The sequence below is a fragment of the Battus philenor genome, unplaced genomic scaffold, assembly GCF_028537555.1.
Source record: "Battus philenor isolate CCGP_79_NKW_IND1 unplaced genomic scaffold, ilBatPhil1.0.hap1 SCAF_18, whole genome shotgun sequence".
Classification (NCBI taxonomy): Eukaryota; Metazoa; Arthropoda; class Insecta; order Lepidoptera; family Papilionidae; genus Battus; species Battus philenor.
Genome location: NW_027181680.1, coordinates 5,570,152 through 5,814,631, shown reverse-complemented (window position 1 = coordinate 5,814,631; position 244,480 = coordinate 5,570,152). Strand labels below are relative to the sequence as shown.

Below are 244,480 nucleotides of genomic sequence, written 5' to 3'. Positions count from 1 at the left end.
ATCCTGCTGCGAGGTCGTTTCTCTCGAACTTTTTCCAAGACAAGTGGCAAACAGTTGTTAGTGTACCACTCTGCATTAACCGTTTTCTGATCCTCTAAGACAACTATCGCGTAATGACCTGTCTTTCCGAAGAACGAGGCCACCATCTTTTTTCCAACACTTCGACCTCTCTTCACTTTAGTTGGCAACTCTTCGGAAGGAAACACCCACTGAGCAGACTGTCTTTTGGTTTCCGGATCATAACAGTAAATCCAGCTTTCGTCACCCGTTAGTATGTCGAACACAGCATTTGAGTCACCTCCGTTAAATTTTTGGATCATTTCTCGGCACCAATCAACACGGCGGAGTTTTTGAGCCTCGGTCAAATTATGCGGTATCCAGCGGGCACAAAGCTTCCTGACCGCTAAATGTTCATGGAGGATTTTGTGCACTTGACTCATACCTATGCCTAGACTTGTCCGAATCTGCTGATTGGTCACTCTTTTGTCAGTTTCTATCATACGCCGCACAACACTGATATTGTCTTCAGTCGTCGCTGTAGAAGGCCGTCCCTCACGCAAATCATCTTTGAGATTAGTTCGACCACGTTTGAATTCATTAAACCAGTTGTAAACTGTGGCACGAGATGGGGCTTCATCGTGAAAAGCCAATCGAAGTCTATCATAACTTTCTTGTTGACTTATATGACATCGAAAGTCATAAAAAATCATTGCACGAAAATTTTCTCGGCTTAAATTCATTCTGACGTGCACAGACAATTTTCAATTTGCCGCCAAATCGTAAAACAAATGACAAATGAATGAAATGTATACTCAATATTATTGGTAAAGAGTTCTATTTTCAAAATTTAAACTTATTTTTTTAATATAATGCTTTTAAGTTGCCAGTTCTAAAAACTTTCAGTTTGGCCCTCGTATACGATGATATAAATTTCCACATATCGTTATACTACCAAAGGTAAGTTGAAATAAGTTACCACATACTATTGTGTACCTTTTTATAAATTTATAAAATATCATCTGTACACCCAATCTCAAAAAGTTACAAGTCCATTTAACGTTGCTCGTAAGTGTCTTTAACAAGAGAAAAAATATTTTACTACTTATCTTATTTGAGCTGCCGAAATCCCTATACCGCAGAAAGGAGAGGACCGAGGATGAAAGAGTATCAGCTCGGCTGCCGTGAGCGTTGACGGCGAACGAAACAGAGTGGCCGATAGATGCTGCATCCCGTTTCGCAATACGTATACCTAAGTCGGGGATAGCGGTTTTGCTACCAACATAGTCGTAACTGCCTAATGATGCGTTTACATGCATCTGTTAATTGTACGGATGCGGTGCGTTCTCTTTCTCCTATTTTTATTATTCCTCTTACTCTACGACTAGTCGTGTTTACGGATTAAATTCTTTTTACTCAGTGATTTAATGTTATTGACTCTCTTTGCATTTCTAGTTAATAAGTGGTATAGTGACAACGATGGCAAATCCATCTATAGATCCAACAACAAACACGCAACCGCGACGGCGATAAAAATAAATACATACATTGCCAAGGATCTGTGATCTTTCTTCTTTCACCTGATTGCAAAAGTGCTATTATATTGTATTATATTATATTACATTATATTATATTATATTATATTATATTATATTATATTATATTATATTATATTATATTATATTATATTATATTATATTATATTATATTATATTATATTATATTATATTATATTATATTATATTATATTATATTATATTATATTATATTATATTATATTATATTATATTATATTATATTATATTATATTATATTATATTATATTATATTATATTATATTATATTATATTATATTATATTATATTATATTATATTATATTATATTATATTATATTATATACTAAAAATGCAAAATTTACTAGACGAATAAACTAATTGATATCTATACAAAACGGATATATTTTACTAACGTAAATAAAAAATGTAGATATATTCTTGCAACCAGGTGGTAAAATATTTTATACGGGCCATAATTATTATATAGGCATCCGTTACTTACGGATCCTACCGGAACAGAGCAGTTGCGTAAGGTGATCAAAAATATCTATTCGGATTTTCTTTCGCAATAAAATTTAAAACCTGGCAACGAAATATGAGTTTATGAATGCCATAAACATTTTGTAGCATTGTTAATCGTTTATGATGAAAAGCCGACCTAAAATTGACGATTGCTGTTTAAAATCGGGTGAAATATAATCGGGCCAGAACTCTGCCGATGAATATATTGAATTTTTTAAAAAATGTACATTCGTTAGTGGACCAAAATTTAAATTCATTTACGTGTTTTATACTAAAATTTTATTGTAATCGTTAATTATTTTTTTATACATAATGAGTTAAAACACTTATTAGCAACCTACATGGTAATTTATGAATATGCATAAGTCCCTCTTTACGAGGCCAGCAAATGTGTTAAATATGGTCATAAGCAATGTGCCTTTTTCCAGTTTATATCAGTGCCAGATTTTTTGTTTTTGGGCTTTTTAAATTAAACTGAGAACTGACTTAATTAAAATTCGTATGTAGACGCATTTTACTATCCTATCCTGCCATAATTTTAGCGGTTTAGTAATTTCTTACCGCTTAATAGTTTTAATGTTTTTTTTTTTGTGATTCAGAACAGTCTCGTGTTTTTAAAAGCTGAGTAATATTAAAATTAAAAAAAGAGATTATTATTAAATATTTTTATCTACGCTGTTCAATTTTAAGTGTGTTCTTTTAACAATATTATATGTATTTTTATTATTTTTTAACAATATAATCTGTGGATACCTTAATTGATAGTTTGGATTATGTTGTTACAGTTTTATCGTAACGCTTTCAATTATCGTTCCAAAAAAGGTAAAACGACTTGAAACAAAAAATTGCATGGGACAAATAAATGATAAATAACCTGAATGTCGCAATCTTTCACAATTAAGAAGTACAGTCAAAATGTTATAATTCGCAACTTTGTCTCTTAAAGATCCTTTTTATTTTTTTATTTGTAGCCTAGACGATGATGTAAAAGTTGTAGAGGGGTGTATAGCTCATTTGTTAACAGAAATCTATGAAGCTTTTACACCTATTTCCAAAAATCTGTATAAAGTATCTGATTATTTAAAAACGTTTGCATAGAACACTGTCACAAATCGTTGTGTGGCACCGTTCGGGACGTATAATCTCGCCATGCCTTTATAGTAGGGGAAAAAATCATTATCATCATTTTAGCCGCAGATCGTCTACAGTTGGACATTTTCCAGCCCAATAAATTTCCAATGGAACTAGTAGGAAAAAATATTACTTAAACTTATCTTCATAAAACTACTTATGTAACTGTGAAAAAACTTAAGCACATTTATCAATATAAAAAAGGATGTGAGTATTACGTAATACGAGGACGTGTAAACAATAAATTTATCAGTTAAACTTAAAAATAACTATGTATCTATTCGTAAGCGAATTAATATCGTATATATGTACATAATACTAAAAAAGAAAAGATGATTAAAACTTTGGTAAAACTGTGCTAATTTTCGACATATTAATTCCTAAAATAAACAAACAGGCGTTTTAAAAAATCCTTAAAAAAGCGTATTTAAACTTAACTCTCTTAATGCTTTACCGTTTTAAAATACCTGACCATATAAGAAAATGTCGATAATTATAAAAAACTTTTTAATGAATGTTATAAAAACCCACATATAAATCGAGTACTAAACCAAGAGAGCTTAAAGGCTGTTGGACTAAGCACAGCGGAGTTGTTCGCTACATATATATATGCGATTCGCTTTTCACTTCGCTATTTTAATGAGCATGTTGCTCGTTTGATACTTGTGACTACGGCCTAAGTGACGTGAAGTTGTTGACTAAAGCTGTACGTCTAATAGTAAATTAAAATTTTGTGGAAACATTTATTCTTATACAAGATTCTTTTTACATGGTACATCTCATTTTGCCTTAAGAGAATGTCTAATTAAATTCTCCAATGCACAATGTGTGTCAAGATTGTAAATATTTTTTTAATCTTTTATTTTAGGTTGTGTTTTATCTATATTTGGACATGCCAACCACATTTTGACGTTCGTAATTATTCGCCATTAGAAGATCCAAATGCCATTATGGAGGTAAGACGCCAATATTCAAAATTGTTTAGCCGCTTCTGACTTAGGTCCCGACAAAATAAACTAAGCGGTACCAACATCATATAGTCTAAATTTCATAGCTTCAACAGTATTTCTCTCTAGGATTCTTGGCACATACTGCTGCACATTTTCCTTTACGTCTAACACTATAATTAGAAGAGTCCAATTTTTGCATCAAATAAGACAATGTGTTTGATGGAATCTGCCCAGATCTCGGCTATAAAATAAGTTTTACTAAATGTCTATCGCGCTTAAAGTCGGTAAATGCCTCGTAAGCCGTGGTCTCCGGTTGTATATATCTTCTCTATCCAAATTCTCTTAACTTTTGAGATCTCATCAAAATATTCTTCCCATTATTGAAAGTTTAAAGATTTACATTTTTGCAAGACATATATTATACGTATATTCAAGTAACATGTTTAATTCAATCCCTTCTGTTCATCCTTTTCTGCTAATTTGTCTGCCTCTTCGTTACCTAATATACCGCTATAAGCAGAAACCCACGGCCCTTGCAGCTGTAATTTAGATTTATTAATTGCGACATTTTTTAGTACGGGTTATATTGCTTAAAAATATGTACTGCTAACAATTTTAACATTTTTAGTAGCTTTGTTTTCATAAAATAAAAGAAAAACACAAAAAAAAATAATTCCAATAGAAATTTAAGTACAAATTACGTCGCATTTTAAAAAAAAAAGACAAATCAGTAGGGGTTTCCGTTAAGTTATAAATTACAGATTTTTCGACACAATTTTATTGAACATAAGTAAAATATGAAACTAAATTATTTAAAATAAATTAATGAAGATGCAATTAAAATTTATTTAATTTACCCTGTAATTACAACAACCGTAGAATTGTTAAATTGGACATACACGTATAGATATCTGTAAAAATAAAACAAAAAGGAAACATTTTAATATAAGCGAAGAACAGGCGGCAGCTGCGGTCTTAAAATCCTGGTGTGGAGACCATGGACCGTAAAGCACAAGTTAGGGTATTTACACATAAGTTGGATAAACGACCTTATTAACGCCTTTCAACCGGTCCTCTTGGGAATATATGAGAAGGCCTATGTCCAACCGTGGACATCCTACGGTTGAAATGACGATAATGAACAAATTTCACAATCTTTCTATGTTCCCGGAAGCAACCTAATTAATGAATTAAATAAAATAATATAAAAAACTTATACAGTGCTTTCGCTGATTTATGCTTTAAAAAAGGAGTGAAAGGCTCGCCGTACCTAAAATACCTGGGCCGGTTTCAAGCCTCATTCCGGCCCTGACTGCTCGTGATATCAAACACAGTTAAACTCTGCTTTTGATGGCCCGTCACAACTTTCATTCGAACACTTAAGGAATTAGCTTAATTTATTCGACAAATAATTTATACTTCATTAAAATGTTCTTCGTATAATCATGTACAGGATGAGCAGTTATAAGTAAAAAACTTTAAACGGGCGAATTTGTGTATAGAAATTTTAAATTTTTGACATATATTTCCAATCATCCAATGTAAATTGATCAGTATGCAATGTTTCATCATTTATTTTTTATATTGGAATGTGAGAGACTATCAATTTATGATAGTGCAGTCTGCAGAGACAGTAAAAAATAATTAATTTTATGTAGTAATCGGAATTTTGAAAATTCCTTATCTAACTATATTATCAATTATTAATTGTTTCTCAAATATATTTTTTGAGCACGGTGTTCCATACATTTATCGACAGCAAATAAACTAAATAATACATTAATCCCTTTAAACCTTTTGCACCTATAACCGATCATCCTGTATATTTCCAAGCCGAGAGCTTCGTTTTGCAAAAATCTATGATTATTATAAGGATATAATTTTCACACGGGCAGTAGATAACTGACAATTTTCAGAACGACAACTCCATTAATGTCATATAAACGCCGTTATATAATTAGTCACTCAACTAATAGACGTCAATTTAAAGTGTATATGTGATCAGAGATATCCATTTATTTTTAATACTAGAAAGTGAAGTGACGAGGCTTTGACCTTTAGTAAATTATATATATAATCTGTACATAGGCATAGTTTATCATAAAAAATCCTGATTTTGATTGATTATGTAGACAACCATCTTATTTTTAATTGCGGGTTAAGTTAAAAGCTTCATTTTTTTATTTAATACCAATATAAAGCTATATATCATTGCAAAGCTAAATTTATTGACATAATGACATGTCTTTCTTGATGCATATATTTTTCTATTAATAAAATCTTAAACGCATACTGCCACCAAAAAAGCGACAATGTTTTTTATTAGAACAGAGACAATCGGTTCTTTAACTGATTTATTTACTGTAAATGTTTATTAACGCGTGTTTGAAACAAACACTCTTCTATTTAGTCTAGACCTTGACTATTGAAGATATTTAAGGATTAAAATGTTGTAATGTGTGTAATTACTTTTGATCTAGGATCACTAGCCTGTATCACAAAGATCATAATGTTAATTAAGAACCTTGTTATGTATAAATTTATCAATTCATATTACATAAACAAAAACCATACAACATTTGGCAAAGTGACAGCTAGTCCCTGGTGTGCAGAAAAGGTGTGAATATTTTTAGCGATTTTTACCGAGAAATTTTAAATAAAACGTAAGCAACCTTTTTATATTTATTCATACTAAGTAATACATGTATAAAATACACAAATATTTACAATTACATTCATATTATAGGCTAGATTACGAAAATACGAAATTGAAATGAAATTGATTAAATACAATAAAAAGTAAGCGGGCCGCAAAAAATTTTAAAGCGAGCAGCATGCGGTCGGATTGCACTACTCTGCACTAATGCATTTTTTTACTTCTACTTCTCTTCTTCTACTACTCGGGGGAGTCCATCGAATTTATTAGGTTAAGAGGCTACTAAGGTTAATAAAACATTAATTTTACTGACAATGTCTTAATTAAACAAGAGGCCGTACGTATAGATGCATTTGCGGTGTTTATTTCTGGTGCTGAACGGCAATATAAAAGGTCTACTATATTAGAGTTTTTAAAACGCTTTCTTTGATAGTAATAATATTTACCAACAGTGCGTTTCTTTTAAGAATGCAGTGTAACGTAATTGTCCTACGTTCCAGTCACGCCCTGTAACTGTATTCTTAAGTGGAACAGACTAAAGAGTCGAAGACAAAGGAGGAGTAGCTCAAAATTCCCAGCATGTGGTTACCACCACATCGTAACATTGCATGTGATGTAACGATGTTCAACGAATGTTCCGCGCTCGCGGACACGTTCGAGCCCGCGAAATACTATGTGTAAAGATCAATAAGACAACCGTGTAGATCCAGACCATGAACAATCAAGATTTTGTATTTCAAAATCCTAGAAAGCACTTCATATAACGGTCAAGGTAATCTTCGATAAAATATTTACGGTTTTAAAAACATGTAAAAGATGGACACGTGTTTGGAATTTTAATATAATTTTTTTAATGAAAGAATATACATTTTATTTACACACTGATTATTAGCGTGGAACGGACGCTGTTTGTGGGTTGTAAAAGTTGACCTAATTAATATTGACGTAGCTCATAACTTGCATGATCGATTTTTTAAAATTAATGCCGATATGCGAATATTAAACGAACTGTGATTTTAATTTGATTGTCATATTACAAGTGTTAACTGATATAACATTAAAAATATTTTGACGTGTTTTTAAAAAATACAACATTGAAATCTTATAACTGTGGACACCCAAGATTTAAAATTTTTTATACGTTCGATTTTGATTCAAAGTTGATAGTACTGCTGAAGATTTTGTTTACCGTAAAACTTATTATTATGTACTCATGTATAATATAAACGTATGTACGTACTTATTATAAATTCGTATAAAAACAGACGATACAATTTCCCATTCATAATCTTTTTACGATTACGTGGTTGTGTGTGAATACTAATTAAAGAAATTATTTGGTGAAAACTAACATATTTAATCTTTCGGAAATCTAAGAATTTAGATATGCAATGCGCGCAGCACATAGCGTAATTCTATGACAGAAAAGTGAAACAAACGAAAATTTTGATTTTTTTTAAAATGCTTCTTTTAACTATATCTGCAAATTTGTGTAAAATTATTTTAAATTTTGAGATCTAGAAAATCTGATACATTACGGTTTTTTGCAAAAGGTCAAGATATACCTGGTATAACACACATCTTCGTTATTCCAGAAAAGTAATTCAATTACGTTCAAACTCTTTACATAACAATTATAATAACTTCAATAAGGCATATACCCTACTACTGTTACATATTTTTGCAGTAATGGAAAATAAAACGTTACCCTATTTTTCTTAAGATGCTCTGTAATGGCTGCATCGACCAATATATTCCAGATTTCTGTATTGTGCAACTCATAAAAGTTATAAATTTAAACTGTGACGCTTGCTTATCATAAATTACACATCAGTTATATCAGCGTCGTGTGTGGAGCGCTCCAACATCACTAGATAAGATACGTAACGCGTGTCATCGAGGCAAAACACAAAACTAAAAGAAGTTGGTTGCTAATAAAATCACAGTCGACCTTCGCAGTGCAATCTCTATGACCTTGATAACGTAAGAATATATATACACTCATTGATAAGCGTTTCGCTTATTCTTCTTAATCTAATATTTGCAATGAAAAATTATATATTAATATATAATTATTTATAATTATATATTAATAAATGCAAAGACGTTTTATTCATCATGATGATTTCAATTCAACCGTAGGATGTCCATTACTGCACATAGCCCTCAGATATTCAATCTGACCGGCTCGAAGTGGCCTGCATCCAGCGTAATCCAACGACCTCAACTTCGTCTATACATCTGGTGGCTGGACGACTTACGCTTCGCCATTCCGAGGTTTTCACTTTAAAACCTTACGTCCTCTCTGTCAATCCTATATAGCCTATGGGCTATATAGTTATTTGCGTCTACAGATGTTTTCATTTCTGGTCGATCTCATATTTAGTTATAACTTATTATAACTAACGTTACATGAAATTACCAATAATATTTACAACTAATGTTAAGAAAACACTAGAAATTACTAATAATTAGCAGCCCGTTTATTTAATAACTAACCTATTTTTTAAATAAACGGACTGCAATATAATTCTTATTATTCTTTGGAGAACTATAGTCGATAAAATATTGTTGCATGAGATCAATAACTTTCGCACACAATTAGTTTTTAAAAATAAGAGGATGTAAAAAATATGAAATACAAACTGTGTTTAAAAGCATTTATTTTTCAATGTGTATACCTAAAAAGCCGTTAAAATGTCTTTTGGTTATTTCCTTTATAAAAGAGAGTAGCTGGATACAGCCCTTTTGTCCCAGGCAAACCAGTATTGATGACCGATGATTATTGCCCTTATACAATATTGTTAAAAAATGTGCGAAATAGGGAAATGTTTGTAAGTAGAACGTGTGAAAATCGAACGCCGCGTGTACTTGCAACAGAATTTTTATTTAAACTTATTGTATAATAAGAATTATTTAATACGTGAAAGGATACATAGTTTACCCAACAACGAGTTGTTTTGTACTTTCAAAAACAAAATCTTTGATTCACCTAGAAGGGGTGTAAAAGGTTATTTACGTTGAAATAGTGATGATTGCTTTCACGGGATCCTCATTATCATCAGCATCATTTCAGCTATAAAAATTCTATTGATATATAGACATAGGCCTCCACATAAATAACGTGGATTGTGCTTCTTGAAAATGAATTTAAAATTGTGTCTTCGCTGTAGCATCTTATCATAGACTCAGATAATCTTATACAGCCTTCTTTGTTTATAATAGCTAATAGAGAAGTAGCAGCAAAGTCGAATAATTTCGACATTACTTTAACTATAAATTATCTTAGTTAAATTTAATAAGCCTGAACGTATTATGATGCAATCCTCTGATGTCAGGAGCCGTGGTATATCACGATTGTAGATCGACCTTCGATGATATAAAGTCGTTATTTATACTATTCAAACAATTCAATTACAATACATAGTACAGATGTCTCTGTCGATTTATAAGTACTATGTACCTATAGTTCAAGCAATCATAACATAAAATCTTATTGTTCGAGCTTGTGATTAAAATATAACTATTGACAAATATTTTAACCTTCATCATCTAGGCTCTACAAAATTAGTAACAACGATTAGTAACAAAAAGGCAACTGTTTACTCTATTACATTTAAGGCCTAATACTGCCTAACAAGATAACAAATATTAAATAGATCGTCGAACAAAATTTGTAAGTAAGTGTTTTAAGCATATAAAACATCTTGCGACTAAAATACCATAACTAAGATATTAAGAACGATATTAAAACATCAAAATTAAATCACGATAGAGTTTATACGCTCTTCTCCGATCCATTTGGACCCTTTCTAGCTTTATTTAAAATTGGAATATGTGATTATTGGAGAATTAATTGATTAGTAGTATCTAAGATATTGCAATCTCTTAGCAATAATAATGATTTAAAGTGGAAAAAGATGTGAATTAATGATGAAAAAAATCTTGACTGTTTTTTTTAAATTATCTTTATCTACTCCGCCAGGCTTCTGCTAGCTCCACGGATGATATTCCGTAACGGAACACCGCATTAACGTGCCTCGCTTGCCAGTTATCGTGCTGATGACGTTAAGCTACAGATTAAACACAACTGGAAACGTCATTATGTAAATAAATCTCCTTGGTTCTTATATATAGTATATATAGATCTGTCTTGTATTCATGTATCTATTCGTATTCTTAAATACAGATCTTCAACTTTCTAATAATATTGATAATCGTTAGTTTGTCTACACCTTAAAAACGTCTAGTCGTTTAAAACTTAAGAAAGTATTTGAAGGGATCGTGATATCTGTGAAAAAAAATCCAAAATATTTGGTAGCCGCTGTTTCTACAGCTTTTGGTACGAATTATTAAACTGTATATACATATTAATATAAATATAAAATTGGTGAACCTCTAGCTCCTAGACTAGTGTTTACTGCAAGACTGAAGCAAACAATAAAATTATATAATATTCATACATCTTAAAAACTTTGCAGTAAAAAGTATAGATATAAGAAAAAAAATACTCTTGCTTTGGTGTATATGCATATTTATTCAGTTATATTTATGATTATCCAAATAAGATCATTAATAGTAATCAGTTTAATACTTCATGAGAACAATGCCAGAAGAATTTAATTCAAGTCAACAAAACGAATTGAAATTTGAACACCTGTTTGAATTACGAAAGCCACTAGTGGTATAGTTTCTACTACTGTATGTGTATATAGTTGTAAAAGCTGTAAATAATGAACAACTGTAAACAACCGGTGTATATGTAAAATTTTAATATATACAACATCGCTAACACCAGGTTTTTATTTTCCTCGCCATCAAGAACGAATAAATGGGCGGACGGTTACTCGCTGCCACCCGCGTCAGGCTTATACACTAAAGAACAAGGCGCGGAATAATTAGGCATATTAGAGAGGGTCTTTTTTCAAGAATCGGCAAAATAACTGAATAATTTGAAACAAAAACAAATTTTATTAACTTCGACATAAGTTTCGATATTTTAATAGATTTAAATTGCAATTTTTTTAATTCATCTCCTCCGTTTGTCACAAAACACAGTGCCAATGGGTGTAGAAGGGGTACAAAAATTATTTGATTTACTTTCAATAATTAACGTGCCCACAAAAAACATGACAAATGAAAAAAAAAATCTGATTATGATTTCTATAAGACTTATCCAGTCGGCCAAATTTAATACCCACCAGTCTACGTTCGCTTTCATCACAGCTGCGCCTACAGTGACTTTATCAGTGAGGATACTAGTGTGGTCTGACGTTAAAAAACTACCTATTTAACCTTTATTTACTTTCACCGTAAAATTACTTGTCTGTACTTGTTGTATTTTTTATTAACGAAATTTATTTAATTTTGTCGTGATATCTACGTGCCAATGAACTTCCTTAGGGGCCCTCATCTTAGATCCACTGGTCCATTACAAACAGTACATTGAGGAAATGCCTCATTACCAATTAGGGTCAATTCACATTCTTCATTCAATTGGTAAGGTACTAAAATACTTGTATTACATATATATAAAAACTATTTATACCCACTATAAAGTTGCTTTCCGTAGTTTCTTATTTAGTAACTAATTATAAGGTTTATTTATTCATATGTTTGATGAACAAACCAACAGTTAAACTTTCCAGAATTATGACATGTAAATATAAAATAATAAAAGGTATATAAATACGTGCCTCAAAACATTGTCCACAGATTACATATGTAAGTAACAGTCCACCGCCCGCCTTGCGAACTTAATGTATGCCAGCCCACCTTTTAGGGATAAATTTCGTAAAATCTGTTCTTCACTAATTCTTAACTTAGCGACAACAATATTCTTACCAAATTTCAAGTTTCCAAGGCCTGTAGTTCCATAAATATAATAAGTTAGTAATACCCAGGGGGAAGTGTCTTATGTATAGAGAAATCTAATAAAGGCGAATAAAAAGAGTGTGATAAGCAAAAAACCAAATTAGGAAAAAAGAAAACACAAAAATAAACTATACTATATATGTAGTCAAATGTTTATTGGTAAGACACTAGTACAAACATAATGACAAACATTGTTTATTTTATACATAAATAAATATGCATAATTAGGCACACATCATTGTGTGTGTATGAAATTGATTGAAAATTTAATACTTAATTACGGATTATTTTTTATAATAGAAATCAACAAAACTGTGTAAAACTTGTACAAATCATGAATGTATGTACTCTTGAGCCACAATAATTGTTATTGGATGTTATAATCATAAAACGTGTTGTAACCCAGGAAATAACATTTTCAAAGTTTATCAGTTGATTTTACACCGCATCGTATTATACATGCACGAGAAGTAATGTTAATTGCAGCTTTTTACGTTCACACCTTCAAGGTTATTAAATAGTGTAGCAGTTAAATGCATCCTATATATACTATCATTACACGAAACAAGATCTGATCGTGCGATTTCATTTACGAGGTTATCTGAAATTAATCCGTATTGTAAGTAGTTCTAGCTATAAAACTAGTTAGCTATCAATATACAGAGTGATTTATAAAGGCGAGCAAAAAGATTAAAAGCGTTTTTACCATTTCCAGTCAAATGTACCCTATACATAAAGACCCTATATGTATAGATAGGAGAAGTGTTCCAGTCGCAGACGAACAGCACGACAGATCAGACTTCACTGCACGCTTAAGAAAACAAATACAGCAGTTGCATCCCGTGCCGACATCGAGTCATTTTAAAAATAAATCTTCTTTTTTGAAGATCTTGCAAATACCAGTCATGTCAGCGTAAGAGACGACGGTACGAGGAACTCTTCGTCCAGCATACTCCGATCCACATCGTGATCGAGAGGACAGAGAAAATCTTGAAGATAATCATGAATGGAATGACCACCGCTTTATGGACAACAAGACAACAAGAAAGCAAAAATCCCACCCAGGAAGACGAAAGAGAAAATAAGGAACTCAGGCAGACCAGATCAAGACGCAAAGTAAATTTCACAAATTATTACCGCCCATAAAACGATCTTTGGTAGGTGTGATGTGGGCAACCCCACATAAATCAATTTATGAGTACTACGGATGATATAAAAACGTCAGTGCGACAACGACATAATTAGCATTGGTCGAGTTGAGTTCTGCTAATATTATTAATATTAATTGAGCAGTCCACAAAGTGATCACTCTGAAATAAGTTACATAAATTTAATTTTTCTATCGATTTTTTAATGCGTCGAAACAATAACTTTTGATAAAGTCTGCATGGACAGATAGTAGACAATAATTAATTTTAACATGTAGTATTCCGTATTTTCTGAACGCTATATTACCGTTACAGTGTCCGGCGATAAATATTACACATCATATATAAAAAACCTGTTCACATTAGGCTTACATGTTCAATTATTTAGGAAAATTACAACTATACACACTGAACACCATTTTACCAATTGTTAAAAGCATAGATAGTGAAATGGAAGTAACTGAGAATTAAATTTATTATTATATTTATTTTTAATACAATGTCCTATTTTAACAATTGGTTTTAACAGCTCCTAATAGATACCAGACTGTTTGTATTTCGTGAAACAGAGGTAACGGTTTACGAAGCCGAAATTAGCCGATTGTCGGTTTCCCAAGGTCGATGTGCAATATTTATCGCCGGGAACTGTATGTTATTTTTTATTTCTTCAACTTTTGATTTTTGGATAGGTTATACCATATATTAATTGGTAACAAATGAGCTATACCACTTTATAGCTTTTACACCTATAACCAATCATTTTGTATATAACGAACTGGTGATATCGCTAACATTCCTTTACAATGTGCGTAGAGCTTTATTCGTGTTTCAAAATACCATAATACAAGCATTAATTTAATTATCACTAAAACACGGATCAACAGAACGCTGACCCTGTACCAGAAAATGTTTCTAACGCAACATATAACTACAAAGTAAGCCGGGTAGCAATGAAAATGATATTACTTTGTTTTACTTTACCTAATATTTTTCTGTTATCTTCAAATATATTATCGTTACTGGAACAATTCAGTTCTTCTAATACACATTATATTTATATACACATATATATATATATATATATATATATATATATATATATATATATAAATGTGTGTGTGTATGTGTGTTGCTTGTATTTACAATTAAATCATTGAATGAATTGGTAATCAATTTAGGTTTGAACTGTAAAGTTTTAATGTGTGGCTATAATTAGGCAGTATATTACATTAATAAAGGGGAACGGAAAGTAATGTGGCTTTCTTGAGTTAAATTCACACGACTACATTTTTAACAAGTTTTTATTTCTAACTAACAATATATTCACCTTCGTTATCAACAACGCTTTGCCATCTAGTATACAAATTTTCAGTGCCCGAACGGTATAAATCAATCGGTTTTTTAGTAAAACATTTCGACGGAAGACATTACTTTCTGGTCCCCACTAATATTTAAAATGTTTAAAAAACTGAATTTTTTTTTTCGTAATGTTTATATCCTTTATTACATATGGAAAAACTAATTAGAATAGATGGTGAAATATTTTATTAATTATAGTTATTACAAACATGTCTAAAATGGCGGCTATTTACGGAGTTAGACTACTGAGTATCTCCATACTGCACGGCAATGATATCATCAAGTTGTTATCGCTTATCAAACACTGACGCAAACTGCACATCGCACTTTCGTTTCGACAACTTGTTTCGCCAAAATCAGGTGGCAAGTGGAACAGCGAAAGATATCTCTACCTCTTTGGTGTTGTTACGAAAGACGCCTGTTAATGGGTATCAGTAAGAAATCTTCAATTAACTTTTTACGTATGGAAATAATTTATTTGCATAAGATTCTTCTACTGTAGCCGGTCAATCAGTTCTTTTAATTTATTTTTTGGTAAAGAATCAGTTAAGTCATAAATTTGTAATTTTATTTGCATAATTTTTAATTTTTGTATCTTACATTTATATTTTCAAACATTGTATTATTATTATCAAGTATTTCATTTTGTAACAAAATAGTTGTATAGCTGTATCCACTCGCTCTCGTGGACCTCATGGTTCTTGGTTTTACATTTTAGTTTTTGTTTAATTATAAGATTTTTGTGACTGTCGCTGATGTATCTAAATATTTAAACGTATAAATGAATTACATCTTTATGTGATCAACACAATAATTGTGAGTCTTATAATAATGTAACAGGGTAATAAATTAAACTAGTAGATATTGGACTTTTACAATTAGTAACACTGTTTTGACCTAAAAGGCGTTGACTCAGCACACACGCACAACATGGGGACATCGCTAACCTTCCGTCAGGACCATTTTTATAAGCGGCTGCGGCCCCACATTAAGCAGTACATCCAATCTAAATATTAAGTTATTTTGTTCTTTTTGTTAAGTAATATACGTAATAAAAATTTATTGCTTGTGTATATTATATGTAGTGATCTGTGTACATACGAGTAAAAGTATGAAACTAAAATATTTGGTTATAAATTTAGTTATTTAAATAGGTAATCATATATTTGTTTTTTCAGTGCACAATCCTAAAAATTATGAAATATTCAGGCATAATTTTTTTAAAATAAGGAGGTTATTATGATGCAGGAGTAAATAGGAGCTGCTTCTGATATCTCTTTGTCAAATATGTACTTTTTATATGCATTTTTAAGACTAGTTTTACTCCTAAATTTATCACGTTTAATTATGACGAGTGTAGTCTTAAAAATATTATTTTCTTGTCTGGATATTAAAATTTCGCATAAAGACCAACGACTAGATATTTAAAACAAAAAAAACTCATACCTAATCTAACTATTTTAGTATCAATTAAACGTAATGCTTTATTAGTGAAAAACATTAAAAACTTAATCTATAAACACTTTAAAGCTTCTAAGACATTGGAATTCATAAAGAACTCAAAATAATTAAGATATACAAACAATATATAAGTAATGACGTAACAAAGCAAAGCTAACATCTAAGACAAACCGAACTAAAATGACCACCCCGGGCCGTTTGACTTTTGATAACCGATGACCACAGATAACAAAGACTGCATCACAATTAATTACTTAGTCCAATAATTTCGATCCTTATATGCACATTTAATTAGGTTTATGTCCATAATTAATATATTATTAAAGACCATCATATCTTTCCGAAGTACTACAAACTCTGTGGCGTGAGTGGAGTGAGGAGATCACTCACTCATCATAACACAACATAACGCATAACAAAATGTAAAAATGTTACGTCTTGTGTTCACTTTAACATTTTGATGTAATAAAATTATCAAAATTTAGATATTATGTATACATGGGCTTACCATAATTACGAAGAGCCAAACCGGGACGCAGAAGAGAAAGAGGCTCATTTTCATTTTGCTTTTCGCTTAATTTGTGTTTTTCATATTTGAAATGCAATCAAAATTATTATGAATTAACAAAAACAACACTAACAGTTTGCCCGGTTTTATTATTCACCCACGCTTGCTTTATTTTACACTAGAGTGCACTTTCTTCAGAATCGTTTTGTCGTGCTTAATTTTGTCATAAAATTCACTGCATGACATGTTCAAGTTGAGTTTGCACGTAAGCTAAGCTTCCACAACGCATTATTCCATCCTTCCCCGATCGTCAGACCACATTTTTACTATCTGTGAAAAAATTCTTTCCACTGGCGCTGAAGTACCGGGTAGACACATAGCAAACTTCACAATTTTTTTAAAATTTGGCACCTCAATATGCTGCTTGTGAAAATGGGTGAATAGCTGGACCCATTTCTCGGAGCAATTAGCACTATTCATTAGATTTTTGGCGCGGGTGGCACGGGGGAACGATTGGTTGGGGTGTCGGTGCTGTTCAAGTATGACCGGGACGCTAATGCAGACCGGCCGGGACGCTGGGACAGGGATCTCAAACCGGGACTATCCCGGTCAAACCGGGACGTATGGTAAGCCTATGTATACAGCGTTAAAAGCTATAGGTGTAAAAACTTTAAAGAGGTCAATGTGTAGGTCACTAGTCAGAAAAGACTTTAAAGCTTTTACACCTTCTGGCAGTACAAAGTTTGAATGGACACAATAAATAATAATTAATTTAGATCATGAAAACGATTTTCCTTAATTTGTAATCTTTTCGTTATTTATTGTTTCTGAAGCCGTTGATTTTGAATAGGATTATTAATTAACACCAAACATGCTTTACATTACCCATTTAAAACGTTCACACCTATAGAACGTTCACACCTAGAGGTTGTATAGGAAGGTAGTTGTAGTGTAGGCCTCGATAGTTATCGAACTTGTATAATATGTCATTTATTTTCAGCTAACATTTATTTTTTTGGCAAAACCAATTATTAAAGAAAATTAACTTCTTCGGTCTTATAATATAGCTATGTCTTTTAAGCGAGAGATAAAAAATTTACATAGAGTAACGCTAATATATTGTAAAGCAAACCACCGTTATATTTTACTTATTTAACTTATTTTAATTCAGTATGAAACATGTTTATTTTGTATAAAAGAATGTGTTGTTAAAGAAGACGAAATTATTAATTAACGAATTATTAAACCAGAGACAATGCTACAAACTTCGCGTCCGCCGTATCGGCCACATAATTGCTGTTAGAGATACACAGCAATTTGTGCCTGTACATAATCTGAGACGCACGTGAGATGCGGACGACGGAATGTTTCAATTACTCGGAAACGTTACATGAACTCGATTGCATACTCTGGCTAACATTTAAAATATTTCTTACTTTCCGGTCGATTCTTGTTGTGGATATAAATTTCTAACTCCGTATTGAAGTACTAATTGATCACAAGCTTTTAGCATCGTCCAAGTCTTCGGCGTCCGGCCTCACGGTCCTCCTCTTGGTCTATTGGTCCTCTTTTCCGGACACTATCCTTAAAATAAATAATAGTATTCATCATCATCATCATCATCAGTCATAGAACTTCAACTAATGAACATAAGTCTACTCCAAAGATTTCAAATAAGACCGGTTGAAAGCGGCCTACATGCAGTGTCTACCAAAACTGGCAAGCGCAGTCTTGTTAAGGTTGCTGCTCCGTGATCTCCATTCCAGAATCTTAAGACCCCAGCAGCCATCTGATCCACGTGTTAATTTATTAACGCAGATTAAAAACATTTCTTTTTTTAATTATTACATCGTAAATTGTAAAAGTTTATTTAAATGAAGCTCAAGTGCATAAGTAAACATTTATAATTATAAAATACTAATTATAATATATTACATATCACTGTATCGTGAAATGATACTTTCTTTAAAGGATTCGCTAATAAATGAAATTTCAACCTGTATAACAACAATTTATTTTAACGACCGGTTTTTACACTAATTAAAGAAGGCCGACCGCGCTCGCCGAATTTTAATGTTTTGTTTAATATATTGCCGGATTCGTTGAGTAAATTAAAAGTTGTACAAGCTTATTAACCCACATTATAGTATTGTTACATAGCAGCCCTTATCTTGAGCGAGAAACATTATTTCACCATTCATGATTGATAATTCTGGAAACAAAAAAAAATTCTAAATAGTTACTTATCTTCTAGAGGTCCTTATGTCTCTTGGTAAGTCAAGTCCGTCCAAGCTGATCTAAATTGGTCTTCACAAATAAAAACTTACAAGAGTAAAGTCTGCTTCTAGATTAACATTAACAAATAACAGAATAAGAAATAAATTAATCCTAAAAATAAAATAATTTAATTCATTATCATTGTTAACTAGAGTGAAAGAAAGCGAATATAAAACTGAATAGAACCAAATTTATGAACAAATTATATGTTCTCATCTTATTTAAAAATAATCGCTATTTCGAAATGTATCTCACGACTTGATAATTTAAACGCATTAATTGCCTAATGGTAATAAACTTTTTAATTACAAACATGCTAACCGCTAAATGTTACCCAGTTAATTATTTTAAGACTAGGTTGCGATTTTTAAATGAATTTATCTATTTAACGGCATTCATCAATTCATGTCAGCGATAGATGCCCACTGGCAGACATAGGCCTCGTGCAAAGATTATCACAATGACCGATCTTGAACTGCTCGCATCAGCTAGTTTCCGCGACCTTGGCCATGACGCCAGTCCACCTGGTGGTGACTTTCACTTCAGACAAGCAGTTCTTCCAATTACGACGGTTACCTTGGTTATTCTGCGGACCTCCTCATATATAAATTGATCTCGTAAAGAAGGTCTGAGCAGAGCCCTCTCCATTGCTCTCTGAGTGACCTAAAGCCTTCTTACACGCCCCATCGTAAAGTATCACAGATTCATAAGTCGTCACTAATAACACAAAATACCCGGCTAACTCAAAAATACCCGGCTTCAGATATTGCAGTATTTTAGACGATAAGATGTTTCGAAGCTTCCCGACAGTTGCTTACTGTAAGTTTTCTAGAAAAGCCTATTAAATGGTATGTATCTGTGGGAGTCATATATACACTGATGTGATGTCTGAATGAATAATAGGTGTAAGATTTTGTGGGCGAGCGTAGCCGACGGGCGAACTTAGTGTGCCGAATTAGTGCAGCGGGCACATGCACGCACCGGTGACGCGGGTGCAGACCTTTTGTTACTTTTGTTTCTTTTGTTTCTTTTATTTCTTTTGCGCCTTTGTTCTATTGCCCGCTTTCACTCGGTCGCAGAGCACATTGCGCCCCAGAGTCCTACGACGAATGCACGTCCTTTTTGCTCGCACTCAAGCGCTAATAAAAATTTGTTCGTGTGTTAAATAAATTGATAAAGTGTTACAAACGTCTTTTAATAAGATACTAACTCTTTATATCTTTACTTCGTGTATAATAAAATACTTGACAACTTTTACAAGTGAGCTTAAAGTAAGAAAATTCGCTAATAAAATGACGTTTATAGACCAGCCATTCGTTTAGGATAACAAGACTCCATAACGAGTGACAACATTATTTACACAGTTGTCCACAATGCAATATCGAGTTAAGCTTAGTCTATGTTACTCTCTACACGTGGGTAAGTCTGCCACTTTCTATGCGAATCACCAGTATAACATTAACCATGGTGGTTTCTGGTACTTCGCTAAGTTCTAAGAAAACATGTTTGTATCTTACTGTTGGCGCCGCATTGCAGGGTCAAGTTAAACTGGATGAACAGTTTCACTTCGCTTCCATTAGCCGCGAGCGCAGGTTTTATGGTTCGTGGGTGTAAAGTAGGCACCGCTCTGCGAGTATTGAGTTTAAGAAATTAAAATGTTTATTGACTTGTAAATTATATTTGTAATCAACGTTTGAAACTATGATTAAAAGAAACCGTAATCTTAATCTGTTACTATTTCGTCACTTCAATGTACTGGTACGAACGTAAAATGCGGTTTGTTTGAAATTGAATAACTACTAAATGTCTTATTGTGAGAAAATTCGGTTTTAAAATTAAAATATGACTTTAAGGGAATAAATTTCGAAACGTAATTGATATTCTTTTTTAGTATTAAAAAGCAATGTTTATTGTTACACATCCTACAACCCACGCTTCAGCCATAAATAAGTTTCTCTCGAATAAGGCAACTATACAGTGTACCGTATTAGTATATACTCACTAACAAAAGAAATTTATTACTTTATAAACCTTTTGATGTCATAATTTAACCATAGAAACCTTAGTTTAACTATTACAAAAACTCTTAATAGTATACTGTTTACGCAAACAGTTAAATTATACCAGCACACAGTTAAAGTATTCGTTATTCATAAAAATATGAACGTGTGCATAGAGGAATGAAAAAAATATATAATAAAACATATTTAAAAGTCTAGATGTAAAAATAAATACTTATTTCTTCCCTTGGTTACACCAACTGTATAAAAGTTGATTATGACTATGGAACGCTAAGAATTTCGCTTGGCAATTCGCTTTCGAGGTTAGAGTTTGTTATTCATAGCTAAGACAACCATGTCTGTCCTATCAGCAAGTCTCTTATTAATATGACAATATTATAAAATATTTATATATGATCAAAGAACAATTCTAGCACGCCTATTCCCAAATTATTTTAGGGGAGCGATCTCTTTCATAAAATAAACTGATATTACTGACGCTCTCACAGTTAAATTATTTCTTTATTTTTTTATTTACTTGAGACGTAGCTTGACCTTGTTTTCATGGCGAATAATAGAACCATTGCACAAGTGTATCCGTAGACGAGGAAACTACATTTTAAAGTATTAGTGGGCAAGCCACATAGCGCATAGAACTGATGACCGGTAGACTGTAATCTTATACGGTATACCTTAAAGGTAGACCGAGGACCTTGTAAAAGTAGTCGAAAGACGCTTGCAACCGTTCCTATTGAAAGTTTATGTAAGAAGCCTACTTTCAGTTGTAGACGTCCTACGGCTGAAATTACAATGAAATTTACGATTTTTTCATCATTTTTCTCTAACATCATAACAGTGAAGACAGTGAAATCATCATCATCATATCAGCTGTTAGACGCCTTCTGCAAGGCATAGACCTCCCTCCACGATCGCCACGGTAACTTTAGCACTGGCCGCATCTAGCGATAAAAAATTAATAGTAGAAAATGACCACAGCACGTCTCGGTGGAGCAATTTGTTTATATAACAAGCACGTCACAAGTTAATATTTTACGCTGATTTTACGCAATTATCGTAATAACGTTCGATGTGGTTAACCGCTTCTGATATCGCTCGCTGAAACGCGGAAGCTAGGTTATAACCGAGGAACCGGCGTAACTGGGGAATCGGGAAATAAAGATTTTTCTTTGCTTCTTCACGCATTGATGAATCCGTAATGCCCTGAAGGTCATACTGTTCATACTGTACATCTGGTGTTACGGATACGATGTTGTTACAACAAGTTGTTATTGTTTTTTGATCATAGTAATCTGCTATACTGCGCCTTAAAGATATATACATCGGCCGATTCGTTCTGTCAGTCTGCCGTCAATGCATGCTGTGGTAGCGCTCGTAGTCTTTTTTCCTCGACAGCCACCTCTATATTGGTTTTGGTAGCACTAAAGTGTAAATAATCTCACAGGTACATGCATCTTCTATAAAGGTTAATTCTCTACATAGGCTTGGTTCCTGTTGATGAATGTCGCATTTCTTACATATACGTGAACCTAGAATATACCGCTTTTCCTTGCTATGTTTTTCTTCACCGTATGCACACATTTTTACGTAAGAAACACAAAGTGGACGACTGCCGGGAATCGAAATCACGACGTAATCCTATCTGTGATCTTTAATCACAATTCATAACCATTTGACAAGCACTGCTTTATTTTTTATCCAAACTAGACCAGGATCGAATTAATTCATTATATTTTTTTCCTAAAAGCATTTGTTTAAAATTTTATTCTTTATTTATTGACCATATTAAAAAAGTTAAAATTAATGATTATAACAACAGTGAAATAAAGATTTATTCGTTAATTAATTATTAAAAATATAAATGCATCATAATTAGATGATATGTCTTATGCCTTGCAGAAGGCGTCTGGGGGTTGACATAACCATGCTGATGAATTATATAAGATCCTTGAAAGACTTTTTTTATTACTTGTGTTCACTTTATTAGAGGCAATAACGCCATTATACATCATCTGTTTTGATTAAAAAGCAATTAGTGCATGTTTATACTCTACCTTGTCAAATAATCCTTGGAGGTTTCTAATAACAATTCAACAATAGATATTTGACTCAGGTGAGAGAGTATCGTAATATGAATTATTTCACTATTTTTTAATCATAAATAGAACACGCGATATCTAGGAGTTTTTGTAACTCAAAAAGAAAATAAGAAGTACTGTTACATGACTTCTAATTTTATCAAGATTTGTTAATTGGCCATTCGCATTTATGTAGTATTCGTAAATAACGCGAAGATCAGGTGATTCCCGGGACCTTAAAGTCTTGCAGTGCAGACCACGGACCGGCGATGATCTTCCGAAGAGAAGACTCAGTAGTAGAAGGCAAAGTTAATGTCCAGCGGTACGCACCTTCCAGGTTAAATAATAACAAAGAATAAAGAAAAGAAATAACATCAACATGAAATAGTATTTTAAAAAATAAACTTCAAAGAAACCAAAAATAACAATTTCAGTTTCTTTAATTTCATCAATTTAATTATTTAAATAAAACGATATAAATTTTTTTTTATCTAGCAAGAAGTGAAATATTAAATTACAGGTCATATCGAGAAGCAGTGATGTAACAGCAATATAAATTAATTATGTTAATATTCGATGTTAGAGTCATTTGTAACTATTAAGGCAGCGGTGAATGTATCTTGAAACTATATCTAATCACTAATGAAAACATATGCCGATCACACAAGTTAACCAACACATAATCAATTTATGGATCATGTTGTTGTCTTTTCAATAACATACATAAAATAATAAATGTGTGTTTGATCTTGTGACAATTAGTATTATATTAATTATGTGCTATACATTTGAATGTATCATTTAATTAATTCGATATTCAACCGGACTCACCGCTGCCTAAATAGCATTTTCGAATCTCGTGAGTTTTTTATAGACTCGTTTTTGCGGCCTGTCTTATCGTGGGTAGATAGAGTTTTACTAAGTAATTTTTCACGTAATTTTTTTATTTCCATACTCATCTTTCACCCTCCTCAATGTCTTTCATTCTTATCTCTGATTTCCTTCACATTATCTCTTATTCCTTTCCATACTTTCGAGAGAATCTCTCTGTGTTTGAACCTATGCAGACACTGGGAGAATCCCCCGCACCCTCTAAACTTTTGGACACCGGAGCTTATTCCATTCGCAAAGCGTATAGAGCTGAAACAGTCGCTTAACCAATGAGATAGGGCTTCTCTCGTATTCCGGTCTCCTTTTGCTCTTTAAGGCTGCGTCCTTGGCCAACTGGTACGTCCCCTCGTTCCCCTCCGTCCCCGAGTGTGCTTTTACCTTTTTAAATAAAGCCTGACTGATTTTCTCGCGAGTTAGATATAGCAGTGCGCAAAGATCGCCTAATCTTAATTTCTTTTAAGGTAGCTAAGTTGGAGGGCTTTCGGGAAGTCTCGATTCGGGCCACTACGTCATACTATTTAGCCGAAATGGGATGCTGCCGAACTCTTAGATAGCCTAGGCGAACGCTCCGTGGCGGAACTATGCCCAAGGCACCTCAACTTAGGCTATAACTTGTTGATAATACCCGCTTAGCGTTCCGACACAAAGGTACCCTAGAGGGCCAAACCTCGACTTGTTCGGATGCTATTGCCTGGCTAACAACACTGCTACCACTTTGAAACACATTACAGCAGGGAGAAGCAGCGAAAACTCCAGTAACGTTTTTATCTAGTATGATGGAGGGCCGTAATGGAGTAATGCAGTTTATAACTAGTATAAGCAAGTGAAAAAATATAAGCGTTAACATCATACTAGAAATAGATGTATTGTAATCTTAGGCACATAAATAATAATTAAACATAAAAAATATTAACGGATTTTTTAGAAATAATACAAAAAAATTCGTTACAACAAATCGGTACATTAAAAAAATACATAAAGTTTAAAATCAATAATAGCGTGATCTTTTATTTCCATTAAGTTAACCAAGCACCTTTAATTTTTTTTAAAAAGTGGTGATGGAAAAATGAATGTCTATATTAAATAAGTATTTGCATAACGTCTTAAAATGGTGGGTTGAAATTTGGTTTTTACGTAAATACTCAAGAATGTTTGTATTGTTATATCAATTTAAACAACGTTCACGTTTTAAATATTTGATGAACCATGACTTCTACAAAAAATATGCAAATATATTTAGACCGTGAACTATTCAATGATTATTTATTGTCGTTCTTTTGACGTCTGTAAGAAAATTACGTGACTGGAGCCATATAATTTATTTAGTTATATCTGGATATTACATGATTTTGAGAATTGTGGATTGAAAAAATATGAGATTACAGTACTGCTATTTTATGGTTTTGTTTCGCAGAAGTACAAAAATGAAAACAAAAATTTTGCTAAAACTTGTTGGATTTAAAATTTATAAGCAATGATAAACATATACCAAAAAATCAATACCATTTCCAAGACGTATAAAATGTCAAACGCTAGACAGCCATAATGAATTCAACCAGATGGCGCATAAGACGCCTTTAGCCTTGGGTTCGTTTAAACTTATCTGATAAATGAGCCACACTACCAAATCTATATTAATAACATAGTAGCCGTTTTATATTTATTTTTAATGGATTTCAAACCATTTTGGATTTTATTTCTAACTTAGCATCGGTGTTTCTTGTGAATGGATTTGCGTTAATATAGGCTAATCATATTCATAATTTTCATGTTCATAGCTGGACATAAACCTCTTCCATAGATGTATAATAAGAACGATAGAATGCCGTCAGCAACAATTTCGTCAGTCAAATCCTACGTAGTTTGATAATATTTAACCACAACGATGTTTAATTATACCCAACCACATATAAAATACACACATTATAAAATACACAAATACATTAGATCGGTACAAGTAAAGTCACTGCTGATGTTTACTACTGGACATTGGCCTCCGCTGAGAATTCTAGAAAGATCGGTAGTGTCTTCGGACGAGCTTAAATTGGTCGCCTATTCACTTTGTGGGTGGACGTCTGATGCTGCGCTTGTCGGTCTGTGAACTCTTCTCCAGGACCTTCAGGCTCCCATTTGTTATGCGCGCTATGGGGCCTGTCTACTGACACCTCGACTTGCTAATCCGATGAGCTATATCAGTATTGATAAAATCAGAGTAAATTTTTTATATTAGACGTCTACATTCCAAGTTTTTAACTTATGTTAACATATGTTTATAAGTTTAAATACTTATATTTGTTTTAGTAGCGAGACAAATCTAGCGCACGAATGAAAATATACATACACTTCCTTAAATTTAAATATGACCATACTCATGTAATATATTTATTAGACGCAAGTGATTCAACTGTCTAAATATGTGAAACGAACTAGGCACGTGATACCAATCTGTGATTCTTTAATTAAGATGTCTTAGAGTTGGATACATTGGACTCATTACACTTTTGTCTTTTGTCACAACTGTTAAAACAATTATTAATTAGGTTAACATAAAAGAGGATATTAGAAAAAAATACAATGGACAATACTGTAATTAAGATTTGCGAAGTTAGAAAAAACCTTTAAGAATATTTTTACCGTAATATTTAATTAACTGTAAAAATTACAATGCCAATATAAACAAATCTCTTTTGAACTATTTCAAGTGTATATATATAAATATTTATATATATGTGTGTGTGTGTATGTGTGTGTGTGTATATATATATACACACGTGATATTGATATACTTAGTTATTCAAATATAACACACAGTACTCATATCGCAAAAATCACTTAACTGTATTAATAACAGTTCTTTTGTATTATTAACTTTTCTTTTATCTTTCATCATTATTATGATCATATCAAGCGATGGACGTTCATTGCAAGTCACAGGCTTCCTACGAAGTTCACCACGATCACCAGTGACTTCCCGCGACCTTGACTCGGCTCGTGGTCATTACTCGAAAACCTTTTTAGCCCCAACGGCCGTCGATTTCATGTACCTCATCCATTGCCGTTTCAAATGAGCAATCATTGTGTCATGGTAATCTCTTTAGTCCTCCGGCGGATCTCTTTATTTCTAAACAGAACTTTGCGAAGCTCCAAACAAAACCATTGCTCTCTGAGTGACCTTGAAATTTCTTATAAAGCCCATTCTACACCACCACGTCTCTGATCCACAAGTCATTACCGGCATCACACGCTGATCATACACCTTTGTCTTCAGACAATGCAGTATTTTGTTGTTAACTTTTGATAAATTGTTTTTTATAGAATTAAAATTCTAAAATTGTCGAGAAAATAAAATAATAACAAAAGAAACTTATTTATGAGACTTTTGACTACATGTTTTTTGTAATAGTCAATGAAGTGGGATATGTGGTTAGTCTATTCCGAACGAACGACAACGAGTCACATTTAGTCAGTAATTTAATACAGAAATGAGGTAGATATAAAATTTCTATTGATCTCAGTAAACCGCCCCGTCCACTTTACTTTAATTTTGTCGGTCATCAATAAAAAAAAAGTAGAGATCACTCGTTCGAACATAAATCTATGGATTAATGCGAAGGGCGCCTAAATCGGTCACGGTTATCTATAATTCGCTGATTGTAATTAATTTAATCTCCATATTTATTATCTGTAGACAATAAATTCGCCGTAGCGTAAGCTCACGAACTATAATAAATGACAACGCATATTTCATTTGTAGGAATAGATGTGGAATGCTTATTGCTATTCACTGACTTGCGTCCATGTTTAAACACATCGTTGTGTTTGGGTGTGAATCATGTAATAACATTGTTAATAATTCAATATTCTTCACATAGTTTAGTTCACTGTAAATGTAAACTATTTCTTTCCATTATAGCTGTTATTGCCTGATTCACACAGGTACTTGTGCTTAAACCTCTGCACCTTAATATTATCATTATCATCTTGTCAGTCGATAGATGCAGTGAAACAAGGCATAGGCTTCCCTCGAAGATCGCCATGATGACCGATATTGCGCTGTTCAAATCAAGCGCCCATGATCAGGTCGTTAATCCACCTAATGGGGGCATACCTACGCTGGATCTACCGTCTCATAGTCGCCACCAGAATACCTGTCGGCCTCCAAGTCCGTCGATTACACGAACGATGAAACGCCTTAATACACTGTTGAAAAAAAAAACTAAATCATCCATAACCATATCATCTATAATAGATAAAATGCTTAACATGGTTTAACAAAAATAACACGTAGTTCCAAAAAAAATCAAACTCATAATCACATCCAAAACAGAAATAACAATACAAGGTTTAAATTATTATTCTGCGATATCGTGAAACGAATATAAATTTATCGCGGAATAAAAACCTACATATAAAAACAACACTATTTATTCAGCTAACGTTACTTCTACCTATATTTTAGAATACACAACATGTTACGGCTCATTCATAAGTTTGTAGGCGTCGTCGCAAAATTAATTCGTATGCAGGATACGCGACGGAGGTGATAAATTTCCTTAATCAAAAATTATACTTTATTATTAGTTTGATCAGAGTTGTTATTAATTCACTAACTCTTCTTTTGATCGAAGTTTTATCGTCTTTTTTAAATTGTAACTTCAGCTTATAGACGATAATAATCATAAATCAATATATTTATATAAATACTAGCTGTCGTCGGCGGAATCGCATGGTTTGTACTGCCTTTTGTGAGCTTAGTTTCATAAAATCTATTTTTATCGTACCAAAAATATTCTGGGCAAGTTACCTGTAACAGGGTTTGAAAATACGCTATTTTTTAATGAAAACTCCCTCAACCGCAATTGTCAGTGGAATTTCAAAAATCCGCTGTTAGCTGACCTCTACGAGGCGGAAGAAATAATAATTTCAATTTCAAGTCTTATGGATTCAGAAACATCGTCATGTGGTTTATAAAAAATATGTTTTTAATTAATACTAACAGATTTGAATAGTCCACGAAGATTTAAAAAAGTTTGTGAAAAGATATAATAAGTAGTAAACTTTTTTTGTACACCTATATTAAAATCATTTATTTTTAATTTCTCTACATCAAACACAAATACTCGTACAAAGTCAGAACTCAAAAAAACTATTAATATAATTTGTCGTTTCGGACAATTTTACAATTACAACGTAAATACTTAACGGAATTTTCGATAAAAAGTCTTGAAGATATTCGAAGGAATCCTGGACCAACTTGAGCATCTCTTTTATGTTAATAATGTATGTTTATTTAATAAGGACATTATTACTTTAACGAGAAACAAAAACATGCTTCGAGTTGCAGCCGAAAAGGAAACAGGTTTTGCGCGTTTCGCATTAACGTTCCGAAATCTTCTGATGAGTGTGCGAATGATCAATTGCTCTTTGCTAACATTGAGGCGAATTGTTAATTTAAAAGTATGTATTATAAATGTTAACAATAAAGTTAAAGATTAATATACTCTACATTGAAAGTGACACCTTTTTTGCTTTAATCTGATTATACGTGAACATTAATTTCCATTAAACAAAAAAACAAGCTTTATAAGCAAGCTTGCAATCGCTCAAGGCTCGATGAAAGAGGTCTATGCTCGTGATTTCTGTATAAATAAGAACGTAGTACGTAGACGAAAGTGACCGACTGGTAAGTTGTAGTGGCAATTGGCAAGGTTATGGAATGGAAACCATGGATAGGCAAGAGCGTAAGACATCTCCCAATAACAAAGTCAGATAGCGCTACCTACAGGTTGCTACCTTTTGGTCTTTTTGGAAATCTATGAGCCTTTGTCACATTTTTTGCAGTAGATCTACGGGTGAAATGTTGATGATGATAAAAAAAGAGATAAAATATTTTTTTATTTCGCAGCAATTAAGATATTGTAAAATGTAATAAAAAATTAAATTATGTCTATTACAATAAATTTTATCACATAAAATCTATTTATTTTCTAACGTACATTTTTAATGTGGTAAGCCTAAAATTTTATTACGTATAATGTTGCATGAAATGACGGAAGTAGCAAATATAACAGGGCAGTCTAGAAATTCTTCGTTAACTTTTCTGCCCTTCAAACTGGAACTCCGTATTTTTTTAATTAGGCAAAAAACACGTTGCGAAGCCTCTCGTCGGGATAACTTCCTGCGAGCAAGACGGTTAATGGGGCTTCCTGATAAAAGTCTATTTATTTTAGTACCACCGACAATATGTCCTGATGAATTTTATTTTATTTATTTATCTTAAATTAATTATTCAATACGTAATTAGTAGTAGTAGTAGTAGTAGTAGTAGTATGTCATTGGCAACTGTACTAGTTATTAATTGTGTTACAACCGACAGTGTTCTTCTCTTTCAAAAGTAATATATAATTAAATGATACATTCAAATATAGTTCACAAATTCAAGTTAAAAATTGTATTACCACATACATAACTATATATTTATTTATTCGTTAATGTGTTTATGTATGACGCTTGTTTGTGTGTGTGTTTATAATTAGCTCAGTGTCGTCACAAGTTTTAATTACTATTTCGCGGAATTATTCTACTACCTGTATTTTTAAAGGTATTGTGAACTTCGTCGACAAACGCATGAACAGCGATGAGAAGGATTTCTCGATTCCATTTCTAATTAATGTATTTTCAAGTGAAATGTTTTGTTCGCAAGCGATAAAACGTAGGTTGTAACAACCTCGCTTTCCAATAACCTCGGAATATGTTAAGCCTACGCAATTTCTGTGTACTTTACAGGTATCCGCAAACACAATGGAAAGTTTGAATTATGATTCCTTCACACTGTACTTACAGAATTGCTACGCGAATAAAATTATCAAAGTTATTATTAATTCATCAAAATCATGAATCGATTTTAAAATATTTGCTGATATAACACAGGCCTCGTATGAAAATGTTTTTAATGGGAAAATAATTCTAAATAGAGACTGTCAAAATAATAGTAAATCCTTAGAAACTAATTATACGTTTGCAATATCCAGAGTAATTATAATAAGTAGGAATGTAACGAAAAGTTATTAGTATGTACCACATATTCCTCAATCTTGAATACGCACTATTAAAAACATAAATGTTTTTTGAATAACTGCCGTAGCCCAACGGCAGGTCACATAACACGCAGAACATAGCCACTGGGGCCATAAGGTTCCGGAGTAGGTGTCACGGACCGGCGGGCCCAACGTGAGACAAGGTAGACAGATCACTTTAATAAGATCGTCAGAGGCGCTAGGAGGTCGCCCAGTCTTAAAAGATAATGATGATGAACAACTCTTTCATGTAAAAGTCACTATAAATTTTCATTTCAGGTACCATAACAGTTTTGATTCCATTTGAAACTTTATCATTATCTAGTAGTCAATTGTATACTTTTTCACCTTAAGTATCTAGTTATTAACACGATGGTTTTTAATTCTAACGCTACCAAACAACATTGTCGACTTTTTAAAATTATACATCCAATAGATATTATTGCGCAATATACTGTACTAACGATAGACATTCCCTATTTATCACAGCATTGTAAAGAAGCTAATAAAAAATGCTATAAATTTAATACGAGAGTTGGGGCAATTTATTTTTATGGCAGCCGATTTAATAGAGGCGCTCCTTCAGCTATATAATCAAATACTCTCTATACCGCACTTTTACAAATTAAACTTCATCCGTTAGATGAACATCTGTTTCTTATAACAACTTTGGGCAATCTGTTTTAACAATCCAAATCACGAAACACAATTTTCTATGCAAATATATACCATGATTTTATAATAGTCATATCTAAAAGGATAATGTGAAAGTAACCACAAAAAAGAATCCGCCTGACTGTATTGAGGGTTCTTCACACATCAAGGCGCGTTTTAAATCGTAGCTTTATGAAGAAGGATGCCATTATACGCTCTTCTCTCTCGGGTTCTTCCAGGATTCTTCACATGACGTACACAAATGATCACTGGAAATGATTGAACAATACACTTGGGTGACTCTAGTGTACCCCTAATAAAATGAAAGCAACTTCATGCTGATTTTTATTTGTTAAACTTGACCACTGTGACCACTTTTTAAGAAAATACATATGACGTTAAAAGAAAAATTGTTTTACTAAAAATATAGCGTTGCATTGAAAGTGAAATATATTATTTAAGAGTGTACTAAAAACAGTAAAAGATTTTGTATTTTAAATTGGTATCGTGAGCTTCATTAATTTTAAATGGACAACATTTCGAATTTGGAACACTGAACAGGTGGTGTTAATGTATGTTGCAGGTTTGGTGGGGAGTTTATAGATAAAGACAATCGATCATTCTATATAAAAACATTTAAATTTGTTTCACCATTTCTACTCCCAGCACTAACGCTTTCCGAAGTTGTAAAGTGGTGGTGGTGTTATTTGCCATTCAATAGTAATCAGCAAAATCAAGCTTAGTCCTCTCGGGCGCCCCAAAGTCTGATTACTGAAAGAGTATTTAGGAATTGTCTAAACCAAGGTTCTATTTCGGGACCCCTTGCGCCAGGTTACTCCATAGGGCGCACGCCTAAGCGATTGAAGATCATGACGGCCTCCTAATGCAGTGATATCCGCAACACCCTGTGTTAAATTGTGTAAACCGCCTTCCACGCTCTACCTCGTAAAGCCCGCAAAATATGCAAATATCAACAGAGTAGAAACACCAAAAATATTGTCTATATTAATAGCTACAGGAGAAAGTGGTATTAAAATAAATCTAAACAATTATATTTCTCTGTCTTTTTGATTCAACTTTATGAATATTATCGCAACAATCTATTGTCTAAATACAGGAAACTGCAACACTATTTCAATATTATCTCACTTCGTAAAGCTTATATTTTAGTTATAATAAACAAATGCTCCCACAATTACAATCAGTTATTTTCTTAAGGAATTCAAACAAATGACTACAACTTGAGAATAAAACGCTATTTAAATACGACATAAGAATTTCGTTTTCCAAGATAAATAAATACTTTTTGACCTAGCTTACACCGTTACCAAGTGGTATTTTAAGATTCCCAGGTCGTATCACTAACCTTCGGTTTCAACACAACAGTGCCACATACAGCCGCCTAAACAATGAATGTATTGTAAATTTCCCGATCACATAAATTCAACTATATACACGGCTCCATATTGAGATTTAACACCACGTTATTTTCGTAGAGCCGGTCTTAATTCAAGTCAACCGGTCTTATTGGAATTTTTGAGGGTGGCCAATGTTCAACAGTGGATATTTTAAAGCTGAAATGGTGACGATGATCGTTAGGATAGAGTTTTTACAGAGCTAATCGAAGAGAACATCTTTCTAAACAGAATCTAAACAGAATTAATGACTTGATTAGTGAAGACCATTTTGGTATAATGTGATGTTTTTATAAAAAGACGTTTTTACGAAAAACATTTGTCAAATATCATTTTTTTTTTAATTTAAACAATTCTTGCATAATCGTGAACTTAAATCGTAATCGAACTTAATCGTGAAATTTTCTACCTGTTACCCCTTTGGCCGGTGCAGAGATAAATTAACAGTATATGAAATAAGTAAATATAATAAAAGCGAAACTATAAAACACGAAGAGAAAATATAAATTATAATAAAAAATCTACCATTCCTTTACTAACAACTACTACTAACTATAATAATATATAAATAATTGGCTAATTATAAAAAAAAATCCGTTTGTTGTAATGATGCGTCAGCAGAAATGAAAATGAAACATTGTGTTCATATAAAAAAAATTAAATCTTTTTAGTGTTATAAGCAAAATGTAAAATGTATCATTATAAAATGATGTTAATTATAAAAAAACATTAAATTTGTTTTTTATATGAACGCGATTAATTTTTATTTCAAAAAAGATTAATATTAAAAATTCTCTTCTTACAATTATTAACAAACATGAATAATATAAAGATCTCATATGGTTATCACTTTTGATGTCGGAACTTTCGTGATCATGTTTTGCTCACACATCACTCTCATTTCGCCTATCGGCCGCTTTCTAATTTCAAATTGGACGTGGGTACGTGTCTCTTGTAGCCAGCATAAGCAAAAACTCTTGTACGGTTCACAGAATAAAAATAACCAGTTGGGTAATGATTTCTAATCTTATTTAACGATGTTACTTTTGAAGCTTTTTGTTACAGCGAAATCTTTTTGGTGACTTGCGAAAAAAATCGCCTGAAGGGAACTTTCGATATTCTAAATGTCATTGTATTGTGTGAAAAGGATTACTTTTGTGATTACGGAATAACACGGCTTCTTTTAGTCTCCGAGACCGGAGTCACTACGATTTCTTGTAGTTAATGACGGACATTCGGGAAGGCTCGGCCGCCATCATTCATACGTGACCACGCTCTCAATGACTTGCGCTGCCCATCATTCTTGCTCTAAAGACGGACATGAATATAAAAAATACTCACAATTAATAACTAGCTTTTACTAGTGTAAAGGATACTGAATAAACCTTGTATTGGCTCGTAGAAAATACCTGTAACTCATTAAGTCCGCAATTACATAAGTTGTAAAAAATGGCCTCATAAATAAATATAACATTAAGAATTCAAATATAAATATATCCTATAATTAACTTGAAACAAATTCACATATCAAATATTTTAAACCTTACACACGTCAACTTCACAAAAAATGTTAAATTAGCAGTTAAGTTAAAGTTTTTTCATATTGTATACTAACTAAAGTTTTGTTGGTAAAAAAAAAAACGGAAATCTTTGCCTTGGTCAACAGAAACGCATACACAATTGTTATAAATTGAAAGTTACATGAATGTTATACGAATCATGCGAATAAATACATCGTTATTTAGCAAATATTCATAAGGCGCCTCGGGGTATGTGATTGCAGGATTTAGAAAGGCACAAACAGAACTTGTTCTTAATGACGCTTCATTGTTTAGATTATTATCGCAATTGAGGACAATAGAAATTCCTTTAAGTAACCTAGTGTCAATTTATTCTTTAATTATACGGAATTATTTTAGTACTAGCCAGGAAATTACGTCATACTATCCCGAGTAGTTTCCATAATTAAATGTGTAAATATCGTTTTGCACTTGCATAATTTTACAAAACAAAAATTAATTTAATTTTAGATTAAGGCATATATGTCAAAAACAAGTAGGGAGCTGTAAGGGGTACGGACCGGACAGTTCGCGCCTTAAAAGAGGTTAAAACTAAGCGCCCTCAACGCTCTGACGTGCTCGCAAATGCAAATGCAACTTGGGCAGCAGTGTAAGTCTAAGACAAAAAACGGGAATTCCCGAAAATGATCAAAAATTTTGTACAATAATAGTAAGCCTGCATTTTCTTAATTAGTTCGATTATCGAGAAACTAGAAAGCGACCATTGACCGGTAGGAGCAACGTACGGCACAATATTGACGCATTCCCAACGAGACATGTCTCCATGTATGGAAGACGCCCTGGACGCACTAACTGTAAACCAGCTCTGCAAAAAGACTCCTCTAATTGCGAACGAGGCTACGGTCAGCGCGGGCCTATTCTGGTTCACTGGACTTACGCGATATCACTTCAAAGAGAGCGAATTCGTAAAAATGATCTTATCTGTTCTTTATCCGATTTCTAACCGTGAAAGGAACCCGTTGTCGTGTTTTTTCTGCTTTGATGTATGTTTGATATAAATCGTTGTGACGGGTACCGCTTCAATTCCTTATGTGTGTCCCAGCGATCTCCAAGTTAAATATTTAAATTATACTTATTGCAACTTTTAAAAAAGGCACAAATCAATAATATAAATAGATCTATTTCTAAACATGACTGCTGCTTTAAATTCACGCATATGTTTACAGTGAGTAATAACTTAGAGTCAATAAATACAACAAGATTTAAAACTCGAACACGCCTTGTATGAGCACTAGTGTACAATTAAATCTAATTAGATACAAATAACACTATACATAATTATATCTATGGATACATTACGTACAGAAAAAACTAAAAGCACATATTAATGTATTGTCGTTGTTTATTATTTGTACGTATTTATCATTCTATTTCGTATTTATTATTCTATTCTTTATACTTATATTATGGGCTTATTACGTTATGACTATAACTAACTTCTTTTTAAAAGGGAAAAGGACAACTTCAAAATACTATAGTCTGACCAAAACTCTTGTACCGCGCCTTCTACATATTTGTTATGAAAATATAAAAATTACAGTAGTTGAAAAATTTATTATATTTATATATATATACATATGTATGCCTATGCTGACTGAGAGTAAATATAATCACAACGACGTATCTGGGTCAAAAGTAATATTTTAAATAGTGTTATTTTATATATTACAATAATAAGGATATGTCAATAGCAGAGATTCCGTTGAGGGCGCGGAACCGCCGCATGTGGTTATCCAACTGTTTTTCGATTGGAACGTGACGAGCAACATGATGCCGCATTAGAGCTTGACAATCGCAATCAATGAAACGGCGGCCATTTTGAAATTCGGGAATTTAAAATGGCTGCCAACAGGTCCTTTCTGCATTGAATGAAGTTTTTTTGCCGATATAATAACTACGTTGTTTTAATCGAGTAATAGTTTACAAGCTATATTGTGTTATGGTCTAATTGATAGGAAAAATATTCCTGGAATTATAATATAATAGAACTGTTTAGTCTCTCGGTTGAAATTATTAAATGAAACACCAGGACGACAATGTAAAACAAAATTGTATATTGACCCGAGCTTTAGAAGTAACACAAAGTATACTGTGATACGTCGCAGTCAAAATTAGGTAATATTCCGATACGCGTGACCGAGCCGCACTGGCAATCAAGTACAGTCAGGTACGGGGCAGCCTTTCTTAACGACCCTTAAGCACCCGACATCTTTTCTACAAACAATAACATTTCTATATTATTATGCATCTGGTAGCCTAAGCAACAGTATACTTACAATTACGATTTTAGATAATTATCAAAATATTATAAAAGCGCACTAAAAACACATTTGTCTATCATGTAATTGAATCCGCGAAAATTATAATTTAACAACATAACCTTAATATATCGATATGTTTGATATTAACATTGCGATTAGCTTTGAAGTGTACGATATAAATTCTTTTTGTATATTGTCAGAACACTTAAACATAAATTGCTTTTGTTCCATTTGTCTCTACAGTAACGGTAGCTTCTCGAGAGACGTAAATCAAAAGGTAAAAGCAACAAACACGTGTGAGTTGATGAGATATAATTGCAGCTCGCTAACGAGGCTAATTAAACGCAACGCGAGCGCGTGCACTGTTGCCATGTATCATTTGTTTACTTTGGTTAAAGAAACTACATAATGAAAGCGCATGAACCGTTAACAAAGTTATAAACACAAGTCAAAATAGCATTCTTTTAACGTTTTTCAAATCGAAATATGAAACTAATATTTATTCTTTCTAAACACTTTGCTAAACACATTCGTAAAGTCAAGACATTGATAAAAAGTACATTTAAATGTATAAATACCTAGACCACTGTTGATTATATCAAGAAGAATAAATATGACAATCCGAACTATTTGCATAAGAATATTAATACATTAAAAATATCGATGTACATAAGGCACTAGAAATAATAATACGCTGTACGATATTACTATACACTTCCATGTAAAGTTTTAATGTTATTATTATTTTGTATTTAATTTAAGAATATATTAAACAAAAAGTGAAAACAGACGTGGTCACTTATGACGGGCCTAAGAAGAAGGTTCAAGGTCAGTCAGAGAGTAATGGAGAGAGTTATTCTCTGAGTTTCGGTGCGAGATTGAATCAAAAATAAAGAGATCCGCAGAAGAACCGAGATCGCCGAGGTAGCTCGACATCGCTAGGACAACCATTTGTCGTAGGAGCCGAAAGATTTTCGAACGATGATCACGGGTCGGTATACGCGGCGGAGTTAGGCCCCCACTAGGTGGACCGACGACATAATTAAGGTCGCAGGAAGTCGCTAGATCTGCGCAGCGAGGGACCGGTCATCGCGGCGATCTTTGATACTTTCAAGCTGTATTATCACTTAAAAATCCTTCACACAATAATAAGATTTTTTTTACAAGCTTTTAATTATTCTTCTTCTATTCAGCTGACAGACACACCCTGCAAAGCACAGGCCTCCCCCAAAAATCGTTACCATTTCTTACTACATTTTCATTACATACTTTATTATTTCTAAAACAATTATTTTTGGACAAGATGTATGATACATTATTTGACAGCATATGAACTATACATACCCTTCGAAGCCTTTATACATTTAGCCAATCATCCTGTATATTATTGTAATGGTTATAGAATATTTTCAGTTTAATTAGTTGATGTGAATATAGTAGAATAAAACAAAACAAGTCAACCACCTGCAGCTAATAAATAGGTCGAGAAACAATTACCTTGACGTATGCATGTACGGTATAAAAAAGTTACTTAGACATGTGAACTATGTTATGGCAGATGTTTAGCTAATAAGGATGTAGCAAATGTTCGTCTCAAAGCAACACAATGGGCAAATATTTTCTTACGATTACGGTCTGTTTGCCCTAAAATGTACAATACAGCTGCCTTTAATGTTTGAACTATGACAATTTGAATATCATCTGGTCACGTTTTCTATAGCAACGTGTACAGATGTTTCTTTTCTTTAAAACACTAGCTGTGTTGCCACGTGTCTATATGGCAAAAAATAACATTGTTTCAATACGAAAACGTTTTTAAATATTTTTTAATTATAATAAGTTTATAGCGACATAGGTAAAGTTACTTATTGAATATTTTTCAAACTATCAAAACTTTGGTGTGGGAGGAATTTTTCTATTACTTATTTACTCTGTGCAAAGTACAAAAACTATTTATTGCCTTTATGATTAATGATATTGACGACTAACTATCTTTGCAGTATGGAATTAAATAGGCTTTTCTGGTTACTTACATTTGTTTCTGTCCTTACTTTAGTCTTACCAATTGTAGTCTATTAATTTTTTAATGTCATCGGCCAACATTTGTATTAGTCTTCCAACGTTTTTTTTATCCCTACTACTTATGTATTCCTTATCAATTAGTATAAATCTAAATGTTTACTCTAAGTTAGTATTTTTTAAAAGGGCTTACACTGCTGTCCAAGTAGCGATTGCAGGTTTGAGAGGGCAATGCTCAGAGGGCGTTTAGCTTATAAGAACTTTTAAGTTAACGAAGCTCGTGAGCTCCTATTGGAGCCGCCACTTACAATAGTTTGTTTATTATTTTACATATTTAGATATTGTTAATACAGGTTATCACTTATTATGAAAAATCTATTGTGATTTTAGCACACTTTTAAAAACTGATAAGCAATTTAAAACAAATGTATTATCTACTTTAATGTGTTTACTAGGTTCAGGAATGTAGTTCCATGACTTTACCAACGGCGGATTGGGCAAACGACATCTCACTCAAAGCCATAATAAGCCTATCAATAGATGTACAGACAAGCCGCACCGTAATAGGCGAGAGTATAATCATGGAATCAAGATGGCGGGAGATCGTGTGGAAAGGTCGCAAAGATTACGACTGCAGTTATGGCTGTTGTATCAACAAAACATCGACTTGTGTATCTATATAATACATATTTATTAAGAGTCCTACATTTGACTTAAGTATTTTAAACGTCGAATGAAATATTTCCGTTCGTGGAATTGGGTTAATATTTATTTTCTTTATTATCTTCATCATGTCTGCCAGTGAACGTCCGCTGCAAAGCACAGGGCACCCACAAATCTCGCCTCGATAACCGATTCCTATTTTTTTTTATTTACGTAAAACCATGGCTTTTTTAAATTAATTGACAAACTGCATATCACGAAAACTGTCATTCGGCAACATTAGGAAAAAAATAAACAATCTTAAAAACCAAAATAACCTATTTGTAATATGAAAGATCATTGAAGAATGTCATTTTATTATCATTTCATGTACCTTGAAGAAGATTGCGCGGCTGAGGAAACCTTTTCAAATTAAGAGCTCTTTTAGTGTCTAAAGTTGTAAGCCAGATCAGATTAGACCACATTGTAAATCTCCTCTTACAATGTGGTCTAATCTTTTTCTCTGCAATGTTGTATGTAGTAATTTTATAATATTCTATAAAAGAACACATAACAGAACCATTATTTATACTGTAACAATTAATCTGCTTTTAACTTATCTGTACTGCTGGTGTACCTAAATAAATAAATAAAAATTATTAAATCATTTCAGCCGTACGTTGCCCGCGGCTGGACGTAGACCTCCACCACAGATTTACATCAGGATCAACAAGAAGCGACTTGCATCCGACCTCTTCCGATGACTTTAACAAGGTCGTCTGACTGTCAGTACTACATTGAACTAATCGGTCTGTGGTCTCCTTTTCAAAAGCTTAAGAATTATCCATCTGTTCTGCGCATTATGTGTCTTGCCCATTGCCGCTTCAATTTGCAAATCCTCTGTGCTTTGACCGTAAAAGTACCGAACGAAAGATTCGTCTACAGATCTCCTCATCCCCGATTCGATCTCATAGAGAAATCCCGAGTATAGCCCTTGGTTCGTTGAGCGAATTTATTGTTAAACTTTATGAAAAGATGTGTTATTGTGAAGTTTCTTCTTGCTTCTTCTCCACAACAACTAAGTTGCGAAGCAGTGAAGAGTCTAAAATAAAATAGATTATAAAAACAAACAATAAGTTAATCAATTTTTAAAAGTTCCGATGTTGGAGAAATTATTTTTTTATGTTACATTGTCTTATAAGCTTCGTCATGTGTGATCGAAGAAAATTTGTAACACGACATTATAGTCTTTTGCACATAATTGTTGTTTATTATTATTTTTAAACATTTTATTAACTTATACTAATCCGATTCATTCTGTTGATGGATTGATTTTGAATACAATTTATCGCGTCGCATCTATGCGCTTGCTTCAATCCACGCTTAATGTAATCCAAGCCGCCGCCTACGTTTTCCCTTCACTAGTCGCAGCATATCAATGTTGTTTGAAAGTGTAGGTAACGCCGAATAAATACGCAATAATTTATCTTTTGTTTTTAATGTTTACAGCATTCTTTGACTGACTGCCTAACTTGCGGTTGATATCTGGTTTCAAAATAGTGTCCTTAGTATAACTTTTACTCTTATGCAGCACTGAAATTCGTGCTGATTGGGTTTAGGACATATTGTAATTTTTTCAAACAATTACTAATTCTAATACTGAAATACAGATTACGATGTACAGTAGATAGGTTGTAATAGTGACTCCACAAATAGCCATGTACATTGTATTTTCTCTGTAGAAGTAGTTGCTGTTAGCCCTCAGGCTTTTACAGCTTCATCTGAACTGAGTTCGCGGAGTGGAAGGGTCCGTGAACATCAATATTAGTTGTGTGTTTACCTTTAACTAAAAGTATGCTCGTATTGTGCATATACTTTATGTCTATTCGCTTTAAGAAAATAGTAACTCATTGTGTTCACCCAATTTTCAAAGGGAGGGCCTTTGATAAAATAAATTAGAAAGCTGTGTTCCCATCGACCAGTTGAAGAAAGGGAGAACGGGACTCTTGAACTGAAGTGAAGCTCAATACAATTACTCTGAATGGGCTTGAGCCCACTCCAAAGACGAGGAGGTTGCGTGGCTGCAAAACCTTCCTGGTGCACGCAAATGTGGATTCATCTGCCTGTTGTTTTATAGCGATGGCGGGAATCGCGGAGGGAGAGGAGTGTCGGTGTAATCATGCACGGCTGTGAGGGCATTTCTTCACAGCCACCGCAATAGCTGATATGTTAAGGCATTTCCCCCACCTAAAAACACTTTGTATGAAATATATATGGTGTAACCATTTTTTGATTTATGAGCATTGTGGAGACGTATAAAGTATAAACGATGTATACTCTTAGCAATAAATAAGACCAACAGCTCGTATAGTAACCTCTGCCGGATTAGGTTAATAATGCTATGCTATGCTAAACTTGATTGTAAAACCGCTAAACTGTTGGATCACATAGCTGAACACTTTATGGAGCTTTAGTACTGTAATGTTTCTTTTATAGAGACACAAGCCTCTTAGAGAAAAGGTACGAACTAAAACCAACTTAATGGGCCCTTTGCGAATTTATGGATGACACATAATTTTCCAAATTCCTAATTTTACAATATGCCAATTCTCTCATAGCATGTTACTTCACCTTAAGTGTGCAGACATGTTATGTAATTCACACAGTACCAATATAAGTCCTGACGAAGATCGCACCTACATCCTACAATCGTAAACCACTGCTTGTATAAAATAAAGCCAGTTAATAACTACTCACTGTTTGTGAAATGTAAATATACTTAAATATAATTTGTCATAGCATATACCTTTGTTTATCTATCCGCTTTTTGCCTAAAATGCTGTTCGTAGAACGCTCGCTTTATTTGAAGTTTTTTTATAGCAACTTCAATAAAATATTGGCTTATAGTTATTTAGACGACAGTTCTACCGTTAAATAGTTTTAATAAGGTCCCCGAGGTTAAAGATAATTAATTATTTGTAACATTTATCTCTGTCGTCGCTCATAGCCGCGACTCTTCCGTCATTAGAAAGAGTATCTCAAGTGAGAGGTTATAAAGCATTGGATTAATTTTTTTTTATACTTTGATCGTGTTTCTCGTTAATTCAGTAGGCGAAACGAGATATAAGCTTTCAAAAAGATTATATACAAATATAACTAGTTATTTTTTAATATATAACTGACTTAATTTTGAATAATCATCATCCTTACCGCCATAGCCAGCCATATGTCCAGTAGTATATCTTTAGAAAAACTACCTAGATTTCCTGTAGAAACGTCTTCTGTCGATCTTAACAAGATATTCAGTCTTCCGCACTATACGACCTGCCACTTCAATGCGCTTAGGTATATCGACTAATTATGAATTTGTAAGTCTTATTATACCTATCTACTCGTTCGATCTTTAAGGGAGGCCTATGCCTTGCACTTGCAGGAGGCTTCCATGGGCTGAAAATTAGAAGAAGCCTAATTGCGTCTAGTGTTATTTTATAATTAATTTGTGGATACAATATATATATTATAACATTTCCTTTATTATAAACTACAATCAATGAAAATTTACCAAAAATACTTAAAGAGGGTGATTGATTATATATGGAAAAGCTTTAAAAGTGCTCATTTACCTCTTTACCTTTAAAACTTTTACACCTTTTACCAATCACCTGTACAAAGTACCACTTTGAAATTCTTTCGGAAGCTCAATAACTTCTAGCAGTGCAAAGTCTGGGACAGATAGTAAACAAAAATTAACTTTAATATGTAGTAATCCGAATATCGAAAATATTTTATTTTACTAACATATCATTACGTATTTAATTATTTCTGAAATAATTTTCTATAGGAAGTACATTCAAATGACAGTAAATGAGCTATACATTCACACCTTTAAGACTTTTGAAAATCTGTATAATGCTTCAATTATAATACAAAATTTTTAATGCATTATTTTTGGTTGATTTAATTTTAACGATAAATATTTATTACCTTTTGAGAAATTCTGCAATGTAAATGCATAGAAGAAATATTTTACAAATAATAAAACGTGAGAAAGGAAAATCAGCTTTTTATATAACCGATTATACTTGACCTCTATGAGTCACAGGGCAATGTCAAAAACACGAAACGTTTAATCGAAGTGTCATGTTCACGGGTCTTCAGATGTTGGTCAGTGCTTATTCATCTTGCAATCAAAACCGTCTGTTGTCTTTGTTGAATGTTTATAAATCTGTTTGGGATTTTCTGTAATACACGAGTTATTGTATATGAACAACGAAACCTATCATATTGCAAAAAATATTACATTTAAAAACAACTTCACTTTACCACTTATGATACTTTTCCCTGTGAACGTAAATCTCATGACTCAAAACCGAAACTCGAAAAGATGAAATGTAAGAACTAGAATTTAATTATTACTTTATTAGACATCAATCTGATTGTGGGCTAAGTCAAAATTAAGTTTCTAGATTTATTTCCATTGTCATCGAGAACTAGACAGTATAAGAACAAAAGAGTTAATTCCCTTTGTATTTGTAAAAAAAAATTAACGTCTCTTACTCGTCATACGATGTAAGTAAAAACTAGATACATGAAAGCCAACACTAGATTTTATGAAAGGTATTACGAATTTGTAGGGCTCCAAAAACATCGATCAAGAATGTGTTGAAGCTTTCGTGATGTGGTGCTGCAGATTACAACAGCATTCCGCACCAACGAGTCCATTCAACATCTCAAAATCAAAATCAGGTTTTCAACCATGTGCTTGCGCTGAGAAGGGGAATTTTGGCCATAAACAAAGTCGGCCGGAACCTCCACCGACTGAAAGTGTCCGGTAGAGTCGTCAAACATACGAGTGATCGTAGTCCTATCAGTTGTTCAATTTAAATCCGTTCGTCTTTTGACACCGATACTTCATGCTGCGCTCTACTGTGTCAAAGATAGGTATTATTGTCGGAGCATAATAAATATGAAGATTACTCTGTGTCCTGAAGATCAAATCCGAAAGATGACCATACGAAAAGGACTATTGGAGAGCTCCCGTCCTGTCCAATTTACAACATACATTGATTCTTGTTAAAGCAAAATAAGTTAGACGAAACAAGGATATAGTGCAATGAATAGAAGTATAAATCTAAATGTATAGAGATTATAAGTAATGAGCCGATATGCATGTGCAACAAACGACAAATTAAATGCAAATTAGAACTTATGCAAATTGTGAAACCGAGCATAAGGTGCCTGAGCGAGACTTAATTGCATACGCGTATGTTCTACATACCGCTAATGCCGGTGCATGGCTCTCCAATTAAAATAGTACAGCACATTTTACGCTCGTAATTTTGTAATGCCATTGAATGGTTGTAGCTTTGTAAAGGGGTTGCTTTGGGTATTGAGTGCGAATTTATCTCTAAAATTTCGTTAATTGTGAGATTGATTCAAATCATTAGGTTTTTACTGGTCAATAATTCCGACTGTCAATGATGTGAGTGTAAAAAAATACTATCATCATTATTTCGACCATAGGACGAATATTCTAGGTTGTATGGTAAAAGTCTTTTAGGGTATTAAGTCCACCGATACACAAAGTGTTAATAAACAGTATTTCCATCGAGAAAAATTCAACGACAGTACCCAAATTCAAATAAAGTTAATCAACAGAAAATGATATTTAAATATTGTGACTTACAACTAAAATTCCGAGATTAAAGTGAAAGTAATATATGAAGCGTGTAATGGACCCTGCACTGAGAGTCATATATTTCATCATTTATTTTAAATCTGACATATTTGTGTCGGGCCATATAAAGCTAATATTTCAATGTATTAATGTTAAGTCGAGTTTGTGGTGGCAATTAACCACACTGTCAACATATACATCGCTCTTAAATTTACTTGGGGTTAGTAAGTTTAGGTATAAAGTGAGATAACAATGTTTTTACCGGTATCAGATCTCAATATAGAACACCGACAATAAATAAAAAAAACATCACAGACTTCAAAAGCAATACCGATTCGTTTTAAACGTACACAAATGTCTTTACATAAATTAAAGCAACGATCCAATACCTTGTGCAATATCTTGTCCAATCATTTTAATCACAATAAAGAAACATTTAATATTGCGCAGAACATACGGCCGCTGAATCCTTAAGGTTCTTGAAAGACCAATCGGCAAACACATCGTAAGAAGTCCACCAACATGATGGACAGACGACATTGATAAGGTTGTTGAAAGACTATATGCAGGCCGCCTTTGATCGGTGTTATTGGAAATCTTGGGGGGAAGCTTGAAATAAATATGAATAAATATGACCACAAAACCTCATTGATTTTATTGTCAGCTGTTCTCATATCAGGGCGCTATTAAAACCATCGCTTTATTTGAAAGTGAGGGGTGCCTTATAGAAAGTGCACTGATTATAATTTTTATCAAATAATGGAGGTAATGCCTGAATCAATTATATAATTTTTATCAACTTAGATTCTGGCACTCTTGTACGGATGATCACCACAATTGATTCAAGGTGAAAAATAAAGGAAATTAATCCGATATTTATAAGATTATTATTGTTAGTTTGCGATTTAAGAATTAAACGCATTTATAAAAGCATAGGGTAATTACTATTTCGATTTATTATGATCCGTTCCCAATAATATCTAATCATAAAGATATAGACAAAAATAAACAACTTAATAATCATTTTTAATAAGTTTCTCAATTGTCATTTAATTAATTTGTTATGTGGAATAGTACTTTTTATGAAATAATTCTAGCGAATATAAAATTTTACTTCATTCCACTTTAAACAAATTTGAAGGTTTACAATAACCCAGAAAGAATAAAGTTTCGATTTTTATTTAATTACACTAACCATTTTTGGAGTGAATGCAACAATTCTGAAAGTGACTGTTTAAGTATTTATAACTGATATAATGCCGGAAGTTTTTATTCTGTGTCTATTTTATAACATACGTAATATATAATACATTTGTTTTTGTCAAAAGGCTATTTTAATATACACACATAAATGTAATAATCAGATTGTGTATATAATATTAAACCTTTTTTAGAAAAACCAACAGATACGCAACCAATGTATTATATCTCCTTACATGCAAAAACCCCATGTTTTTTGCTACTCATTTGTCAGAAATATTAAGCCCTCACATTGTGCAACTTTTCCGCAATTGTTCAAGCATTTTACCCGCCTTAAGAACGTATATTTGTACGTACCCATTATAAATATTCTTATTCTTAAAACTATTAATAGAAAAGTATTATTCTATCTTAAATTAATAAATATTTACGAACTTACGATGATAACTTATACATTTAGAACACAAATAATCTAAATATCTGAATAAATCCAAATTATCGATACAGACACTCCAAGTAACCTAATACAAAATCTTCGTTATACAATAGATGGCATTATATGATTGAATTTATTAATGGTTGATAGATTTAAAAACTACTTCTTGACACGAACTGTGCAGTTACTATTCCATTTAATGAGATCTGTTGACAAGTAACATGATTGTATTAGTAAAATTAAAATAAAAAAAAGAAGGCAAAAAGCCAACATCACGCGGTGTTCCCAGGCGGTTACCCATCCAAGTACTGACCACGCCCAACGTTGCTCAACTTCTAGTATGGACGTTGGCGAATCTTCTTATAACGCGAACAACACTAACAGTATTTGGAAAAAAACAGTAATTTGAAAAGGATCAAGGATTTCTAAAAATTCGGTAAAAATTAATAAGTGACAAAATCATGACGCTACCACTGAAATATTGGGAAGAAGAAGGCAGAAAATCGACATTGGACATTAAGTCCCCGACGGTTTACATTCTGAGAGTTAAGATCAATATTGATAATTCTTCATAAATTATCTGAAGTATTTCATCAACCTGTCGACAAAATGGCGTACTCTATCTAATTGCAAATACCAAAAACAATTGAAAACTTACACAGAGTCAAGTAAGACTGGGTACCGGTCAATAATTAGGCAAGTCTATCTAGTCCGCCTGCGCTGGCGCCGTCTGTTGAGCGTTTTTAATTAAGAGCCCATTCCCACGTGCACTGCATTTTATTTATTTACAAAATCAAACTATTTGACTATACTTAAGTATTTAAAAAGAAATAGGTTGAAGAGTTACTATGATTCGACATCTTCTTTTTAAGCTCTGATTTTCTTTTTGGGGCGAATTTACTCTGTTTGCTAGTTAACATTTATAGCCTTACTAGATTGTAACACCAGAAATCTAAAGGCGCTTAACATAAAATGATATAGAAAAACATAGGATGGATCGCAAATGTTATTGAAGTTAAATTGACTTAATTCCTCTTCTGGTCTAAGAACAGGTGAAAGCGCGACCATATATAAGGCCATATATATAAAACAATGTTATATATAATGTCTAATAACCGTTAGAACGCATAAGTTCTTAGCTGATCTCTACTTTATATAAAATATTTTCACTAATTTTCAAATCTTCAAGTGGTTTTAGAGATATCGTGATGAGTTTATTCATAAGTGGATATCGTTTACATTTATATAGGTATATAATTTCATAGCATAGAATTTGTCATTATGCTACATATTCTTCACGATAAACCATCTGCTCTGTTACCGCTCCTTCACTTTTACTGGGTAGGGGACCATAGAGGTAGTGCAGGATACCAGTGGGACATTTTTGGAGCAATATTTTTTCAAAGAATCATTTTGGGTCGACGTGCTAGCTCTGTAAACAAAGGCAGCACCAATATTAGTGTGAGCAGGCCTATAGGTTACTAGTATTTTAATTGCGACCCAATATTGCGTCTGCCCGCAGTCCGTTCCTGCAATCTAAACCGAGCCTATATTTGCATAACGGCTATATTTGAACTACTTTTCTGTAATTTTCCGGCACCGATAAACGCTCCTTTCCATTGATTATTGCTGCGGACATATCTGTTTAAGAAATCGGCGAATATTTACATTCCTCCTTAATAACAGAGTTATTATAAAACACGGTTTATTAGTAATAATAAATTAATACATTTTTAAAACCTGTCCAACAAATACGAATCAGTAATAATTTAGTAATTATTTATTATTTTAACAGGATTATTTGGACATAAGCTTTTGTTGAACAGTATAAATTAACAACATTAACATTTGAATAAAATAAAGAGACGGATTAAGCTTAGTACCTACATTATAAGGAATTATTAAGTTATGGTTTATTTATTCTCCGTGTAGTATTCGAGTGGTTGAAGAACACCACTCTCTTTTTTCCTGTCAGCTGCCTACTACCGTAACAGCTTCATGCACGGATGTAAATAAATGAAGGACGGTTATAGATTAAAACAGCAGTAAAACAGTCAACGTTGATCATCGGGCGGCGGTGAAGTGACTCGACAACTTCGTCGCAATAAAAATTATAAAGGACGAAGCGGCTACAGGAGCCCAGAGAAGTTAGATTGCGCTGAAACCAGAGACGGGATGGTCAAGTGAATCCAGCACTTAACAATTTCCCAAGAAAATCTTCCCTAATCAGTATCCGTGGAACCCTCCACGACCATTAATAGTAAAGATTATGATGCGAGAAGTTAAATGGTGACACAATCAGTACAAATACTGATACTTAAAGATTGTAACAGGCTGCTTTAAAGCCTTTACACCTGTAGTCAATCATCTTCTTTTAGTGTTTTAGGTAATTTTCAATTATATATTCATTTATTGTAGTTATTTACACATTTTATATATATATATATATGTATGGATGTATATATATATATATATATATGAGTGTGTGTAATATATATGTACATTTATAATACATTAATTACATAGTTTAAATACAATATATGTCTTGTCAAAAGCATAATACATCTCTACTATGTAAGGCTAATAATAAAGCATTACTAGCTTTTTAACAACTGGCTGAGATTTAACCTTTCTTACTTGGCACAGGCAACTCCTTCCATAAGCGTACAACATGAAACTGAATGATTTGTCAAGGAACCTAGTTGGAATGTCTAATTTTAGATTCCCTAATTTTTCGCCTAAGTGAATGTACTTGTAGAGCAAATTATATAAGAATATGTTCTTATGTATTTACGTATATATAGAGAGAATTAGAATTTAAAACGACTGAACGCAGTGACATAATAAACAGGTGATTGCGTATAATTCCCATTGGCGCTAATAAATTTTACTTGAATACGATAAGGACAAATATTTATCACTGCACAGAAACTGGTCCGTCCTTCGCTAGCTAATCTGGCCGGGTATGTTCTTAATCCAGCATTCTATTATTAGGCGGGAATAATTTATGGACGTCGCATAATCGAGCATTAGCATAGACCCTGGTCCAAACAATTACTCCGTGGAATTTGCTACGACATTCAGTTTCGTCATACTACTGTCATTTTAAATAGATGCATACTTTAAGGTTATGCTTGTGGATTGTTTATCTAACGAATAGCACATAAGATACCATAGAGTAAGGTATTCGATATAAATAAATGCAAGATTTAACATAGCTTTTATAGACACAAACACAAATGCGAAAAAGAGTGCCTCGATACCTTGCAGGGTCCGGGCTAATCTCAATCGATTTATAAAGTATTTGGTAGCAGTTATGACTCTTCTCTTTTATACCATTGGAAGTACATGTCCACCGCAGAATTACTACTAAAGTAAATTAAAATATATATTATTTTTAAATAGTATAAAATTCTAAACTGTTACCGAAATAGCCTTGGAGTAGAAACTGTTACTAACTTAATAATATTCTTGGGACTCAGTGGTCTAAAATAAAATTTCTTATAATAATTATCATATTATTATTACATTTCTTTAATACTATTCATTTGGTATTGCCCCAATTACTATGATACAAGTTGAAATATAATACGATATCACAATGATAGTTTCAATAAAAAAATAGTGGCATTAAGCGGACATGTATTCTTACGATCATAGTTTATAGTGCGGGTTGATACAAAGTAATTGAAACAAAAATTTGTTCATCCGAACTCTTAATTTAAACGGATATCATCAGATGGATGATAATATCGGATACAAATTGAATAATGTATGCATCAATATATTAAGATAAGATAATGGCGCTACTGAAACTATCGGACGGAAATTAAAAGACTAATCATATTTAAATGGCTGAAATAAAGCGGGTCTAAACTTTACGTTACGTAATAGCGCGAAAACCAGTAGTTTTTGAGTGCGGTGCGCTAATTACTAGTAATGAAACACACATCATTGAAGACGAATGTTATAATAATTTTAAAAGTAATTTTTTTCATATAACAGAAAATATTATTTTAAATATCCCTGCCATAGAGAAACTGTAAGTTGTTAAACTATTACTACATTAATTATTTTTGTGTAGAAGTTTATTCCATTCCACATTCCATTTAAATGCACCATGCTTTAATTTTTACTTAAAATGACTATTATCATTCAGAAAACAATTTCAATAACTAATTTGAACGTTCTTCTAATGGATTTTCCGGTATTATAAAAATATATATTGTTCTTGTAGAAATGTCTCTTAAAATTTGGTTAGAAAGGGAGAGGAATTTTGTCGATAAAGATGAATGTCAATGCACTGCAACCCGAACACGCACGATGAATCTATGTAATGCTGAGAAATCTCTTTCGTTGAATAAACCGCTTTTTTAAATTCACCCACAGCACTATCTCGTCGCACTAGCTAACAAAAGCAACATCCCGAGGATTATTCAGTAGGTACATTTTTATCATAGTTTCCGCCGCAGTCTAAATGTCACAGAATGGACACAACGCTTTAGCAAACAGAGTGGCGTGCGTGTTACCATGTGGACTCTTCTTCTACTAGCTTTAGCTGCTATTGGTGCTGATGGAGCTGCATTGCAATGTAAGCATAATTATTATTCACCATTACGCCATGACCATACGTGCAAATAATTTCATTCTGTATAAATGTAACCAAACATGACTCTCTTATCTTTATTCTTAAACAAATTGTCAATTTTTTTGTCATTGACAAATGTCATTTGCCTGTAAGTTTTTTAACCTGTCAGTTTGAATGTATGTATGATTTGCAGACCACTGAAGTCCCTTAGGCTAGAATTCTGTGTAATAACTAAGCTCCAGGAGTTCCTTGAAAGCTTAGTGTGGCTGCACTAGATATTTCTCTGGATTGCAATTTTTTATTCGTAGGATGATTTGTAAACAAACGATAGTAACTAAAAAAACCCAGTGGATTGGATTGGATAGGACGTAACCTAAAAGGTGGACAGACATTCTCAATTAGATCTTCGGATAGATGCAGACCCTGCCGTTTTCAACCGGTTTTTTAAAAAAATCTATGAGACTGATGCCCTAGGGCTGAAATAATGATAAAGAAACTAAGGCCTTACCACGGTTTATCAATTATTAATATATATAATATACGTTAAAGACATCACATTTAAACTTCAAACTTATAAATTTAATTTCCGAAGTTTCATTATTATAAATTTTTGTGGTTTATACTTCTGTTATATAATTTTTAGGTTATCTATTTATATTTACAGCACATTTGCCTACTGTGTCGTGGGAAGACGTAATAGCGGTAGGCGGCTTGCACATCGGGCACGGTCGGGTGAAGCGCCTCGTCGAGCTCAACGATGCGCAGGTATGAATTGTCTCAATACACTGTCGGCCATTTAAACTAACAACGAAATAGTTGTGGTATTGAATAGGGTAAAAATCCTTATACTTCCATGATGTCACTGTTATGTAGGTATAAAATGCTCCATTACTTCATATTGTCTTATACAGATTATTGTAACTCAGCTTATAGGCATATATATGCAATCCGCTTCCAACTGGTAATGTTGTGAATTTATGGTGAAGCCTATGTCCAAAAATCAACGTCCTTCTTCTTAAATAATGACTACATATTTCAATATAGAAAACCTGCAATGAATTTAAAAATAGTCCAATTAACTGTTAAGAAGTAGAAAAAATCTTTGTTTTTATAGTCATAATTCATTGAATAACGTTGTTTGAGCTCGGGTAGTATTTTTACTACTTATCTCCACACTTATAGTACGCTGAAAAAAAAATCTCAAATATAAAATACGTACATATTTGGCGTTCTAAAGCATAAACTCGAACACAAGAATGCATAAGATTTTACTGTACATACATTCAAATAAGAGAGAGCTCAACTAAAACTATTTAATTGTTAACAGTGAAGTCGAATGGCGCCAAAACGACGACTAAGTGACGCCCACACACTCTTAATGCCTCGCGTTGCATTTTGATTGATCTCTTCACTCGCGAGCACTCGCAATATCTGTGAAAACGTACATCCACTAAAACCCTCCATTAAGGCAAATCTAAAATAATGATTGAAAATAATTTTTCATGCAGGCGTGCATACGATTATTTTCTGTCAACAAAATATTGATAGCAAAACCACTGACGTTCGTCATACAAACAAGATATGTTAAAATGTGTTTCCAAATATTCGTCGATTCGTAACACAAATAAATCTTACCACATTTGTTATATAATAATATTAAATGATGTTGCATTTAATAGGACAGATTATTTAATACGTAGTTGATTATTTGAAGTGCCACGGACCTAAAATATAAAATATGACGTACAAAAAATTACCTTATAAAATTTCTACTTTCTTTGTCTCGTGGGGAAATTCTACATGGGATTCCCCTATGTTGCAGAAGCATCGAAAGGGTTGTGTTAGTTTCCTACTAGCTAATACTCCATGGTTTTCTTTGTCGTCTTTTGTGACACTACGGAAATACTTTCGTATACTACCACCGTCTTTTCCACACCGTTGGCCTAGTGCCTCAATGTCTAAGCGTAGAGCTAAAGCTCCCCACCCATAAATAAACGAACAGAATTGGCTAGTGTTCAACTACTAAGCCAAGACATACGTGGGACAGAGTACTTCGAATTCGCTGCCGAGGTCTTATAAGGAGGTTTAAAGAGGCTAGTCCTCCGTATTGCTTTATCTGATATCCAAATCTCCGGCTACAAGTGAGAAGCTCTGACAAGTATCTCTCTCTCCGCAGCCGTCTTCTGCAATGTTAATACAAAATAACTACATAGCCCAATTGCCAAAGTCTTTTTTTTTAAAAGCTTTATCTTTTTCCAATTTACAAATGGTTTAGAATACTACTAGTGTCTACTGTGTCTACTGTCTGTAGTGGTAATACTGTATATTACCACTACAAAATGCTACATACAGAACTTGGGAAAATTTAAATCAGGAAAAATGATGTTCATCATACCCCGATTTAGCTTTTAGCTCTTTACGCAATTGAAGAATTTTCGCAAAATAATTGTAAATTATTTTTCTGAGTATACCTTTACGTAACACATATATATAAAGTAAATATTTATCTACCGATATATCTATCTATATATTAAACCAAACAATATCTGTATATTAAAACCTTAATTAATGTATTTAATAGAGATTTTATCGGTAGTGTTTTCACTATGCCATATAACATAGAACCTTTGTCGTATATTAAGTATAAATAAATATTTAAATATATTTCATTTCATTTGCAAAAGAACATTGTACGTTATTTTGGCTATTTTATATATATGTGCAATGTAATGAATAACATATGCTCCCATTCCAGCCCAACATTGCGCATCAGCAATGCTTCTTACCAAACGGGAAACAAGGACGATGTAGACATGTACAACATTGTGTCTTGAATGACTTTAAGAGCGACTTTATGAAATATATGGACTACCTGTGTATTATTAAAGGATCGTAAGTATTTGTCAGTTATGTCAGTTACTTCTGACAGCAATTTTTAAATCTTGAACGATCACGTTATACAATTTTTGTGTTTTTAAATTTGTCCAGAATATGATAATAAGTATTAAAATATGATATTAATCAATAAAAAATTTATCGTTAAAAGAACATTTGCCTAGCCGTGTAAAAAATAACATAAATAAACCTTATAATTTTGTGTAAATTCGAAAATCCAAAATCTATTCATTTTTATTATTGAACTTGACTGGACAAAGTTCATCCATTTAGTTAGTATAATATATATTAACAAATTTATTGAAAAAAAAAAATTAGTACTCACATATTCAATAATGTTTCGGCAATCAAGGGAAAATCCTTATGGTACTATAATTTTAAATTCATTATTATTCTAAGAACAAAACTAGCAAGACAACTTTATTAATGACAAAAAAAAATTGTTTTGTTCTCTAGATTCTTAGGAGCTTGTTGCCCAGAAGATTATGTCTCAGGTCCAGAATCATTGGCAGGAAACCCAACAGCCACAGCATTCAGATGATTCTAAAATGCCAATTCTGAAGGGGAAGGAATGTATATTAAAATTTCAATACAAATTTGGGTTTTATTTCGACCTTTCACTAATTTGGCACTATATTATTTTGCAAAATGTTTATTGCCATTAAAGCCTTTGTAGTGTAGATTCTCAAATAACGAATTCTGAGCTAAAGTTCTTGATAGTGATCTAGACAATATTTTCGATTTTTTTTTTTTTAATAAAACAAGTACTTTAAATGACGTAAATAATGGGACTATTAACAAGACGGTTAACAAAATCAGTCCCACTGATACCTTCGATCTTATATCATCTTAAACTACACAATGGATTGTAATTATTAGTTTGTATTAATACAAGATAATTAAAGCGTATTACTTTCACGTGTTTTCATTTTTTGCGAATAATAAAATAATATTTTTACAGAATTGAACTCTGGTAGATCCACCAATTTATTTTTGAAAATAATGCCATCTATTGTTATTAAAAAAAACTACTTAGTAATTGCTTCCCTTTTAAACATAGGCTAATTAAAAATAGACGTAAAAGCTTTAACTGAACTGAACTTACTTGCTGGTAATTAATATAAGGTACACCTTATCTAATAATCAACGGTTATAAAAATAATAAATAACGTACAATTTTGAAGCATGTTCAAAATTCTAATTACCACATATTACGATTAATTATTTTTTAATATTTTGTACAGAGTATGTACTGCCAGAATTATTGGCCTGCGGCATTCCAATAGGAAAAATCTATTATTTCCAATTTCTAAAAACATAGCTTTTTGCTGACTGACTGTTGTACATTCACCCCGTTAAGACTTTTATAAAGGATAAAGTACCTCATTAATATTATTTAATATTATAACATATTTAATAGTGTGAAAATATAATATCTTATGATTTTATGTTTTACGTTACTGGCCGTTAACGTCAATCCGTATAACAACAATATAATGAAGAAACAATGTGCACTGCTTCTGGAGTATTGTACATTATTTCAACGATTAAATTCCATAACATTTTATGACCCATTGTTCAAATCATACTCTCCTTTAGATATATAATATTTTTATAACAAGAGTCATTTCTCGAAAGATTGTGCAATTGTTGTCAATTGGTTTTCCTGTTTCGATTAATGACTATAAAAAATAAAGCAAATTTTCCAATTATTCATATAATAATTTTGAAATATAATATTAGAACTTAATTTTGTTTAAATTTACCGAAGGGAGAACTATATATTAAATGTTGGGTAACAGAGAGGGGAAAATAAAATTTATTAATTTTGTTTATTACGGGAAAACTAAAAATCGACATCTATCTTTTCGGCTAATAAATATCTAAATTAAAAACCTAATTATTGAAAATAGTAAATTATTAAATATATACAAACCCTATAATTTTGGTTGATGATTTTTAGAACAATGATGCTATGCTTATCCAGTTAAACTTTCTGAGGAGAAAACTATTAGTGTTGAGTGCTAGATGGCGCTATTTCATTCGATTTATTGGATAAACAGTTGACAAAATGTCATTACTACGGTCATTTAAAATTTATTAGAAACTAGGCTTAAAAGTAAATAACAAATATTAAATTAAAACTTTAAGAGATCTTTAGACAATTTGCTCTTTATTGTACATCAAAACCGGATATTTAAGAAATTAAGTGAAATAGACAAAAGTTAAAAAAAAAGGACAAAAGAAGATTTTTTCCACATAACCATTATACTATTGAAAATCTTTAACGCTCTTTTTTACTCATCAATGGTATTGAGTAAAAAGCTTTGTGTAATCCTGTATTATTTTAAAATATAAAATTATAAATATAGATATTAAGCATTTGTTAAACAAGCAATTGTAATTTTACGTTAAATTTACACACGACATTGAAAAAAGAATTTTTTTAATCAATTACGTCATGATAGATAATGTATGTTTTACTATCATTTATTTACCTAATTTATCAGAATTATCCACGTTACTACCACCTTTTTTAATGTAGTCCGGTATTAGTCAATTGAATAGGTGCGATCTTTCATCATGATATTGCTACAACCCAAATTTTTAGCCATTCAGCAAAAATTTGTATTTTTGTATATTATTAGGGCGTGGCTGAGAAGTGCCAATGCATTCATTATGTAGCTCTGACCTTGCGCCAAAATTTTTCGGTCTCTTCAGAATTATTTAGACAGTGTCAGGTTAACTTTCAGAGGGCTACTAAAACTTGTGCCGTATTCTTTTCTAAAACTTCTATTGCTAAGGCATCGTGTCGCAACAAACAAAATGACAAAAAGGCGTCTATCAAACTGGATATAACGTTATGTTATGTATATGTTAGTATTATGTTGTTTAAATGGATATAACTTTTGAAAAAAAATAAGTTCGAAAATTCGATAAATTCGAAGGGACTTTTTCCTAACCTATTAATAATCTTTGATTTAAGCTATTCTTTTCAGTTATAGGAAGAATGTGCGAGGACTGTTGATCAACAAATCTGATTTGCTCACTCACATTTTATTGGAATTTTATTGTTAAATAAACAAAGTTATCTGTGGAACTTAACGTAATAGAAAACTACTCCTAAGGAGTAAAGGTTTCCTATTCTTATAGATTTTAAAGACAATGTTGTGAGATATAAATCACGTGAATGTTCCAAATGTAACGCCATTAGCACTTCAGTTGTTGCTCGAAGTCCATTGTCTGTCGTCAAGAAGACGATTATTTTGACAACGATCGGGAATCGTGGGCTAGCAGTTATCAAATACGAAGGTTCAAGCGGCAGCTACTGATATACGAGAGGCCAAAAATTTTAAAAACGTCTTTTATTTACTAGCTTCACAATCTCGCAGCGGAGCTCGTGTCCCAAAAAATGGAAACTAGTCTGAACCAAAAATAGCTTTATCAAATTCGCACAGATTGGTCACGACGCACCGGGCGCTATCAAATGCGAAACATCCTGCGGATTATTCAGTAGGTACAGTTTTTATCGTTATGGCCATCCTGGTTCATGTTACAAAACGCTTTTGCAACAAGAGCTGTGTGCGTGTTACCATGTGGACACTTTTGCTACTGACTTTAACTTTCCTGGGTGCACATGGCACTGCATTGCAATGTAAGTATATTTTTAATCTATATTTACGTCACGAGTTTACGTACATGCATTTATTTATTTATACTTTTAACCATTTAAGCAGTGCACAGATAAATTAATGAAGTTAGTTGCAATAACTTATACAAAATAAAAGAGAAAAATAAAATAGGTGACTGGAAAAAAAACATGATATAAATGTATAAACGTAAGATAAAAATATATAACATAAAGAGTAATAACTATGCTTTACTTTAAATTGATATCATTTAAATGTAATGTGTATAAATATAAAAATAAACAAGTTCTTTTGTCACTTGAGTTTAACTTTAATTTCTTGTCCACTTTTCAAAAATCAAGCAAAGGAAAAAGGTAATAATTTACATAATTTTTGTAAAAAGGATAGATTTGACAATTTTTTTTAAATTGTCATATCGTGGTCTTAATTTCAATAAAGCAAATAAATTTGAAGTTGAAGTTAATTAATCTTTTTAACTTATGAGAACCTTCGTTGCGAGATCGAATCAGAAATAACGAGATCCGAAGAACTACAGACACAGCAAGAGGAACTACAGAACATTGACACAGATAAACTCAGAAGAGGTTGGTGGATGCTGAACAGCGCAAAACCGATTATCGTCGCAATCTTTGGAGGAGGTTTATGCCTTTCTGTTGGCGTCTATCATCAGTTGACATAATGGTGACGATGATGAAAACATATGTCATATTTAAACAGTTATCTCTTAATATTTATTAGAGATCATATGCATAGGCTTTACTAAATTAGCATATTTTGGCTTTCTGATGCTACAGGTCATGGGACTAAAATTCTTCCCAGTAAAGGTGTTGCCAGTTAAGATGATTGTATTAAAAATATACATTGATAATTGTCTTATGTCTTAGTGAACTATTAATTAGTTATTATTGTTTTACATTTATTTATTTATAGCGCAACTATCGAGTGAGTCGTGGGAAGACGTGATAGAGGCGGGCGGCCTGCACGTCGGGTACGGTCGGGCGAAGCGCTTCGTCGAGCTCAATACTACGCAGGTACAACTGCTGCACGCTTTTTTTTACATTTAATTTCATTAAAGTAATGTGGCGGAGATAGGCCCCTCACTGGACCAACCACATTGTTAAGGTCAAGGAAAATCGTTGAATACACGTCAGTGCAAAACCAGTCATCGGGGTGATTTTTGAGGGGAGGTTTATGCCTTGCAGTTATGATTAGGTCTACGATCAATGTGTGTTACCTGAGACGACATACAGCACAGAAACGTGGTCACTCACTTCGGGCCTCACAGTCGTTTAACTAACTATGAATATGGCTATGCTCAAGATATCTCTATGGCGTCGAATGAAGCGTAAGTGATTTAAACCAGCGAATTGCAGCTGGCCAGTTATCAGAACATATATCCGCTGCTATCCTAAGATTCTGGAATGCATACCACGTTGAAAATATTATAACAGAAAATGTTATTACTTAAGTTATATTTACCATAGGTATTTATGCTTTTGTTCTTGATATTTTAAAATAAAAATAATTTTACATGTATGGGGTTTCTACAACAACTTATAATTAATTTATATTTAAAAATAATAATAACGAAACTAGATAACATTTTAAAGGAACTTTAATATAGTTGGGATTGTTGCATATGAGTCTTGGTTTTATACCTGTAGGGATTGTATTGTAAGTGGCGGCACTTCTCATTATCACTAATTAATAATTACTATTACAGCCGAATGTTCCGCATCAGCCATGCTTTTTACCAAACGGGAAGAGAGGCCGCTGTAGACATGTGAAACATTGCATCTTGGATGATTTTAAAAGTAACTTCATAAAATACATGGACTACATGTGCATTATCAAACGAACGTAAGTAATATTTTATTTACACACACTTTAATTCGTTTTATTTACTATTTATTTATTTATTTACCCTCATTAAATTTAGTATAAAGAAAGGTTTAATGCCTTTAGACAATACCTACCAGCTAACCCAAAGTGGTGTAGATTAATATTAATATAATATGTAATTATATATTTAATTATAAATATAAGTAATTAATTAAATATTTGACGTTGCATTCCAACGAATACTATGAAAAGAATGTTTTAAATTTAAGATATTATGTTGTAGTAAATGTTTGAATCCATATCAATATGTGTTTAGAAACATATATAGCTATGCATCGAACGTAGTTGGTATAATTGCCCGTCTGAAGTGGCAATGGGTGGGGCATATCGCTCGTACAAGCTGCCAAATAAACCCACGATTTAGCTAAAGTCGCGTAAATTCGCTGGATTCGGCAGCGTGACTGGCGCATTTGTGGCGCATTGTCGCGATATTTAGAGGAAACCTATGCTTTCCAGTAGGCGTCTATCGGCTGTCGTAATGATGATGACGATAATTATGTATAGTCAGTTGTAAACGAATCTAATCGACGTCATATTTTATCCGACGAGTGAGTAAGACAACGTTTCTCGACTAGTAACCGTTAACAAGTACACTTTGTCTTTTTCAATTCGACGTTGTCAATATGTAATTAACAAAAATTTATTTCTTAGTTCTTTGGGCGCTTGTTGTCCAGAAGAATTTGAAGCTGGCCCAGAAGCTTTGGCAGGTGATCTGCCCGCCACAGCATCCATAGAAGAATCTCAAGCAGTCATCAGAATCGTGCGCTCCGAGAACCGAGGTAGTAAAAAATACGCGTTAAAACATTTTGGTAGTTATGTTATATTTACTATAATATTATTTCTTAAATAACGACACTTGCTCGCCGACATCATTACATGTTTGGTAATCTAATACACAATACTCGCATATTGAAAACAATACCAAAATTTTAAGCAGAGTTTAAGTAATAACTGTATGACACTAAGAAAATTCTGTACAATACTTAACGCACACAAATTTCACACATGCACAAATACACAGCCGCAAAACCACACTAACTTTAACGTATAATAAAATAATAGTTGTATTTTGGTAACGTAAATATTGTATTCATTTTATATTCTTTTTTCACGTACTCGTACACTACTTGTACAGCTGCATTTAAATGTATCATTTATATTTCGTTGCTTAAGGATGATGGCGACAGTAACACAGTTAACAATTATTAGAAACGTTCTAGAAATAAATAAATTAAATTATGTCAAATTTTAAATAAATAAATAAAAATATATTATTTTCCTATGTATAGTAGTTTTTTAATCTAAATGAATCTGAACATATCAACTAATGATTACATAAATTTAGGACGCTTATTTAAATAATTACGAAACCGCAATATATTTATTAATAAGTGAAATGAACCTTAAGTTTTTTCATAATGAAATGTCCCATTATTTATGTAATTTTTAAACCAATAACTGATTACGTTTGAACCGAAAATTTCGTTTTAACTTGTCGCACATATTACGTAATTAAGCTTTTTTTTATCCATTCAGGAACTATGACACTTTCTAAAAGAAATATAAAAAAACTATCACACTACTTTTAAAATCATTTATTTATAATAAAAAAATTATAACAAAACTAAAAATAACGTAAGCTGTCCATTTAAATAATTTATATTATAAGGAAAACTTGAGCATGTAATATTATTTCCAAGGATGCGGTCTTAGCACACGCTCGATGAGGAGTGTGATGAGCGGTCGTCCTGGGACCCTTCGAGACTGGCCCTGGATGGCTTCCATCACCCCAGAGGGATTCGTGCAGTACTGCGGCGGAGCCCTTATAACTGATCGTCATGTGCTCACTGCAGCGCATTGTACAAGAAGGTCGGTTGACCATAAACAGAAAATAACAAAATTCTTACCAAAATACTTTAATACTTAAAATTTAACGCCATCTATATAAATCAATGAATCGCCGTGTAGAACTAAGCACAAAACTCAGGCGACTCTTCCAATTCAACAATTTTTTAATTTATTGTCATTAGGGAACGAAGAAACTCCAAAGGAAGAAAATAGTATGAACAATTTTTTTGTCGCACAAAACACGAAGAAAATTGAAACTATAATAGTTATTGTAACTATTATACAATGTTATATGATAGTAATGAAACTCTATCTGAATGTTCACAAATATGTTTTCTAAATATTTTTCTTTAAGGTTAATATGAAATTATTACACCAATATATAGTTTTACATTAATAATAAACTAAGCGTTATACCAAAATCCCAGAATCTGACTCTTTTTCTATTGCCATTTCATAAAACTGATCAATCTCTATGTCTAGATGGAAAGCTAACGAATTGTTCGTGCGACTCGGCGAGTACGACCTCACACGGACAAACGACTCCAGGACGTATAACTTCCGTGTCGTGGAGATCAGACAGCACGTCGGCTTCGAATTGTCGAACTACCATCATGACATCGCTATACTGAAGCTCCACCGGCCAGCGGCGTTCAACACCTACGTGTGGCCTATTTGCTTACCACCGCCTGGACTCAACCTGGTCGACGAGATGGCTGTTGTTATTGGTACATTTCAGTTGCACCTTGTGCATAAATTATTACATACATAACCTTTGAGATTAGAACTCATTTGAAACACTTGGGGCAGAAATTTTATATAAGAAATAATCCGAATGAATAAAATTACTGTAACTACTTGCACTTGTGACAGTACTTTGTATTGGCAAAAGATATTTTACTATTTTTACTGTTTTGCTATATTTGTAAAGGAATGGACGACCCAATATGCCGCTTTATACTTCGTATGAGAAGCGAATGTTTTGTTATCTATTTACGTAATCCAATGATGTTTAGGTTGGGGCATGAAGTCCTTCGGTGGGCCACACAGTGATGTGCTGATGGAGGTATCTGTCCCCGTGTGGGAGCAGAAGAAATGCCAGGATTCCTTCGTCGCGACCGTCTTCGAAGAGAATATTTGCGCAGGCGCGCCAGAAGGAGGCAGGGACTCTTGTCAGGTAAGCAATTAAAAAGCAAAGTTATAACAATACATAGATAATGTATGAAAACCTTTTACATGTGTATTATAACAGTTATAAAGACTTGAAATAGTCGTGAGCACAAAATTAGTTGCAAATAGAATCCACCTCATTATTTTTATACCTTTATTTACATGCCGATTGTATATAATATGTAATATTTGGTTTAAAAGCTTGTGACACTTTATAGTAGATTCCTTAAATTTTTGTACTTTTGTATAGGCAACTCTATCCGCTTTTGCAATATACTTTCAAGTAATGCCTGAGAATAATAATAATTATTTGGAATCAATTTGATTAATTGGAAACACATGCTTGTTAAAATTTCTACTTCATTCATAGATTTTCGTAATATTTAATACTATTTATTGAACCCATAATATGCAAAATTCCATAATTCGGAAAAAAAGTATAATGAGCGGTCTCATCATTAGAGGCATTTACGAACAGACAACCATAGTATGGATACAAGAAGCAAAAGTAGCGGGTTCTCGATGTGTACAAAGTACGACACAGTTTAGAATATGATAAATATAATTACATACATTTAGCTAAATAACGCATATATACATATACTCCACATACAGATAGTGCTTGCGAATGATTTACTTTAACTACTGTGTTGACGTATGTGAATATACTATTATAATAATATACATACGAGATAAGTGGATGGAGGTGAGTTACCATTCGAGCACGTAAAGACGAGGACTTAAATGGAGGTGTTATCTAGGCGGTATATTCACATGTATTTACAAATACTATTTATAATTTATCCTTTCGAAATTAACACAATGGCAGCGGCTACATCATTGATGGCAAATCCGCGTTTGAATTTGTATTCGAACGAACACGAATAATTTAATTCTTAAATATGTCAATGTATGGCTATAGTGGCCAGCAAAAAGGAACGTTAACTCTCCACCTATAGTATTTGAGGAATTGTAAATTGATGACTATAAAGAGTTGTTATTATTGCAGGGGGATAGCGGCGGTCCCTTGATGTACCAGATGCCGAGCGGACGTTGGGCGATAGTAGGAGTGGTTTCGTGGGGCGTGCGATGTGGTGAGCCGGAGCATCCCGGACTCTACACACGAGTCGACAAGTACTTGTCCTGGATAGACGAGAACATTATATTCTGAACAAAAATCAATAAAACGAAATTTTATCATTAATTAATTAAAAAATTAATGTTTCCAGGTGAAAATAATGTAACTTACAAAGAATATATATTGATAGATTAAAAACTGTTTGCTTTCTAGTAAAAATATCGTAATGTCTGTTTTAACATACTAATCATTGTGTTTTTGTCTTGAGTATATTAAATGGCTCAGCGTCAACATCTTGACCATTTCCCCGCGTTTCTTAATAGCTTACAGCATATGCAACACTTGTACCTGATTCACTATGGGATAAAAGGAGAACACCACATGATGAAGATCAGAATCTCAATGATGTAATAAACAAATACAATTCGAAAGTTATTTAAAAAACAAATGGTAATTATCAAGGTGTGAACAATACAGATGCATCACATATCTTAGTGTCAAAGCCTTTCTTGGCCAGATTTAATATCGATATTCTTGATACAGAAAAATACCATTTTAAAGTATTGCGTCCAACGCGAAACTTCCTCCTTACGCATATTCTAGTGCATGATTCCGAAGATCCCTCTAATATGGCTTTGCAGTAGCTGACAATATGTTACCTAACAACGTATTAGAACCTACATTTTAATGCTTTAGTACCGCTGCGGTTCCTGAAAACGGTCTTTCAAAAAGACTTCAGTTGATGAAGAAATGTATCTAATAAGATCTAGAAGAAATGAAGAAATGTATCTACGTGCACTTTAAGTCCACTCTGGCAGCATAGTGTGGGTAACAATACTATCAGGTTGCATTTGCCGTCAATTCAAAGTTAAAAAAAGATAATGAATCAAAAATAAAATGTCTTCTCTTAATTAGGCTTATACTCTTTTTGAGTAAAATAAAACTTATTTTGGAAGGCTAAAGTGGCATTGAGCAGACCACGTAGCGCACAATGTTTTGGAGCGGAGACCGCAGACCGGCTAGCATAGCGCAGAACAGCCACCTACAAGGTTGCCAGACCTTATAAAGATTATCAGAAGACGCTGGACACAGGCCACTTCCAACCGTTTCTATTAAAAGTCTATGGGAGAGGTTATGTTCAACAGTGTCCTTCTAACCACGTCACCTGTTGTATTGAATCGTCAAGAATGCATATACGAAAAAAAAATTTATTCTGTATGCGATATATTTAGTTGCTTCATAGTCTTTGTTTCAGAGCAGGATTAAAACATAATAAGTTTAAAACGAAAACCGCTTTCTCAAATTCACAAATAGAGCGCTATCAAAAACGAAACTTCCTGCGGATTTTTCAGTAGGTACAGTTTTTATCGTTACGTCCGCTACGGTTCATTTTATAGAACGATATTTTTAACAAAAGCTTTGTGCGTGTTACCATGTGGATACTTCTGCTACTGGCTTTAGCTGCCCTGGGTGCAAATGGGACTACATTGCAATGTAAGCATATATCTTATCTATGTTTACATCACGAGCTTTCGAGAAAGTTATATATTTATATAAGCCTGTTATTTATATATTCTCTTCTTATACAAAATACTAGTCGTGTGAGCGGTAATTAAAAAAAATAAGTGTGATAAAAAACCTGACTTAAAAATACAAATTTAAGGCAATTTTCTATGCAACAAAAACGTTATTTCATTAGCAGAATAGGCTTGCTATTTTTTTTATTTAACATATGGTGGTTTGAGATTTTTTAAAACAAATATTTTAAAAGTTGATATCTCCTTTTCAAACTTACCTCACATTTGAAGAAATCAGTCTTAAATTATTCATTAAAATGGTCTTTATTAACCTAATAAAGGTGAAGAAGTCAAAAAGATTCTATACAAAAATATATACATTCAAAGTTATTCTAAAATTTCATTAAATGTACCCAAAAAGTAACTAATGTAATGGTAAACTTCATTATATTATGAACATTTATTTATTTTAAGCACAAAAATCGTGTGCGTCATGCGAAGTCTGGTATGATCGGGCGAAGCGCTTCGTCGAACTAAACACTACGCAGGTACGACTGCTCTCATCACAGTGTTGAACATTTAAACAGTTTCTTTAATTACATCGTGTTTTCAGAGACTACATTTTTGGGGTCAAAAAGTCACAATATTATCAATATTTATGTTTTCGCGAATGGAAGAGCGCTAAGTGCGGTAAATTTTATTTAGTAATTAAGCTCAGGGGATTATCTGGGAGCCACGGCTTGAGAAAACATTAGCGCAGAGAGAAGTGATCGAAGATACCCCAGAAACGCTTCACTTAATGATTAAAGAAAACTTGTTTGTTCATCATAATCATCATATTATCTGATAGACGTCCACTGCAAGGTAAAGGCCTTCCGCACGGATCGACAAGATGACCGGCCTTACGCTGCCTGCATCACTAGCACTAAAGACGAGCTACGTCGGTGACATCAGTTTCTCTGCAAATCTTCCCATTTCTGTGGGTGATCTAGCAGGGAAGCTCGGAATATAGCCTTCTCTCTCTCTATTTCTCTCTGGTTTGTTACATGGCGGAATCTCATGTATGTGGTACATACTTAAAGATAACATTTGCTTAGATAAAAGTGTCGAAAGAAGTCGAGTAGGTGTTTCTGTCTCATACTTGTAGGGATTGTTTTCTACGTGGCGGCAGTTGCTACTAACGTGTTTGGTATTCTTAAAAAAAAAACTGTATTAAGCCGAATGGTCCACAACCGACATGCTTTTTACCAAACGCGAAAAGAGGCTGCTGTAAACACGCGAAACGTTGCACCTTGGATGACTTTAATTCATCTTGCATTACCAAACGAAGGTAAGTAACGGTCACGCTGTTAAATTATTTACTATATTTGCGTTTAAATATTTTGATGACACAAGCAAAATATTTTGCATGATGCAACTATTAAATTAAAAGCCGTTTTATAAATTTAATATAACATTTTAGTAGACCTATAAATATCAATTTGTTTATGTAAATTTAAAACTATTATAATTGCATAGACAGTACCAAGAAAGAAATGTAATTGACATCACAGTCCATCCGGCGATACGGGAAAACAACTAAAAGTTTTCGTAACGGATATCTAGTACTCAATATTTATAGTTTAAAAGCAAGGAATCTGCACTGTTAATATGTTAAGGGCGTGAACGAAAGCCGATGCGAAATCTCATATATGATTTTGTAAAAGACGTTGCAAGGCGACACTGGGCATAGGTAGCTTGGTTCTCTGGAATTTAGGCGCCATGGAGCGTTTTTGCAGTGAACAGCGTGCATAATATATAAAGGCTTATAACAGAAATAGCGATTTGCGGACTATTAATCTTTTATTTACTTTACATGATTTAAATCAATGATTAAATAAATGATAGTGTAACCAGATCGGTCAAAAAGTTATGCTTTCTAAGTTTACGAGTTCGAAAGTGAATCAGAAACGTCTTGACCGGAACTATATAATAAAGTGCGGGCTGGAAGCGCCTTTAAACTTCACTTCCACAATTTGGAGGTAGTTCGAACTCAGGGAAGGAGGCTGGGAAAGTATAGCTGATGATGAATATTTGCTTATGAAACTAAAGAGCCGCAGCTTCACGTCCAAAGTTCCGTATGTGGCACGCGAGCCACGTGTCGCCGACCCCTAACCCAGAAGAGTTTGAATCCAGCCTGGAAGCTTTAGCTGGAGATCTGCCAGCCACAGCATCTAAAAATGAATCTGAAGCTGTCATCAGACTCATGCTCTTTATGAACCGAGGTAAGGAAAAGTAAGTGATTATATCTTTTGATATAAATTTATATTTCGTTTATTATAACAATATTTCTTAAAAGACAGCACTTGCCGCCGATAATATTACGTGTTTAGTAACCTATTAGATAACCCTACATATACAAAAATTCAGCACATCAACAATCATGAATAAAGTGTAAACAAAAAATCCGAAATTGGCTTCTAAAGAAAAATTATCTTGTCAGTAAGCAATTTCCGTACAATATTTTATTCACATAAACACACACTCATAAACACCTTAACGTGTAAATAAAAATTAAAAAATAGTTGTTGTATTGTGGCAACATGAACATAATTTTTATCATAAATTTAGATCCTTTGTTTACTATTTCTACTTCTGCATTTAAATGTATCATCTAATTATACTTCGATGTTTTGGGAAAGTGACACTGACGGCTGTAACACAGTGTATAACTAGTATAGCAGCCTACCACATCTTCTTTTCAGGTGATAGACGCCCACTGTAAGGTACAGGCTTCCCCCAAAGATCAGCACGATGACCTGTCCTGCGCTGCTCGCATCCGGGGACTTCCCATGATCTCAACTATGTCGTCAGGGTAGAGGCGGGAGAGGGTATACCCACGCCGCTTCTAACCAGCACGTGTTCGCCACTCATGACGGCCTTTTTTGAACCATTTACACTTTACCGTTTACACTTTATAATTTCAAGGCATTAGCGTTAGGTAGCTCGGTATGTTTATATAAATAATTACGATGCCGTATAATATAATATAATAATTAATTAGCAATATTAACCTTAAGTTCTTTCATAAGGAGATTTCGTCAAAAAAAATTACTCAAATTGTGTGGACCAATTTCGTTTTTACTTGCCGCTTCAATTGCTTAAATCTTAATCTAATCATATTATTTCAATAACGAAATTTGATTTTAATAGTAGTTATTTATACGTACAAACACCTATAATATTTTAAAAATTAACGAACACTTGAAAAATAATTTCTCCGATAAGAAAAAGTGAAGTGTTGTGTATAATGTTATTTCTAAGGATGCGGTATCAGCACACGCACAATAAAAAGTGTGATAAGCGGTCGTTCGGGGAGCGTTCGAGACTGGCCCTGGATGGCTTTCATCACCACCGAAACATTTGAGAGGCACTGCGGAGGAGCGCTTATAACCGATCGTCATGTGCTGACTGCAGCGCATTGCACAAGGAGGTAGGTTGTCAAAAAACTTTAAATAACCACTTTATTACATACACCACCTACATAAATGTAAATGAACCACCATGTGGAGCTTAGCACAACTCGAGTTTTGTTCACACACAGCTCCTCCGATTCGGCTTTTTTTATTTATTTTCTTTAAGTGACGAGAAAATTTCTTGTGTAAACCAAAATTAAAAAACTTTGTGTGAAATAGTATGAAGAAATTTTTTTTAAAACAAACACACACCGCTCAGTGCAGATCGCTTCCAACCGGTCTTTCCGGAAATCTATGGGAGAGGCCTATGTCAACATGCCAAAGTATTTATATGGCTGAAATGATGATGATAACACAACCTACAGAATAAGTTACAACACTTGTCTGACAGCTAGCCGCAAACATTTAACTTCTATCAAAATATTAAAAAACTACGTATGAGGATCTTAAGTACATCACATTGAAAAGTATAAAAAAATGCATTTTATTTAATATTGCACTGGCTCAATGCGGGCGGATAGCCGGTTTTGTTAAGGTTTGGCGTAAGACTCTGCTTGCAAACCGCATGCAACTGTTCCCATTGGACATATAGGGAAGCCTGTGTCCAGGATATCCTAAGGTTAAAATGATGATGAAGATTGTATTTTACAAAACCCATTAACTTTTGACTGTACAAAGTATATTACTGGCTGGAGAGATTTTATAGCCCTGTCGTAAGGCCACAAGTTCCCTTATCTTCTATTGAGATAGAGTTTACTAGCTGATGATCGCGCGCTTAAGAGCGACCTTTCGCATTAGCTTGATGGCTGGTAACCGGCAGGTTACCGCAGCTCTAATACTTGCCTGCTTAGCATGAGGCTTATGCCAGATAATACGCACCGCAGCTGGGTCTACGTCAGTTTAAATCTCGTGATGGGAATCAGGAAGTGAGTGTCCTCAGAAACTCCGTCTCTATATCTGGACAGTGTGAGAGCCAGCTTATCTGACGTTACGAACGAGAATTAATTCGTTAGTGTATTCTTAGTGAAGCTCGGGAAGTGAGTGAGACTAAAAACTCGATAACGTATGTCGAGGGTCAGGTAGTGCGAATGCGAAGTATGACAGCGAAGTATATAATGAAACTATATTTATCTGAAATTTCAGAAATATTTTTCTTAGGATTTATCATGAAATTATTACTCCAATATAATTCGCATTATTCAAAACAATGATTTTGTATTGATATTTACCAGTGGTTGAAGATTTTGTTAAGAGTACTTTACGAACCAAGTCAATCTCTATGTCCAGATGGATAGCGAACCAATTGTTCGTGCGACTCGGCGAGTACGACCTTACACGGACAAATGACTCCAGGACATATAATTTCCGTGTTGTGGAGATCAGACAGCTCGTTGGCTTCGAAATGTCTAATTACCATCATGACATCGCTATACTGAAGCTCCACCGGCCAGCAGCGTTCAACACCTACGTGTGGCCTATTTGCTTACCACCGCCTGGACTCAACCTGGTCGACGATATGACTGTTGTTATTGGTACATTCCAGTTTCTACTTGTTCATAAAATCTTATATAGCTAACGCATAGACAGGTGATTGTAGAAAGTCTTTCAGATTAGAACCCCGTAGCAGTATTGAAACACTGTTAAGACAGAAAAAATCCGGTGTGGATTTCACATGACTTAATTTTGCAGACACAGACTGTATATATCTATTCTGTATACAGTTAAACATCGACAGTAACATTTATTACATTACAGTGTGTTAATTTAATAACTTAAAAAAAAAACCATTAAAATATTTGATGCTTATTCGAAGTGGTTTCCATCGGCTATAATACAGTCTTTTAAATATTGAGGCCAGTTATCAATAGCAGCACGCACTCTTTCTATGAGAAAACTCTTCACTGCCAAATATATGGATTGTTTCAAAGACTCAAATTCATAAATTATCATAGCGTTTAGAGTAAGCCTAACTATTTAAAACTGACACAAAATCATAATCCAGTGGATAAAGATCAGGACTAGATGACGGTCAGTCTTCAGCTCCGATAGAGTCCAGATCGTTCCTTCATAACCAAGATTGAGTGGATCGGGCTTTATGGCCAGGCACCGAGACTTGCTGAAAACACCATTCATGGTTATCGGAAATGGTGTCATTAGGTGCTTAACTACTTTCTCAAAAATGGTATTTTGATACACATGTACCAATGTTTTGTTACCTTTTCACAAAAACATGTCTCAGCCGCACATAGCTCTTACCTAACACTCCACCAAACCATTAATAAAGCCGAATAATGTCCACGTTTTACTTTGTTGACTATTTGGAAAGCTTCTTTAGAGCTTTCAGCACATGAACGACAATTGTTTGTTAAAATATTGGTCAATTGTAAAAATATTTCCATCCGTAAACAAAATTTTTCAGTGACCTCCTTTGTGGACCGCTCAAGTAGTTCCTTTTATTTTATCACCCTATCCTATTTAAAATTATCAATAAAGAAATGACCGCACTGGCTCTTATAGGCTCGAAGTCGTTAAACATTTTTTTAAATATATTACTATTTTAGCTATCTTCATCTCCCGAGATAAAATCTTTTGCTTTCGGATAGAATTTTTACCCTTAGCGCTTTCATCGCCTTTTTCGTACGAACACTTAGTGGACAGCTAGATCTTTTTCTGTCACAAACAGAGGTTTCTTTATACCTATAATTGCCCGTTTTACAAACATTTGACTTGCGTATTTCAAAATTGTAATTAGCACCGTACCTACTTTATGTAATGCAGCATAAAGGTCATCTTTATTACCCATTCATTAATAAAATGTAATGCCATTTTAATTTCACAAAATATTCACGTTGGCGCGAAAATAAAAAAAAATACATTATAACAAAATGTCAGGTTCAAAATTATAAAGTAGTATTTTCTTTATTTTTAATTATAACAATATTTATGTGTAGGTTGGGGCAGGAAGTCCTACGGTGGGCCATATAGCGACTTGCTGATGGATGTGGCTGTTCCGGTGTGGGAGCAAAAGAAATGTCAGGATTCCTTAGTTGCATCTGTATTCGAGGAAAATATTTGCGCGGGCGGGCCCGAAAGAGACAAAGACTCTTGTCAGGTTAGCAATAGTAAAGAAAAAATGTCAAAGACCTCTGAATATGTAATGGGTTTGGGAAAAAACATATTCAAATTTTTATAGAAAATTTTATACTTAAATTCTAATGTTTAAACATTTAACTGTAGAATAATATTTTGTTCAATCTTTTTTTGCCATCTAGTAGTTAGTGATATGGTGCCGTTGCAGTAGAAAAATTTTAGGACGGCAAAAATCATCATCATCTCTGTTGCGAAACTAAGCGAGCATGATGATCCAATCCCATGCTCTTAGCCGCCTTAGGGAGCGCCGTGGCGCCCCCTGAGACGGCGGCACCCGTGTCCATTGCGCACCCTGCACAATAGGTTAAGCCGCCCATGAAGAGGTCTGTATGTAGCTGCTCGTATAGAGATTTCTGAGAGATTCCTTGAGCTTTACAACTAAAGATAAGTTTACGAAAAGCACCATCTGCATCAAACTCGCGGAATCTATAAATGCTAGTATAACAACAGTGACTAACCATCACAATTAAAAAAAATTACTGCAGTATTAAAGAAGTTTGTGAAAGTGTATATATAGTATACTAAAATGTTTATGAAACACAATTATAAAAAGTTCTTATAATTGCAGGGTGATAGCGGCGGTCCCCTGATGTACCAAATGCCGAGCGGACGTTGGGTCGTGGTAGGAGTAGTGTCGTGGGGAGTGAGATGTGGTGAGCCCGAGCATCCCGGAATCTACACAAGAATCGACCAGTACTTGTCCTGGATTGAGGAGAATACTATCTTCTGATCAAAAACCAATTAGACAAGATTTTATTACTAATGACATGACAATGACAATAAAGAATATACATTAATAGATTAATACATTATATTGATTTATATTTTTTATTGTATTTATATATTAATAGATTACAAAACTTGCTTTTTTAACTTGGCTTTAAAGTAAATATTATCGCAGTCCTTCTTAATATACTAATTATACTTTATTTCTTATTTTGAGTATATTTAAGGATCCAGCATAGACAGATTAACCATTTCCCCGCATTCCTCAATATGTTGTAGCATACGTAACACTTCCACCTCTTCCATTATGGGATGAAAAGAAAATGCCAAACGGAAGAAATTTTTATGGTGACGAAGCGGCATATATGCAATCATCAGACGAGAAGTTACAGTCAACAGTTCCTTGATTTTCTTGGTAACCTAAAATCATTTAATACACTTTAGTCAAACGAACACGGACCATATAAATCTACCTAAATTTAATTTTACATTTTCATTCTAAAGATCGAAATCTCGAATCGAAAATAAATATGAATTCGATAATATTGAGCCAATGAGGTGTGGACAGTATTTTGTACACTGCTGGGGGTCCACCTGGACCACTTTGGAAACTTTGGTTTAAAGTTAAAAAAATCATTGTAAATCATAATGACTAACCACCTATGAGGTTGACAGAGAATCTTGTTAATGTTTTGGAAGACACTGGATGGAGGCGGGTTCCAATAGATCCAAATGTAAATATAAAAGAAAGTCCTATGTCCAGTGAACATCTTACGCTAAAATGATGACGATTATTAATTTTTAGCGGATTATATTACGGTATATTCATTATAACGTTTCGAATGCTTCAGAGTAAAATACCGTCTGCAATCTGTGATTTGATAAATTACAAATCCTAGTGGAAGAACATTGATTACTATCAGGGATTGTTCTTTAGGCTTCTGAAATTGAAAATAACACCCAAATTTCTATATAGGTGCTTCTATAAGATTAATAACTAATATAATTAAACCAAACATAACACTGAAAGACCTAAGGATATCGTACGTTTACACTGCGTACCTCGGAATAACTATAATATATGATGTATGAGTATCATAGCCCAGCGGATTGGTACGTGGCAATGGGTAAGCCAAAAACCGCAGAGAATAAAAGGTCGCTGGGTTCTTAAGATGCTGAAGTCCATGGACCATGACAGACTGGACAGATGGCAATGTTAATGACTTCGGAAGACGCTGAGTGCAGGCCGCCTCCAACCGGTATTATTAGAAATCTATGGAGGTGTACTGTGTCCAGCAGTAAACGTCACAAAACCTCACTTGACGCAAAAGTAGTAACAAAATAGACCGTAACATAATGTGCTAAAAATTTGTGTTATTATATCACGGATCCATATTTACAAGAATAATTGGATCAACTCACTTTGTGCATTACATCCCACCATTCCTCACTCTCAGTTTTATCCCGCATGAACGTCGGGATGTACCAAAAGCACACGTTAGGGCACTGCAGAAGAGCAGAGACTAGTCTAAATCCTGGTCTTCCAGCAACAGTTTTCAAACCAAATTCTGCTAATTCCATCACACGGTCGGCAAGAACGTTCAAACCCTCGTCGCCGCGTGCCTTCCACATCATCCACAGTTTGAAGGCGTCAATCTGAAAAATTAACAAGACTCCATCGCTTAACTGGTTTTTTTTGCATCGGTTTATATTATTTGTTATTATATGTTACTGATATTTTAGTTAAATGTCGTAACCTCTGGTCAAGGACCATGTAATTTTACTTCATGACGTAAACTATTTACAGGTGATGAATATATATTTCTTTAATACAAATTGTTTGTTAAAAACCCATGTATGATAAATGTTTAAATTATTTTTATTTAAATAAATTCTAACATACACAAACGACGTTATGATATAGAGATTAATTGATATTTTAAAAAACTCTCAACCGTCGTCAATAAAAAAAACAAATGTTCTTTTTGTCAACGATAGATGGCGTTTGCTCGTTTTACAATGCCTCTATTCGAAAGTTGTCTGAAACTTTCCAGTGGATGAGACATAAATTCGTACAATAGTAATATTACGAGTACATAATATGTATATGACATCCTCTGCATTTTAAAAATTGCACATTTTTCGTAAATTATTACAATTCTGTTAAAATTGTTAACCATTGATTGTTGAAATAATTACTTCCCATTTGTCTTTCTCGTATCTAATCATATATCGATCTTAATTTAGTTGCCTTGTTTTGTTACTCGAAAGTAACAGAAGAAAAAACCCTATATCTAATTTTTGTTCTTTTGTGAAATCACAGATGAATTGTGTTAGCAACCATTAAAATAAAGTGCGAGTAATTTTTCAAATAATCATTAAATTAGGGTAATCTTGGAAAAGCAAGTGTTCCTCGCTCTTACTATCGCTTACAGAAGGCGGGCGTCAGTATCGCGGACAAAATTGACAAACAAAAATACAAAATTTGAACTAGGAGTGTAATATATGTATGTATATGTATATATATATATATATATATATATATAAATTATTCATTATTACGGGAGTATAAAGCTTTATTCAGGTAATCCCATAAATAATATGAAAATCACCGGAATTCAGAAACGAATTCTAAAATCATCCAAACCTATATTTTAGTTGTTAAGCGAAAATTTTAGGATTCTACATATTCAGTGATTATTCTTTTTTGTGTTTTCTTTGAGGCACAGCTAACCTACCCGTGAAATTTTAAGAGAAAAACGTTATTGGACAAAAACGGTAAAAACATCTTTTTTTTTACAACTCACAGCCAAGTCCATAGCTGTCAAACTATTGACGCCAATCAAATCCAAGAGACTTGTTACAATTTTTAACAAAATTACTAAAATCTTGCAGTGTACGAGATGGAAAACTTATTTATATAGATAATATTTTTTTATTTTTAAAATCATATAAAATGAGTTTTACTTTTATATCGTACTTATCGTACTGCTGCAAGCCTATAACTATTGACAGGTACAACCAGTATGTAATAAAATCGTTGAACTCCCTCGACAAAGCCCGTTCATTTTATACTTAAGTAGATTTCAAGGCTGCCTCTTTAATGGATTATTCTGGTATTTGTTATTAATAATGACATCAGCGGTGAATATCAGTGACCGACACGGAATGTACTGGATAAATTGAACAAATGTTTAAATTTACCTAGATATCTGCTTTTATTACGTTTCGGTATGTAACTTGTTATTATTTTATTATACCTTTATAAACATGACCATAGCTTATTGAACGAACATAGTAAATATAGCGGTTCTTCACAATTTTGTATACAATAAAAAGTTACACATGACTGTAAAGGACACCAGAAATTTTAAAAAAATTAAAGATGCGTTTACACAAGTGTGATTTTTTTGTATGTGGGATTTTTGTGTTAATTTAGTGTGGTTGACTGAAATTTTCATAGTGCTCCAAAAACTCGCCTAAATAAAAATCTAACAAAAAAAGTCTACACAAAAACTGCTTAAGTACTATTTTAAAAAAATCTACTTTCTTAAATAGTGTGTCTTACGCATTTTCTTTGCCTAGTTTCCACCCGCCATTGTTCTGGAAAGTACGGAAAATTCCAAAATTCGGACTATTGTCATAGTACATATTTAGAAAAAGTTTTACCTTTCGGCCACATTGGATACTCTTATCTCCCGTGTCGTAAGTAATGTCGTAGAATTTGTCTTGCTGGAAAAGGTACTGCGCAGAAGCGCAATTGGCTGCGTGCAGCAGGCCCTTCTCGCGGACAAGAAACACGGAACACTGAAGCGGAGCCCCCGCCATTTTGTGAGGATTCCACGATATCGAATTTGCCCTATAATTTTTATTTAATAAGTTTAATATTTGCGGGATTCTCTTATTATTTAAAATAAAATCATGATACAAAAATTAATTAACAATCAGAAAGATCATTATTAATAATATGTGTAATTAATATCAACATATTTTTTTTTATTTTGATTAGTGCGCCCACTACAAGGCATAGGCCTCCCCCCCGGATCACCTCGATAGCCGGTCTTACTCTGCCTTCATGCCTTGACCTTGACCTAACTATGTCATCGATTTACCTAACGAGGGGCTTACCCACGCCCCGTCCACCGGCTCGAACCTTTCAGCCCCTACCGCCATCACTTTAGACCAATAATTCTTCAAAGTACATCGGTCAACTTGGTTCTTATGCGGTTCTCTTAATTTCTAATTCAATCTCTCCATTGCTCTCTGGGTGATATTGTGCCTTCTAATAAGGCCCATCAATTTTAATAAGATGAATTATTATTATTGCAGTGATTTAGTATTTTCTACTATGAATTTCCTACCTTTATTTTTATCCTAAATTCCTACTTTTATTTTTATCCTAATTTTATCTTTTGTATATGTTGTATACAAAGATTCTATAATACCGATATAATATATAAAATTTTAGTCAGCATTACAGTATTGTAATAAGGATACAATAGCTTATTCGGAGAAAATGCGCAATTATCCTGCATGTATCTAAGATTGTTTCTAAAATACGTTACCTTTCAATTCCTTTTAATCTATGTTTGTATTTGCCAGAGAGTATCAGACTGCCGCCCCAACATGCCTGTAAAAAATATTTAATATCCACTTAAGATTACAGTTTATTATTGTTTGTAAAAGAAAATTTCGTACATCCATTTCATGCATAACTATTTATTTAACACTGTGACTGCTTATATATGACCGGCAACGGTTTGTCCCGTGACACCACGATGGTCATTGGTGACGGGTGTTTCAATTTTTTTACAATTGTAAGAAACTAAATAAAAATCGAATGTATTTGAATATGAACGATATATAGAAGATACTTCGAAATAAAAAGAGCCACATTGAACGATTAAAATGGTTTATTAAAATACCAATAAAAAAATGTTAGAGTAAATTTTGCATCTAGCGGTGCACTTTGTTGAAGCACTTTAAATATAAATGTGGTGCATCAATATAATCCGGACAATAAGTGGAAACCTTCTTTGTCTTAGTTTCAGTAATTTTTAGGTTCCAACTAAATGAGTATTGCAATCAATTAATTTTACGACCAAATTGATACTACTGTACCAGTTATCCGTGTAAAGCGTGTGGCCCCTATGTAAAATATTGTTGCATAAATTCACAACAACACTAGTGGGAGGCACGCTTGGTTCATTTAGGTGTTTTCTCCAAATATGTTTAAAATTCGTATGTATATACTTAGCCGTAACATATTTTGAAAACTTTAATGTCGTATTTAAGTAGTTTTTGTTTCATAAATTGCCTAAATTTTATAGATCATCGGTGACTACCGATAAAATAAACAACAAAAAAATTCCGTGGCGTCTTGGACAAAAGAGATGATTTCGGCGTGGCAGTCAAAATGTTAAACTACAGTTTTAGTAAAATCCGGTATTAAAGGTATATTATGTTTACTTAGTCTAGACGATTAAATAAAACGTAAACATACATCAACGTGCAACCAGACGCCATATTTCTCGCACACGTCGGCAATACCTTCAAGGTTATCGATAGCGCCTAGAACTGTCGTACCAGCAGTGGCGTTCACCATAACAGGATATCTGCCAAGACACCTTTCCCTTTGTATTGCTGCATCGAGCTGGTCTACCTGCATTTGGCCAACCTCATTAGTTTTTATTTGCTTTATACTCTCAGTGCCAAAGCCGAGCCAATGAGCGCCTTTCATAATCGAATAGTGACTCTGCAAAATCAATTTAAATATAATGATTATATGCCTTATAATAATTATAACTAACTAGGTAGACCGATGACAGTTAGCGTCGTGAGATATCGCTTGATGCGGGAAGCGCTGTACTAAACAATGAGGTAATCCTCATGGGAGACATGTGCGTTGTAGCTGACAAGATGATGATATTGATTGGCATTGAAACGTTGTCTCATACTTTAGCCATGCAAGAGCTACTTGGGATCTCTGTTAGAGATAGAATCAAGAGCGACAAAAACTGTAGACGAGCGAAAGCAACCGATATAGCCCAGAAGATTGGGCATTTAGAGCAGCAGTGGGCATGCCACATAGAGCGCAGAACATATGGCCGCTGGGCCTTTAAGGCCGTTAAGGACGTCTGAATACTCTGGATGCATGCCGCTTCCCACCTGTCCTATTGGAAACGTATGAGAGAGTCTTATGTCCCGCAGTGTACATTTTACGGCTGAAATGATGATGATAAAAGAGTATAACAGATATTAATCTTTTATAAAAATCATTATAGATCATATATAAAATTAATTCACCAATATACGTATAACGCTTGAAGGAACGTACTAACTGATACTTGATAACAAATCTATGTTAAATAGTAAATAATTACTTACATCTTCAGAAGTGAATACGACTAATTCTGGAAGATTTCTCACACCTTTACATTTGACATCAGGGAACGCTTTGTACCTTGCTGCTACGAGCGCGTACAACATAGAAATAGAGCCACCAGGGCTAAAAATACCATCACCGTCTGGAATCCCGAACAGCTGCAGAATGTGGCTCAGAATTTTCGCCTCGATAAGAGTAAATGCGGGGGCTACTTCAAACGTATATCTGGAAAATAAACGAAAAAATCAGCTGCCACATTGTCTACCTTTTAAAAAGAATTCAATCCTCGAATTCAACTAAAGAGCGTTTGGAAAAATCATTTCGTCTAATTTTTCGTCTTAGAGCTAAAGACAGAAGTCTACGAACAATGAGTGTTACCAGTAATTATTTTTGGCAGCAAAACATGGTCTCGCACTTCCGGCCTCGTTGGCAATTCGAAATCTCTAAATGAGCCGTGGAGAGAACTATATTCAGAATTACTTTTGCTAATGCCCTTTGCCTGTTAACATTGAAAAATGAGCTACTCGTAAATATAGGATGACTGAGACTTCTGTACAGAAACTACGCTCAAAGGCTTTCTCGAGTACCGCAGCTCGCGCTGTCACATTATTTATTTTAAAGGCTTTAGTGTTACCCATATAAATTTAAATGTCTGCCCTTCAAATAGCATAATCATTATAATTTTTCCTACTAGATTTATAATGGGAAGCAACAATAGTAAAACCGTTTTTTAATTACAGAAGATTCCGAATAAGTTAAAACACCTACAGATTATACAAATTTAGAAAGCCGGATGACTATAATGTTGTGTAGTTCATTCACTATAGGCCTCTTTATTATACAATGCTGAGTGCTACTTGTTTGTTTCATCAAAACAGGTACGTGCGTAATGTAATGACGTGAGTAGATTCTAACGCTACTCTTTAATAGCAAAATCTAATGTTGTCTTAACTTGTTAATCATTCATTATATTCATTTATACTATTCGAAATCGTTTTTCAAGGTATCGATATACACTAAAAGTGAGTTTCGAGGATTACGTCTAAATGTCGATCTCCCCAATAATAATCAACATTATAAACTTACATAATGCTCTAAAAAGTTGTGTTACGTATTTTACATATTATAAGAATAACTAATATCATTGTTGAAGTTTTTAAAAAGTACATTGGATATTACTGAACAAATATTTGTTTTACATCAATTAACAAGGTATAAATAGTGTTTTTAAAGTAATATACTTTAGAGGTCTGAAGTATCACTTTATTTTGGATTCTTGCATTTTTTATTACCAGATATACCTCTCTTAGTTACTATTCATTGTAAAATCTTGAAAATCTAAAATCTTTGTTCCTGAAATATTACATATATTTTAGATATTGGTATAATAGTCGTGAATTACACGAATCTTATTGAAATTTGGCAAGAAAAAAATATAAAAAAGGCACTGGTTATTTCACTAATGAATACATACTGGCTGGTATTAAAAGCTTCTGCAACCCAGGAGCCAGAAAGGCCATACGGGTCTGTAGCTCCGTAAAGTTGATTTCTAAACGTGGCCTTGTTGGTCTTGACACTGTACTGCAAAACTTTCCGAACGCAGCGTTCCAACTCCTGGTCGTCCACTCCTTTGGATACATCTAGATCCAAAATTTCCTGAAGAAATTAAATATTACTGCTTATATTTATCAAAACAGCTTCATAATATCTATTCATTTATTGTTAAAGGCGAAAAAAAACAGAAATACTTGTAATACACAAGTAAACAATGCATGTATAACAACAAAAATAAATTGCGAATGCGTAACATAACGTAAAATTTGCAATAAGTCGACACAGGTTTACATGGTGTAATACAATAAAAAAGTTATTTCAGGTAATTAAATGACTAAATTTTTTTTCAAAATTTCAAAATCCCTAATCACCTTTGTTCAATTGCACACGGTTATTACAAACAAAGACTTTTATTTCTTTATTGAGATCTTTATTTGTGATTTAAAAAATACATTAAATATTACTTAATTTTTCCTATTTAAAATTTAATTGTTTATTAAATTTTAATCATTTAAAAAAGGTAAAAATTTAATTTGTTACTCAATTAAATTTTTGTAAACACAAACTTACCTCCAACTCTTTCGGATGTTTAAACTCTATCAAAGGCACATCACTAGCACCTTCCTCCCTCACTATATCGAGGACTTTATTTATAAAGGAATTTTTTTGATCCATATTTCTAAAACATTACGTTTTTGTAACATTCAACAGCGGTGTTACTGCGACAATGACTAACATGCGACTGCATGGAATTAACGCTTAGTTTATTCAATTCCGGTACTATTAACGCAGTCTAACATTTTTAACAGGTTTGTCCCTGATGAATTTTTAATTGCGAACAGTAGAATGTAACATTACTCCGTTTAATAAGGCATTCGGTATGAAGTTGAATCAGTAATGTCTTTGTTTACCATAATAATCAAGGAAAATAATAAATGATTAACATAAAGTAACTAACAGAATATAGTTATATTGTAATTTTAATAAGTTACGTGTACTACCAATATAATATGTATTCATTTATTATGTTGAAATTTACTTCGAATATCATTATTTACTATACAAAACAAATTGAAAACAAATTAGATTAAAGGATTTTATGTATACAATTTTTTTACCCTTTAATTTATTTATCTTGAAGTAGGAAAGAAAACTTCAAACATCTATCGACCAATACAAGCTGTTATACGTATCAATTGTTATATATTATTGTGATTAGTACCGTAACTGGTTTCGTTATTCATTTTAAGAATTTTTATGTACTGATGGTCAGTATCATGAGTTTAACCATTTAGAAATATGTTATTCTCTGTACATAAAATTTCTCAAAACTATATTTCGCTTAATCATTAAATTTAAATTACAACAATCATATGCAGGACACACATATGTTTATTTATTTAAACCTCTTAGCGCTAGTTCACATAAATATTATAAACAAACAATAACTTAACAACAATAATATAACCCCGTTTAAAATAAATTAAAATATACAATAAATACAAATTTTAAATTAACAAATTAAATACACGTTTAAAAAAAATGTGATGCATAAATGAGAAATTAAAGCAATTAAAAACTTAAAATATAAATTCTTCATGCAATCACTTTATTTACATTCATTTCACTTAAAACAGTTTATTAAGAAAATAATATTGGTTATTTATTAATATAATAAAAAAGAAAATAATATTTTATTTGTTTATGGTTTCGTCGATAACAAAAAGTAGTATGTCTTTATACTTACAAAATTTGACAATCTAATTATTGTATTACGAAAGAATTATAACATAGGTTAAACTTTGTGGAATTCAATGGACTGTGTCAAAATCAAACTTCAATAATAATTGTTCATATATTACTGAAAAGTTAACCTCATCGCTTTGTAAGTTTTAATTATTATTTTTTATATGAAGTAAATAAAACTTTACATTGATAAACTATTTAGAAAATTATTCATCATTATCAACATAATTTTAACGGTAGCACGTCCACAACTGAACATAGGCTTTGCATCCAGCGTCATCCTACGACTTTAACAAGGTCGACTGCACATTTTGTGGATGGACGTCCCACGTTGCGCTTATTCTTGTTTACACTCCAGTAACTTAAGTTCTGGATTCCATACGGACTTCTACTTACTACGATCGTACTGATACTTCGATCAATATTGCTACTGTAGACACGAAAATCGATATTTAATAAAAAGTTACAGTAACAATATATAAGGACAATGACTCATTACCAATAACTAAACAATAACAAACAGCGAGTAATGCTATTTATAGAATACCAGATATTCGCATAATGATTACCTTAAGGATCGTGTTGAAAGTGGGTACCGTACAGTGGACGCTATTGCAAGGGGAACAGATTTTATAATAACGGTTTCTCCAATGGTCATAAGGAAACGAAGAGTTTCGCCGCAATCAACCGACCGTCGATCCGTCTCCGCTCAAATACTGCAAAAGTCGCTTCTCTTACCGAAACTACCTATCACGCATCGCAGTCCTTATCTTATTTGTATATGATGTAAAAACTATTAAACGCGAAATTTCGTAAGCTTTCGTATTGCGATGTTTTATTCGATAACATCAACCGAAGATCCCTACTTAAGTCTTTCACGCTAAATTTTTATTATATATATAAAATTATTAACTTTTTGATCATAAACTTGTCAATGATGCTTAAATAATGTGAATCGAGTCGAGCACAAATCATTACAACTATTAGACATTATTAAATGTTATTCACATGCTAGATTTCATCCCGTTTAAAAATGGTTCCGTATTATAGAACAAAATCTAGGTCTTTTTTAATACCCATTTGTTAATAATCCAATGCTACTATAAAAAAATTAATTACTACTTGTATCCGCTATTATTGCGTAAAATGAAATAAACGCTGCCATATAGATTTCAACGTTGCGTTAGGTTAACAAAGGATGTTACATTTTTTGGACTGACATCAAAATTTTACAGTAGTTTATACAAAACATTTAATAATAACCATGAATTTTCGCAGGCAAAGAACTCGTTCAAGGAGAAATTCTCTTAACACTGTTGTAAATACAGAGATGTGGAGAAGTTTTCCCAAAAGGGTTTCCCGCGTCGATAACGATTTATTAGAAGAAGATTCTACATCTGACGACGAGGATTTGAGCGCTAACCTAGATGATTTGAAAAGAGAATTTTTTGGTCACAACAGCATATCTGCGGACCAAATCGATCAAGACGTTGAAGTAGTTCTCTCGAGAAAACAAACACTAATTCTCGCTACCATGGTCCCGGATGAGATACTCCTACTTGAAAAGTATGATTTAAAATTTTTTTAATTACATTTGATTTTTGACATATTAATTTTAAAAAATCAACAAAATCGTCTGAATGTTTTTTACTGAATTTACCGGTCCGTGTTCTTCACTTTAGAACCTTTAAGCCCCGGTGACTATTTGCTATTTCATGTGAACTGAGCACTGTCACTTAAATTTGCCATTTCGCTGGGTTATATCTATCACTTCCGTTCGTTTACGGAATTCCTAATTCCTGATACGATTTGGTAGGAAAACCCAGAGCATAGTTTTCTCCGCAGCTCGTCGAGTAACGGTAAGCTTGCCAATAAGTCATACGGCACTGAAGGATATTAGACAGGAAGTCGTACCATAGTTTCCCGAACGCTACCAAGCCGACTTGAATTCGACGATTAACTTTTTTGGTCGGAAGATGCTGGAGTAGGCCACTTCTAACCGGTCCAACTAGAAATTTATGGAAGAACCGTAACTATGTTCATTAGTAGACTTACTATGGCTGTAATTATTATGAAGATGATGAATCTTTCTTTTGTTACAGCTTTAATGAAATGTCAGAACCGAAAAGATTTGTTGGAGTACTCTTAATGGCTGATGTGTCTGGATATACAGCATTGTCTGAACGGTATACTAATACAGGCAAAGGTGGTACTTACCGCCTCACTGTTACTTTAAATACATACTTAGGATCGCTCATTGAAGTGATATATAGCCATGGTGGTGATATATTAAAGTTTGCTGGAGATGCGTTCCTTGCACTATGGAAGACAGACAAACGTACTTACCTCAACCACACGATCCACACGGTCATAGCTTGTGCTTTGATCATACAACATTCATTTGGATCTTACGAAACAGATGTTAAAGTTAATCTTAAAGTAAAATTAGCAATTTCTGCAGGTAATCTTATGTTTGCTCCTATTGGAAAGGGCATCGATATGAATTACATAATATTTGGTTTGCCTGTGCTCGAAGCAAAAACTGCAGAAAGTCTTTGCGTATCTGGGGAAGTTAAACTAACACCCACTGCTTGGGGCCACTGCTATTCAAGAAACTATGATTACGTTATCCACGACGATGGACATGTTACGGTGAAATCTATACTCTATGATCCTCGAGAAAAAGACATCACTAAACCGTTTTTGGGCTTTGGAGCTATGGTTCGTCAAATTAAAAAGCCTTTCATAGCTATTGAAAACATGCCCGAAACTATTTTTGATACGACCATAACAAAATCTGGCAGTGAATCGACTAAAACAAGTGAAGCGTTATATCTTCGGAAAACGATATTAATAGCAGACGAAAGAAACATTGGTTCAGAAATTCGTAAATTCATGATCAGGCCTGTGCTTACACAAATAGACGCTCATCAGCCATTAGAATATTTAACTGAAATGAGACAAGTTTCAGTTTTATTTATAACGTTAAAGCCGCGAGAGTGTCCTTTTCCGCAACTAGTGACAATAGTTAATAACTCGTACCAAATAACTTGCGAAATGGTTTACAAATCAATGGGGTGTGTCAATAAAATAATACTTTTTGATAAAGATATTATGATTTTAGTGGTTTTTGGTCTTCGCGGATTCAAACACGAATCAGAAGCTCAAGCTGCATTAAAATGTGCATACGGAATCAAAAAATCACTGTCAACTCTCGACGGTGTGCTAGAAGTATCAATTGGGGTCACTACAGGTCAGGTGTATTGTGGCGTAATAGGTCATCCTCTACGAAGGGAATTCACTATAATTGGAGCTGTTGTTAATAAAGCAGCAAGGTTTATGTGTTACTTTCGTAATAAAATTACTTGCGATGAAACAACTTTTGTAAAAAGTAAAATGTCCAGTAATGGTTTTACTCTTCAACCGGCCGCCGACTTAAAAGGTATAGTCCATCCGGGCAGAATTTTTGAGTACACAGAAGAAATAAGAGTTAAAGAACTGTACGATATACCAGTGATACCTCCACTTTTAAATCGAGTCGATGAAGTCGAATATTTTACGGACTGGAGCAACAAAATTCATTCATCTTTTAAAGATTTTGAAGCACTTTTATTCATCGGTGACTATGGTTCAGGAAAATCTAGACTTTTGGAATGGATAACACGATACGTTAGAAATAAGGGATTCCGCACATGCTACTTAAATCTTTCATCTATTCATTCAGCAACACCGTATTTAGCGTTAAGTCAAATTGTTAATGAAATGCTAGGACTAAAAGAACCCATTATAGGATTTACAAAAGAAGAGAAAATCGTCCAACTGCTCAGTTCTTATAATACTGATTTATGTTACTTGAATAATACAATTAAAGTACGTTTTGCATATCATGATGGAATATACACGCAAAATGAAAACGTGCGTAAAGATAAAGCTAAAAATGTTTTTTTGCGATTGGTAAAAGCTTTTCCGGAGCCCCATTTTATTTTTTTAGATGACCTCCAAAACTTAGATGCTTCGTCGTGGGAATTTATTTCAATAATGTTAAACACACCTAAAATCTTTATGGTGTTTACAATAACGCGAGGAAAATTTAGTACCGTACATAGCTGGCTGTATAATGTTTTTATTAACAATAGTATAAGAAAAATAGTCTTAGGACCGTTGGCTCCTAATTGGATACCGGCACTCACTTGTCAAATACTTGATGTTGATGCAGTACCCAACGAATTATGTGAAGCACTTAAATTGAAATGTAAAGGTTTACCTGGTCTTGTGGAAAGTTTCATTGCTCATTTGTTTTCAAATGGAGCACTCGAAATAAAACGGGTGTTGAAAAGCGAAATAGAAAAAAGATTTATGAACGAAAATCTCCAGTTTCCTGACGCTAGCTTATTACGACTTCAATCTGTAAATTTAGAAGATCAGGAAGCTCTTAATGATTTTATTTGTAAAAATTCTTCTGATGATATTGCAATATGTATTGTCACAAAAAAAGAAGAACTTAATACAGACATCAATGAACAAAATCAGGACACTATAATAATGATTCAAATAGACTCTTTAACTCCATATCAGCAATTATTGTTAAAAATTGCTTCAGTAATTGGTAACGTACTTTCACGAACTCTTTTGGAAAATATTATGTATGAAAATAATCCATTGACAACGGCAAAGGCAATAAAAAGATTATTTGCTATGCGCATATTAATGTGTGCGAACGTAAAATATCGTCTTAGTCGTAGAATAACATCAAATGTTACATCCATTACAAGTATAGGAGCTAGCGCAAATTTATCTTGTGACTGTTCTTTTGAATATGAACCTGAAGAAAATGAAAACTTACCAAAGTATGCATTTTGTAAAGTAATGAAATTTCGAAATAAAAGTTCAAGACAAACATGTTATGAGCTATTGCCCATAAACCAAAAAAAGGAATTCCATTCCCGTATAGTAAACTACCTTGAGAAGACAAAGCAAAAGTGTCCAGATTGTGGTGGCATAATCATGATTGTTCAATCAATATCTAATATTCCTAACAATACGTATGGATCACGCACATCCTTAAATAGATCTGAATTCGTAAGGGACAGTGATATAAGTCTGTCACAAATTGGTGAAGAAATGGAAATCACAAGTATCGATATAAATCACAATCCGTTAATAATAAATGAGCGGAATGCGATGAGTACTAAACGATTCCGATCAATTAACATTAATAAGCAAGTTCTAGAAGCTAAATCTTCGTCAAATGAAAACATAGATTCAATTGTAAAGATACAAGATAAAGAAAATTCTCATCATTCAACTATATTAAAAACGAAAAAGGAGCGAAGTGAAATTGAAACATGTGATATGAATCGTAAATCAGCTAAAAGGGTAACCATGTCTAGTTTACTTACGAGAGACGTTAACAGTTTTACTGAAATGAAAAATTCTAAAATATTTGACATGCTACGTGCTGTAACGGAAGCCAGCACAATAAGTGATTGGCATAAGTTGGGGGTTGTTGACAGTAATGATCATATAATAGAAAACAATAGGAAATGTTTTAAACTCAAAATTGAATCAGGGGTATCAAAAACTCACTTTGATAGATGTTCTTGCTTAGAATTAAATATTACTATTTACGAACAGCTTATTAACCATGCGCAGGAAGCAGATTTAAAAATGAAAGTAATTGAATTTATCGTCAAATATTGCTATTTTAATCTTTTAGCTAATAACTATGATTGCGTTATTCCAAAATTGGAGGAAGCGGAAAATATTTGTTGTGAAAAAAATGTTGAAAACTTGACTACATTTGAAAGAAGAAGATTTTTAGCGAGAGTATACTCCTTAAGGGCTGCTGCTATGTTAATGGGAGGAAACTTAGATAATTCCAGAATACATATAGAAAAAGCAATCAAACTCTATGGTTTCAATCTTGACAAAGTTTCAGATTTCTTTAATATGCGAAACATAATATCGGCAACTACTATGAAACGGCGAAAATATTTAAAACGCAGTATGATAATGAAATCTGATTCCATATTTTGCCTCAATGTAGCCACTTTATTATTCTCAGCCTTAGGTGACGAAAAAGTTTCAAGGATATCGGCAACTCGTGCATTAAATTTAACTCAAAAAATACAGTGTAACGTTATCGACTTATGTGATACTTTTGCCAACGCCATACAAGTGGAGCTAGCTCGTGGAAATCCTGAATGTACAAAAGACATAGAAAAAATGGCTATTCTTACGTTAAAAAATCTAATACACCCTATACAAGCCGAAGAGATGTTTGCTGTCGGCAAATTATTTATGGCGTCTTTTCGTGGTCGATTAGCACGTGGTAAACTCGCTGATTCCATTCGATCAGGCTTCAGATGTCTGGTCATTAGTCGTTTTATTCACGCTGGCAATATATCAATGGAGATAATACCAGATCTTTTTTATATTTTACTCTCTAGACGTCGTATAGAAGAGGCTATTGACATCCTTAAACTAACTATGCAATTCAGTCGTAAACAAAATACTACAGAGTGGGAAACATGGTATTATGCTCTCTGCATAGATCTTATACTTGACGCAGGATTTCAATTGGAATCTCCTAGTGAAATTAGTCGCTATGCAGAACATGCGTTACATAAAGGGAAATCAGCAGGTCCGAGCAGACGACGACTTGTAATCGGTCTGTGGACGTATTGGTTACGTGCAGATGTTGATCATAAAGCGAAACGATTTGAATCAGAAGCTTTTGTTTGGACCGCTTACGAAGAAGATGACGGTTCATTAAACACACTTTTCAGTGCGATGAGACTCGCCGAGGGCATGTTAGAAAGTCTAGCCAGGAAAATGGATGATTTACGAAAGGTATAAAAGATTTTCAAAGTTTAGAGCATTTTTTTATCACATATTATATTATTTTTTGCTTTCCAGGTAGTAGACTTGATGGAACTGCGATCTATAGCTGAACGAGAATTAATAAGGCTTGAAAAAGATGCACGTCTTATGCGCACAATATATTCGAGGTGGATATTATTAAAAGCAAACTCTCTTTATTTATCAGGACGAGAAAATGCAGCGTTGTTGACGTATAATCATGTAAATACATATGTTATAAACTATTACTTGTTTAAAACGTAACTCTTTATTGAAATTAAGAAGAACAGGGATTAATTATTTGATTTCGTTAGAGATATATTTCTAATATGATATTTATATTTTTTTTTAACAAAATAATATGTTACTATATTATTTTGCTAAAAAAATACACAATTTTGAAAATAAGTGCTGTTTACTATAAAAACACTAATATATAATAATAAAATGTAATATAAAAGATAAAATATGTTACAGTTTCCTCCAACATTGTGTACAAATAATTATTTAATATATTTTCTTTGAATATACTAATGTTAATGATAATAATAAAACGAAATGTATCGTGTAGGCTATGGAAGAAGCACAACGTGTCCATAACCATTTAGAAGAAGCTTTAGTACATGCCGCGTCTTCCTCCTCACGTTTTTGGATACAAAGCTCCCGTTCCGGTAACTTTATGCACTGGCGAGAAGGATGTAAACATGCGAGGACCTCTTGGTATCAAATCATGTACAGAATAACAACTACTCGATCATAGGTTAAAGCTGTATTACCAATATAAATAAGTGAGTACTTATTATTTATTTAAGCAATAAAACATCTAGAAGATACTCTAAATTTTTATTCGAATAATATTAATTGCTTCAAAGTATCTGGAAAATTGCCAATTACCAGCACTGAGTCCAAGCTAGAAATTTTGCAATAACCTCCTTGTTTGTTGAATATCTCTAATTTCTATTTTATATATAATTTAAAAGTCAAAGCGTGAAGATAATTTTTAAATTCTTAAACTTAAAGTACACATTTAAATATATTTGGCTCAACAAGAGAACTGCAAAAAAAGTAAGACGAACATAGAACATAAAAGCATGAAATGTAGAAGTATCCTCCACTGCCGATTAAATCGAACAAATTTAATTCCATAAAAGTATTTAATAACATAAATTTTTCGAAGAAGAATCGAACGAATTTACGAATTTGTATACATGGCAACATCTATTACATGTTTATTACTTCATACATGTTTACATTTTGAGATTATTTTTTTTATTCACAACTCTTTAATTTACAATAAATTCTAGAAATTATTTCACAGAATTTTAACATTCTGTCAACAACATATGTGATTACTCATCTGTTACATATATAATACAAATACACAACATAAATACGCAGCAAAAATTACAAATACAATCCAGTTCAAACTTATAGCAAATTTACCTTGACCTTTTAAATTGATTATGTACGTGTTTGTTCAATGCTACATCTCATATCTTAACGTAATTTACTGTCCGGTGGACTTGCTTTTGTTCTCTAAAATACAGTATTTATTAAGTTAACAAACTAGGAAAATGTCTAAAGGAGAACCGGAAAAAATTGTTTTTGTTGGAACCATTGCCACTTCAAGTGTTTTAAACTCTTTATCTGTTTCAAAAGGTTTTTTAACTGTCGAGTACGGAAAGGTTAGTTTTAAAACATGATTCGATATTACAAATGAGACAATAAAGTAGGTAAATGATAGGCTCTACCTTTTAAATGTCTTTTTAAATTTAAATGCATTTTTTCCTGCATTGATTCAAAAGCTTCCAATGAGATGGATCGACTCTACGTTTTTCCTGATCATAAGGCACAGCTCTTAATAGCAAGACCACCACTGCTCATTACGTATTTAACTTTTTTACATTTGATTGTGGTATAAATAAAATTTATGTTAAATATTACAGATAACTAGAATAGGTTCTACAGTCCAATATAACCTCCTTGAGGCCTCTGAAGATTTGAAAGGTTTTCACAAAGTCATTCTTAACCAGGATCAATTGCTAATTCCTGGTTTTGTGGACTGTCACACACATGCTCCACAATTTCCCAACATTGGTCTGGGACTGGATAGACCATTACTGGAATGGTTGGATTTATACACTTTTCCTTTGGAAAGCAAATATGTAGACATTGAATTTGCTAGGCGAATTTATGAGCAAGTTGTGGTTAGTATACTTAATATTAATAAATGACCTTTTGTATTTTTAAAGTGAAGCTCAAAATACACTAAGAGTTTTGTATATATGTTATGGAAATAAAATATTTCAATTAATACTACTATAGACATTTAAGTAAATGACCAATAATTTTTTCATCAAGGGTTAAATAATTTGTTAGTTATGCAACGCTTTTAAATTTCATTAAATTTGTTAGTTTATCATATTCATTACATCACTTTCCTTATCACACAGACATGCAAATATGAAGATGTTATTCCAAAAACATGAGCAATATCTCTATCAGCCTTCAAAATGTTTAACATAATGGTTCATAAACACAAAACTAATGGATGAAAATAATGATTTTTACTAAAACCACAGCTCTTGTTAAATTAAATGTTCATAAATATCTCTGTCTATATTTTTTTTATTATGAGATTGTGTTTATATACTAATCAAAAATTTTAAACATTATTTTCTTAATAGTTTAATGATGGCACAGCTTGTGTGTTTCAATAAAGTTGCACTTTTATTCTGTGAATATTTGATATCTGAAACTTTTAACTTACTGAAACTAATGACCGTTATTAAAAGTTTATATAAAATTATAATACAGGGTATATGTGGAGCTCATAGTACTTGCACCTTGAAATAACATGAATATGCCCTATTTATTTAATTTATTACTTAAAATTAGAATTTGTAAAAAAAACATTATATATATATATATATATGTGTGTGTGTGTGTGTGTGTGTATGTATGACCGTATGGGTCCCTTGGCAGCAATAATCTCTAAAGATTTTATGCCTATTTCCAATCACCTGTATAGAGTGATCACTCTGATATGATATTTCATGTTTTCTATTGGATTGCAACAGGCCAGTAACTTATGGCAGCTCATATGTATATATAGTATGAGGGGGGAGATAATATACAAAAATTAATTTTAATATGTAGTCATTTGAATTTTAAGATACTTTTTATAACTATATTATCATTACAATATTTATTATTTCTGAAACCATTGATTTTTGTTAGGCTACTGTACATTGAGTGCAAATGAGCTATGTATTCATCATTTTAAAGCGTTTACACTGAAGTGGTAATCCAAATTTAATAATTTTCTTATTTGTTTATTGTACCTATGTTATCCATTATTTTTAAAACCATTACATTTTGGGCAAAGTGCCATTCGTTAATTCATAGCAAATACCCTATAAATTCACTCCTTTACAAGCCTTTGCACTTTAACTAATCATCCTGTGTATATTATTGAAGAAATTCTTCCAATCACTAGAAATGTGTCACGGTCTAGCACATAAATTATGTATCTTGTATTAATATATATAATTTGAGAAATAATTTTAGCAAAGATTAATTATTAATGGTACTACAACAGCATGCTACTTTGGTTCACTGCACCTAGAAGGCACATTGCAATTAGTAGAAAGCGTGATTAAACATGGCCAGAGAGCTCTTGTGGGCAAAGTGAGTATGAATATTGAAAATGGTGCAGGCTACTATAATGATACGGCAAAAGAGTTGAAGGATGTGGAATGTTTCATACAAAGAGTATTGAATTATAAGGTCAGTACAATTTTGTTTTTAAATGTTACATTATTACAAATTAACTCCGAGAGCAATCGATAGGGCTATGATCGGAGCTTCGTTGTGAGATCGAATCAGAAATGAGATTAGCAAAAAACCGAACTGCACTCGTAAAGCCGAGGACCGTTAGGACTGAGAGGTTCTCGAGTGGCGACCACGGGCCGGTATAAGCAGCGTGGATAAACACAACTAGGTGTACCGACGACATAATCAGTGTGATGTGAAGGTGGTGTGAAGTCGCTTGCTGCTTCGGGGGACGATGCCTTACAATGGGCGTTTGTCTAGGGCCGTATGGAGCTGTTATAAATGAAACTATTTCCAAAACGATAAAAATATTCTTATTAATAATGTGGTAATGTTAATAACAGAACAGAACAGAGTAAATAGAATCTTAAAAAAAATCTTAAATCCACTTTTGTTGCTATTGGTAGAGGTTTTTCAGGCATAGATTTATTTCACGAGGTTGATCGAGTTTTCTGCTGCTGTTGTATTAATATTGCTGTTATGGTCCACGATCATCATCTTGATTCAAACAAGCTCAAGACTTAGCCGGAAAAGTGTATAAAATATGATTATCATTTATTGATATTATTTATGAAAAGAAACTAACTCTCAACGAGTTATATTGCGGCGCGTTTTAATATTCCCGATTATTCGAGTTCTTTGCAGGTATCATGCTCGCGGGTAAGAATTAGGTGTTTGAACTTATATAATAGTTATTTGGAGGTACGGTATATGCCGAATGAGTGCATAGTATCTATCTTTGCATATGTGTGATACCTAAAATAACGCCAAAATTAATATGTTGTAAATTGGTTTTATTTCATGAGTAACGCTTGTGTAGATCTGAGAAGTTCGGCTACAATTTTTAGAGTAGAAGCTAAGCTATACAACTATAAACCCGCGAGCTTAACCGTCGGTACGCTTTGAGCGAAGACTTTATGACTCGCCTTCAAGAACAGCGCCACAACGAGTAACGCCACTACGAGAAACATCGATTATGTGCGTTAACCGAAGCGATCGAAGAGGTCGGCCGACCTTCCAATCCGGTGAAATAGTAGTATATAGCAGTCCGAGCTGAGACTCCTTCGGAAGCCTTAAAACCTCGCTACCATAAACCAAGTCTTAAGCAAGGCGCCTTTCTCGTCTTGCGACCTCGAACCCGTAGAATCTGCAAATGCCATTTAGACAAACGGGAAAGTCTAGGACGTCACGACCTGTCCTTCGATAGGATTTTTATATTATTCCTGCAGGTATACAAATGGCCATGTGATTTTGCCATTGCATACATCCCGTGTGGAACAGCAATGCGGTTTACTACACACAGCTTTCTTTTCAGTCAGCATAGACAACCAATGTACCTAATCTAGCCATAAGTTACAAAGAAAATATCCGATAAATTCTAAAAAAAAAATTTATTTTAAACTTTTATAAGTGGTTATGTAGAGTGAAAAAGATATGTTAACGTACTAAACTAGTTATTCAAAGAGTCCACTCTTAGCTTTAACGCACGCTTTTAAACGGTCGGGCCATTCGTTGATGGATTTTTGAAGGGTTTCCATAGGAAAGTTGGTCACTGCTGCCTCCAAAGATTTCCTGAGCGACTCAATATTTGGGTGTCGTTTAGAGCAGGCCATGTCTTCTAGCACAGACCATAATTTATGGTCCAAAGGGTTTAAGTCCGGACTAGCCAAAGGGCAATCATCAGCTTTTATGAAGTCTGAAAGATTTTGCTGAAGCCAAATTTGGGTAGAGGGCGCCTTATGACCCAGGGCTGAATCCTGTTGGAATGTCCACACTTCATTTTTGAATAAAGTGTTGTTAAGAGTTTTAACTACCGCTTCTACGAGGTGTCTTGATACACTTTGGCTGAAGTTTTTAATCCTTTTTCTCAAAAATTGAGTTTTGTAACCCCTTGGTATGAAACAGCTCACCAAACGATGACGTATGCTGGATCATGGCCCCGTGAACTCTGACCACTACCTCAGAACATCTTTAGAGCAGGATGCATATACTCGATCATTTTGTTGTAGTGCTATTCAATTGTAAAATTTTTTTCATCGGCAAAAATAATTTTTCTGTGTTTTTCGTCCGTGTATGTAACGTGTATAATGTAACAGCTGTTTTGATCTTTCGACTTTTTTTTGTTTTAGTGCCTGATTAAAGGTATATCCTGTGTATCTCCGGTAAGGCCCAAGACCTAAGTCTTGTTTGATAATCCGAGAAGTGTCTTCGGTGGGATTCTCACTTTTCTGGAAAGAATTTTCTGCTTCCTTCTGGGATATCGACGAATTCTGGCCTTGACTGCGTTAAAGGCCTCTTTTGTTCGAATAGGCCGCGGGCGGCCGGATCTCTCACTGTCATTAACAGACATGGTTTCAAGGTGCCTTTGGATGGTACGATGCACAAACATTCAGCTAATCCCTAGCTTTTTCAATGTATCCAAAATGTCGGTTTGGCTCCTTACCTACTTTGTCAGTGCTGCAATCCTATTCTCATTAGTGCCCCACCCTATTTTCAAAACAAATAACTTTTAAACAAAAAACATACGATAATGGTGGTAAAGAAGTCTATTTTTTATCGTAGAAGCTAATGTTGGAAATTTAAATTAACGTTTTTTAATGTATGTAAACAGTCAGTAACAGAATTTATGGCTAGACTAGGTACTCCTAATACATAATTTTTTCATCATTTTAATTTTATTGCTATTGTGTAATATTACTTAATGAAAATATTTTATGTATACAAGTATTTTTGCAGAATGACTTAGTGGATCCTATCATAACGCCGAGATTCGCGTTGAGCTGTGATGGGCCTCTAATGAAAGGTCTTTCTGCATTAGCCGATAAATACGAATGCAGAATACAGGTTCGTTTTTGTTTACGTATACAGGTAGCCCTCATACAACACGGTATCTTATATTTTCGCTATAACATGATTCGTAAATTACGGGTAACCTCCCACAACACGGCATCTTATAACACGGTTTCGCTACAACGTAAGGATAAAACTGCAAATCCTTTATACATGACACAACACTATGTATTTCTACAGCCGCGGCAAGACTTGCTGTTCTAAAGATACAGTGTTGTTGAAATGAAAGTAGATCCTTAACCGTGTTTGTAGGCAAAGCTTTATATAGGCAAGCACGTGGCAATAGGCCTGATGCGTATTAGGTATCCCAAGACATGAACCGGCGCTTGAGATGATCACTAACGAAAACTGTTTAGTTATTAGAGTTTTCCGCGCGATCTTGACCTTAGACTAATTTAGAACCCGATCAAATAGCCGACGCGGCTTTGCCACTTGCACGATGGAACTTCCAAATTGCTGGAAGAGGAACACCCTTGTTCCTCTTATCGAGTAAGAACACATACTTTAAGCTTAAAATACGTGTGTGTATTTCTTGAGGAGTCGGTCAGTCAATTTCCGTGTTTATCAATGTTATTTACTTTCATCTTCGTGGCCTGAAAACAAGTGTCTCTCGCTGTTAGACGGCAGTCAACATCGAACCAGTTTGTTAAAAAAAGAGTTTTTTCATTGTTAAGACACTAAGCTTCGGTTCCAAGCAGTGTCAAACTAACAAAAATCTTAAATAGAGAAAGTTTTGAAAGTGAAGGCGGTAATGTTCCTTCGAGAAAACCTATTCGGTTGAGATTATACTAAGCAGTGACGATGAATAAATTCATTAAATTAGGGTTATGTTAGATAAGAATATATATATTACTTCGTATTGTTCATACATTAATATTTTTAATAAAAATTAAGATATCGAATTAAAAAAAAAGTTTTTCATTAATTTTTAAAACTTAACCCTTTTTTTGTTTTTTTCATAAACTTTATTTTTAGAGTCATTTATCTGAAAATCGTAAGGAGATTGAACATGTATTGAAAATGTATCCTGACTGTCAGAGTTATTCACATGTTTATGAAAAAAGCGATATTCTTAACAATAAGGTAAATGTGTTTTTTTTTGCAATAATTGCAGGTTCTTGTGACATAGGGTTATATAATTTAAACATTAGTAACAAAAAATTGTAGCATTATATGATTTTGTACAATATTGACAACAACATTGCCTTAGAAATTTTCTTCTAATTTTATTTTATTCTAAAACTGGCCTAAGAAACCACAATTATGTTTACTTTTACCCTAGATACCAAACATTTGTGTTAACAAAAGCCAACTGCATATGATTTTTTTTTCCACTTTAAATCAATTGTAATGATTACTTCTGTAAGGCAAGAATGCCGGTGAAATTTAATAGAAACTCTTATCAAATTAACATCCTCTATTAAAGCATTTTTCGATCGAAAATAAGACTAAACCATCGTGTAAATTACAACACATGCTTGCAATAATCTCATATAGTCCTACTAAAACCGTTGTACCGTTTTCGGCCACTCCCTTCCATCAGTTCGTCATCAACAGCGACGACGCTTATGCTCTTTATTTCTCGGCCCCCAACTCTACGCGCTTTCCTAAAGTATAGCGGTTTTTGTAGCACTATAACCACTATATTTCTGATTTTACATATTCAAGCAAAATTATAAAGCGTTAATTTTCAGTGCATAATGGCACATGCCGTAATTCTGGCTGACGACGAAATTGAATTGTTGGCAAGAAAAAATGTTTCAATAGCTCATTGCCCTGCTTCCAACACTAGACTGCAATCCGGACTATGTCCCGTAAGAAAACTCCTGGACAATCATATCACTGTGGGATTGGGAACAGGTAATATTATCAGTTATTCGCAAATACATATTTATGTATACATAGGACCATATAAAGTGACCACTTGTGTACGTCCTGAGAAGAGTGCCAAAAGAGCCCAATTTGATGGAAATTAAAATCAATTTATATCCCTCGCTATAATTGAACGCACTCTTAAAATTAAGAGGGTTCCAAACGCGCCCTGACCTGAAAAAAGCACACAACAACCTCTGATGGGTTTTACGATATTCTTAATACACAAGTTTAAGCAATTAATTCTCAGCTATATTATCTGGTGCAAAAATTCTTTAAGGCTTGCTCTGAGACTTATTTTGAGTCATAGCGAGTACTTCTCGCTACTCCCCCCGTACCTCAGTAAAGGCCAAGAGACACGCAAAGACGTACTCCTCACGCCCATCACAGGGTTTTCACTGAACACGCACCACACCACACCCGCTGCAGGCACTCACAACACTACAAGCGCTAACCACACAGCAACAACAACCACTTCACCTGAAACACTCTACACAGAACATCGCGTCATTCACAATAGAATAAAACATTACTCACTACAACACAACACCCGTTCATAGGAGGCGGCCGCCCGCTCCCTAAACACGAACAACGTAGGTGAACTAAGCTACGATCCGGTTCCATCCTTGTCACTTATGGTTCACGCTGCCGTCCCAAGCCGCATATACACAACATGAATACTACACAACTCTACTCCGATAAAGCGGTTTACTACATGCGAACGTGATCGTACATCTGAAAAGCGATCCGATAAAGCTATAAAAGCCCGGGGCTAAAACAGCATTAACTTCAACTGAAACCAAGCAAGTATATTATCTGTAAAAGGATTTTTTACCAGTTTTACTACGTTTACTTCTTAAATTGAAAGATAATTTATAGGTATTACATGGGAGCGTAATGATATTGCAATTAGTTGTCCACAACATTTACTAATTTCTTGGAGCCTAGAGAAAGGTAGAAGCTTTTATTTCTCGTGCGTACCTACCTTATAAATATCCCTATTTTTCCTAAATTTATTGATATTCTTATGTTGATAGACCAGATTGTCCAATACATATATATGTGTGTACATATCGACTATGTACATATTTTGTTTACTATTTCTTTTTCTAAGATAACCACATACAACTTAAAATCACTTACATATAATCCCTTTTTAAGAAATACATTCTCATTATTGTAAACAGACGTATCTGGGGGTGACAGCTCTACAATACTGGACGCAATGCGGCGGACTATGGATGTGTCAACACATTTAGAGTTCTTTGAAGGTACAAGCTCCAGACCAGCTCTTAATTGGAAGGAAGTTTTCTATCTAGCCACACTAGGTGGCGCAAAAGGTAAAAATGAAAAATGTACTATTTTACCAAATTTTAGGCAAGTAATTTTAATAAACGAGTACATTTTTTTACTATTTTAATACTGAATTTTAAGAAAATAATTTTAGACATAGACATCGTTCTATTATATTCTGTTCCAATCACTATTCTAGAGCTTGTTTGAATCTTATATTTATTTTATTATTAAACAATAATGAAACCACTTTTGCAACTCTAAATTAGAGTTAACTTTAAACCTTTAACTAATAAATAAGCCTTTACAATTTTTTTTACACATTTTTTCAGCTTTACGCCTTGACCAGAAGATTGGAAGCTTCGAGGTTGGTAAAGAATTCGACGCCTTGGTCATTGATTTGTACATAGATGGCGGGCAAATCGACAAGTATCAATATTCAATGGTCGAAAAAGAAGACGATCGTCTGATGGCTATGCTACAACGTTTTATTTATGTCGGCGACGACAGAAATATTGCGCAAGTATATGTTAAAGGAAAAAAAGTGAAAGATATATATTAAAACGTTTTATTAAAAATTAATGAATAAAGAATTAATTGAAAATGTTTATATTGTCGGAAGACGCTAGGTATATCACCTTACCACCGGTCTAATTGGAAACCTATGGAGGGGCCTTACGTTCATCAGGAGACGTTCTATGGCTGAAAAGATGAATGCAAGCAACCATAATTTGCTAAAGATATGTCTGGCAACCGTCATGGTTTCTAAAATTTTATTTCTACGTCACCTTCGTTAAAGACCATCGTGGGCATATACAGAATTTGTCGTTTGTGTCTGTGTACTGTTTGTATGTCGAAACCATGGCTTCAGCTGTCACTTCGTTACGCGTATTTCGATTTGAGAATCGCTTACTATTGTCGGATTAATTACTTTCTATCACTAAAGGAAGCGATAGCACTGGAAGACGTTGCGAAAGCAACGCTTTTGCCTAAGTCTGGCGAAAAGCTGCCTATCTAGTCTGGCAGTATTTCTGAAAATGTAATTACTAATAATTACAGGATCTGAGAACATTGCAAAAGGTCCATCACATTATTTACGTTTGTGGACACACCACAATGCACAGGGCTTACCTTAAGAAAGGGAGATAAAAATGACCACTCCATCTAAATTATTCCCCGATTTAGATTGTATCGTGGGACATGTTATAACTGGCATTCTTATGAAATGCCTTTTTAAAGTGAACATTACAAATATTTCCCATAAGCAGCGCGTGTATAACATGAAGGAAACGTTTTGTTTACCACTGTAGTGCCCAGGCGTAAACGCACAAACTGGTGCATCCAGAATCCTGCCTACGCACAATAAAGCGCGCTCATGAACACGACATATATGATGATGTCATCAAAGGTAGTAGTAATAAAACTAAATATAATTTGTAATATTTCAATTTATTCTCATGTAATTCTTTATAATTTATATAGAAAATGTGCAAATATAATGTGTCAATATAAACTGAATTATAAGTGAAATACCTTGGTATAATACTCTAAAGGAAATGACAATACTAACACGCTCACCATAAAGTCGTAATAGCAGAGTTGAACTCGCTCCGTTCCTTTAAATCCAGATTTATTGCTTAATGACCAACGCCTTACAGTATAATCTCCGTACAGTGAATTTGTAAATACAAGTTACAATTTCGTTAAAGCTCCAAGTTCTTATATCATTAACTTAGTGTATTTCAGAAAAATAATACTCGAAACCTATTTTTACTGTTAAATACTTATCGTTCGGTGGAATGATATTAGATTCGAGCGTCAGTAAATTCAAGATACCAAATGAACAGTCTTATAAATCAAGTATTCTATGCGACAACTAAATCAATGTGTAGCACGTGGTACCCTGACATTATACCGACGGGCATTTGTTCGACATACAAGATCATAGTGACATTCCAACGAAATTTAGGATTAATTTCTATAAAATAAAAAAAGACTTAAATAAATAGTTTTGTTATAAAAACTATTCGAGAAATGTCACTTTGATAATGTGAGATCGATCCAAATTCTGTCTGCCAAATATCTTTAGACATTATGTCCAGACACGGCAGCTCACATACAGTACAATCTTAAGTTGATTAATAAAATAGGACAGCGACTGAAAATACAAAACTATACAATTATTAGATATTTATATGTATAAAACTTGCATTTGTTACCATTGATTCTATATGTAGCGATCATGTAGGGTATCCCTCTTTTAGCCCCTGGATCGATGAAGTTAGAATATGATAAAATAAAATATTAAGTAGGTATGTTGTAATGTACATAACAAATAACCAAACGCAAAGTAAATTATACATTTTTCTTACAGTTTTATGGTAGTAGACTGGTATTTTTATATTCTAACTCCAAAAAAAGTTTGACAGATATTTATCCTTGTGCCGTGTTGTTCAATTTTTATATGCGTATAATATTTGCAAACAATAAATATTGTGATAGCAAATACAAGTCTGAGCGCACTAACCTATGTCCTAACCTAGTTATATTAAATAATCCTAATAACTGAACACAACAAGTTCGGATGTGTCCATCCAGAAAAATAATTCTTATTTCTTATTATCTATATGAAGAATTTTTGCAGTTTCTGTAGAATAAAGCTATGTATTTGATACTACTATCTTATTGGAGAGGTAAAATCACATAATACCGTGTTATATAAAATAGGCATTATTTACCGACGCATGAGATATTTTGGTTTTCCAACTGACTAACGAAAAAATTATTTCCGTACTTGAATAAGTAACTTAACAATATTTCATAGATTACTCCCTAGAGGACGCTGGATTTTACACATGGGCGGGGAAGGAAAAAGGCAAACGGGGGCATTTTAGTTTAAATAAACATTAAAAAACTCAAAGTATTTTGCAAAATGAAGCATATTTTTTTCTTTGTAATAAAAACCTAAGCATAATTTTAATGAAACCGACCTCTGGTGGTCTTAACAGTGGGACTTGGAATATTAGACACATTGGTAATTAATGCCTCTTCCAACGGAATATCACGGTAACAGGCGTATACATCTTAATTAATTTAGGGTGGCACTTTATATGGCCTCAGAAAAGCCTAGCACGTGACTTGAACTCGACAACCATATTCGTAAAAAGAAAAACAGAGCTGCCTCTAGCATAACTAAAACCTAAACTACAACAGCGGACAGACCATGTCATAAGAAAACTAACAGACCTAGAGTCAAACTCACAGCTCCAGATTTAATTTTAAGACTGCATTGAACTCGCTCTGGTCATCCACTTACTAAATAACAACCTTACAAATCAAATATATATATCAAAAATGTGCGAACAAATGTGCATAACAATCAAAAGCTCTAAACGCCTATCTATAATCCTACCTATAAATAGTATCAAATTGTTCTAATGCCAGTCGAACATGCTGTACATTTATAAATTAAATAATTGTAAACTCATGTTTCTATCGTACAAACTAAAAACGTTACAATATTCATAAGAGATTTCACAATCAACTAGCACCTATCAATTATAGATAAGAAATACCGAAAACTGTTACTAAAAAAAATGTTGATTAAATTCGATACTGTTTAATGCATTTGTACTGTTTAATAATAGACAATGTACCAATCCCTGAGTAATTAATAACTATCGTGGCAAAAATTTTAAAGAGACGGTTCGGCGAAATTCAAACAAGATTTAAAGATATTTGGATGTTATTTTCAGTCTTTTGTCTTGGGTATTTGTTACATATTTAATTTCAATTGTTCTCCGGGGACCCTCATATTATTTTGTTTGCAACCGGACATAATGAGCAAATGTCATATTAACTAATTCTTCAATTACTGAGGTAGAAAGAAATGCAAAATGATAGAATGTGAATTTTAAAAGAAGTCATTAATGTTGCTAGTCTATTTAGCACTCTTAAAATTAATGTTTACGTTTAACTTATCATTTTCTAAATATATTTAAATGTATGTACAGGAATGTGTAAGGAAGCAATTCTTTAACATACGCAGGCATTTATGCCAAATATGAATAAATAATAACGCAAATTCAACAAAAATGAAAATAAAATTATGAACTTTATAAGTTTCAGTTGATATATGTCTCTATGAATCAGACAAAAACGGAAGCATATTAAAAATACGTAATGGCACAAGACAAAATAATTTTACCACTCGACGTTACTCGACTATACGTTAAAAATAATAAAAACAAGTCAAAATTATACCTACAATGTGAATGGAAGAACAATCATTTTAATCTAAAAAGTAGATCCTTTAAGTAAAAAAAGTCTCGTGCAACAAAGGTTTGTAGAAAATACAAGTAGAGAGCGTAATATCTACATGTCCTAAGTCGATGTAAACATATCTTCAAATCTAGTTTCCTCCTTTACACTATTTATTATTGCTGGCTTCGTACGTATTGAGCGCATAAGTATAGGAACAAATGAAAGTATAAAAATATTTCTATTTAATTTTGATTTTATTTCTTGGCGTATGCGCTGTCTGTATCGGTTTAGATAGAAACCGATATAGTTTATACCTGCCAAGTTCGCTATGAAATCTATTCGAAAAGAATATAATTAATTAATATATCCTGTAGAAAATATTTTTAATTGATCTGAAACGCATTCGATTTGACACATCAATCATTTTTAAAAATTTAACAGATTATCTCTAACTTCATATTTATTCATTTTCAATGATTCTCGTGTGTATAGATTTGAATAAGCAGATGTATTCCTTTAAAATACACTGAACATCTAACGGGCAGTGTATGATGTTCGTTTACCTGCTTACCAATATGTGATATAGATGAAGGCAGCGCCAGAACGGTTAATATAGATCTATATCTACGTGTGGAGCATAGACTGGTCGGAATTGCAAAGATGTAAGCAACTAGCTGTAAAAAGAGTTACTATCTAGTTTCTAGGGTTTCTAGGGAAGTTCTTCTCGATAGTTGCATCAATGTCTTGACTTTTCGAAAGTGTTTATCAAAGAATAAACATTTGTCCTTGTTGCTTGCTAATGCGCGCTGACCTATACCAAAATCCTCTACCACTCCGTTCCAGAGTGTGTAGGTATTAAACTGAAGAGAATCGGGTTCTAAAATATCGTAGTGGATGTAGTTGGGGGTGTGCAGGCGATGGTACCTCATCACGCAGTCACTTTACGAGGCTGGAGAGCGAGCGGGATCTCAGTGTCGGAGTGTGTGCGGCAAGCGGGGCCGCCCGCGCACAGCCTCGCGCGCCTCGACCGCCGCCGCGAGCTGCGACGCTCGCACCCAGCGCAGCCTACACAAACACACGCTCGCTTTATACGTGGCTCACATTTTAACTGCAATCAGTAACTTTGCGATCGAAAGAAAGTATATTTTTGGTAATTAAACCCGGAGTTTCAATAACACCTTAATGGCATTTGCAGACTGTTTCATAGAAGGGAAACTCGAGAGCACCTTGCCTGATATTTCTGTTAAAGTACAGAAACTTAATATCTCAAGTCGGGCCGCTGTATACTAATATTTCACTGGATTGCTGTAGTCCAAGTCAAGGTACCCTCGTCACTCCTTGGAGCTACTAGACTTTGGCTACCTCTTCGCTAATATCCATTCAGTGTTCCGATACAAAGGCGCTAGAGAGGATCGAATCTTAACTTGGTCGGATGCTATTGCCTAATTTCTAACCCAGATCAGGTTACATTAAGTTAGGCTGGGAGATCTCTAGGTAACTTCTGCTTGTCAACGTAATGAGAACCAAAATAATACTTTCCTTGTGTCACAAGTTACGCCCTCAACTATCACGAATGATTAATTCAATCAAAGCTCTTGTTCGGTATTATATGATAACAACTCGAATGGCATGATTGAAATAGTAAATTAATTGATTATTTATATAATCATTCATAAAAGTCGGGTAAATTGCACCGTTGCTATCCGTGCTGGTCATAAAAAAATATGAAATTTAATAACTTGTTTCGATTACGCGTAATTTTTTTTTACCCATCTAAGATTACATACCTTAGCATGGATTGCAACGGAGCAATAAAAGATTAAAACACTTAAAACCAAACAATCAACGCAACAATAAAAACATCATTTATCATTACAACTACAAGCAAAGGCAAACCAAACGTATAGTTTCAAAATGAATGGAGACATTCTAAGCAAAATAACCTTAGATTGGTGCATACACAATGAACGACAAAATGTCATTACTCAGGTGATAGACTATATTTAAATAAATGAATGTAGTAGGCTTTGAAAACTTCAAAAATATGTACTTCAGTACGCGCAAGGGATGATAGATAGTAACATCCTGAGGGGGAGGTAGACAATCATCGAGTTGTCTGTTCTCAAAAATCTCGTGTGAGTCTTGTCAATCGCTCATATACCTCAGGACAGTCTCTCCCGCGCACATTATAGCATTATTTATATTAAAACGTAAATAAAGATGCTCATATTAAAATAGTTTGGTATTTTGGGCCGTAAATAGATTCAGTTTTACACCGGGTTTGGTTATAGGAGCAAAAGCTTTAAAAGGGGTGAATGTGCAGCTCATTTGTAAGCAAAAAGTTTTTAAACCAATTTCAAATCACTCTGTATATAGTCATCTCTGAAATATTTCTTATTGATTTATTTTCTCTGTTGAAATGAGATGGGCGAATAACTTCTGGCAGTACAAATCTGCAGGGATAGTAAAGAGTAAATAATTTTAATGTGTATGTTTATATTATCGTTACTTTTGAAAACATTGATTTTTGGATAAAGTGTACCGTACATTAAATAACAAGATATAAGCTATACATTTACCACTTTAAGCTTTTACACTTGTAACCAATTATTTTTGTGAGACAGGGAGTCGACGGTGTCAAAAGAACCAAAATATAACCAAATTATTAAGGATTACTTTAATTGGTACATAGTTAACGAACTATGTTTATGCATGCTGGAAAATATTTACTATTTATTTATCTATTAAATAATAAGTTAAATATAAAGACAGCTAGACAAAAAAGTCTTAGTACATATACAAATAATAAAGCAAGACATATTCAAAGTAACCGTCAAAATTACATACATATTATTTATTTCTACAAAAACTTAAATTACTATGAAGTAACCAAATGATAAGAATACTAAAATACTTTTATATTATTTATGATTACCTTTGTCGAATAAATTCCTGTTTAACATTTAAAACTATGAATTTTAAAATTTACTATCTTTGTATAAGTTTGTAATTAAACACATATGAAGTTAATAAAAACCTTTTAAAAACAAACAGTGTCAATTTGACATTAGTTTTTAATATTCCAGCGATTTGTTGGTGATCACATGCTGAAGACGTACACAAACAAGGTTTATCTTGAAAACCGTGGACCCTTATATTAGATATTTTACAGGAAAAAATAGACAGCTGATTTCCTAGATTGCTGTGGTAAACTATGTCGATAGTAAATTGTATTTTTAAATGACTATAAAGCTTGAAAATGAATTATTCTACTACTGTATTAAGGATGTTGTAAAAGTGCCCACTAAAAAAATCCGTCATTAAGTCTGTAGCTTTAAGATGAAGAATGCTAATATAGGGGAATACTATCTTATTTTAGTTTCTATTAAATTGGACTTTTTTGCTATTCTTTCCATGACATAAACAAGTAGTGACTATATAATCCTACTTGAATTATAATTTGAAAAATTAATAAAAGATGCTAATGTCTCCGAGGCTACATCTGTACCAAACCTCGGCTCTATCAGTTGTTATAGTTGAACTATAAAAATTTTATACGGTGTGATTTTGTTTCAAAGAAGGTAAAAAATAATCACAATTTCAGCAGTATGACCTCCACAGCTGGACATAGACTTTCCCCATACATTTCCAATAGGACTAGTTGAAAGCGGGCTGCGTCGTGCATCATCAGACGATCTTAAAAATGTCATAAGTCTTATCTGAAAATGGACGTTTTACTATTCGCTTGTCGATTCGTGATCTCCACTAAATAAAGTTTTCAGCACTCGTGATTTTTGAATTAAATGATCCAGTTAAGTTTTAAAATTATTTATCCCGAAGGTTTTCTGATTTATGGTATGTTTAATAACAAATAGTCGGTTAGAGTCATGTATTCATTTATCCTCCGATATGAGAATCAAAATGTATTTGTTATTATTGTTTATTACTATTTGCCGTGGGCATATAATTTTGAAAAACTATCTGGTTTCAAATTGTTGATGTACAGATCGGGGCAAATAGACTTATCGATTTATCTATAATCAGAAGCCTTTTATGTCTTTAATAATGTTTTCCTCTTGAATATTTTCTTAATTGGCTCACCGAATATTGAAAATAAGTTTTCGTAATAAATATTAGTGCAATGTTTTAATAACGATAAAATTCTATGTGTGTCGAAATATAATTAATGAGCATGCAAAATAGTAACAAATAATTAGTATGTCAAATAATTATTTCCACAGGTGAAAAAAACGTAAATTAGATTTAAAAAAAAATGTTTTTGTAACATGTCAATTTTAATGCGAAATCTTATAATAAATTAAACAAAACTTATAATAAATATAGTTACAAAATACAATAATATGCGTATATACACACAATAAAAATAATATTTTACACAAAAATTAAGACAGTCCAATATCAGTCACACAGTATTTACAAAAGCACATTCCATTAACCTCACGAAACATTACAGTTATATTTCTTCATTTACATACTGACGGGTTGATCATGTAATAGGAGCGTAATGCGATAAATAAACTTAATAGTAAAAGAAAAACTTGTAAAGTGCAATGAACACAGCTCGAATACATGCATAAGGCAAAAGCAAGCCCCCGTAGCATAAATACTGTGCTAAAGTGAAAGCGAAGACTTTTCTCTCCTTGCTCAAAGTAAACACGACGTAATGTTTCTGTGTATATAATGAATATAGTAGGTAACGATGACGCCTGCGCGTATGACGATGGAGCAAATTTAATACAACCTATAAAACTTTTTTGTATTGACAGTATAAAATTTACAAAGATGGATTGAAAAAAATACTTATTAACGATTGTGACCTCGACGACACCGGGACATAGTTCGTTCGCGTTAATAACGCAGTGAATCATTGGCCAGCTAACCACACCTCTTAACCAATCAAAATCGATGAACACCACCATTGCGTTAGAAAGTATCTTTCTATTGTTCACTATGTCGCGTGACTTGATCGGTTATTGGACGTAGCTAGGCCAGCGGACAATGATTCACTACATTATTAACGCGAATAAGCTAGTTTAATTATATTGTCTTAATGGGTGTGCAAAAACTGTTCAATGATTGATGAATATAATGGAAGTGTATATTAGTGTGGCTCTTCTCAGCAGATCAACATTCCGAGCCCGTGGTAGCTTACTATAATCATAAAACAATTGACGATTCAATAGTGCGTGTAAATTGGTTACTTAAATTAAGATATTTTGAATTTTAATTTGAACTCACATTTTACCTTTTACCTAATAAAGAAAACCACGTCACCGCAAGCACATCGAAGGAGAGCAAAGCCAAGAGCGTTAGTCCGCACCGAAGCGTTCGAACACTGACACAGTACCGGTGCGGGAGGGCGTTTCAGAACAAAAACTCTAGGCAGGCCACAAGCACGTAGAGAGCGGTGCTCTCGTCGCGCGCCTCTCGCGCGCACGCCGCGGCCGCTGTGACAGCGGGGGCGGGGGCAGGGGCGGGGACGGAGGCGGGAGCGGGCGGCGTACCGGCGCGTGAGCGACCCGCGTCCAGCGACGCGGCCGGTTGCAGGAACCACTCCGAGCGGGTCCGCATCCGCGCCCGCTGCCGCTCGTGAACCTACGCACCACCTCACCGTCACGCGACGCCCCGTGCATATCGTAAAGCCCATTGTTGCCTTATTTACATATCTACCTCTAAATTATATCGTTGGTTGCAAAGTCCTTGTTCACTTTATGCTCAAATATTTATTGAAAATGGAATACAAGCCATTGAAAATATCAAAGGCAAAGATAATGTTACTTTTTTATAACATTAACCTATTGCATTTATTTTGGCAACATTTCTTCAGTCATGATTGAAGATTATAAGTCGTATATGGTTTTATAAGCGGGAAACCAAGATTTTGTATGTACAATATTCCTTTTTGTACCATTACCAAAAATTAAAATAGATTAAAAATTAATATAAAAGTTAAAATTATTAATATACAATATTTTACATCCATTATTATCTAATATCATAAGTTAATAAGTTAATCCTTTATATAATTTTTAATTTATTCGAATGCAGTCGGCACAAGGAGTGCTTTTATTTAACAGGCTGTTTTGCTTAATTCTACATCATGATTTTCGAGAAATAATTTTGACGTTTTTAAGAGACATTTGTCCTCCCTATTAGTAACAAAATACATATGTTTCTTGTTATTAGCTCACAAATTATTAAGAAGGAACTATAATAGTTTATTAGTAGAAATAAATATTTAGTAAACGCAAACAAAATGTTTTTATTAGGAATGCAGGTTAAGAGGAAAATACCGTTCCCTTTCACAACATTTAATAATCACGACAATCCTGTATTAATAAAAAAATTATACATAATAAAAATTGACAAAATATCACAGTCATAATCATAATACTTGTTTAAATAAATTTAGAACAATTAAAGCAGTGTTGCCTACCAATTGAATTCACGAACCATTTGATACAGACGCTCAATGCATCCATGTGCTTCAAGCCAGTGTTGCCCTCACAATTAATGTACATTCTCGCAATAGCATCATCTATAAAAGCGTTTCGATATCCAAACAATGATCATACTTCTCCGAGGCTCAGTGATATAATAAATGTTTACAATAATCAACTAAATAATTACTAAAAGGACATCCACAGTTTGACATTTTATATTTTTACGGAGACATATATTCCACATGCAGTTTAATTATTCGGACCACCAACAAACACAGAGGTTATTTAAATATTACACATGAATACACGATATTTTTTATATAATTTTCAACTATGTATTTTTTTCGAACATCAAAATTAATTAACGTATTTGCTAGTGGTTACTCGTAGAGCACAAGAATGAGATAGGTTTGCTTAGTTAAGTGGGTACACGATCTACAATGTGGCTACTGAGTCAAAATCTCGTCACCATTACTCAAAGAATAGGTCCTTTAGTGTGCGCTAGAAGTTAAACATACACCAATTTATATGACCTCTTCAATATTTGCAGTTCGAAATGAAACATTGCAAGATTAGCTGCGATCCACACTATTATATGCATTATCTATTTTATAATAATTATAGCTAATAAACCAATGAAAACTGGTTATGTGAACGCGTTATCGCTTTTGTCCATCTATTAACAATCAACGTGAATTATTGATTGTTAATGAATTATCAAAATTAATTTTTAGTAATAATAGTGCGGATTCGACAGATAAAAAATAAAGTGAAAAACTCAACGAAGTTATCTTACAAGAACTACCACGAATTAAGATTAATTCGAATAAAAGGAGTCAATGATCAAATTTGAAAGCCATTTGAAAATAATCTATCATGTCTATGTTACACATTTTGTTAGAGTAGTTGTTCGATAAATAACGGTATAGATTGGACAAAAATACGTATTAAAAGAAGGTAGTTAAGAATAAGTCAATAACATACCTGGGGTAAATACGAGAGGCTTTTTGTACTCTCAGCATATTTGTTAATGGCGCGAAGTTCTTCTAGGGTCATGTGCGGGCTGGAATTGCTACAAGACGACTGTGATGACGAGCTCACGGATACCTGGAAAATAATAGAATAGCATTCTAACACTTGCTTGATTTAAAATTGTGTCTAAGTATGCCTGCCACTGGACAACTATTTTAGTGCTATTTCCGCAGTTTTGTAAGTGGACTGATGATTGCAAGAGTCGTCGACTTTTTAAGTATGTAAATATACGTTTAAATATCAATTTTTGAGAATTGTGCTAAGAAGAAATAATAATTACATTTTTTTACAATCGTTTTATCGGGTGAAGAAAAATCCATCGTTGTATATTAAATCCGAGAATAAAAAAAATCACAAAGATATGCCACTTGTATGTGATAAACAGGAACGGTCCAAAAAATTAAATCTCGTCTGAATCATATACAAGACTGCTGCATGTAAACGCATCCGTACCTCGTCCCCCCTAACGGATATCTACTTTGTCGTGGCCGGGAGGGCTCTCTGTGTCTGTGGCTCGGTCACGGTGAAGGTAAGATGATTTAGATATAGGTTCGGCCTGAGGCAGCGGCTCTGAGTAGACCCAATGAGCTCTTTGAAAACGAACTGCAGAGGAATAGTATGTGGGACTTTGCTTACGCTGCAGTCAGAGAAGTGTCAATATTATCATCCTCAAATGTCCCTACTCTTTGCGACTAAGCAGGACCGCATCACGAAAACGTTGGCTATGGGGCTATGGGAGATCTTTGACAACCGAACTATGGATGGCGGTAAAGCCAGAGACCACCACAAATGACCACCACACATGAATGATAAAGGCTTGTTCTTCTGAGTAAGTCAAGCTCAATAGGTCCCCTTGGTGTCCGGGGTGAATTCGTCACCAGTGTCAAATTGTGAGACCAAGTAATAAAGTGCGCTTTGTTCCGGCTACATGTCTAATTATAAGAAAAAACGAAAATTTTCTTTCTTATTGTATTTAAAATTTTCTTTTTAGACGTGGCTCCATGGCTGTAGCATAACATGTTGGAGGTTTTGGTGCAAACCATCCAGTCTTTGGCGCCTTAAGGGCGGGTATGGATAGGCATTTATCCCGTGTAAAATGTAAAATATTTATTTATAGGTGTAGTGATGTATTTATTTAATACCGACATAAAATAGCATCTCACTGTTGGCATTTACAACTTTACCGGGTTTGAGGTTCAATACTACAGTGCTAAACGTAGATATTTTCGGGCCTAGGCACAAATTAACTATCTTACAAATTTAACCGAATCGTGAGACTGTCAAGGTCTTCGGTTGCTTAGACTCTATGGAGTAACCATGCACATTGCATCGGCCTATGAGGTAGGACCTGGACATAGCCTGTCACTATATAGTAATGTGTTTAGCATTTTTTTGTTCGAGCTTATCCTTGACGAATACAACTTATGGAAGAAATAAATTAAGGGTGGCAAACTAGCGACACTGAGCTATCAATACTCCCTAAGGCACGGTACAGCAGTTGCGGTTGCAATATATATAGGTTTTTGTTGTAATTAAGGTAAGAATTTTTGCAGCTGACGCAGGTAATTAATTCAGCAGATGTATAATAATATTATAGGTAGTAGCTGTTCATCGAATAAAGAGATGTATCTTCCAATTTTTATTCATATTTGTAAAGAATCTTCCCGATTGGAAAAATTATATAAATTAGAATTATTAATTGAATAATTAATATTTAAAAACGAACAACGGAAACGACAAAAATTCTACTTGTGACAGTTTATAGAATAACACACCTTAAAGACGCTCTCTTCGAGCGATATGGAGAGACGAGTGCAAGAGTCGAGCAAGCTGTGCTCAGGGATGATGCCGAGACCGAGGGTACCGCCGACTGCACCTGGCCCAGCACTGGTGGCCAAAGTTGGCATCGACTGGCACTCCTCTGATTTTGACAACCCTAGCAACAACACACTTATACAGATATATTTCGCAAATGAAGCAGAATGTCTAAACAAATAACAGAGAAACGTCATTTAAATATTTTCTTTTATTTAAGCTACAGACAAAACAAAAGGTACAAACAGAAACCCAAACATTTCGAATCATAATGACAGGTATCAATTTATTATAGCCACGTTAAATAAATTAGTATATTTGTAGAGTTGTCAAAATGTATTCTGTAATAGATCATGGATTAATGGAATAAAACATTACAAAAAATTAAGTAAGACAATCTACAAAAACTACTTACTTTGTTAAAATTATTTTCTAATGATTATTCACTTAGGAATTTATATTTCATGTCACAGTTCATTGACCTAACAAGTAAAGATGTGTATACTCTCATAAACATTTGAACGAAAATCGCCAATGATAACCGATAAAGAAGTTTTAAGTTTGTTTATCTGTTATTGGATTGTCTGCTATTGATGCCTATGTATATAAGATACAAATGATTTCAAATTAAATACAGTTTGAACATCGAAATAATTTTAAATAAATTCTTGAAAAAGTTTACAATACAACAAATTAAATTTTAAATAACTTTAAGTATTATATTTTACACTACTTTTATTTTTAATCTGAATCAAATTATATAGGTCATAACTTTTTCAGATCTTTTTCATTTTTATTTGTTCAAAAAATATGCTATTACGAAAGTAAACATAAACTGTTCCGATATCAATTAATTTCTAACTAACTGGAGTATTATGTACTACGATTAGTGCTACACACGTGTCTAATGTTCAATTCTAAGTGCTACCAGAACCCCGGTCAAGACATAACATGACGTTAAATCGAGTTAACTTCGCACGGATGCTTGTTAATTATTTAAAATTATCTCCGCACTCACCGTTTTATAATTTAAGTTACATATTGTACATTTACTTCGGTATATTTTAACTACTTTAACGGGAATCATTGAGACGACCTGTGAAAAATGCATGCATTATTTTCTTTTAAATATATACTAAGTGATTTTAATTGAAAACTTTTTTGTTCTCTTACCCTCCAAGTTGAACTTGTTGCCCCATCGATCGCATTCACACTGCAGCCACGTCTTTTCCGCTTCCAGTGACAATTGTCCTGAAAATTAAATTTACTTTTTTTACATTGAATCTCTTTTACCTTTATCGGGATTTATACGTTCATATTTGGCGATGTTCGGTGATAACCTTTCATCAGCATCTTGTCAGCTGATAGGCGCCCACTTCAAGCCATAGACCTCAAAGATCGCCACAGTGTCCGGTCTTTTGCTGTCCACATCCAGCGACCTCTCACAACCTTGACATATTGGGACCCACCCACGCCGCGTCTACCAGCTCGTGATTACCACTCGAGAAATTTTTGGCTCCAACGACTGTTGGTTGCACTAATGAAGTACTCCGACTACTGGGACTTCACACGCGCAAGGCTTTATCTTCATCGAAGTCAGGACTGGCGAATTTCAGATTCGAAAAAAAAAAATTTAAATAGTTTGCTACCCGCTTAAAAATTAATGTACAACTGTTGTGTTATGCTAATCGATTTTATTAATCATGGGGCCTTTACTCAGGACAGGGTCAGGCCCGAGGTCTATCTCTGACTCGGGCACTTTAGGGGATGAACATCACCCTGAAACATGGGCATACCTAATACGCAAAGTTTTGCGTGTATCATAGCAGTTTAGCCTTACAATAGCTAGCGATCAAACCGAGTTCGGGCCGCCTTTAGAGTACTTCTAATGTTAAATGCGTATTGAATGACTCAAGTCCAGATCCCAAATAAATATAGTTTTTACATTCATTTACAAAAAGGAACATTGAGACTTACAATATAGAAATCTACATAGTTAAGTTATGAGTTTCGGTAAAACAATGTATATACAACGAATTTTATCTTCTCATTTCTCTAATACTGCTCACGTACATGTTTCTAGAGGGTGGGCAGCATCGTCATAGCAGCACCATAATATAACACTGGGATCGCCAACCCGCCTACCAAGCGTGGCGATTATGGTGTATACCTATAGAAATCTTTTGCGGAGGTCTATACCTTGCAGTGAGTATCTATGGGCTGAAATGAAGAATGTATTTTTATAGGCTCCATCAGATTTCTTCCATACTTGATTGCATACCACATAGCTGTTCGACGTTTTTCTCGATACTTTTTAAGGTAGACCAAGACACTAAACGCCGCACTTAGACTAAATTAAGATATTTTGATTTAGCGCCCACAGCGTTCGGCTACCTTCAATCTACGAAAATTAAATATCACCGAGAAAAATCGTGGCCTTACGTCACAAATTAATGAATTGTCAGTAGGAGTGTTAAACGTTTATAACTATACCATTCGTTTGTATTGAATCTGCTCCAGAAAGACTAAAAATAAATATAGACGTACGAGCGTAAGCCTCCTGGTCGCGATGATGCCGCGGTGGTGGCGGATCTCGGAACGAACAGATCCACTCGTCCTTTACACGCAGTATCCGCCCCGTCACTCGTGCGTAGTATTCGTAGTTCTCACGCCCAAACAGATCCCCTGCGCTGAACTGCTCGATCAGCTGCCTCATTATCCGCGTCGCCACCTGCCCGCCCAAACGCTCAAAATACTTCAAACGTCCATTAAGAATGACAAAGTTGCACGCGTGAGCTATTTACCGAGCGAAGCTTCAGCATTACAAAAATAAGGCAAATTATTTTGAAAAGCAATATTTTTTGTTGAATCTATAAAACATTACTTACGTAAATATATTAAGAAAAGAAATAAAGTAGTATATATCTTAAAATATTATCCAAATTTAATACGGTGCAATAGAATACAGTGCCGTAAATAGTTACACAAGCAGAGACAAACTTAATAATCAAACCTTCAGCAACTCAGGGCAATAAAGAATACCATTTATATTATTGATTATAAATATAAATATTTAATTTTCATCTATGTACTGACTTTTCGTGTTATCTCCAGAACCATAAGACTAGGACTTAAAATCTGGTAAGAATAATCCTTTCGGCGAAAGATCTGCTAAGAACAGATTTTAATAAATTCCCTCGGAAGGGTTGAGAATAATAAAATTGATTAAAATTCCTAAAATATATAGAAAGCCTTTAATTAGCATATATAATAGCACTTGTATAATATTTATCAATACTATTCAACTCAAAATAATAAAGAAAAGTTTGTTTAGAAGAGGTAAATTATACCTTCTAAAAAACGTCGTCAATATAACTACAAGATAATTATAATGTTACTCAACAATAGATAAGATCATAGATGTAACAGGAAATGACTAATAAATAAAACGTTTATGAGTCAAACTCTAAAAACTGAAAGTGTAACAATGAGACAATCCAAATATAAACATTCCGCATCTAACAAACAAGGACAAAGCAATTTTTTTATATCTTTATGGTTCAACGGATAGCATCCGATAATAACGCAGTACAGTACATAGTCGATATGTATAGGACAATCTATGTGCATAAGAATATCAATGAATTTAAGACAAATAGCGATGTACATAGCTAGCATTAAAAAAATATAAGCTTGCTATACCCTTCTCTAGGCTTTATCAATAACTTTTTTGTAGACAACTGCACGCGGTGTTACAATACATTCCCGTGCAATGTCTGTGAATTATGATGTAATACGTATAAAAAGTTGATTAAGGGATATTTGTCAAAAAAAATCTTATAACAATTTAAATGGTTTTTAAGTTGTAAAGCTTGGGAATGTATTGTTCCACTACTGTATTAAGGATATTGTCAAATGTGACCATAAAAAAACAGTGTGTTTGTTGTGGGCGCTTCCCGGATCGGGGCGCTTTTGGAGCCTTCGTAGCTTTAAGTTGAAGGATGCTCAATTAGTTTCTAGTCTCTATTAATGGTCTATCCGGCATTCCTATTATAAAATACCACAAGTGGTCACTGTATATGACCTGAAATGTATGATAATATAAATAATAGAATAGGACATAAATCCGGAAATAAATGCACTGACAGATATTGTTCTTTTTTTGGACGGATAAATGATTTTTGATTCATATTCCTAGTTTGACTGGGGAGCAAGGCTCGTCCGTTGTATTATTTAGCCACCCAGATTTTGAGTCCCTTAGACGGGGACTTCGTTGAATGTCTGGGCTCAATAGCGCTAGGAAGTGGACCTCTACTTGGGCTGCCAATAGAGAGGCATTTATAGTTACGACAGTGCCAGTAGAGTTCAACGCAAGTTTTACCTTAACATTATGAGATTATATAAGTTATAGCATTCAACAGAATATGTTTTAGAATACGAGCTCTTATCTAATTTATCTATATATTCTTAAATCTTACTTCGTTTGGCAATGTTTTAAAGAAGCGTAGTAACATACAACAACAAAAAAAACTAAAATTTGCTGAATTAATAAATATCACAAAACTAAAATGTGTTATGAATATAAAAAGACCATTTTTTACTGAACTACGTGATGCATTTTTTATTAAAATATACAGCTAAAATATTAATATGAAAAGTCTACATATCTACTGTACACAACACCTTTCCTTTTCATTCGTGTATACTCACGCTCACTTCAGCCTTTTGCCGCATGTTAGACAACATCGTGAACAATTCAAGCTATTTACAACTGTGGCTTACATATACCTATACATACTTGTTTCAACATAACTAAATACTCGTATATTTACAATAATAAATGTTATATTAAATGAAACATTTATTATTGTTATTATCGTCTTTCTTCACCATTTTTGTAGTCGAATGGGAGGTTGAGGATCTTTACTCTGACTTAATATAAAATATTTAAATAATTATATCGATTTTATGTAAATAATGTACAATTCAGAGAGGGCCTATCTACGGTACGCAAACCACACACGGCAGAATTTTTTATGGCCATTTGTATAATATTATTAAAAAAAATATCATCTCTTATCAAACACCGATCACTATTACCTAGAGTTTAAAAGATTTATTGAGAAGTCAAGTCTGGTGACCAGTTCAACAACAAATTTTAAATAGTTATCAAGAAAAGTAAAATAAACGTATTTTTTTTTAATATTTAAATACAAAACCCATATTCTGTACTTTCACATATATGTTGTCAATAAATATAATTTGAGTATTTATAATACCATTTTATGTACATTTCAAATACATATTTAATTGTGGAAAACTGCAAATTTGAATAAAGGTTTGAATACAAAGAAGGTTGGACAACGCTGGTATATTCTCTGTATATAAAAACGTTTCAGTATTAATTAAATAAAAAGAAATTGAAATGGCTATGCGCATCGCGTCAACAATATCCAATTACCTTTTATCGATAATAAAAGATTGTATTTATCGCAATTACAAGTCGTTAAAACAACAACATTATTGTTTACGCCCCGAACTGCGATTGTGGTGCGATAAGGGTGCGGTATAAAGACCTCTGTTGTTTGCCGATTAACTTACTATTTATATATATGTACACACCACCAAAGAGCATACGTAAGTTTTTGTAACAACGTATACTTTAACATTAATATAACTAAAATAGACGAACACCATGTATATATATTTAAAATATTTTTTTTTTCTTTTGGACCGGACTGCTGTCCAAATAGCATTAACTGTTTCCGCAGATTTGAGGTGACAGGGCGCTGATGGCGACTTGCCATTGACCCTTTTTAAGGTAGCAAAGCCAGGCTATCAGGGATGCCTTTGATCAAGCTGCCACATACTACGATTTCATCAGATACGGCGGACGTTGCATAGAATTACATTTGTACTTTTTCGTTAACTGGGCGCAAATAAGAACTAACCCAACCTTTTTATATAGTTATAACCTAACTTATCTTCTCCAACTCTGGGTTCTCAAATTATTTAACAAAACTAATTAATTTTAACAATTTTTAATTTGCGCTCGATTACTGAGAATGTACCTAAACATTTTACGTCCTGTCTAATTTAACCTTTTAAGTTTATTTTTATAAGACAATCAAAATCAGTATTATCCGTGTATAACTTAGTAATATGAGACAGCTGTTATATCAAGTCGGGCATTAAATAATGCTCAGGTCTCGGTTGGTCGAGCCCGGCGAGCAACGGTCACGGACGCTTAGTCGCACTCGGTCTCACGTGACAAGCTCGTTACGAAATGAGCTGTGAATGACTCAGGAACGATTGAATGGTAACTGACCTTGAAACGCTGCACGTCCTCCATTGTGGCGGTCTTGCCATCTGACACACACGAATGAAAGAATGAAGGCGCGACCGACACGCCCAGAGCCTCCGAAGTCATACCGGTACCTGATGACAAAGAGAATTCCTAACTACTGACTCTGAAATTATATCACTAATAACTCCCATTTTCATTGAAAAGAAAATGTAATTTACTGTTATGGCTAGACAGACAACCATAGACAAATACAATTACAAACATCACCTTTATCGTTTTATATTTTAAACATCGGATTCACCGGATACAATATGATTGGTTACCGGATTAAAAACTTTAAAGGTTGAATATAGAGCTCATTCACTGTCAATGGCTTCAAAAATAATAACATAAGAATGATATAGTAATAAAAGTGTATTCGAATTTCGAATTACGTATTAAAATCCTGGCAGACTGCTACCAGAAGTAATTGACATGTCGCATTCCAATAGAAAAGTAAATCAATAAAACGTATTTCAATGTGTTCACGAACTCTAATTAAAATTTAAAGCTTTCACACCTATAACCAACCACCCTGTACTCAGATCTTCAGAAAATATTGCTATTAATCTCATGCCATTACGATATGCATTTTTGTCTATGGTTTGCAAAAGTATTACTCAGTGTCATGAAAATAAATAAAAATATTAATTTATAGTCAAAATAACAGAAAAACACAAAGCTCAATATTTTTTTTATTTTTTTTTTTTGAAATCACGATATTTTAAAATACGTAACAGATTTTTCAAATTTCAGCTTCGACTAGGAGGACCTCTTAGCATATATATATTGAAAAATGATTAAATAAATAAAACTGAGAGAAATTATAAATTACATCTCATTATCATAGACATTAAGTTGTCGTTAAATAAGTTATATATAAGTTAACCTAAGTAAGTGCATAGCCTTATCCAATCAATACCGGAACCGGAAGACTGCGTCGAGACTTATAGTGTCAATTAGAGCAAAATAAGTTATAATAAACTTAACCTATATTTGGCACAAAGTTAAAAAAAAACTTGTTAAGGCACAGATAACAGATATTAACAGACTAAATTTTAAAATTCACCCACGGACCCCTCAAAATGCCATAACGTATCTCTTAAGGTTTAACATAAATGCTTGTGTAGTATTACGATCGTATGCGACTGTTTCTTTTAACATCAGATTCAATTCTGTTCTTCGTTATTTTGGGACTAATATATACAAATCTTCGTCATATGTAGGGTAGTTGGTAGATATCTACAGATATTACATATATTGTATCTTCACCAACATTTCGGCCCTAGTACGTCCACAGCTAGACATAGGCCTCTTCAAAGATACTACGGTAATGAGCGCAAACGACATATTGCTCAATATTTACTATGTATCGAGTAGATTTCTTGCTACTGTTGTCACTTTTTTAATATTTGATTACTTCCAGTGTAACATTAAAATGCGATAATATTAGAGAATTCACACTTTACGTATAAATACGTACATAAGTAACTTACAATTTTACCGCAAAACGTCACAAACACCCTTGGATACAGGCCTCGACACCGTATGAATGAGGTTGTAAACCCTTTAAGCGATTATTGAGAATACTATGTGTTGTAATAACACGTACGGACGTAAACGGATTTATTGACGCGTACATAAAAGTATTATATTATAAATATTACGTCAAGGAAGTCGTATGAACACACAACAGTTTATATTTAACTGACATTGCTGCCCGAGTGGCATTTGCAGATATAGCGGGTGCAAGGGGACAGGGCGCTAAGGAAACTTAGCCTAAAACATCTTTTAAGGTGCCGAAGCTCGAGGGCTCTTGGAGAGCCCTGGCTTGGGCCGCCAACCTCTTAGATCGGTTTGGCGGACGCTCCTTGAAGCGAGATCCCTACGTTGGGACCTCGGCTTGAACTGGCACTCATGGATAATACCAATTTAGCATTTCAACTCGCGAGCGCCCGAGAGAGCTGAAACTGTACTTGGTCCGTTGCTAACTATACACAACACAGTCGCATATAACTATATCGATGGTTTCAATCAAAATCTTTTATTAAATTTCCAAAATATATTTTTAAAAAATTTAACGCAATAATGGTGACGAAATTCTTCTTGGTTAATATTTATTTTGATCTAGACACAATTTTACAATCATTCATATATACTTTCCTTTTTTGCCAAAAATTAATGGCCTGTTGTAGTTCCAATAATAAAGACGTAAGGCGTATGTTTAAGTGATCAGTTTATTTATTGATTTATTGGCTTGATAATAACAACCATTACCCACAAAAGTAAGTTTTCTATTTCATACACTGCACGACATTAGTAATGTGATTTTGTTTTATAACATTTTAAGACGTTAGTTTTGTTTAACAGCAAGCCAGAGATAGATGTTTTATTTTACTCTGTGTTTTATAAGAAAAGAAACTGTAGTTTTTTTTTTCTACTTTCTTCGCATATTTTATATTTTTTCTATCCACAAGAATTTTCCCCGAGCCTTAACTAAAGATAACAACTAGACAGTTCATACTTGTAAGACATTTCAATAAAGCCCTTCTATTGACTGTCAAATGGGTGTTCCATTACGTTAAATTTTAAATTAAACTGGTTAATTACTAAAAGACAAGTAAATAATTAAATCAATATAAAAAACTATAACATGAGCGACAGAATTGATGAAACATTCATGTTGAAACAAAATCGATGTGTCAGGTTGAAAAACTGGCTGCTAAAAGGTCGAAGCCATTTAGAGTAATGGCCGCTATCGGCCAGGCATATTGCCACCTGCATTTTACAAGACTGCAATTACATTATTTATGGATAACTAAGGCCTTCTATACGAGTGAAGAATTCAGAAACGTCTGAGTGATTTGAAATCAGAAATCAAGCTTTACGTTGTTAATTGTATACAATACACTTAGTATTTATATTTTATGTATACACTAATATACGGTATTATACGCGATAATTTAATTGTATCACTTTATGTAGATTCCTGAACAAACCATGAGGAATACAGTCAAGCTAAGTGGGCGATGCCTGCTATAAGCTGCCGGCTCTGCAGTCTTGTGTCAGGGATCTTATCTGATCACGGTCTTATTCAAGACATCTTTTTACTATAGATGTAGAGAACAGTTTTCTCTCGCATCACTCTAGTATATGGGAGTATCATCCTACAGGGCCACCCGCCTTGATTCACCGGAGCGACTTTCTGGATCTGCAGCATCTAGAGTTGCTATCTGTCACTAAGTCTATTATAATCCTTTAGTCTATTCTTCCTACTAACACCGCTTCGACAAGAATAATAGATTTTTTTTATTTCCGGCATACTTCAGTTATTATATGTAAAAGTCCTAGATTAAAATTAAATTAATGCTCATCACACAGATAGAGTAAAAAAAAGAAAATAAGACTGGCGTAATAAACCGAATTCAAGTAAGTGAATAATATTAATAAATTTAAGTCTTATGCATAAGTTACGTAATACTAAATTTTTCAATTTTGAAAGAGAATCACCCATAGAGTTCGTAATACAATATTAATTAATACGCGTCGTCATTCAATAGTCATGTGATTCAATATCTCGATGCAAACGCTGACGGAGGCGATCGTCTTGTGTTATTGTTCACACCAAATACGAGTGGCACACGTAAAATGGAAGGATGTCGCATTACAATTGTTTTGTCTGCGCCAGCTTGTGACTGTACTAAGACATTGGAAGCAATTGAATTTCATACATTTGCATTTACAATATCAACTCGCGATTGTACCGCTGACCACACAGCGATAAGGCAATCCTGTAAATGTAGTAAGATTTATGTGAAACATGATCACATTTTCAATATACAGGGGGTAATAGGATTTAGGTCTAAAAGTTTTCAATCAACCATCCTGTTTATAATGATCACTATGATATATATTGCAAGAATTATGAAATGTGTCTACCCCACAAAGCGAATTTTCAATAATTACGCGATCCAAAATATGTGTATTATTAAAAATGTTAAAAATGCTAAGTACATTACTCGAGAACAAATCTACCAAATAAGCTTTTTGCTCTGAGGAAAACAGTAAAAACAACAAATTAAAAAAAAAACCTTTACCAATTCAAAACCTCAATTTTTTTTTAAGTTACCTAGAAAAAAAATTGACGTCAATGAAAATGTAGAAGAAGCTGATGATTATATCAGTTTTTTCTACACTGCTTATGTTGTATAGCGTGTGAAATAAGTAATCGTTATAATGTGCATAATCGTAATAAATCGTTCTTTAATATTACGTTTGAAACGGTAATGAAATTATCATTTTTTGGACTAGGACAGCCCAATTACTAAAGTTTTTTTTTTTATTTTAAAATCCACCTTTTTGAGAACCACTTGTTCCACCCTGCCATGTGTAGAGCAAGGACGTTACAGCTCGAGTAAAGTATTTTTTCTTTTTATTTAATTCTTCTACACAATCTCTTATTCTTCTGTCCTTCACAATCTTTATCTTTCTTTATATTCAAATCGTCTCCGTGCATCATCTTCCTTCCCTCATCTACGTTTCTAAACCTTATTTTAATGTTACATTATTTATCTACGTAATTTTTTGTAACGAATGTAAATTAATATAGTAGAAAGCCGAGCAAAACTGTTTAGATAACATGACGAAATTATAAAACAAAGAATGGGATTACTGGGGGGACGTTAGCATGAACGTTGCGTGCACCCAACCCACGCTTGTGCGCTAGTAATTGGCGAAATTACACTAATTATTTTTGGTCGCACAATATGGGACCGCCCGTCGTAGTCAGTCTTTAATAGAGCGAACAAATGTGCTCGAAATTAGGAAGCTACGTTAACACGATTCGTACTGTAATTGCACGCATAAATATAATACAATTTTAATATTTACACAGCAAATCTTCACAACAACAGTGCGTTATACTGCGAAAATAACACAATATATACTAATAATTATAGTAAACAAAAGTACCACATACTTTTTTTAAGATTATCAGATCGAATCAGAACTATTTCAAGCATAGGACGTCTCCTACGGCTGAAATGATGGAGTGATGAAGCGACGATAAACTTTTGGTAACAAACAATTTAATGATTTGTACAGGTTTTTATACCGTTTGTGAAAGAATAGGCGTATTTCATTGTAAATTTTATCATAGCAAAAATGGATAGTATTGTTTTTTCCTGTTACCCGTCTCTTCTCTGTTCTAGGTTCGTTCTCATCCCACTAAACAACGTCCCGTGTTTTCCAAGATAACCAAAAGTCAAAGTATCGTGTTTCATTGCATCAAGTCATGAGTCCAGCACGCTTTTACTGCGCACATTACATAAAATTGTTAGTAGCTATTTAAATTATGTAAACATACTTTTTAGTTAGTACGCGAGCGAGGCGGATTGAACGAACAGAGGTAGTCCAGCGGTAGAGAACTACCGAGACTTGCGATTGTATGTCGCGAATTCGATTCCCAAAATAAAATCTTATACAATCACACTGCATTAATTACATAGGATTGCAATTGCTTACGAAACTTTCCAGAGGATGGACTGTAGCGTCCTCTGTGTAATATAATACCACACTGCAATCGCTAACCCGCCTGCCAAGCATGACAATTACAATATACCCCCGTAGATCTCTTTGGGGGAGGCCTGTGTACTGCAGTAGGCGTCTATGGGCTGAAACTACGTCTAATTAGTTTAATTAATATAGTGATGACGGATACATAACATTATTAAAATTATCGTCAGAAAAACAGTGAATTGTAACATTTAAAAAAATTACTCATTAAATATATAACATGTAGCGAAGCAAACAAAGCTTTCGTGTCAATATATATATTAATTCATAAACAAAACAAAAAATGCACAGACATGGTCTACGTTGTATATTAATACATTCAACGAGAGAAGAGAATATAATTATGCGTCCAGTTTGCGCTTGTTGGTAATAATTTATTAACATAATGAAATTACTGCGGAATGAAAAATCACACTTTGAATCAACACCTTTTTGCTTAATCTATTACAAGATGATGAAATAAAAAAATTATATTCGCAGCGTGTTTACGCTTTGCATTGTATTCGTTTCTCAACACAGGTTCCAGGCTAATTTCTCACGGGATTGTGGCGAAATTACATTAGTATCAAGGTTAAAATAAATTATTGTCGGCTAAGACTGTAAAAACCCAGATATCGATATTCGATAAATCAACAAATTGTTTTTATATACAACCTTTGGGTTATATACGATATATACTTCATAATATGTACTGTATGCTGTTTATAATTATAATTGGGATCATTATTCACACACTAAACACATACACTGTCAAAATACACTATCCTCTGTTCGATTTTTTTTCTTCTACTTGTCTACGTTCGTAATTTTTAATTTGAATTGATGTGCACTTTACTTATTAATGTTTATATATTGCTAATAATATACCTGTCAGCTGCGAAGGACCTTGAAGTAAACAAATAAATCTAATATTAAACAACTTAAAGTACAAATAATTGAACATTTTCATTTCTGTTACCAGTTAGTTTTTTTATATATTTAATTACACGGTTAATGAACAACACAAAAGAGTTAAGGCGTGGTAGATATTTAATTGATTAAAATAAAATGGAATAACAACTAACTGAAGTATATCTTTGAAGTTGACAAGAGAGTATTTAATAAAATACATAAAAAAAAATTAAAAAACAAAACTCTTTAATCATGAATCGCTAATTTGAAAATTACGACGTTTAACTTGTATACTATATAGATAAATTAAATACTCTTTTAAATCTGAACTACTATACTTATTTTTACGTTCACAGTTTATTTTACGTTTATTTTTGCTTTAACTATTATTTTTCTGATGACTGGCATATCAACATTGATTGATATTTTAAAGTAAGACGTACATATCGGAATAGTATTTTTATTGTACCAACAGCGTATATATTATATGTAATGTTTTTATTTTAATTTGTAAAAATTTTTAATTAGCCCCTTATTTATCTAGCTGTAGGTTTTCTTAAAATAATAAATAAATAATCAACTAAAATTAAATATAATAAAATATACATTCACCATCATCATTTTATTTATAGCACGTCGACGGCTGGACTTAGGGCTCCGTTAAAGATATTCAATAGGACACCGATTGGAATCGGTCTGCATTCTGTTTCATATTGGATACGTAATGATGTTCTAAAATTGCCGATAAATATATTCGCAGTCAAAATTGACATTAAGTTCTTTAAACGTACATCCAAATATTTATACAATAAATAACATCAAACAGCATACCATATATCAATCATAAAAAAAATTACGAGACATTCAGCGATTTAAAGAAATAGATGGAAAATCATATAGATCAAGGGTAAATTTCAAGGCTAGAACCTACTTAATATCGCATACGTATTGATTAAATGGCAATAATAAATATGTTGTTGTTTTTATTAGCGCTAGACGCAAAAAGTTATGCAAACACTCACCTGCTTTGTCAGCGTTGGAGGCCATCACTCGGAAAGTGCCGAAAAGTAACACAAGAAGTCGCTGCGTGCATACTGGCAGCGAGAGCAGCAGTCTAAACAAAAACACTTCAGTTAATTCAGTGTTCTAATGTAGGATTTGACGGGACCGACATTATTTACAAGTTGGTACATTCAAAAATGTAATTCATTCGGCTAGGTCCTCTCTACAATATAGAACGTAGATACTTTGCGCATTGTTACCTATCATCATCATCATCATTTCAGCCAAAGAACCACTGCTGGACACTCCCACATAAATTTCCAAAGGCACCCGTTGGAAAGAACCTGCATCCAGCACCTTAGGAAAGCTTTCTACCTTAACGAGGTCGTCTCTTCACTTCGTGAGTGAACGTCTTATACTTCCCTTGCTGGTCCACGGTCCCCAGTGGCCTGTCCTAATTCGTTCTCATAGAGAAATCACGAACATAGCTCTCTCCGTGGGCCGTTGAGCGACTACGAGCTTGCCAATGAGGTCAAAAGTTGTAGATTTTACTCCGTTATTTTGATAAAATAAGTAGATATTCAAACTGTCAAAATGCATTAACAACGATTTTATTATAAAAAATGATTTTTTTTCCTTTTATAATTTAATTAACTACAGGCGCAGGATGTATGAACAAATTTTCAACTAAATAAAAATATTCCGAAATAACTATTACGGTTCATCTTTTTCTGTAGTCCCATGAAATCACAAAAACCGACAAGAAACACGTAGGTTCACTAATCTATAGAGAAAGCTATCGCAAATTTACATTGACTTGTAACCTTAACAAAAGTGTCGCCATCGGAGAAGGCGGGAATGACCCAATTATAATAGAACACATTTTAAAGAAACCAAACGTCGGCCGTTGACCCGCGACGTTCATTAACGAAAAGGGAAATAACATCTTTATTATGAATTAATGTAGCGGAGGATGTATTTAAAACCGTGTAGTGTACAATAAAAACGTCGTTATATATAATATTAAAATAAACAAGTTGATTGGTAAAACACTATAAAGTTTTCTGAAAATTTATTAATGCATGTTATAGTCGACAGACTCATATGTTCTAGCAGTACCAAGTGTGCAAGGAAAGATAGTAAACAATGACTAATTTTGATAAACAATAATCAGAATTATGAAACGCCATTTTATTATCAATACGATATAATTTCTGGTACCATTCGTTTTTGGCAAGTGCGTACCATATATTGACTGCAAATGTTCTACACATTCATCTCTGAATCTTTTACTCCTATAACTACCCTGTAGATACAAAAACAACGAACTGTTTTTGTTGCAGCTGTTTGTAATTTAAATAAAATGGTGTGTGTAAAAATTTGTTTCATGTAAAAGTCTGTATTAATATTGTTATTGTGGCTCGACCTGCGTATAAATAAATATAAATTAAAATAAGGAGCCGTAGATACAACGCCACATATTGAGCAATCCGGTGCGATAAACTTAATGAATGTCCGACTAGAGTTATCAAATTCTTAACATCAATTCATAACTTAAAAATTAAGAGCAGAATCTTTTTTATGAACCGAATGCCTTGTGACTTGTAGAACGTATAAGCATAGACTAAATCATTTACATTAAAGGAATATTAAGTTCTATGACTCCCTTGTGATCAAGGTAAAAGATTTTTGTTCAAAGTCAAATTCGTAAATTCTTTTTTCAACATACGTTGGATTACTTCTACCTACTATTGACATCAAATTATTTCTACCATCTGTTCGAAGAAGAATGATTGCCCAGAGAAGAACAGGGAAAAAAACTCGGCGGAACTACACATTTTTTAACATAAAGTTACATTTTTATATATATTAAAATAGCCTGCAGGCAAACATATCTTTCCTAAGGTGTGCTATCTTCGATGAAATCATTAATAGTATTATATTCATTAACACACAAACTTTTTTTGACAACTTTTTTAAATCTAGCATTTGCTGCAACAGAACGACGAAGTCGAGTCTTCGGTAAAATTTGTTTTTGCTTCTTGTATTTACATTGTATGTATCTCACTTCCTGGGAGAAACGAACATGTAGTACATTTTCATTCACATATTAAGAACCAACGTTCAATATATTTTATTAAGTCTCAATATTAAATAAATCATTGTCCCCGCAATGGAGCAATGACGTAGACGGTTTTAATTTCAATATTTTTTCCGAGCCGTCAGTTTCGATTCATTCTAAAAAATATATGCAGAACATAGTTGAGTGCGTTGCCCGGTAATTACGTCAATCCCTGTAATTATAGTGTAGTATCATATGAGTTACAGATAACCCGAATGCATGCAAGCGTAACATCGTTGTGGCATCAAAATTCATCGATAAACTGCTATTGTTCGAGGCCATAACAACGCGATGTGGATGTGACGTCCGAATCTGTCACCGATGGGCTATACTGACTCGATTCATGTTAATGTTATACGACACACAGAAGATGATTGGAAATAGGTGTAAAAGCTTTAAAGGCGTGAAAATGTAGCCCATTTGTAGTCATTTAATAAACGGTACACCCCTTTCTAAAATCAATTGTTTCAGAAATAATAACGTAATGATAATGTATTAAAAAAAAATTTTCGTTTACATCTGTCCCTCCAGACTTTGTAGTGTTAGAATTTATTCGCTTGTCGCAATCCAAAAAAAAATTAACTTTACATATTTCAGAATGATCACTATAAACGTAGACTGGAAATAGGTACAAAAATTTAAGTTAAGTTTTTCTGACACATGAGCAATGAGCATTCACCCCTTCAAAGCTTTTACACCTGTTTACAATTACCTGAATACTATTCTTATTGAAAGTTCAAAAGTTGATAATAAATTTCGAAATGTAAATATTTTATTACTTGTATGTTAGAAAAAGTTGTCTTAAAGAAAGCATCCAAAAAAACTAAATCAATTAAAATATCGGAACTTTCCCGAAACAGCATTGTAATTAAAGATCAAATCAAAATCCATGAATAGCATCCTTCGCATCAATCAAGTTGAAAATTAACGCGATTTAAAAAGATAAGAAACTCATGTTAGAACTTAAAATAATAGAAATAGCACCACGACAATAGTTAGCCCATAACTATAGCATGCTCAAAGTCGACAATAATTTTGCTTTTGTTTAATACGTTATAAAAGACGTCATTTTTTCGGAATTCGTTTTTAAAAATAAATAATAAACAATAATTAACGTTATACAAGCACTTATTAAAAGTAGACGTAAACATTAATGTTATGAAATTGTAATTTCGAGCGCGAAAATCACGTTCCAGTGATTATTGCAATTTTAACCTGCTTACAGTTTAATTAGAATAATTGCGCAAGACGTTACATCGAAACACTTTCGTCTGCAACACGGAAAAACTCGGTAATGTACAGTAATTAACGCTACTTGCATCACGTGGGATACATTGTGCGGCACCTGAACCAAACTTTAGAACCTAGTCGTAACTTGTGTTTTTAGGACCGGACAAAAGTCCGGCCAACGCTACTTGTGCATCAGTAAAAACTGATGCTCAAGTCGCGTTGGCAGATTCCGCAGGTTCAGAAACTGGCGTCCAGCCTAGGACCTCTTTTAAGGTAGTTCATCTGTAGGGCTGGGCTCACGAGAGTCACGGCCCGGGCCGCTACGTGCATTTATCTGCATTGGGAGGCTGCCAAGCTTTTGGTTTATTTTGGTGAACGCTCCATAGAGAGACTAAACTTAATCCCCTCTACGGGGGGCACCTCGGGTGGGCCCATGGGATCTCAGCGTGGGCTGTCACTGGTCAATATTTAAACTAATATTATCGACCAGTGACAGCCCATTCCGACACCGCCGAACCTCGACTTGGTCAGTTGCGTTAGCGCTGAGAGAAGTGGCGGAAGAAACTTTGATGCGATTGACGAGATGACGTCAATCCACGGAGAACCTTAGTGGAATCAACATGATAAACCCAAGCCGCAAATTTGAACGGAGGCTGCAGGATCAAGTTGGATATATATAATAGACTGCCGAGGCATGGCGAAGTACATAGGCCTTAATTTCTGTTATCAGTACAATAAAGGTGGTCGAAAGAGTACATGAGTGGCTGGTAAGAAGTTAAAACTTAATTATTATTGGTGGTTTTTGTTTCGTATTCGGGTTGTATTATATTGTTTCTGAAGATGTTAATGCTGTTAGCCCTAAGGCTTTTACAGCTTCATCGATACTGAGTTCACGGAGCGGAAAGGTCCGTGAACTAGATTCGTATTCGGAACAACTGCAAACAGTTTGACTTTATATCGGAGAACAGAAGTAAGATTAAGCTGTCTGATCCTTTCTTTAACTGCAGAAGCATCTCGGGGACAGATTTGAGGTGGTGCAAGTATATTTCGGTTTTGATAAAGGCAAAAGAAAACTTTAATTTTTTATAAATTTCATAATACTTCAATAATTGGACTTGTAAATAAAAACATTTCAATATTATATTAGCTATTAAAAATAAAATAATCTATCTATTAATATATTATTCAGGGTGATTGGATTTACAAATAGATGTAGGTTCAAGCTTTAAACGGAATGAATAGCTTATTTGCTGTCAATTAATGTATGGTACATCCTATCGAAAATGTGGTTTTAGAAATAACAAATAACGTAATGAAAATCAATACAATAAGAAATATCGTTTCGTATTTAAAACCCATTGTGTTAATAAAAGATTTATAAGAAGTATTTAAAACCCATTGTGTTAATAAATCCGACGTGCGACAAAAAATACTATAGCATTGTTTTATATCCGTGAATGAAGTCTTATTAAATATTTCAATTATTGTAATAGTCGTCAGAATTACGTGGTTTGATTCACGCAAAGGGCCAAATACCATAGAAAACGATGGCTATAAATTTGATGTAAGAAAGAGAGAGATAAACACGGATTATCACGCGATGTTTACGCATTCAGATCTTACCGGCGATAAGTAATGAAAATTTGTTGTTTAATGTTCTTATTTACAATTAAAACTTTTTTGCCTCATTTGCCTAGTAGGTTCTTTATAAGTGTTAACACATTCCATGCCATGTGGGGCGTATACAACCCCCTCTGCACTTTCCGTTCAAGCCATTTGCAGTTCTTATTAAAAAACAAAAAATTCTTCAAAAATATATTATTAATCATAGCTTTGCAGTATTGAAAAAATCAAACTTTTTTAAAGTGTGAGTTATGTTCGCCCCATGCGGCCTGAATGGAAAATTTTGAAAAATTGCAACGTGTTAATCTTCATGTTACATGCCGATCGTAATACGAACATGTGAATAATGAAGAAAGTTTATTTTAATTAACATATCCCCCTTGTATGAAAGTTTATTGAGGATATTGAAAATTAAAAAAAATATATTCCATCTCAATGGGGTTCTACCCCACAGCGGATATTAACTATAAATAATATCGCATCGTTCCTGACTTGCACACAAATTACTTCAATGTCATCTCGTGTAAAAACGCGACAATGTTATAGGTTTTAGACGTATTCGCGAGACGCGTATTGCGTTTTTAGTTTTCTTTTTGAACCTGGTGTATCCTACCGGCCTAGTAACATTTGTACATTCCAAGGGTTCGAAAGAGTAAATGGCAGAGGGCGCTTAGCTTAAAACCTCTTTTCGAACGAAAGTTTAGAGCTTCGAGATCTCGGCTCACGTCGCTATATACTACAATTTCACGCCGAAATCTTAGATCACTTTAGCGAATGCTCCGTGAAGTGGCTATGCTCAAGATTGCCCACAAGTGGACCTCAGCTAGGGCCGTCAATCGTAGATAATAACATTTTGCGTCGAGTGTAGCAAATGTACTGCGAACAGGCTGAATCCTATGTTGATAAAAATAGATGATATCATTGCGTTTAAAATCCACTTAAAATAAAAACTTTTTCCACGATATTTCCTTTAGACACTACACATTGATGACTTTAGAACAGGTCAAAAAATTTCGTTACTAGATGTAATCGATTGCATAATTTGAATACTTGAACAAATCTTTAAACCATTGCCTGACACCATTACAAGTGAACATACTTTCATAACCTGACTGAAATTAAAATAACTCGTCCCTATTCCTGAAAATCTACTAAAGCTTTTTAAAGAAATTACCAGTTTACATACGCTATTAGGTTTTAACCTTACACTATTTGAATATTCCATTGAATATTACAAAATGGACTTGGTCTGATCTAAAACGTGAAAGTACCGATACCGGACACAAAGCATTAATTATTTTTTAAACAATTAGAAAAATGAAAAAAGATTAGTAAAGCAAATGTGTAAATGCTCTTATGAAATATAATTTAACTTGATAACCTACCTATTTAGGAAAAAAATTCATAGGATAGACCGGTGCCCTAATAGGGATAGATCTGTTTTCAACATGTCTATACTATATATAGTAAAAGTTACCTTCCAATATTAAGTGTTATTGTCCTGGAAAGTAGTTTCAGGTTACAATACATAGAATAGGAACTCTTAAGACTAAACAAAAGGTAAAAAGGTCAGCAATGTAAAGATCTTTCACTGTAGTAAAATCAATTCAAAACTCTTTTGAGAATGATTAGCATGCTTCTTTTGGCAATCATTTATAAAAAACACTAAAAGCCTTTCTTAAAGCCGATGATGGGAAGAGAAATGTTATGATACAATTTTGCATTACCCTATGTCCTTACCCTCTGAGCAGAGAATACAATTAAATCATTTCCTGAATGATACACCTATAAAAACAGGCAAAGACTAACTAATTCACAAATAAATCAGTGAAGATTAGATCTTGTAATAGATTTTATATGGGATATTTTTTTTACATAAATTATATTTTCTATGATAAAAGTATATACTTCTTTCTATCAAGAAAATATATGCAAATGCAGCATAGGTTATTATAAGACAAAATTTATGTACAGAACATTAGCAGACACATCACAAGTAAAAATCTTTGGACTTTAATTTTTGAACAATACATCAATTAAGCATTGTAAACATTCATATGATGATATGGTTGTCCAAAATTGTTTTACATTCTTCAATAATATTTGCAAAAAATACCTATAATATTTTCATTTGTCAATGGGACTGAACATCATATTTTATTAACCTAGAAACATTTCAACTTGCAATACTTATCAGAGCTAAAATTAAAGATTTAATTGAAAACAATAATAACATAAGTTAACAGGAAGATTCCAGATATGGGCAGCATAAGACCGGTGATGCTTGAGGTGAGCTTTGGGAGAGGTTTTTGCAGTAGGTATCTAAAGGCTGACATGATGAAACATCCATTTATAAACGCAAGTTAGGTCTGGTTAGTTAGACAATAGTTACCATAATAACAGACACACTTCAATGTTTAATACAAATCCTCACATTATAATAACTTATATTGGTTTAACACCAATCATACCAATGGATTGAGACTATTTAGTTTTTCTCCCAAAAAATAAACTCCATGTGGAATAAAACATGATCAAACAAAAATGCATGTATATTTAATTGTGTCCCAGTATTTAGATTAATATTATTGAACATAAACTTACCCCCGGATTGCGCCTACTTGCTGGTCAGGGGGTAATTCTACTGCCGCAAAAAGATGCATCTCTCCTTCACGTCCAAATACTCCACCTGGAATCTTCCTACAAAATATAATTTGAATTTATTTAACAACTTATCATATGTGAAGACTTTGTATTTCTGTAAGGCAAATTTAAAGAATTGATATTTTTTATCAGTTTGTTCTCTTAAATTCTAAAAGAATTTTTTTTGAGCTTAAGTTGAATATACAATGATAATAGAGTAAAAAATATTTTTGTTGTCAATGAAAAAAGTAATATTACTCCTCAAGTAAATATACAAGATGAAATATGTTTGCTTATGATATTTCAAAAATGGTGTAAAATAATTTCACTTACCTGAGAAATTTTTTAAGAACACTGGCGATAGTATACACAGAGTAATTGTCGACATTAACAAGTCGACCAGTTTGTAAAAAGTGTATTAATTTTTTCATAGCACCTTGATGACCAGGAGCACGGAATACATCGCGACGGAGTGGTGCTTCCTTGTTTAATTTTAGTATCAGCACCTAAATACATCACAAAATTGACTCAAACAACTATGTTGTACCACAATAGAACAATTCAAATGTTCATACTAACAAGCAAAGGTCCTGGAATATCGTCTTTACAGACTTCATGAAGAGGAACACCAAATTTAACTTTTTCTAAACGTCTTGGATACGGAAGGGAATTTGGATGCCCACAAGATGTGACCACATTGCTTAATGTAGCGGCTCGCCGGTGCATTCGTCGCGCCCAATTGCTCATTTTGTGAAATGAATACGATTTGACCAAATATTAATTTTAACCAATGACCCACAATTTCAATTTTTATCAAAACAGAATGTAAAGTACAACCATGATGTACACAGTACAAGATTCATCGGAATAAATTTACTAGAAAGAAAATATTTGTGATTATTAGTGATTTTAATTTAATACAGTAAACGATAATGTAGTCTTCATTTTCGTTGTGACCACACCTCCATCGGTCAATGTTTAATTACAACAATGAAACGCAAACTTTTACAAAAAATTACAACTATTTAAAGATACATCTAATCTAATCTACCGCGAAATCTCTCGTCTGCAACAGTAAAGCTATATTTTTGACTTGACTACAATATGAAGTTAGCAGGGTTACTGTATGTATCTTTCGGTGTAATTGTAAAATAGATGCTTAACCAATACGATTGTTACCACAGACTATACGACTAGAAGATAATGTTTACCTCAAACAACCCAATCAAATAATCCAAATCTAAAAATCAAGAGCATAATAAAAATCCATAAAAAAAGAGTTTTCGCTTTACACATATTATCTCCGATAGGTTATTTCTAAAAATAAATTTATATTTATTAGCTTTTAAAAAAGCATTTGTTACTTTTTTAAAAGCTAATAAAAATAGTATACATTATTACCAGAAGGTTTTGTAGCATTATCCAAACAGGATTTACACTTTCTCTCGACTATCTACACAGCCATACACACTTCGATCAATATAATTTATATAATAAAACATAAATTTATGTTGTGTTTGTTACATAACAACAAAACCCAACATAAATTTATGTTTTTTTAGTATTGGTATCATAACTATTTTGAATACAACTTCAGCCAAGCTCAAGCTGGCTGGTAAGAATATGCTGATGGTTTTGGTAAAAAATGTAAATTATTATATAAATGTACAATACGGATATCGATATCGGAATCTCTTATTTTGATCTATACTGTGTAAATATTGTTTCCATAACAGTATCCTCTAAAATCAAATAAAAATTAGGGATACCTAGTTAGTCTTTAATTCGACGACATTTTAGAAACTTACTGTATTACACAGACATAATCTTATTTATCTGTTATATTATTCTACTCTGTGGCTGAACTTTAAGTCCGCCGGTCTTTAAAAAACAGAAAAACCCAACGTGTACCAAATATAGTACTTTTCAATTTTGCCTTTGTATTGTGCGATGCTGTGTAAGAGTTTTTTTTTTAAAACAATTTAAAACTGTCTACATTGTTCCTTCTTAACGTAACTAAGAAATATGGCAAATTTAGAAGACGAATGGCAAGAAAACGAAATATTACCAATTGTGCCGACAACCCTCACCAAAACTTTTCATAAAAAATCTTATTTATCGAATGAAAGTCAAGAACGAAGACCTGTTTATTCTCGTAACATTAATAATCAATGCCACAGTCATGCAAATAAAAAGGTGATTACAATTTCTTCAGAAAAAGTTGGGCGCGTTATTGGAAAAGGCGGGTCAAAAATTCGTGATCTTATGTTTGAGTCAAAAGCAAATATTAAAGTTAGTAGAGAAAGAGGTGTCTTGGAAACAGAAATAATTATAACTGGTACAGACCAAGCCATTGCTAAAGCTCAAGAAATGATAGAGAAACTTACCGAAAATTATAATTTAAATACAGGAACAATCAATAGCAATACAAACCGTGATAGTCATACAAACAATTATTTTAAATTAAATAGCGAAGGTGTGCAAGTAATTGACTGGGAAAAACTCAATGCTTCTCATGACCAAGCACAAAAGGAAAAATGGGATAATTTACCACCAATTGTGAAAGATTTTTATAAAGAAGATACCAAAGTAAGTAACATGTCAAATGATGAAGTTGCTTATTGGCGGCATAAAAACTTTGATATAAGGGTGAAGAGAACTTTTGAAAATGTTTCAAATTTGAGACCTATTCCTAATCCTGTGTTAACATTTGAACAAGCATTCCAAAACTATCCAGAAATTTTGAATGAAATATATAAACAAGGGTTTAAAAATCCATCACCAATTCAAAGCCAGGCATGGCCAGTTCTCTTAAGAGGGGATGATTTGATTGGCATTGCTCAAACAGGAACTGGAAAAACACTGGCTTACCTATTACCAGCATTGATTCATATTGATGGACAAATTATTCCAAGAGAAGAGAGGAAAGGGCCATCAGTACTCATTTTGGCACCTACTCGGGAGTTGGCTATTCAAATACACAAAGAAGTATCTAAGTATCATTATAAGAATATTAAGTCAGTTTGTGTATATGGAGGAACAGATAGAAAGCAACAAATTGAAGTTGTTTCTAAAGGTGTGGACATTGTTATAGCCACTCCTGGAAGACTTAATGATTTAGTTTCAGCAGACCATTTAAGCATTATCAACTTTTCTTATATAGTTTTGGATGAGGCTGATAGAATGCTGGATATGGGATTTGAACCACAAATACGAAAATCATTATTTGATGTAAGACCTGATCGGCAAACAGTTATGACTTCAGCCACATGGCCCCTAGGTGTAAGACGATTAGTTGAATCATATATGAAAGATCCTATACAAGTTAATGTAGGATCATTAGATCTTGCAGCAGTACACACAGTCACTCAAAAAATCTTAATGGTCGAAGAGGACGAAAAAGAAAATATTCTGATGTCATTTATAAATAATATGGAACCTACAGATAAAGTTATTGTGTTCTGTGGCAAAAAAGCAACAGCAACTCATGTGACAACAGAATTGTGCTTAAAGGGAATACTATGCCAATCTCTTCATGGAGATAGAGACCAAAGTGATCGTGAGGCTGCTTTAGAAGAGATGGTTGATGGTTCTGTTAATATTTTAGTAGCAACAGATGTTGCATCTAGAGGCATAGATATACAAGATCTAACTCATGTCATAAACTTTGATTTCCCTCGACATATAGAAGATTATGTTCATAGAGTAGGCAGGACAGGTAGAGCTGGAAAACAGGGTGTATCTATAACCTTTGTCACAAGACAAGACTGGTCACATGCTGGAGATTTGATAAAAATATTAACAGAAGCAGATCAAGAAGTTCCATGTGAGTTAGAAATAATGGCAAGGAAATTTGAAGCTATGAAGTTACGTAAAGCTCAAGAAGAAAGAGGCGGTAGGCATCCATTCAGAGGAACATTTGGACGAAGAAATTAAGTATTCATTTTAAATTAATGTATTTCTAAATTTAAACTATCCTTTGTATGTGATATATGAGATTTTTATCTTTGTTAGTATTAGTTAAGTTAATTAAGGTTTGCAGCATCTTTAAATTAAAACATATCTACAAAGTAATTTTATTTCTCTTTACATTATAAACTGCCTAAAAATTATATGGAGTATTATAATATGGATTATTTATTTGCAGTCTAATTACACTTATTCCATAATGATGTATTTGTTAATTAATAGCTAACCGTGAATATCTCTCATCTTAGAGGCTATCCCTCATCTAGATCTTGGTATTTAATTTTTTGAGTTAGTGTATTTTTTAATACTGTGATCAAAAAGTAAGGTGAATTTATTAATATTATGTTAATTCTTTATTTATTAATCCAAATCAATCTATTCCTCTTCAAAGTAATAGCCTCTGAATAAACACACATTTGCATACACTTTTTCCAGCCTTTAAACATTAGGAACAGTGTAATTCTGTTTTAGCTTTCAACACCTTCAAGTTGGTTTTTATTTCTTCAGTCGTGTCAAAACAAGGTCCTTTGAGTCCTTTGTTGAATAGTCAAAAGTAGCACAGAGCCCAATTAGGCAATATGTGTCTAGTTTTTGATGCTTTTTTTTTCAAATAATTAGTTATTTTGGTACAAATAGAGAATTTTCAAAATAGCTTGGACCATGCCAAATAGTATTCTAACTTTTGACAAACAGAGGCTTGCCAAATGTTAAAGACAGTCCTACCTAGGAAAAAAAATATTTGCCTGTCTTCCTGTTGCTCGCCCAGGAGTTTTAAAGACATTTTCACCTCATTTTTTTATCACAGTAGTGCATCATTACTGTCATCATTTCAGCTGTAAGACATTCTCTGCTGGACATAGGCTTACCCCAGAAACTTCTGTAGGATTGGGTGGAAACACTTTGCAAGTTAGTTTATAAATCACCATGATATTTTTAAATAAGATAGAGTATAATCAAAAGTTCAATAAATATTTTTTAATTGAAAAAAAGATCTGTGTACTAATATGATCTCTTTTGAGAAGTGTGATTTCGAGATATTGTCTATTACTAATATTAACCTTAACTTTGTTAATGTTACAGGAGTTATAGGCAAATTTATGTTTAGTATTAAGTTTTTTTTTGTTAAATTTGCTGCAGTAATTCCATAAATGATATGCACATTATAGTATTTTGATTTAATAATATATTCTTTATTTTTTTTTGTAGGAAAATCAAAATAAATCAATAAAAAATATATTAATAATAGTAATTATACACCAATACCGACACAAATATCTGCTAAGGATAAAAAAGCAATGTTTAAATTGTAATAGCAAGCAAATTCCTGTATTTATCTACAAGTACTGTATTTGTTGCAAATTTGAAAAAAAAAATTATCAACAAGTTAAATTATTATTAATTAAAAAAAGTAAAAAGTTATAAAAAATTTCATCAATTACAACAACACATTTAAATAAGTATATTGAATATTTATAACATTAAATGTAAAGTTTGTATTACACATTATAATTATATAACATTCATATTCAAGTTAATTTATCCAGCACTGTGTATTTAGCTTTCGTTGGTATGTTAAGAGATGAATAGTATCCGGCGCATGATTTGGCATATGGGAAATATAAAAATATTTTTATAAATATAAAAAAATTACCGTTTGTAGTAAATATATATAATATTTGCAATATATTCATCTTTTTGTCTACCAATTTAAAAATTCGAATATCTGTTATAATGCACAGATAATTGTTAATCAATATTGGTCTATATATTTTCTTACTGAAAAACAAATCATAATAAAAATAAATATTATTTTACACATGATATATTTAAAAAAAATATTATATTCAAAAATAAAATATTCTAAAAATAAGTCATCAGTTTGATCCCCCCTCTATTGAACTACTAATTATGTTAATAAAACATGTATTAGGATAAAATTAGTTACACTTTTTATCCAACAAACACTTTATACTAATGATATTGTGGTCTAGGTCTCAGATTATAGGTCTAATATGCTATTGTATTTTTAATAAATGGATAATTAAGGATTCATCTTATTAAAAATAATTGGCTAAATATTCAACAATATCACACACAATGCATATGTACATAAGACGAAAATTTAAGGAGTAAATAAATTGCATGATTAAACTATGTCAATTTATAATAATTTTTCAAAATTTCATTTGCATTAGGTACACTACAGGAAACAGCTTTATAAGTTAGTAGTAGTTTTATTTAGAAGAACCAAAAAAGGGAATTAATTCAGGACAAATAAATATTGGGATTATATGTGATAAAAGGAGTTTGTCAAAAATTTTTCAAGAAGTTACAGGTTAATAATGATGCAAAGAACTAGTGTTAATATACTGTCTTTTATTCCTTTATAATAATTATGCATTTAAGATAGGACATATATCAACTATAACTTTATAAGAAGTCAGACAAATCACTGAAGCAACATTGAATATAATATTCATACATGCTATAAGGTAGATCCTTTCAGTATTACATCCACATAACATAACAACATTGTAAACATATTCTGAAAAAGTATAGCATATTAAGCTTTATTTAAATATAATGAGATTAGGTATATTATTCCAAGTGATAGAGTGATATTAAAAGTTATAAACAGATAAAAGTTATTTAATATTGATAATTTAATTAAAAAATATGTCAAGGGCGGAATACATACTGGTTGTGTTATGAAAGTCCAGTTTTTTTTAATATTATTATTTGAAATAAATTCAACTGAAACAACAAATAGAAATAAATAAATCAATATAATTACTAGTGTCTATAGAAAATTAATAGACACATAAAATATTCAAAATAATTTAGACAATCTCTAATCGTTTCATTTCCTTCAGTAGTTCGACGCCCATCTTAGCAGGAGAGCGAGTGACAATCACGTTTGCTTTTTCAAGTGCTTTTATTTTATCCATAGCACCTCCCTTGCCGCCAGAGATGATGGCACCAGCATGACCCATACGCCTTCCAGGTGGAGCAGTAAGACCAGCAATGAATGAGACCACTGGCTTTGCTTTTTGACCCTGTATTTTAGAACATAAAGTTAGAGAAAGACACAAAATTATGTGCACACTATGATACTACATACTTGATAATCTATACACAGGGAAATCTCTAATTTAAAAACTTCAACACAAACAACAACAGCAAAATGTTTTGTAAAAATGGTTCATGTGATATAATGACTGAAGAATGTTTCAAAATGTAAACAACAATAAAACCATTGCATATACCACAACTACAGAATGTGAAGATATCAATGATTACCAAAACCTTTGGTTTTGACATCTTACCTTTTTGCTCTGTTAAAGAAAATAAATAACTATTACTCATTTTATACATTTTTTTTGTTAAAATTTTAAGTAAATTAAATGAAACAAGACCTAAAATAAGAAATGTAACTTACAGTATTATGTTGGATTAGATATTCGGAAGCCAACTCCTCTGCTTGCCCACCAATTTCCCCAATCAAGATGATTCCCTTTGTATTCTGGTCATTAAGAAATACCTCCAGGCAATCAATAAAATCTGTTCCATTGAAAGGATCACCTCCAATACCAACACAAAGAGTCTGGCCAAGCCCTGTCTGGAAAGTGATAAAATTAAATTTGCTTTGTCACTTTTATAAAATGAAACAGATATTAATTCTTGTAAATGGGCTTTCATTCATACAACATACAATTTAATTATGAATTTATAGAAAGATTTCCGCGACGTTGATTTTATTGAGAAGAACCTGGCAAGTAACTTGATAGCTACACAACACCAATCTTACATCTTCTTGCAAATATATTGTATTTTAAAATAGCCATTTTATCCGGATTTGAAACCGATCTTGAGGAAGATTATTATGTAATCAATATACAATATACCCTAAAAGACTGATACATACCATACATATAAATAAATAAAAAAAGGAAAATAAGAGTATGGTGTAACACTAATATATTTATGAATATGATAAATATTCAGTTTGTTTTTTGTTTATGCTAATTTCGTGTGGAAATTTGGTTACACAATATAAATTTTAACAAATAAGTAATTTTTAACAATAGTTTTTAACTCATTGATTTTAAATAAAATATGAATGAATGTCCTTAATAAATAAACTTTAAAATATTGGAACAGAACCAATATTTCAAGATGTATATTAGCTGAAAAAGATTGAAAAATGTACAAAATAATTAATTTATAGTTATAGTACAAAAAATAGGCAGTAATGATGTCTCTATACTTTATAGTGCTACAGAAACCGCTTAAGTCGTCTTAAGAAAACATGGCTGGGGAAAAATAAACATGAGAATTGCCACTGTGTTAATGATAAACTGATGGGAGCAGACAATTCTTTGCCGTCTCACAGTGAAAAATCAATCCTAACAAGTGGTACAGTTGTTTTAATAGCAATATTTTTCCAAAACTGCAAATGATCTATGGCCATATTGGCAATTAACATGAAACAATAATTTCATGGAGTTCACTTTTCTACTTATATGTTTATATTTAATGTTTTAAAAACTGTCAAATGAGTTCATTTAATTTAATTGTAGTTGTAAAGTAGCCTTTAAAATAAGAATTATTAAACTTACCACTGTGGTTTGATGACAAGCTTCATATGTTAGAGTGCCAGAACGGGATACAACACCGATGCATCCAGCTTTATGTACAGCTGCTGGCATAATCCCAATCTTGCATTTTTCAGGAGCAATAATTCCAGGGCAATTGGGACCCACTAACCGAGACTTATTCTGGCGCAAAAGTGCATGCTTCACACGGACCATGTCCTGAAAATAATGATTTATTCATTTTATTATCCACAAGGGATAATAAAGGGACCACTTATGTCATGAGGAGTATGCCAGAAGAGCCCAATTGAAAAAAACTACTATCAGATTAAATTCCTCTGTAAGGCACCCTTCCTAATGTATTAAAAACATAAAAAGTGATGTAATGTCATATACAGCTATTACATGTTCAGTTATGTAATAGTACAAAATTTGATATTTGTAAGTTGTGTCTTAACCAAAGAATAACCTGATTTAAGTGAGTCTCATTTGAAAGAAAGTCAATTTAATAATAATATCACAAGTTAGTGGGGAGTGTACCTACACTAAAAGGGCTTATGATTTAATTAAGGTTGTGGAATTCACTGAATGAGAACAGCGCAAACCTGTCATTGTGTTGATCTTTGAGGAAAGCTTATTAAGCCTTGCAAGTAGCCATGTCACCTATGCACATATGCAGTTGCAGATAAAGCTAAACTAAATGATAAAATCAACAATATTTACATGTTGCGGAAGTCCTTCAGTGATGCATACAATAAGAGGAACTTCTGCTTCTACAGCTTCAAGGATAGCAGCGGCAGCTCCTGGTGGTGGAACATAAATAACAGATGCATCAGCACCTGTCTTTTCCATTGCTTCCTTCACAGTTGCAAATACCGGTTTTCCCAGATGTTCTTTGCCAGCTTTTTTAGGAGACACCCCACCAACAATTTTTGTTCCATAGTCCAATGCCTGTTGGCTGTGGAATGTTCCTTGCTTACCAGTGAATCCCTGAACTATTACTTTAGTCTCATTAGTTATTGCCAGATTTTTTCTTGTTTGTTCATATGGCTTGCCCGCGCCTCCACTGCATGAGTACCTCACATTAGTGAGTTTTAGGCCATCTGTGATAAAAATGTTTGTTCATTATTTCTAATTTCAAATACTTTGTACTTCTAGAATTTAATAGTTTATTTTTAAACTCTGTTGCAGATATAGTCTAAAATCATATTGGAGTGATTTTATTTATGTTATATGCACTTTTTTTAAACCAATAACTAGAAAAAAGGAAACAATTCAATTATTTAATTTCAAAAAAAAAAAAAAACTTTTACTATTAGTACAATTTTGAATATACATACATATTTACATAAATTTAAATAAGGTCAATCTTGTTGAGTCTCCACAATATATATTTACTAGAATAAACTCTCAAAGATATGAGTATTTTCTTCTTAAAAACTACTCATATCTGTTAGTTTGTAAAAATGACATAAAAATGTATAAAAATCAAAAAAGTTATTCTGTGAATGTGTGTAAATTAATAAATATTTCATTAATCTTAATATCAACATTATTTATAAAATTTAATGAAATGTGTAAAAACCAGACAACCTTACTTGTAAAACTTGATATAATGACATATGAAAACAATCATGATAAGAATTCTGTTTATAATTTAATAGAACAAAGTCCAGTAATATTTGTTCATTAGCAACCTCAAAGGATTTTACATGGTAATTATTTTGGTTATTGTGCGACATTTTAACAAATACGTAACCAGAAAGAATTCAGGCAGTCAATTCATTTATTTTTACAGGAGAGTTTAAATTAATACACAATCAAAGTAAGGTTCTGGCTATTGATATTAAGTGTAATTTGTTATGGATAATTTGCATTGTTTCAAAGTATTTAAGTCAATTAAAGTTTTCACAATAATGTGATATTTATAGATGAAGGTCTGGGTGAAATTAGTTGTCAATGAATTTGACATTGTATCAAGCGAACATTAATATCTGTTAATTATTAAATCGTCATCATGTGATGGGCATACATTTTATAATTTTTTTGATTATCTAAAAAATGTTTAAAGGGAATAATTACAAGGTTATTACAGCGAAAAATTAATTTGTCTGACAGTAACGTATATTTACTTCAATGTTACAATAGTTTTAAATATCAAGCAATAGTTAAAAAATATATATACATATATACTTTACCTTTTAACCAAGGAAGAAATCGACGCGAGACAGCCATTGTATAACTTTATCGAAAATTTTACGGGACCCTATGACACTGACAAGGTGCCAGCCATTACGTAATGACAGACGTTAAAAAGAGACAACACGATTGAAAGAAAATTTGCCTGCAGTATTTACGATAGTTTAATTTTATAACAACATTAAATATTACTATGCTATATTTAATATATGTGTTGTACAAGCAAACTTAAAAAAATCCCTTTCTTATTATAAAGTTTATTTAATAATTAAATCTCAAAGCTTTTCGATTAAAAAAACGTTAATATATTTTTCGGAAGAGACAATATTTCAGAAATCAAACTTTTGGTGAATGCGATTATGCTTATGAAAAATCTCAAGTCGTGTAATAAACTACTACTCAATCCAAAAATTGTCCAATTACTTAGATTAATATTAAATGATCTGAAAAACCAACGCTTACATATAATACGGAAAACTCCTTTCTTATAATTCCTGTTAGATTTCTAAATATTTTTGAACGAATAAATATTTCTTCTCAAACAACTAACTATGCTCAATTAGCTGTTTTATATTTTGATTATGACGTCTACGTCATTATTACAAAAACATGCAACAAAAATCAATTAGATTCAAACACAAGTTGTGATAAAATTTGATTATTTATTTTGAAAATAAGTTTATTATTCATTGTTATCACAAATTATAAATTATTTAATATTTATCTATTACTGTTTGGACTGCCTTTTGGAACGAAATATACAACAACGTCACTGTCATTAACAATTAAAAAACAAATCTTATCTGAATCATATAAAGAACGCCACGTACAAGGTGCAGGCTATTATTATAATTTTACAAGTAACTGCTATAAAGAGTAATACTGCAACAAATAGTGGAGATAAAAATGTGCGGGTCAGATAAAAAATTAGGTGAAATTCGAGCACTGATACTTGTTGGTGGTTATGGGACTCGTTTAAGACCTCTGACTTTGAGTAGACCAAAGCCGCTTGTGGAGTTTGCTAACAAACCAATTCTTATACATCAAATAGAAGCTCTCGTTGAAGCTGGAGTAACTCAAGTATAAACTTTTCTTTATTTAGTTTAGCTAGTTAATGTAAAACAGACTTAGAACTAAAATTTCAGTTTTATTGGTGTATATTGTATAAAATTTTATCAAATCAAATATTATATCTTAATAAAAAACTTTGTTACATTCTGCTTTCATGTCCATGTCTCTCACAAAGGGTGTTTACAAGCGGACTATCACAATTGGTTCAATATAGTGATATTACATAGCCTTATTTTGACTTCTCCAGTGCATGATAAATAAAGAAAATGAAAATCCTGTTGTGTAATTTTCAGGTGATTTTGGCTGTTTCATACAGAGCAGAAGAAATGGAAAAAGAACTGACAGAGCAAGTCTCCAAACTTGGTGTATCACTTACATTCTCACATGAAACTGAGCCTTTGGGAACAGCTGGTCCTTTGGCATTAGCTCGAGATTTACTAAATTCCAGCCCAGAGCCATTTTTTGTTCTTAACTCTGATGTTATTTGCGATTTCCCTTTTAAAGAACTTGCCAAATATCACAGAAGTCATGGAAAGGTAAACTTAATCTTATTTTTACATTGATTAGTTAAATAGTAGATAGACATCTAGGAGTAGAGTAGATCTCTATCCTCATTGAAATAAAAGATTGTTGTATGAAGTAAACAAAATGAATATCCCATATAGAATACTCATGTTTGTCGAAGTTATATGGCTATTTCTACACCTACAGGATTAATATCATTGAAAATGAACACAGTTATAAGGCACCTAAGTTATGCTGATATTGCATTTCAGCCTTTATCTGAAGTCTGTCATCTGTCAACAAGAGGATTAATTTGATGTTGGTCAGGAATTGCTGGTTAGCAAGTGGTCAATAAAAATAAAGGTTTAAGTGGCAGCTACAAATTTAATAGATAAACTACTGTTTTCCTCAGTAAATGAGCTAATTAATAAATATATCATTTTTGTACATTTGAATTTTTTTTTGTAATATTTTGTTACATTAAGATCTGTTAATTATTTAGATTAAATTAGTAGTTAAAACACATTAAATATTATTCCTGTGATATATTGACAAAGTTCATTATACCTTTTAGGAAGGTACAATAGTTGTAACCAAAGTCAAGGAGCCTAGCAAATATGGTGTAGTAGTTTACAAAGATGATGGACAGATAGAAAGCTTTGTAGAAAAACCTCAGGAATTTATTTCAAACAAAATAAATGCTGGTAAGACCAATGTTTAAACAAAATTAATTATTTTATTTAATATCTTTATTATAGTAATATTATCATTCTTTATTCTATTTGAATTTGTGTCGAGTACATAGTATAACCATAATGTTATCTTTATTGTTAGACAAGATTTTTAAATGGAAATTAAAGTTTACTGGCCAAGTTATATGTAAGGAAAAAACAGCAGTTCATCAATGATTCACAACCAATTTGGTAAAGCAATAGATAAGTTAAAAGATGTTTAGTTATCTGCAATGCTCATTGCATTAAAGTAAACAACTTCCAGTATTTCAGTAATATAAAAATGGCTAATATTGGTAGAGTAAGTAGCAAATAGTTTACATAAATAATAGATTAAAAATTCATGAATATATTTTATTTATTTTGGTAAATATTTACATGTTATATACAAATAACTTCTTTTAATAGGATCAATCTCTCTATTCAAATCAATTTAAATACTCTCGGTTTATTTATCTTCAAAATTTTGACTTTTGCAGGTATGTACATACTTAATCCATCTGTTTTAAGCCGCATTGAACTGAGGCCAATGTCAATAGAAAAAGAAGTATTTCCATTCATGGCCCAAGATGGTCAACTATATGCAATGGAGTTGCAAGGATTCTGGATGGATGTAGGACAACCTAAGGACTTTTTAACAGGTGGGTTAAAAAACCTTGTATATTTATATTAGTAAAAATTAATCACAAAAAGTGCTAAGGAAAAAATTCGTAAAAGGTTTGTCCAATTTTTTAATAAATCTTTAAAATTGAAAAAAGTTAATAACATATCCATATTACTCTTTTTTTACCTTAAAGAATTGCTTGTCTGAAGCAGCAATACATACATATTGCTTGTGAAATGACCTGCTTTTGGGCATTCTTAGGTAGACCCATGAAAAGTCACTGTAATACATAATTAGACAAGTGGTAACATTAAAGAGAAAGTATGTTTTGTACAAAATACAATACTTGTTTTTTTAGTATAATAATAATAATAATATGATAATAATATGATAAATCTATTAAAAGTAAACTCTGAAATACATTTTATCTTTTTCAATTGGGAAGGATCAATTATGAAAATAAGAAGTCTGTCAGGTGATGGCTTACTCTATATTGAAATTTACTAAAGTAATTTCCATGTTTCTTCCCTTCTTTCTATCAACTAGATATAAAAAACAGTCTTAAATTCCTTTCTAGTGCAACAGATAAAGACAATAATTTTGGTTTCCGATTATAGATTAGTTAATGTTAGAATATTGTTATTATTGTCATATTTATATATTGTTTTCACGGTAATAGCAACTAATATTTTTAATTGCAGGGATGTGTTTGTATCTTACTAGTTTGCGTCAAAAAAACTCTGATAAATTACATAATGGTGCAGAAGTAGTTGGTAATGTTCTGATAGATCCATCTGCAACAATTGGTAAAGGCTGTCGTATTGGACCCAATGTTACCATTGGCCCTGATGTAATTATTGAAGATGGTAAGTTTTATTACTTTATACATACATGTCCCATAAAGCAACGTCAAACAAGATAATTGGGTGAGATGTCTTTATTTCATATAATTTTATTTGATTTAATATGAACAATTATATAAATTCGTTAACATGTAAAGTATTAACTGCAAAAGATTTAGGAATTAGTTTTGGGTAATATTCAGTATTTCAAATATCATCACTTTTATGATATCTTAACACTGGTATACAAATTGTTAAAAAAATCTTTTAAGCCATGACATATATTATGGCAAGCATAATGTTGATGAATTAATAATTATTCTATAATAGGTTATTGACGTTCGCAGATAACACTTGTTTCTGACCTCATAACACGACGACTTTTACATATTTTATGAGTCTGTCACGAAGATATAGTCACGTTAAATATGGAGATGTCGACAATTGTAATTCAAATGAGAATTTCAAATGTAATTCCAGATAAATGTGTAGGTTGTCATTTACTTTGGTTGAATGTTGGCACTATCCTTATTATATAGAATGAGATGGAGATGTTTTATTGCAATTAAAAAGTTTGTTAAAAAATAGAAATGTGTATAGATTATACACGTTTTTTTTTTTCAAATAAATCATTTCAAAATATCCACCAGCATACACACAAAATTTTAAGTTTCAAAACCAAATTTCATATAATACAACTTAAATTATACCAATATGCTGTAATTTCCGAAATTACTTATGCCAATAATATGATGCTAATGCCAATCTATCTTTAATCCTAAGGTCGACCGAAAAGGCTTTGTTGGCCAGTATTTGAAAATAAAATAATAGTTTTCTTAGTTATATCACTTATGGAATATATTACGATTCAACATGACACGAAGTTGTTCCTTTTAGAAGACAAAGATCCTCCTAGAAGTTTGTGCTTTGTTCCCATGTTCTAAAGACGAAAATATGTTTTGATAACACAATCGCACACATTTTATATTTATGTGTATATATATTTTTAATTTATTACAGGTGCATGTATAAAACGGAGCACTATACTGCGGGGTGCATGCGTGCGCCAACATGCGTGGCTGGATGGATGTATCGTGGGCTGGAGATCAGTGGTGGGGAGATGGGTGCGAATGGAAAATTGTACAGTCTTGGGCGAGGATGTCATCGTCAAAGACGAGCTCTATGTTAATGGTGGTCAAGTCCTCCCCCACAAGTCAATAGCACAGTCTGTCCCTGAACCACAGATAATAATGTAAAATAATAGTGTATCTAAAAACTTTGTAATGTACAAACTTAATTTTTATATGCAAATTTGTATAAACATTAAAATAGACTTAAATTTGTTTATGACGAAAATTAAAATTCTATAGTTTATATTTGCGATGTAAGTAAAGATAGCACAAAAAGTGCAATATTTTAGTTGTAGAACTAAACATAGTAGACCGCATATTGCGTTCTAACTTTTCATTGCAATGATTTTAGTTAAGACTGTTATGTTAATTATTTATGCAGAAATTGCATAGTCACATTCCGTAGTTATTATAAATAAATATAATATTTTAAATTTTTAAATATGGGCGCCATGGTGTACTCACTATTGTAGGTCACACTAAACAATTATATCATTCATTAGCCAACATATTTTTTGTATACATAACAAAGATTAAATGGATAAAGCATTTTTAAACGTTGGGTGTTCCACGTTACTGGAAGACCTCCAAGCTTTCCTATAAAGCGTCACTTGGGCCGACGCTTATAGACTGACTGCACGAAATAGCCCACTAGAAGTCTCCCAAGCTCAGGCTGAGACTTAATATGCATTAACAGATACCAGCGGCTTTTATAGTTCCAGCAATCTCGGGGATTCTGACCTGGTGAGATAAAATGTAAAGCTCTAATACTGTAGGTATAATTATGACTTACAATGTTCTACAACATAAGAACATGATAGCCTATCGTCTTATAGGCTGCATGCTATTTTGCCATCTCTGTGCTATAAAACAAATTTTGCAAAGTATTGATGTTTTTAAATTACATTTACAAATAAATATTTATGTTAAAAAATTTTAATAACAGTAGACATTTATTTAAGCATAATAAATTCTTGGATTTATAATTATTTGTATAACCAAAAATTTAATAAAATTATTTAAAAAGAATTTGTTTAAGTAATTATTTAATAAATGCCTATCAAATTACTTGTCACTCATTTGTGAATACACAAAAAATTCCATTTTTGACAGTTTTATTAACTGTATAAAATTTAAAATAAAACATTACATGTACAATAATGATTTTTCTTCTTGGCTTGCCCATAATGACATACTATAATTAAGTAACTTGCAAATTCAAATAAATAAATTAATTTATTAGTGATTGGTTGAGGAATCTTATATGATTATTGTACGTAGTTATATTATCCTAATAAACAAAAGGTTATTCAGATGCGAGTTATTTGTTCAAAAAAAGATTTATTGGCCTAGAGCCTCCAGAAAAGAAGCCTTTGAATTTGTAATTCTAAAAACTGCACCGCTTAAAACCCAATTATATCACAATTCTATATTGTGATAACTATTGATAAGTTTACTTTGAAAGTGACGAAAAGTTCATTCCTTTAGAAAGTTATGCAGAATCACATTTGTGCATATCAAATATTATTGTTGATGTTTAATCTAGCGTCGTGAAGGTAACATCTTACAACTAATTATGACTTTTTTAAATTTTTGAAGCCATAATTATTTTCGTTTTCATTGATTTTTGAATACCTAAACATTAGGTTATAGTGCTCAAATAATATATAGTCTTAATGATATAGCGGATGAAAATCTTATTAATTAACATAAGCAGCTTGTCCTATCATTTCGAACATAACGACAGAATGGAAGTCTATGCTTATCGATGACTAAAATGATTTGTAATCATGTTGCCAACATTGCGCGAATTTGATATTAATCAAAGTCAGAGCTGACAATTAATTTATGAAATTAGTCAAGGTAAATTATTTTAAAAATATATACGACTAAGTTTATAATATAATTGATTTAAAATTACGAAAGTATTTTCATCCCTCTTTTTATCTTAATTGTTTATATAACTTTACTATTTTATTATAGTTTATTTTTATCACGCTATTTCGAGTAAATGGCGAAATACAAAATCCTTTGTATGTATTAAAAAAGTGCATGTAAACTGAGCGTGAATAAAAATTATTTGTTATTTTATTTTCTATCATTTGATGAAATTGGATAGTTTGTCAGCATTGAAAGTCAGATTATGTTTTTGTTATATTAGAAATACTCACTGACTTTTCAAAACTTGACATATATCAAATATTATACAATTTTGCGCCAAAACCGATTTGTGTTGTATATACATATTTTTATTGTGCCCGATAAAAGAGTTTAACGAAAAATGTCCAAAAGAAAAAGTGTGGGGAATACTCTTTTTAATTATTTCACTAAGACTCCACCTACAAACAAAAAACTTAAGTCGAATAACATTGATCCTCTCGCAGATTTTGAATCGAACGTATTAAATAGTCCCAAAGAAACAAAAGTTGAAAGTAAGTGCACATTATATTAGTTACATTTTAAATTGTTAGTGATCGCTGTTTGAAAATTTAGAACATAGATAAGTTTATAAAGAAAAATACTTTTTTTGTAAATTAACAGACAATAAAAGAGAAAGACAACAGACGCCGTCTCCTGAAGTAGAAAAAACACTCGATAGCAGCGATGATGATATTCCTGTTGCGACTAAGAAGAGAAAAAGGATTCGTCTCAATCCCGTGGAGTCTGATGACTCTGATGTGGAGAACAAAAGTGGTAATTATGATACCAGCTTTTATTGACAGCGATCTCTTTTCAAATCAAAAACTTATGTTTCTGTTGCACTAAAATTCATAACGTGAAAATATAACGATATTGAAATGTTACACATATTATCATTCACCTTTTTTCGAAGGTTTAGTAAATTTTGTTTGTTGATATTTTACATAATAGTGAGGTACATCCAATCACTTGGTTTTCAAAAAGCTTATTATGAGTATTTTATGAACTGTATAATGGTAATAATTGCTCTTCTATCTTATACTACAGACATTAAAACACCATCTAGAGAGAAAAATACTTTACACAAAAGGCTCCAGGATAGCTTTAAGTATGACCCAAATGAGTCACCAAAGAGTAACAAAGACATCAAAGCTTCTGTTAATGGGTAATGGCAATTTTTTTTAATATACTAAGATGACTCTCATGTAGATTTCTTCTCTTGTCTTGTTTCTGTAGACTGATTTTTATAACCAAGTAACACTGTGCTCATTTTTCACCCAGGTTAGCTTTAGCAAGCACAAAACTATTTATGAAAACATTGCAAATCCTGGATGTCATTGGTGATTTCAGAAATTCCTTGGAGATCCGAGATCCCTGTAGCACCCCTGTACACTATAGTAGTATGTGAGCATTAGTCTCATCCTCTTCCAGGCATGCCCTGTACAGAGGACTGGCCTACTTACTGTTTACTATAGTAAACTGATGCTTAAATAGACTTTATACTTATTAGTTTTAGCAATTAGTTCCTTCAGAAATGTTCTGTGATATTGTTAATCCTTACCCATAAAAATAAAATATGTTTGAACTGTTGTTTAGACAGTCCAAAGGTAAAACAAAGACAGAAGAACAGGTGGAAACACCAGTGCTGGCAGATGATGGTGATTGGGCACACTGTAAATTAGATTGGCTTAAACCTGACAAGATCCGAGATGCTATGAAGAGGAGGCCAGATCACCCTGATTATGATCCCACAACACTTTATGTACCTCCTGATTATTATAAAACTCAAACACCAGTAAGTACTTAACTGTTTAGCTTAGTTTTTTTGGTATTGATATAAGTTTGCCTATTGATATTTACAGTTTCACTTTTCACTGAGTTAATTGCAGCAAAGCACTGATAACTTGTAACCTAGACTTATTTACCATAATTAAGCTTTTGTGGTCCTTCAGGAATCTCAGATCATCATCATGAAATTCCCAGGCTACTAGATAAAGCAGGATAGTTTTTGCATTAAATTTTACTATTTTTCTCTTTAATTGTCTGCAAGTAATGCAGTACATTTTCACAGCAGAACAAATAAATACAAAACAGTCTTATTTTTAGACCAAACATGCTTGTATATGAATGTATACTTAACTTATACACTTGCATTTTGTTTATTTAATTTAAATGAATTTTATAATTCAGTATTGTGTAATGATACATGTCAACACGATCATCATGGTCATCCATGCGATAATATAATTTCACAAAAAGTATTTAAGCGAGTAAGTATTGGTATAGGCACTTAGTTATTGTAGTACTTGTCAGTTATATATCTGTAATGGATTTTTGAAAAGTTTCAATTTAAATAACATACCAGACAATAAACATAAAAATTTGTAAAAAAGTTATTTGAAAATATATGAACCTATGCACATAATGAACATGTTTTTTCATAAGTTAAAATATAGTGTAATAGTAATAATATGGAAAAGTACACTAGTTTCTTATTCAGCAGGCCCATATCTACAACTAGCTGCATATACTAATTACTAAAGGCAAAAATGTTATAGTGTCAAATTTATTTGTCATTGTTAAATTTAGATCCGTGTTGCCTTCAGAATTATGAAACTTATGATGTATGGCTAAATAGCAATGGCAATACATATAGCCTTAACATGTCAACTGCCTATGTACATATCTGTCTGAACTCCCTGGATGAGTACAGGTCAGATCTGTTCGAAATAAAGTGGGTTACATTATATCGAACCACCTTAAAAATACAGTTTAAAATCGCTTTCTCTGGATATATTACAGACCATAGACAATAATCTTTCATTTATCATTTAAAAAAATCGTTCCCTACTCTGACAGGCGCCATGTTGCGGCAAACGAAGGATTATTAATAATAATAAAAAAACCAGGACCAGACAACCAAAATTGCAATAAAAAAAATTTAAACTAATTTTACATGAAATATAAATATAAATAGTTCAATATGTCTAAACAACAAAATAACTATGGATAGATTCATATTAAATTTATATGTGGTGGAGGTAGGAGTGAGAGGCACAATGATGAAATTTGCATTAATGCATATCAAGAGTGAAACATCAGCTTATTTCTGGAAAGGGCCTTCAAAACTGCATTAATAGAATCATTTTAAATTTGGTTAAATAAGGAGAGGAGTTTCTTGTTGGAGGTGATTGTCAATGCATTGCGAAGAGGCCTTAAACCGAAACACGGGTTATTAGACACGAGCATTTTGTTTTGGCGCCTGTCCCTGTAGTACAGTGGACCCGGCACACAGTAGGAATGCTGAAAAATAAAACTTGAAATAGTAACTTTTCAAGTTTTATATGTGTAATCACAACTAAGTGTATCGGAACGGAAACTAACAAGATGTCATAGGTATTTGTTACAAGTTTCAGCATTCTAAATAAACAAGGTGCAGGATTCTTTCTAAGGCCGGTAGGTCTTGAGGTAGTAATAACACATTCGAAGTGTGTATATTCGTTTGAGCTATGGCAGTATTTATACTGACGTAAATGAACAATTTTATTTCTGTGGAATTCTTATTTTTCGACGCGCCGCTAATAATGACGTAATTTTGCTCCTTTGAAGGTTTAGAAATTTTTAGAAATTTTTTTAAGTTGTGATAAAAGAATAATAAAGCGTAAATGAATAATAAACCAAGGCATTTTTGCACATTGCTATATATCTGTTTTTCATTGGACTATTTTGTAATTATATAATAAAATAAGTGTAATATTGTTTTAGGGGCATCAGCAATGGTGGGATATGAAATCTGCTCATTTTGATTGTGTATTGTTCTTTAAAGTTGGTAAATTTTATGAGCTCTATCATATGGATGCAGCAGTTGGTGTTAATGAACTAGGATTCTCATACATGAAGGTAATTCATCATTTTATTAATGCACAAACTGAACAGACAACCTATTTAAGGTCGACTAAAGATCATGCAGGCTGCTCCGACTGGTCTGATATGTTAATAATGAATGAAAATGAATTGTAAGTAAAAAGTGTGAAAGTGAAAATCATCATGTAGAAAATGATCAAGATCTATCTCAGAGCTTCCCAATGTGGGGCCAACGCCACATAACGGGGCAATTTGACTGTTAAGGGGCGCAATTCGAAAATGATATAATATAAAAATGTTGTCCTATATATAACATAGAGGCCGTAAGGATTTAGAAAGGTTTAGGTGGCGCGTGGTACAAAATAGGTTGGGAAACACTGGTCTATTAAATTTGTAATCCTATTTGCACTGCAGTAAAATTTTTAAAACTTCTATTTATTTTAGGGTACCTTCGCTCACTCAGGCTTCCCTGAGAGTGCATATGGACGCATGGCATCAACATTGGTATCAAAGGGATATAAAGTTGCTAGGGTAGAGCAGACCGAAACACCAGAAATGATGCAGGAAAGGTGTAAAAAATGTGAGTTACAATTAGATAAGGAATTGTCTTACCAGGTCACTTGATCATATGTAATCTTCATCTTAAAAATTCACATAGAATATTAATATTGATTTCATATTTATGCTTAATATTATTTAAAATGAATACTAATATAAATAAACACAAAAAAAAGATGTTAGAATCTATGGGGGAGGCCTATACCCAGTATTGGATTCCTCTAATGTGGTTGACTTGATGATCATATTTAATGTTGCAAACAATTATGACTTTAGTTTATGGATTAAATATTCAAGCTTTAGTTTTGATAAGGCTGTTAACGCTAAAACAGCTAAACAGATAAAATTAAAATTCACCAAATATATATTATTTTTGATATTTTGTGAATATTAGCTATGTAGCCGCCTAGCCTTGTATATGAGCATAGTTCAATATATGTTTGAGGTACAGTTTTATACAAAATATGTATAAACAGAAATTACTAAATTTCGTTACTGTATTGTATGGCATGCATATTTTTTGGTACAATATATGCATCAAGGAAGATTAACAAAAGTCATAGTAAAAACTATTCACAATGTTAAATGTAGAGCTTAGAAATTTAACAGAGACATTTTGGATTAATAATCTTGCATCAAAGAGAGGCATGTTCAACAAAGGATGTTAAACCAATCTTGAAGTCTAGGGGGAAGAAGGCATACTTGCAGCATTCATCCTATGGCAACATCACTTAAGCTAGGTTGAATGCTGTTCAATCGTACAATGGAGCCTGAAAGATGAATGTAGAAATGTTTACCGAGAAATATTAAATCTTTTTCGAAAGACATTATGTGATATGTAGATTTTCAGGTATTCATCAGGTAGCTTTTTTATGTACAGATGGACAAACCGGCAAAGCAGATAAAGTGGTGCGGCGTGAGATATGCCAGGTGGCGGTACGCGGAGCACAGGTGTGCGGCCTGCAGGATCCTGGACCAGCTGAAGCTGCTGCAGTATACTTGTTGGCCATAGCTGAAGAGGTTTTTTTTATATTATCCTTTATTTAAAATTTGCTTTTTAATTATATATGTCCATAACAAAGTTTTAGTTATAAATACAAATAATTCAAAACTATCACCATCGAGTTGACTTTTGGGGGAGACCTATGCCTTACAGTGGCCGTCTATTGACATGATGATGATGAAATAAATTCTTATATTAATACTATTATTTAAGTTAAACATTTAGATGAGTTTTAATCAGGCGTTCATATCTCAATTCTAATAACTATGTGCAGGTGTTTCTATGACCAAGTTCAAAACTTTTTGAGTAAAAAACATCGAACATTTGCTCTTCACAAATCGCTTAATTTAAAGTTTCAAAATTATTGGTAGGTTACATAGTTATAGGCAGAGCTTAAACAGTATAGTATAACTACTCTGGTCATATGCCATCCTCTTAGATTTCATATGCGGTCGGAAGTGGCTTGCACCTAGTATCTTTTGAACTAAATAAGGTCATCTGTCCAGCTGGTAAACTCCAGAAACTTAAAAAGCAGCCAACTGCCCAAGTAGCTAACCCATGAACTAGCTATCTGCAGGGCCAAGTTGGTTACTTTTATTTGCCTACAGATTTCCTTATTTCACTTAATAATTTAAAGAATACAAGATGGCATTTTGATTACCATTTTCTGCAAACTACATTTAAAGAATCAAGTTAGTGTATATACATGAATTTTGGTTATGTTTTATGACTTTATTTGTTACAATTTACCATTTGTATGTTTAGGAGAGAAATGGAAGCAGTACATACGGAGTATGCTTTATAGATACTTCTATCGGTCGGTTCCACCTTAGCCAGTTTCAAGATGACAAGCAATCTTCGAGATTACTGACAACTATTGCACATTATCCACCTGCATTGGTATGCATATTTATATAGCTAAAAGGTTTCTTAATTTATGATAAAATCTTTTCCTTTTGCATATTGTATAATGTATGTAAAATTTTCCAAAAAGAACATATACCAGAAGATACCATTATTTATCATATTGGTTCATAAAGTCATCTTTACATTGTACTAATTTGTTATCATATTCCGTCCAATCGATAGTTTTACGAAAAGTGATTTGAGAAATATTGTTAACATATTTACGGACAAGCAATAATATTGAAGTTGAACTATTTAAAATATCTACACTGTTCTCAATTCCTCAGTTAACATGGTGGCTGTTTCTCGCAGTTATATTGATCATACCTTGCATTGTGTGCATAGAGAAAATTAAAAAAATAGCCTTGTCTCCCTCACTGCGGCAGATATCTCAGTCAAATTGTACTCACAGATTTATTATTTTTTGTAGCTCCAATTTAAAAACGATGTTACATATAGCTACATCTAATATTCAACTTTTCGTTTATATATTAAAGATGGGTTATTTATTGACAGTTAATTTAAACTGACTGTCTGTGGGCAAATATGACCTGACGTCGCAATGAAAAAATGTTCTCTTAGGGTCTATATGACCCCACAACACACTAGCTGAAATTCACTTGCAAACAATGCCACAGCTACCGTGTTGATATGGGCCAATAGAATATGCTGATGAAAATAATTGAACCCCTAAATTAAATAGAATTATACTAAAACTAAATCCAAGGTTTTCAAGAATCAGTTAATAAATTAATTTGTCTATAGCTTTTTTTAAAGGATTAAGGTGCTGGTAAAAATTAACTCTTCTGGAAATTAAAGTATAGTTAAAAATACAAGCATATATGTATTTAATGAACATTGAACTATCCTGGAGGCGAACATATCATTCCCAATGTATGCTTTCATCTATAGTCATTTACAGTGTAGTGATCCTTGGCACACAAAAATTTTTTTGATATTTTTTTTTAAATCCAGCAATAGAGGCTTTTTAAACATTTTCTAGGATCCTACTATTACTATGTATACTAGCCTATACATTCCTCATCGAAAGATTTACTAACTCAATATGTAATTATGTCATACACGGAAGGCAATTAATTTTTCTTTGCAGTTAGTATTTGACCGTAAACACACAAGTTCCCGTACAAGTAAGCTATTGGCCACTCACTGTCACACCGCGCGATCGGAGCCCATGACAATGTGGACGCCGGAGAAGACGCTCAAGACATTGGCAGAGAAATATTACAAGACCAATGCCGATGGCGATTGGCCTGAAGGCTTGAAGACATTCTTGCATGAGGGTTAGTCCACGTTTTTGTAAATAAGGTTCAAGTAAAGGTTTCCAAATTGTTCCAGGTAGACCTACAAGGCCCCCGGGGCACTCAACAGGAGTCCTTGAAATATATTATATATAAAGTTATATATTAATAGAATTATATTATACATAAAGTTACTACCATAATATTTAGTGAAGAACTTAAATATTAGTGTAATTTCACCTAACAATGTAGGCAGATGTATTTTAAGCTCAGCAATGATATTAGATGCAGAGGGCCCAATGGAACCAACTAAATTTTAAAAGTTGTCTACGAGATGAAAATTTAGGAACCCTCTGATTTAAAGTATCCCTTGCAAGACAAAAACTAAAGAGATCATCATCTACCACTATAGCAAACCCAGAATCTAGAGACGACAACCTTATGTAGCTGTGGCGTGAGCTCTGGGGAAGGTCCACCTACCTGGACTTTCCCTTTTCTTGGCTAAAAATGTTACATGTAATAGTATTCTTTTTGTTTGGAAAATATGCAAATGTACATACATGCACACAGGTTACAAATAGCATTTACTTATTTTGGTAATTGCCACAAGTCTTGTTTCACACATACCTATTTTGCCTTGGAAGTGTTAAATATGTTGTCATGGCACAAAATAATAACAACCCCAATAACAAGCATTATTAAGTTTAATTTCCATTATATCTAGAATTACTTAGTACTGTGTTAAAGAGATCAATAAAAATAATCACAAAATTTTATAAGTGATTATTTAGTTTCATCTGTGTTGTGGCTTTTCTTGGTCAGAACGCGTTTGAAGGATGTAGGAAAATGTAGAGGCAGATGTCGGCACTTAGGAAGTATTTATCTGGATAGTAAGCAAGTAAAATAATTACTGCTACATATTAATTTCATCCACAGGTGATGCCTTGGGTCTGACTCCAGCGACAAACTGTTATCTCGCTATCAAAGCTCTAGGAGGCTGTGTCGCTTTCCTCACCGACTGTTTACTGGACATACAAATATTGGACATGGCCCAGTTTACTACTTACAATCCACCAGACATTGTAAATACAACTCTGTCGCCAGAAGTTAAAGCACAAAATCAATGGCGAGGCGGAAGCACTATGGTTCTTGATTCCATAACTCTCAAAAATCTAAGAATTGTTCAAGACGAAGGATGCTTGTATGATAAATTGAATTTCTGCTCTACGCCAATGGGAAAAAGGTATTATTTGCATCATTCTACTTTTATGTAATAGCTAAAGTGAGATATTTTATTTTGTTTAATTTCAATTTTAATGACAGACAACCAGAAATAGAAAATAAAAATAAGATCAACAATAAATCTTCTTACCTACACACCTTATTTAATTAATTTATTAATAAATTCTTTGTTGTACACGCTGGGATAGATTTAAATACTTTCATAATAATAAATAAAAACAGTACAATAGGCAGTCACACAAGGCCATTCAACATAGCATGAAAAAGGTAAAAGTATAAATAATTGGTAATTAACTTATACAAAACATTTATATATACAAACATACACACTTATGTATAATATATGTACTTATAAAAATTGAGGTATAATAGATTTATAAATATTATACAATAATAAAAAAATACTGATTTGGATGACAGTCGCCTCAGAATGAATAAAAAAAGAAAGGAAGAAGAAAAAAATAATTATAAGATAAATAATCATGAGTCTAGTAAATAGTTCCTAACTATTTTCTTAAAAATATGTAGCGACTTAGCATGTGTTATATTCAGCAGTAAATAATACCTAGTCTAATTAAAAATGTTATTACGAAAATATTATCCTTTAATTAACTTTTCATTAGTTATTTATCTACACACACACACACACACACACACATATATATATATATATTACATAGGTAACGAACTTAATTTCGTGTGTATACGTTATTTCATTAAAAAAATAGTATATCCTGTAGTCATTATATTACCTATGCTAGCATATTTACAAATATGTTGTACAAGTGATGTGGTATTGAGTACTTCGCAATCAAATCATTTTTTTAATTAATCTTTATTTAAATAAGCTGTTACAAACACTTCAAATTGTCGACAAATATATAATTCAGTATAGTCCTTAAGGAAGCTACCACCAACTCGTTAGGCAGTTCTGCGGAAAAGAGCCTAAGGGAAACTCAACAGTTGCACTTTTCATATATAGTTTTACTTTTACAATGAGTCTGTGACAATAATTAGCTTTCTCAGTGAGCATCAACAACATTCAGTTCCATACATTTATATCGGTATAGTATTCTTGGATAGAATAATATACTTTTTAAATATTGATTTTAAATTTCTACAGTAGGAGATATGAAATTGTTTGTGGAAATTTATTCTACATTTATATATCTATGATTTATTTAATTTTTTAAAACGAAAACTAGGAAAAATCAGCGTATTTATATTCCTTGTGTTAATACCGTGTATATCACTGTTTTTTTAAAAATAATTTTGATCATGTTTGTGGACAAAAACATTATTATAGATATATTGTGTCGCAATTATAAGAATACTAGACACTAAAATCTATCAAAAAAGAATCCCGACCTCCAGTTTTATAAAAATTACATACCTTTGCAATCAAAAATCATAAAAGAGTTATTGTTTTTAAACATACTTCAATAAAGATATTTTACACACAATGTAATCTGGAAATATTCTTTATCCTACAGATTTGGTTTTACTTAAAGCATATTCATAAATCTATACACGAAGACAATATGTCTTTTTAGTTTGTCAATAAAAAAAAACTGTTTTTTAAATTTTGCTAAGGCATACAAAACTGTTATCAAGATATGACTTATTGCTATGTTATTTTTAAGGTTACCCTTCCTTACTTGCCAGCAACAGCATATTGATTTGAACGCGATAGATGTTGCTTATTATTTAATTATATATATTGCATTCAACACAGATCTGGTGTACACTTAGTATTAAGTGTCGATATCGATTTCGTTACTTTCTTGCTTTATATAAATTATCTTATATTTCTAGGTTACTATACCAGTGGGTGAGTTCACCGAGCTGCAATATAGCAGTTATTAAAGAGCGCCAAGTGGCTGTGAAAACTTTACTAGAAAATAGGGACCTCAGTCAAGAAATCAAGAATATTTTAACAACACTTCCCGACTTGGAAAGGCTTCTAGCCAAGTGAGTATATGTTACAATCAGGTAACAAAGTGATTACTTACACCAGGGGTGGCCAACCAGCGGCTCGCGTTATTTAAAAAAAAAAACCAGCGGCTCGCGTTATTTAAAAAAAAAAAACCAGCGGCTCGCGTTATTTAAAAAAAAAACCAGCGGCTCGCGAGTCACTCGCGGCTCATTGTCCTTCAATTATTTGTAGCTCGCGTTAAATACAACCGGGTTCACTTTTCATTTTTATGTAGTTATATTTTAAATATTGATTTCGTTTCGTAAGTTTACATTTTTAAAAAAAATATATTATTGTACTTTTTAATTTCAATGCATATATTTTGTATTTTTCCAAAAAAAATAATAACTTTTTAAAACGTTTTACTTGCGTCTCGTGAAAAATTTAAAATTTTGAAAATTAGCTCATACTAGATTAGCTAATACTACATAGGCTCTTGGCCACTCCTGACATACACTAATAGCCAATAATAATACCGAAATGCATGCTTGCATGTTTCTAGTGCTTACTGCTGTTCTTACTGCTTTGAAATATCATCATAATGAAATGCCACAAGAAACAGAATTTTGGAAATTTTAGAAAAAATAACTCACTTTGTAAATATTAAGTGTCAAAAATGAAATCTGGTTTCTGGACTGAAATAGGTTTGTGTATTAGTACCACCGAAACCGCTGTACCGCGTATACACGCGACGAGAGGGGAGGGAGTGACTGTTCGTTCCGCTGTAAACACTTACTGAAATCAACAATACGAGATCTGCTAAGAGCCTCTTATACTTACTGTAAGAGGTCCAGGATACACTTATTGATATTGCTTTTCCAAATATCAATGTACATACTAGGTACAACAAGGCTAAGTTTCTGTGGGATCCCTCGAGGTTTGCTACCAAAATCCTGCCTGCCTGAGGTAGAAGACCTGTCTTCAAACCCGTCAAAGCCTTTAAAATCAATAAAGGGAATAGTGATTATCTGTCAAAAACAACTCGAATAATAAAAACATTTCATTTTTTTTATGAGGCCTCTGCTATTGGGACCTCTCCTTCCACCCCTATTTTGTTAGAAACAGGGTTTTTTATTTCTAAACTAACTTTTTCATATGACTTTTTTATTTTCGTCCTCGTCTTCCATAGTTCACAATATCTTCTTTCACGTGTTCACAATATGTTCCTTCTATCATTCCATAATTCCATTTTCCTTTCTCAATCATTCCATTCCTTTCATCCATCCTCAAACACTTCAGTTGTATTTTCTATTGCAGTATTTATATACAAATATTTAGATACAAAATATTACTACATTTTAATGATTATGTATTTCTTACAGGGTACATGCTTTGGGTAATTTGAAAAAATCCCAAAGTCACCCGGACGCACGAGCTATATTCTATGAAGAGAAGACTTATTCGAAGCGGAAGGTTTTGGATTTCATTTCAGTGTTACAAGGGTTCACAGCCGCTCTCAAACTAACCGACTTGTTCTCCGACACCGAGTCTGTACTGCTTAAGAAAGTAACACAATTACCCCCCGATGGAAAATTCCCTGATTATAGAGAAACATTGAAATTCTTTAAGGTAAATAAACATAAGTTAACCTCGATTAAAGTTATCTAAAATCCTCCACCTGAGTATTGATGTATTAAGGCACATTCACAGAAGAACTTAGCTCACCAATATAGCTGAAAGAATTGCTCGTCAGGAGCGGTAGTTGGCATGGCATATCGCTCGTGCAACTAATGGCTGTTAGGGTCGAAGGGTTCTTGGATGGAGGGCCTATTGAAATAGTTACGGTCGCGAGTAGTACCTGAATGCTGGACGTTCGAGTCGTTTAGTGTGGCTGATAGTTGACAATGTAGTAGGGTAATTTTTTAACTGGAAACTATTTCTTGCTATTTAACAATTATTATGTTTAGTGCTTCATGGAACAGCATTTGAATAAAGTTCAGGTTAGAGTCACACTTTCCATATATGGAAACTTGTATGGTATTAATTTATGTGTGCTGCTGTTGTACTTAAATAAATATACAGGGAAAAATTTCAGGAAGCATTTAACCAACAAGAGGCGGAAAAAGAAGGTCGCATACTGCCCGGACAAGGCGTCGACCAAGAGTACGACAATATATTGTCAAACATACAGGAGATCGAAGAGGAGTTGAAGGAATATCTGGTTGAACAGGAGAAGTACTTCAGATGTCGAGTAAGTGCCATTCTCTATATAATTTTAATGTTTGAAATATATTGGTATTTAATAAAAAATTTTTTACAAAAAAATAGAAGAGTTGGTAATGGCATTTATGTTCAGAGAAATAAGATTTAATAATATTCTGAACCATTTGCTATTTATGCAGCGCTATTGGGCTTCTAGATTTCAGGACCAAACAAGTTTAGTAGCGCCATGGGCTTGCCGATTTCACTGTCGCTGTAATTTTTTACTGATATCGAGTTTTCATAACCAAAGTTTCTCTATTAAAGCATAAATAATGATTTTAATTAGTTTTCATGTGCCAATTGAAAACATTTGAATTTGTTTACGTTTTGAAAATATCTTATCATGTTGAGTGATGATAATATTTCAGACACTGAATCAAGGTCGTCTTTTTAGTTTTTTTTTTTTTAATTAGAGGAGTAAAAACGTAGTAAAAATCTTTTTTTAATTATTTAAGATGTTATCCAAACTATCTATAACACATTTAGAATGTATGAGGATTTTGAAGGACAGCTGTAAAACATTTAATGAAACAATGTTGGTCAAGTTTGATTACAACTTATAGGAATGAATGTGTTTTTCCATAAGTTGGATTTTATTTTTCCATTCAGATCGGTGATAAGCCTCTTGAAGAGAAAGAATAACATATTTATTTCAAATATTTTGTTTTTATTGTTGTACTGTTTCGTATCTGGCAATACAAGGGTTTGAAAATTCATATAAAATGTGTATGTCTCATTAACAGATGTACCACAGCTTATGTTAACCTTGTGTTAGGTATTTTAATTATAAAAACTTAAATTGCAATTATTTCAGTTAAAATATGTTGGAACAGACAAAAAACGATATCAGTTGGAAGTGCCACAGAGTAATGCTTCTAAGGCAGGGTCTGAATATTATTTGGAAGGTGCAAGGAAAGGATTCAAAAAGTTCTCTACCGCAGAAACTAAGGTAAATTTACTGTAAGACGCAAGACTGATTATTTATATAATAAAATATAAATAATGTCTTGTATAAATACAATGCAAGTAAGACTATATAAGGCTCATGGTCACCCAAAGATCAATAGGGAAAGCCATGCTCGGAATTTCGTTGCAAGATTGAATTAGAATTGATGAGGTCCGCAGAAGAATCATCATCAGAATTAGCTCGAAGAATTGCTTGTCTATAAATTGCTGGTGCAACTGATGGACGTTGGGGCCGAAAGATTCTCGAGTCAAGACTGGTCATCGTCACGATGTCTAGGAGAGGCCTAGGCTTTGCAGTAGGCGTCTATAATCTAAAAGATGAAGAAGACAGTCCATTCTTCATTCATTCATTCTCAAAATTGTAAAGGCCTTGCTCATATAAAGATTAACTAATACAATTGTGTTTTAGGTATACAAAAATTGTTTCTGCATTTGATATTTATATTGTGCATAACGCGCTTTCTGCGAAAATCGTTAATGTTTTTCAATATTTACCAACCAGGCGAACCGGTAAATGCCAAAAAAAAATGATCAAACAGCATTATTAGAGTCTTGTAAACTTTAAAAACATGCTTTCTATTTACAAAGTTTTATGTTTGCATAGGATTTCTTATCTCGTATGATCGCCGCTGAGGAACAAAAAACCAACGTGCTGAAAGATTTGAGTCGGAGAATATTCGAGAAGTTCTCGTCGCACTACAACGAGTGGGAAGCGGCGGTGCAGTGCCTCGCCACGTTAGACATCCTGTTGGCCTTCGCGGAGTTTGCTCAACAGCAGAGCGGAGACATATGCTTGCCCGAGATCACCTCTGATAATACAAAAATGGTTAGTGAATAATATGAGAGGACTGAACATTGCTCGATCGGTTATTTTGCTAGATAAAGATGGACTGCTATTCGTTCCATTCTATTCCTTTCCGGAGAATCCCCGCTTTATATTGTAAAATTTGTGGTTCGTATGTACTCTAAACCACACCAATTCCGTTTATATTTTTTATAATATTCGATTTAAACTTCCTAATAACGTAAATGATATTTATTTGCACATAAGGCATTATACAAAGTCATATAAGTAAGTTGTACTAAAATGTTCATGTAACGCGTTTTCCTATAACGCTTATTTAATCCACCATAATACCTCTCCTGTATTACTGTTATGCAGAACACTTGAACACTCAGCCTCTGTCTAAGCGAGTAATACCTCATATGATATAATTTTAATCAATGCAGTCTATTTTTTAAAAGCAATATGATTCAGCGAGCGTTTTTATATTTGCAGCCATACATTAAGATTGTGAAAGGACGTCATCCGTGCATTCCTATTGTGAACGAATTCATCCCGAACGACACGGAACTGGGCGCCGATGGGGCAAGCCTCATGCTTCTCACAGGTCCCAACATGGGCGGCAAGTCGACCCTCATGCGTCAAGTCGGTCTTCTCACAGTTTTAGCACATCTAGTAAGAATATTTTACTCTATTAACCAATTAACTAATATATTTTTAGTTGAACACACATTTCCAATAGAACCAGTTGGATTCATGTCTTCCAATAATCTTAATAAGGTCATATATATATATATATACATACATATATATATACACATATATATATATATATATATATATATATTTATATATATATATATTAATAAGGTTATTTCTATATATATACGAGGGTGGATTGAAAAGTACTCGGCCTAACACAGATCCATTCAATTCTAAAAATCAAATCTACCCACATTATTTAGTTCAGTTCAGACTAGTTCATTGTGTGAAGTTCGAAACGTGTGCGATAATTAGATGTGATTTTATAAATTTATTAACAAAGTAATCGGACATAATTTCCGCGAATGGAGCAAATCGAGCAGCGTGCCGTCATTAAGTACCTTCATAAGAGGGGGCTATCATCAAAGGCCATCCATGATGACATGGTCAGTACATTAGGCGATTGTGCTCTGTCATATTCATCCGTCAAAAAATGGATAGCAGAATTTAAGCGTGGTAGAGAGAGTGTGAAAGATGAACCCCGCTCTGGAAGGCCTTCCGCCCCGCAGATTAAAAATTAGAGAGATAGCCGAGATTATAGGCATCTCTTATGAACGAACTCAAAACATCATTGTCAACGAGTTGGGTTTCCACAAGGTGTCTGCGAGGTGGGTTCCGCGACTGCTTTCAGTTGAACAAAAAAGGACGCGATTGATTATTTCACGCGACTGTTTGGAGTTATTTGAAGCCGATGCAGATGATTTTTTGAATCGTTTTGTTACTATGGACGAAACATGAGTTCATTACTGTACACCGGAAACAAAACAACAATCAAAACAGTGGAGAAGACCTGGTTCACCACCCCCTAAAAAGGCTAAGTCGATTTTGTCGGCAAATAAGGTGATGGCTTCAGTATTCTGGGACTCGAAAGGTGTGATTATGATTGATTATCTTGAAAGGGGTCAGACTATAAACTCTGATTACTACTGCACCTTACTACGTCGTTTACGAGAGGAAATAAAAGAAAAACGTCGAGGAATGCTCAGAAGAAAAGTCCTGTTTCATCAAGATAACGCCCGTGTTCACACGTCAGTACAGTCAATGGCTGAAATTAACAACTGTGGCTTTGAACTGTTACCGCATCCGCCGTATTCACCTGATCTGGCACCATCAGACTTCTTTCTGTTCCCTAACCTAAAAAAGCACTTGGGAGGTCAAAGATTTTCGACAAACGACGAGGTCAAAGCAGCTGTAGATGCATATTTTGACTCTAAGGAAGAATCATTTTTTTTCAACGGTCTAAATGCTTGGAAGGGGAGGTGGCAAAAGTGTATTGAACTTGATGGTGATTATGTAGAAAAATAAAAATATAACTGATTTAGTATGTGTTTATTTTCTTGGTTAGGCCGAGTAATTTTCAATCCACCCTCGTATATAATGTACATAGAAATTTTTAAATACACCAAAACAAATTTATGAAATATACGCAAAATAAATTTACATTTCGTTAAATAAGGTTATATTTGATATTTAAAGCTAGGTCTGTATAAAAATAATAGACATCAAATATTACCAAATATTATCAAGTTCACAGTTTAAGCAGTCAACTTTGATACAATATTTGTTTTTATTTTAGTTCTACCGCCACTCAGTAGTACTGATTGTAATAATTTCATCTTTTTGCGTCTTGCAAGTTGGGGGATGTCCCTGAGTTTTAGCTTCATGTGTTGGTGGCGATGCAATGTTATCTTTGTTTGTAAATATTTTATAAATATGAAGGAGACTTACAATATATAATAAGTAAACAAATTAAAAAACTTAATTTGTTAATTAATTAATTTACATAGAGTGGAAACCTATAATTTAATACCTGATAATGAAAAATCAGAAAATATGATATATACTAAACCTTGTGCCATTTATGGTGACAATATTTTTTTTTATTGTTGCATTTTTTTTATTCTTTTTAATATTATACCTACAATAATATTGTCCACAATCAGTGATGACAATAATAATTCTTTTTAATTGTATTTGATTGTATTTATATACACCCCTTTAAAGATTTACACTATTTTTGATTATACACTAATCTATAAATATGAAAATTTGTCTTCAGGGCAGCTATGTATTGGCGCAAGAGTGTAGCCTGAGCCTGGTGGACAGGATATTTACGCGGCTAGGCGCTTCCGACGACATCCTGTCAGGGCAGTCCACCTTCCTGGTAGAAATGAACGAGACTGCTGCGATTGTGAAACACGCCACCGTCCACTCGCTGGTTCTTTTGGACGAATTGGGTAAAGCTTTCGTACAATGGTTTCCAGATCCCACTTTCTAATAACTTATAGATTGAATGTCTGCATTCCAAATGCATTTGCAAATGAACATTTCACACCCGGTTTCATAAATAATAAACTAATTTACTAATAATATATAAGGTATAGCAAGCAATTTAAATATTTGCTAGTCAAAATTATATATTCATTTTTGAGATTAAATTATTTATATAGCTCATGATTGCAATATGTACATGAGTCATATAGTCACTAGCACTTGCATATGCTTGCACAAACATAAATTCATGAATTCATGTTTATATGAATTCATATCCGTATGTACAAGAGAATATTTCTGTATTTGTTCACACAAAATTTCTGAAAGTGAGATAGTTGTTTTGCAAGAGCCAATCTATGCAAATTTCATTATTACCGATGCAAAATATATGTTATTTTAGCCTCAAGTATGTTAGAATACTGTTATATTTAAAAGATCATTGTCGCTTTAAAATGACATACAACTGAAATTTTGTATCTATAACTTCTTTTCAAAAGAATTGATAGGAAGCAGTCTGTAGTCACCAGCGGCTATCAATTTTGCATACTAAGAAGTTTGACCTGCCACTTCAATTAATCTGCTGTGCTAACCGACATGGTTACCTTCGTTCGTCTACAGAATCCATTCCTAATTCGATCTTGTAGAAAAAACGAGCCATAGACCTCTCTATGGCTTGTGAAGCGACTGTGACCTTGACGTTGAGATGTGAAGTGAGAGACCAGGTTCAAGTAACATCAAGCATGTGGCAATGAATCTTACGTCAATATTAGGGGCTTTATGGAAATCATCAACTTTTCCACACAAAGGCGGACATAAACCAATGGTAGCCAGCACTTTGATAGTGCGAGCTATATTTCGAAATTTGAAATTTTTTGCGAACCGCCATTGAATACGTATTTAAAATACGTAAAAGAATGTTTTTTTTTTTACAAAAATCATATTTAAAGAAATTATTTAAACAAAAGTACAAAAATGTGTATTGAATTTAGATATAATCGTATACGTATATGACTCTAATAATACTTAAGATGCCAGTTAATTATGATCGATATTTGAATTTCGTTAATTTTATGGTTAAATAATAATTATTCACGGCAGTGTTTTGTTTCGAATTCCAAATTATTCGACAATCAATTGGAGCCAAAAATAATCATTCAAAGAGCTGCAGTTTGGCCAAACTTTTATATACAATATATTAATTAAATCTTATCTGGAATACCTGAAAGGGGCCTATGTAGTGGACGGTCCTACAGCTGAAATAATTATAAGATATATAGTATCAGGTCACACTACATTTGTAAGCGGGTTTAATGTTACTGCCGCAAAAAAGGAGGGATAGTATATTTGAATGCTTTCGATGAATTTTACAGGTGGTATCTGTTGATTACAGGTGTTAATTGTATGGTACATGTGTTATGTATGGTGTACAGGTGTTTGTTATAATCATGATTATATATGTGGCAGGTCGCGGTACGTCGACGTACGACGGCACGGCGCTGGCTTCGGCTGTGTGTTCAGCGTTGGCGGGCCGTGGGTGCCGTGCTGTGTTTAGCACGCACTACCACGCGCTAGTGCGATACCTCGCGTCAGAGCCCGGCTTGCAACTTGGACACATGGTACTTTCTTTTACAGTTTCACCGGTTATAAAGTATTCAAGTGGTAGGTACTAGGTGTTCTATGAGGCCTCGTCTCGATTACTTTATTCCACCGGATCAGAAGGCCGTCGAGATATTATATCGCTATCAAAAATAAAACGCAATAATGTTTAGAACAAGTTCTAATCTGCACTTTCTCCTGCAGTACCAAAGGGCACTGGTGATAACAACAACTGTTTGTAAATTTGAAATAATTAATACATTAGTAAATAGCGCCAACTTTGCATACCACAATAATAAATCGTTCATCAAATTATAGCTCTTATAGGTATAAAACTTGACCTGAAGTAATAGTTCTGGCAAATTCCAAGTCTATAAGGTTAATGGTTCCAGAGATATCACGATGAGTCAGTACATAGGTGGAAATCTTTTATATATAAAGGTTATTTAAATCAATTGTAACGGCACAGGTTAGACTTGCGATCGTAAGTCGCGGGTTCGATTCCCTTGATATAATCTTACAAAATTCTTAAAGGATTGCCACTGCTCAATCCTATATAATCAATGCGTAAATTGTGAAACAAATAAGCTTCTAGAGGATGGGCAGCTGCGTCCTCTGCATACCATAATACCACACTGCGATCGCCAAACCGTCTGCCAAACATGGCGATTATGGTATATCACCTCATAGATATGCGTGAGGAAAGCCTATGTTTTGCAGTAGCAGTCATCGACGATTTAAACCAATATTTGCTGTTATTTCTCCAGGCATGTATGGTTGAAACTGATGAAACCACACTGGACAATGAAGATGATATACCGGAGGAAACAATAACCTTCCTATACAAATTGACCCCGGGTGCCTGCCCCAAGTCGTACGGATTCAACGCCGCGCGCCTCGCGGGGATCCCCCGGGACATCACGAAACGAGCGCAACTCATATCTAGGAACCTGGAAAAGGAAGCCACCTGTGCTAGGGCTTTCAGAGACATTTTCAAAAAGGAAACTAACCCTAATGATCTAAGGCAATTGTTATCAACTTTGAGCATTTAAACATTATTATATGCAACATACCCTTTACTCTCAACTATTCCTTTATTTTAAAATATCTAATTCAACTCTGTTTGAAAAAGTATATGCGATATATATAAGTAATGGGATATATTAATGAAAAAAGAACACTTATTAATCGATTTTTAATTATTGGCTTTTGGTATGAGACACGCAGAGTGTAGTTCAGTAGTTTGATTTATTGTCAAATTTTAATTATTTTTCCGAGAGAATAATAAATATTTTTAAGTATATATTTCATTCACTCGTTTTCATTACTTATAAATTGCACTACGTTCTGTGTTTAATTAAAAAAATATTTTTCTGAATTGTGAAAAATACAGAAATCAGAAACTAAAAGTGATTTAAATATTTTTTATTTGATGTGCTTACCTTCTAGATGTTACTTTTGTTGGTTTTTGTTAAAAATATAACGAAGTTAGGTATTTTATAAATTTCCAGTATTTCACTTTCATCAAAACGACTTTAAGGTTGGTGATTATATATGGGGGGAGATTTCAGCTCATATTTACTTTTAAGATTTTAGCCTATGTCACTTTAAGGACAAAGTTAAATTGTACTATAAGTGAATAACCAACGTTTTTTTTTTTTAATTTTCTTCATTTGATTACTTTAGGAATTTTTTTGTCATAAGAAACCTATTTGTTAGAATATGTAAAAATGGCATCTCGTTGATTTTTTGATTTTTGTAATATTTTTTTTATTATTCCCTCCTGTGATTTTAATTATCGTAAGTTTTGCCATATGACGTTCCCATCTATTTTGTATTAAATGTTTACAAAAACAAGTTGTTTCATTAGAAAATCAAACGACAAAATTTCATTTAATTTGCGTTTCATTTCATTGCACCTAAGTTACAAAATCTTTTATAGTAATACATTAACATATACTTGCTTCTAAAAATCCACACCTGAAAAGAAAACTACAAGAACACTAAAAAATAAATCTAATTATATAAAAATACAAACGTAAATGTCAACATTAGGATATCACACATTTCGTACGTTTCTTCATTTTAAATGAACGTCTTAATATACAGTTTAAAATAAAAATACTTTATGTAGGAATTGTCATATTATCTAATAAATGCTTTGTGGAATTATAAAATAAATTGTTCATAAAATTTAGATCCCGCTTATAATGCGCATGGGAGCTATAAATATTTCCACTGCTTTTATAATTTATTTGCCGGACAGAAGCACAGTCAAATATAAAGCTGACAACAATTGCTAAGAAATATAAAGATGAGTTTTCATGCTACTTTTTTAAATCATGGATCTATGTAACAATTTATGTAATCTTATCGTCGTTGACTTAGTTATTAAAAATAGTGACCGTCTTTTCGTTGTCGTATTTACTGATGTACTTTCTATTATTGTCCAAGAAATACATCAAGTTTAATACTTAAAAGGAATTAATGCTTGAACACACCAAATTGCACACATAAATAAAACTCACATCAAGAAACGTAACAGTTAATGTAAGTGCAAGAGAACGCATCAAAACATGTAAATACATCTTTAACCTGTTAGCTTGTACCGCCTATTAGGTGTGCACGCGACGAGTCGACATTCTCGGCCCCACCTCGCCGCGCACATACCTCAGGGGCGGTACAGCGGTTTCGGTAGCACTATAATAATTATCCGACGAATACAGTACGGAACTTTATAAATATATATTTGGAACATAACTATATAAACACTATTGGATATAACAGTATTTATTAATATTTATAGCTCACAATTGCTTATATATAACATTTTCTAACATTATTGACTAGGTTCATGTGTATACTAAATGCCGAATTATTCACTTGTTAGTTTTGTATTAGCTTGCAACGGTACATTGATAATATACAAAAAAAAAAACAATTATGTAATATTAAATGTACCTACAAACGGACAATATTGTCATGTATCATTACTTTAACATAACATTCAGTAACATAAAAATATAAAGTCGATTTCAGATTATGACATATATATATCTAACACATTTATATTTTATTAACACCTAATTATATATTGGTGATACACGTCAATATAGTTTAATATTATTAAATACTTATCCAATAATTTTTCCCTTCGAACCGGTTAAGAAATTTTCAAAGTAAATTTCGTTAATTTTAGTGTTAAATAATTGGATATGTAATTGAAATAATTTTTTTTAATTTCGATACAAAGAAGTAATTGTATATGAACTAGTAGAGAAATAAAGAAACAAAACTATTTTAGGTAGTTCACCGTTAACCGCGCGCATGCAATAAATCGGCAATTTGTAATTATCTCATATTTATTACTATCATAATGAAAATACTTATTAAGGGCCACGTGATTTTTTTCTATATTATTATAAAACAAATAACATTTTAAATTTTTTTATACCGTAATTTAAAAAGAAATTTTGTTTTGAGATTTGACGAGAACTGAAAAAGATGCTATTTTTTTTTCAAGAGAAAGGTATATATTGACAATAAGTGAAAAATGCGGTTAGAATTATTAGATTTTAAAGATGTTATAAACAAATTATTCATTGAATTATTACATAAGTTTTACCAGAAAAAAAATGTTCAATGTAATCAGCGATTTCTGCGCCCGGCTAACGGAAAATTACTCAAATTTTATATAGCTCCATTGATTAGTTGCAAACATTAGTATTTGGGGAAATCCCATAACAATATTAGAGTTTTGTTCCCAACCGCGTCGTTGGTGAGGTTGGCCGATTCGCAGATATGTTCCCGCAAATATTAGGCGACGATGTTTGATCGCCTGTAAATACTGTCGCGTTCACACGTAACTACTTTTTTAAAAAGATTTTCACGAATTTTTTTTACATACTTGTACAATTCGTGATTTAGTACATTGTCAATTTATTTTCTTACATTATTAAAATTTACAATGATTTCAATGTTATAGACCCCATTAATTAAATGTCCTTCAACATATTTCAATCACAGGTTAGTTTATAAATCAGTCTAAACACGCCAAATCGTCAACAGGACTAGCGATGTAGACTGAAGTTTCCACGTGTAAACATGTCCTTAGCTCATTACTACCAATACGTTGCGCATTTTCTAATATTAATTCTATCTGATGAATAATTTCAATCATTTAAATCGAAGGAATAAGCAAAGGTTCTCGCGTATAATAAAGAAGATAAGGCAAATATTTCTATTATTTATGATTTTAAGGTACCCAATTCAATTTATTGCAGTCTCAGTGTTTATCTAATAAAGCACTTTTTATTTACATTTATACAGTGAGCTCAAGTCAAAGTTTCAGTCTGCCAAATATGTAACTTATTCAAAATAATCATTCAAAGGTTCATTTACCAAAGATGTTATATAAATTGATACACATATACCCAACCCTTAAAATTATCATATATGTACTCTCTTTAGAAAATAATTTCATTGGCTATTCAAATTTGTCATCCGAATGTTTTAAATTCCATAAATACTATTTTGATCGATAAATATATTACAAATTATAACTGACATACAAATAAATGGTTTATTTAATATAAGTCACAAGGTCGCCCTTGTCAAATCGATTATAATTTATATTTAGTACTAACATTTATGTACTATTTTTTTATCTTTTACACAATTATTAAATTCTATCTTTGTACGAGCTACACGATTATTGGATCAAATGATATATGTACACGTATTTAAACGACTATACATTTTATTTCGTAAATGTACTATTTAAGTTTTTGACGACAAAGAAGTACACCTAACTCTTTTTTCAGACGAAAAAAACGGCCAGCACCAATAGGAATAAATACACTAGAATGATTTTATTATTCAAGCACAATGCCAATTAAAACATTATTATGACAGTAGTTACAGAAACATAGTATATCATACAGTATCATTATCGTTTATTCCTTCATCACGTACTTCAGCTTGAACACAGCGTTTTGTTATTCAGAATTGTTTAAATGTTCAGTACTTAAAATAAATAAATAGTTCTAATTTTTTTTAATTAGGCGGTGAAATTTTTAGTTTAATTTATCTTGTAAATTCATAATTATATGATTTTTAAAAATTGATGAATATTCTCCCCTTTACTAATGAACGTGTCTACCGTGTAAAAAAAGAGTTAGGTGTATAAGCATATAAAAGCTACAAAATATTTTGCGTAGACTAATGTTTTAATGTAAGGGAAATATAAATTCGCCTCCCCCAGGGTTCCATCCAGCACCAGTGGCAATGAGGCAACATTTACACTCAGAGTTCGTCGTAGGAAGAGCTCTCACGTTCGTCGAAGGGACGCGCACGTTCTCCCCAACGGTCCCATCGCTCCGAACTTAGCAAGGACTCCGTATCTTCCGCAGGTTGCGGCAAAGGGTATACGATGCCGTCGCCATAGCTAGGGTGTTATGGTTTTACAGAAATCTCACCAAGTGTTAAATAAATCCAACGGTTTATAGTGTGGCGCGAAGATGGCGCGTGCGTCAGTACTTATAAGCAATATTCATGTGCCATTTACAACCGTGTGTAATCATTGACTTGATAGTGATATTTAGTGCTTCATGTGAAAACTAACAACTTATATGATAACTAATTTACTCAAAAATAATTTGAAGTATAAACTATTCGTGTTAACACATCCTGCGTCATTGTCACAGACCATATCTCATTCTATTATTTTATGTTAATTTAGTGTTTGATAAGAGGCCGTTCATTGAATACGTCACCTGAAATTTTCAAACCAGTCCCCCCTCGTTGTCACACCACGTTACACTTTCTGCGACCCCCTCTTGAAATATGAAAATAATGCATAATAATATAATAAAAAGGATAGAAATTATTTATTATAATAACGCAATTTAAATAAGTTAATAAATATCTGATATAATCGGAATTAAAATGAGGTAACAATGATCGCCACATTTTATTAGTTTCCCTCGTATTTTGTGAACGGCCCCCTAAACAGTATATTATTTGTACTAATACGGAATTGGAGATATTTCATGTCAGCGACATCGCGGAGGACGTTGAAAAACATCTATTGTAAGACTAATGAATATGTATTGTGTCGTTCAGTTCGAAACACCTACTTTCTTCCATTACATTTACACGGAGTTTCTAGTTCAGCGTAATACGAATGAGTGTTGTTAATATTTAACTCGCGTTAACATAGTATATGGTACCGAAATATTCCCGCGTTGTACTAAGCTACCATAACTATATGAGCTACGGATATACAACTAACATACATTAGCATGCAAAAGGACACTAGTAACCTCCGGCGTCCGATCAATAAATCAATATAAAAAAGAAGTGAATGACTTAAATTTTGAATTGAAACTCCAGACGGTGATTTGGCGCCAATGAATGAAAAGCGTTTGTTTTCCGAATAAATTTATTTTGTATAGTAATAAAAGAATAACGTGATTATCAAAACATTCTTATACTATCTGCGGAGCGGTCCGAGCCCGTCGGGGGCAAAGTCTCCATCTCTCAGTCTCGTGAGCCCCATCCTCGCTAAAATGGTAACAAAATCTCGTTCTAAATATGCCTGGCTTGTTACAGCGGTTGCAGAAATTTTGAAAAAAACAAATATTAAAGTGTAAAGCCGAGTTGAAGGGCGCTCATGTCGACGTGTCGTGATTCCGAATGCATTTATTCCGGAATATCAAAAAGCGAATAATTTTTTTTTCACATAGAAACACGTCAGGCAGAAGCGCCTTCGGAATAACAAACATAAAGAAAGACAAAGACTGAGAGAGTGCGAGATGGGCAGTGTAAGAAAGTGAAGCTGAAAGTTGGCAGTTTGTTTTTTGCCGCATAAAATTTTATTACACAGTGGCAATTTTAAATGGAATTTTTCGTGTTTTATTATTAAATATTCCTGATAAGTGCTGCAATCGTGATTTACATGTAATAATTTTCTTATATTCAGTATATAAATCTTTTTAACATGAATCAGAGGGTTTTTAAAGAAACCGAACGAGTGTAAAGTCTACAAATGTAATATAAAGAATTTACAATGTAAATCAATACATCGCATAAAGCGGTGACGGAGTGCATTGAAATTCAGATTGGTTGACATGTAAAACAATTTACTGTATCCATTTGCCTGCTAACTCTGCAGCAAATATTTTAAAAACAAACTCTAAAGGCTAAAGCATTACGTCGTTAGCTCTTCGGATACATAACCAAGCGTCGACGCGGAGGACAAGCATTGCCGTTATAAAAATAAAAGAAACAAAATGATTTAACAAAACAGTTTATTGCGCACAAAATCATACTTACAAAATATGAACAGAACTCTCTAGCTTTATCAGTCTTGTGTATTGTATATAGCTCGAAAATAATAAATGCATACAAAAGCATATCGCACGTTAATTAGTTATTATAAAAATATATTCATATTAAATGTTTAGCTTTGAATAAGTCAAAACCGGCATTCACATAACTTGAGGTATATTTATAAATTTCATTTATATTAGCGATTTAAGCTCGTCAAATTGCAATAGAATTATATATTCCCATAAATCCAAAGGAAGCTACAGGTACACCTTCTGTATTTAAAATTCTGTGTACCTTTGACTGGACGAAATATTTAAAAGATTTCTATTACTATGTATATGAATAAAAAATTAAAGCATTCATTCGATTTCTGTTGTAATAATAACGGAAACAATAATGTTCTACGTCTAAACTAAAAATATTTGAAACAATAACATTAACTATGTAATAAAATTATTAAGTGAGATACTAATAGCCTTATTCGAGTAAACTGACTGGTTTGCAAACATTAACAATAATTTATACTAATTTATTATTTTTTCTAATCTAATTCATTGATAAGTGCAATTACTAGTTATTAGCCTACAGAGGTATAATGGAAATGCAGAAAGTTAAGGCTATGTTTCTCATTTACATGCACGGAATGTCTGTATTCAAATACAATTTGTACACGACAATAAAAAAAATTAAATTTCTGCCCATAACTGTAAATTTATAATACGATTTATAAGGAGTGTTATTTAATAGTATATTCTATTTAAAGGATGTTTTAAGGGCTGCAGCTGTGGAGAGGATAAGTTCGTTTGGTTATGGGTACAGGGTCCTCAAGGTATGTGCGTGTCGGCCATCGGGTGTTGGTTGTGAGTGAGCTCTGACCTGGAACGCGTGGTGCCCATGGATTCGTAGCCATGGGCGTCCTGCGTCGTGAACGTCTGCAGCTGGTGCTCCCGTCGCACCGGGAATTCGCACCCGTCTCCCGCACTGATAAAACCATTACCGATTTTTCAAACCAAAATACCCCATTGACCCGACAACCGAGTAGGTATCGATTAATCAATACAATACGTCAGGGTTTATATCTGACATAGGCTTTTTTTTTTAATTTATTTGCTTGCGGATTCGGAATCCGGGAGCCCTTAGTCCGACGAAGCTGTAAAAGCCTTGCTATGCCAAACTCCAAAAGAATATAACCAAACCAAAATGGCCGCAACAAAACGGCGACGTCTATTTTTTCGTGTGTGTTATTGTAATATTTAACTTAATATATTTAATATGTTGAAATATATATACGAATACAGGAGATTTCACATTTTTCTGATTTACTATCATCTCAATGTTAAGTTTCATTAATTATATCGTATCACATTGATGCGATATAATTTATCAAACATTACAATTTAGATTCTCATAATATTCGAAACTATTTATCATGCACTAGGTAATTATCTGAGAAATTCTAGAATTAGTTTTGCTGGCCATGCAAAATTATCGTTTAATGTATAATTATAAATATAACTGTGAAAATTATGTATATATTAATGAACCTTTTACCAAGATTATAATTAAATTATAGAATATATAAATCATACAAATCTTAAAAATGTTTCGAAATGGATAATATCTAAATAAAATTACTTATGTAAGTATGCGATGAAATGTGATATAAATGAATATATATCTAGAGTTTCTAATATTAACATGAATCAATTTATCTGTTAGTCTTATTCAAAGTTTTATAATTCATTTATAAATGATATCCATGTGAATAGGTTAAAATCTTCCCACAATACGTTAGGCGTCTGTTAGGTTGTGTCATTCACTTCTTTTTCACATGAGAGGACATGCAGGTCGTCCGGCATATAGTTTACATACATTATCTAGCGGCTGACGCACCACACACGTAACACATGCATTTATAGTATGAGACACTTATTACATGCTTACAATCATATCTACCCCGTATATCGCGTCATCAATTATAACTTATATTGGAATTACGTCTCTAATAATCAGAGATCGCTTCACAGAGTCATTGGTAATAGTTGTAAAAGCTTGACATGGGCCAATATATAGCTCATTTGTTAGCAAAACGATAAGTGCTGGGAGTAAAGTCTGCAGGGCCTCGGGAGGTCCAAAATATGAAAGCGATTTTTATACTAGATTTTGAGCACGTTATTATTTCCGAAAGCGTTGATATTTAGATAGGGTACATACATTAATTGACTGAAAATGAGCTATACATTCGTTTTTTTACAACTTTTACATCTATAATCAAACACCCTGTATACAAGCGGGAGTTGTTTGTCGTTTCACTTGCATAACAAAGAATAGTTATCATACGGACCATTCGCTTCCCAGCAACAAAAGTATTTTCCGTTATCAAAATATATTTTCATAGGGTTTAGAACACTTTTGTAATGTTGGTAAAACTTAGGTGATTGGATTTGTTTTTATCAATAGCAATGCATATTTCTACGTTATGTGCAGGTATATACACAGAGAGTAAATATTCTGCGTAAAAATAATATAGTATTGTAGGAACGAATCGCATGTAATAAAAATGTCAATCTGTTTGTGATTCTATCGCTTTTTGTACGAAAATATTTACGAGTAATAAGTAATAATTGATTGGTATTACCTTGTGAAAACGGGCAACATCCAAACACTCGGACTATTCCCGAATACCTCTTTGAAATTGTTAAAAACACCAATCGAGAAACCGTTCTTGTCAGCGCCACCTCTAAACGTCGGAGCACGAAACGCCTCTGAAAATTAAAAAAATATCAGAATTTTTTTATATAATACTTATCAAGTTTTTAAATCACATAGACTCGTAGAGTGTACAACTACAGCCTTAACAAGGTAGTGAAAAGATGTTAGAGACAAGCCGCTTTCAACAGTTCCTAATTTAAATTTATGGGGCAGGCTTATGACCAACCGCAACGTCCTAGGGCTGAAATTATCACGATTTACTGATCAGCCGATAACAAACAGAACATCTTCATTACGCGAAATATATTATGTATTTCTATTATTTATATATTAAAAAAATCCTTTAAAACTTCTGAAAAAAAAAAGTGCGCGCCTATACGAGTCGTCACCCCGCGGCTTACAGAGATTAGATGTTGCGATGTAAATTTACTCAAGATTATTTCTTGATAAGAAGCCGGCGTCCGGTTTCTCCGAATGACTAATAAGTAAATACACAAAAGGAACTATTTTTGTCATCTCATTCAGCTCTACGCATCTCTCTCTAATTATGTTTCTCGCTTTTTAAAAAGTTTTTGCGTACTATATTACGCCTTCTATAGTCTTCCATGTTTTTTTTTAACGGGCTTTCCTTACTGCCCAAATGGCATTCGCAGATTTCGCAAGTTTAAAACTCTCTCTTTGGTTTGTGTATTGCTTCGGCTCCTGCGGTATAGGGTCCGGTTTGGATAAGCGCATATTGGCTACGGTCTCGTGATCATCGTTCATCTACTTTCACAGTGATTAAAAGTGTTCATGTTGTCACCGCTTTTACTAGCTATGTATATTTAAATTATGTTGTGACACACGTGTTAATTATATAATACATTGACAATTAATTTTACGTCAGTAACTACATTCTTCATTTTTCGTATTAGTCGAAACCTCTGTATTATAATACTAATCTTTTACAATCTATCCTAAGGTTGTCTGTAAGAAAATGCAGAATGCGATAAGACCGCCAATTGTAGTTTTATATTGTTATTGCAATATTTATATGTTATATTTATAAGTTGTTAAATACAGTAATAAATAATAGCTTATCACGGCCAATATTTGTTGTATCTTAGATTATTTCTTACATATTTTTACTCTTATCTGTACATTCCAATTTACTACCAAGATATACACGGAAACCATTTACTAGCTTCACTACGAGTATGTACGTACACTTCGTTTAAGTAATTATTTATTTATTTATATGAATAAAATTAATAAATAAAATAGCTTATTTCATAATAAGCTAACCCTTTATCAATACGTAAACATGTATCCGACAAATCTATTTCTTATAAATAATGAATATTCGAATCTACTCTACATAGTACCATATATACATCAAAATAATCTATACACTATTCAGCATAGTTTAGGAAAACTAGTGAATTATCGCTTCTATACATACAGTTACAAACACAACGAAGTGACCACATTTACCATCAATCATGATCGTAAGCCAATTGCTTATAATTTTTGTAGTCGGACTGCGGTATCCGAGTCGATAAATAAGCGCATCTGAAATCAAAGCCCATTATTTTTCCAAAGTCTAAATATTAATTCTGAATATATCGATGATTTCTCAAAGTTTAAATAAAATTGCAATGGGGTCACTTCATCTGTCATTGTCGTTGTATGTATTCAGATTTAAAACTAAACAAGCCTAATTTTTTTACAACGTAATTCTGTATTTTAAGATTTCAGGAACTGCTCTGAATTGTATATATACCGGATAAAAAAATTATATCAATATATATACAACAACATAAAACATATTTAAAATATAGATTTACCCTACATCTCTAAACTTTCTATTAAAATGTTATTTTACCCTACATTTACATCACGTGTGTCTTTTTATAATGTATATTAAATTATGCAAACATAATACAAATAAACCTTTATTTGCTTACCAAAACCACGCCGGACAATTTCTGTTAAACGTTAAGTGTTTGTTTTATGCCAAAAGAGAAAGTTTTTGTTTTAAAAATTTTACAAAATCCTGTGGAGGGAATAAATTTTGCTTTCGTACGTTTTTAAGACATTTGAAAAATGCGGCTAAGGTCCTCTACGTATAAGTAGAAACATGTTTTTTTTTTTTTTTAAATTAAAAAATCTACGAACAATTCAATCTAAATAATAATAATCTACGCAAAAACCAATGCGCACGCATGTTAAATTTAAAAATATTTTTCCATTAATCAATTATGTTTACTTAAAAAACTTAAAACCTACTATTAGGTTAAAAATTATTAAAACTTCTATGTGTGTATATCGTGATAGTAAATCGATTGAAACATTCAACAGTTATTAAATACACACAATGTATTATATCATGAAAGTAGAACTGTGGACTCACCTAAAGTTGTTCTATTGTGAGCGACGAGGTAGCAATGGTAGCCGAACAGTGAGCCGAGGGTAGTCGCAAACATAAGCGCCACGAAGAACGCAAACACGATGTGGTACCGCCCCGCGCTCGCTGAAGTACCGAAATCGCCCTGTTGACATTCAAACAACCACATTATTAAACTCGATTCGCTTAAACCAGGTCAAAGTTTCCCCATGGGTCGTGATAATCAAAAAATGATTTTATGAATCTACGAAATATTAAAATCTTACACTATTAACAAAAATCTTTCTTTCAAATTTTGTGTAAGTTATGTTAAGTTGTGTACGAAATTGTTATAAGAATAATTAATATTTTAGTAAAAATTTTCATTGATGTACTTTACAAAAACTAAAATCGATAATCGTGCACAGGTTTGTACAAGATGAAAAACTAGGTAAGATAAGATTGGAAAAATTCATGCAAAAAGTTGTAATTTGGCTATAGCAGTCTGATGTATTAGTTCATATTGGAAAAAATCTCTTGCCCAAAATAGTTTGGAAATCCTTTGCAAAAAAAAAAAATAAAGGTGACTCTTCTATGCGAAAAAAAATTGTTTTCATTATTTCATCTTTACTACCTAGAGATCATAATGCAATAATTATTATTAATGATATCGACAAATTTTTAATATCCTATAGGCCAATTTAACATGCTGGTATAATAATACCTTCAACTATACTAGACATTTACATTACACATTACTTGCCATAAGACCTGAGATTTCTTTTAAAATTATTAACATATATATATATCTTCCAAGACATATAAAAGAAAGTATCGCTTTTAAGAGATTGTAAATAATATGCCTTTCGTTACATTAAGGATGCTAAATTAAATTTATTCTTACACCATATTTTTTAAACCGCATAATTTTAAGTTAAAGTTTTTATGGAGAAACTATTTATATTACAAAGAATTAATTTAATATTTGAGTAATTACAGAGTTCGTTGTTTACAATGAAATTTAGATTAGAAAAACGTTATACTAAACGAATTACAATAATTATCTGCGTTATTCATGAAAATGATAACAATAGCGATGAGGTTAAGGTTAATCTTTATATTTAGAACCGCTCGATTATACAGCTATTGTATATAGCTCTTAGCTGCTTAACGACAATCTAAGTCATGACGACAGATACATTTTACAGAGACCACTTTAATGGAGTTACTCTTCATCTTTGGAAAGAGACTACAGGCTAATTTCAGCTTCGTAGATAATTATCTCTGTCCCACATTACCTATGTGACGTTTTGTCAGTCGTGCGACAGAGATCCCGCTCAACGAAGCCGAAATTAGCCGATTGTTTCTTTTCAAGGTCGATGTGCAATATTTATCGCCGGGTATAATAGATGTCTCTAGCTACACCCAAGCATGTGTAGTTTGTCCCACTCGCCAAAGCAGGTAAAAATTCCTATATCATTCACCCATTTGGGTGTCGAGATTTTTGCGTTTAAAAGGGTTTTCCATAATAAACCAACACATCATCTTTATCTCTGGTTAAGATTCACTTAGCAGATACAGGACAGATATCTTTGAAATTATTTTGGCCCCCAAATACACCGGTTAACTTTTCCTTCACTGTTTATAAGCAATGGCAATGTTATTTAATATATTAAAGGGGCCGGAAAGTAATGTCGCTTTGTTAAGTTAAATTCACACGACTACAATTTTAACATGTATTTATTTCTTAATAACAATATATTCACCTTCGTTATCAAAAACCTTTCGCCATCTAGTATACAAATTTTCAATGCCGCAGCGATAAAAATTGTTAAAATATGTCGACAGAAACGACATTAATTTCCGGTCCCCCTAATACATAAATAGTGCTAACGCGTTTTGAACCCTCGACCGGCCCTCATATGCAACATTTAGCCAGCCACTAGGCTGCAATAGCAAACAATGACAATTGGACAGAATGACATTTCTATAAAAACGTTTTAATATTTGAAGGTAAACATTTTTATTTATCAGAAAGGACCATTGAAATATTATTGTAATTTATTAACAAATTTTTTAACGTATCGATTTTTATGTTTTAAAAGAATTTATCCGCAGCCTTTCACGGGCTTCTCCACCATGACTTAGTGCGAACAAAATCACATTTAAAAAGTTTACAAATCAAAAGAGGTTTATCGTGAATACTCGCGGGAAACCCACAACCGCAAGGATAATTTTTCCGAACGTAGATCCACATCTTAAGCACACGAATGCTTAATAACGATTTTTTTTATTACAATGCATAAGTAAGCTTCCACAATGTTATTTAAAATAAGACATATTTACATGACTATCTACCATCTAAGAACTTTTTTTTATCGTACAGATATATTTAAGATTAGCTCAACCTCGTTACAGAATACTATACGAGAAATAAACGAAGGTAGGATGAGCATATAATTATTGTCCTAATTTTAAAGTCATACGCCATGTTTGACTAGTAGTAGTAATTAAAATAACAGATTACTTTGACCTCGCAATTGATTACACACTTTTCTGTTAAATGTTGTTTACACGATGACATTTAGTTTCATCCGGTTTAGGCTGCGATTCCACTAGAGATATTGGTATTTTCGTATTAATACCACCGCAGAAGTCGCGATAACCTACCGCCATATATATAGTGCTACCCAAGTGATTTCTGCAGTTTCCAGGAGTTGGAGATGGAGCTTAACCTGACCCTGTGGAACCTCGTTTCGAGCTGCTAGTTTCTATTGCATTACCGAATTTGTAGATTCGTAATGAGATTTGTTGTAACGCGTAGATGGAATATGTTTGTTTAATTAAAATTCTAGAATGGAAACCACGCTTCGGCCAGACGGTAGGATATCCGCCCGCAGGTAGACAGACAAGCTTCTTAAAATAGTTGGAAGACGTTAGACGCAGAACGCTTTCAACAAATTCTTCTAGAAACTTATCGGGAAGCCCTATGTTCATCAGTGGACATTCTATGATGAATAAAATCACCCCATTTATAGATGTGACGAGGAAGGTTAGGGTCTTGTACGAAAAAAAATTTAAGGTCTCCCTTTCTTAAAGAATGGTCAAAGCTCGGGCCGATAAATAATTTATTTCACCGGATTACGGACCGCCAAATCCCTTCGATACCAACGCTACTAATATTAGTGCATTAAATTACATATTTATAGAAAAAAAATCCGGTAATAAAAAACAAAAAAATTAAGCAAAATATTCTATTCGATAAGGAATAAAACCCGTAATTTATTTTTGATATATTAATTTTTGTAGTCTCACGGTTGAATTTATGTATATATACCAAGACAATGGAGAGGATTTACGATAAGCATACTAGACTGTGGTGCGGGACAGTTAAAATTAGGTAACATTCGTGGTACGTGAGCAGAATGGATTCGCAATCCAGTGCTGGCCTTTCCTATCAACCGTTACTCGACATCCGACATTAATTTTAAAAACGCTATTTTTCATATTGTTTTTTTTTACATTCTCAAATAAAGTTGACAACAATTTTACTTGGGTTTAAAGTAATATATTTCTGGTATAAGATCTAAAATTAGTCAATACTTATTCAACATACCAGACAAATTAGTTAATATTGTAATTAAATAGAATTGAATTCCGAAAAGCTTATATTCAGGCTTTTTGATATTCTATAAATGCTTACCATTTTTTTAAATAATGTAGATGTAATCTTATAATAAACTACATTTACAAAAACTTCATTAAAATACTTCTTAGTTTCTAATCTAGATAGCACTAATAATTGATTGACAAGCTACTAAAAAATGAAATGTGACTGTGTGGTGAAGAATTATAAATTTACCTTATTTGTTACAACATAATGTCAAAGCGATTTAAATTAGTAAACGTGCCTATATTATCTAAAATGGCAAGACAACCCACTGCGATTCTATTAATTTTTAGACATTGCGAAAAGTAAACAAAATTTGGAACATAACAGAATTAGAAAAATAATGGAGATCATTTAACTTTACGTTATCTAATTACTGAATAAAATATATCCACTAATCTGTAAATTCTACAAAAATAACTATATGAAATATTGTTAGTGGATTTCAGGTATAGTATGCGTGCGAATACATGCGAGTGGCAAGACTGAAAAAAGAAACAAATGGTAAGATGTCTGTCCTTTAATATCTGATGTGCGTCTTGTCAATCGCTTCTCACTGCTCACATACCTCAAGGGATTACTAGCGCTTGCACGTACATTATAAACCCTTTGGGATTTATTTTTTTAATCACAACAACCGAAATCGAAAAATAAAACTTAAATGGCCGATCCAACTAATTTCTTTTTATTGATAACTAATCAATTATGTTCCAATTTGTTTAATATATACTGCGCAAAAAAACACCGCAAGAAAACAGACTAGCATATTTCAATGACCTATTTCAACAAATATTTTCAACTTCTGTCAAACAATATATACAATACTAAATAACATAGTGAGTGAAGTTCGATAAAACGCAAGTATTTATATTAAAATTACTTAATGCAGTTATGTTTATATGCAATGTTTGTTATCTACTCAGCTATAAAACCTAAATAATTAGTGATAACCTGCAGAGGCTAATTATTTGCTACTTATTTATTGCAAAAGCAAAACTACGGATCAGGAAGATAAATATTTATAATAAAAAATGTGTTTACGGTTATCATGTCCATGCAAGGTTTAGTGTATGTGCCATTTTCAATCAAACGATCGCAGTGGGCATGCTTGTATTTCTGATACATCTGTGAAAAGTTGTGATCATTTAAACACGCGAGCATTGGAAAGAGCAGACTTGAACAATAGAAACTGCTTACTATAGTTAGAGTTATAGTTATATCTATTATATCTTATCATGAAGTCTGAAAATAGGAAAAATAATTGCTTAATCTTTTTTACAAAGACAGATCTGAATCTATATCTTCGTAAAAATGCGAACTAGAAAAGAGATTAGAATGTATAAAATAATATACTTAAAATACAAATTTTTGGGTTATTTTCAAATTACTTGCATGACAAGTGTAGTATGTACATATGTGACCTCACTTACTGGAACATATATACTGAAACCCGTTTTTATGCCATTTTCTTGTACGGTGTATTAAAATTTCAATCAAATTGAACATTACGAATGAAATAATAGAAAAGGAAAGTATGATCTTAAATATCGAGCTATTGAGACCTGTAAAAGCACCTAGCGAGTCCCAGTCTTCGCAAAAACTAATCACAGACCACATGGTAACTAAAAAAATGTCAAATGACTCAAAACAAGTCTGACGTAGTATCTTCAGGCGATGAAAGCAATTTTGAACAAGTTTACTGCAAGAAAATTTGCATATTATGCAAAGGAAAAACAAATGGTTAAACATTCCAGCAATTTCAAGTTATTTCGCAAGATTTACAGTATTTTCTACATGAGACTTTTTATGTGTTCCCTATCTACCACACAAAACAGGTTAGAGTGTAATCCTATATTAATATCAAACTCTTTTTAAAAGTCAACACCTAAATGTAATTAAAAATACTTTCCTTATATAAATCATCAAGAAAAAACATACACTTATGTCTTCCGTTTCTTAGAGCAGTGGTAGATTTGTTCACTGCATTTACCAAAATAATTATATTATAATTTTATCATATTAAAAAAAAAAGATTTTATAAGCAGAATAAAGTCAATTTGATTAAAAAAATGTTTCTAATACGAAGGCATCATGCATATTCTAATATCTGTTAGAGAAAAGTTTCACAAAGAACAAGACAGAAGTTATCTACCTTCCAGAACTTAATGAAGTAAGGCAGGCACGTTGACATGATGAATAGACAGTAGAATAGAGCATAACCAAGGAAGAGCATGAAGAACTTGTAATTGTGGAAGCAGACACAGTTGTTGACCCACGGGCAGTGGTGGTCCATCTTCAGCACGCATCGGGAGCAAATACTACAGTGGTGTGCCCTATCTGGCTTCACAAGAACACAACGGTTGCAATAGCGTACCGAGCCCGACATTGTTCTGAAAGCAAATCAGCTATTTCAACATACGTTGTTCAAAAATCATAATTTTTTAGTATGATTCATTAATGCACTCTAATGAAAAAAAAAACAAAATAACAATCTTATGCCTTTAGGCTAATAATAAATATCAACATTGTATTAAATACCTTGTAACTATGGGTAGATCTTTGGCAAAATTGTCCAAAATTGTCCTCTGGGCATCTTCTGATTCAGCACTAAGCAATTTTTCCACTTCTTCTTCTGGTAATTTATACTGCAGACACACACAACAATAAAAATCCAACCTTGACTATGTATTTTTGCAGAGAAATATTAAGGGCATTATATGCATGCATACACATACATAAAATGAATGTTTTTGATCAAGTACCAAAAAAGGGAGAAGTTGATTGTAAATAGAAGAATGTAAATGTCTGTTATTCTTTGGACTTATTGTAAATAAATTTCCTGAGTTAAGAAAAATGTATGTTAATGATGTCAAAATACACTGGATGAATGGTCCTTCTTTCTGGTCCCATTGGAAATCCATGGAGTGGTGGGGGGCCTATGATAGCAATGATTAAATGCCAAAAAAAAAACCAAACCAAAATTGTAAAACCAAAATTAAAGTAACTTTTTTGTTAAAAATTTATTATTAAATATTTTGTATATAAATCCAAAGCTAACTCTGACTATTAACTTAACAATTACAATAAATACAAAGTATTTTTAAGATAGATTTATATACTATTCTGAATGAGAAAAATTAAAGATACACAACACATATTTTACTGGTTTCACAATGCCTTGCTTTGATTTAAATAGAATGAACAATAAATATGTCACATATAATACACAAGTTTATTATATTTAGAAAGAGGGTAAACAAATAAATAAGCATGCAGGGATATTTATATTGAATAATAACAAAGAATCAAGCAGCCAGAATGTCTTATATTCTAATATATGCTTTAAAATCATTAACTAAGAAAATAACTCCCAAAATTTGAGACATTATCCATAACAAAGGCGCAGTATGGGATGATAGACATCATGTACAAGATACTGGTTTTCAGAGCTAAGATAAAATAGTTTCTTTATTATGTTTTCGCTAACTGCTCATTTCTACAGTTTTACAAGATATCCCCACATTGATCTCAATATTCCAAAAGGTGTATTGAATTTAAGTACCCAACAACAAAAATTTGAAAACTAGATGTTTACCAGATGGTAAGCGATAACACCCCTTCAATATGGAGTAATGCTACACATTCTTAAATATATTATTTTATACAACTCCACTTAAGACCTAAAATAGTGACTCAGCCCAATAGTAACTCAAACTTGACATACAACAACTGTATTATCATAAAATAAGTAATTGTTGATGTTAAAACATAATTTTATTATATTTGATATGTCAATATTACAATTATAATAGAAAAAAAAAGAATGAAACAAGGTCATGAAAGCTATAAATGTTGGTAAAATATTCATGATTTACCAATTAAGAAAAGTTATAATAATGTGAAATATCGGATAACATACCTTTTCGGGAATCTGTTTAATTTCTGCAAATATTGTCTGCCAATAAGACCAGCAAAACATTACCAGGAGCATATGGTAAACTATTAGATAAATACATTGTTGTACAGTACTTTCAATAGTAACTGAAAAGCGGAAGGTTATATTAAACAATTAAGAACTCCAAGAATAATTTAAATTTTATTACAGAATAAATTACTTACAAATGCACAATTGGATAACATATGCATAGTAAGACCAAGTTATGATTGATACTACCAACAATACAGGGAGCCACTTGAAAGCTCTCCAACACCACATATTGCAAGCTCTGCAACATGCAAAAGATCTTTGGGGCGACAACCTATTATTATGAACGGATGATGCCATTAATGCCAATTTATTATGAAAATATCCATTATTCAACTCGTACTAAAATGACAACCTAAAATGAAAGTTGGTTACAGTGTTACAAGCACATTACAAACTCAATGCAACAATTGATACTAAACTAAATAAATTAAGTAATATATGTTGATTTATTTCACACATATTATTTAAGTAGAGTTTAAAAAACTATGTTATTGTCAAATATTGTAATATAATAAGTCAAATATATAAAAAAATAATCATGAAAAACATTTCGATGACAGTGATGTTCTTTTCCATTAAATTCATATTAAAAGCCCTTTTAATAAAATGTAGTATTTCTTTTAAAATATCGAATTGATAGCAATTATTTTTTTTTAATATACATTATAATTATCGCATTAAATTCCCATTTACCTATTTTTGGATTGAAGATATATTTTTATACACTAAAAAAATTTCATTTTCTAGTTTTTTCATTTTATTTCAAAATATTAAATAATTTTAGTGTAGACCTTTACATAAGATTAAATTTAGCATTTTTTATGTAAATAAAGTATTTTTTCATATTAATATTCTTGTGTGTGTCTTCTTTGCTGCCATTGATCTGCCTGCACTAAATGTAAGTGCAAGGGTTTATGTACGAGTACCATTCGCCAATCAACAGTAAACGTCAAAAAACAAATTAAAAGTTTGATTTCTTCCAGTGGCGTCAAATTTTGTTGTTTTTATAGTTTCCAAATATTTTGTTTTACTTAACTACTTAACACATAATCATGGAGGTTAAGGAATGTAATGATTTATCAGAGGAAGTAGGTAAAATTTTGTAAGGATTTGATCAAGAGAAAGTAAGTATTGATTGTTATTTACTGACATGACGTGTTTCAGAATCAATTTATCGTCGACGACGTGAGTAAAATTATAAAAGAAGCTATTGAAAACTCTATCGGAGGCACTGCTTATCAACATAACAAAGTCAATCAATGGACTTCGGCAGTCGTAGAATCATGTTTGTGTCAGCTTACGAAATTACAAAAACCTTATAAATACATAGGTTAGTAACAAGGTCTGTTTATATGTTTTTTAAATATAAACAAATAAACGTAACTTTACGAGCAAACATCACACAATCGGGTGCTTATTTACCTAAAGTTATTTTTGGGTTAAGAAATTATTGGTTTCAATAAGTTGAGAGATAAATTGAGGAGACGATTATTTTCGCCATCACACCTGCCCTTTCATTACAAAGTTTTTCAACCATTATTAACAAACTTTTCCTTCTGCTGAGTTAAAGCTTAATAATCCAGTAATCTACTATATTATAGAAAAGTGTTTTGCCTGATAAGAAAAATCTTTACAAACACATTACATAAATATGCTCCCAAATATCCACTCTTTCAATAAAAAATATCCAATGAGTTTGTGCACTTAAAATTTAAAGTATAAATTTATTTTTAGTTCTTCAATTGTTTCATGAGTTCTATTAAATACAAACCAAAAATGTTGCCAATTTGCGGCTTTGTGTGTATTTATATGTTACAAATCTTTTTTTATATGTTTACAAATCTTTTTGTCAATGTGTGGCTGGTAGGTTTGTAGGCTACATCATAATAATACAAAGTGATAAAGCACTTTTGAGCAATTTTTACTACACTGCTGCAGTAAGGTATAGAACCCATAGTTGTCATTTTGGTAAGGATTATAAGAGCATACTCTCCCTAGGCTATATCCCACACAAGAGAGAGAGGTGGATATCATATTCATTCCAAAGCCAGGTAGGAGTGACTACACAGATCCCATATCACATAAGCCTATTAGCCTTACATCATTCTTGTTAAAGCCGATAGAGAGGCTTTATGAGAAGCATTGATTCAAGTGATAGTGCTCTGATAGAAATACCGCAGCATCCAGTGCAAGTAAATCAACTGAATTGGCACTTCATTGGGATGTAACACAGATAGAAATTGCCACCGGAAACTAAGGTATGTGCTTACGCATCTTCATTGACATTGACAAAACCCATTACACAAGCACAGAGGCTGTCCTGGAAAGGCACAAGGTGCATCTAGCGGTCACTGGCTGGATTACGAACATATTGATTAAGTGCAAAGTTTGCTTTATTGGCAATTTCCAAGCATTGACAGTGGAGAGACGGTGCCCTCAAGGAGGGGTCCTTTCGTAGATCCTTTGGAACATGGTTGTTAATGATCTCATGACAAGATTATTGTCATTAAAGCTATATATCCTACCAAAGCTATTCCAGACAACACTTCAGTTCTCACTGGAAGTTAAGTATTCGGGCTTAATCTTAGACAGCAAGCTGAACAGGACCTCACCCTGAACAAAAAGAATCGAGACGGCATGTATAATTTTTTGGCAATGCAGAAAAATGATAGGTAAGATGTGGAGTCTGATGCCTATCATCACCCCCTTGTTATGTGTTATGGAGTGGTAGTATAGGGGTCCAGAATAAACCAGGTAACTGCAAATACAAATCTCCATAGACTACAGAGAAAAGTATGTGGCAGTGACAAGATGGATTGGTATTTAACAAAAATACTAAATACAATTGCATGAAGCTTCGCAACCTTTTGGAAGACTTGAACATTAGCACAGCAATACCGCTAGGTAAGCTGGTGGGTGTTTCAATCTAAATGTGTGGGTATCATAAATGCAGCCACTGTCCTGACTGCTGGGAAAGTAAGAGGTTTGTCCCTTACTCACTTTCTCTGCAACAGAAAGGCTTAGCCCTTAAGAGTCATGATCTTTTCAACAAACATCTGTTTGTGTTACGGACAGTCGCCTGTCCAGGGTGTGCCTGCAAGAAGATGGGACCGCTGCCTATTGCTTCTTTGGTGTAAGTGGTAACACCCTACATGGCTACCTGTCAAGGATCATCGAACAAGCGTCTGCTGGGATTTCTCGAGGAGTTGGGTCTGAGTATGACTAACCCTGATGCAAAATAAGCGCAGTGGCGCTTAGCTGCCGAAACCAGCCTGCAGAGAGAAGACGTGACAAGTTGATTTTGATTATAAGAAGTATATGGTTTATACAGGAAGCCACTCATTGTGGAGATCTTTGGAGGAGGCCTATGCCTTGCAGCGGGTGTCCATTGGCTGAAAAGATGAAGATATGCTTCACCACAATAAATTGATTGTAAAATTGACACCAAGTTGCCTTTGCGGTACCTTTATATACAGTACTAAAATTATGTACATAGTTATTTTTCTAAATTTTAATAATTTTGTTAGGGACATAGACCAGATTGTATTTTACTTGACATCTTGAGTATTTACCATTGATGAATACAGTAAGTAGTAGAAGTACTAGAGCGGTGTTTTACTGCATAAGAATAAGGAATGAACTGATCTTTTATTAAAAGTTTTTATAAATCATTACAGTAACATGTACAATAATGCAGAAGAATGGTGCGGGTCTACACACAGCTTCATCATGTTTCTGGGACAATAATACGGATGGATCTTGCACTGTACGCTGGGAGAACAAGACCATGTACTGCATTGTCTCTGTTTTTGGTCTTGGTATATAATCATAACTTAATTTAATTTAATCTGTAATATTTATGAAAAAAAAAGGTTTATGATTTACACAAAATGTTTTCGACCAGTAATTGCATGTGTATATTTTTATAAATTGCTACTAATTCAGTAACTCAATAGCTCAATTTAAATAAATTAAATGTAACAAATTTTTTTGTTTAATGAAATTAATGATAGATTACTACTATTATTTGAAATTATGAGATAATTGAGTATGATGCTATATAGACAGGCAAAAATTTTAAGTAAAATTGTACTACTTGTAATCGGGCTTAACATTTTAGAAATAGAACCATGATTGTATAATCCGAAGTAATTTTCTCGTGTGACATCATTTGAAAGTTAAGTTTTAAAGTCATTGCTTAATTTTAAGTAAGTAGGATATATTTTCTTACACAATAAATATATTCAAAGCACTTTATATCATTTTATTTCAATATTAAATTTGTATTTTTCTTCAAAGTCCTTTTCAATATTTTAATTTACAACTGATATTGACATTATATTGCAGGATCAATATGCTCATTTTGAGATGTATATATAAGAGTTTTTTACTATGTACTTAATTATATTCTATTGTTCTAAAGAACTCATAGCTCCATGATACTTGAATAACTTGCAATTATTGTTTATTAATGAAGTTCTTAAAATATTTGCAGAGCACCGCTAGTAATGTAACTAAAGTCTAAATAAAGAATATTACAACATTGTTTCTTCATAAATCTTTTATTGCTGAATCTATTCTATATCAAAAAATCAATGCAGATGTGGTCATTGGTTGCTTACCTCCAAAGTTTTATAGATTGCTCTTTTTTGTCATTAAGGATGTTTGTTTATTGTAATATATCAGGTTTGCAGTGGCAAAATGTTCAAGATACTTGCCTAATTATTTTATAGTACCAAAACCCAGGCCTTTATGAAATAATTAAACGAGTGCCTTCTAGATCTTATTTCGGCATTCCTTTTTTAATTAAATTAAAAGAATTTATGATTTTTAAGGTGATAAGTTTATTCTTTTGCTGTATGTATATAATGTAGAAAAGCTATTATTAGTATATTTTGATTTTTAATTAGATAATTAGCTTCATATATTTGGGCAGGTTTAGTAGAATACCATGCCATGACTAAGATGTGGAACAGTAGTTTCTATAGTACTATAGTTTCAAAGATAATCATCAGATTATCATAGAAGCTATAGTGGTAATGATTCCATGTAATGGTGTGATCATAACATTACATGGAATTATCCTTAAAAAACATGAGTATATATTAATTAGAAAGGCTCTATCACGTCCTACATTGCCTTTCCGAAAGCAGTATCTCTTATGATATATTCAGATTAGGTGTGCCATGAGTATCATTTAGAGAAACTGATCTGTGCCAATGTTATTTCCACTTTATGATAGAGAGAGCTAATCAATTGGAGGGACATAGGAGACTAATGACCATCCATTGTTTATTTTGAACAGAAATTTTATCTATTCGTTTTTTTTCTTGGAATAAAGAGATGCCATACTACATTTACTACTATAAGACATAGCTAATATCTCTCACTATTATCCACACTGTCGCTTAAAAGAAAAATGTTGAGTTTAAAATTGTAAAGAAATTTTAACATGTTGATTTAAGATTGTCATCGGATTCACTATTAGTCTCTGGATTTAAGTTAATAATAATTTTTAGTCATCGCTATTAAAGATGTGTTAACAATTTGTTTTATTTAAATCATGTCTTTCGTTTCCACGATCCACACATATTTTAATCGCCGGTTATCAACTTATCAAAAATCAACATGGAGCAAGACAATGCGTTCGCAGCGTGCAAAATGATAGATCTACATAAAATTTTTGCACCCTTGTTTACGCATCCTTTTCTTATTATATTTAAATAATGTAATATTTAACTATTTTTTGGTATTACCTCTCATGGTAATAACTTAGCGAATACACTATAGGTGTATCAGGTTGGTTAGTATTAGATCAATAAGGCAATTGATTTTGAGTACTTCGTAAAGTCTATTTACGATTTTCCGGAACAATAGTGACAGACAATTAAGTAAGCCATTTTGATGTTTTCCCTTTTATGAGCGGTTAGTTTAGAAAACATATGACCCTATAACATTGTTGGGGTCAATTAGTAAGGTTAATTTTTTTCCTTTGCAAGAATTAAAGTTTCTCTCACACCTCTGAAATATTGGTCGATTAGATGTGTAAGGCAGAAAGTTAACGTATTGATACAACATTAGCACAGAAGTATGACACGCTGAAAGCTAAATACCTGGGTAATTATTTTTTTTTCTCTGAAAATTTATATTTTTTTGAATAATGATACCATTAATTTTCACTCGTAAGACAATGACTAGTAAAAAGATAACTCGAAATCTAAATGAGAACATGTTTGTTTATTTTCATACATAATACTGACGATCACTGGATCAGGTTACTAATAAGCTAACAGAGTAAATTTTACTTGTATGTTTTAACTCAAATCAGTCTATTAGGCTGTTTTCATGTGATAAGTATTTTTAAAAGTTTCGAGTTATTCATGTCTGTATTTGTCAGAAATTCAATGACGATTGTTTTTTAAATTATTGCAATATTTAAGTATTGAAGGTAAAGGTCCTTCGTTGATATTTCCATTAAACGGAGCTATGATTCTTTAATAAAAATCTATAATACTCAATTATATCGACACTGAAAATTTCGCCGTAATTTTTAGCACCGTAAAATTGGTAAGGTAATTTCAAGCAGAACTCAATGCTCTAAAAGGATCAGTTAAAAGATATTTTAAGTGTCTTGATGAAATAATTTTTTACAAAAAGGTTTTAAGGCAATAATAAAAATATATTGTGAAAAGAGCTAGTACGTGTAAGAGTTGAATTGACAATTATTTTTCTCTTGCAAATATTCATAGTTGCATTTTTAGGCACCATTTATAATATCGGAAAGAATTGAAAGAAAAACGAAACGTTGCAATATTCGAGTTGTAACGTATAAGGAAATGTTACACTTCCTTATATCCGTGTGAAATTGAGCGCTGCTGATCTTTGCGACTTTTACGACTTTATTTATTCTGATTTAGCACTTGCAGATCCAAGATCCGCAAGCAAATGGACCTGTATTTTTACCAGTTTACATACGATTGTCGACGGACTAGATTATTATAAGACTAGATTTCACTAAAAACCTTACTCAATAAAACTAGTAAGGTTAAATTCTTCTTTTTTATACACTACATTACAAATTGATATAATGTAAGGAAAGTATCTTGCCTAAAGAACAAAATGAACAAAATATTTTCCGTGACTTGTCTAGGAAAATATGACATTACTCTAACTGCAAGCTGATTTTTTGCCTTAGAATGGAGAATGCATGAATCTACAGTAGTGAGAAAACAAATTATTTGGTTAAATAATAAAAGAATAAAATTGCTTAAATTAAATATTATTTATTAAAAAAAGTCATGAGATTTAGTCGCTCTGTTAATCCATTGGCTACAGAGGCTAAAATGATAACAAAGAAATTTAATTTAAACTTTCGCGCGTAAAATTTAGTACCGCGACATATTTGTGTCACGTGACCGTCATCGATCCAATGGCTGAGCGCGTCTCGGGTCCATTCAACTCAGTTTCGGGCAGCTCCGGGGAGGGACACTTCACAACACCAATTCTATTCATGCATAGGAAATATTTATATATTTCCATCTCGCTCACTCGTATTGAGAAATAATTAAATGAATGGTGAACGAGCGAAACGGGAATAGTTCGAGTGGAAATTATTATGAGCCAGGGCAGGCCAGTCGCCATGTAGAAATTTTGATGTGGGTGTTGTGTCTCGGGATGTCAATCGTTCCAATGATTATTATTTTCAAGTGAATGTTAAAATTTAGTGCAAGTTATCATTATTATTACTTAATTGGCATAGATATTAACATTTAGTCGACAAAATACTTTGTGATTGTGGACAATCGAAGTGTGGTCAAGGCAAATAATGGACTGGTGGGGGGCTGCTAAAATACTACGATAGGATAGTAACAACGTTTTACTACTCGAGAGGTGTCCGAGGTGCTCATAAAATTTCTCATCTCGCCGCGGCGGGTCCGACTTCCATTTTGTTTTATTATGTGGTTTGATCGTTGTTTACACGGTGCATCGTGCTTGCGACAATGGAAAGCGACGGTGAGTAAGTAGCCAGTTGAGTTGTGGCACGATGTTTGCGCATGTAGGCCGCATACGACAGTAATCTTGCATCAGTGAATAAATAATGGTATTCGATTTTGTGCACGGTGAACCGCAGCCGTCCCGACGGCACGAACATTTCATTAGTCATAGTTTAGCTATCCACGTCGGTCAAGCGACGTGGATCTACGCGTAAAACAAGTGTAAACCAATTGATTTGAGTTAGTAGCAAAGCATGTGTCTCTCGTATGCAGCCTAAGTATGTCGCTACCATCCGTATTACCCTTATCAGCTGATTGCGGTTTCAGAAGTGCACTAGCAACCTTGCACGCCTAATGTTTATAAATAATCGACCACCCAATTCAATACCTGCAGTATGACTACAGGTATATTTTATTATGCAGTAGGTGTTTTAGTCTATTATTATTCTTCATTCAATCTATTTATTTACATTAATGAAATTTAGATTTTTCACATATATTTTTAATTATTAGCTGTATTTGTTTGTGAAAGTACTGTGAAGTTGTTTCTGTCCATTTATACATTTATACTGTTTTAAAGCATCAGCAATTTGTAGCATATTATGACATAATATGAGAGTATTATTCATATTTAGAGTCATAATTTCAAATACTCTTAAACCAAATAGTTATGAGAAATATCTGAAAAGAAATTTTAAAATTTTTAGACAAATATAGGAACCTTCAAGAAATTCTCATCCTTACATAGAATCATATGTCTTTAATAAAAAAAAACACAGTAATTAGGTTAATGCTAGCTCAACTGTGTTTTTATTACCTCCTTTAAAAAAGGTTAATCTGTACAAACAATGATTATTGAAGTCAACAAGTATAATTTTTTTTATTGGCCTCTTGAATTAAAATAATATTAATAATTGTCAATTAATATTAATTATTTTTTAACAAAACTAATGATGATATTGATATGTCATGGTTTGTGTAACAGAAAATTTATTTAAATTTTATTGCATATTCTATTCCAAAAAGTGTCTTGATTTTTTTAAAACTTTAAACTATAACTGATTATAATTCTGCCTTTATAAATCAATCAATAGTAAACATTGTGGAAACAATTGTTAATTTTATTCTAAGGTTGCATTGATGGTGTCACCTCTGATAGTTTGTTTTGTACATAACAATTATTTATTTTAATTTCAGAGTTATTTCTGTCATATCCATGAGCAATATTAAAAAAAAGTTTCATTTAAATAAGGTTGTTTCATCACAATTTCACCAGCTATCTACTATTGACTTTATAATAAATTTTGACTATAATCAATTTCAATGGCAAAGTATTTCAATTAAGGTATTAAATTTTTAGAATTTTTTTATGATTCAATGTCATTATAAAAACGCTTAGATACATAAAAATTACATCATCTGGATATTAAATAGATAGATCATTGGAGCAATAATTACTTACAAAAATAGTATGACTATAAAAGTTTTAGAGGGGTAAATGTATAGCTCATTTTTCAGAAAAAAGCTTTAAAGCTTTTACTCTTATTTATAATTACCCTGTTTATACAGGGTATGATGACTCTGAAATATGTTAATTTTTTATTGAAATGTAACTTGCAAATACTTCTGGCAGTGCAAAATCTGCAGGGACAGATAATAAATCTCAATATGTATAGAGTTTGTGAACATGTTTTTAATATGTTATCGTTAATTTATTTATTATTTCTGAAACCATTGATTTATGGTTATCTTGTACCACATCTGTATTATATAATCTATACATTCATCCCTTAACATGTATAACCAATCATTTTATGATACACCAATTAAATAAAAATTAATATATTTTACTTTACATTATTCCCAGTAATAGAATAACCTAGCAATAAAGTATATTTTATAAAATTGATTGAGTAATTAATTGTAGTATAAAAATTTTTTTTTCATGCTACATTTTTAAAAGAAATATGATTCTGAAATAGTTTTATGATTATTCTTAAAAATGATTTTATCATAAACACAAAGTTACCACTGTTTTTAGTTATCTAATAAACAAATGAAAATAACTACATTTACAATTTTGGCAATAGGACCCACTCTTGTTACTTTGCATTATGTTTAAAACAACCAATCAACAACTTTTCTGATAATTCGTTGCGTCGATTTAGAATGATTTTAAATTCGATAAATATGTTAGTTTCTTTTTTAAAGTTTTTACAATGTCTGTGGATAAAATCATCAATAAATTCCCAATTTTTTTTTATCCTGTACTTTAATACAGTATGTACATTAGTGCAATACATTTATTGAATGCTGCATAAATTGTTGATATTTGTTCATTGGTGATGTAGTATGGCAAAGGCTATGCTCGGAGTTTCGCTGCGCGGTCTAATTATATATGAGGAGATCAAAAAAAGAACTAAGGTTCGACAATAAAGAACCAACCATCCACCGACGTGGTTCGATGAATTGCTCGTCTGAATTGGCAGTGGTAGTGGGCCGAAAGTTCTCGAGTGGTGATCACGAGTCGGTGGAGACGGCCGTTTTGGTCCGTGGTAACACTAAGTGGACCGATGACAAGGTCGCGGGAAGCCGCTGCATGCGGGCAGCGCAAGACCGGTCATCGTGGTGATCTGCTGGAGGCCAAGAAGTGGACGTGAATGGGCTGAAAAGAAGAAGTATGAATAGTATGAAGTATAACAGCCAAATGTGAGAACTATGATAATATTGGTATTTTTACAAAGTCATTATTGTATTTGGTAATTTTGCCTTTGGTCTGTCATTAGCACTTATGTTTGATTACTTTGAGTAATTAATATTATAGCTAAAGAGATTCATCATTTTGACATGTCTAAAGGAAAAGAGCTTTAACTGTAAGTCACCACAACTTGTACACCCTATTATTTATATATTATTTCGCTGTAAACATGGCGCCGTGACGTCACAGTCGTATATGGCAATTTACTTAATAATTAAAATTATACCAATTCCAACGACTAAATCTAAGGTTTTAAAACCAACACAATCTCTGAAAAAAATTTTTTACCAGGAAATTAATAATTTTTTGTCCTAATTATAAAAATAATTTATTTGTACATACATTTCATAAGTAAAGTAATACAAACACAGTAGCATAAACCGGACAAAACTTTTAAATGTGTAAAGAAGATTTAAATATTATAAGGAAATTTACTAATACAATTTAAACGCAATAAGTAGCACATTCAATTTTTTTTAAATATCGTAAATAACTTTTATAAAATCTGAATAAGTTTGCAAGGCATAACAGGAATCGGTGATTGAAAAAAAAACTGAATCCGTAGTTTCCCTTTTTATTTCAAAACGTATATCGTGTTTTATTTAGATAGTAATACACAAGCCCTTTAAGTCCATGGAAACATCTGTTTAAATGTCAGAATATTCACACGCAAAATTACACAGTCCTATAGACCAGTCATGTGCAATTAAAGAATTATCTACCAGCTTATTCACTTCAGCGCGTTTACTTAAAGTTTATACGAGTACTTTACCGTCTATCCGATAATATTAGCTGTAGACTAAACATATATTATTAATATTATGATGAAATAAAGTTAATAGTATGATGAAATAAAGTTGGTTATACATTTACTGAAATGTACTAATATTGAAGACAATTTATTTCTTTGAAAACTGTTTATTATTAGTAAAATTATTAACCAAAACGATATCCTCAATTAGATATATCTATCAGTTTCTTAAGGATTGCTAAGATATCCTATTAAAATAAAAATTTAATCACGGGTGAGAAATGCTCCGATGCAGCTTAGTGGCAAAGCGCATACTCGATCTGCGAGCTAATTGTCCGCGTTGTAATCTATTTATTATACGTTTGGGACTTTAAGGTTCTGGAACGGAGACCACAGATCGACAAACGAAGTGGAGGACGTCCTGATGTGAAGATAGATATAAAATTCTATTCCGTAACAATGATATGTTCTAAAATACATGCTTATTATCAGCTCAACTATTTATTATTATATAATTATACAATATAACTAGAGTTAATAAATACTCGGTTTCTTCCACGTCCATTAGGTACAATTTTTTCAAATTATTTAATAAGTTTAATTTGAACATAAGCAAATTGTTTATTAAATTGCACTTTTAGAAAATTAATAAGTAAAATTCTAGGAAATTATTACAAACGTTGCAATTACCGGAGATACACAAATATATTGAGCTCTGTATCTTGACAGACTAAAACTTTTTATAAGTACATTCGCAAGCTCACTGTCTTTCAAAAAGCCATCGAGAGAACACCATCTTATATATCGAATCGAACTGTTGGCCATATAGCGCGTAGAACGGATCGCTGGGAGCTTGGCGCTGAAGCTAAGACCACAGACGGGCAAGCAAGGCGTGGGACTTTCAATCACGAGGTGGATATACGTCCTTGTTGATATCGTCGAAAGACTGACGGTCCTTATGTAAATTTATGAAGGAGGCTTATGTCCAGCCGTGGGCATTATACTGCTGTAACCATGATGATTACGATGAATTATTTTACCCATTTACATATATCACTATATTCAAATACGCATAATTATGTTTAATACAGGACCCTAGAAACTTCCGAAAATGCTTGTTTATGGGCATATAAACAAGTCGCAAAACTCTGATCACTTTAATAATGGATTTAAGAAATTTTCCTTCAATTTCATTGTGTTTAAAGTATTGTATGACCGTCAAATTTCAACTGATGGGCGATAATTTTTATTAATAATGATATTGTGTCTCGGTTCGCTCACCGCGAATAAAGTTGCTCACGTTGTTTGTTTCATGGAATCGTTTAGTCGAATGTTAGTTGTTAAAAAGCAGAGCAACATACGTGTGCATAGAACAATAACGCTAAGCCGCAACGTTGTGATAGAGATCATCGATGTGTCAGTGTTTACCGGAAATTGCGTCATTCCCGCGAGACGAGACTGTTTGCTATATAAAGCATATGCCTATGTAATTTATTAACAAATATATTTTTATTAGTTACTAGTTACTAGTTATTCCTTTATTGTTTTTACGAGAGGTTTTTTTTTTATTAGTTAAATATCTGGCATTAAAGTGTGTAGTGTGTGTATTTTCACAGTCTACCGCCATCTTAGCCTCTCCAATGCACTTCGCAGATAGGTTCAGGCGCGGTTCCATGAGGGCTTTCATCTGATAAAAGTAATAATAATATAAGTCTATCGAAAAGGGAGACCTCTGGATTTATATCCATATTAGGACAATAAATCTTTCTTTCCTTCGTCTTTCTTTCACGTAGCATGGCTAAAAAAGAGATTGATTGCCGATAGACATAACATACTGAAATCTAGATAAACTAAGCTGATATGAAGATTACCTGTTCAGACCTATTTGAAGGTTTTCTTTTGATAGAAAACCTTCAGACAGATCATTTAAATTGTCTAAAGAAGCAATTCATATGTTAATAATATATAATAATATTGATAAAATTGGTTTTAGAAATTAATAATATTGGTTTTAGAAATAAAATAAAGAAAGATTTTATTTTAACAAAAACAATATTTTTAGGCTATACTAATTGAAAAACCGGTAAAACGATTAGGTCTCAATAAATTTGCCTTATTTATTCACATTCAGACTGTGGCGGAGGCGTAGAATATTAATTAAACGCAGTGACGTATGTTTAAAATTATTATTATGGAAAATGTTAAAAAAAATGTAATGTAAAAATGTCTCCAATGTAAATTATTCTTGATTTATTACAAATGTTTATAAAAGTCGTTGAATGGGGTGCAGTAATTTAAATAGTAGGTAAAAATGTAGTTTGATTGCATTCCAAGAGCTTGGAAATAATTATTTTACGAATAAATTGTAATATCATCATTATAACAGTCGATAGACGCCCGCTGCATAAGCCTCCTGCAAAGATCAACGTGATGACTGATCTTGAGCTACTCGCATCCAGCGTCTCCCGCGAGTTTGACTGTATCCTCGATCCACAGATCACACAATAATTGGTTCCTGTAATGTACATATGTATAATAAGAACCTAGTCCAACAATGAACAGAATTTCGAAATCGTACAGCATTGTCGTTGCTGAGATTCACCTTAGGATATACAAAACGTCTCGTAATTAGACTGGCTGTTCTCTAAACTGCACTGATGATCGCAAAATAAGCTGCTCTACTGTCTTTATTTAATTTGTTTAATCATATAAAAATTGTTGACGCATATACAAATCATCTGTTCACTTAATAATGTTTTATTTTTGTTGTTGTGTTTTGCTTTTTTTGTTATATATCATAATATTGTATTTCTGGATTTAGTTTTTACGCATATTCACTTAAAAACAAAAAAAAATCAGTAATATCAGAAAATAATTGTACAAAACTTTAAATTACTTTTTTCTGCTCTTGTCTCACGGACATTGTACAGCAGAATTTATACTTTGCTATATCAACATGTAAGCAATTTTTAATAATATTTTTTAATTACATAGAATATTTGTTAGTCAGACGGGCACAATTACTAACATGTTTATCTGCCTTATCAAACAAACGACCTACGTACATACTATATTACTAGCCAAGACACAGCGTACACAGGAATACCATGTATTTCAAATTTTTTGGGACACTACATGAATCTCCTATTGCGAGGAGAAATTTAACCGGAACTAATTTTTGTTATCAAAGTTCTAATCAGCAACATACTAATATTTAAATATTAACTTATTTTATACTTACTACTTATTATACAGCTAAAATTAAATTTCAATGTTTAAAATTGTTTATGATTCACGTGTGGTATTATATATACGTGGTATATGACAAAGGCGTAATTGATTATTTCCTCTTTTATAAATAGAAGAATTATAATAATTATAAAAACATTAAGTAGGCGCTACAAGAATAACTATCGAATTTTGACTATGTTTTTCTAGATAGAATCAACGTACCGAATCGGGCCGTTCATCACGCCGAACATACATTCTATCAATTTAGCTTTCAAAGGTGTTTCGTTATGCCTATTTGAAAAAATAAATATTTGTTTATTATAAATACCATTAAAGATACTTTCATATCTAATAAAAGGTAAATCAAAATAATATTAATCTCTTTTTAAAGTTTGAAAATCTAGTCATTCGCCGAGCGTTTTATTATTTTTTTTTTGTTTCCATAAATAATTTTTGTATCAAAATATTTAGTTCATTTTCCAATGTTAATAAGAATGGTAACCCTACATCCATAAACCGATCCTTGCTTACACCAAGGCCATACGGGAGTTTAGATGGAACATGTCCGAACATGCTTTTGATTGTAATATCTTGTACATTAAGATTCAATGCTTAAAACTTGTCGTAGCCAAGAATACTAACAAACAAGTTCACGATAGCATATAATTATTGTGTGCTAGTTATAGCTAACTTGTTTGTGAATCATTGATAAAACTCTGAACTTCTTGTTTATCCATAACAATTTCTTCTTTAAATATATTGATTAGCAAAATACTGTTAGTAGTTGTACTTTTTTATTTCCTTAATCGTATCAGATTTTTCAAATCTATTTTTTAGATCGACTATTACACAGGGTAATTGGTTGTAGATGTTAAGGGATATATAGCTCATTTTCTGTCAATTAATGTACGGTACACTATGTCCAAAAATTATTGGTTTCAGAATTAATTAACGTAATTATAATTTTCAAAATTCAGAACTCTGTAAACATTCAAATTAATTATTGTTGACTATTAGTCCCTACTGGCTTTATACTGCCAGAAGTTATTGGCCTGTCGTATTTCAATAGACAAAGTAAATCAATGTGGCATATTTTAGAGTGATCATTTTATACGGGTGTTCGGAAATAGTTGCAATAGCTTTAAAGCTTTCTACTGACAGATAAGCTATATATTCAACACTTTAAAAAGCCTTTATTCCTATAACTTATCAACCTATATTAGAGATCTTATTATTATCTATTTTTCTAGTTTATTTAATTGATACGGTCATGTAAAATAATAAAATACATAAGCCGTTTATTTTGAAGAGTAGCGCCAGTTGATTATTGTGACATCTTAGCCATAGCTTTATCACCTGTTATTGTAAATACTTTAAGTTGTACAATTGTCGTTAAGTTGGCTGCACTGTAATGTTTATAATATTTAGATAGTGTCAATATTATGTTATTCTATTTATGAACCGGTTATTTACACTGTAGTGAGATAATAGTAATTTTGTGGACTGGCAGACAAGAAGGAATAACTAATGTGAGCAGATAAATTTTCATAGTGTTTTTGTTATTAAGAAACATGTTATTTGCGGTAATTAAATCGAAGGAAACATTTTTAATTAAGTATGTTATCATCAATACGACGCAGGCCATTGGATATACAAGTGCTCTGCGTACAGCGTCTACGGATGATATTAAAAAGGTCGTCTGCCTATCTTGTGGGTAAACAACGTGTGCTGCGTGTGCTGGTCCGCGGTTTTTTTTAACGGACTCTCACTGCTGCCAAAATGGTAAATGTTGATTCCATGGGTTTAAAGTGGCAGGAGGCAGAGCGGGCTAGTCTAACATCTAATTTATTTTAGTGTACCGTAGCTTGATGGCTCTCCGTGGTCTCCCGCGGCCATTTGTTCAGAACACCAAGTGGCCTGTATACATTGTCACTTTAACTTGCCAATCCTTTGAACTAGGTTAGTTACTTTTGGTTAGGTTAGGTCAAGTTAGGTCAAGTTAGGTCCGTCTACGTATCTCCTCAGAGTATGAAATACATTTTGTCAAAACAATTTTTGCAGGAATTTAAGTTTATGAAGTCTGAATTAAATATTTTACATGACTTTTCCACTATTTAAAAAAATATAGGCTACAAAAGTGGACGTTGCTAGTTAAGTAATAAAAATAAAAAACGCGGTATTTTTTTCAATATCAAAAAAATTGACAATTTTTTGGTTTTGACATAGGCCTGCTTGAGCTTTGGCATTCGTTGGTGTTAACATTGCATATGTTTGAAACATTTAATACAATATTCAACGTACATTTTTGTGAAAATGCCTGAATGCAATAAAGTTGCGACCGAACAGTGGGGAAGCATTTGTACTCTACGTGAGGAAAGAAATCATAGGAAATCTTTCGACATATTCTGTAGGCTCAAACCTCATTGGTTCTGGGTTTATGATGAATAATGTTATAATTATATAAAATCTTCATTAAGAAGATCGTGACAATCTTTTTTTAATAAAAAGAGGTGATAAAAGATTCTAATGATCATGGCATCGGCATTTCAGTTATTGATGGGTGGTACGGAACGGAAGTATTTTGCAATTAAATTGTAAAGAGTGACAAAACGATATTTTTAATAAAAACAAGTCAGTACGCACACCTTTGTTATTGAAGTTAAAGCAAATACTTTTATTTCAACCTACTACACATGTAGTGGATAGTCACAGATTAGAATAAAATTACCAATAAATGTCGCACTGGCTACCTAGATGTGTAATATTAAAAAATGTACTGACATTAATAAGATAATGCGCATGAAGATTTTTGTATATTTTAATTAATGATAACAGTAGTTATTTGTTGCCATCAATGTATCAATAAAATTTGGAAACATGCCCAAATGGAATGTGGAATGACTGATATTATTATACCGATACATACTAATATTAATATAGTTCAAAATACGAATATTGTATTGAAAAATGTTCGTTGCTGAATACGTTTAGGTGACAATATTAGATAAGTCGTTCTCAATCTCCTGTTTCTCCGCACTGCTTCGCGTTGATAAACCGTAACAAAACGAAAAACGCTTCTGATATTGAATTAGATTGAACGCTATTCCCACAGCTGTATGACACAAATTATACGTACGTAGTTAGGTATTGTGTTGCGCTGAAATAGCGTTAGCTCTCAATTACTCGCCGACCGTTTTCCTCTTTTTTGTTCGTTCGAAGCAGAACGGGTTTGGACTTACGTAGGCATTAAGACGAACGTAATTACGCAATACATAATAATAACTTAAATAAAAAAATGTATCGCGTTTACGATCGTATTTTATATCACTTGTAAAACCTAACGAGGTTAATTTATCAACCTCTTTAAACTTACTTAAATACACATATTTACATGTTAAGATGAATTTAAAAGTAAATGAATAATTCGATTCTTATAACATAACATTATTGCCGGAGAACATTTTCATGTTTTTGCACTAGTTATCGAGACTAACTACTAGTTTTTAATCAATGATTTATCTGATTTACACAAGTTATTGAAGTTATTGCATATGTGATTCATTCTACCATTTAAATTTTACTACAGAAGTTAAATAACGTGGAATAATTGAATAAATATTAAATCAACACATGCACATGACATTTACTTACAAAAGAATGTGAATACTTCGCCAACTTAATTTAGCGATGTGTTATTGCGTAATATTAGACAAGACATGAAACATTTTACTCATTCATTTTGTTTATTTGAATATTCAAAGAAGAGACTTTAGAGTTAAAGTCTGCCATGCCACGGTCTGGTTAATGTTGAATCTAGTAAACGGTGGTTGATTTAACCTTAATTGCAACCTGTTTTTGTAGTTAGGTTATTAGAAATAATTTTGTAATATACGAACACAAATACAAGATACTCATGCATATATAAGATATGACGATAGACTAGTTTCCCCGTCTTTCTTCTGCGAGCAAACTCATACCGGCGAGTAATCAAGCTACACTCTAGAAATGAACGATGGAATATGCGTCAAAGCCTTTTTTAATTAGAAACGACTATACACCAGTCGAGGAAAACGTAAATGATGATTTATATAAAAAAGTTAAATATTTATAATGTGTATTACACATTGTTAGCTATATACGTATGACTAATGGGCAACGATGACGATTTAGTTTTTTTTATATATAGAAAATGGAAGACAAAAATGGCGCTTATTTCAGATTTTTTTAGATGCTTTTATTAACGGATTTTTGAAACATAAATATTTAATTAATTACGGCATTGTACGGCGTATGTACATAAAAAATTAAATTGTAATGTTGTTCAAACCTACAGATTTAATCCAAACACCAATCTAAAAATTGAGAACGTAATAAAGAAAAATAGTATTTACCTATCAATGTGGTACGTAAAGATATTAATATCGACGAATCAAAAAGAAAGTATAATCCGATAACATATCGCCAATTATCTCGCTTGTATCACGCTCGGTATCGTACAAACCCGACTCGAACTTATTGAACATCACAAGTGCACTCGTACACTTTTGTCCCCAGTTTCCCTCGCGAACGGCTGCGAACGCATGAATTGAAACCCGACACAACTGCCATCCAATTATGAAAAAATATATTTTAATAACGCAATATTTCTACGTCTGCTATTTATTTTTAACGCTGCATATTTTATATGAAAGTACGTTTTGTTTTACGTCTGCAGTAAGAAATAAACTAATTAAATTATAAAAATGATGGGTATCATCTTTTAAGACATAAGACGTCCACTGTTGGACATAGGCCTTGCCCGTAGATTTTCAATGGGACCGGTTGCAAATGGCCTCTATAGTCTGTCTTGTAAGTTGACGTCCCACTCTAGAATCTTGAGGATTCGGCGGTTATTTGTTCTGCGTGCATATATTATACGTAACGTTAGTTGAACATCTCTTAATTTATCACTTTTATTTATAAATTAGTTAAGTAATTATGATTTTTGTTACGAAGATATCACGCATATTAAAAATGTTTATTCAGAATTATTGAGCTCATTTGCTATGTATGGTACTTCAAAAACAAACATCCGTTATAATAAATAACGTAATGATAATATAATAAAAAAAATCACTTTACTCCATATTAAAATTAATTTTCTATCTGTCCCTGCAGATTGTACTTCCACATGTTACAGGCCTGTCGCATCGCAATAGAATAAAACGAATTAATGTGGTATATTTCTGTGATCACTACGTGCCGGATAATTTTGGATTTCACAAATGAGTTATCCAATCACCCTTTTAAAGCTTTTATACGTATAATTCATCAGCCTGTATGTACAAAAAACTTTGGAGGATTCATTAATTGCACGTCTCTCACATCACGCACCTCGAATGAATCTTTACAAGCAGATGTCAGGTGGTAGTTCACTTCCCGTCTCAAATATTCTGTTACAACCCATACGTGAAGTTTATTGAACGCGTAAATCGTTAAGTATGACTTCCTGCGATTAAAAAGGCTTCCTTTCGTTTTTTATATTGATTCTAACGCGTGTAAAGCAGTTAATTATATTTATTGCAAGTTTTTTTTGCAGAGGCTTATGCTTGAAGCTTTGCGAAATTACGATCACAAATCACGAGATGCGTAGACGAATCAAGATCGTCACTCAAACAGTTTATCGTTTGAAATGTTAGTGCTGTTAAGGCCGAGAGGTTCTCGAGTACCGATCCCGAGCTGGTAAACGCGGCGTAGGTAGATCTCTAGTAGGTGAAGCGACGACGCAGTCAAGGTAGCGGTAAGTCGCCGGATGTAGGCAGTGTAAGACTGGTCATTGTGTCGATATTTGGGGGAGGCCTATGCCTTGCAGTGTCTTCAGTTATGCTCTTTGACTGACAAATAACAAATAGCATTTGCTATTTAATTCAATTAAATCGTGTTTTTAAATTATCTTTTATAGAGCCATGTACTAAGCGTGATTAAACTACTGTCCGTCTGGCCGACTGTTCCGGTCTTGATAAACTGTACTCAGATTAGTTGATTTAATGTCATTTTGAGTGGAACACAGCTGTATTAAATCACCATGAGACTTAGTAGTAGAGTAGACTTAGTATTAGAGTATTGAATCATCAGACGTGGACGATAATAATCTATGCATAGTTATTTTGTTATGTAAATTATAGTTATACTACCGTTTTAAAATATTACTTTATTACCAATTCATCTGTCTCTCACTTCGGGTCTCATTAGCAACCCTAAAGTCGCTTAACGAGCTATGGACAAAGCTACGCTCAGGATTTCTTTACGATATCGAATCAAAAATATGTAGATCTACAAATAAATTAAATTAACTAATCTTAGCCCAGCGGATTGGTAAACTGGAGTGACAGCGGGCAGGCCATATAGTGCATAGAACACTTAGCCCTTGGAGCCTCAAGAGGAGTTAAGTGGACGAATTTTTTATGGTCATCGGCAGGCCCTGGACGCAGACCTCTTCCTACCGATTCTATTGGAAATCTATGCGGAATCCATATGTTCAGCGTACATTTTGCTGCTGAAATAAAGTTTATGTAAAAGGTTTCTTTTTGTTTGAAAGTTCGGTTGCATATTAATGTAGAGAAAATTGATTTGCTGGCTTATTATGGAAAGTACTTTTGAATTGAAAAAATCTTAGGATAATAATATGTAAGTATGCCGGATAACTAAACTTAACGTAACGTACTTTTTAATTAGTAAGTTTTAAAGTCGTATCTATAATGTCTCACGAAATAACTTTGGACTCTTTAATTATTTGTAGATATCAATTTTTTCGTGAGGCGTGATATTTTTTTGATATGTGCAAGTAATATATTGATGTATTCACTATTATAATAATATTTTCTGCTGCAGTTAGATGCATGGCAACCCCACTTCTGCTGACATAGTGATTGAACTGAGTGATAACGCAAAGTAATCTCATGCGTGCCGCTCGTATTTTGTCTATATCAATTGGCATTTATCGATTAACGTCATTATATATGTTTATTGGCGTGATAACAGACGATTTAATAGTTGACTTTACGTTACGTTTCGACCCGAAGTAAACAGTGCTCTCGAGAAGTCCCAGCGCACGACGACACGAGAAACTGTAATGAACAACACATTAAGCTAAACATTTGGTAATAGTACTAGTGTCTGTGATGTGCATTATTTATTTTATTAGGATAGCAATATTTGTTATTTAAAATATTTGTGACAATACAAATTAAGACTGACGTCCAGCAACTTGTATTTAATGCGTATACATGAAGTTTATAACACTTAACTTATAAATAATATGTTAACATATAAACTGTGAGTAGTGTTTTTCATTAATTTGTTCTTGGCGTTTTAAAACTTCAAGTCTAAATATAAATAGATGTTGGTAAAAAATGTTTAGTGGTAAATTTGTACAGATAGTTTTGTATGCTTTTTGGTATTTTATTATGAAGCACCGGCGCTGGCTTATTATTATAATTATAATGTGTTGTAATTTCATGTGTCAATGTGTTCAGAGTAGATAAAGCTTTGCGATGCACATAGTAAACTGCGCGGCACTGCATTATATTCACGTGATAGATATCCTGACATTAACCGATGGGCATTTGACCGACAGGCAAGACTAAAGTGACATTTTTATCGTCATAATAATTCTTTACTTATTCTTTTTTAGTTTTGAGGTAAAAACCTTCTGGATCTTCAAGATACATTGTTTTTTTGGGAGAAGGAGAGGGTTATGTGGGATTCCTGTGTACTAAAACACTGAGTGGGTTGGTAACCCCTATTGCTCCGTTCATATTTCGCCACAGTTCCGGGTATGCGTTGTTCACGCAACCCTTGATCTCTCGTGCTATCGCGATGGTTTGAAACAACTTCTATCCATTGTCCGCCACAGAAGTGCTGAATCCGGTGAAATTTTAGGGCCTCGTAGGTCCCGTTTGTACTAGAAGAACATTCATTTTCTGACAAACCGGCACTAGACGCTTTGCCCCGACTTTGTTCTGCAGTATTGCTTGAATCTCTTCTGCCAATTGTCTTTATACCATGTATTTACCCGATAATATCATATATATGCTGTACCGTGCGGTGTGTAATACTACCATGCCGTATTTGTTACGTCACCTAGTGGTATAATGTGCACATTTTTCATGTATATTCTCCATCTTGCCTGATTATAATGCGTCAGTAACTTTGCTGGTTACGATGCCCTTGCAAAACTGTAACATTTACACAGAAGTGTTAGCACCGTTTTTTATGTAATTAAGTGAAGATAATCCAGTTATATCGGCAGTCGTGAATTAAGTCTACTCAGTTAATGTTCTGTTCTGTCTGTGCTTTATACATACCGGCTTTATTTTGTTAAAACGGCCTTGTGTTAACAGCGATCAAACCAGTTTATTTATTTCAATTAATATTGTTTATTGTACATGTCAGAAAATAAATATATACATATAAATAATTACATGTAATGTAAGTAAAAAGAGTGTAATGTGGGGTCTTATCACTTAAGGCAATTTCTTACAGACAACCATAGAATAAAAATAGAGATACAATTAACAGGTATTGGAGAGTACACACAAACCCACATATGTTTATTAATATACATTTATGTACATATACTCATAGTAAATACATACATTATAATGCTTAATTATAAATACTGCAATCGATAAAAAGATCAAATTAAGTGGGTGCCGGTGTTTATGGCAATTTACATACAGGAATAAAAATGATTACATTGATTGAAAAATAAACTCATGACGCCTAAATTTCGTCAGGCGGTAAATGTGAGAAGCCCGTGGGCTCGCAGGAGGGCCACTATTTGGACCCGCTACTTGCTATTGTTTCACAAGATTGGGAGGCCGCCAAGTTCTTAGATATCTTCGGCGAACATTTCACGGACTGACGATAATACAAGCAAGAGGGGATCGACACTACTACCACATCGGAAAGCGTTAACGCAGGGAGAAGTGGCGGAAAAACTCCAGATAAAAATCTAGTATGATGTGGGTGTCATCTCCTGTGATATACCACCAGGCTTGATTTCTTACGAGATCGGTTGATTATCAAATAGCAATATTCTTGGTCATTGACCAAATGGTGTTGTTTACTCGTTTATGATGTCATTTCGTGTTATATTAGCAATGCCCGGGAACTCTCTCGATAACATCTACTCTTTACATTAAATGTTTCATCGAACTGGGAAGATGTTGAATTTGTTTTTACTGCAGGCGGTCGCCGGCAATGAGTGATCCGCGGTAGCGGCTGGCGGTAATGCAGCGCACGCAAGCGGGCGGCGTCCCACTGCCGCAGTCGGCCGTCCCCACGCACCACCACTATCGCGCGCACGCGCACCCACACGCACACACGCACGCTCTCTATGCAGACATCGATGATCAGGTGATGCTATATATCATTTCAATATTTTACTACTACTACTACTACTGCCATTGTCCATCCGCTTCGCGGCGAACTTAAAAGACGCCTCTATACATCCCTTGCGGTTGGAATTTTGTAAAACTCATTTTAGCTAACGTCTATTAGGCAAAGGAATTTTCCTACTAAATGTCAAGTCAAGACTTGTTTCCAGAGATATATACTCTTTTAAAGCTTTTATATCTATAACTAATCATCCTGCGTATATGAGTAATTTTCACGATGTATCTGGAATATAGCATAATACTTAGAGACTTGAAATTTGGTACAACTATTCTTTTTATTAAAATATCAATTTATAAGTCAAAATATTTTTTTGCATATTCGTATTTCTTTCTACAACGCCACGCGGAACGGGCGCGCGATAGCTATTTGTTTATATTTATAATACTCGTATACAGACTCATATTTGTGTAATTGGATTTAATAATGTGAACAAGAGCCAACCCACACTGACGAATATTGACGCGGATTGGAGAAAAAGAAACGTTTATTAAACATACTTAAGAAGAAAGAGGGATATTTAAATATCGATCTGAATAATCAAATCTAAGGTACCAAGTTACATGTATCTTTGTTTTAATTTTCTAAACGCTTACTATTGATTTGTCATTATTAGGTTTAGATAAATGTATGTACACAAATGTTGTAATTTGCATTTGTATTTTTTATAAGAAAACCTATTTCGGGTTCTTTCACAGTTCTGACAAAATTTGTGATTTGGAATACTGTGTTCAATTAATTTTGTACCTTTTATTATACCGATGTTTTTTTTCATCATCCGATCCTTAACCAATAAAATGTTATTAGTAATTTTTATTGTATTGTTTTGTTTATAGATACCTGCCTCCGTAATAAGCAGCGTTGGCACAGTCAGCCTATCTCAATCAACGACCAATCCAACCCCAAACATAACCATGGCAAATCCGACAAATCCAGGCAATTCCAGCAGCAGTAGTAACGCACAGGCCGCCAGTCAGCAAACGACCACAGCGCCTGTACCGAGAAACCTGCCCAAGAAACGTAAATTCGATCCGTCTGAATTTGAAGAGATTGAACGAAATTGTGTAACTAATGTTGCCGTATCAGTTCCGAGTTATACTACGCCAGTGTTACCTTCTCCGATAATTCAACGTTCGCCACCTCCGGCTGAAATGAAGCCGTTCTCCATCTACCCAAACATCGATCTGTCGGAGTGGCGGGACCACCGGGTGCTGGCGAAGCAACGCGGCCTCTACGTCCCGGGTGTGATACGGCAGGCGGAAGGTTGTAAAGTGATAGTGGAGTTAGACGGTCAAGAGAATGAACCGGTTGAGTATAGTGATGTGTTTGGTGCGAACAAGTACGATGTGATCAGTGACGCGAGTCCTCAGCTGAGTCACTTACTGATCGGCTCCGCGTGCGTCGTGCGTATGGCGGACCCGACCAGGGAGAGTCTGCAGAACATTTTTATTGAAGGTCTCGTGTCTGAAGTGCACAATTCGCCTATCAGGATCCGTGTTAAGGTGAGTGTACATTTTGGAGATTTATTGTTCATATTAACATGTTCAACACAATGTGGGGATTTCCATAAAAGCCATGCTGCCTACCGGTAAGCGATCTTTCTGTTAACTACTTAAGCCAGGTTTCTCACTAGCTATATATTGCAACTATTAAACAAAACGCACATTAAAGTAAACCGCGTGGACCAGCCATTCAGTTGGGCAACAGACTGGACGGCTTAGTTTTCAAATCTATTTAAAAAAAATTAGCGATAAGGGTTAGTTATTTTTATTTCAAGTGTAGAAAAGAGCATTTTATATATTTCAGATTGTAAATTTCTGTTAATAAAAATTACTTATTTCCTTCTTGATTTTGGCTTGGTCCGGATGTAATAAGACGCTAGGCTTACCGGTAGGTCGCAAAGCACGTTAATATTTATTATATGACTGGCTGTTTTGACTGCGTACTATGAAAAGCTATTAACCTGTCGCGATTCAATAAAAAAAAACTCATTTCAGAGAAACCACTTTATTTATTGATTTAATGTATTTATAATAATCAACGAGTGCTTATAAATGTTTTCTATTTCATCCTTAGCAAGACTTTCTAATAATTGTGATATTGTCATTTTGCTGCATATTGGTACATGATATCTTGTGTTTGTACATAACCTACTCAACATTTTTTGGTTTTGATAAGCGTCAATTGTTTGACATATAAGTATTATATTTTATATATATGGTGTAATAATATTCTTTCACGAGACTTAACAAAGGTGACTGAAAAAATGTTTAGCCAAATGGTGTGCTTACCTAATCATTTTTATTTATAAACATTTAGATAATTTTTGAAGCAGCCTGTATAATATTCATGAGTTCTTTTTTATATAGTTTAAAGCGTCATAAGTACTAAAGTATTAAAAACCGTACAATTTGTGTAACACTAACAAAAAATTTACTGCAATAATAGTCGAAGTACTGCCTGTCTTGAATTGCACTGCCTTCTTTCAGACCCATGAACGATAGTGGTTATAAACACTGTTAGTTGAATTGCAGTACGAGGTGCAGTGCTTTTTTTGTTATTTTATACAATCTAACACATCGTCCACTTAATTTAAAAGTATAAACAAACTCTGATCACGCTTTCTTCTTTTATATGATATCTGACATAGGTTAGATAGATCTCGTAGAGGAATCCCAATTATTTTGTCTGAAACGAATGTCTTCAGGTGTCAGACAGCGAGGTGTGCAAAGGCACAGTGGAAGTGAAACGGGCAGATATCCGCCTGCTTCAGCCGCCGTGGGCCGACGAGCTGGAGGACGCGGATTCGCACGCGGCGGCCGCAATGTTTCCGCAAATACTACGCACGCACCACCCGCCCGCACAGGTAGCTGAAGTTATCTCTCTTCTTCAACATTCAATCCCTTGAAATTGGTAATGTAACAGTTCGAGCCGAGGTTCCAGAGGCAGCCAGAACTTTGTTTCTACATCATCTTTTAGCCGTAAGACGACATTGCTGGACACGTGCTTCCCTCACGGATTTTCACTGGGATCCGTTGGAAGCATTCTGAATTCAACATCCGACAACTTTACCGACGTCTGTCGAACTTGTGTTCGGACGTCCTACGCTGCACAGGACGACAAATAAGATTTTTTTATTGTGTATTAACAATAGATCTACGCCCATTTTACCATTTTAATAAAAAAAAATTGTCGTACTTCGAATCACTCACAGATTCTTGGTATATGAATGATAAAATTTTAGGTCATTGTTACCGCATTGCCATTCATGTTAGCAATTTTTAAATAAAAAACAAATTGTCACAAATCACTCGTAAGTCACACTTTGCTATATTTGCATTTTTTGCTATTGACGGCGTAGATAATACTTGACTAATCAATGAAGATTAAATCGATATATGAAAACCTTTCAACTTTTTATGCTTAAGTGTGACCATAGGTCTAAAGATTTGCTTAAAGGTAGAACCATCACCATAGCCTAACGAGGTCCTTTGCTAGTATTGACCTCCGCCATAGATTTCCAATAGGACCAGTTGCAAGTCGCTTGCATCCAACTTCTTTAAGAGAATCGTATGTCTACCTTAAGGTCCCAGTAACTATCTGTTCTGTAGACTAAGTGGTAACACAACCATCCAATAATGGTCGTCTTGAGATTTGAACTGCTAGGTCTCAGCTAAGTATTTACGGCGCCCTCAAACGGCAAAAAAAGGTTTCTACGTCACAATAAGAGAAAAGGTAGGTCTGGGTTTTTAAAATTGCCTGTCCAAGAGATTCTACTTTTAATTATTTTTCTATCACAATTAACAACGATCTCCGTGTATTTGCCCGTAAGCAAATGGGAGGCGATCATTTCTACACATCGTCGCCGATGGCCGGGTCTGGCGGTGCCGGCGGGCTTGCCAACGGGACCATGGACGAGCTGCGCAAACGCGCTTACGACGACTACGGCGAGAGCGACGACGAACTGCGACGAGAGGACATCATGTTTCCCACAGACGCTTCGCACATGGGTTAGTAGACACGTAACTACAAACAATTAGTCATGGGTCTAACATTAACATAATATTCCCCAGGTTCGAAATTTTTGTTTTAGATTAGCCTTAATCTCGTTTAGACTTTTCAAATGTTAGGCCTAAATGCGTTCAGCATGTTGTTGAAAAGCATTTGTCGGTTACACAATCTTAAAAAAATGTTTACGAAAGCGCCATTAAAAGCAGAGCATCGATATATATATATATATATATATATATATATCGATTATATTTAGTGATTATAAATGTGTGATTATGTATTGCAGAGTGCAACAACAGCAAGCGGAGCAGTCTACAAAGCCGCGGGAGCACGTCAAGTCTCCTCGAGCGCAGTCTCACACCACGATCTCAACCCCCAACTCCTAGGCAAGTTTCCAAACATGTTGAATTGCTTCTTTCTTCATCTTCGCAAATTATATTAAAGGATTTAAATTTCATTTCGTACTTTAATTATGTACAATATGTTTTTGGAAACATAATTTTGAACAAACAAAACGATGCTTTTTTGTTTATTTTTTTATTGTTATAATAAAAAGTATTAAATGAAAAACAAAAAAACTACCACCTCCATTGACAGTGTCGGCATCATTTATCTTTAAATAATTTGAAACAATGTTTGTTAAACAAGCTTGTTGCTTATACGTGTAAAAGCTTTTGAAGAGACAATGTATAACTCATTGGTTATCAATGTATGGTACACCCTATCTAAAAAACAATGGTTACAGAAATAATAATTAATATAAAGGTAATATAGTAAGAAATTAAGTTTTCAAAATTCTGGTAGATTACTCCAATCTAATATTGAGTTTTGTTTACTAATGCCTTTCTCTTTGCAATAAATAATAATTTAATGTAATATTTTTCAGAGTGATCACTTTACACAGGGATGATTAGAAATCTGTAAAGCTTTAAAGATTTTTGCTGACAAATATTCATAGTTTTAACGGTTTTGCACCTATAACCAATCGCCATTACTCAGTATATAATGTTATTGAAATCTTATGTAATAACGTTAGTGAATTCATGTATCTAATTATTATTATAGATCTCAAGCGGCAACGCCGCACAAGTACAAAAAGGGAGACGTAGTCTCTACGCCGACGGGAATTCGCAAGAAGTTCAACGGCAAGCAGTGGAGGCGATTGTGCTCTAAAGACGGCTGCACGAAGGAGAGTCAGAGGCGAGGGTTCTGTTCCCGGCATCTGTCGCTCCGTGGCGTCGCACGTTCCTCTAACACTCCGCTGGCTCACGCCTCCCACACCCCTCATCAGAGGTATGTACACTCATTATGTCAACTGATAGACACCCACTGCAAGACAGGGCTCCATCGAAGATCGCCACAGTTATCAGTCTTGCGCTGCACGCATTCAGCGACATCTCGTCACCGAATAAGAGACCCCACCGGCTGTACCGCCGATATAACTTAAGCCGCGTCTAAATGGCTCACACTTAATAGCTGATCACATAGTCAAAAGAGCGCACTCTTTATAATCTAGTGAAAGTAACAAATGATTAGTATTATCATTATTTCATCTGTAGGTCGTCCACTATATATATGATCTCCCATAGATTTCCTAATATATTGAAAACGTTGGATGCAGACCGCTTCCGATCGCTTGGTCTTCCAATGATCTTAACAAAGGTCGCTTGAAACTTCTTCATGGGTTTTTGGACTATAATATTTTGGTTAGGCTATTTTAATGTCATGCACGCTTTTACAAAAGATAATGCAATTTTTTGTTTAAGCAAAATTTACATTAAAATTATAGTGACCATATGAAGATTTACTATACAGTAGAGTGTCTAAAAGCATATTGTATTTTGATGAAAAAAGATGCCTTAGAATTTTGTCAAATTGACTCATCATCAAAAATCGTATTTTAAATTAAATTGGTTTCGCTTGTATATAATTAACATTAATAATTGTATATAACTCTCCGGTTATTTGTTTCAATTTGAAGGAGTAGCAGTAAGTCCCTGTCGTCGAGTGGTACGTGCGTGGAGGGTGATGAAACATCGCGTGAGTCGGATACCACACCGCCCCACTACCGGGTAGCGGGACGCTTCGACCCAGACGAGACTGAAGCAGCCAACATGCTCGGTAATTTATTTTGAAAAATTGAAATTTTGCTATATCAGAAATTTGTAAGAGTAAGACTTTAGCAAATATCGCTAGTTTCTGATTTGTACAGTGTTTTCTTTATCGCACATTGTTATTGTCTATAAATAAAATGAACAACACTGAATTTAGCTGAACAAAAATATTCAGCTCGGGCCTACCGAGAAAACTAGATTTTTCAGGTTGCCCAGTTTTCCGGTGTAATAAATGTATCAAAGTTTCATCCTCGTTCAGCTGATGAGTAGTCGTCATTTTGGCAAAAGAGCGTTTATTACATATTTTTCAAAATATTAGATTGCTCTCTTAAAAATAGCTGAAATAAAAGTATACATAGCAATATACATAATATAAAGTAGTAATTATGGTGGTTGTTTTTAGTGTCGCTTGGCAGCTCGCGTTCGGGCAGCCCAGGAGCTTCGCCCGTCGGAGGCGGGGCGTCGCCGGCGCTTCGTAACAACGTGTTCGTGCCTATCTCCTCGCCGCAGCCACCTCACGTGCCTGCAACCTACCACAGCTTGATAAGGTGGACTACATATTGTTTAAAAATTTCATTTAAGCTAAGAGCGTCTACTACATTCAGTAGTAATTTTATGAAATAATTAAAATATATTGTATTTGTTTTCAGACCAGAATTAGTTCGTCCAGGCAGAGTAAGTTCGCCAATGGGTGGTGTCGCCACCAGTGTTATCCGGGTATCCCCTGCGCCAACATATCATTATCAGGTACAAAAAAAATAGGAATAGCACAATTAATTTTTTTTTTTCATTTGAAGTCATAAAAAGAATTCCTAACTAATATTCTGTTAATAAACTTGATTTCGTGTACTTTGAATGTAATTGAAATTAATTGATGATATTTTTGTAGGTAGAAAGTCGAAACGGATCATCGAACTTGCAGTCAAACAACCTAAACATCCAATCCAGTGTTATCGGGATCCAAACGGGGTTGAACATTCAAAGCGTACAAACGAGCTTAAACGCGCCTGCGACACTTCAGTCGAGCCTTCAACCGAATATATCGCTAAATCTCAACAGCCTGAACTCTCAAACTCTACAAACAAGCATCGCTAACTCGATACGGAACGCAAAGATGGACGACGGTCCTCATAATCTGGTCGTACATAGAAACATACCGACATCGAACGGCATCGATTTAGAGCATGGTATATATAGAGCGCAACCCCTACACATACGGAATGGACTGTACGAAGCGTACAGACGTGAGGATGTTCCCTCACCACTGAACAATCATGAAAATTTTGTGAATAAACGAGTCTCGGAGTACGAGGACGAAGATCATTCCGTTCCTCAGACCGAATGCAAAGTTACCCGTGGGGTCATTGACCCGCGACCTTTAGAACTCTCCGAGGCTCGAGTTTTCGAAGACAAACGTATCGTGAAGCCTGCACCTCTGCAGGTACGTCCTCTGTCCATGATGGAAACCGATTCGAAAGATTCTATCAAAAGGCTGTACGTAATTCCACAGAATTCACTTGAAAAGAAACTGGTGTTGATTAAAAAGGAGCCGACTGAAACAGTCCAAGTGAGTATTATTAATTAAAATAATTTTCATTGAGACAGTGACTTTTATTTATATATTCTATAAATTTAACTATCCCGCTTTTAATTGTTGACCGGTATGTTGAAATTTACCTATCGCATCGAACATAATAGCACACATAGTGCAGATAGTTTCGTTATTTTTAAAATAATAGCAGATTTAAAGGTTACTGAACATAACACATTATATTTTCACATTAAAGTTAAGGTAAAAATTACAGACAACCTATTTGATACAATATTATTAAGATAACTTTGAATACGGAAAGTTGGACTATGATATTATGTTTCAAATATTTTCGAAAGGACTGACAATTTTTTTGTCTATAAAAAATGGCCTTGAGTAATAAATTTGCCCAATGTACTTTTTTCTTAGCTATTATGCAACTATGTATATATTGTACAATAAAGAGTTTTAAGTAAATTAATAATTAAAATTTAAATCCTATCAGCTGTTACAGATGAGCAACAATGAACAGGAACCAGAATCAAGAGTTCTTGACAACGGTGACCATGTATGTTATCATTCATTATTTATTGCATGTAAGTTAGGCCCCCTATTGGATGTACCGATGATGTAATGAAGGTCTCTGGAAGCCGCTGGATGCTGGCAGCAAAAGACCGGTCATTGTGGCGATCTTTGGAAAAGAGCTTTGCCTTATCATCCATCTGGAGGAATCCCAGCAGGACTTTGATCTCATCGATCTCTGGAAAGCATCCTATTGAACCGAGTTGCCATGTAAGCAATTTCTGGACACTGGTGTGGTATGTCAGTTGCAGCCTCCTCTTCCAGGCATGCCCTGTACAGAGGACTGTCCGTAACACAAAATAAACAGATGTTTTTTAAAAAGACCATGAGCTGTTCGGACTCCTGTCATCACACGCGGAGTAGCAGAGTCTACAGTTTATAGTAAGCATTGTCTCTGTAGGTTGATGCTATTTCTCATAGTTAGTCCATTGTTTAATGATCTTCCTGATATCCTCCCGATATGCTGTGATATTAGAGGTCTGGCGTTACCAATTAGGCAATGGCATGATGGGTCATGTACGAACATGGTGGAGTCTCTTGGCCTGTTCATCTCCAGCATTGTCGCCTGTGGTGTTACAAAGCTGTTCATAATTATAAACTTACACTAATTTTATTAATTACTTTTAATGTCATATGTAGTTATGAATATTCATATTTTTTTTATTTATAGATGAATAACGTGAACAACAGTGCAGTGATTGTACATCCAAGTCAACTGCTTCCAGTTCTTCCGCCTCCTACTTCGCACACTGCTATCATCGGTGAGTTTGATTACTTCACCTCTTGAATAGATATTAGATAATCTAATGCATACTTTCAATTGTTAGACCTAGACCTGCCTGTCTAGATCGAAAATAAAAAAAAATTTGACTAATTGTTTTACTATAGATATCGAAAATAAAGCAAAACTTTCATTTCTGCCAGGATCTTTTTAATGTTAAAGGGGTTATGCCAATAAATCAGCTTTAAGTTCAGGTAATTAAAAGATTCGGACCCATATATATATATATATTCGGGTCCATATTACATGATGGAATTTAAAAATAAATATGGTAGTCGAGCGGACTTGCATCCTGCGTCTATACGCCACCCCAGCAGCTTGCCTTATAACTATGAATTTCTTACAGAAACTCTTAACAGATGCCTAAATTTTAACGACTTCAATTTCAACAACTATTTCCAATGCGCTGCATTAAAACCTGTCTGAACGCAAAAAAAAATCTTTTTGGCGTTAAAAATTTCTAACAAAATCCCTTGTTAATTTTAATGTAACTGTACAGTTTTATACAATAATACTGCCCTTCCTTTTTTAATATAAATAATTTTCTCCATATTGTCAGTTTCAACGAGTGGGGTATCTGGCGGCGTGTTCCCCTGGCAGTCGCTGGTCCCTTTACTGAAAGCTGCTTCTCCTCCTCCTGTGCAAGCGCCGGGTGCTCCTGTATCGCCTCGCACGCCGCGCACGCCTCGCACGCCGCACACGCCACACACTCCGCACACGCCACACGTTAAATCAGAAGAACAAATCAAGACAGAAAACAACGGTTAGTTTTATATTTACACTTTATTTTTTATTATTTTTGATACTAGCATTAAAATATGTTACTTATTTTATTAAACGTTATTATTTTATTTATCGAAAATTGACCAATCACACCATGCGTTAAGTTAAAAGAAAAGAAATTTAAAAATAAAAATCAGATTAACAAATCAACTTACCTACACACCTTAATTTAACTTTTACTAACTTTTAGCTATTTTTGCATGGAGTAACCTAGGTTTATTTGTTGTAATCATCACTATTTCAGCCGTGTGTCGTTCACGATTGGACATAGGCCTTCTTTCATAGATTTTGAATAAGACTGGTTGAATACAGGCTGTATTCCGCGTTTTCTGTCTTTCTTTCCATATATTATTATTTAAACTATTCGATTTATTTATATCTCTGAATTTATCACCAGAAACAAATACGAAAGCATATAAAAGTTATTTCTTATTTAGAACCCATTGAGGTGGCTGTTTTCATGCAGTTACTTTTTTTCTCAAACAAATTACGTGCAAACACAAATCAATCGAAAGAGGCGTGGCAGAATTCAGTCAAAAAATATCGTGGAGCATAAGGCATTACTAGCAGTGTACAATATAAACAAAATTGGTAGAAGTAATCTTGTTATTTATAAAAATATTGAAATCAAAATAATACAAAAATACAGTCTCCTCTTTGAAATTAGTTATGTTTTATTTTTTAAGTTGGACTGTAATAAGCCAATCTGTCAATCGATTTTGTCTAAATAGTATATTTTAACCCGTGTAATTTTACAGAAACAGTGACGTCGATGTGCACCGAAGAGGATGACGAGGTGTTCGAATGTGAGGACACAGGCCATGGCGGAGGCGAAGACGCTTCTAAACGACGTTCGCAAAGTCTATCCTCTTTAAATCAAAATTCATCTGGACCTGAAAAAGTAAGAACTTATTAAGACTGCAAAAGTGTATAAAATATGATTTATCATAACTTTTACAAGCATATGATTATATTCACAATATAAACTTAGATTTTTAATATCAGATAAAGCCCAAGAGATTAAGTCATTAGAGAATAAAACATTGTTATGTGATATAACGTGGCAACCAATTAAAATACTTTAAAAAAGATTATTGTGTAGACATTCCTTTCAATCTTGATTATTTAGATAAATTTAAAGATGTTAATAAATTTGAAATACGCAGAACATGATGTCATAAAAAAACCGATTGAAACTTATTAATTTCAATATATTTTAGGGGCTATAATACATCGCAAGTTTTATATTTACGACGTGAGAAAGAGACAGTGCTCTACAATATTTCTCGACTTGTGATTGACTGTTAATTTTCTGTCATTTTATTGGTTTAGTATTGTTTTCATAGTTTTAAGGAGTTGTATAAATATTACTTAAGTTTAATCAATATACAGACTTCTACTTTAATATTCGTGTTGTTACGTGTATTATCTTCAAGACCTACTATCCTAGGAAGAATCCTACAAGATCTTATCTATAGATATTAAGGCCGACGAAGTAATATTAATGTGTTAAGTGTTTACTAGAAATTATCTTTCTTATTTTTTTCAGAAAGAACGCCGCATTCGTCGTCCAATGAACGCCTTTATGATATTTTCGAAACGTCATCGCCAAATGGTACATCAGCGGCACCCCAATCAAGACAATAGAACCGTCAGCAAGATACTCGGTGAATGGTGGTATTCACTCAAACCTGAGGAGAAACAAAAGTATAATGAACTTGCTAGTGAGGTACGTAAAATTGTATAGTAATACAATTTATTATTTTTGATCATCATCTGAGTTCACTGCTAGACCTGCACCAGCTGGACGTGATCTGCATCCAGCTCCTTCCGATGGTCTTAATAAAGTCGTCTGTCCACTTTGTGACGACCTTCGCTGCACTTGCCGGCCCGTGGATCATTCCAGAAATTTAGCTCCTCAGCTGATGCTTATCAGTAATGATATAGTGAACATGAAGTAATGAATGTGTTTTTCTCTTAACTACAATTATATACAGGTTTTTTTTTTGTTGTTAAAAACCTTGTCATTCACACGAGATTCGTTGATTTAGTATTTGTTTTATTATGCAACCAAATTAGTCTAAACCTTGTTTTAGGTAGAAAAAGCTCTATGACTCTCTCAGGAGCCTAAACTCGGGTCCGCTACATACAATTGTTCTAATTTACTGAATTTATTATATCTCCCATAACTTTTGAAAGAAACATTTTTGCTATGTACCATGTAAAAAAGATGTTTTTTTAAACAACAAAGAAACAACCCATACATTTTTTTTTAAATTGTGTAATTACTTCTTAATGTTTACGTTATTTTACAAATTATTGAACATGGTGTTTTAGGTAAAAGAAGCGCATTTCAAAGCGCACCCGGAGTGGAAATGGTGCAATAAGGATCGTCGAAAGTCCTCCAGTAGTAGAGATCCGACTGGTTCTATGCCGCAGGTGAGTTGAAACTTCACACTGAATCAAATGGAACCTTTTTTGTAGTTTATATAATGTTTACGGGTATTAACTTTGATAATGTTTATTTTTAGAGCCCACGCACACCGTCAGACGCGCCCAGTAGTGGAGCTCCAACTGGCACTACTGACATGCCTCTAAATGTCTCCACTTACAACCACGTAGGCTCCCCGCAGCTCAGTGATGATGATCAAATGGTATCTTTGTTATACATCTATATATTCAACTATTCCGTGCGATCTAGTACGTATGGAACTTAACATTTATCCTTTATAGATTGGTTTTCAGCCGTTGAAGCCGACAGGTTCTCGAGTGGAAAACACAAACCAATAGACTCGTAGTAGATAAGTCCTCTTAGAGGGGGCCCACTAAGTGGACCAACTATATTAAGCCTTAATTTAAATAAAAAAAAATAGTTTTTGATGTAATTGCGTCCGTTGTTAACTTTTTTATGTTAGTGATGATGAAAAGTTAACTTGAATTAGGTTGATATAAAAAACAGTCTTTCTTCATTAATAAATCGTTTACAGATGGGACAGGCGATGTCGGAGGAGGTGTCGACTCAACACGGTGAAATCGAGTTGAAATGCGGAGAAAAGGTGACCGATTCGGACTCGGAGGGTCTGGACACAAGGGACTATGTACCACAGCTGGATCACACAAGACGGCCCAAGCCTATCAAGGCGAGGTAATAAACGTATTATATACTACCTCCTTTTTTAAAATTTTTAACCTTTCTGATATTTCCAGCTTAGAATAATTCAACAATAAATAAATTTAGATTATTAATTACAGTTAGTATCATCCCCATTACAGCCAATGGTGGGAAGCATCGAGCGTATATTATATGAAACAAAAAGTTATTCTTTGATAATTTTTAATTATTTGGTGTTAATATTAAAAAGAAAGTTTCTTTGTAAGTTTGTTGCGTCCAATGTGTTTGTTGTCTTAAATAAATAGTTAACTGAAATATTCCATGTGTTGGAAAATTTAAGCCATAATGTGTAAGAAATATTCTTAAGAATTTTCTTCAAAAAATAGTCTTTTAAAGGATTTTAACATTGTATTTTCTTTCCATTTGTAATTTACATTATCTAGTTTTAAATAAGATAAATAGAATTAATATTTAGTAGTATCCTCAGGGCCGGTTCATCGGACAACCTTCTGGGAGGTATTACAGCGTCTAGTCCGGGCGGCTCCAAGGTGTTTCAGCCCACAGGTGGGGCTTTCAAGTCTACACATGTCGATACTGGTATGTCAATTTTATTTTTAGTTTTAGACAGCATGATAAATTTCTTTATTGAGTCGATTTCGTTAGGAAAATTCCATTTCTTAAATTGCAATTTTTTTCAATTGCAACGAAAATATATATATTATTTTTTATATCGCTAATCTAACGTAGCTTTCGGATACACTATATGATCTACAGATATGAGATACAATAAGGATGCATATTTACGTAAGGTATGGGCTTGTATTTTAAAAAGCTATTACATATAAAAATAACAAATTTTTAAATGCCCTGACTTCTGATCGATTATTCACTATCCTTTAGAAGCCGAGTTGGACCCAATTAATTACTTTCATAATTCGTTTATAAATAACTTATTGAAACCTACTCCATAATTTCTCAGCTAGGTAACTTTGGGCTACGTTTTTACATCGTTCGTATATGTGTATCAAAAAATTTGGTGTCTGTTGACTAGCGTCTTTTTGATTGAAAAATTATAATTAAATATGTATATAACAGGGGTGGCCAAACTGCGGCCCGTGAGCAATACGTGGCTGTTTGAACGATTATTTTAGCTTCGATTGATTGTCAAATTATTTTAATATTTCAATTTATATTACTTATGTCAGCTCCTGGGCAATCGAAACAAATTACTGATGTTAATTATTATTATTACTCCCCCATAAAATTAGCGAAAATGAAACAGTGAACATAATTAACAAATCGGCATCTTAAGAATTATTAAGAATGTTGTCATATACGTGTGCCATTTTATCTAAAAATACTATTATATCAATACACATATTTTGCACTTTTGTGATATAATATCAATAAATATATTTTTTTAATATTCGCTTGCGTGCTTTAAATGAGTATTAAATTGCGGCTCGCGAAAAAAGGTAACTTGGAACAATAGCTTGAACTATCTCGGAGCTTGGCCACTCCTAGTATATAATTTTAAGCGCATCCTTGTATATCCAGTCACAAGATAGACAGACGACCATGTTAAAGTTATACAAAACACTAGATGTGGGACACTTTCAATCTGTCTTATGGAAAATTTATGGAGGAGACCCTAATGTAATTAATAATTATAATTAATTCTGTTTATTTCAGGTGATAGGCAGTGGACAGCGTTTACGACAGTCAGTAAAACGAGCTTAGCGAATCAAGTACCCAGTTCGCCGCACCCGGTACAGACGATGACCAGTACTCAAAACTTAACGAACAGTGTCCAGGGCATATCCCTCAACACCCCAAATCTGTCTACACAGGCGGCATTGGACAACGCCATCGCTTCGATAATGAACTCACCCACCTCTACTAGTGGTGTGCAAGTCATATCAAGCGGTATATCGATACCGAACCAGTCGATGAACCAAACCCCGACATCAACTGCTTTGAGCAATGCACTGCTTAAGAGTGTTACCTTGGTGAAGAGGAATATTGGAGATAATGCTACTGGTACGTATATATGAAGTTTATTAAAAGCATTTTTAAAAGTTATTTAAAGTAAACCCTAATACTATAATACATAATATGCTTCTGTTTAACAATGTGTTTATTAGTAATTAAATAACAAATATAGAATTCATTTTGCATTTGAACGGAACGTAGCGTCTATCTATAGCCACGCAAATCTACTATTCTATATTCGTATCAAATGTACAATTTATTTCATTGTTTACCAAAAAATGCTAAATAAGTATTTACATGTGGTCAAAACATAACTATGCGTTCTCTACTCTTACGTTGATTGTTCCCGTTTACCATCTGACTTAACATGTTCTTTGACCTTTTTGTGATTGAAACATTGTATGGGAATATTGTAAATTAATATTAAATAGTGAACCAGAAACAGACGGTGACAAAATAATATTTTTATTAAAATTTTTATATTAAGTGAACATTGTTACCCGAGTACCTTTTAAAAATAATGCCGTTGAGAGAGCGTTATTTTAGCCTTTTCCCGCTGAAACAGATTTCTGTTCAGTAAGAGTCTCAGCTTGGCTAATAGTATTAGATTAGATATTGAGTTATTGAGATTTGTATATGACTATAATCTCAATGATCACAGTAATAACTGGTGTATATGGATACAGTAATGTTTGGGTACTATCGTGTGTTGGTAATAGATGAGAGTTCTTGAGTTTAGAGTTTAAACCCACCATTATTATGGCACATATACAGTGTGTGGAATTGAGTAGATTTTTAATAATAATAGAAAAAGTAGTACAAAGTAAACACATACGAGTTTAATTGTTTAAAAATAACGTCACATAGGTGGGTCATCTAAATCTACACACTCCACGAACTTAGACCACGAATTTGTGAAAACTTGCTGGCACATCGGTCGTGGAATAACAGACATTCCTTTGCGAAAGTTGTATTACAGTCGATTTGGCAATCGATGAAAGTTTTTTGACATAAGCGTGGTACACGACACGACACTAAAAATGATGCTATTTCTGATCTCCGTGGAGTCTACTAAATAGTAATAACAGTTTTACACGATAAGTTTCGTTTATAACTTCTAAAGACGATGTATGGGATGTTTCGCCGTTTGTTGGAAACAGATTCAGTTATGGAAAGAACAAGTTAATTACATTGTTCTGTATCATATCAGGTGATAGGTAATCGCTCCGCGCTATTTCGTTGGTTCAACTAGTGGGGCGCTTACCCACGCCGTGTCTACTTGGTCGTGATCGCTACTTGAGAATAGCAATTCCATTTTTAAAATTCGAATACCTTTCACCCACACACCCAAATGTAGTTACCGATGTAAAAACTTGATTCTCTGGTATATCTGATATTGTGTTGACCTGATCGATGAATGTTATTGTGCAGCTGGACCGATAACGCTATCGGTGGACGCGTCTGGCAACCTGTTTACTTACGTGCAGTTGCAAAGGTTGTACGTGCCGTCCTTCGAAGCCGGTCAGTAATGTTTCTTAAAGACGTTGTTCCCGTTATAAGCATTTCTACAACATATTATATTTTATTTCAGAAGTGGATCAGAATAAAAATGTCAACCAAATACCACAAGGCGGACAGTCAGTGATTGTATCGCAGAGTAATCATATGGCGACTAAGACTACTACGTAAGTATTAAGTTTAATAATAACCGTTCATATTTTAAATTTTTAATTGTGCTAGTGAAATTTTAAAACTGTTATATATTGAAAATAATTTATATATATATGGTAGTTATTTATAGGTGTAATTGTTTGCTGTAAATTAATGTATTGGTAAACCCTGTTACAAAATCATTGATTTCAGAAATAATTAACAATATAATGATAATAAAGCAAAAATAGATCAAATTCGGATTTCTTTGTATGAAAATTATAATTAGTCTTTTATTATATTATAAACCATAATTTGTTAACTATCTGTCCCTAATGACTGTACTGCCAAAAGTTATTGGCCTGACACATTCTGCAGAAAAAAATTAATTAATGATGTATTAGAAATAGATACGAAAACTTTAAAACTTTTTGCTGGCATATGCTATGTATGTATTAACCCCATTAAAGCTTTTACTCGATTTCCACAGATTTTACTTATAGCGATATCTCTAGAACGATAAGATCACTGGGAGTTTTTCGGTTGTTCGAGTTAATGTAAATTCTCATATAATAATATATTTAATTTATAGACAATGGGATACTCCTGTGGAGGAAACGCGGCCGTTCCCACTGGCGCCAACTCCGGCGCAGCTCGGCAGGGCTCCTTTACAGAAAAGACTAAGTCGAGGTTAATGTTTATGTAATTTTTTTGCATGATGTGATCATCGTCGTAATTCATTGATAAATACACTGACAACACATTATACATTTCATATATATTATTTAGTATTATATCATGTCTTACTACCAGTAATGAAGATTATTGTTATTTTACGCAAGAGCAAGCCGGGGAGAATACATTTAATTATAAAGGTTCACTCAAGTGGTTTATTACGGAAATGTGAAAATAGGCCTTACAAGTGTCAAGTATCGCTTTAAAATGAGATAAAATTCTAAAAATAAGTTGTTAATTACACTGGTGTTTTAGGAGTACAGAGGCTTAGGTATAGAGAAAAGTTCCTATACTAACTAAGGAATGCTATTAAAAGCTTTTATTTATAAAAGTTACAGGGCTATTTATTCCCCTGCATATATATAGTGAAGAGTTTCCACAATTGCGTGGCACATGTTATAGTCCTATTCCATTTTTGCCTTTGTTCGAAATCCGTCGTCTATCGAGAAAATAATTATTTTGGCGTCGGTCAGTAAATTAGCAATTGGCCGTTAAATATGAAAGTGCAAGTGTCAGCTACAGTGTATTTGTGTTGGCAGGTACTTCGACGAGTTCAACGGGCAACGAAACAAGCTGCCGCAGTGAGGTCACACCGTCCACAACGCATGCCCCACACACCCCTCACCTGCAGCACCCTCCCCAACATCCTCAGCATCCTCCCCAGCATCCTCCCCAACACCCTCAGCACCCTTCTCAGCACACTCCGCAACACACTCCGCAACACACTCCACAGCACACTCCACAACACCCACCCCATACCCCTCATGCACCCCATGACACTCCTGAAGCCCTTCCATCTCCCAAACACACAGACAACCTACCTAGCCCCTCACTCAAGAAGAGTCTCTTCAAGAAGGGCAATGAGGACGGCCGCGACAAGTGAGTTACATTTAAATGTGCTGTTTTTAGTGATCACTATCATCACCGTAAAAAGTCCACTCATGGATGTAGGCCTCGCCCAGAGATTTCCAATATTATCATTTGTAAACAGCTAGTATTGCGTCTTCCATTATTAGAAAAAACATTGTATTTTAATTTATTAACAGAGATTATGTAATTATTGCAATTTAATAAATTTTAGTAATGGGGCTTAAAATCCTTTTAAAACAATTAAAAGAAATTAAAACAAAAATGAAATAAAACTTTAAACATTACATTATAGTTGCCCCATAGAATTACTCTTAAAACCTGTCAACCTATCAAAATCTAATAGAGAAAATTTTAATAAATCTAATTTACTCATTTATATGATTATTTATTTATTTTACTTCTTTAAAAGTATATGCCTGTTAAATTCCAATAGAGAAAATATGTAAATAAATCTCATCGTCAATGTATAATATCGGAATCATGTGCATCAGGGTGTTGGAGACAGTGAACTTCGAGCAGAAGTTCAGTACTCTGCCGCAGTTCAAACCTGAGGCGTGCAGTCCCAGCGCGATGGTGGTGCCGCGGAGCCCGCACTTCCTCAGGAAGAAACACAACAAACTCGGTGAGTTTTCGTCATTTGATTATAAACAAAAGCTTATTGATTTGATTTAGGAAAAGACTTTATATTAATTATTAATCATATATGTATAACAATAACTTTCCTGTTGACAATAACATAGCTTTAGGTATTAAATTAACTAAATTGACCAGCAGGGTGGGTTGATGGAGCGTTCATAAAAAATGAATATTTTCTTTCTAAATTGAGTCTATTTTCAATGTTACAGGTATAAAACTTGACCGGGTAATTTTTTTGCATATAAAAAATTAACATGAACAGATTTAAGGTTTCTAAATCAACTTGTCGTAAACCTGACGGATTTTGAAATGATGTTAGAGCTTGGGAATGAATTATGTTGAATGACTTGGAAAGCAATTAAAACCAATTCTAGATTATATTCTTCCGGTATTACAGAACCCAAGTGGATAAAAAAATGATTAAACGAATTATGTTTTGTTCTTGTTGCAACTGTTCAGAAGAAGAGAATGGTGTCGTGACGCCGCAGTTGGAGGCGGACATAATGAATGGCAACGGTATGCCCACGCCGCACTCGTATGGCACTCCGCACACCACGACCAAACTCGTCGGCAACACGTTCTTCGGTCCGGACTTCAATCTCGATAGCTTTCGTGGTAAGTTTTTATCCTTCCGTATTACCATGTTTTTTGTAATAAAAATACTGCTTAGGTTAATCAGATATAGTAGGATATTTATATTGTGACAATATTACAATTTACTAAGACTAGTTTCCAATTAGTGTTGTTCACACCAATTTAAGATATCACTAGAATGTTTAACTTTACATGACCATAGCTGTAAAAGAGAACCAAAAAATCAGAATATTAGATGCAATTGTGTAATGTCACTGATTAGACACTTTTTGTTTTATTTCATCTAATAATTTAATTGTATTAGAGACACACTCAGTAGCGACATATTAAGAACAAACACATGTTTAGCCTCATTAGACTACACACTCAGACCACACTCTTCAAATTCGATATAGTGCAATTCCAACATAATAACACTATTGTCATCATCATATAATATTCTACAAAAAATACTCTACAAAACAATGTATATCTAAATGAAACGCAGAATGTATGATGTAAAATAGATAGTATTTAAATAATTTTTAGATATAAGTAATTATAAAATATTAATGTAATTGAAATATTAAAAATAATTAATAATAATCTTTTGACACAAAATATTATCAGAAAATCTACATTAAACATTACTCTGCGCCATGAAAGTCATGAACGAATGATACTTTTCGTAATGAGGTGTTTAAATTTTGCTACACAATTACTTTTTATTGTAGCAAACACGGAACACGGCGCGGAGGAGATGTCTCCCCACACGCCGTGCTCGGCAAGCGTGGGCAGCGTGGGAAGCGTGGGCGCTCGCGCTGAGGCAGGTCACCGGCGCGTGCTAGAACAGCGCCGTCACCTCGTCCTCAAGCTATTCCACGAGCAGGGAATGTTCCCTTCTACGCAGGCTACTTCAAACTTTCAGGTCTTTAGTCTTTTTTAAAATATACAACCTAATCGCAGTCAAGTGCATATTTCTTAAATTTAGACATTAACCCAAGTATATTTTGCAGGTTTCTATTTGTTTAAAATTGTGCAATAACTTAAATGTCATATTATACAATATTAATATGTCGTGCTAATGATCCTTAGTAAAAAAGGGGTATTGCTGTTTCACCTATCAAAACTTAACACAAAATAGACTTAGCTGTCTGTTGATCAGAGTAGACTTCCATATAATACAAATATAGATTGCCATGTATAATATATAATAACATACACAATAATTGAGTGTAGTATTCAATCATTAAGGATTTTTGTTGTTGTGTATTTTAGTCGAATTTTAATTGATTTATATTTCCAGTAGATCAATTCATCACCACGATTATCTTATAAATGTTTAAATGTATAATTTACGACCCATTCGCACTGGCACCGCCCAGTCCAGATTGTAGCCTTCATATGTGTTCAACGATGAAGAAATTGCAAACCTTTTAACTTAAATAATAGTACTTTATACACAATTTTATTAACTTAATTATTATTAAGGATTAAGTTTACTATTTCTTCTACTAAAACAAAATCGCTTTAACCTTCAGACAACACACATGGATATATTCCCGACCAAGATGTCCCTGCAACTGAAGATTCGTGAGGTGCGGCAGAAACTGATGGCGCAGTCAAATCTCACGCCACATTCCGAGGTCAACACGCCTACAAGTTAGTATCTCTGTTATAACATCTAAGTTTTAAGACAGCACGAAAGAAATTTTTTTTTAATGGGAAGGAACTCCTGCGGTAATATTGCAATGTCATACAAATATTTTATCACATTACCAGTTGTTATTTGTAACTGAAATTGTCTTTTTTGTCAAGTATAAAGTGGAGAAATAATTGAAACCGTATTTATATTACATTGCATAATTTCTCTCAATGAGCCATGAAGAGAGACAGTTGTAGTAGGGATTTCTCTGTGAAATCGAATCAGTAATGGGTAATTTTTAGGTGAACGAAATTAATGGACTTATCCTAGTGCATTGCAAGTTCAAGTGGCAGTATGAAGACCACATAGTCCGCAAACAGATATCCTCTGGCCTTTTAAGACCAAGTAGACCATGGACTGGTGTCATCATGACAGCTCATTGTAAGGCATAGGCCTCACCAAAAATTGTCATGATGACCGTTCTTGCCCTGTCCGTATCCAGCGACCTTGTGTATGTTTTTGATAATCTTGGGGGCCTATCTACGCCGCTGCTACCGGCATGTAATCGTCACTAGAAAGCCTTTCGTTACCATCAGCCACCGGTTTCACTAGCAAAGTACCCTTCGCACTGCCGCGTCAGAAGAGTAATTCTTTGAGCTATATTGATGTCTTTGGTTTTTCTGCGGATGTTTATTTATGATTGAGAAAAATATAATTCTTAATATGTTATTAATGTTCGGCAGATGTAAACTCACCCATAGTGTCTGCGGCCCTCCAGCCGACCTCGACAGCCAGTTAGCGATGAGGCGACACCATTCCCATTGTTTCATCAGTAGGCACGTGTCTTAGTCCATTTGTATGTTTAATGTAGTCGTAGCAGTTCTAAACTACTTGCAAAACAAATTCTGTCAATTTACGGTTCTCTTAAGATCTAATTTTCCATTTTCAAATAACCTTTATTTTAGGCATACTTCTGTTCGAAATGAATCCTATTGTAAATGTTATGTGAACATCGAAATTTTAGCTTTTAAAATAATAACACTGAGACTGTAATATTTTCTTTTTGAGAAACTTTATAGTTTCCCTAACAAAAAACTCATACAGGTAATGTTACACAGGACAGTACATATTTAATATGCACACTTCATTCTGAGTGTTATTATTTTGAAATTATTGTACAGTTGTGAGCTTCAATGTAGTAATCTTGATTATAGATATTTTTTGGTAATGTCATATGTATAATGAAGCAAATAATTGTGACAATATTACTACATTTAAGTTCTCAGCTGTATGTACAAATTTTTCTATTAGCACAGATTTCTCTATAGATTTTACTTTAACGTTGTCAATCTATTTAATATGACGCTGGAGTATATAAATATTCGATTTTTTTATAATATTTTAAGTACCAGGATGTACTTATGTTTGTGATGAATCTATTGTTTTGAGTAATGCAAGAAGTGCATTTATTCAATTTGGTTCGATGTTGTCATTAACCATTAATATAAGTTTTAAAAACGACAAAAATTAAATAAAAAAATATGTACAATTTATGTAACATGAGTCAAATGGAAGTGTTTGAAATTTGTTGTAATGTCATGGGATGATTTAGTATCGTGTTGATGACGTTTTGCGTAGGGTTTTGTTTTTATAGTTTAGCTGAATACCATATAAATGCAGCCCCTCAGATCACGTGCATATTACCATAATTTGATTCTTTAAAATTTCTGTTAATTTTTTATGAATAAAGCTCTTTATGCATTTGTATCACAGGCAGAGATGTATTGTTAATACCTTTCATCTAATGTTATACAAGATACCATGTTCACATTGAATTTATATTTGATTGTTAGAATAATAGAGATTTTTACAAGATCGGACAGTGGAAACAAAATTATCTCTTGACTTGTCCTTAAAATTTTTGGTACTTCTAAATCATTGCATGTTTTTCATGCAAGAAACTATACAGCACGTCGCAAGCAATTGAGGGAATTCTGAATGTAACGCAATACAATTCCTCGTATCTAGCACATTACTCATTATGGGCACGATCTCAATATCTTTATTTGTAAGTTTTTATTGTTGGATTTATGTAGGCTTGTATAAAATGCGATACGTTCATGTTTTGTCGGATATGATATGAGTATTTTTTATCAATAGTAGAGTATGCGAGTATTATATACATATTGCGTTATACATTAGCTCAAGTAGAAGTACTGATGGTGTTTCGACGTTGGCCGCAACCTTGTCATGTGTAGTTGATTTTTGATTAAATGGGTAAACAGTGCATTTAATATGTCGAAGCGCACTCGTTTGTGCAATATGGTTTTAATTAACGAGTGTAGTCAACAAATGTTGCGGTATAGGGTTAAATATGCATCTTGTTTTTACTCCTGGAGCTTCAACTGCTGCCACTCTGGTTAAAGAAAGCATTAAAAAATTATTTAAATATCATTTTTATATTAGCAAAAGCCCATTGGCGGAAAACTAATGTTTTATTATTCTTCTAAATTGGATAAAAATACTTGTTAAAATTGCTTTCTTGTGGCTAGAAGTGTTGGTGCTGTTTTGTAGCTCTGTGGGTGCACTGGATGATCAATGATTTTGTGAAAAATTGGTGCGAAGTTCTATTTACAAAAAAATTATGTAATTTTTATCATTTATGTTGTGATGTCGGTCTTCCACGCGTATTAAAATTTTCTTTTTATTAGATGGATATCTACTTATTTAATTATTATATCTAATTATGTACAGTGATTTACTTTTAGTGATGCGGTGTGATTTTTGATTCTTTTCGGATGCCATTTTTGTTTGATAGTTTTTGAAGCGCGGATTAACGCAAAACGTTTTCAAAATCCATATTTTCGTTTTGTAGTTAAGTCAGTAGACACTTCTAAAATATTCAACTCTTACGCTATGTTGTTGAGAAGTTGTCTTGGACATACAAAAATATCGGTGGTTTTACGTAATCAGAATCAGCTCAAATCATTAACGACACTAGATAAATCAATATTTATAATAAAACAATCTCACTGTAAATATTAGATTTATTTTTAAATTTAGCATAAGTATTCCCGGCTCTCAAAGTGATAAGTTTTTTTTTTAATTTAGAAATCGCTAATGGTTCTAGAAAAAATAAAATGTAATTTATATTTTGGTATTTTCGTCAATAAATTTATGTATCAAAATTGTATTTTAAATGATCTCTTCGGCGCTTAGATAATTGCTTTAGGAGTCTGGAATTAAAAATGAATTTATTGAAATAAGTAAAAGATATTTTCGCACTGTTAAAACAATCTTTGATAGTCATGTAGATGGTGTAATGCCAAATGCGGAGTGTTCGGTCTCGAAAATTATGAGCTTTGTGCGCCTGGACAGAATTCAATAGTTTAATAAAAGCTCCTTTGTTCTCTTAAGAGCGTCGACTCTAATTATTACCCAAGCAATAGATTTTCGGGATTCAACACTTACTTCTGTGTAGTCAATTGGTCTAATTCCTGTTCGGACACTAGCTATATGGACCCGACCATTGTTACCACTTAGATATAAACATACAAACTATGCAGTAACTATTCAGGCTAACTTCAGAGCAAGATGTTTGTTTCCTTTCAAAACGTAATGTACACTAACAATTCATCAGTTAACTTGATTTGTGTAGTATACAAGTTATAAAAACGAAAAACAGATGTTATGAAATGTTAACTCTAATTTATACTTTTTTCATTAGAACGTAATAAGTAAATAATTAACTAATACCCTGTACCATGCAGTACTTTCTGATTTACATCAATATTATCCATAATATCAAGTTTATGCTTGAAAAAAATCTGTTTTAAATTAATTTAGCTGGTCAGGCAACTTTATAACATAGCTTTGACCATACATTAAATTTTTATTTGATAATTTATTAGCATGCATTACAATAAGTCAATATGGGATCTTTTTTGATCTAGCATCTTTATAAAATATATACCATAAAGGTATTTACTATTCTTTCTTTAATTTGCAACGTTATCACCCTTCTTATATCAGCTCCATTTATTTGATACAATATTTTGCTTGTGACAATTTCGAATGATGTTTCAATTTGCTTCAATGGTGTCCATTACCTTAAGTTTTTTTTTTGTATTTGTCGAGATGATGCAGTTTCGGAGTAATGTTGAATTTTGAGTGAATCTTCTATGTTGCATGCATGTTAGTAGTAATAACAAATATGAAAACTTTTGCTGCGTATTACTTGTGCCTTATTGACTTTCAGATCTTAATTTATAACAATTGTCTTTTAAGACGATTTACTTTTAAGCCCTAATTGTATTTGTAAGTTTGACAGTCAATAAACAGTTGGTAATAGGCAGTTCTTTTTAGACTGAATTAATCTTGTTTCAATTGAAGTTGCAACATTATATTTTAAGGAATTTTAGTAACTATTTAAAACAACAATTTAAATGAAGCATTTCATATTCGTTATTTATTTCCTCTAAATAAGGCATTAATCTAAATGTTTTAGTCAAAATGCCTGTAATGTAAATATCTCGTTTAGAAGGTTTATTTAGATTTAAGTGTTCAATTTAATGTTAAATGAATTGAATTAGGAGAAAATACCACTGGAATATCAGAGACACTAATTCATTTACTTCCCAAGTGTAAATCCAACTCATGGACCAATAGATAGCTCCTTAACTTAGACATTGTAATCAACAATGAACCGAAACAAATCATCATGTGCAGGCGTCAATCAATGTGCGAACCTCTACACTGGACAGTTTGTTCAAGCATATTGGATCATTGTACGAACTTATGTTAAACATAAAAATCTCCAAAACATTTCACGTTTTTTATTTTCCTTTTCTATCAATTTTTTTGTGTAAGAAACTGAATTGATGGTTTTTTCTATATTTTTATACATTTCATACATTAGAAGCTATTTATATAAATATTAAATGTATTGTATCTTATAATAGTACTATTTTAACTTATTTGATCCTTTACACAAGTGTTTCTCAACGTGGGGCCGAGACATGGAGAATTTGATTTGTTAATGGAGACAATTCGAAAATGGACTCTACACAACTTAAACTCTTTCAGTTTAATATAAAGATTATGTCATCATAGGGAGACATGAATTTTATACAAAAAAGGTTTAAAGTAACTGTTTTTTTATACTAAACACTTTTTATAATAAAAAGATGCGACTTGTATAGAATAACTAGAAGTAAATGGCTTTGGTAATTATTCACTTTTGCTTTTTGCTCTAAGGTAAGTATGGTCAAAGAAAATAGTGTAGAATGGCAATACTAGCCATATCTTAGCGTACTAGCTCACCTCTTATGTTGACTTATAAAACCTACTGCATGAAGCTTACAATAAACTCCTTACTTAGCTAAGTAGGTTCCTCTAAGCTTCACCAAGGATGACCAAGGCCTATTGAGTTCCACCTGGCATTATCAGATGGGAACCAGTACAGGAGGTGAAAATGGTACTCTGTTTTAATAGCGCATATAAATGCTTACTTGATCAAAGATATAAATTAGAAAAATTTTAATATCAATTCTTGCATACCATTGCATTTTGGTCATTTTACGCCTTCAATGGTTTACCTCATTATTACACAAAACTAAACTTACATAGACCAATTATTTCACTTGCTTCTAAATGAGCTGTTAGCTCACCGTAAACCAGATAGACATTCACTCAATTTTAGTGATTGTGATATTAACTGATGGTCAAGTTTAATTTATTCAGGCTTCATTAAAGTTTTTCAAGGTAAATATTAAATTTCAATTGATGACTAGATAATATTTTAATAAATAAAAATATAATTATAACTTAATCATGTTTATTATGAGACTAGAGAGATTGCTGATCTTCAGCAATTTTTACTATCAGTTCTGGTTTTTCTTCTTCAAGAATAGATAAAGCTGTTTGTACTTCAACATTTTCACCTGGGTCCGATATAATCAGGAATTTAAGAGCAGACATTCTAGAAAGAGCTATAACAGAACCAACACTCAATTGATGTCCTGTAATGTCAAGAAATTCTAAGGTTCTTCCATTTTGACCAGCAATTCTGTCAAGGCACCAAACATCAATATGCTTGTTGTTACAAAGACACAACCATTTTAGGTAATTAAGCCCAGACAAATTCTTTAATCCTTCATAGCGTATGCCATTGTGATGAAAGTTTGTACAATCTACTGCCTCTACAAAATAACCATCTACAAAATGGTCAGGTAAATTCAAAGATGTAACATCTCCTAGGATCCATGGTTCAGAGTTCTTCAATCTGCAAAATAAAATAACCATATTAATGCTTTTTATTTATAAGCTTAAGTTCACTTTTTTCCTATTAGTGTCTTAATACACTGCATCAATATATTTTAAAGCCATGAATTTACAACAAACTTACTTAACAGCTGCTCCACGATATGTAAAAAAGTGTACAGCAGCTAAATTTGAACCCAGAGATGCAATTCTTTCTGGCAAATATTTCTGGTTTTCTATTTCTTGAATTGTTCTCATTTCTGCCCACCAATTCTTGATCTTCTGCATATTTAAATTTGGTAATTCGTGCATTGCGTGTAGTATATTCATGCTGGGGCTTTTTTCCACAAAAATAGATAGTTTGCTACTCCATTCTCCATCCCGCTGTATCCATGGCTTTCGCCATTCAGGATAAGGTTTGCCATGAACAGTTCTGGGTTTTCTACCTTCCTCATGCTTTTCATAAATCGACTTACTTTCACAGTAATTTCGACTATGTATAAAAATACAACGGAATAAGGTTTTTGGTTGTAAACTTAATGCCATTTTAATTAGGTTAATGTAAGACGATATAGATTATTTTTTAATATTACCTAGCTGAGCAAGGACGTGGATATACTATAAGAATATTTTAAAACAATATTCTAATCCTAGTGGTAGATATATTAGGCTTGTTTACAAATTTATATAACAATATGTCAAATTGACAACTTAAATATGATAATGATTGTTTTCATGAATGAAAACACTGGGAGATTTTTGGTGCGATGAAACCACAAATCTAATTTAACAATTAACTAATAATTCTGATTACTTTCACTTACGTTAATAAAAAGAGCAATTATATTACAACAACATTCTTGGTTATTTTTAAAATTTACGTGTATATTTTAAACTAATAGGAAATTACAGATTTTTTTTGTATTTTAAATTAAGTTACTATATCCAAATTTAAGACTCCTAACGAATTGTTAATGTCTTAGTGATTAATTATGTATTACAAATGTTATTTGTTTTGTGGATTACTTATTGAAATACAGATATTAGGAATCTATTTTTAAATTTTAGAAAAACACAAATTATTATAAAACATAAATTTGCTTTGACAACTAAAACCAACTGACTTAACAAACGTCATGTCAAAAAACCAAAGAGGCCAGGCGCCCACATTACGCCCCCCCCCAAGACCGTGGCTACGGTCGATAGTAGTCCTGAAGATGGGAAGGAAAACGTACATGACGTC

General features: G+C 33.0%; 15 protein-coding genes across 28 annotated transcripts; 10 read left to right on the top strand and 5 right to left on the bottom strand.

Annotated features, from left to right (window-relative positions):
- The first annotated feature begins 51,896 nt into the window (after window positions 1-51,896).
- Window positions 51,897-55,427, top strand: LOC137920427 (uncharacterized). Its single transcript, XM_068763786.1, has 4 exons — window positions 51,897-51,978; window positions 52,640-52,740; window positions 54,731-54,867; window positions 55,327-55,427. Exons 1-4 carry the CDS (start codon window positions 51,918-51,920, stop codon window positions 55,409-55,411), a joined length of 384 nt encoding a protein of 127 aa, XP_068619887.1. The 5' UTR covers window positions 51,897-51,917; the 3' UTR covers window positions 55,412-55,427.
- Window positions 55,428-58,446: 3,019 nt separating this feature from the next.
- LOC137920426 (venom protease-like) lies at window positions 58,447-64,719 on the top strand. Its single transcript, XM_068763785.1, has 8 exons — window positions 58,447-58,525; window positions 59,451-59,551; window positions 60,244-60,380; window positions 61,074-61,201; window positions 62,123-62,291; window positions 62,754-62,998; window positions 63,287-63,447; window positions 64,450-64,719. Exons 1-8 carry the CDS (start codon window positions 58,465-58,467, stop codon window positions 64,609-64,611), a joined length of 1,164 nt encoding a protein of 387 aa, XP_068619886.1. The 5' UTR covers window positions 58,447-58,464; the 3' UTR covers window positions 64,612-64,719.
- A 3,435-nt stretch (window positions 64,720-68,154) lies between these two features.
- On the top strand, window positions 68,155-73,438 carry LOC137920462 (venom protease-like). The gene is made up of 5 exons (XM_068763829.1): window positions 68,155-68,299; window positions 69,339-69,507; window positions 70,778-71,022; window positions 72,442-72,602; window positions 73,209-73,438. The coding sequence occupies exons 1-5, from the start codon at window positions 68,155-68,157 to the stop codon at window positions 73,368-73,370; spliced, it is 882 nt and encodes a 293-aa protein (XP_068619930.1). The 3' UTR covers window positions 73,371-73,438.
- An 81-nt stretch (window positions 73,439-73,519) lies between these two features.
- LOC137920299 (cysteine sulfinic acid decarboxylase-like) lies at window positions 73,520-82,032 on the bottom strand. The gene is made up of 8 exons (XM_068763591.1): window positions 81,876-82,032; window positions 81,226-81,407; window positions 79,754-79,976; window positions 78,870-79,121; window positions 77,932-77,996; window positions 77,036-77,225; window positions 74,789-75,022; window positions 73,520-73,786 (listed from the first exon to the last, which is right to left on the bottom strand). The coding sequence occupies exons 1-8, from the start codon at window positions 81,978-81,980 to the stop codon at window positions 73,589-73,591; spliced, it is 1,449 nt and encodes a 482-aa protein (XP_068619692.1). The 5' UTR covers window positions 81,981-82,032; the 3' UTR covers window positions 73,520-73,588.
- Window positions 82,033-84,381: 2,349 nt separating this feature from the next.
- Window positions 84,382-90,672, top strand: LOC137920461 (uncharacterized). Its single transcript, XM_068763828.1, has 5 exons — window positions 84,382-84,617; window positions 85,154-86,804; window positions 88,272-89,903; window positions 89,970-90,134; window positions 90,484-90,672. The coding sequence occupies exons 1-5, from the start codon at window positions 84,382-84,384 to the stop codon at window positions 90,670-90,672; spliced, it is 3,873 nt and encodes a 1,290-aa protein (XP_068619929.1).
- A 740-nt stretch (window positions 90,673-91,412) lies between these two features.
- On the top strand, window positions 91,413-100,355 carry DhpD (guanine deaminase). Its single transcript, XM_068763798.1, has 8 exons — window positions 91,413-91,597; window positions 91,859-92,119; window positions 93,483-93,701; window positions 96,483-96,590; window positions 97,572-97,679; window positions 98,291-98,456; window positions 99,656-99,808; window positions 100,094-100,355. The coding sequence occupies exons 1-8, from the start codon at window positions 91,487-91,489 to the stop codon at window positions 100,321-100,323; spliced, it is 1,356 nt and encodes a 451-aa protein (XP_068619899.1). The 5' UTR covers window positions 91,413-91,486; the 3' UTR covers window positions 100,324-100,355.
- Window positions 100,356-103,986: 3,631 nt separating this feature from the next.
- RhoGAP71E (Rho GTPase activating protein at 71E) lies at window positions 103,987-135,899 on the bottom strand. 6 transcript variants are annotated; one of them, XM_068763793.1, is made up of 11 exons: window positions 135,346-135,899; window positions 135,100-135,272; window positions 134,728-134,823; window positions 127,169-127,260; window positions 119,664-119,773; window positions 115,883-116,066; window positions 114,509-114,586; window positions 113,296-113,456; window positions 111,473-111,595; window positions 109,550-109,640; window positions 103,987-105,089 (listed from the first exon to the last, which is right to left on the bottom strand). In XM_068763793.1, the coding sequence occupies exons 1-11, from the start codon at window positions 135,511-135,513 to the stop codon at window positions 104,953-104,955; spliced, it is 1,413 nt and encodes a 470-aa protein (XP_068619894.1). In that variant the 5' UTR covers window positions 135,514-135,899; the 3' UTR covers window positions 103,987-104,952. The 6 variants fall into 6 exon arrangements, 5 of the variants coding, with proteins under 5 accessions (XP_068619894.1, XP_068619897.1, XP_068619893.1 ...); XM_068763792.1 differs by having other exon boundaries at window positions 105,008-105,089; window positions 109,393-109,640; XM_068763794.1 differs by having other exon boundaries at window positions 105,008-105,089; window positions 109,393-109,640; window positions 135,100-135,248.
- Window positions 135,900-136,622: 723 nt separating this feature from the next.
- On the top strand, window positions 136,623-140,550 carry LOC137920142 (probable ATP-dependent RNA helicase DDX43). The gene has a single exon (XM_068763382.1). It carries the CDS (start codon window positions 136,792-136,794, stop codon window positions 138,700-138,702), a length of 1,911 nt encoding a protein of 636 aa, XP_068619483.1. The 5' UTR covers window positions 136,623-136,791; the 3' UTR covers window positions 138,703-140,550.
- A 952-nt stretch (window positions 140,551-141,502) lies between these two features.
- On the bottom strand, window positions 141,503-145,634 carry Scsalpha1 (Succinyl-coenzyme A synthetase alpha subunit 1). Its single transcript, XM_068763383.1, has 5 exons — window positions 145,529-145,634; window positions 144,054-144,433; window positions 143,355-143,549; window positions 142,175-142,354; window positions 141,503-141,791 (listed from the first exon to the last, which is right to left on the bottom strand). The coding sequence occupies exons 1-5, from the start codon at window positions 145,563-145,565 to the stop codon at window positions 141,576-141,578; spliced, it is 1,008 nt and encodes a 335-aa protein (XP_068619484.1). The 5' UTR covers window positions 145,566-145,634; the 3' UTR covers window positions 141,503-141,575.
- A 649-nt stretch (window positions 145,635-146,283) lies between these two features.
- Window positions 146,284-151,397, top strand: Gmppb (GDP-mannose pyrophosphorylase B). The gene is made up of 6 exons (XM_068763491.1): window positions 146,284-146,609; window positions 146,894-147,136; window positions 147,679-147,808; window positions 148,315-148,476; window positions 149,141-149,305; window positions 150,302-151,397. Exons 1-6 carry the CDS (start codon window positions 146,436-146,438, stop codon window positions 150,535-150,537), a joined length of 1,110 nt encoding a protein of 369 aa, XP_068619592.1. The 5' UTR covers window positions 146,284-146,435; the 3' UTR covers window positions 150,538-151,397.
- Window positions 151,398-152,613: 1,216 nt separating this feature from the next.
- On the top strand, window positions 152,614-173,563 carry Msh6 (DNA mismatch repair protein Msh6). Of its 2 annotated transcripts, XM_068763437.1 has the most exons (19): window positions 152,614-152,843; window positions 152,953-153,105; window positions 153,379-153,496; window positions 153,928-154,126; window positions 156,097-156,231; window positions 156,640-156,775; window positions 157,634-157,773; window positions 158,522-158,656; window positions 159,774-159,963; window positions 160,858-161,164; window positions 162,979-163,134; window positions 164,461-164,707; window positions 165,174-165,329; window positions 166,155-166,289; window positions 166,911-167,132; window positions 167,586-167,765; window positions 169,912-170,089; window positions 171,591-171,742; window positions 172,490-173,563. In XM_068763437.1, the coding sequence occupies exons 1-19, from the start codon at window positions 152,693-152,695 to the stop codon at window positions 172,772-172,774; spliced, it is 3,375 nt and encodes a 1,124-aa protein (XP_068619538.1). In that variant the 5' UTR covers window positions 152,614-152,692; the 3' UTR covers window positions 172,775-173,563. The 2 variants fall into 2 exon arrangements, with proteins under 2 accessions (XP_068619538.1, XP_068619539.1); XM_068763438.1 differs by lacking the exons at window positions 152,614-152,843; window positions 152,953-153,105; window positions 153,379-153,496; window positions 153,928-154,126 and adding an exon at window positions 155,660-155,727.
- Window positions 173,564-176,376: 2,813 nt separating this feature from the next.
- On the bottom strand, window positions 176,377-192,146 carry LOC137920130 (palmitoyltransferase ZDHHC2-like). 4 transcript variants are annotated; one of them, XM_068763363.1, is made up of 8 exons: window positions 191,921-192,146; window positions 191,721-191,842; window positions 190,340-190,446; window positions 189,954-190,191; window positions 184,159-184,297; window positions 181,693-181,819; window positions 179,931-180,035; window positions 177,973-178,286 (listed from the first exon to the last, which is right to left on the bottom strand). In XM_068763363.1, the coding sequence occupies exons 1-8, from the start codon at window positions 192,084-192,086 to the stop codon at window positions 178,211-178,213; spliced, it is 1,080 nt and encodes a 359-aa protein (XP_068619464.1). In that variant the 5' UTR covers window positions 192,087-192,146; the 3' UTR covers window positions 177,973-178,210. The 4 variants fall into 4 exon arrangements, with proteins under 4 accessions (XP_068619465.1, XP_068619468.1, XP_068619466.1 ...); XM_068763364.1 differs by lacking the exons at window positions 177,973-178,286; window positions 179,931-180,035 and adding an exon at window positions 176,377-177,168; XM_068763367.1 differs by lacking the exons at window positions 177,973-178,286; window positions 179,931-180,035 and adding an exon at window positions 177,181-177,558.
- Window positions 192,147-192,692: 546 nt separating this feature from the next.
- Window positions 192,693-196,133, top strand: Dlc90F (dynein light chain 90F). The gene is made up of 3 exons (XM_068763475.1): window positions 192,693-192,877; window positions 192,954-193,119; window positions 195,467-196,133. The coding sequence occupies exons 1-3, from the start codon at window positions 192,842-192,844 to the stop codon at window positions 195,613-195,615; spliced, it is 351 nt and encodes a 116-aa protein (XP_068619576.1). The 5' UTR covers window positions 192,693-192,841; the 3' UTR covers window positions 195,616-196,133.
- Window positions 196,134-199,323: 3,190 nt separating this feature from the next.
- Window positions 199,324-241,800, top strand: cic (Putative transcription factor capicua). Of its 5 annotated transcripts, none has more exons than XM_068763874.1 (30): window positions 199,324-199,688; window positions 215,754-215,922; window positions 216,798-217,463; window positions 218,669-218,827; window positions 219,794-219,971; window positions 220,259-220,358; window positions 221,038-221,265; window positions 221,954-222,093; window positions 222,490-222,634; window positions 222,737-222,833; window positions 222,976-223,653; window positions 224,123-224,185; window positions 224,870-224,960; window positions 225,540-225,743; window positions 226,522-226,664; window positions 227,313-227,492; window positions 228,101-228,202; window positions 228,295-228,417; window positions 228,751-228,908; window positions 229,354-229,472; window positions 230,568-230,915; window positions 232,299-232,388; window positions 232,459-232,552; window positions 233,110-233,207; window positions 233,792-234,131; window positions 234,614-234,744; window positions 235,218-235,373; window positions 236,066-236,259; window positions 236,873-236,993; window positions 237,720-241,800. In XM_068763874.1, exons 2-30 carry the CDS (start codon window positions 215,797-215,799, stop codon window positions 237,773-237,775), a joined length of 5,328 nt encoding a protein of 1,775 aa, XP_068619975.1. In that variant the 5' UTR covers window positions 199,324-199,688; window positions 215,754-215,796; the 3' UTR covers window positions 237,776-241,800. The 5 variants fall into 5 exon arrangements, with proteins under 5 accessions (XP_068619975.1, XP_068619976.1, XP_068619973.1 ...); XM_068763875.1 differs by having other exon boundaries at window positions 199,324-199,802; window positions 229,363-229,472; XM_068763872.1 differs by having other exon boundaries at window positions 199,324-199,802.
- A 1,016-nt stretch (window positions 241,801-242,816) lies between these two features.
- On the bottom strand, window positions 242,817-243,910 carry LOC137920356 (ATP synthase subunit s, mitochondrial). Its single transcript, XM_068763662.1, has 2 exons — window positions 243,383-243,910; window positions 242,817-243,259 (listed from the first exon to the last, which is right to left on the bottom strand). The coding sequence occupies exons 1-2, from the start codon at window positions 243,781-243,783 to the stop codon at window positions 242,824-242,826; spliced, it is 837 nt and encodes a 278-aa protein (XP_068619763.1). The 5' UTR covers window positions 243,784-243,910; the 3' UTR covers window positions 242,817-242,823.
- Between the last annotated feature and the right edge of the window lie 570 nt (window positions 243,911-244,480).

Coding starts and splice junctions, on each gene's coding strand:
- LOC137920142 (XM_068763382.1), top strand. CDS start 136,792: ATGGCAAATTTAGAAGACGAATGGCAAGAAAACGAAATATTACCAATT.
- LOC137920427 (XM_068763786.1), top strand. CDS start 51,918: ATGTGGACTCTTCTTCTACTAGCTTTAGCTGCTATTGGTGCTGATGGA. Junction 51,979..52,639: donor TGATGGAGCTGCATTGCAAT/GTAAGCATAATT, acceptor TTATATTTACAG/CACATTTGCCTACTGTGTCG. Junction 54,868..55,326: donor CTGTGTATTATTAAAGGATC/GTAAGTATTTGT, acceptor TTTGTTCTCTAG/ATTCTTAGGAGCTTGTTGCC.
- RhoGAP71E (XM_068763792.1), bottom strand. CDS start 135,513: ATGAGCAATTGGGCGCGACGAATGCACCGGCGAGCCGCTACATTAAGC. Junction 119,774..127,168: donor CTCCAACGCTGACAAAGCAG/GTGAGTGTTTGC, acceptor CTTTGTCATCAG/GTACCGGTATGACTTCGGAG. Junction 116,067..119,663: donor AGGACGTGCAGCGTTTCAAG/GTCAGTTACCAT, acceptor TTGGGCGGGCAG/GTGGCGACGCGGATAATGAG.
- LOC137920356 (XM_068763662.1), bottom strand. CDS start 243,783: ATGGCATTAAGTTTACAACCAAAAACCTTATTCCGTTGTATTTTTATA. Junction 243,260..243,382: donor TATCGTGGAGCAGCTGTTAA/GTAAGTTTGTTG, acceptor TTTATTTTGCAG/ATTGAAGAACTCTGAACCAT.
- Dlc90F (XM_068763475.1), top strand. CDS start 192,842: ATGGAGGTTAAGGAATGTAATGATTTATCAGAGGAA. Junction 192,878..192,953: donor GTAATGATTTATCAGAGGAA/GTAGGTAAAATT, acceptor GACGTGTTTCAG/AATCAATTTATCGTCGACGA. Junction 193,120..195,466: donor AAAACCTTATAAATACATAG/GTTAGTAACAAG, acceptor AAATCATTACAG/TAACATGTACAATAATGCAG.
- LOC137920299 (XM_068763591.1), bottom strand. CDS start 81,980: ATGGATCAAAAAAATTCCTTTATAAATAAAGTCCTCGATATAGTGAGG. Junction 79,977..81,225: donor GAAGCTTTTAATACCAGCCA/GTATGTATTCAT, acceptor TTTATTTTCCAG/ATATACGTTTGAAGTAGCCC. Junction 79,122..79,753: donor TCGTATTCACTTCTGAAGAT/GTAAGTAATTAT, acceptor TTGATTTTGCAG/AGTCACTATTCGATTATGAA.
- cic (XM_068763874.1), top strand. CDS start 215,797: ATGCAGCGCACGCAAGCGGGCGGCGTCCCACTGCCGCAGTCGGCCGTC. Junction 217,464..218,668: donor CTATCAGGATCCGTGTTAAG/GTGAGTGTACAT, acceptor GAATGTCTTCAG/GTGTCAGACAGCGAGGTGTG. Junction 218,828..219,793: donor CGCACCACCCGCCCGCACAG/GTAGCTGAAGTT, acceptor TTTGCCCGTAAG/CAAATGGGAGGCGATCATTT.
- LOC137920130 (XM_068763363.1), bottom strand. CDS start 192,086: ATGGCATCATCCGTTCATAATAATAGGTTGTCGCCCCAAAGATCTTTT. Junction 191,843..191,920: donor TGTTATCCAATTGTGCATTT/GTAAGTAATTTA, acceptor TCCGCTTTTCAG/TTACTATTGAAAGTACTGTA. Junction 184,298..189,953: donor ACTTCATTAAGTTCTGGAAG/GTAGATAACTTC, acceptor GAATGTCAACAG/GGCGATTTCGGTACTTCAGC.
- Gmppb (XM_068763491.1), top strand. CDS start 146,436: ATGTGCGGGTCAGATAAAAAATTAGGTGAAATTCGAGCACTGATACTT. Junction 147,809..148,314: donor TTCAAACAAAATAAATGCTG/GTAAGACCAATG, acceptor TGACTTTTGCAG/GTATGTACATACTTAATCCA. Junction 149,306..150,301: donor TGATGTAATTATTGAAGATG/GTAAGTTTTATT, acceptor AATTTATTACAG/GTGCATGTATAAAACGGAGC.
- Msh6 (XM_068763437.1), top strand. CDS start 152,693: ATGTCCAAAAGAAAAAGTGTGGGGAATACTCTTTTTAATTATTTCACT. Junction 166,290..166,910: donor TCTCTACCGCAGAAACTAAG/GTAAATTTACTG, acceptor ATGTTTGCATAG/GATTTCTTATCTCGTATGAT. Junction 167,133..167,585: donor CCTCTGATAATACAAAAATG/GTTAGTGAATAA, acceptor TTATATTTGCAG/CCATACATTAAGATTGTGAA.
- LOC137920462 (XM_068763829.1), top strand. CDS start 68,155: ATGTGGCACGCGAGCCACGTGTCGCCGACCCCTAACCCAGAAGAGTTT. Junction 68,300..69,338: donor CATGCTCTTTATGAACCGAG/GTAAGGAAAAGT, acceptor GTTATTTCTAAG/GATGCGGTATCAGCACACGC. Junction 69,508..70,777: donor GCAGCGCATTGCACAAGGAG/GTAGGTTGTCAA, acceptor CTCTATGTCCAG/ATGGATAGCGAACCAATTGT.
- Scsalpha1 (XM_068763383.1), bottom strand. CDS start 145,565: ATGGCTGTCTCGCGTCGATTTCTTCCTTGGTTAAAAG. Junction 143,550..144,053: donor CTGAAGGACTTCCGCAACAT/GTAAATATTGTT, acceptor CATTATTTTCAG/GACATGGTCCGTGTGAAGCA. Junction 141,792..142,174: donor ATCTAATCCAACATAATACT/GTAAGTTACATT, acceptor TCTAAAATACAG/GGTCAAAAAGCAAAGCCAGT.
- LOC137920426 (XM_068763785.1), top strand. CDS start 58,465: ATGTGGACACTTTTGCTACTGACTTTAACTTTCCTGGGTGCACATGGC. Junction 58,526..59,450: donor ACATGGCACTGCATTGCAAT/GTAAGTATATTT, acceptor ATTTATTTATAG/CGCAACTATCGAGTGAGTCG. Junction 60,381..61,073: donor ATGTGCATTATCAAACGAAC/GTAAGTAATATT, acceptor TTTATTTCTTAG/TTCTTTGGGCGCTTGTTGTC.
- LOC137920461 (XM_068763828.1), top strand. CDS start 84,382: ATGTGGAGAAGTTTTCCCAAAAGGGTTTCCCGCGTCGATAACGATTTA. Junction 89,904..89,969: donor AAATGGATGATTTACGAAAG/GTATAAAAGATT, acceptor TTTGCTTTCCAG/GTAGTAGACTTGATGGAACT. Junction 90,135..90,483: donor CGTTGTTGACGTATAATCAT/GTAAATACATAT, acceptor TGTATCGTGTAG/GCTATGGAAGAAGCACAACG.
- DhpD (XM_068763798.1), top strand. CDS start 91,487: ATGTCTAAAGGAGAACCGGAAAAAATTGTTTTTGTTGGAACCATTGCC. Junction 93,702..96,482: donor AAAGAGTATTGAATTATAAG/GTCAGTACAATT, acceptor GTATTTTTGCAG/AATGACTTAGTGGATCCTAT. Junction 96,591..97,571: donor AATACGAATGCAGAATACAG/GTTCGTTTTTGT, acceptor CTTTATTTTTAG/AGTCATTTATCTGAAAATCG.